Below are 247,774 nucleotides of genomic sequence, written 5' to 3' on the forward strand. Positions count from 1 at the left end.
GATGTCCCCTTAAGAAACTGCTCAGATTCAGACATCCCTGTGGAAAGACAAGAACAATCATTCACATGTTGACAAAGCCCGACAAATTGACTAAAAGAATTGTAATGGAGCGGTGGCTCGCCTATTGGGAGTCGTACATTGATAGTACATTAAATTAAGATTGGATATAAATCAACCAAATAATTAGTTTCATCCGATAAAAAGAGGGGAGGAGGGAACAAAGAAATCCATATTTTTTAAGTAAAATGTGTGTATTATAATTATATATACACATACATGAACGTTCATTACACACACAATTGCAGAGGTGTGCTAACTTTTTTTCAACATTTACCACCAAAGTCATCAGTACCAGTTTTATGACGATGAATTGTTTTGACATGCAGCTTGTCCCATCAGCATAATTGCCTTGAAGGGTTAAATTTGTTCAACACTAATGATTTATTTAGGCCATTGTTTTAAGATTCCTCTCCTTTTTTATTATTAGCCCGTCTGGCATACATAATAAAAATGTAAAGCAATGCATCCTAAAAGCCGCAGATACGGGAAAGGATAGCACTAATTCTGGTGACACAGGATGAACAAAGCAAGACAATGAAACAGAGGTACGGTGTAGGGAGTCAACCTTGTGTTGCAAAAATTTTAGAGATTACAAAGTTTCATGTTTCAACAAGGCTTCATGACAGAAAATGATACACTAACGCCTTCCTTGTTTGGTCAACGCACTGGAGTTGTGGGGTATTTACTGATCAATAATTTATGAAGTCAACAAGATGATTGCTGTATGAACGAAAACAGTTGCTTGGCAACAGTGATTTTCAACTTCTGCCCATTCCTCCTTTTAACCCTATTGTAAGAAGCATTGCTGTGCGTTGTACCCTGAAAAAGCTTCTCGGGAAAATGAAAAGACATTGTAACCATGGCTACCTGAGTAAGGATCTATGCAGGCGGATGACAGGGATGTCGAGTTGCCATGGTAACATTGAATGAATCGCCAGGAGAATTTTAAGACAGGTTACAACTATTGGACAGATATTATTACAGAAGAATCAAAATGACAGCAGACGTGAAATTTGTTGAGAATTGTTTCCACTGTACGTTTACTGAAACTAAATTATTGATTTATATCAAATCACAAGCTAACAAAAATGCAAGTGACCACACAGGAAAATGATGGGGGTTTCATTAACAATGGCAGTAAACGCCGCTGTGGTCATGTGTTTCCGGCTTGCTCTCTTGTCATAGATAAGCAGACTTTACAGTAGACTAGATCACGCTACCAAGTGCGTAAATGTGGCAGCCATGTTAACAGTGAAGAGAGTATCTTCAAATGTTGGCACACAGTTTAAAAGAAGCATGTCGTATTTACCTGTTTCTATCTATGGCTCTTGGATGCAATGGAGGAAATAGTTTACACGCGTCTCAACCATGCAATTTTTGGAAGAGTAAGCAGTTTTTTTTTTGTGTGGTTGTACGGCCACTTTTTATGGCATATAATCATAACAAAAATGTAACAGGACGCCCCAACATTGTGGCTCATGAACGCAACCAGATGCACGCCATTATCCCACCCCGAAACACCAACAAGATGAATTGGGATGAACTTCAAATATTTTCTAGCAGCTTCAAGGTTTTTAATTTTATATTTATTTACAAAATATAAATTATGTACTGTATTGGGTGTTTTTAGACCATGAAGAAATACGTTTTGTGTAATGGACGAGCCCTTCACCCAATTAGTTTGTTCAATCTAGTTTTCAATGCATTTTAAATCAAATGCCGCCACCACTACATTTTACATGTCACTTTAGTTAAACTTGACAGAATTCAGAATAAACAATTTCCTTTCTTGAAACTGATGATTGTGTATATTGTATTCACAAGGTGTACAAGGTGATATACAATATTACTTTTTTAAACTTTCAAATTATTTTTCAAACCATTAAATTCTTATTATAGTTACCTCTTGGATGGTCAGCATAGTCAGGTCTTTGGATTTCACTGGGTACAGGCCGCAAAGGTGTCTAATGGGTAAAGAAGGTTAAGCAGAACACATGTTTTTGGATTAAAATATTCTCTATTCTCACATTTTATTCATGCACATGCAAAACAGACTGCATTTTCCCACCTTTGTTTTGATTCTGAGAAACAATCAAATCTTATACTTTTATGTTGAAAACCTGAAATGTGGCAAAAGGCCCAAAAGTTCAAGGGGCGCCAAAATACTTTGGCAAATCACAGTACACGTTTATTTTTTTCCGGTCACGGTACATCATCTGGCTCGTGTCTCAAAGCTTGGGACACCGGGACACCACATTGATTACTGAATCCTCAATTTTCTGCCAACATGTCTTGTTGTTTTCACACACATCACTCATACATGTAGCAGCACATAATAATACAATAAATGGCGTGGTCAACGGCCCGCTGTACTTTGTTTAGTGCATTGTGAAAGAGCTTTTAATTTTGTCAACAAAACTAAAGCCCTTTACAAGTTTGTTCTATCCTACGTTGCCTTGCTTCCTCAAACAGACCAAGCAATTAACATTGCTTTATTTATAATCAACAACATTTAATGAAAACTAATAATGATAATCAGACATTGCTTTTTGAATTGTTGCTCAACAGAATAATTTAATAAAAAAACATTTGTGAAACAACCCAGGACAATTATTATGGAACTCCAGATTGTAAATAATTAAACCACAGGGACAGGTTCAACAACGACGTATACTCTAATTAGCATCTCAGGTGACCAAATGAAGCCACGGAGAGAGTTGTCCTTGGATATTAGACATCCGTCGCTCCAAACAGCCTAATGTTCCTGTTCCATTTCTTTTCATTCTTGCTGTTATTTTCTTACTTATTATTTTAATTCATAATGGAGGGGTACTAACAATTCTGTACATGTACGTCGTAGAAAAATAATGGAAACCAAATTTTTAACTGGAAAATGGAAAACTTGGAAATGTAGAGACATTGAGCTTGCACAGCTGTTACTCCAAGGGTCATACATTTCCCATAGACCGATAGAAATTAGGTCTCAATATGAGACAACTCACCAGTGGGTAGTAGGGACGAAGTTTCCCCGTGTAGCGGTAGCCAGGCCATGGGTCTGTGATGTCTTTCTCCACACAGTTCTTACATTCATTCTGATTCTTGTCCTCCTCTGACGAAATAAATTAAACACACTATTTACAACGCAATATTAAATATTTGCCACAGAGGTATAGTCACAAATACCTTCACAGGCATTTCAATGCCAATCAAGTGGTAACAGTAGCAACAAATAACAAGCAGCTCAAACCACCTCGTTTGGCATTAAGATTCAAAAGGTTTTCTCAATACGATGAAGGGATCCCTCTCGTTTGCTAAAAAGCACTGCTGGTGCAGGTACTACGTCTAAGCAAACAACTGTTTCTAATATTTGGGCTGTCATTTTGTCAAATGCATGTGGCCTCATTCATAAAAATAGCGCCATTCTAATGGTTCTACCGTGTTTTGCAAAGCACGCGCTGCGTTATTCTGGATGGCCCAATCACAATAATCTGTGCATCTACAAAGCTGGGAAGACTGTGTTGAGATTTTTTTGTTTAATTTGATTGCACTTGAAGCATAAAGTGGACATTAGTGGTGATAGTAATAATTGAGCCACGCAGAGGCGTCAATGGCGCAACGGGAAGCTTGAGAAGCCGTGTGAAAGGGCAATCACCTCATTCCCACCAAACATTTGGAGCTTCTCCCTCCTCGGTCCAGTCCTTTTTTTTTTTGCTTCTCAATGGAAGATTTGGTCTTTTAACCCTCTCTGGCTAAGGCAAACGAATCTTCAAACGCATGCATGCACACAAATATGCTGACCACTGCTAATCAGAGGGTGACACTGCCCTTCACGTCAGTTCATCTGATTAGTTCACACCATGGATGTGGGGAATGAGTGTTGGACAGTCTCGGACAGGGATGGGTATTTTAACGATACGGCACTTAATTGTTTAGAAAAACACCAAAACATGTATGAGAAAATAACACAGTTTTTTTTGTTTTTGTTTAATTCTTAAATTATCTTGCCTTTCAATTTCAGCATGAATGTAACATGAATAAAATCTTTTAGAGAAAAGGCAATTTTTTTAAACAAATCACAATTAGACAGTAAAAATATTATATAAGACCTAAGTGTGCTAATTGAGGAAAAAAAAAGCTAAATATGCCTGAAAAATCATGAAACTTTGCAAACAACTAAGACCTGGCGAAGCGACAATATTAAAAAAAAAAAATCAAATTCGAACGTGCCTGTAACCCAACATACCTGCTGGGGCCCTTTTAACTGCACACAGGTCTAGTTTTGCTGTTTTTTTACCGCTGAAAATTTAGGGCGCCTGGGGGCGCACGTCGGTTGCTGACCCCTGGATACTTACTTGCTTTTTTGTGCAGCAACTTGTGAGATGCCCAGCTCCCTTTGAAACATTCCTGGAATTAAAAGAGAAAACAAAAACTCACAGAAGGGTTCAATCGCATTCAAATAATATTCTGGGGACTGCTTTGGCACATTAGCTTAAAAAAAGAAAACAAAAGACTAGTTTGCTCCTGTGCAGAGAATTCAAAGATTCCATTTTAAATCTTGGATCGCTAAAGTTTCATGAGAACCAGCCAAACTCTCCAGCTTGTCAAGCCATTTCCTTCAGGACAACCAGTCATCTAAATGACTTGCTTCACAGAAGGCGCACACTTTGCAAAGATTATTACACTCTTGGGCCTAGTTTCTGTAACAGATCTCAAACACGTTTTATTCAAACAAGCCACAACCTGTGCCGTTTTCTGTATCCCATAAAAATCCATTCAGACGAATAATCAAAGAGGGACAATAACCAGGGAAGTGCTTTAGGTTGCACATCCAAAAACACAATCGCAGCATGTGCATCTTTGGTCTAATATCATTTAAGGACAGTCATGCCCAAAACAGTGGCACCCCTGTGCTTCTGTGAGATAATGCACCACACTTCTCCCTGAAAATTTTAGCAATTATAAATATTTCCGGGATTCACTTGTGTACATTTTTTTTTGCAGTGGTAAAAAAGCTAAGGAAAAGCTAAATCTGATCATTCCCCACAGAACTCAAAATTTGGCCTGGACAAAGTTACTGGCACAGGTTCTGGCAAATTAGAACACACACTTGCAGACAGTTAAAATGGGAAAACAGTGACTGAAACTGTGTTGTGTGCATCACAAAGAGCATGGAGAAAAGCAAAGAATTGTCGAAGATTTAAAACCAAAAACCGTGGAAGAGCATGGACAATATCAAGGATCCAAGTCCATCTCCAGAGAGAGTGCTGAATGTTTTTTTTTGTCTACTTAGCGCAACATCAAGAAGTTCACAGTCCATGGCACTCTAGCCAACCTCCCTCAACGTGAATGAAAGAGAAACATTGATGAAATATTGCGACAAATGATTGGTCGAATAGCGGCAAAAGAATCTCGAATTGCTTCCAAACAAACCAAGCTCACCGACAGTTAGAGCAAAGTCAACCATGAAGCCTCTTTGAGCTAAGTTGTGTAGTTAAACTTTAAGTATATTTTTTTCCGGCAGTATGAACTATATTACATATAAAATATACTTTAATAAACTAACGTATTAAGAAAAATGCTGTAAAAAACTAGGAATGTGTTTTTTTCAGCGTAATCATTTCTTAAATATGTAACGGGCCTGTCAGGCCAGTATCTGCAAAGCGCATACCTCACTGAGCGGCAAAGGTTGGTGAGTGTTTGGGAAAAACTTGCACCTGTGCAGGGACCGATTAATGGTGGCCTGATGGACTTGGAGCAGCATGTCATTGTGTCGGGTAAGCTCGTGTGTACCCAAAGTTCATATCTCACTGAGCTGCGAAGGCTTAGCCAATGTTTTTTCGTTAGTGTTCATTCAAGGCTGCAAACGATTCCAAAAATGTTCGCCAGACATTCGTAAACAGTTGCAGCAGTCACCAATTGAATGAAATGGGACACGATGGTCGTAGACCCAGGAGAGCCCCACTGCTCACACAAAAACAAAAAAGACCAGGCTGGACTGGTAAAATGTTCATTTTTACATGCATACATATTACATTAGTGCCCATGTTAATGTCAATGAGTAGTCCCTTTAAAACATTTTAACAACTTGAAAAAGGACTGCCTCCCTCAACAAACGTCTTTCCTGTCCCTCCATTTTTATAATGACAGTTTTTTAATATTTTTAATGCCGCAAGGGTAGGAATGACTAAACGTATCTAAAAGTAATACGCATTTTCGTGCAAAAGACTGACTAAATTGAAAATGCCGGCCAAAAACAACCAGTAATTTAAAATTTCAATATATACTGTAAGCATATAATCAGGGTAATTAAAATCAGATGTGTCATGCTCACACAAATAATGATACATTACCTGCGTTGGACCTGCAAGTTTTTGGTAACAGTTTTGCCCTCAATGGTACAAAGTGCCAGGATGAGGCGTAACATCGTGGCACCGAGTAAACAGTAGCGCTTCGTAAACCTCTATGTTATTCATTTAAAATAAATAACGTCATACAAACCGAAAGAGTTTTGGTATGGAACATTTTAATAGACATAATTCTACATTGGCTTAAACAATCATAATTAAATGACCCGTTTCAGCCAACCGGTCAAGAGTTAGCTCGGTAGTTGGGCAGTTGTCCAGCAAATGATTAAAAATTAGTCGCGCTCATAACGGACAGTAATATTATTCATCGCACATTATCTTTATATCAAGAAGCCATTCACAAACGTCTGACAAAGATGTTGCGTGATTTTACAGCAAGCACGTACACTGCATCGCGGTCTATGTAGCATGGCAGCTACGTAGCAGCCTCGTGATAAGAGAGGGCCCGTTGGTGAGCGATAACAGCGTTTTTTGGGGACTTGGCGAGAGCACGGCGAAGCCTTACCTGGGAACAGAAATACGAGCCTTGAATGCCGAGCTTGATGCATGTGGGACACTGAAGTTTGGCGTCTTTACTGCAGAATTCCGTCTCGCACTCCCGTCTCTCCTCGGTACTCGCCATGCCTTCGCCTGCTTGAGGGGTGGAGTCCCGGCGCGGCGCCGGGCGAGCGAGGAAGCAGCCCGAAGCTGGCAGCCAGATGCCGCACACCGCGCATGTCCGCAGCGACGGTCACGCTGCTCGGTGTGCTCCAATCAACGCGACGTTGCCTAACAGATTTGTTAAGATGGCGACTGCCGAACCGGTGAGCACTTTCTCGAAATACTTCATCTCACTTTTAGTGGCACCGTTTTATCGTTAACCCTGCCAGTTCTACGTCAAAGCAGTTGTCATGAAATATATCCGCACTCTCCATGTTGATTTGACTTCAACTTTTTGGTGAGCTTTACTACGATCTGTGTTAACGTCAAAGCAGTATGGAGACCTCGCAACTTTTAAGCTGACGTCGAGGACTCGGTGTCCACTTTGCCGAAAACCAGTCAGTCGGTGTGCCCTAACTTTGCTGTTTATGTCAAAAAAAGACACAAATGTCAAACGTCAATTGTACAATGAGCACAAACTTTTTAATTCGGCGTGTCGAATACTTTGCAGTGGACCCAATTGTTGCTCCGTGGTAGAATTAGTTACCGCTTCACTTTGACGACCTCTCCGACGAGTTCTGCTGCAGTGACTCGCGTTGTCTTAACGTATTTCAAGAGCCGAATTAAATTCGGATGGACTTGAATTATTTTAGTTAGTTAGTTTAGTTAGTGATTCAGTTAATACACCAGTGCTTGGTATGAACGCCATATTTAGTACCAACCTCATTTAATAGTTGTAAGCACTAAATTGATTCATATGGAACTATCTCAGATCTAATTTGTCTCTTTCAGATGCTTACAGAGTATCGTCGGCCACGTAGCATAATTGCCACGTAATTTTTCAATAAAAAAAACAAGAAAAAAATCCTCAATTGTTTCATTGGGTCGTTTTCATTTCGCTTTCTTCTTCACCCATCTGGGTGAAAATTTTGTTACAATATCCCCCTCCAAAAAAATGGTTCATTAATTGTATGTCTTGTCTTCCAAAAATATTGAAAAATGACTTATGTGATGAGAATATGATAGTGTATGCTCTGGTGACTTTTAAATTTATTTTATTACAGTAATTTAAATAGAAAATATTCAACTTGTAGTTTTCAGTCTGCCTTGCCACGAACATGAATTATTCGTAACAAAAGTCACATGCATGTGTTGTAAAATATAGTGCATTTTCTTTTTTAAGGAAACCAACCCAAGTCCATCCCTGCCGGATGAGGATGGAGCTGAAGAGACAAGAGAGACTGGTCAGGAAATTGTGAGCCCAGAAGCCTACATCAAACATCCACTACAAAACAGGCAAGGCTAAATGGCACAGTTGTAAATGTATCCGTGACAATTAAAATGTTAAAAACAGAGAAACATTACTGAACAGGTAACACATGAAAACAGTTAGTAAAACACACGCATTAAAAAAATGATTTATAGACAGAAATAAGTACATAGACAATGACTGAATGCTAATTTAAATATGGACAAAACAAGTGATTAATTAAACAGGCCAATCAGATTGTGGGCACTAGCTGGGGAGCAATTTACCCATCCATGTTCTAGAAGTATTTGTGACTTCTTTTACTTGCCTTAGGCTGTGCCTCAGCATTAACAATGTTACAATGTTATACGAAGACCCAGAAAATTAGGCACTCTGAACACACACCGTATCCCCAGTTGGAGCGCTTGGTGTGCACGCCATTTTCGTTGCTGACTAACCCAACAACAAGTATGAGCAACGCTTTATATTTCTGAATGGTCTGAGTGATGCAGTGCGTGTTTAGAGCCTATTTCTGAACGCCTCCTTGTCGCCCCCAAAATCCCTCTTCCCTCATCATGGGTCCATACGGAAATGCGGTCCGATAGTGGTGCCTCACTCAGACCTTTCGGAAACTCTGAATGTTGTTCAATTGAGTCGTTTGGTTTGTCAGAGTGTCCCAAAAACACGAAAAATAAGGGAAACCGCATTTTACAGTTCTACTCACACAACATGCCCACCAACAGCGTGCTCGATCTATTTGTGACCACGCAATTAAATGCCAAATATTTGGGATATAAGTAAATGAAGCTTTTCTGATAATCTATTAAATTATATTTGAAATAACAAAATGGCAATCCCTAATTTTGATCGAATGTGAATGCACACACAATGTCAATATAAATTGGACAACAAACCGTACTGGCAGCATCCTGGTGCATCCTGACTTCTCTCATTCGCTGTGACGCTCAGTGCCTTTCTTTGACTTTTATGCACCTCCTTTGTTAATTAGCATTTTCTCACATTTGTGCAAATTAATTTTTCTATTATTATCCCAACAGATGGTCTCTATGGTTCTTCAAGATTGACAAGAACAAAACGTGGCAGGCCAACCTACGACTGATCTCTAAATTTGATACAGTTGAAGATTTTTGGGCGTAAGTTTCAATAAATCTCTTCAGTATAAAGGAGGTAGATGCAGAGCTGCCAACTGTTACGGATTGTCTGTATTTTCATATGGAAATCACTGAACGCTCTTTCGTTACGTCTCTAACATTGAATATTATCGATATTAAAAAAGAAAAAAAAGGCATCACGGGTCAAATTGCTCCAACAGGTTGAAAATGGGCAAAAATACTTGGTAGATATTTGCAATGCATGTTTAACAACACACGGCGCTATTCAGCCTGCGGCTCCGGTGACATAATGCACTGTCGGATTGGTAAATGAAAGAAAATTGTGTGCGTTCACGTGAAGGTGGTATGCCAATCCGCATTGCACATTCGCGATTGTAAAGCGTAGCAGTGGTAATACCTCGTTGTGGAGAAGAGAAACCCTCCTGGATTATGTAATTCACATGTATGAGAGCATTTTGTCAACTAGGAGTCATTCGAATTCTTGAGTAATGTGGGAATGTCAAATGAAAAAAGATGTGAGGATTTTCTTTCCGCATCGGTTGATTGTTTATTTTGTCCGCACCGTTTAGGCATGCCAATGTAGCCGCAACAACACGAACATGCTGCCTACGCGGTTTTGGAGACAATTTAAAATAAATGCCGACAAAATAGTAAATGGACGTTAAATAAAAAAATAAATAAACAATAAACCTCCCTAAATAGTATGGAATTATTATAACATTTACCACCCCCCAAAAAAAAACATGAAGCTTTAAATTAATCCCTTTTAACCAGGCATTCATCTTGAAATATCAGGAACAAAACACTGAACTACAGTAATATTCAGAGCCATGGTATAGCAGTATTACTTTTAGTTTCATCAGTCATATGAGCTTGAGAATGTGTTTCACATCCCGCCTGCAATGTGCTCACGTACCCTGTATGGGAAACACTGTTTTGGAGGACCTAATTCGAAGCAGTGTTGAGGGGCCAGACTTCATTGATTATTATGCTTGCCAGCCTGTTGAAATAATTGACCGTGTTAGAGTAAAATATGTAGGAAATATCATAGCTTTACGTCATATGAAACTATGGTATGCCAATTGAGATGACTATATATACATCAGCAAAAAAAAAAAATGGCTGCAACCAAGTCCCGTGCGGTGCGGACAACTGCAAAAGTTGGTTGCACCAGTGCTACTAGTGCAAAAGTTCGTGTGGGGCCCTGCATATCAGTGGTGAGGAGCAAGGGCAGCAGTACAAAGTGAAGCTTGAGCGGCAAATTATTATATATATATAACAATAAGGCGCAGACAACTGTGTGCTGACGCCAGCTTAATTTATCATCGAATAACAAATGTCACACTGACTGGCTTTCTACATACTTGTGATTGTATTATTCTATGAAGCATTACTTTTAATTTGTGCAATTACAAGGCCTTGATTTTAGTGATATTAGTACACAGTCATTGCCATTGATGCAGCTGTCCTAATAATTTTGTGCGATAGTGATATAAACAAATAATGACCTATCTCCCATTGTAATGTTCTTGACAGGATTTTAAAAAGAAAAATCTAAAAATTGAGGTAATTGTTCTGGAAGTGAATTTCTATAGTTTGGTGGCTCTGTAGACCCCCCCCCCCACTCTCTTATTTATTTATCTGATTTATATATTTGTCTGTATTATTGTTGTATTGCACTGGAGAGGGGAGCCCTCTAATCTCGTTGCACACTTGAGTACAATGACAATAAAGGGATTCCTAATTCTAATTCTAATTCAATCAGCTTGTTTTACTACTGTGCTATGTCTTCCCAGTCTGTACAACCATATCCAGTTGTCAAGCAATCTCATGTCAGGCTGTGATTACTCCCTTTTTAAGGTTTGTTTGATCCACTCACGTGTATGTAGTATGTGTCTGCCTTGAATGACTTAATGCAATGTATGTTTATGTTTTTAAGTTCACAATTATTTAGTTACTTAAAAAAAATGAATGACCATATCTGAAATTAATTTTCTGATCTCTCCAGCCAAGTGTGTTGAGCCGCTTAGATTGTTTTAAACATTTTCAAGGTTTCTGCAAACTTGAAATTAATAACTTAATGTTGAGAGTAAAGACATTGCAACTTTAAAATTGGCCTTTAAGTCTCAGAATCTTTGTACTCAACTTAACTTTATTTATAGATCACAGTAAAAAAAAAAAATCTTTCCTGCATACAAAGTGCTGTACTTGGAGTAAAGGCGTATTACTATTCAAACCTCCGCAAATCAGATGTATAAGTGACTTGTTGCATGCCATGCTACCAGTGAATGTTTTTTGATAGAGTGTGCCGTTGATATTAGCGTAATGCACATTGTTGTACTTTTGAGTCTAAACCATGTGAAAACTGTTGCTACAGGATGGTATTGAACCCATGTGGGAGGATGAGAAGAACAAGCGTGGAGGACGCTGGCTGATCACACTCAACAAACAGCAGAGAAGATTAGACCTAGACCGCTTGTGGTTAGAAACTGTAAGTTTTCATTATTGACTGGTTTGTTGTATTATAATCACATAGAGAGCACTGTGCAAAATTTGTCAACACTAATAGTTTTGATGTTTAACGACCTTTCATTGCAGTCATTTTGAGATCAAACAGAAATCAGTGGTGGTGGGCAGCTGTGTGTGTGCACGCGCGGGGTTGCCCGGCCAGCCAATTGTAGGCTGTTACTAGTGATAGACCAATTATCGGCCGGGGCAATTATCGGGACCGATATTTGGCATTTTGCCGATAATCTGCTTCGGCATTTTTTAATAATTCTCAAGTGCCGTTAAACTAAAAGATGGTTTATTTTGGCTCCCTGCAGCACACTTCTCTCACTCTCTGCTGAGATTGTTGTCCTGCCTGAGGAACAGCAGATTGGCCAGCCCACATCACCATCTGATTGTTTCCTTGTGCAGTGGATAGCAGACAATCAGCAGTAAACTGCCTGTTTGCTTTTTCACCTCGAGTCACACGCACTACAACAGATTTTGACGGAATTTTAATAAGTGTCAGTCTACTACAACTGACAACTATTAGAAAACTATTTGCAGTAGTAAACTTTGTTTGTTTTCATTGAAATATAAGACGTGCAGCTGAGCCTGGGAGCTTTTAAAACTAAGTTGTCTATCTTCTAAGATCGAAAAAAAGGAATGGGTTTAGCTTGCTGTAAATCACAAATTTAAACTAAGTCAAGTTTCGGAGTTTTTCTTATTATTTGGGAGCCAATTATTTTTTTTTATGTATTTTCATGCGTTTCGGTAATATGTATTTTGTGTATTATTTGGAGATGTTTTGTCTGTTGGTTATTTCATTAACACGCTGCAGCATTGTATGGTGATGGAGTATGTATTATTTACTTTCTATCCTGTTTGAATATTTGTTCCTTTTTTAATTGATTTGTTTCGGTGCATTTGACATGCATATGTGGAAACCACAGACAGATGTGAATTAGAGCAAGGCCATTCATAACGGACAAAGTTGAATGAAGAAGCAGCTGAACTCTGTTTTGGTTAATTTTTAACACAAAAGACAGCAGAAAAATACAACACCACTAAACATCATTGTGACCCGCCATGCACGAGCCTCCAAAGACGAGCGACAACGACTTTTAAGGATGACCTTGCTCTAATCGCAGCATGTTTCCATCATTCATCTGCGAAACGGCAGGCCGTCAGTGACCGACTGAGAAGGTCCGTCGGTACTGACCCGGGTAGTGACGAATCCAAGGATAGACGAAAAGCCACTTTCGTCAGCGCTTAGTCCATCAGTTTTTCGAAGTTTCCCCCTTGGCCAGCAAAATAGGCATCCGTCAATGATGGATTGACAGACCTTATGAAAACACTGACTGAATGCCCACATCTTGTATTTCCATATTATGAGCAAAGCACTGCTGGCTGGCTGAAGTTGTATCAAAAAGCAGTTTGAAATTCATCCAATTATTCATCCAATTATAAAGGTAGACGGTCCATTAAAAAATAGTAACTTTATATACATATATATATATATATATATATATATATTAGGGCTGGGCGATATGACCTAAAATCCATATTGCGAGAAATTGAGCAATTTTACCTCGATAACGATAAATGCACGATAAATTCCCCCCGTGGACTAAAATCAAAATAAATGCAGGAAATGCATATTGACCGTTTTTTTTTTATTGACCAACTGGTTCACATTACTTTGAATGAAAAATAAAAGTACAAAAATCATTTGCATAAACATTCCAAATAGCTTGCTTTGCATGACTTGAACAATGTCACAAAGAAAAAGGGTACCTCTTGCAAAATCTTTTTCTGCAAATAGATTGCGCCAAGATGCTGTCATGATGTAAATAATGCCAAACAAAAAAATGCTAAATAAAATGAAAGAAAATGTCAATGCATCATCGGGGAAAATGTGCCGTCTCGAGTACTCTGGTGCGCGGTCGCCACTTGTCATCTATGTAATGCCCAGTCAGGCTCAATCAGGGATCCATGTTGCGACCCGACCACAAGTCGGATGTAGATGCAAAATGCTTGACATGTCTAAGCTCCCGGCCCGATGTAGTCCATATCGGGAAATACGGCTTTCATGAAGTGTTTAAATCCTGTGCGCGCCACTGTAACTAGAGGAGCTTTATCTTTAGCTATGTGCTAGGCTATCGCGTCCACCTCTGAGACGTTCTCTTGTATGGTGTCGCCTCTGTTAATGGGCTGTTGTCACTTGTCGAACCTTGCTTCTCACTTTGAACTTTCAGCACAGCATGGTTGTGTTGTGGGTGGTGAGAAAGCTTCTGGATTTGAATCGCCAGCTACTACAGCGACGTCTGTTTTCTTCCTCGATCGGGCGGGTGGAGTCACGTGACTAGAGGCGCTGTAACGGTCTTAAAGGGGCATGAACATTGCCGCAGACAGAAAAGGCTTTTCTTTTTTTTTTTAAACACCGAATTTACCGACATGGGCAAAATGATTTCGGTCATAGTAATAAATTTCGGTAACGGTCAATGTTCGGTTTATCGCCCAGCCCTTATATATATATATATATATATATATATATATATATATAGGAACAGTGAGGAGGACAGTTGCTTTATTTTGGATGCAGAATGAAAACATTGGGTGTGACATTCACATATGAACAGAAGATAATATAGATCAACAGTTCCATCCTATTAATTAATTATTCCTCTGCCACACTTTTCCAGCTCTTGTGCCTAGTTGGAGAGGCCTTTGATGATTACAGCGATGAAGTTTGTGGCGCTGTGGTCAACATCCGCACAAAAGGTGATAAAATCGCTGTTTGGACATCAGACTCTGACAACCGTGATGCTGTAACACACATAGGGTGAGCGATGTCCTTTGAGTCTGCTTAATTGTTTGTATATTTTTTGTAAAAATGCTAGCTCTTAATCCATTTTTCCCCCCTGCCAACAGGAGAGTTTACAAGGAGCGCTTGGGACTCCCCTTGAAGATGACTATTGGATATCAATGTCACTTTGACACAGCAACCAAAAGTGGCTCCACTACCAAGAACAAATTTGTTGTTTGAGAAGCACCTATTGTGCCCCTTTTTCAACTTCTTGTCATATTTGTTATTGGTGCATATGTTTACTTTGCTGCAAAGACTGCAGAGTGCAATCCAAGACTACATGCCAAATGTTTTGATAGCCTGCCTGACTTAGACCACATAAATATTTGAAGATGTGTCCAAAACACTATGCTAACACTTTGTTCTCATGGACAGAAATATTATAAAACTAACCTCATTATCACACTTTTGCTCGCTATATAATCTGTAAAACGTTAACATGGAGTTTTCAAGTTACCGGTAATGATGACATTGGGTTGTAATGTGGAAGTAACTCCATATTTGGACCTAAATAAACAGGATTTTAATTGGAATAGGTTATCAAAATAGCAACTATTATAACCATGAAGTAAGAAATAAGTTCCTCTCCATGTTAGGTTATTGCTGGCCTTGTAAACGTATCCAATGAGTGATATTACTAGAGGTTGCTATTTAGATTGCATCATCGATTCTCAAAGTAAAAATATATTTTTAATTTTTTTTTAATTGCAGTCAATCCTGAAAAGCAACAATGTATATTTTTCTGCCGTTTCCTACAGCATGAGTGTGTTGCTGTAATTGTTTAAGAAATTAAACCCTTTAATTTATTCTAGCCTGCATATTGTTCAATTGGTAGGACAGTTTTCTGCTTCTTTTTCGCCTTGACTGTTGCATGTAATCAATCTTCTTAGTCTATATATATTTCATGACTGATATTCTTTTGAGTGTTAATATAATTAAAACGGGAATTTTGCAGTTGTTTGCAATAAAATTTTATTTCTCTTTGCAAATTCACACATTTTCTGAACTCCAAATTGTTATTTGCTATAATATTACAAATTAAGAGGTACTGATTCTTTGATTGTCTTGCAGGCAATTAAATATGCTATAAAAGCTTCCAACCAGATTAGCATTAACCATTAGTTTGAGTTCCACCCGCCCTCCTGACAATCAATCCGCAATCCTTTAAAATGTCAGTGTAAATGCAGCTTGGAAAGAAAAGGTTACTTTTGAGAACGTAGCTTCACATCTTGGTTCATTTCTACGTCAGCTGCTTTTAAAATGTCATTTGAATAAGACAAATGTCATCACAAGATGCAGTACTATTCAAGCCAGTAGGCATACCAAATACTGCCGGATGTTCCTTGATGTGTTGAAGCGCTGAATGGCTGTCGGACGTCTGATGAGGTCCTTGTTTAAGTGGTGACTGTCGTAGCAACCTTTAAAGGTCAGTTGATCTCAACATAGCATTCCTTTAAAGCAAATCCTCGCAGCATGATAAGAAACATGAAACAACACAGTACATATCACCAAATGTTTCACGTCGCCTATTTACAAGGTTCTGCAGTTGTTAAATTTTATATTTACTTTTAAAATCGATTATTTTCACTGACAGCTCTCTTGACGCTCACATCAAAAAAATTCAGTCGATAAGGATGTGACTTTGTCGACATTTTTTGGTACCCTGCTGCTCAATGAAAGAAACACCCACAGTGGTCACAAAACTAACTTGAACCTGACAAATGTAATACAGTAAATTAAAATGGCTTTTGGATTGTATTCCAAAAGAATTATTTTTAAAACAAGAGTCCCATCGACAAAATGCTTGACATTCATGTGACTGCATATCTGTCATGGCTGTGGAGTCTGTTATTGCAGTCGTTTTGTCTTGAAATCCAATTATGTCTTCATCGTAATACCTCAAGTATCAACACAGGTCTAACTATTAAATTAAACGAATGGCCTTAATTATATGCACTATTTGAACAAGTCAGTTCCCATTCAAATTAATCTGGACAGCATCATCGCATGAGGTTATCTGGGGAATTTCTGTTAATCAATAAAAAGATACGAGGAATTCTAGCGCAGTTATGAGTATCAAGGATGTTATATTACATCCGTACGAGTACATGAACTGAGCCACAGCCACTGAGGAGCTTATTGCTTTATGAGTTAACTGTTTTCCAGTCAGCTGATGAATTTCCCCCGGGTCTACTCAGTGCTTATTCTGCTTGCAGCAGTGGAAAGATCAATGGCAGGATTTGTTCACCAAGATTACAGCAAAGGGGGCGACAATCACACAGACGGTTATCCTACCCTGTGGCATTAATCAAGAGTCTTGATGTGGCATTAAAGCCTAGACACTTAGGTTTGCATGTACAGTGCTGGGAAGAAATATTCCCCCTCCCATTTTTTTCCCATTTTTTGCATATTTATCACTCACAAAGGTTTCATTTCATCAAGCACATTTTAATATCACACTGAAACAACACAAGGATATATAAAATGCAGTTTCTCAATGATGATTTCATTTACCAACAATACAAACCTATCTGGCCAGACGTGGGAAAGTAATTGCCCCCCTTTGTTAAATCACCAAGCAACTGTGCCTCACCAGTTTTGGGAAAGCTCAGTTCAATTTCACAGGCAACACCTTAGCACCACCTTTGTTGAATCAATAAATCACTTAAATAAAACCCGTTAGACAAAGTGAAGCAGGCTAAAATATCTCAACAAATGCATCATGCCACAATCCCAAGAAATTCCAGGGGGGAAAAAAAACGCGATTGAAGTCAATCTCTCTGGAAAAGGTGACAAAGCCATTTCCGAGGCGTTATTATTCAACAACGGAGAAAACTGGGGAAAAAAACCGCGATTGAAGTCAATCCCTCTGGAAAAGGTGACAAAGTCATTTCCTAGGCGTTATTATTCAACAACGGAGAAAACTGGGAAGAGTGGCAAACCTTCCCAAGAGTGGTCAACCAACAGATATTACTTCAAGACTGGAATGATTACTCATCCAGGAAGTCACAAAAAAACCTAGAAAACCATCCAAAGAACTGCAGGCCTCGCTGGCCTCAGTTAAAGACCTATAGTGTGAGGTTGAGTTCTGAAAATGGCAAATTACATCTTTTTGTGTCACAAGTAAAATAATTACACATGATACAAATAAAAAAAAAACATCTTTTTTAAAAATTATTATTTTTTTGTATATTTGACAAAATAAAAGTCTTCCTGAAGTTAGATTCTGCTGAGCGACAAACCCGGAAGTGTGACGTCTTACCAAGGGAATTATGGCAGAGCTCAACATACAAAGTGTATTAAGCCAGTCAGAAATTGACTCAGAAATCAAATAATTGCAAATATCTGTGGGCATCCAGTTATTTGAAGAGTTTGAGGAAGAGGAGCTTGTTGGATTTATGTTAGTTGGACCATACATTTCCTAGCAAGATGCTCAGGAGGGTGAACATATTATGCTTCTGTCAAATCAGCCTCTGGTAGTACAATACGCAAGACATTTTGTCAGAACACCGGAGAAGGAGTAGAGAATTGACTCATTGACACAGGACGAATGGTATATATATATATATATATATATATTATAGCTGGATGTTTTCTTTTGTTATACTCATACTATCTATTTCTCATCACAGGACTGAAAGAGATTTTTGGGTCTGTGAGGAACAAAAGATCACTGACCAGATGACTCATCCCCTTCCATGATGCTCTGCTGCATCAACCTCCATTGCCGCCGTCATTCATTCATTCAATTTTCCATACAATAGTACAATAGCTTTCCATCGTGAGTGGGATGAGCTCACGTCACCATTTTATTCTGCTAACCTGTACCACGGATACAGAACCAAATCCATGTTTATGATACTATAATGACTGCATGAGGTGATGAGATGATAGAGCAATACGAGTTTCTTGTTTCCTGTATGAGTGTTTTTGTTCATAACCTTTATTGACAGATTTTATTGGTGAAGTTTTTGTTTTGGGAGTGGGTGGGAGGGGCATTTGGCGCTTGTTTGGTGGTCTCAGTATCGCATATATGCTTTTTGCGGATGATGTGACATGGTCGGCTCCATCGAGCCGTGAACACAAAGTTCGCACCCTTCGCATTTGATCTTGATCTGTGCGGGGTGCTTCGGTACTGGACACCTAAAAAAAAAAAAACGAATTGAGAGTTGTTCGGTCCCTGTACAACTGATTCCGTTCATAACCTTTATTGGCAAATGTTAATGTGAAACAGTTGGGAAGAAAATCATCACCTCAGTGGAGGGGTTTAAGTATCTTGCAGTCTTGCAGATTGAGGGTAGGGTGGGGTGTGAGGTCTACAGGTGGATCGGTAATTAACTAATTAACTAAGGTAACTAATAGGGTAAAGTTCCCATTTATGGTAGTTTAAGATGGCCGAGTGGTCTAAGGCGCCGCGTTCAGGACCCAGTCTCCCCAGGAGACCTGGGTTCAAATCTCGAATTTCCCCATTGTGGGACTAATAAAGGGAATATTATTATTATTATTATAAAGCAAAACAAAATTGCTCATCTCACTCCAACATAGACCTCTAAATAGTAAAATCAGCGAAACTGAAACTTGAACGTGGTCTCTTGGTTTTTTCCAGAGCGACCCTGCAAGCTTGATCATCCACGAAAATGTAACATGTGTTCTATTCCTAATTCATGTCAGTGCAGGTCTCAAATGTGACGCTGATGATCATGTTTTCTGGTTCAGAGACATCCTCGATTAATATATTTTCCACCCTTCTCTGAAAGCTATCAAAGCTATTGGCTCGGCTTGACTTCTGTTTCGCACCATTCCGTCATTCTCTTATTTGGATGGGGTTTTACTTGAAGACAATTGCTTGCATGCCAAAAAGAAACCAATAAAAAAAGCGAAATACTTTTTTTCCACCAGAAAGTAAAATACATTGATTGCAAAACGACAGGAGATGCAAATGTGCAGTGAGTCGGCTGGAAAGGAAAATAGTGAAGCAAACTAACTCATGGGTTGAGCGTAAATTATTCCAATGAAGTGACTTTTATTCACGTAACATGATTACTGTCTCCCAGACTAAGCTGGCTCGGCCACTAGAGACAGAACTGTCACTCTCAAATTAAGTTTAGTCCCTTCACCTGACATTTTCAGTTAGAAAATGTCATCTTCCTTCGTTTAATGACTTGAGGCTAACTATAGAGGGATAATGTTACCTGTTTATCAATCCAAAATGTCAAGATGGAAGTCACTTATGCTTATGGCTCTGCCTTCATAGTTATTTGCAATTCAACAAGACAACATTCAACATATTGGCAAAGGTCTAAAATCTTACCGGCATGAGGAGAAAATGTCATTACATCCTGCTCATCATCATGAGGAGCAAAGTGAATTGCGTGGAATAAATATATATTATGTTATGCAAATTTTCAGAAGACAGATTGAAAGGAAAGGCACACCCTGTAAGCTGTATCCACAAAAAAGGACTGAACAATCACAGAACATGCTTCAACAGAGGTCCAAAACGTCATCAGTGCCGTTGAATTTAATCATATATTTGATGTATTTTTAATGATTCAACAGACTGTATTTTCGCACTACATTACATTGTGATTGGTGGGCAAGCGTTCCACAATGGATCCCGCCATTCACTTCAAGTCGGCTGAGGCAGGCTCCAGGACACCTGCGACCTTAATGAGGATAAGCAGAAAAGAGTTCAATCAAGTCCATATTTTGTTTCCAGGTTCTGAAGGATTTGGGAATTCCAAACTACTTGTTTCATTGTGTTTTTGGAATTCTGCACTTTATGTTCCTTAGTCTACGTTGTGCTATTTCTGGCTACCTACCTGGATAATGTTCATCTTTGAAGAAAATTTTATTTTTGTGCTTCCTGTAGTACTCACAAGTATGAAATGAGAGTAACATTCAATTTTTTATATGGGGTAATTTGAGACACCGTGTCAATGTTTGGTTTTGTGTTTTTTCCAAATATTTTCTCATTTTCAATTTTTTTACAAACAGGGTATACTATAGTTACAGTGGTATTGTTTCTAGTCGTGTAGTAAATCATTGTGCTGCCTTTTGGTATTAAATTATTGCATGTTTTGGTGATACTCTTAATAATAATGGTTGCATAGTCAGTGCTATATATATAAGAGAGCAAAGTCAGAAAGTTTTCACAGCACTTCACTTGTTGCACTACTGTTGAATTACAACCTCATTCCAAAATGAAATAAATCATTTATTTTCTTCCGGAACAACCCATAATGTAACGTAAAAAAGGTGTATTTATTATATACTATATTTTGTAAATGTTTGCAACTGTATTTAAAAATAAAAGAAAATAAAAAATCGCATACTCTAAGTATTGACAGCCTTTGCCACAAAGCTAAAAAATGGGCTTGTGTGCATCACGTTTCCCTTGAACATCCTTGAGAGATTCCTACATCTTAATTTGAGTCCACCTGTATTAAATTCAGTTGATTGGACCTAATTTGGAGGTGCTCACACCTCTCTATATAAGGTCCCACTTGAGGATGAAGGAATTGTCTGTAGATCTTCAGCACAGGATTGTCTCCAGGCACAAATTTAGGGAAGGGTACAGAAAACAAATTGCTACTTTGAAGGTCCCAATGAGCACAAGTCAAATTTATTTACATCATCCTTAATCACAAGACAGTCTCAATGGGCTTCACATGCCCACAAATATTAACAACATCCCCTGATCTTCCCCAGGAGGGCAAGGAAAAACTTAAAAAAAAAACATCTGGGGGATAAATGAGAAACCTTGAGAAGGGACCACAGATGGGGGAATTATAATAAATATTATAATAAATAATACGACTAAAAGGAGAGGTATGTTATAAGTCAATTAAATGAAGCACTGCAGGACGACAACTTCGGCCCAGTTGCTCAATACCGCCGGTCACCATCTCCTAATTCCCAAGCTGTGGAAGAGGGGGCAACAAATAGTTGGGGTGTTGTAGGTTTCATTTTGAGGGGAGAAAATAATTGATGCAATTTTGGCATGTGGCTGCAACTAAAAATGCGGAAAAAGCGAAACACTCTGCGTACTTGTCTGGATGCACTGTAGCTTCTATACACAACGTGGAATTGGGGTTGCGATGATATTACAGCTAGGACTACTGAAGACACTTTCTTTTCTCATGCTTGGAGTAGCGGCTCCTAACCAGGCCGGTCTAGAAAGGCCACTATGGGCCTCATGTAAGCTATTCTGCATTTATCAGTAGAGTTTCATTTGAATTCAAGCTTTTACTCTGAAGGTATAAACACATCAGTCTTCTTGCTGCTGGCTTGATTAGACCTCTCTCTCTCTCTCTCTCTCTCTCTTTCTCTCTCTGACTCTCGCTTTCTCCCCACTGTCATCCAGCACTGCGCGGATGCCTTGCAAAATGTGGAGCAGCTTCCATGAGGGATGAGAAGGCCACATAAGGGAAAATAAATCAAAGAGAAAATAATTTGGTTAACATAGTTTTTCCACGGGACTGCAAGGAGACCAACTCAGACGGAGGATTGCATTCGCAGACTGTGCAAGTGTTTGGGGGTGTGCGTGCATGTGTGTGTGCGTGTGTTTGCCTCGGACTTCCAATCTGCGATGTAAAGGTGGATTTTTGCCATGCGGAGGAGCAGGTAATAAGGTAAGACTCGTGACTCTCTTTGGACTGTTTTTAATTGTTTTATGCCTTTGGGGGATTTGTTTCAATATTCCAATCATTATCTCTGGCAGTCCTGTGCAGCATGACTCACAATCAACTGTTAACTCACAGGAAAAAGGTATTGACATTTGGTGTCTAATAGATGTGGTCTTTCTGTGGCCAAATGGTGTTGGTAGTAATTTACTATAGAAGAAATGGATTCATATTTTTTTTAAAATAACCCTTACGAGGTTCTTGTAGATTTTGTGCTGATGAAAGAAGATAATATGCTTGATCTCAGTTTGGAAGGTGTTGTGGGAGGGGAATGCGGTACGTTCAACTGTGGGATTTCAGTGCGTGATGATACTTCTTTTCCAGGCATTGGTGGGGTGAAAAATCAATCAATCAAGAGGTGTGAAATGGGAAGAAGAAGGTGTAAATGTGGGTGAATGGATGAAGTGAGACGTCTGTCAGGGGAGTCTCCAATGTTTGTTGCAGCTAATAACGTGACGACAGCGAGAATACTCCAAAAGGTGGTCCCTAAGGTGCATGGCCAGGATGACATGTATGAAGTTGCTCCGGTGGTGTGAGTCAAAGTGGCCTTGCAGCAGGGATGCACTGTGCTTTTATTGTCGCCCCCCTGAGTGCACCGGGATCTAAAAGCCTTGTTTTTTTTGTTTTTTTTAAATATACCTCAATGCTGATTTTAAGTAGGAGAAATAGGAATGAATTATAAATGAGTTATATCCCAGCTCAGGGACTCGGCTACTGTCTCCTGTCTCACATTCAGAGCTTCAATTGGAAGCGGTGCGGTGAGGTAATTGAGCGCAAATTAAGTCTGTTTGTTCTCCTCTTTTGAAGGTGGAGTGAAGCTTATGGGAGAAATAAAATGACCAGTATTTGATGAATTACATGTCAAATGTGGAAAAACATTTTTCTTCCGGGGATTTAAATGCAGCTTTTATCTACTTTTTGGGGGGCATGGGGGGGGGGTGCAAATGTATTCAGGAGCAGAGACTTTGTGGTACATCAAGGCTTTGACAACCCTGCTGTCTCTAAACGAGAAGGATGCTAATGGAGGAGAGTGAGGATGCAGGCATTACCGCTGCAAGATAGAGCGAGGGAGTGCATCCGTGAGAGCTTGTGTGAGGCGTTTCCATGGCAACCTGACAGGGGTGTGTTTGGTCCCCGGAGATGGTGCGAAACCAGAGGGGAGAGAGGGAGAGATGGAAGGAAAAGAGAAAACTCTGCCTTGTTAAGGGGGATGGGAAGGAGATGATGGAGGGAAGAAGGGGCAGGTAGGAGCGTTTCCCCTCATCCTATTGTTTGTTTTCTCCTCTCCCCGCTGATCTTGCCTCGCTGGTTTCCTCAACCTTCTCACGCAGCCTTTTTTTTTTTTTCATTCCCAGCAACTTGTAGGGCTTGCCATGGTTATATTTCTGTAGGAGGCTGTTCTCGCTATAATCAGATGTGCGTTCGAACTCATTGCATGACATTAAGCCCCTATTATCCTTTGGTTGTTCTTAAATAGATTCTTTGCGTCATTTGCATATATTCGATGCAACCTCGATAAAAAAAAATAAAATAAAAAAAAAATAACAGTGATAACGAGCTAACATCAATGCCAAAAAAAGAATCACTCAAAGCTGCTGATGTTGTCTTGGTACTTTTTCTGTTCTCAGATGATGCCAATGTCAGAATAAAAAGAAAGAAAATTAAATGAATTTCTCCCATTTTTCATTATTTATTGATTTTTCAAGAATTTTCCCAGAAATCCTATGTCTTACCGTAATTCAGCAATTTCTTGGAAATGCTCACTAACAATAAAAAAAAAATAAACATTTACTTTTGTCAAATTGTGAGAAACCGTCAGGCAGCAACACGCGTTACAAGTAATCACACTTGATTACATATTTGGCGTGATCACATTTCTACGTCTTATTTTTTCCAAAAGTATTTTTTGACGGGAGGAGAAGAAATTCTACTTTTGCCTTCTCATCTGGTGTGAATGAAAATGACACAAACGGAGGTTTGAAAATGCAACTTAGGGTTGGCAAACTAATAGATTTTGTTGGCTGTTGTCTGTTTTCTCTTCTTCTGTACATTGTCGATTGAGGAAAACAGTAATGAGTCGATATTTATTAAAATACTTGATTCTTTATTTTGATTAAGTCTATCGGTAACCACACCCATGCTGTCAAATCAATGGTTGTACTTCTAAAGTATCTGTTGAATGCACGTCAAAAACATCCATATTTATCTGGACATCTTATCCTGTTCACGGTCAACGGGAAGGTAGATCCAGCTCAATGCACCCTGCAACGATCAACAGTCAATCACAGCGTTTCTGTCGGAATTGATCCAGTGTCTGTACGAGCATCAGTCAGCTATTTGACCCACGACACTATAAATGGCCCACAACTGAATATTGGGGGGAAAAAAATGTATTTCAAGTGCAATGACATCCTGTCATGTAAGTGGCAGAGTTTCCACTATTGGACGTTGGGCAGTTCTGCAAATAGTGTGCTATGTGAACAGCAGTATGCTGTGCAACTCACCAAAGACTTGAACAAAGAATAATTCAACACTATGAACGAAACACAATACACTTCAATACCATACCCGTGTGTTTTGGATGGACGGGGCAAGTCAACAATAACAATAGATAGACAACATCCACGTGGGCTGCCAGTAATTGTCTCGACACGTTAGGGCTTGACTGATGAGATTTGCTGAAATCAATACACACCAGACAACATGGAGCACAATGCAAAGACAGGAAAAACACAATTGATTGAACCCCCCCCAAAAAATATATATCAGCTAAACAAAACATAAACAGACAATCAAAAGTCCAGACAGGTGTGCTTCAGTAGCATTTCTTTTGTTTGTATCTGGAGTTTGAGAAACTCGTTGCAGGTCTGTGAGCAACAATAATGCAAACTCTCTTTTTAATCCATCATACTGCTCTGTCTTAAAAAAAAAAAACGGGCTTCCATTCTTAGAGCCATATTGACAATTCTGTCGAGAATGAAAAAAAAAAATCTGTTAGAATACTGACATATCCACAGAAATGATGAAATCCTTTCAAAATATACCTCGAGTACATGACATGGGCAGCTTCCGTGGAGCCAAGAGAGCTGGCTGTGTTTGAAAGATGGAATAAAGTGGAGGGAAAAGGGCTGTCTGAATTGGGATGGCTTATTGGGAGATTTTAAAAGCTTTCTGCAAATGTTCTCAAAATAGACCCTAAAATAGGGTTGGCCCGAATGGTTGTGATATTTAGCCCAGAAAAATTGTGGCCATATGACGCCTTTGGGTCAAATACAGTCGAATCTCTTCTCTCAAAAATCTCTGGTTTCACATATGAGTACAATGGGACGTCACAATTTGAAAAGGATAGGAGCAAACGACCACAAATAAATCATATTTCTAAAAGTGTTTTTACTTACCGATATTAAGGAGTGAGACTCCTCGCCGCATATCTTATAGACTACGCTTTGTACATGGTCTGTTTCTTACTCATTTTGCTAGCTTGCGGGTTTAATATTAGCATAAAGCTACCGAGACAATTCTCATCACGATGTGATGGATGTAACTAAGAGAATCCGGTGACTAAAATATTTTTCAGTCTCGAATAAGAAATAAACCGTAAGTACTTTTTCTTTTCTGTGGTTGTTGGTGATGATGGAGGATTACTTTGGCATATTATAAAACAATGATCACTTGACTGCACCGCAAGCACAGGAGCGACATGGATGATGCCGACGCTCCCGGGGCAGCCTGCGCTAATACGAAAGTTCGCTACTTTTTAGTCAGCTGGGATAACCTCATCTTCAGTGTTCACTTCTCTAAAGGCGCTGGAGCCATGAAGCAAAACGACAACCTGGCGGTTGATTATAGATTTCACAAGGTTCCACTGAGCTATTCTTATGGAGACCATGAGTTTTGGAACATCAACTCTGTTCCATATATATATTTTTTTTAATAAGCTGTTACCTGTAGATATGGTATGTCTTGTTAGAACCAGAAATACACATTTTAAATTAGAAGTACCGTATTTTCCGGACTATGAACTGCTACTTTTTTCTAGATTTTGAACCATGCGGCTAATACAACGATGGAGTTTCTCTGTGGATTTTTCTTTCACCAGTAGAAACGAACGCGCTATAATTCCGAAAATACGCGAAATAAATCTTGATTTTTTTTTCTCTCTTGGGTTTGTTCTCTTTTAATTAGCAAAGCTGTTGCTGTGTTAAAAGTCACTGTTTTAGCAATCAGTTTAAGTACCTTTATACAAAATCGTTCTATACATGCACTAAATAATCCCCTTTTTTTCAACATAGAAAACAGCGCCTTATAGTCTGGTGAAGCTTGTATACATATTTCTTTGTTTCTTTTTCCCCCCAAAACGAGTTGCGGCGGCTTATATGCAGGTACACCTTATAGTCCAGAAAATATAGTGGCCGTTAAAATGCCACACGGTCACATGTCACTACTTAATCAAAATTCACAAAAATCATGCACACAATGCACACACATTTTTTTCTACATTTGAAAGGCTGCTGCTATTTTGTGCCTCAACCACTAACTCATGTTGTACTGAACTCCCAAAAAGATTGCTAGATAAGATGTTAGTACTGTGTATGAATGTGCAAGTCTGCTGTATACAGCAATTGGTCAAATTCTGACCAATGTTTTGATAAATGGAACTAAACAATAGAATGCTGTTATTATGCTTCAGCCCTTTAGCCATGTTATACAAATCTAACACATCCCCTGAGGGATTTGGGATTGAATGAGCAAGCGTGTGGGCGAATCGTCGGCCTACACATACAGGCTTCTGCCTTCCACTACGGTAGTTTGGTTGAGCGAACAACTAGTTGTTTTTTTTTTTGTTTTTTTTAGGGGGGCGGGAAGGCTGTTTATGACCAACAGCAGCCGTTCATTGTCTCCACTGAATTGAATCACTGTACTAATAAAAGTAGCAATAATTCACCCAAATGATGCAAAACCAACCTCTGTAGAAAACTGGACTGTTTTATCACTTGTATGTGCTGTTAAAATGTTGCATGATAAACTATTACTTTAAGGAAAAAGGGAGAAAAAAAATCAGTTCCTCTGTTAAAACCTTCAAGTGTACAGATATATTTTTAGGCTTGTTGCCCCTACTAAAGGGGATGTATTTGGGAGAATGGACTTTTAATTGCTTGTACACAAATAATTTCTGAAAATGTGTCTGGAAGTGAGCCATTCAAAATTGTGATCTATAATGATTTTCTCCACCTGTGACTTGGCAGCCAGACTGTGGAAGATCCGGGGTCAGGCTGTTTTACTACCAACTTGAATTGAGGTTACTGGACTCATCTTGTTTCTTTAGAATCCAAAAGGTTTCCTTAGCTCTAAATTTAAGTACTACTTTACTGAATTGAATTTTGAGAAAAGAAACATTTTTTGGATCCTTAAAAACTCAACTTTAAAGGACAATGAGAATATGAATCGGTAAGAAGGTAAATAAGAACGTACTCTATGAGATCTAAACGGAGTCATCTTTACAGGCATTTTTCTTAGAAACCATTCAGAAAACGTATACTGTACATTGAGTTCTGCCACACTCCAGCAGTGTTGGTTTGCATGGCCCAGTGGAAATTTGAGAAGGGTGCTTTTATCTGAGATTATGTGCTCAAGATTTTCAGATAATATGGTACAGGTTTTGCCAAGCATGCAAGTTCTTTTTGATGTAAATAAAACTCCATATGTCGCATGTCTGTAATGTACTTGCCCTTTAATGCTATCTGAGCTAGCGCCGCCAGATTTATCGATTACCTTTAAATTTTCTCTGAGTTGCTAATGTTGGTCTTAATACAGGTTTTGTGTGTGCGAATAGTTTTTGTTTGTTTATCTGTTGCCCCACTGAGCACATTATGGATGGAGCTGTTTAGTCGTTATTGCGCATGAATTTTTAGTTTGACAGAGAAGACATGGCTCATCTGTGGGGCCCTTTTGCTGGAGCATGATTAGCATTGCAGATGTAGCTTTCTGTAGGCGTCAGTTACAACAAACAAACTCAAGGTTCCCTCATCTCCAGTGCTTGATTAAAATTCATCAGTGATGCGTGGGAATTTCACAGCTCAATAATACTCCTGTTTTTCAAAATCGCAATTCGATTATCTTCCATGATCGTTCAGATCATGAAGATAATCGAATTGCGATTTTTTTTTGTTTCCCCATTAAATTGTGATTGCAATTCAATTTGTGATCAAATATTTTCAAGATCATTTCGAATGTATTTTTCAACAAGTAGTCTTTATTACAACAAATAAACTATGATGCATTGTATTACAGGATACAAAGGCAATGTCAAATGAAGCATTTATATTAAAGGCAGTTTATCTCCTACAATTACAGGTATAAACTTATTAATTATTACGCGTGCAGTTTGGTAAGCATTCAGCATGAAAAAATAATTATGCCACAAAGGCGTCAGCATAATTCGGTCGGGCCCTTCATTTTTGGGGAAGAGTGACAAATTTTAAAAAAGTGTTAGATTAACAAAGGCCGGAGGTGGATTTTGGTCCAGCCAACGAATCAGCCCTCGTGTGCGTGATGAACCAACTCGTGAAATGGGCAAACAACAAAAATTGCCTCAGAACGCGTCAAAAGCGCCACTACCAACTGTGTATGAAGAGACACAAGACAGCAGTGTGTGTTCAATCGTGCCTGTATTTCCTTATTGTTGTGCTTCTCAATTATTTTCTGTCTTTCACAGTGGCCACCTTGCTTGCCACAACTCGGTTGACTAAGCGCAGTGTGAAAAGGTCACCAATAGTCACACCTGTACACTGGCCACCTATTCAAGTTCAGTTTTGGGGTATTTTAAATTTTAATATTCTTAACTTTCCCCAAGTGACATTTGTGGGGACTGATTATAATTCCATTCACTTCACTCCTGCTGTACTTACCTATTTTGTTGCAGGGTGAGGAGGAGTTAGGAGGGCCCACGTGCGGGGAAGCAGGGTGACAAAGCAGGAGTTCTCACAAAAAAACTATTTTATTAAAAAAAATAGAATAATAAAGCAAAACAAAGTACTTTAGAATGATCAAAAACCTAAATGAACAAAATTCCAACTAACAAGATTCAAATTACCAAACAAATACAAATATTAAACTAACCATGAAATGACAACTGACACGAATACAAACAACAAACATTGAACCAACAAGGACTGAAACAAACCAAGGAACTAAATACAAGAAAATGGACAAGACAACAGGGCATACCTGGACCACACATACATTGTTAATATTATTGCCAAAACGGGGGTATTTTGATGTTTGGATCTTCTCCCCGTGCCTGCGTGGGTTTTCTCTGGGTACTCAGGATTCCTCCCACATTCCAAAAACATGCATGGCAGGTCTATTGGAACACTCTAAATTGCCCCTCGGTATGAATGTGAGCACGAATGGTTGTTCGTCTCTGCGTGCCCTGCGATTGGCTGGCAACCAGTTCAGGGTGTCCCCCGCCTACAGCCTGATGATAGCTGGGATAGGCTCCAGCACCCCGCGACCCTCGTGAGGAGAAACGGTTCAGATAATGGATGGATCGATGTCTTAAAATGTAGCATAATATATTCATTTAGAATTTTTTGTTTTATTCAAGGTGACTCAGCCGAGCAGTTGGGCAGCGCCCTTGTGCCCTCTGTTGGCCGGGTGCCGAGACAATTTATTCTTAAAAAGGTATCTTACCTATTGCTTTATTGGTTTATGACTTCATTCATCCTAATCGGTTCGCAATTTCCTCATCATTTCTGGTGCAGCTACTTATTTTACACTTGCTGATACTCCAGCAAAATTACGAGGTGGCACATTACTTCAACGTTATCGCAGAGAATGCTGACTCAGCAGGGGATCATTGAGACCGGTGCAATTAAAGGATTAGTCAGGTCACACCAATTTCCTTTCTTCTCAGCCTAATTAAACAAGCCTTGGTGCAGTGCACTAGAGAATAATGTGCAAATCTGCAACAGGCCAGCAAGTGTTTTGTTTCACTCTGAGAGGTGCAAAAATAAAAGACTAGGTTTTGCCAGAGTGAAAAATTCAAAGATTAGAAATTAACTCTGTTTGCAAAAGACACAGAAAACATTCTAATATTGTCAGCGTTGGGCAATTGCTGTTAGCAAAAAAAAAAAAGGGGGGGACTAGCCAAATGTGGAGATGACTTGAGAGTGACTTGATTGAACAATTGTAACATATTTCCAAACAAATACCGTGCCACTAATTGGTCACAAAGAGAAAACTGCAGATCCTTGAGTTGGAAAATGCAACTTTTGCCTCCAAATTGCGTATCTTGCACTAAAGAGGTCCCTTCTGGCACTGCCACCTGGAAATCCCCGAAATAGGCAAAAATGGATTCCTTTGATGAAGTTCACTAACCTAAAATGATACGTAAATGTATTGGAACACTGCCAGAGGGGTTGAATGCTCTTGTGCATAAAACCTTCAAATGTAATTACAACCATATTCTTTACTGGCTACACAGTGGGAGGGAGGTTGAAATGTTTTGCTCAAATTCACAGGCCCATGCTTTGAATCTCGTTATTTTCTTCCCTTGTTGCCACTCATCATCTGTTGCGCCTCATCAAGAACACCAAAATGATCAAGAAAATGCAATGATTTCCTTTTGCTACAGTGAAGAAAATAAGTATTTGTAAATCCTGCTTTGTATATTGCAAGTTCTCCCAGTGACAAAACATGGAAGGGGGTCTGTAATAGAAAAATTCAAAGTAAAAACAAAGCAGCGCTGGATTCAGAAGACATGTTGAAGTTTGACGTACTGATAATGTGTCACTAAGTCACTTGACTTAATCTTAAATCCTAAAAGACATCAGGTCTATATGACACAATAAAGGGACAAAGCATAAAAAGAACATAGCAACTGATACATCGAGATACGTCAAGGAACAAGTCACAACAATATGTGAATAAATGAGATTCAAAAAGCCCGGACTATCTTTTACAAAATGTATTGCAGTATAATAAACTCGGCCTGCATGTGCAACATGCTTATTTATCGTGCTGGTATTTACCATCACAAAGTCATTGCCTAAATTTCAGATGTATACTGGCATGCTTTGTATCAATCACCTTTGCAGACAAGTTAGACGTCACATGCAATATGCGTGAATACTCGAATGGCCTTTGATCACCACTCTTTTCAATCATGCTTCATAAATGTGTTATTACCAGAAAAACACAGACCAGCATCTGCAAGAATACATGTTATACATACCCGACTTCCTGAGCCATCTCCAGATTAAAAAAATTGCAGGAACAGATTGAGTATCGCAAATCATTGTGATTTGTTGCATGGTCATAAAACCAGCTCCTGATTGCTTGTTACGTTTGTGTTTGGAGGAAAGGGAGTGTTGACTGTCGCACATTTGAACATTCAGAAGGGCAGGAGTGTTGAGCACCAACGAGGCCATACAGTAAATTCACATATAAACAATTCATTTGATCTGGTATGGAGAGAATGGAGCGGTCTTCCAGAAACACCTGCTGCACCAAAGTCACCACTGTGTTCATTCCATCGGCCTCGGAGCTGCATTGCTAATGCGTTTGCCCTGTCTATATTCAAACCCACTTGAAAGAACATGAAGCCCATGAAAAGCAGCGGTCTGGCCTTTTGTGTTTCCTGTTGTGGAGCCACTGGCCTCTCGGCTGTCCTATTGTGTGGACACGCACTCTCCGTGTGAGAGCGCACTTCTTGCCGAGGGGCAACACATCTGCTTGATGGCCACAGCCTTGCTGCTTGTTAAGGATGAACGGGTTAGATTGTTGTTGGATAGGGTGGGGGCATTGGCAGGTGGTGGCCACTGATTCCTCAATATTAATGCATTCCTTCATTGAGGCATTTGGAGCCTCCTAACTCATGTTGGACACACATTCACACCTAAAGCGGAGTAATTTACAAACATTTTTTTTTCCATTTTTACACGTTTGGCATAAAAAAAAAAAAAGACAGTAATTCCCAAATATGAATAAAAGCCACGGTTCAATTTCAAATGTGAAAAAAGGCTGAGGATCAGAGCTGGACTGAGTCGTCCGGTAACTGACTGATTCACTGTTCGATTCCTCGAGTCATGTGTCGCAGTGTCCTTGTGCAAGACACTTTACTCACTTTGGTCCCAGTGCCACTCACACTGGCGCACGGTTGGGTGACAATGTTTGGTGGGGGTCGGAGCGGCCATGGGTGCCCACTGGCAGCCACGCTTCCGTCGGCCTGCCGCAAGGGCAGCGATGGCTTGAATGTGTGAGTGCACGAATAATGGATCCACCGTGGAACGTCTTCGAGTGGCCGGAAAAGTGCTGGATAAATCTGATGCATTATCATTATTGTTAGGGCCAACAAAACTTTAGTTCTGATCAAAACATGTGATTGAGATTAATGAATAATTCATCCAAATATACTTTATATGTTCATGTTCCATAAATAAATCAAAGCAGCGAGCGCACATTGTGAACAGAAACTAAGGAGTGGCTTTGTCAATCTGATTCACTCAATTGTTTTTTCTTTCTCTCTTCTTTACTGGTCCGTTTTTTGTCATTCGTCGTCGTCATCATCAATCCGTCAATATTTCACGCTGAACCAAAACTCGAATTGTCAGTTTGTCCCCCAATCATCGTTATGTTAACTGCGCTTCCATCATTGATAAAAATGACAGTTCATCGCCGCAATTTTAGGACGGTCATTAAATTAAACGGTCCGCCATCGTCATCGTTATTTTAACCACGCTCCATTCGCTCCTCCTGCTGTCTGCAAAAACCTATCCATGAGCTATAATGGTGCGGTCAGACCAGACGCAAGCTTTCTATTCAGTGGTAGACAGTTGGTGTGCAAAATAGCTCCAGATTTCTGTCATCACGAGCTACATCGAAATTGTTCAAATGCGTAACTGTTCAATTCTTCAATAAACACGTGAAACAAAAACATCAATTTTTTGCAGCCAGTCGGGAGTTGTGAACAAGCTGTTTTGTTTCACATGTTTATTGAATAGTTTAACAGCTGAATAAATTCTATGTAGCTTGTGATGAATCTGCGAAACCGAAAGACAAAATTACTGGACTGACATTGCCCTCATGGCCACGGTTGGAATCGGGAGCCAATTACTCTGGAAAACAGTTGAACTGTAATCAGTGACAGTGATTAAAAAACTTTGTATTTTCTATTCCTTCATTGGAAAACACGACATTATACTTCAAATTCACAGTGCCGAGAATCCTCAAACTTAAATCATCGCTCTGTGAGTCCGAGAAGCCCCGTGAACTACCTTGTCTCAAAGATGAAGCCATGCAAGTCAAAGTACACATGCCCTGTAACCGAAAATTGAAACCTTCCAGGACTTTGTATGATCGATTGACTGAAATGAATATCTTGATGTCTCCAAATTTGTTGATACAAAACACTTTGCCACCTGTTTAGAATTTCTTTCTAAAAACGTGTGCCCGCGGCTTGTCGAAACGATCGGGTCCCATTCGATCGGGCTTTCTGAGGAACGTATTACAATCGTAACTTGCTTTTTCTATGTCCAGATGATGTAGTTTTTACTAAATGTGATTATGTGTACCTTTTCTGCCACATATTTTGACAATTGCAGTTTCCTTTTAAATGTCCCATCAGAACTTACAGACAATGAATCAGAATGCTGCCGTAGGCTTTCCTATAACAGGTCACTTACGAGCTCCCCCATACTTGGCGGATTTGGTGTCATTTTGGTCCCGTTAGGTCACTGTGGTGCGTTGACTGACAAACTTAATGTCCTTCGCCTGAGATTAAAAACTAAATGTGATGAGGCCCTTTTGTTTCATCCCTAGCCCAGTCTGAATGGAAGTCTGGTGAGTGAACCAACACACTGTCAGTGACTCCAAAAATTTATAAATATTAATAGTGAAATTGAATCACTACTCTGTAAGCCAAAGTAAATTTTATTTTTTTTTGATACCCTAGAGCCATCGACTAGAGCAATGCTGACCCACGCTAAATCGTCGCTGCTTTCTGTTCCTATTGGTGTTGCACGATCAGTTGCTTTGGGACGGCACATGACAGCCTTCAATGGCAACATGGACAGTTTTTTTTTTTTTTTTAAATGCCACTGTTGTGAACAAAGTGATTTTATAACCTTGAATGGTGATACAAAAGATTTTTTTTTGGAAATACTATTGTTTGTGTGTGTGTGTGTGTATGCGCAAAGTCTAAATGTCCCATTGTGTCTAACTGACTGATGGAATGCTCACTGCTGCATATATCAGGACAGCACAGCACTCCAGGCAAGAATCAACAACAAACTGTCCAAGACATCTGGCCTTCAGTTGAGTTACCAAAGGTTGAAAAAGCAGAGCTATTATAAGATGACATAAAAATTGACCCAGTCCATTGAAACCCAGTCATCTGAAAGTGCCGCCTTTTGTTGTTTCCTAACTTGCCTCCCCATGAAAACTGTGACTTGTAAAGTTTTCTAATCTGAAACCTTTCATGCAGAAACATCCCAACAGAAAACTCAGCCAAAATGGCTTTTCAGTAAAAATTTTCCGTCTGGAGAACGAACTCACTTTGTAAGACAGTGACGAGAATAGGACAACAAAGGAGGCTGCGCTACTCATGCTTTCACTCAGCTTGCATTCTACTGCAGTATTGTGACACATTTTTCACGTCAGACATTTTCCGAACTTTCTACATTGAGATGAATGATGATGAGTGACATGGTTTCTGGCATATGGATATCGTTTTGTTGTAGTTCTCCATAAAGGACAACAATGACCCTGTAAGAAGTGTTCACTCCATCAACCGGAGACTATTTCTGTTTCGGATGGTGTGCGCTGTGGCTTTGGTTACTATGGAAACTGCTCCAAAGTCTTCTTTTCCTCAAGCAACAACAAAACAAAGAGACATTGTAAATTATTGTCATTGTAGAAGCAATAATACGAGGACTTTGAGCTTGATGGCTTGCAACCACTTTAGCCATCTATATCAAGTTGCTAAGTTAAGCATAAGAAGAAAATATGTTTGCTGAAAAAAGCCCATTTGAGAGGACAAGTCCTGTCTCACGCAAGTAAGCCACCGCTCATCCCACCCTACATACTGCCGGGCCAATGGCAAGTATGGATTTCGTTACCATGACTACAAGGAGTAGGGCGAGGGGTGGCTGCACTTATAGCCCCGAATTGAAAAAAAGTAACAGCAAAATGCAAAGCACACACGAGCCCCCACAAGACAGCTTTTTTTCCCCCACTTTTAAAAGCCGTTTGAAGACACATTTTTATTCTTTAGCTTTCGACTCAACATGAGACTGTCGCTGTTCTGCTGTTCTTCTGGTATCTATTGTTTGTGTAACTAACCATATTCATATTTTGTGAACAGCAGCGGTGATTTTGTTTATTGTATTTTATTTTCATCTGAAATTTGCATTGAAATGGTCTACTTCCGGTTGAAGCTATGTGCTTTTATTTTGAATGCGAACTTCCTGTTTAATACTGTTCACACTTAATTAACGAAGAGTATGGCAAAAAGTTTCATATTGAGCCTCAGAAACCGGACGTTTATTTTTCTAGCACCCCCTCCGAAGAGGCAAAAGGTCTGTAAACAATGGATATAAGTATCTTGTGGCGACAAATCGGGAAGAAAGACATGATGGCAAAGTACAAGTAGACCTCTACGGACAAATGATGCAAAAGTTGGTTGCTGTTAAATGGACTTGGAGACCAGCTTCCACCATAAGGGCACTATTTTCATAGACAGGCACCAGTGTGCTTTCATTTTCGTGCCGGGGCTAGTCTAGTTGATGCGCGTTTGTGAATTTGGTTGATCACTCTTTGCGTAGCTAGGTATTCCGGCAGTCCGAGGGCATTTTCTATTACACTCCCCCGGCGCACCGGCCAATTTGATAAGAAAAAAAATACACTAAATTTTATAGTACTTAAAAGCAGGTCTAAATGGTGGTGAAATGCGGTTTTGGTATATCTGATCGAGGCATAGGTAAACATGTTCGGCACTCCGCGGATGTGTGTCGCGGTTGTCATCGTATTTCATTCGGAAATATGACAACAGTTTGGGGCAATCCCTCTGAATCAATTTCAAACTCAATTAATTGGCCGAATTAAAATTATTATCTGTCAAATATTTTAATCACCCCACTGACCGTATGGCACGATTAATGTCACACACAAACGCACGTCCCCACGTCTGCGTGCATTTTGACCACCCTCATTTTAATGGATAAGAGAGGAGCCACTATGATTGGCCGGGAGCTACATTCCATCCCACAACGGCGCACAACACCGCATGTGCGCCGTTACGCTCAATTCTAGTAAAGTCAAAGAAAATACCAAAAGAAATCATGACTCCATCCATGCACAGTTTTGCACCGGACTTGCATTGGGCACAAAAAATAGGATCCTATGTGTCTGTGTGTGACCCCCTGAACACCCTCCACCCAACACACCCTACAAATGTACTTTTTAATGGTAGATGATTGGTCCTAAAACTAAACATGAAAGTTATGAGTGCTTAGAATCAACTTTACAGCTCTAACTGAAGGATTAAAAAAAAAAAACATCGTCATGTCATTTTGTGAAAGGAATTTCGAATTAGATGTGGTTTTCTAACTTACTGGTGTTCTTGTTGATCACTCAGTGAAAAGTAAGACTAAGACTAGCACAAGTAACTACAAGTGCTTGGAATGTTTCCTGCCATTTATCGGTTTTAGTGGATCCTTATAGGAGTGGAAACAAGCATGATGCTCTCGAGTGGCCAAGATGTGCTAAAGTGCACTCACATAGTTAGGAAAGCGCTTTGTCATATTTTGAGTAGAATTTGCAGAGCCACTTATTACTCATAAATCACCAACACGTCACGTTAACACCTATTACATTTTCAACATGGTGCTTAGATTGATGGGCTCCCTAAGTAGTTCGCATGCACACAAATCAGGGGGTGGCTAAAAAAAAAGTTGGCTCACATCAGTTCGAAAATATGTCCCCCTAAAAGTCTCTGCAGTGATTTTAAGGCTTTTTTTGTGATGAAATTGAAGACAAAGTGGCACGCCCCTTTGAAACTTGGCTTGTTATATTTTCCGTAAAACTTTCCGAATATTGCTTGCTTTGTCAGCTCTGTTGTCGAAAACGCCACCAAAATGCAAATGCAAACTTCTACTCTTGTCCACTTCGGCCTGTTAAAATGGAAAAGCGTTCTGCACAATCGTTTGGATTTATTGACATCAAACGTGAGCTCATGCGATCACCTCCTCAACATCCAGAATACTGCGCCGATCGCTTCGCCACCTACACAAGCTGAAGCGGACAAAAGCACGAATGTGCGCACAAACCCCGACTAATTATGTTTTGGACATTTAGCTACGCTAAAGTTTTGTTAAGTCCCAGGAGGCAGACAAGTTTCGCAGAACAGCGACTTAAAAAAAAGGACCATCCTGGCTGGATGATGCCTTTAAATCTTTCAAGTTAACAAAATATTTAGATGATTATCAATTCATGACCAAATGTATAATCATTTCTAAGTCCTTGTCGAGAGAACTGTGAAGTGGCACTCTAGAATTATCATGGTCTTTGTTTGTTGTTCTTGATTTCGTGTTTAGTTTCCTATTTTTCCTTGTTGGGTTGTGCGTCTTGTGCTATCTGATTGTGTTCACCTGTGCTTGTCGTCTCACTCCCGAGAGTGAACCAATCAGCTCCCTCAAACCCTTTGTGTCTTGTCCAGGTGTTCCTCGTTGTCTCGTTACTTTCTTTGTATTTAGTTCCTTGTTTGCTTTCAGTTCACGTTGGTCCATTGTCGTTGTCAGTTCTCCACGCCATGTCTCGTTTTCCCAAGTCAAGTCCTTGTTTTGTTGAGCCCTGTTATTTTGTACTTGTGTATTTTTTGACTTTTCCCGTGCCTTTGCCTTTTTATTCTCAATTGAATTCCATATAAGTTATCCCCGCCTCGCTTCTCTACGTTTGGGTCCTCCTCCACCTCCACCACAACCTGACAAGCATGAAACTTGCACGCAACTTTAGTCAAAGTTGAACTAAAAACTGCGGGGAAATATCCTATTACATCCATCCATGATCTCAGCCGCTTCTCCTCACAATTGTCGCGGGGGGTGCTGGCGCCGATCCAAGCTATCTTCGGCCAGTAGGCGGGGGACACTCTGAACTGGAATATCATATTCATCTAAATCCTAATCAAAATGCAATTTGTTTAACCCTTTAATGGAAATCTGTTTTTTAATGAATGTGAAGTGCTACTAACATTCTGTCCTTTTATATACTTTTTTTATAGTTACAAAGGGATGCTGAAAAAGGCCCTTAAAACGATTTGATCCAACTAATTATAGTGTACGTTATTTAAAAAAAAGAAATACAAATAAATAAATAAATGATACTCAAGTAAAAACTGTCCCTGATCTGCCCCTACAAAAGTTTTGTCATGACGACACAAAGTACACTTGAGCTTGGATTTTTGACAGCGGAGTTCAAGGAAAATAGCTTTCTCTCTTTCTCACCAATGTCACCTTGACTCCCACACTGACGTGAATTTGAAAATTCTCCAGAGTGACAGTGGAGATTGCTAATCCATCAAAATGATTTGGTGACGGGTGAAAAGTGTTAATCCTTCCTGTGTAATTCAGCGCCAGGGACGACTGCCATTTAATCCCTTGCTGAGGGTCTGCGGTTAAAGAGAACTCAAACTAAAAGTCTGTCTTAAAAAATTCTGAGGCTTATGAGCATACCTGATATTGCATATATTTTTGTAGTTTTTTTTTTTTTTGGTCATTTAGATTGACTCTTTCTTTACAATGTGTATTTCTTTTTTAACCTGGATTTAAAAGCATTTCTATTTGGGGCTGACTTGACTTCTTTTGGGAGTTTATTTCATTTGCATGCAGCATTTGCGTCACCTGCTTTGAACTCCGCAAACGAACCTGAGTCTGCAGACCTCACAGTCCTACTCGCAACGTTCCCTCTAATTTTGCATGCGTCTAAGCATTTGCACAAAGACCCTGAGGATTCCTTAGACCACAGTGAGAAACTTGCACACGGCGGCCATTCCGCTACCACACCTGTCCAAAACCTGAGATTCTAATAAATTACACGATGTAGTTATGGTAAAGAAAATTAAAATACAAAAATACAAATTATACCACCTTTATATAAAAATTCAGGATATCATTCCTACTGGCATCATGCTTCGTGTGCTACAATTGTGCAGAGATATTCTCACTGACGCATCGGGGCACTTTTCTCCAGTTTGTCATGAGAGGATTGGCGAGGTGACGAGCGAACAGCTCGAACGTCGGACGACGCCAAGTCTCCAATTGATGTCCTGGCAAATTATTTTGGTTTGTTTTTGTGTTTGCTTGCTGTTTTTTGTTTGTTTTTTTGAATATCTGGAACAAAATGGATGTTCGGCGTAAAGCTGTACAAGCCGGAAGCAGGGCTAATGTCAAATGAAAGTTATTGGGGTGGTCTGTACGGGAAAGTGATGACATGGTGAGTACATCAGTAACTCAGGTTTGAAATTTTTTAACGGCATTTTTTAAAATTTGCTCTGCGCTGGGAGGGTGAGAGCAATGCAGGAGGAAGAGGAACATTGTCTTTGAGGGAAAATTGTCTACTGCGTTTATATTCCATTAGCATGTCTTTAATGTCTTTGGGACTTTAATCATTTATAGACCAGTAACAGATGTAATGTGGGTGATTTTTTTTTTTTACTCTAAAGTCTATTCTACAGCTGATTGCGAGCCCATGTTAAGATTTTCTGTCTGGGGTAATATGTTCTGATCAGAATTTTGCTGTTTGATGCTTTTTTTTTTTTTTTTTTTTTAGTCCAGTAAGAAGATTGTTACCGTAATTAAGCCTAACGCATATTAAAATCATAGATAAGCTTCTCCTGGTCTGCGTGGAGAATACAAACTCTTCAATCCGGATATGTTTTTTAGATGATAAAAGACTGGGTTTTGTGACTGATTAGCAATAACTGCTAAAAGTCAGATCGGAATCTATCAGAAAATCAACATTTGTTTTTTAGAGAAAGTAATTCCAAGGGTCATGTTTTCGTGCACCGGGCAATTCAAGGTCAAAGCACAGTCTAACTGTAGGGCGTGGATGGAGTTTTTTTTTTTCTTTTTGTCTGGCGTTGTTCACATATACTCTAATTGCTTTCCACAATGATTCCGAGGGAATGTCCCATGCTCTTGTTATATTTCGGAATGAATAAAATACACCAAAATCATACGCCACCTGTGCCACCATTTGAAACTGTTTTGAGGTCAACTTTTGACTAATTTTGGCAGCACATTGTGAGATGTTGCGTTATTTTGCTCGAGACAGTGAACCAATATGTTGATTGCGCTGATGTCATCTAGGGGACACTGATAAATATTTATATGCAGGTGGAGCAAAAGGGGTCCAAGGACTGACCCTTGAGTGACCTCACATGTTATGGCTATTTGAGTAGATTCACACTTCCCAAAGGTCACAAATAACTAATTCGCTCCAAGCGGGACCTGAACCATTTTAGGACTGTTCAATTTCGTCGTACCTAAGTTTCCAACCTGTTCAACACTATAATTTGATCTACTCATGTATCAAACGCTGCGCTGAGATCCAATAAGACTCGAATTGACGCTTAATTCCTACATCATCTAATATTCAATAAGTGTTGAATGTGCCCAGTAAATCCAAAGACTTGTGAGAATAAAACTGAAACAATAAGATAAGATAAAAGAAGAGATGCTGATTCGCAGCTTTAATGTGTCCAAAGTAAAATTCATCCGAATGAAAATGCAAGAGGCTTGACTTTCTCATGATATTTACAAGGTTATTTTATACTCGTGTTTAAGAATAAAGTGCTCAATGGGCAAGGATGAATGGACTTGAGGGTGTCTTGGTAGTTTTGAGTAGTTGCGTTTGGGTTATTGAACAATTTGGAAGTTTTGAAACGAACGAATAGTTGTTATATTAATTAATGATGATTTCAATATCAATCAAAATAATTGTGTTCTTATTTCTGTACATGATCGTCAGCTAGCCTTGAGCTAATTAGCGTCAGATCATTCTTATCAAATCAAGCGTAACCACTAAAAATGAGTGCAGTCAAACCATTACAATTTTCAACTCATTAATTGCAAAATAATTCCATAATTAATCACATTTTTCAATGACTATTGTTTGGGAAGTTTGTAACAGATATTTAGTTGAATAATATCTTGGATTCACGTAAACTCACCAAATGTGAAGTATATTTGAATTCAAAGACTGTTCTAATAGCTCTTTTTTTTTATCTTTGAAGATGATCTAAACTGAGTTATCTTTATGTGCATTTTTCTTCAAAACTTAAACAATATATTTAGTTTTGACAACAAGCACCCCACTGCGGCATTTTGGGTTTGCAAGGCCCAGTGGTAACTTGAGCAGGATGTTTTGTTGTGAGATGATGTGATGATCTACAGCTAGTAGCCTACACGATTATTTTTGAATAAAACCGAGTTAAGATAAAGATAAAGAGATAAAGATAAAGATGTCCTTTATTAGTCCCACAATGGGGAAATTTGAAGTGTTACAGCAGCAAAGATATAGAACTGCGTTAAAATAGTTAAATGCATTCAAACATTTTAGAATTATTCTGCAGGAGTAATGCTTTAATTTTGACCGCCCTACTAAAACTCAATTTTTTGATCAAGCATGCACATAATTAACTTTTAACAACGAGGCTTTGTTGTGAGAACAGTATTATTTCGAATGTTCCCTAATTTCCGCTCAAGAAGTGTCTGTTGAATGTTAAAGTGGAGGACAGACTTGAGTCAATATTCTTGATCAATATGGGCCCCACATAATTACAACATGGACCCGACTTGGTCAGTACAAATGATTCCCTTGAGTTTTTGTGCCAAACATAAAAACATTGACTTGGCTCCTCTTCTCTTTTGACTTTCATAGTAAATTGGCAGATGTGCGTTCCCATTTGGAACTGCTGCTGTTAAGCGGTTGAATGGAGTCTAATCTCATAAGTTATATGAAGACTAAAAAGTGACGTAAAATGGAGTGTGTTGACTCTTTTGGAGTTTTAATATGCTTGTTAGAATTTCGCACCAGCTTAGATGCTAATCCCCTCGCTCAGCTAAGAGTGCAATAAACCATGAAGGCTTGGAACTAAAACATGCACGTCTGAAACCCACTTTAAGTGCATGAAAAACAAATGGAATCAAATTTTGTTTCTGTGACTGGGTGCTTGCGGGGGAACATGTGCCATGAAAAATGGATGAGATGGAGCTTCTGAGAGTAAAACTAGATAGGAACCTGATATGGTGAGTGTCCTTCAAATAACACCCTGCTTTAGAAGTATCACCGAGAAAAACACTTGAAAAGATTTGGCCTCTGCAACCCAGAGAAAGATAACGCCATCCAACACATGGTGCAAAATCAGTTTTTTTGATCTTTTTCGGGGAAACGCCATTGAAGTGAACGTTTGACATCTTTCCAAGCAATCGTTTGACACAATCGGCAGGCCATGTCAATGCCCCTGGACCAATCTGCTACTGAGATGAGAGATGAAGTGACACAAAGGATCATGCACACCAATATTGGAGTGTCCAGATTGCCATTTTGGCAATATTTCTTGATGAAATGAAGAAAAATAAATGAGTGCATGGACTCATTTGGCAAGACGAGATGATTATTTTTAATTCACTTTACATAACTTACAAATGAAGTTTGAGGAATCGCCAAGTCGTTCAGTTTGAGCAAGAAGGCCGCTTTTACACAGCAAATGTATTCAGAGTGTTGCATAAGACTTCGGTGACACAGATGAGCAGCCCTTTTTTTTTCTGGAAAAGTCATGTCCAACTTCATTTTTATTATTTCTCAGATGCGGAATGTGTCTTGATTGAACATGACATGGCCATTAAGGAGTGAGTGCAGGATGGCTAGAAGTGAATGGCTTTTGATAAGCTGTTTTTTTTTTTACTCCCCTGTAATATTTTTTATTTTTTTTCAAATACTGTAAAACTATAATCCAAGAGCGGGTTAAAATTTTGCCTTTAACTGGGATTTGCTCACAATTATTTTGAATTACTCGGCTGTGTATTTGTAATTCCATTTGTTGTATAAATGTAACTTCCCTTATTCCAAATTTTCAGGTCAAAATGGATTTGATGTGAATTATGTCATGTGTTGCATGGCAGGCCGATTACAGGGACAACGGATGCAAATTAGCCATTGGCTATAATCTGGCATATTTACAGGAAATTGTTTGATTAATATGCACTGTCCCTGTATACTTTCAAAAATAAAAACAAATACAAATACAAATACATTATCCGAAACCTAATGCTCATGTATTCCGTGCTCCCAGCATGGATTTTGTAATATGAAATGCAACACTGTTGGTGGACCATTTTTCTGTGCAGGCAAATGATTAAGTATTTCTGTCTAAATTTAGAGACTGCGGGATAATGCCCCATTCTGTGCGAGCCTGCGGCACATTAGCCATACAACAAGCCACATGGCGGAAGGATGCGCTGTTGATGGCTCAGCAAGGCACCCTTCCGAGGAGGCAAGGCCAGTGGTGCGGAAAGGAGATGTTTAATTGGTACACTTTGAATGCACATCCCCTAATTAATCTCAATAGTATCCTGAAAACTCCACTGACATTTTGCACTCGGCACGGTGGTCATTTGGAGCGTCACAAAGCCCACAATTTAAGTTTTGATTGGTGGTACTCGTGGTTCATCCCCAGTCAATTAAACATAAAACTGAGACTGGTGTTGACGATGTGTGCAAAGCATTCATCATTTTAAATGGATGGACCAAAAAAAAAAAAAATGGAATTAAATATAAAATCATCATGTTTTGTTCATTCTGCAGATCAGAGCACATTATTAAAATGTAATCACCGTCCAGTTGCAACTTCAACTTCAAACGTAAACATGCATAACATGTGAATCAATAATCAGGTAATTGGATAACAATAAATGACAACATGTCATCTCAGGCCAATTATCATACACACTTTTCTTTGCATCGCTCACACTGCAGTTATAATCGCCTGCATGTGAACTCGCTCATGTGCAATAATTATATTATTCATGCTGCTATTATACTGTATATGGAAATGAGAAAAGCACCAAAGTCAGACATAAGTTCAACATTTGAAAGGGAAGCAATAGGAATGTGTCATGTTTATGGTTCCTGTGATGCTGTATGTGACGAAATGGAAAGAAAAACAAGTTCTTGTCTTCCTTTTTGTGGAACAAGCAATTTAGATAGCTTTGAGACGATGGTCAGAGTCAGTCGACTTTGATCTATGCTACAGTAAGCCAAATAATAATGGCATCTTTCCAAGGAGCTTAGGTGAAAAAAATAATTGCAAGCATGCAAATGAATTCAAAGCCTCGTGTTAGCAGGGCTGCGGGTAGACGAGAGAGGATTATTATGCGCAGTTACCACTATAATGGACCACGCTTGTAAAGCTGTGTGCACTATCATGGCTGAGTCTCAGCAATCACAATTAACCGTACAGCTACTGAGCAATTAGAATATTTTTAAAAGAAGAATGTAGAATAAAATACTTGACTATTAGAAAAAATCATTTGAAACCACAAACTGTTGCTTATGTACCGGATATTCCTCGTGTAATCTGCTGCTTAACGAAGGCTCATGACATGAGTTTGCCAATTTGGCTGACTGGTCTCCACCAAGACAAGCCCCTTGCCGTCTTGGAGATGTGCCTGGCGGATCTCAATTTGGTGGCAGAAAGTCGATCTAAACCTTACACCTGTGCAGGGTAAAAAGCTGGTCTTAACTGACATATTTTATTCATTAATATGTGGACAGTAGACATCAAAGTAAAAAGATTATATTTCATTCCACTGCAGTAGAGACCTGGGGTGGCACAGTTTATTGAGGGGGTTAAACAAATGCTCAGGAGTGGGGGCGTTCACCAAGTGCCCAGCACAGATTTGCTTGTGATTGTCGAGTGTGCAACAAGCGCACCACATTTAAAGGGAATGAAAGATTTGATTAGCCTGATTTTAGGCGGCTGTGACCACTCCCATGGCTGTGCAGTCCACCGACTTGCAGATCTGGTCGGCTGAAACTACCAACATCAGGTGTAACCTCTCCTCCGTGCAGAGACACACCACACACCTGTGTAAAGAAACACTCTGGATTCGCACCGTTCAAGAAAATAGAGCCCAGAGTGTTAAACACCTGGGCTTGTGTACTTTTCTCTCATCTACGTATATTCCCTTGTCCTGACCTCTGACACACCCACGGCATGTAAACTGGGAATGAGTGTGCAAATGCCAAAGAGACATGATTTATTGAATTCTGAGGTCTGTATAAATAATAGCATGTGGAAATTTCCTGAGACTTGCACAGGTCATTGGAATTCATGAGAAAAAAATAGAGCAATATAAATGTGAAAATACCTTAACTCACATGTAAATAAATAAATAAATATATAAATAAATAAATATATATATATATGCGTGTGTGTGTGTATATATATATATATATGTATCTATAATTCTTTATTTATTTTATTTAATTTTTTATTTATTAATTTTTTTTTGCATTAAACCCTCCATTCCAGAGAAACCTGTTTAAAAAAAATCTGGGCAGCAGAGTAGAAAAGTGGTTGACATGCCATCTTGATATTGTTCAGGATTTGAATCTTGGCTCAGGACCTCCCATGTGGCTAATACCACTTGCAGATCACACGCTCAAAGTCAGTAAAATCATCATTATTAATTCATAAACACGTTTGTGTCTTGTGAGATCAATACTGTATCTCAGTCGTAATTAAAAATTAATTGGCTTAGTCCAGTAAAGTTCTCCTTAGTCAAGACAAATTCATGCTGCTAATGTCAAAAGCCCTACAGTAGATTTAAAGTGTTGAGAATGAACAATGATTTTACGGTGCTCATCTGACACATCGACCCAAAAATCGGAATCCACACACTCTCTGAGCTTTTTGTCCAGTTTCTCCTTCATCAGTTGTTTTACTTTTCCTTGGTGGAAGAAATAGAAATCACATTGAGGGAAGCAAAAGTATAATGAGATCGTAAGCCGATATAAATACATTTAAACTTCTTCTTGCTCCTTTTCACACATTCAACTGTTTAAGTTCTACTTTGGGCGAGAGGCGGGCTACACCCTGAATTTGTCGGCAGCCAATCGCAGGGCACACAAGTCACCATCAGCAACCTTGTGTTTGGAATGAAATATTCAAATAAAAATAATCTTGTAAGCTTGACTCTCTCCATGGCTTGCGGTATTTCTGCTATATTCTGCGCGCTGCTTTCAACTTGCTTTTCCGCTCACAGTGACTCATGCATCACCCTACAGCACCTTTTCGACCGTCGCATTCTAAGCAGTTTCACTGTGACTCTAATCCAATTCAGAACCCTCTCCCCCCAAATCCTAAACCCTTAGGCTTCCCTTCTCAATGACCCCCTACCACCATTGGCATTTACCCAGAAATCTCTGAAATCATCTTTGCTTTCCATTTCACCAATGCCACGCTTGGCTCTGAGTGTTTCTAAAACTCTTCTGAACCTAGGTGGAACTAAGAAATGGTCCGGTTCTCTACATATGTCATTTGGAACAACCTGGGCACCGAAAAATGAAAGCTTCTCAGTAGATAAATGAACAGACCTCAATTCGATACAAATAGTAGTTAAATCAAAATTAAAAAATATGATGAAAATATTGATAAAATTACACGGTATGGTTTTTTTTTGCATTAAACCCTATTATGTCCTTGGCTTTTGGGTTCCGTGATACTCCTTTCATTAACAGTGAAAACAGAGCGGCCAACATACAACTTGTCATCGCCATCTTCAAAGTTTGAAGATGACCCCGTTGGGCCAGTGACGTAAACAAATGCACGATTCACACCGATATCAAGCTTTCTACATCTTTTTCGAGGCCTTTTCATTGCGGTTTTAACCTAAATAATGATTGGATTGTAATTTGTTTTTGGACTCGCTCTTAAGCTCTACGCTTGTGACTGTTTTTCATGTCCACGTTTAACTTCAAGACTCATTTGTTTGCTCTTGTCATGTTGACTGCCACTTCCTATCTTTCTCCTGTCCCCTCCTCCTCTCCGGAGAGGCGGCTAAGTGATTCTGCAGTGACTGATCGAAACAAGTTTGGTGGTGGACACCTTCTTGGAGGCTCTGCTATTGAGATTTCCTCATTGATCCACTGGGCTTGGTTTTGACGAGGATCCGTTGCTTAGAAGGCATCTTCGTGCAGCTCTTCATTTTAGGAAAATGGATGAGATCAAATAAGAATAAAAAACGATTTTAATGTTATATTGCCGCAATTCAGGATTACCAAATTCTCAATCTTTGCCCGTGTTTTCGTCAATTGTTTTCAAACGCGACCAACATGGGAGCGGTAGTGTGCTGGTTTTTGACGTATGACCAAATGGGTAGGATTTGTTTTCACCCTTGATAAGTAAAATCATTTTAAAATTTTATTTTATTGTCAGGTTCCGGAACAGGATCAGATTCTCAAAACGGATGAAAAAAAATGGATTGTTAACAAAAAAAAAATGTGCGAGACCAACAAAGTACAACAAAAGATGATCGTACAAAAAAGAAAACAGGAAAATGAGACAAACCAAAAATGCAAGGCTAACAATAACGTAAATTGCTTGTCGGGAAAAAATAAGTAGGCCAATACAGCGTAGAAATGATAATATCCCAGACTATGCTTCATAAAAAAATACTGACTCCGAAAATCCAAAAAAAAAGGCAAGACCAAAACATAGAGAACATTTACAAGATTCAATAATTGTGACAAAAGTCATGAGCAAGCAGAGTAATAATCCGACCCTGGTTGTCGACTTGGCCGTCGTTTTATATTAAGCTAATTGAGAGTCATGACAGGTGTGCCGCCGGAGCGAGGACCTTCCACTCCAGCTGGAACTGAAAACAAAAACAAGACAGAGACATGACATTTTCACGATAATAAATTGTTTTCATGATATAAAACATTTATTTGTGAGAAATAAATAAGTAAATAAAAAATAAGGAAACAGGCAAATTTCTAACTTTCTCGCTATCTTCTTGGGGAAATCATCATTCAGATTGAATACTTTTTTGATATTTATTGGAATATGATTTGTCTGCTGGAGAAAATGAGAGGAAAAATAATTGGGCTTTTTATCACCGTTTAAACTGGAGTTTTTTTCATCGTCTCACACACATGTTGCATTTGTTGTTTTGTTTGCCTTTTTTTTTTTTTTTTGGTCTCACACCATTTCACCAAGCAGAGCCGCTGCTGGGGCCCAGCTCTCAGACAAATCACCTGACCAGTTGCTCACTGCAGCGGCGGACAACTGGCCTGTAATTATTAAACAGAAAGCCTGGGAGGAACACTCGCTGACGGCGAAAGGCAGACTGATAAATAAACAGAGACAGGAGCCGGCTTGTGGATGGATAATAAGGTAGACTGGCAGAGATAGTTACTGAAGCACAAAATGGATGGGCAAAGAGACAGGTGGACAAATAGCAAGGCAGTCAGAATGGCAGCTTGGAAACATCTTCAACTGGGCTCGGCTAAAACCAGGGAACATGAATAAATGCGATTTTGTTCAATTGGTATGTTCTGTCAATTCCAAGACTAAAGAAATATGAATAAAACAACACCCCTCTGACTCCATTTGTCCTGGGTTTCATGAATTTGATTGGCAGACGACATCGGGCAGATGAGAGTAATGGCTTGTGGTTGCTGTGGCAACAGCCCGCTCTTTGTTACATGCTGCATTCCTGCCATATGATGTGTCTTGTGCTGCGATCGATAAATACCCCACCCTGCTGAGACTGTTGAGTGAACTGATGTTTTTGCCTTGCCAGGGATGTGAAAAGGAAGGGACTTTGGGGGTGGGGGGTAAATGGGCACACAAAAGGATTGGAGAAGGCGTTACACAAAGCTGCAAGCAGCATAGCTGCTGAGCTGGTGAATAGGTGAGGTATTGATGGCTTCGGTCTCATCAAAGCTTTATTCTCAATGTCACATCTCTATCAGAGTATGGTTTGTGTCTGTCTGGTTGAGCTTCATCCGCTTACCTCGCAAGGATTGCATGTTGCAGTGATTGACACGGCTCTTTCACATCTCTGCGAATCAAGCGCGTTAACATTTCCAGCACTCATGGACGAAGCTTGCATTTTGCACACCTAATTGGCAAATATAGCCATGAGCAGAATTTAGATACATCTGGTAATGAGGCAATTATTGTCAGGTTCTCCGTCTGTCAATTCAACAACCTGTGGCTGCTGGGAGGTATTTTCCTGTCAAGGTCGATGTCCTCCCAAGTTGTAAAGACGAATGACTGTATCCGTGCACTCATTATCCTGTCATGATGTCATAGCGCTGTACTGTATTTGGATAGTGAATTCCCAGACATTTCAAAACTTCTGATTACAAAAATTACATGCAAAACTACAAACAAAAATGAGCATGTATTGGTGTCAACATTTTAGCGTTACAATTATTTAAGTGCACTTTATTGGGGGAAAAAAAATTATTTCAACAAGAAAAAATGTGTATTTCACACATATTGTGGTCCCTTAAAAGGTGCTACAAAAATAAAATAATAAATGATTACGTCTCTTTTTTCAATCAAGTTGCCATAAAATTTAAAACCTCTATTTTTCAAGGAACATGTTAACACTTAACATTAACCTTTTTAAAAATGTAACTGTTTCAGGAATAAAACTCAAGCAAAGACAGAAATATATATATATATTTATTTATTATTTATTCACCAATTTGGACTGTTGAAAATGGCGTGCTTTGTTTTGCGATGCAATGAAAATGATCGAACGTTTATGGGTCTCTTAAAAAGTGATGTTGGAGGTCCCTGCATTATGCCCGACGATAAATTTCAAAGGTTATTTCACATTTAGTGTTTTATACTTTATTATTTCTGTCTTATAGTGACTTTTTTTACATGGTTAATATTTGACATCCCAAAACTGGAAATTAAATAGTAAATTATAAAAGCGTCAACTTGCCGTTGTGTAGCCCTGGTATAATTATGGTATGTTGTTGAAATTAGGAAATAAAAACAGAAAACTATTTATACTCACAGATGTGCAGTAAGTCTTGAAGTTCAACCATGAGGTCATCGGTTCAATAAAAAAAAAAAAAAAAACGAGCACCAAACAACCTCCAGTGCTCATTTGTGAACCATGCCAAAATTATTATGGGCACCTCCGTGTAAAATCTCTGCTCGGACATAATTAAACAGTAAACGTAAAAAAAAAAAGATTGACATTTTTGAAAAAGATGGGTCAATGTCGGAATTAGTAGAGCACAATAAGCTTCAGAAACTAAAACAAGGAAACACAAATTGTAAAATAGTGGATTAGAATAAATACATTTATGTGAGTAAATATGCAAATATTTGCTTCTACGGTGGCCTAAAATGAGATATTTTCACTTTTGTGTGAAGCAAGTATCATTTGGATTTTCAACAGGGCATGGGAGAACACTTTGATACACAAATACAGAAATATGTGTCATGTCGTGTCCCTTGCAATGAGGTCACGTGCGCTTGAAGATTAACGTTATACGGCAAAGTGTTATGGGAGCAAACATTTGCTGCCACTTCATTGTTGATTGTCTGAGCCCTGACCAAATAGTCCATTTGAACGACCATAAACCTGCAAAAGCAAGATGGACGTGCGCATGCTGGCACCAAATATTACCACCCGGGCTTTTAGCCTCATCTCACTGTAATGAGGGTCATTTCTTGCCACTGGGCTGAAATATCCTCCCTCCTCGGAAGACATCTCCATTTAGCCTGCAACCTTTCGTGCTACCTTGTGATGAACGTTCACGTTTTTTTGCAGATGATATTTCAATTGTTGTGCCTTGCCCTGCTTGAACTTCAATTCCATTCTTTCCAGCGAGCCAAGCAAAGTGAGGGTTCATTAAAGAGACGTGGTAAGGTGTAAAAAGGCAAGAGGGCAAACAAATGAAGAGTCTGAGTAGAGAAATGGAGTATTCTGACCTTTTTCTTTTTCATACGCTGTGTCTTACAGGGCCCGATCGTGATGGTGTTCTGGACGTCTAACGAGCTGTGCGATGACAGTGGTCAACGTGGTTAAACGAGTCATGCAACGCCCAGCGCCGCGCTACCACATCCTCCTGGGTGGGGCCGTGCTGCTTCTCTTGGCCAGATTGGCCCTGAGTTGCCCTGCCCGATGCGAGTGCTCTGCCCAGAGCAAGTCAGTGAGCTGCCACCGTAAGCGTCTGAGCACCATCCCCGAAGGCATCCCCATTGAAACTCGCGTCCTGGATCTCAGCAAAAACAAGCTGCGCATAATCACACCGGACAACTTCTCTTCGTTCCATCTTCTGGAAGACTTGGATCTCAGCGACAACCTCATCAGCGTGGTGGAAAGCGGATCATTTCGTTCTCAGCTGGCTCTGCGCTCTCTGAATTTCCGCAGTAACGTGATTCAGCTGGTTCCTGCAGGCGTGCTGTCTGGCCTTACCAACCTCACTCAGCTGGACCTCAACCACAACAGACTTGTGGTTCTACTGGACCATGCCTTCCAAGATCTGCGCAAGTTGGCATCCCTCAAGGTCGGTGACAACGAACTTGTTTTCATCTCCCAGAGGGCCTTCATGGGATTAACTGGCCTCCGAAGTCTGACCCTGGAACGTTCCAATCTCACTGCCATCCCCACTGATGCTTTGGCACACCTACACAACCTTATCGAACTACGTATGCGCTATTTGAGCATTACTTTTCTGAAGCCTTTCTCTTTTAAGAGGCTATTCCTCCTGCGCCAACTCGAGATCGATTATTGGCCCTGGTTGGACACACTGCCCCCTCTGTCACTGCATGGCCTCAACCTCACGACGTTGTTCATAACCAACACAAACCTATCTGCCTTCCCCGGTGCAGCATTGCGCCACCTGCACTACCTCACTCACCTCAACTTGTCCTTCTCTCGCATTCAGCATATTCATCAAGGAGAGCTTGGGCACTTGCCGCATCTGATGGAGTTCCGTCTCCAAGGGTCTCAGCTTGTTTCTATTGAACCCTTTGCATTTATTGGCCTCATATCGTTGCAACTACTGGACGTGTCCCAAAATCGCCTAGACTCTCTGGAGAGGGGAGTTTTTGCATCACCAGACAGCCTGCAGAGGCTTTGTCTGGGTGGAAACCCATTGGTATGTGACTGCAGATTGCTTTGGTTGCTGAATAGCTACAAGCCGCCCTCTCTTCACATTCTCGATATCCAGCCGGAGTGCAGTGCCCCTGAGTATCTACTAGGAAAAACTCTGCGTGAGCTCAAGGAACCACTGGTTTCTCGCTACATGACCTGCACCAAGCCTCGAATTGGGCCCAACGTAACACAGCTGCTGATGGCGGACGAAGGTCAGCCTGCCCGTTTGAGCTGCATGGCAGAGGGAGCACCAAGGCCTTCGGTGGTCTGGATTACACCTCACAGACGCTACATCACAGCCAAGAGCAGTGGCAGGGTGGAAGTCCAACCGGATGGCACCCTGGAGATCAAGGCCGCGGAGCTGCATGACAGCGGGGTGTACTTGTGTATAGCGAGTAACCCCGCTGGCAATGCCAGCTTGTCGGCCTCTTTAGCTGTGAAGAGCCTGGGCATTAGGGAGAGCTTTCACAATAGCAACAGGAGCTCAAATTATTTGACACACTCCAACAGCACTTGGGGGAATGGCACCGTGTTGTACAACATGACAGTCCCCATAGACATAAAGACCATCATTATATCCACAGCCATGGGCTGCCTGTCCTTTCTAGGTGTGGTCGTCTTCTGCTTCCTGCTTCTGTTTGCCTGGAGCCGAGGGAAAGGACGCCATAAGAGCAATTTTGATATCGAATATGTCCCACGCAAAACCAACGGGGCCTCATCTGACGTGACAGAAACAAGTGGCCCTCGACGAGTCAATATGAAAATGATTTGAACACCGAGCGGACGGACGCGCCCCCGATATCAATGACGACACACACATCGGCTTAAAAAGTTGTTTTCAACGACACAGTGGAATTGTGACAAATGATGTACTAATATAGTGGCTGTCGATGAAGGTGATCTTGTGATCATGTGAGTATCAAAGTGAAACCGTGAACGTGTTTATATGAAATAATGTCCTTACGTTGAATATAATTCTATAACCAACATATCAATATGGGAGTGATCTCGTGTTGCACTTGGCATGTGTATCAGTGGTGACGTGACGAGTAATGATGTTGTCGACTATCCGTGACATCAAAGCGAAGGACGGAGCCACTGGGGGTTATGGCGGATACTCAAAGCGCAGTGATGGCAGCGATCGAAATTGTCTAATTCCCATCTTTGCTGCAGTGTGAAAGGTGTGTGTTGTAATCATGTGTGCTGTGCGTGCATCGGTGGACGCATGTTGCATTTGTGTCTTTCTTTGTGCATGTGCACGCATTGCCTTTCTTATCTAAGGGAAATATTGAAAAGATGGGGCCGAGGCCGCTGTTCTTGTTGGCTCGTTGTCACCGCCGGGTAAAACAGAATCACACCGTACATGTTTTGTATGGAGAAATCCCACTTCTTCTTAAAAAGAAATGCTGCATCCATTTAGGAATAATGAGTCGAACATACGGGGAATGAAATGATCTCAGGGGAACATTGCGTTGTAATTTAATGTGAGGAGTGAGCTTTGTCTTGCCCATGGAATTCACTTTGCAGCACGACAAGACACTTTTCCTTTGAAAAAACACTGGTCAAAGGCGTTAGCGCAAGAGAAAAGCTCCCAGCAATAGAAACGGCACGTTAAAGCTGTTTCATAACAGAATAAATCACAGGCAGTTTTTGCTGCCAGAAGAAAACAAAAAAAATCCCTTGATATGATATAAAAGACTCCGTGTCCAGACACAACGGCAAAGATTTACTGGCTTGTGCCCTCTTTTGGACAAGACAAAGTTAAGCCTCACAGAGTTATGGCTTAAATTTCCCCTCATATTTCTTTGATCGCACCTCTTCACTTCCTTACTGGGGCTCTGGTTATTTCACAAGTGTCAATTTCAAAGTTGTAGTGGAAACTTGTAATGTTATGTTTCTTTGTTAGGAAATCTTTTCAATGTTTGGTGTGGACAATATTGGCAAAACAATTAAGGGCAAGTCTTTGTATTCCAGGGATGTGGGTGTTTACTTGTGTAATTCTGTTGTGATAACACATTCAAAAGTTGTATAATTGTTTTCATATGATACATTCATGGGTATATTTTCCAAGAGAAAAATAAATATCAAACATACCCCCAATTGGAATTGCATTTTAAATTCAGCTGAAGATGATCGAATACAGACCAAGTGTCCAAGTTCCCCTCTCCGCCCTGTTTTTGTTTCCATCCTCCAGCACACCGGATTCAAACGGTCAAGATCATTATCAGGCTTCGGCGAAGCTTGCTGATGAGCTGAACGTCTGCTATTAAATATTTACGATGAGCTTGAACTGGCTTTCTACGCGCACCTCCCACAGATCCCCTTTGTGGTGTTTGTGACCGTTGCTTCAAGTCCGTGACATCCTTCTCGGAAAGCATATTTTTCATTCACCACTTGATGTTAAAGGCAATGGGAAAGCGTTTGTTTTTGTTTGAGTTTGAAAGCCTGCAGAGAAAACAATAGCTGCTGCTGTGACACGAGGGCATTCAATGTCCCTCAAATCGCCTTATATTCATATTTTCATCACCGGTTTCCTTTTATTCACTCCAATTTCCAAGGTGCAATTTTCCTCTTTTCACGAGAATAGCACGTCTTATATATATTTTGCTGTTTGACGGACGCTTCTTGTAAGCAGCATGGAGGATATCCATTAAAGAGGATTGCAAAATTGCAATTTAAACAACAAAAGAATAAAGATGCCTTTTTTAAGGATGACAGTGCAGTCCTCCAAAGTCAGACAATCTTTTCCAGGATGCTGAGATGTGTCTTTGTACTGTATTTTCTGAATTAGGCTGTGAAACTCGAACACGCGCGATGGATTCATTATTCGGCGGGCGCGTCGTCCACACGATGTGGAGATGGCTTCTTTGGAGTGATTAGCATTCGCCTCTGTGCCTGCTCTGCAGTGTCGTGCGCTTCCATTTTTATGCGACGCACCTTCAGAGCCGATCCACCCTACCTCTATCCGCTTTGCCTTGCTTTCATTTTTTTTCTTTTCATTTCTCCGCATGAACCCGTTTTTACTTAACTTCTCTTGACATACAATATTCCATATTGTAAAACATACTGGTTTAAGTATACTTGTAGTGAAATTCATATATGCCCCTGCGATTGGCTGGCTACCATCCAAGTCAGGTGGGATAAGCTCCAGCTCGCCAGCAATCCTAAACAAGGATGTGGAATAAAAGCAAACATAGATGATTGGATAAAATTAATATACAGAGGAAAACCCCCAATCCGAACGCACAGGACACACACACACACACACACACACACACAAATCTTTACGGGGGTCAGAGATCAGGCCAATCCACGAATAGCATGTATAACTGATGCCCATTGAAAAAAAAACTTATACAATGCAGTCTATTTATTGGCCTAATATAAAATATTGGAAACAATAGGATAGGATAAACCAAAGAGTGTTTTCTAACCCCCCCAAAAAACGCCGCATCCGGAAGCAACAGTCTTTCACAATTAAAGAAATAGTATGAACGATGAGATTATTGTCGACATTAATAAAACGGTGAATTAATGCGAAATTAACGCGTTAAATTGCCCAGCTCTAATATAAACAAACGATACAGTCTAAGACTTTGATCAAGATCAACATGCCTGCATCATCTTTCATTTCTGGACCAACTGCTCGAGTTGGGGGAAAAAAAGGGTTCAACAGCTGCATCCTTCATCACCTGACAAGTCAGATGAAAGGAAATGCAGATTTGGCATCCTGCTCTAACAGATTGTTTCATTTTTAGACAGCGCTTGATGTTATCATCCTGATGGCAAAGGGAATGCAGGTCTGCGGTGTCCCAAAGCACGCAGGGAATATTAAGGCCGTTGCCGTGGCATGATGAAGACAAGATCAAAGTGCCTCAAATGCTCTTTTAGTATTTTTATTGTACTTGTAGGATGCATTTTACTGAGGCGGTGCTGTAAACAGGCAATGAGATGCAATGAATACATTAAGTTGTTTGTACAGTTTCTGGTCCAACTCTTAATGATCCAAGCTCTTGCAAGAATAATACATATATACTGTGCAATTATTATTACACTATAGAACGGGTACTCTGCTGTTATCCGTAGTCATAAAACCACAATCATGATTTTTTTTGTGTTGGGTTATTCCTGTATGCAACTTAATGAGCTTTATCACATTGATCATTTATGTTGGGTTGGGTTTAGTTTTTTTTGGAGCCATCACAATTCTTTAGAGTCCATGTTGGATTCAAATGATGATGAATTGCAAAAAACATATTTATTACTAGTCAATTTTATTTCAAGTCAAGTCAATTTTATTTGTATAGCCCTTAATCACAGACAGTCTCAAAGGGCTTTACATAGCCACAATCGACATCCCCGATCTTAACCCCCAGGAGGGCAAGGAAAAACTCACAAAACCTCATTAGGGGAAAAGTGAGAAACCTTGAGAAGGGACCACAGATGGGGGAATCCCCCTTCCAGGATGACCAGGCTGCAATGGATGCCAACTGGGCAACATTTGACACATACAATGATGCTATGCAATAATAGATGAGATAATATAAGAGTCAATTGAATGAAGTGCTGCAGGAAGATGACTTCAGTGGAGTGGGTCCTCATCCAGGGCCGTAATATCCATGGCAGCATATCCGAAGATGAGCCTTCGATCTTGTACCGGTCAGTTGGTGTAAATTCAGTACAGCCACTTCCAAGTGAATCGCCATCACCTAATTCGGGGAATTGGGAACAGAAAAGAAAGAACAGAAATAGCAAACAGGCCAACAAGTAGTTCAATGAAGTGCTGAAATATAAGGAAATCAGAAAAGGCGCTGCATGAAGACGACTTCGGCAGAGCAGGTCCCTTCCCGGTTCGTCAGTGCCGTAATCTTCAAAGCATGTCCCCATCACCTAATTCCCAAGCAGGGGAAGGAGGGGGCAGAAAAGAGAAGAAGTGGCAGTAAACAGGCCAACAAATAATTAAATTAGATGCTAAAGTATATAAATAAATTGATCAAATGTCGCGCTGCAGGAAGACGACATCACTGGAACAGGTGCATGCCCAGTTGGTCAATGCCTTAAACTTCCTAGTGGGTCACCGTCACCTAATCCCCCAGCCGGGGGAAAAGGGGGCAGAAAAGAAAACATAGTTATTACCATTTTGTCTTTTACAGTGGAAGGTTACGATGATCATCATATATATATATATATATATATATATATATATATATATATATATATATATATATATATATATACAGTGGTGTTTGCCCCCTTCCTGATGTCTTTGCATGTTTGTCACACTTAAATGTCACAGATCATCAAACAAATTGAAATCAGGAAGGGGGACAACAATTTCTCACACCACTGTGTTTGGGCGGCGGGGGGCGAGAGAGAGAAAAGGAAGGGTACCTTTATTGATCAAAATAGTGGAGCGTTAACAAGTTGAATCATATACGGGACAGCATAATTTCCCATGAGTAATACACCCAATTATATAATACCCCTCCTCCAAAATCACCCTTAATTGTTTCCCCCAATGAACTTGTGATAATATAATTCTCTGATTTCTTGGTATCCTTTATGATCTGAGTAAATAATACGAATGAATAAAGCTTCAAATCTTACCAAGAAAGTGAAAATGCTTTCAAATACACGTTTAAAACTATACTCTTTTCTGAGCTGAATCATTTTTAAAATCATATATTCCAAAATGTTGTGCTTTCAGTAATTTTAGCAAACGACTCTATTGCTTTACTTTGCTCTTGAGTGTCTTTAACTCTTTTGCTTGCAACTGCTTTTAAATGTACTTTTAATCATGTGATGCACAAAGAGTTAACTTGTGTATAAAATGTGCTGCTTAATAAAGCTGCCCAGGGATCCAGACAGTCCCTCAAATGTGAGACTCCACCTGCAATTTTCATTTTAAATTTTCTGCTCCACACTTTAGCTCATTCAGCAATAATATCGTGAAAATGAGTGGAGACTTTGCAAGTCAATTTACAATGTGTGTACCGATGATCTACCTCCTCGTTAAAAAAAAAAAAAGAAAAAAGAAAAAAGTTAGTCCTGAGGCTTGCACTGCCTTGCCAAATCACTGTTATGAACCAGGTCAAAATCCCTTCATCCCAAAAAGTAATTTTTTCTACTCAACCGCAGGGTTACGATAGGTTTTATTCATTATGTGTCATTTATATCACATGATTTGTGCGTGTCGTATGTCATGATCTTCACATCTTCATTCGTTAGGCTACCATCAATCGACCTGAGATTTCACACTAGAGCTGCGCGTATGGCGGATACCAAAGTAAGTACTTTTAGCTTCTGAACATATCATGCTAAATTAGTTACACATGGAAGTTGTAATCTTCATATTCATAGTTCCAGAAATGTCGGCCACAGAATTTCCTGTTGTCTCGACACCTCGGCCTAGCTGATTCCATTTGTTAGAGTCGCATTGAATAGCTAATTTGCCATCCTTATGGTTTCCTTTCCACTGGAAACACGCAACAGAAAATATTGCACACTCTACTGGCTGATATTGTACTTGCATCCTCATATGTAAATAAATGTGATATACTTAAATGTTACACCATACGAGTAGTTGGGAAATGCAACAGGTATTATTCTCTGTAAAAAAAAAAAATCCTTTTCTTAAATGTAATCATTTAAGCAATTATTTTGATTAGAATATCATCTCATTTCATAAAACAATTTTGTTTGTTCAAGAAAAGTGCATTGACCAGCAACTGTGCAACTTCTTATTCTCAATACCACACGTTTAAAAGTAGTAACCTGTAATAAAATGGAACACACATTCAACTGAAGTACAAAATTACTTCCACTTTCTTTTTGACAAGCAATAAAGAGCCCCAGCAGCCTTGGAAACGATGGCGTACTGGCACATTAGTATTGGATTTTTTTTTTTTAATTAACTAAAAAATTCTAGGGGGCATAATTGAGCCTTTTGTTTTCTTAAGTCGCACAATTACCTAATACGATATTGACACTGCTGCCAGGCCGGATGTTGAGGCAACGCTTAATGAATTTGGGGGCAAATTTAGACTATGAAAAGTGGTGTTTTCTTTGCGAGAGGAGCCGTTGCCCTGGCAACAGATTTGTGAAAATTCACCAACTTCATGTTGCAGCATCGTAAAGGCCAAAACACTCTTCCAATCAAATATGAGGTAAACCTGGCTAACCGATGGCAGGGGGAAAAAAAAACTAAAAAACATTTTGTTAAGCCAGAAAGTGACGCCACCAATACCTGTAAAAATAAGTCCCAGACTTCTCAAAGTACAAAGGTCTCAAAACAAGGGGGGCGGAAGGAGGCCAGGAGGCGGGGTCATGGCCTGCCAATCAGGGCAAGTCCGGTGATCATCCCAGAGGCCAGATCATCATGATGGAGGCAGACAGGTGGGCGTCCCGGAGGCCAGACGGGAGTCTATGGCGGCTGCAGGTTGTGGGGCGCTGAATCGGAGTCAGGTGGCGGCCGCAGCTGCCAAGGAGCCGGCCGCAGGACGTGCGCCGCCGGTTCAGGGGCTTTAGACTGAGGCTGCAGCAGGCGAGGAGCCGACACTGGGGCCTGATCCCCATCAGCCTGCCACCATCGGGGTTTGGGAAAACGAGATTCATTGTTGCCTTTCCTATATTTGGGAGGAAGCTTATTTTCATACCTCCCTCCCTGACTGATGACATTTACCACAAAGTTCAAACAAAATTGTAAAAACTTGCAATAAAGGTTAAGTGCTGCTTAGGAAATAAAATTTTTCCCTGTCATGTGTTCAAAAATGAAGGTGGTGGATGAACAAGGAGGAGATCTGTTTTCTTCAAATGATTTTGTTTGAAACTGAATTTGTTTGAGATGATTTGTTTGTAAAACTCAATGTGAAAATATACAACTGAACACAGACCCGTTCAAAATTAATTTCAGAGAACATTTTCTAAGTTTAAAATTTAAATGCATTGTGCTTCGGTTCCAAATTAACAAATTCTAATTACTCAATTCAGATTGTGTTCTTCAATGTAATCATTCAAATGAATCACTATTAAGTCAATTTTTGTAATTAAAAATACATTTTTCTATTTAATTATTCAAGTTCAGCCATTTGAATACATTTTCAGACTTAGTTTCTGGCGGCAAATATTTCAGTGCATTCAGTTTGTTTTCCAAGTGGATTTTTGTAGTAGTCTTCTAAATCTACATCGCACATTTAGTTCACATATCAGACCACCATCATCCAAATAGGAGGGACAGATAAGTGGATCGCAAGTCTTTTGATTTGTGCCCATTTCGTCCTTACTCACTTGTTCTCCTGCATTCTTTCTTTTTCTTTTTCAAGCCGGGGGAAAACAAGATGGAGAATCTTCATGAGGCCAACACATCGAGACAACTCTCCATAGCAGTGCCATCGCACGTGGGAACTAATACAAACATAAATTGTCTAGAAAATGACAAGAGTGTGCCAAGTCTGACTTCATTTTCAGCCATTGCGCAAATAATGACGGTACGAGTGATATCTAATTTGAGTGAACACTAAACAAGTCCGAAATGAACAGTCCAGTATACATCATGAGTGATGTCACTGAGATTACCTGAACCCGTCCAAAATGTCCAATAAGGCTGCATACGAGGTGACATTAGTTTGATTTAAAACATTTTTAAACCTTTTTCAGGAACTCAGATGCCATTGCACTTTTATTTCTTACACACACACACACGAACACTAATCGAATTTTGGAAAAGGAGCTTTAAAGCATCGTTTTTTTTTTTTTTTTTTTAAGTAATCGAATGGATTATATTCTGTTATTAAATGCAACATAGGCAGTGGATAAACATTGTGGAAGTTTCCAATCCACTTTGTGTGGACAATTAAAGAGCTGGTCGGTGACATTAGACCGGCTCCCTCCTTTCAAATGGAAATGTAATGATGCCACACACATTTTATTATGACTTCCATGAGGGTGAAACTCCTCATGCATTATCTCAGCACTTAGCTGTGCCCTGGTCAAAGCCAAGCAGCACTCAGCTCGTCCCAGGGTAGCTGCCCCATTAAAACACGGCTTGTGGCAAGTGTCAGCGTACACTGCTGTGTGAAAGATGAGAGCAATAACAGAAAAAGGAGCGTATCACACGGCAGCACAAGTGGGCCTCCCGGGTGAGAAGTGACTTGATACTGTACGTCACGCGAGGCCTGAGGGGGAAAAGGTTCAGTGTGACGTCATTTTAAACACTTCACCCCTAAGTTATATCAGTCTCAAGTTGGAGTTAATAAACTTGCGCCCTTGACACTTGGATGTGACGTACTGTGTGAAAAAATAATGAGTGAGTTCTCCAAGGCATGGAGTGTGAAGTTTGCTGAGGCTCGGTGGACAACAAATTAAATTCATTCAATGTAAAATACTGTAACTAAGACGGATTCATATCAAGTCATATTAATTGATCATTCTACTGTAGCACGGAGGCAATTAAGATGAATGATCATTAATTATTCATTTGAGAGTTATGGCTTTTGTCTCCCGCAGACATTAAATCACATGGGCAGAAAAGTAAAGCAAGGCGCACATTAATTCATACATTAATTCTCCTTACAACAAGCCTCCTAGCTAGATTTAAATGAGCTCATTGTTCATCTGAAAGCTGTCTTTTCACTTTCTTTGTGTAATAGAAGGCGTGGGGGCAGGGTAAATTTTTTTGGGGTGTTCAGAAGGGTTAGCCTCGAGTTATGTTTAAAACTTTATTAAAAGTCCGTTTAAACACACAAATGTGACCGGCATAATTGAACATTATGGAGAGATGCGATCCTAGTTTTTTTTTTACACAAATTACAATTCCGCTGGACCAATAAGAAATCATCTTTTATTTGATGGTTGCTTCCAGTCTTCCGACACTAAGTGAGAAGCAAAAGTCACAGGTTTTGCCACACGAAACAGTCACAAGCTGGCTTAGAGGTTCAAATGGGCTAATACATGTGACAGAAAGAATCAGAAAACAATTACCCACGGAATAAAAAAGATATAAGCAAAGGAGCGAGTAAGGGACGTTAAAGGAGAGAAGAGACGCAAAAGGTACCGGTTAGGGTCTCCAAGTTTAATCAACAACGCTCGTTTTTGTCGCCCACACTTCATATCAGGCAAGATTTAACTGCAAGTGTACTATCATGACAAATAATCAAATTCTAGACCAGTGCTTCTCAAATAGTTGGGCGGGCCGCCCTGGGGGGGCGCAGTGCGATTCTGAGGGGGGGGCGCATGTGACCTGAGGTAACATGCTTTTTTTTTCGCCGTGCTATAATAAAGTGTAATTGCACATCCACTCCAGTAGTTGGCAGTGACGCTCTCATTGCCCATTGTGCGCAGCGAGTATTAACTCTACGTAAAAGGTTTGTTTTGCAACGATAATGCTATTATTTATAGTTGCGGCGGAGAGTGGGAGGTGAGATGGGGGTGCAAATTGTTTTCTTCTTGCAAGGGGGCACGTAACAGAAAATAATTGAGAAGCACTGGGCTATTTTAAGTTAGTCATATTTTGTTTTATTTTTTTATATTCTACATTTGATAATGCTAACCGCTTTCTAACCCAACGATAATTTATGTTTCAGTTGTGTACAGGCAATAGCGTATAACATCAGTAATAGGCCTCTAATGATTTATAAGTCTTCAATCTATATAGGTGTAAACCAGGTGTGGGAAAACTACGGCCCGGGGGCCACATTTGGCCCGTCAAACGTTTTGATCCGGCTCGCTGAACTTGAAAATAATTAAATGAATAAAACTTGTTAATGTTTTATTTTCTAAATACGGTGTTTTTTCAAAGACATATCTATATTTGTAATGTTCTCTTTCATTTAAAATTAAATGTATTATTTTTCTCCGATGAGGTGAGGTTACCAAAACACTCCATGCATCTGCTCCTCGTCCGGCCAATGAAAAGGTTTGCCCACCCCTGGTGTAAACACTTGGTTGTTCTATTATGTAAAAAAAAACAAAAATACTCCCAATAAAACTTTTTCTTGATCCGGCATTGGCCCTGCAAGAGGAATTAATATCATGCATTTTCCACTGCACTCAACTCCATATTGAACTGATTTGATGAGGTGACGTTTGCTACTCGAAACCCTAACCCTGTCAGAGTAAATAAATAGTCGTCTTGACATGCTAGTGCATATTTTATTAGGGTGTTGAGAAATTCCGATATAAACACAAGAGAAAATGATGATGGCAAAACGGCAACGCAAAGGCAAATGTTTTAAGGAGTCATTATGTGACAAATAAAGACTTGAGACCCCCACCCACCTGAAGTGATAAATAAGTCCGAGCCAGATACTGTTTGCCCATTCATTTCATCGTCATGCTTTTAAGTTGAAGAATATATCATTAGAAGACACGAGCAGTATTTTTTTGTCTGCATGTTTATGTCGAGACAAGTAAAAAAAAAAAAAAAATAATAATAATCATGCAAGCTTACAATTTTTTTTCCTGTCTGTGCGCCAATAGCTCCACCCTGCTCTCTCTGAACCTGAAAAACATACCCAATAAAAAGGGGCATGACTCCCACATCTGAGGCAAGATGAGACAAATACAAGCAATTTGAGCTGTACAGTGATTTACACTCCCGTGCAAAAGTGAAAATGACAACCAAGGTTTTCGGGGTAGGGGGGCTAGAACAGCTAAGGCTATGTTTATAAATCTGTTATAATAATGCAAGCGGATAAAATAAAAACATTGATTTGGGGTTATGTTTTATATTTTCCCCAAAATTAGCCAATAGGTCCGAAGTGCCAGCGTTGTATCGTTTCTATAATCCAGCAATTCAGTGAACAGATTTTCGACACCGTGTTTGGCGTGTTGCTGAGCCTTCAGTGCCAGGACAGACGGCAAGGGTGAGTGCAGAGATCGAGGTCCTGGTCTTTCTCTTCTGGCTGGCAAATCGGGCAACATACCGGGTGTTATCACAAGTCTTTGGGATGCCAACGGTTCACTACATCGTCCGCCAGGGCACAGGGGAAGTGGTGGCTCTTGGCCACCAGTACACCCACTAAACTTCAGGCAGGTAACTGGGATATTGCAATTCTACTTCATCTCCACTTGTTCTTGCGCTCCCTTCCTTACATCCTCCTCGCTCCAAAAATGTTGTCGTACTGACCCAGGAATCCATCCATCCATTATCTGTGGTTTGTATCCGCCACTTTTGTTGACCGCTGTTGTGGTAAGCCCCCAGTCCTGTCGGTGTTTTGTTGTGCCAGGTGTCATACCACTCCTTCTTAATTAGTTTAAATAAAGAGATTATTTTGTAATCACTTTTTGTCCTGTGAGTATTTGAACCATGTGCTCTTAATTTTATTGTGGTTCCATACTCCTGGGGTGCAAGTCCCCAGGTGGCTTTGTCCGCTCGTTTTTTTAAAACATCACATTGCCACATAAAGATACTGTACATACGTGGTAGATGCATGAAGAAGTAGATATTGTAACACATCACCATAAAGCAATGACATGGCTGGCATTACCCTTGGAATGTTTTAGAGACAACAGCTCTAGGGGGGCCTGAGGATTATATTTGAGAAAAAACTTCCTCACAGTGGATGCTCTTGTGAATGTGAAGCGCTGCTCTGTGACGTTTACCGACAAAGTGTTCTTGTCTTCGCCTCGCTCTTCATAATGACTCCTTAAGGTCAAAGGAGCTGAAATTACCTGATTCTCCAGGGAAGAGAGCCACATTTGAGTCGTCTGCTATATACAGATTTTGACTTCAGAACTCTCAAGACATTTGGAATAATCCTTTTAAAAAGGTCAAACTTTCATACATCCATCCATCCATCATCTATACCACTTCTCCTCAATAGGGTCGCGGGGGGTGCTGGAGCCTATCCCAGCTATCTTCAGGGAGTAGGCGGGGGACACCCTGAACTGGTTGCCAGCCAATTGCCGGGCACACAAAGACGAACAACCATCTGCGCTCACACTCATACCTAGGGGCAATCGGCCTACAATGCATGTTTTTGGAATGTGGGAGGAAACCGGAGTATCCAGAGGTACGGGGAGAACATGCAAACTCCACACAGGATGGCCGGAGCCGGGATCTAACCCACGCCCGATGCTGTCTTTCACTGTGAGGCCATCGTGCTAACCAGTCGGCCACCGTGCATACATGATACAAGAAAATGCAAAAGATTATAACTTACAAGTATGTGCCCGACATTCAAAACAAAGTCCTACATTCCGGTGACGGTATTCCAAACTAACTGGCTAATGCGTTAGCTTTGGAAATTCTACACGTTTTGAAGTTCTGATAAACTAAAATATACCATTACATTGTCTTTACCTAGATGCGGCTACCCTTTTGCACAGATATGTCGGTCTCCCGTAGAGACACGTTTTTCAATCCGCTTTCTGAAGAGGCTACAATGACCCATGTCCATCTTTTGTATCACGACCGCTAACGTTGAACTACTATTTTTGATTTCTGCCCAACCTGGGACCTATTTATTTATTGCAGTCTGTCCTTCTCTACTGTATTTTTCTGAGGCAGGCCAGCTTAGGCACCAGGCCGTACCCCATATATACGCACACACACACACACACACCCACGCGCACACCCACGCACACACACGATATGGTTAGTAAAGACTAATAACACTGGAGGAAAGTGCGAAGGCCCCTGGAGGCTGCAGAAAGCATCTTGCCCCAATTGTCATGGACTTTTCGGCGAGTGGGGAATGAAGCGTTGTTAAAACAATCGTAATGGATGATGGCTGTGGGCTTCAAGCTGCTGAGCAGAAACAGATGCCTGTCTCATGTCGGGCAAAAAGAAATGCTGTGCTGTTGCTTGACTCAATCACGTTGCCCCTGAGCAAAAACACTAATAATAAAGTGAATCCGAGACCGTAACCTCAGTCTTGAAAACAGCACTGCTCCCTCATCCACTTCAGAATTTTGTATTTATCTATCTATCTATGAAGCTTGAAGTATAATATTATACCCATTAGAGTGGTTGTTGATTTTAAAGTAAGTTGAAAGGCAACAAAAGGGGAAAAATACTTTTAGATTCAGCCTAAAGCAATATAAGGTTTAACAATACTGTTAATTTTGTATAGGGACAGATTAGGTTCATACATATCCAAGCCAATACAGGAATATTTTTTTCTAGCATTCAATAATCACACAGACACAATCTTTTGTTCTACACCGATTGAACATAAACATACAATGTCATTTGATCATTTCATACCGTAGCATTAACCTAGCAATAATAATAAACAGGTGACATAAATGAATCTCAGAAGACCTAATTCGATTAGTTTGATTCCAAGTTAAATTTTTTTCATGCGGAACCTTTTGTAAGAGAAATAAAAGCAATCAAGTAGTTCCAATGCCAATCAAGGCTTTGGCCACCAAGGGGGTTTGAGTGCAGATGAAGAATCGCGAGCTGAAGCTTTTCGCGAGAACCTTGCAGTTCGATGGAGAACTTCAAAAGACTTCTCTCAATATACATTTAACGTCCACCAGAGGGCGCGCCTGCTGATACTTTTTTAAATGCAGTTGGAAAAAAAAAAGTGAATTTGCAATTGTAGAAATCAGTACTAATACAACCCCCCCCCTAAAAAAATAGAACAATCAATCAAGATAACAGTAAAAAATACAAAATAAAATAAGAAAAAAAATACTGATAGAAAATGGTTACAACATGTTGGTGGCAAAAAAATGTTTCGATAAACACCTTTAAATTACTGCAAATCTCCATTGTTTTCAGAGCCTTTTGTTTGTTAGAATACTTAATAGAACGGATGTCCTGTTTAAATTTGTTTTTCGCCCCGCCCCTAGTATACTAGCTACTAGCTTTAGGATTCTAGGTAGCAAGTGTACTATTGCCTACTAGTACGCTCGGAGCTGGGTGAAGAATCTAGGTAGCAAGTATGCTAGTGACTAGCGTGCTTAGGGGCGGGGCTTAAAAAAGAATGGCTTTCTTCCACTGAATTTACTACAATGAATGTGATATTTTAGGTCCAAAATGTATATGATGATATGCATTTCTTTTTTCCACGCTATAATAAAAGAATATATATTTATATAAGCAATTTATGTTTCCAAGCGATGCTGACATCTGGGTCTGCAGATGCATTAGCCTGACACTCCTCTCAAATGACATAATACGTACGTAGCAGGAAGTATCTTCACAACAAACTGCTGCTTTAGTAAGCGTTTCAGCAGTGGCTACAGCCTTCAATTCGACTGAAACAGCAAAACGCAACGAATGTCTTGAAACATTAAGCATACACTACTACATTAGAACTGCGGGGTCGTGATCGCAAGGGGTAAGCAGCGAGTGACTGGCGTTCTGTTTTGGACTCAAGTTATGCTGTTACGTCTTTTGAATTACTGCTTGATTACAGTATTTGCAGGCTGATTTGATATGGAAGGCTGTTCTGTTTTCATATACCTTAATTGCTGGTCTGCAAGTGTAGTTAAAAATGAACGTTTCGCCAAACCTGCACCTTTCTAATCAAGATGGTAAATTATCTAGAAATATTGTTCTCATTCCATCAGTGAGTGTTAAGAGGAACCGAATCATTGGAACAGTTTAAGAGAACATCTCGAGCAAATTCAAGTGATCACTAAAACGCGCGCACACACAATCACTAACAACTGGTCGTATGTTATTTGCGGCATTGAACTATTTTAGCATTTGCGTAAGCGCAAAAAGCATACATCATCAATTGAAGTGAACCTTATTTATAGAGCACTTTAAAAACAGGCAAAGTGCTTTACATGGAGTAAAAAATCTAGTTTGACATTTACAGCGAATTATATGTTTTATTTTGTCATTTTCTATATTTTAGACTTATCCGTCCTTTTGGAAGACTGCAACATTTATACTTCGATACTTCGATGTCTTCCGGGTGTCCACCCCAGTCACCTGCTGTGGCGAAGTCTGAAGTTGCGATAGAGGGAGAATGTCCACTGCTGGCTGCCACCTTTGCTTACTGGGATAATATCCTAGGTCCTCGGGTCCATCATATCTGGGCACCAAAGGGTGATTATGTTATGTTCCTCAGCGATGGTGATGTGACCTTCCTGGCCAATCACACATTAAATGGAGAGATTCTGCGCAGTGCCGAGTGTGGCGCGGTGGACGTAAAGTTTTTTGTCCTAGCGGAGAAGGGCGTCATCATCGTGTCACTTATCTTCGATGGTGAGCTCAAGGGGGACAAGAACACCTGCGCCTTGTCCATTATTCTGCCGCAGACGGAGCTGGCCTTCTACCTGCCTTTGCACACCATCTGCGTAGAGAGGCTCAAGCATGCTATCCGCAAGGGACGTATTTGGATGCAGAAGGTACCTTCAAGTCATCACTTGGTTGTTCACCATTCTAGACAGATAACATTATTTAACATTGCTCTGTTTGATAATGTGTCTTCAATGTCGTTAAAGTAATCTGCAGAAATGCTAATGAGCAGATTATTCTAGGCATGGGCCAGTTACCGGTTTGAGGGTGTACCTGCAATGATCATTTGCTGCTATGAGTTTGAGCATGTTTAGAATTGGTGAAATAAATGATGCAGACCTTCTTCCAAGGCAGATAAAATAGCAAACTACCAAGGCTTGCATCAGATACATCGAGCTTCATCGCTTCTTGCAAAATTCTTTCAATTAAAATTATTATACTGTTATTATACTGAATGATAATTTGGTTGTTCCAGTCAAGGACGAGTGTGGTTGAGGAGGACACGTGCAGGGAAGCAGTGGGGCAAGGCAAGTGTACGCTACAAAAAGTATGGCACTTTGGAATTCTCTAAAAACTAAATTAATGCAAGTCAAAAAAAAATCTGAGCTGAAGAAGCAAACAGTCACGATAATGAAACTTATTCGGACATAAACGTGACAATTGACAGGGACTCTAACCCAAAATAAATGTTCCAACAAAGGCTGACAAGAGGCAGGGAACTAAATCTGAACTGATAAGACAAAGAGGCACACCTGGACAAGACGAGTGGCCAAAGAATTTGATTGGAGGACAACGGACCGGGTTGAGAAGCACAGGTGGAAAGAAAAAGACGGAGCAGGACAAGACATGAACCAAAAGAAAACAAAACACAACATGAAACAAAACCAAACATAAATCGAAACCAAAACACAAATCATGACAAGTCAATTCAGCCGCCCCACTCCTCAAAAATAACAGTTTGTCCGTTTGTTTACCCAGCAGAAATAGAAATGTTGTCGTCCATATATTTTCGAAACTGACTTAAAATCTGAGTTAAAAAATTTTACATGATGTTTTTCTCATCTGTTTATTATTTTTTTTTTATAGTATAATACTCATCCATCAAGCTTATAAATGGAACTAGAATATCCAATATATTGTGAAAAAGTGACAGTTTGCTTTTGATTCATGTATTTATTTTTATTTTTGGTTTCTGTGCTTTATTTTAGGGCTACAACATCGTCGCAGTGCTAAGTTTGGAGATCGTTCCTATTATGGAGCTACTTGCTTCCATGAAAACACACAGTGTGCCTGAAGACATTGATGTGAGTAATAAAGCAAAAAAAAAAAAAGTCAACAGCAGTAAAATTACCTTTGGATGATTTATCTTTTCTTTTCTCCTGAACCTGTACATTTGTTTTACCGCTTTAACCCGTATTCGAAAACATTTTCACTTGTTTTCCTACATCTAACTAGATTAAAGACACCATGCTAAATGATGATGACATTGGAGACAGCTGCCACGAGGATTTCCTTCACAAGTAAGCGAAACGGTGACAGATGATGGCTGCTCATCAGTCCTCCAGTCGAACGTGCCTGAAGTTCCCCCCAGTCAAAGACCAAGGCAAAATTGCTGTTGCTCAGACTTTTCCATGTTTATTGCAGCGTCTTGCTGAAATGCAAAAAGGTCGAGAATTGAAAACTAATTAATTTCCTGGTGAAAGGACATTTATAGCTGAAGAGAATTTAGGAATTCAAACAGTCGAGATGATTAAATGTTTAGCCAGAATCCATGGATCATTTTGACCCAGTCAGACCATCATGTTAAAAGCCATAAACTACAAAGAGGGGGATGTATTGCATTTTTTTTTTGGATGGTATCAGGTGGCATGAACTCTTTGGGCCTGATTTACTAAAATCCCAGATTGCAAAAGATAAATTGTATGTTCCCACTCTGCTGCTGATGAATGTGTTCTATGTGATTTACTAAGATTGCCTTTTTTTCATTTATTTAAAAAAAATTCACATAGTGGGTGCTGTTAAAGTTTTGGAGAACGCAGAGGGTTTTGCACTTTAGGTCGAGCTGATGTTTTCTTACCATGAAACATTAGTAATGGAATGAAAAGTCTTAGTGGAGGATAACCAATTATATTACTGAGAAAAAATGTATCCCTTTCATAATTTTGGCCATGCCAGCAACTGCATAAAAGCCTCTTACCAGCCTTCTTTTTTTAAAGGTTTTGAGGATACAGCTCGTTGTTGTCAATTACAAATTGCAGAAGATAATTTGAAGTCAATTGAATTTGGCTGATTGTTTGCAATTTCCACATCTTGTTGCTGTGCTTCAGGGCCATCAGCTCTCATCTCCAGACTTGTGGTTGTTCAATAGTGGTCGGAAGCAACCCAGAGAAAGTAAACAAGGTAAATTTATTTGAAAATTCTACATACCGCTGTTTTAATGCCAGCTTTTTGTGATGTAAAAAAAAGTAAGACCATGATTACTAGTTTCAAATACTATTTCCCCCTTTGTAGTGAGAAATAACCTGTATGTCTCATCTAAAACAACAAACTAAAATGTTTTAAGGAGGATAAAAAAACAATACAATGACCTGGTTGCGTAAATACGCACACCCTCAAACAAATACTTTGTCCATCACCTTTGCCTTCATTGCAACAGCACTCGAATCTTTTACGGAACGGGTCTATCAGTGGGACACAACTTAATCTTGAAATGTTCCAAAGCTGTCAGATTGCGAAGGGATCTCCTATGCACAGACTTCTTCTGAGTACCCAATGATGTTTGATTGGATTTCGGTCTGGACTCTGGCTGGGCCATTCCGAGCCCTTAATCTTATCCTGCTGGAACTATTCTTTGTTGATTTGGAAAGTGTACTTCTAGTTCGCCGTGTAACACCACATTAGAAACATAACGTCAACTTCTAATGTGAATGCAACATGCCCATGATGTCACTCTGTGCACAAAGCACGATGTTGAAGTACAGTATGTGCACAAAAAAAGTTACCTGGCGTAGTAGGGCTGGGCGATAAACCGAAAATTTACCGTTACCGAAATTTAATACAATGACCGACATCATTTTGCCCATGTCGGTAAATTCGGTGTTTAAAAAAAAAAAGTCTTTTCTGTCTGCGGCTATGTTCATGCCCCTTTAAGACGGCTACGTCGGCTGTAGTCACGTGACTCCACCCAGCTGAACAAAAAAAGAAAACAGACGACGCGGTAGTAGCTGGCGATTCAAGACGACGCGGTAGTAGCTGGCGATTCAAGACGACGCGGTAGTAGCTGGCGATTCAAATCAAGAAGCGGCTGACACGGCTGAAGACCAAGTCACGTTAGTTGAAGTTGTTCCTGTTGCCTCACATAATGCATGTCTACTAAAGATGGCAGCGCGGGCTTCGTACCTAGTCTCTTTTTTACAAATTCTGCTATCTTGTGGGTTTAATATTAGCGTAACATGATATATTTCAAAATCAAATAAATTTCAGCCTCACATTATGAATAAACCGGAAGTACTACCATTTTTTTTTCTTTCATCTGTGCGGCCGGGTTCAATGATTGGGGAGCATTTTAGGCCATATCGCTCAGTCTCCATTTGAAGCAAGCTAGTCTATGAAAAGCGATTCACATTTATGTGCTCTGAACATGTAAATTACTGTAAAAGTTGACAAATTTTGGGTTAAAATAATTCTGAGCATTTTTACATACAGTATTACACATATTTACAGTATGTATGACAGCAAGCAGTAGTTTTTTTCTTTAATAAAAAACTGCCTACCTTTAGTGTCCTGACATTATTAGCGCAATCACTTTTAATGTTTTAATGCTATGATGTGGGCTTCTGTCATATTTGTAGATGTTAGTGTACAAATTGAATTTTGCCCTGATGCTTGATTTGAAATCCGAATTTGAATCAAATCCAAATGACAATTCCATCTTTCCCTGAAATCGTTCAGCCCTCATTAGCTAAATACTCCAATAAATTTTTATCCATTACATGATCTATTAATTAGTCAGAAATTGTCTGTGTTACATGTTATGAACATGTTACAGTTTTACTCAACATTCATTGCTTGTTTGCATGCTCAGACGTACGTCAGCAATGTGTGCGTCATTAATCTTCTTTCAGCTGACTCTTACATGTTATAAAGGAAGTTGGAGCTAGCGGTACAGGTTATAGGTCATATTAAAGGTCTTGGTCTTTTTTATTTTGGGGAAATATCCCAAAAATGTGTCATTTGTTGACATTTTTCAAAGCGTTTTGTGCCCTGCATGCCCTTCCATGTATTTTAATTACTTACTGATTACAACTAAGAAAACATCTACCTACTGTATTTGAATTAGATTTTTTTTTCAGGGCTGACTTGAACCCTGTCGTGTTGTATTTCCTGTATGTGTTTCCAGCGCACAAGAATTGACAACATTTATTGAGCTCAATTCTGATGTCTGACTTTTTTTCTACTCGTGGTGGAAATAAGCAATACTTAGTCTGTAATGGTTTCAAGGCTTGGCTTTTTGATGTTTTATTTGTGGAACTTTTTATTTTGACAGATTGTGCGAACACTTTGCCTCTTTCTCACTGCTGCTGAGAAGAAATGTTCTCGCCTTTGCAAGGCGGACTCGTCCTTCAAATATGATACGGGCCTCTTTGTTCAGGGTCTGCTGAAGGTAAGCAACTTCGAAAATGTCTACCTGGTTAGACGCAACCCATTCAAGGTCTGTTTGCCAACTCCGTTTTGGCTGGGCTGTTGTTGGCTTGATCCTTAATTTCTTGTTATTTTTGAAGGTCACGTCGCACAAATCTGTCCGTGTATTAGGTAGCATACTCAAAACCCAAACTTTTGGAACATAAGAAAATTGTTAACAACAGACAAACTTAGCAGGGATTTTGCTTTGGCGACAGCGTTTAGGTAAGGTAACGTTTGGCAAATCAGTGTGTGTATTGCCACTTTTTCTGTTTTTCAGGACTCCACTGGTAGCTTTGTCCTGCCCTTCCGCCAGGTTCTCTACTCACCTTACCCGACCACACACATCGACGTGGACATCAACACAGTCAAGCAGATGCCACCGTGTCATGAGCATACTTACAACCAACGTGGCTATATGCGGTTTGAGCTGAATACACTTTGGAAGACTGACAGCGAAGAGGACATACCTCCCGATACTGTCATACCCACCGATGACACTTTTACACCTGATTTGTAAGCCGGCCATTTATCTGCATTTTGCATATGATTTATATGTAATTCCAAAACAATACAGAATACCTCTTTGTTCATAGGAATATATTTCAAGATGTAATGCATAAGGATACTTTGGTGAAGTCATTTATAGATGAGGTAAGTTTATTTATTTATTTATTTATTTTTAAAACCTTTAGATATTAATATTAGGTTCATGCGTCCATTACAGCATAAACCTCTTAAATTCATGTGGGTGTACAGTGAGGGTGCATGAATGCATTTGACTCGCTCAACTTTATTTATCGAGCACTTTGAAAGCAACAACCACAATTGTAACAGTACTGTGCATGCGATGGAACAGAAAACACAGTGAATGAAATAAAAAATATGTTAATAAATAAATAGATCAATGAATTAATATTCTTTTGTAATAAACTTATAAGAACAGCTCGCTTAAAGTTGGCTTTTGGCAAACATTGTAAATAGTTCAAAATGGGTTAGTATGGCGTAAAACGAGCAACAAATGATTAAAAAAAAAGGGGAAAATTACAAATATAAGGAGAAAGTTGACCAAACTTATGCACGGGCAGCTCTCCCTCCAACACTGCAGTATGCTGTCATGTTCAATATCAACTCAGTTCGAAAGTTTAAACACATTTCCTACGCTGAGCAGAAAGTAGTATATAAGATTCGACAGGATGAGAAAGTGCACAAGTGTGGCTTGAAACTGTAAATTCCATTTAGTTTTTTTAACAGGCCGCTAGATGCTTTCACTGTTTATAGTGTGATATCATACCGGTGTCGCAGTGTAAACTTTATCTCTTTCTTCTTCTCAGCAATTATGCTTTTCATTTTCATATGAAAACAGGTAAGTTTCATAACCATTAAATGAGAGGGCCCACATGTCAAAGTCATCCAACACATACAAACAAATATTTTGGGAATCTCAGGATCATATTTTACAAAAACTGCAGTAATGTAGATCTGAATAAATCTGCAGGGATATTTGAGAGGGAATCATGTGCGCTTTGCCGTTATTTGCTCCCGTATTACTGGACAACCATACAAAACAGGAGGATCCTTTCCTAAATCTGACAACACATCTTTTGCACCATGATGAAGGAATTTTGTATTATTTTTTTTTTTATGACAATAGAAATACTTTGTTCTTTTTAAATTATGATTGCCACTGTTGTTATTTCTATTTTTTAATTCTAATTTCACACTAATTTACATGACACCATATGGAAAGCGCTTTGTGACAGCTCCAGCTGCTGTGAAATGCGCTATATAAATAAAGTTGTATTGTGTTATATTGTTGGCGTCGGGTGGAATGCATACCTCTAAAATCGTCACTGTTAAAAAAAAAAAAAAAAAAAAAAAAAAGAAAAAGGATCTTTGACGTCTTTAGCCGTCAATGGCAGTAAATGAGTTAACATTGTGTTGTCCAAAAGAGCATTTTAAATGCTTTAGATTACTCAATAATTTGTAATCACAGCCACGTAAGGACTTACCAAAAGCGTAAAGTTGTGAATATCAAATATGACAAATTGTGACATGGAGAGTTTCGGCTCGACGCCAGCAATGTGTAAGACACTCTTCGGTTTTCCCCACTAAAGCTTGATTTGATATTCTATTTCCCAACTAGGTGTTCATGCTGAAGCCGGGCCTTTCACTGCGCAGTACTTACTTGGCTCAGTTCCTGTTGCTGCTCCACAGGAAAGCTCTGACGCTGCTCAAGTACATTGAGGATGAAACGTAAGAGTTGTTCACCAATTTCCATAGGACAGAGTCTGACTCATACTCCCTCAGGAGCATTTGAATTCGAGAGCACAAGCACAAAACGCAACAGTAATCCAGTTCACCACAATTCACAACATAGCTTCTCTTTATTCTCGTACCGTTTTTTTCAGATAGATTTTTCTCCGCTGAGCTTTTGTGACAGAACTAACCACCAAAACTTTCACCGTTCAAAGAATGGGCTGTCACTTGTATCACGCTTTTCTACCGTCGGTACTCAAAGCGAAAACTATTGACAGCGAATTGTTGAGATTAGCCTGCGAGTTTGGGATGTGCCCAAAGTTAGGGGGTTGGCTTCAGCTTCACCTGCAACCAAAAGGATAAATGGTACAGAAAATGAATAGATGGATTATAAGACAACAGTCCAAACTTTTTCATCCGAAGGCCCCATACAGAAAAACAAAAGGAACTATTTAATTTTTTGTTTATTAAATATGCTAAAACAAATCAGTCAAGCAATTACATATCATTTGTATAATGTTATTTTGAAAACCGGCTCTGTCAAAGCTTTCTGTCAAAGGTTTAAAGTAAAATAGTTTAGGATTTGTGTTTATTCATATATTTATTTTAACTTTGGAGTGGCCTACGGCCTTGCATCCCGCTAGAATGGATCCGCAAACCTTGTCCACATTCAGGACCAAACCAACAACAATCTGTAGTAAACTGACCACACTTGAAAATTATTAATGCGATTTGTTCACAAATTGGTAAAATACTCGAATTAATCTATTAATCCATTAACCTGCAAAAAAAAAAATGCTCCTCGGAATTACTGAATTGAAATGGCTGATAAAGCAGATTTCTCCTCAAAGAAAACATTATTTCAAGCCTTGTAGTATTGTTTTAATTGTACTGACTTTAAATTCAAATGTAATTATTTTGTCATAATATTGTCATAATGCTATAAGAACATGTCATTGTACAGGTCAAGTTGCTAACTTTTGTCTCTCCTCTCTTAACAGTCAAAAGGGGAAAAAGCCTTTCCGGTCCTTGCGCAATTTAAAGACTGACTTAGATTTGACCGTTGAAGGAGACCTGAACATTGTCATGGCCTTTGCTGAGAAGTTGCGAGCAGGACTACATTCATTTGTGTTTGGAAAGCCACTCTACACCAGCATGCAGGAAAGAGATGTTCTTATGAACTTTTGATTGCGTTCTTTGCCTGCACTTCATGTCTTGGAAATTGTTTTTGTTTTTTTTTTTGTTACAGAAATACATGCATGTTTTATTTCCATACCTACAATTTCATTTATGCTTTGTCGCCTTTTTTGTTCGAGGCATCATTTCAAATAAGTGCTGTTTTTATGAGATTTGAATCTATTTCACTAATCTGCTTTTTATAATATGTTTTGAGAAGATAAAAATGGTTCGATAAACTATGAATAATATGCATGCATGCGTTAGATTATTGTGTTGAAGTAGTCTGCTGCCTACCAGGATTTTTTTATGTGGCTTCCAAATGTTATTTATGAAAAGTGTATGCTATTTTACATGGCTGTGTGAAGGAAGTGCCTTAGTTGGCCTTTCGAAACTTTTTTTTTTTTTTTTGTCGTTGAAACTGATCATTGAATGTGAAACATTACAATCCATTTACATAATTAAAGTATTTAATGTAATCCAAAAGCCTGGAGATTTAATGAAAGCGTAAAACAAAAGCACTATAAATGGAACCGGTCACAATGCCGCTTAAAAAAGCAGAACAATGTGCTCACATTTGGTCAACTGTGCATGACATGGATTTGCTTTGATTATTTTTCTCAGCTCAGTCAATCGGCCATTTTAGAAGATTTACCGCAATGTCCAGAGTGTAAGTAAAACAGAACATCGAGGTCATGTTCCATCAGACGCACTCAGTAGCCTGTGTGATAACTACAGCTAGCTTCCAAGCACGACTGTTTCTGTCAGAATTTAAATCAGACATCAGCCGCAAAGTGCTTCCTTTTTAAGGTGCTCGTTTGTCACCGCCTGCTGTTATGAAAGGGAGGTTTCATCATATTAAGTAATTGTGCACATGCAATTTGTTTACAGCAGAGACACGAGAGAGCGGCTCTTGTTATCATGGGATCGCGATTCGATTCTTTCAATTTTTGTTGTCGATGCATACTTTAAGCCATTCATATCAAATTTATTTTTGATTGATTTTTAAATGCCTTATTATTACAAATATGATCTTTCAGGTAATGCTTTAATCAAGAGAAATCCCTTTTTCTTTTGAGGGTGTTCCACCTCGTGTCAATAAGAACGCCTGAACAGGGACTTGAACCCTGGACCCTCAGATTAAAAGTCTGATGCTCTACCGACTGAGCTATCCAGGCCCTTTTTGGGACGGCAATTGAGTACCACTTCAAACTTTAAGCCCAAATTCAAGCAGGTGTGATTTGAGTCAAAGAATTTCATTATTTTTTGATTGTGTCTGGCTTTATTTGATGACTTTTGTGACTACTAATCAAGAAGGGACGTTATTCGTGTACATAAATGGCTTTATTTAATAACTTTATTGCAGAAAATTTGTAATTACATATTTATAGTGGGTGGCACGGTGGATGACTGGTTCGCACAATGGCCTCACGGTGCAGATGTCGTGGGTTTGATTCTAGCTCCGGCATTTCTGTGTGGAGTTTGCAAGTTAGATACTCCGGTTTCCTCCCCCCTTTCAAAAACTTGCATGGGCGCTCTAAATTGGCCCTAGGTGTGATTGTGAGGGTGGATGGTTGTTCTTTTCTTTGAGTGCCCTGTGATTGGTTGGCAACCAATTGGGGGTGTACCCTGCCTACTGCTCCAGCGACCCTTGTGAGGAGAAGCGGTTGAGATAATGGATGCATATATATTTATAGTATATACTATGTTGATGCACTTTGGAGACATTATTCATTGACTTTATTGATAAATTTATGATTTCATTCATTTTCTCATATTCATTCTAAACCAATTAAAAAATTTACAGCGGTAGGATTATTGATTATTCTTATTTTTATCATGGCATTCAAATGTCTTTTTTTCAGTGATATTCATTCATAATATTTAGCTACTTTTATTAGTATGTTTTCGCTGGAAGAGGCGCCTTTCTTTTAAATAAGGTCGTATTTTTTCAGAGGTTTCTTTCCTAGTCTCGCCCCGTTGTCGACGATTTTGTTTTTGATTGGTACTATAAGCTGTGCTTCAACAATTTCGAGAGCATTGCTCTTTCATTGGTCAAACTGAGACTTGTTGTTTTTTTCTATTGGTCCTTTTCGTGGCTGTTGTCGTCAGAACCGGAAAAGATGTTGACTGGCCGTAAACCAGGTAAATATTCAACAGAGGATGGACTCTCTCCATGCCTGACACAAGAAAATGATAATAACCGTCGGACAACCGGAGCGAAAATGAAACGACAGCCTTTACTGGGGGCATCAAGGTACTGTAATATCGTTACGTTCCTCCATTTCATTTATTGGTAAAGGTGAAGTTGCAGGGTGCGGCCCGCTGTCATTAGCTTGCTAGCAACCCACAGCGCTAACTTTATGGGATACAACATTTTTAAAATTATTTTTATTCATTATTGGCAAAAATCCTTAAATTGCAATGTGAAGTGACCGGAAACGCTCTGAACAGCATCCTCGGAGAACGTTCAATTTCCAATGGGTCATCATTACATGCTAGCACTGAACTGTGGAAATGATTTAAGATTGAGGATTAGCTACTCTGGTTCCAGGCATGCCCCCGATTTCAAGTCTCAATCATGCCTTTGTAAAGTACACCAGATGTTAACGCGTAATAACATTTCAGGTCCTGCCTGAATAAAATAGCGCTTGATTTGGCTCGCTTTAAGTTCGCGATGTAAACAAAGCAAGTGGAAGTTTCTGTTCATCACCTTACTAGGACGAATGCCAATGATTTGACCATGATTTTGTTTGGCATAAAATTACGTCTTTTTGTGATCACAATTTTAATTTTACTCCGAAGTAAGGCGAGAGTTTTAACTCAAGTGACTGACATTGCACTTGTGATGACACTTACATGCATGCTAATGATATTTAAACGCTTTTGTCCACTCAACGTGTTGGGAACTTTTTCTAACGTGAAAGTGGCATATCTACCAGATGTTTTGTTTTCAAGTGCTCTTGTAGGACAGAGTAATCGAGTGAATGTCGAACTATCACTGACAACACACAACATTTTACTCCAGAATAATTATTTTTGCATGCATATCAGGGCACGTGTCACACAAATCTGGATTTACTGTAACGGTTGCACAGTCCACAATGTGCATAATATGGATACCAACAAGCGGTGGGCGGTCAAGGCCTTTAAGGCCTTCTCTTCTGGCCAGACATAATCAAGAAATCATGATCATATTATTCACATTGATGTCCTATTATATCCTAGTGTATAATTTTTACGCGAGAGTTTTTATCCAATCCGAATTCAGCTAGCTCGTGTTGCAGTACTTACTTATTTGAATGGTGCCCTTTGTGACAACCGCTGGCAGGTATTATTATAGACAACATTTACAGCACATATACAGTGCATAGACACCTTATTGAGTATGTCAATGCCACAGCTGTATTGGATGTGGCAAAGTGAAGCTATTTGTGAAGATGCCTCATTTACTTGTTCCTTTGTGATGTAACGTTAAGCAAGAACTCACTGGATTAATACCGAGCCATTGCTTTTGATTGCATGATCTTATTCCAACAAAACTTTACAAATATTATTTGCAGAATTTATGGCGAATACAATGGACACATCCAATATGGAGGCTGCGCTGACAAATTGCTTAGAATGGGCCACTTGGTTCAACAGATGTCTGCATGCAGAAATAGAAGAGAAAATAAAAAAGAAACTTAATTTAGTTGTACAAAGGGTTTGTGGCTCTCTCTCTACTTGTTGACACGAATTTAATATGGCCCTCCTCAATTGCCGTTGTGTGATGCGCCGCAACAATCTATATGCTGTAATTTAGGGAACTGAATGCAATATTGTCCAAAAACGGTGATCAATAGTCAACAAAATTGATGGTGACATCTCTACTTATGCTCACGTCTACCTCTGCAAACATATCAGGATGATTACCCAAGTTTTACGGATTTTGTAGTGATGGCATTTTCTTCACCATAGAGGCTTATGAAAACCCTTTGTCCATAAAATACTATATTGTAGTTATAATTGCGATGTTTTTACAGGTTGATGTGGTAATAAGAAGAGTTTCTTAATTGTAATCGGTGCCGCAAATGAGGGGTGGTCACGACCCCATATGTCTCACCCATGGTGGCGGCTCTGCCAACACATATTTGAGTTTGCTTGCCTCCTCAGAAAATAACCAGTGGTGATGGTAGTTTTTTTTTTCAAACAATTTTTGCTGGATTAGTAGGGATTTGTGTTGGTGTGCAGCAGTTCTCAAGCTTTTGAGGGCTAAGCATAGCTGAATGAACTCGTTGCAAAGACCCTTTGCTGCACGCACAAATGTAAACTCCCTCCAGCAATACCTTGTCACAAACAAATGTATTCCTCTTGTAAGAACAAAAATAACCATTAACGTAAGCCATAAAACAACTTGTGTTGTCACATTACGGGCGATCCACAGTCCACATTGACGTTTCGTTGCTACGACAGCAATATGCTTCGAATTCTATCACTATTCTATCACTATGAAAAAATGTCCCGGCAGATACATAACAATCAAAGGAACAACAATCGTTACAGCAGTAACTGAGGAAGTTTTCTCTCACTCTGTCTTGCTCATCATTTATAATTTATGACTGATGTAAACAAGCGAACCACTGTATTATGAAATATATTGAACTATTTTTGTTGGCTTAAACTTTTTATTAATATGCATTAAAATTATGAGTGCTTGGGGTACTTCAATTAGGGTTTTATACTGCCAATTCAGATTCAGTTGATCCTTGAGTGAAATCTGACAATTACTGCTGATACCCATCACACGAATTAGGTGTGATTTTATTACATGTATTTTAGAGCGCAACTAACAATTATTTTAATTTTTGAATCATCAGGTAAATATTTTTCAATTAATCGAGCAATTGGATTAAAAAACATTGTTTGATATCCATCCTTTTATTTAAATATATACTCTATTTCCTGTTGACAGTGCAAAAACATAAATTAAGATTCAGTTACTAGTTTGGTCTATAACATGTCACAAAATAGGTAAACATGTTGATAATTGTTTTCCTAAAGCCTGGTTCACACCGCAAGCTTTTAAAATTGTCAGCACACTTCCAAAACCGAAGAGACTCCACAGATTTTTGAATTAGGCTGTCCCAATCCTATATTAATATTGAATATTGGCCCGACATCAGCCAAAAGAAACAGTGTTGTATATCGCACTACGTCCAAAATCTCTTGCTCTTACTGTTTATCCCTCAACCCTTTATCTTGTGTGTTTTTAGTGAGGTTCAGCAGTGTATAGTATTGCTGATAATAGCCAAGTAGCGCTAACGCTAACCTTTCTTTTGCCAACACCTATCATCAACAGAGCACTTTTTGCATGTTTATGCACTATGAGTTCTGTAAACATTCACTGCCAGGAATTTAAAACGACTGCCGACTGGCACCAGATAGCGAGTGGCAGAACTGACAGCAAGACCACTCAGCATCCAGTTTTTCTAGCTCCAATGCAAGATGTCTGGTGCATCAATCGTTTACAGCTCATTTTACATGACTGTACTGTATCTCTATACAAACACATCAAAGTGCATCATATTAAACTTATTTAATAACTTGAGCATTAAATTAGGAGAGTATTGGTTAGATCACTTTGTGATTCCCGAACAGTGTGTCGGGAGATATCATCTGGCATGCTTGCTAGAAATGTAAAGAAAGTGTATGTATTTTCCATGGAAATCTTTGAATCCCAATTTTGAATATCAGTTTTCTCTTCTCTTTCAGTTGTCGACATCGGAAAGAGAGCCAGTAGCCATGGATGTGCTCGGTTCCAAAAACAACGAAAGTACCTTCCCGAGCTTAGGGGATTTGGATGACTTTCTGACCAAGCACAACTCTAACTTCATATGGCTCCTCGTGGGTAAGTGCTTTGCATCTGAACTATGAACATCAGGTGATTCAAAAAAGTACTCATTTCACGCGTAGGGAGTCTTTAAACATTAAGCGCAAGGCTAATAAATTGTCCATCCATCCATTATCTGTACCGCTTCTCCTCACTCGGGTCGCGGGGGTGATGGAGCCTATCCCAGCTGTCTTCGGGCAGTAGGCGGGGGACACCCTAAACTGGTTGCCAGCCAATCGCAGGGCACACATAGACCAACAACCATGCCAGCTTACACTCATACCGAGGGGCAATTTGGAGTGTCCAATTAACCTGCCATGCATGTTTTTTGGAATGTGGGAGGAAACCGGAGTACCCGGAGGAAACCCACGCACATACGGGGAGAACATGCAAACTCCGCACAGGAAGGCCGGAGCCGGCTAATATATTCAAACAAACCCTATATAACAACATTAAAACAATCATCTCGTTACATGTGCCTGTTTCTTAGTAAGGTACAAAAAAAATCTTTAAACGTTTGATAATATTTTCTCCTGTGTGGTCCTGCGGACCTTGTGAATTTTTGGTAGTGTTTAAAGCCCGCCTTTTCTGCCATGTGAATTGTAATCTTGTCTTTGGCCAAACAATACTCGACCACTTCAGTTATATCGGACCGCTTTTTTTCCATAAGGACTCGATACAGCTAGTGATTGCTCCAGCAATGCTTGGTCGAAACATTTGTTGACGTCTACTCTGAACAACACAAGCTATTTACATGTCCTCCTCACGTTACTTCAGAGCCTGCTCATATTTGGCCGTCAGTTTAAGCTTTAGATGGTGAAACATTTGTTGTGTTTCTACTTGTAGCGGTCACTCTTTTCTTGCGTAATTTGCTAATGATTTTAGTTTGCTGCATCCTGCATCCTCATTTGTGGACGATGTCAAAGTTTCAGTGCTGCTCTTGTTGTTATGCACTCAAGAACTATGAGCGCATGTTCGAAGGGACTCGATGACTTGATGTTACAGAATAATATATCATCATGCCAGTACAGTGTCAATTTTAAATGTAGATATTGTTGTTGTTTTCTTAATTAATGATATTTTTTTAAGCTAACCAGTTGCCTTTGTTTTGCCATTAAGCCACCATTCTGTCCTGTGGATGGATCATCTATTTAACTTATTACAACTCCCGAAACATTGGCCTCATCCTCACCTACATCATCAACAGACTCTACAAGGATGGCTACATTCATATTGGTGAGTTCATCAGCAACTATGTCACTGTACATGGCGATAATTAAATTGGCGGATTGCTGCCAAACATTCTATTAAGGGTATTTGCTTGGTGTGCTGAATAATTATGGACTTGCTAGGTCATAGGTCTTAGATTTGAAATCTATATTCATTTGCCATTGCTTCTTCTAAAGATTTGCCTGAAGTCATGTTTGTATTTTTGCATGATTAGTCTGTAAATTCCAAAGGGGTTTTGCTCCAAAACGTAAACCTCCTTTATACCCTTATAACTACAGTTTCCTTTGTTAAGCCTACAAAAATATTTGCACTATTTTAAATCCAAAAAGAATTTCTAATATAATGAGATAATCACACAAGAGTTGAGCATATTTTAGTCACTCCGTCAGTTTGACTGTTTGAAGCGACTTCTGGTATCACTCTCGCGCAGACCTGTTTTTTCTGATAAAGGTTTTCAAAATAAAGACATGTTATATATACTAGAGCCCTGCTATTTGTGGGGGTTACGGTCCACTCCATCTCTTGAAAAGAGAAAATCCTCATATAGTTGACGCCCATTGAAATGGCAGCCACATATCAGAATTCGACACACAACACCCCATAATGACAATGTGGAAATAGTGTCTTTGAATTTTTTGCTAATTTATCAGAAGTGTCATGATAAGGATGCGGCAACGATTATACTATGGGTTCGGTGAAAACAAAGCATTTTGTAAGAATAAACAAAATATCAATTCAAAAGATGTGGGAAGTCTAGTTTTTTATTTTTTTTAAGAACTTACGGACAGCCATCAACGTTAACAGCAGCAAAAGTCAGCAATAAATTAAATAATTAAATTAACGTAGTATTCCAAGTGTGCTTTAATGATAACTAATTGTATACAACAGAAGTTTATGTGTTAATTGCATCATGTGTGTAATGTTCTGCACCAAATTGTCCATACATGACCCTCGTAAAAATGAACAATTCAGAATATGGATGGATGTTGTGTGGCTTGGGGAAAAAAAAAAAGGTTAACCACTCACCCCTGCAAATGATGGTGGTTGTGTATGCATTGATGCATTGTTTGGCGATGTCATATGAACTATGACTGATTGGATCACGTTTTGAGGCTCCCCATGCGAGATAGGAATAATCTTTATTGGCCAAGTATGTAAAACTCACAAAGGAATTTGACTCCGGCAATGTGAACTACGCTAGTATAACGGTGACAGGCTATGATGATAAACAAATACATGACGTATATGTATAGAAAATCTTTCTGTAATATAGAGGTTCCATCGTGCAGTCATATCACCCCAATGACTGCTGTGTAACAATTTGGACAGTCATAAGAGCAGAGATAAAGTGATCAGTGATGCAGAATTTAGAAAATGACAACGGTTGTGCAGATGATGCAGCCAATCGTTGCAGAATTTAAGTGTTCACTAGAAGTGCATGTATTGCAACGTTGGGTGTGCAATTATACAGAAGGTCCTTGAGTGGGTCAGTGCTGGGGAATATTGATCAACAACAGCTGTTCAAGTATATACAAGGCTGAGGCTACCATGTAGTATTATTAATGATAATTAATGCCCCACATGGGTGTGCAAAGTTGGTAAACATTAGCGTAGTGCCACGATTGAGTTTGAATCAACTGTTTAGGGAGATAATGGCCAGAGGGAATAAGCTGTTTGAATGTGTGTTGGTTTTGGTGCACATGGTTCGATAGTGCCTACCTGAGGGGTGGAGCTGGAAGAGGTGGTGGCAATTCCAGAACAGGGGTGTCAAACTCATTTTAGGTCAGGGCCACATGGAGGAAAATTGAATCAAGATCTATAACTAAACGCAATCAGCGTCAATATTATGCAGATTAGCGCTATTTACATTATGTCCTGCCAATATATATGAAAAATCTTTCAAATATATACCGTATTTTCACAACCATAAGGCGCACCTAAAAGTACCAAATTGTCTCGAAAATTGATGGGGCGCCCTATAATGCGGAGCGCCTTGTGTACAGATCGCGTTCCATAGATCTGGGCACGAATGGTTTCCTCCAATCATGACACCTGGCATTCATGCCAAAAAGTTCAATCTTTGTCTCATCAGACCAAAGAATTTTCTTTCTCAGGCAGGCTGCCAAGCGACTTTTGTGAAGGAGTGGCCTTATACTATCCAATACAGTCCTCATTGGTTGAGTTCTGCAGAGATGGTTGTCCTTCTGGAAGGTTTACCTCTCTCCGCTGAAGCTCCGACAGAGTGACCATCGGCTTCTTCTCGGTCACTTCCCTGATTAAGGCCACTTTAGGTTCTTCTGTTCATCTCGCGATTGCTCACTTTTGACCGGTTGCCAGCTCTAGGGAGAGTCCTGCTGGTTTGGAACGTCTCGCGTCTACGGTGATGGAGGCCACTGTGCTCATTTGAACATTTATAGCAGCTGATTTTATTGATTTTTTTTTTAACCCATCCCGAGAGTTGTACCATGGGACAAAGCAGAATTTTCGGGTGGAAACATTTTGCAATTTAATGTTTGTTATGAAAATGTAGTACTTTTAAATAAAGTAGAAAGAAATAGATAAAAATGTACTATTACGCACACTTTGTCTAACATAAAACTGGTCGTCTTCCCTCGTAGGCTCCTTCTCTTTCTCTGTGCTGTCAGGAAAAGTCATGTTCAGAGATGTTTACTACATCAACCAAGATATGTCAATCAGGTAATCTGGCCTCTTGCTGCCATGCTCTCTTCTCTGTAATCTGTTCAAGAAATCTCCTATAAAACATTTTCTGTCTTTTTTTTTTTCTTCGATAGGATACAGGATGGCTTTCTTATCTTCCGCTGGTGGAAAATGTATAACCCCAAGCAAAAACAGCATGGTGAGCAAAGTGTAGGATCCTTCCACGATTCACACATATTTGGTTGTGATTTTGCCTTTGAAATAAGTTGACACATTGATCATCGCTTTGTCTGTCTTTCCTTATTTATTCTCTTCACTTTTAAGTAAATAAAAGGCTTCCTCAGTTGATTCCATCAATGTCATCAAAAATGTTTTTACTTCACTTGCCATCAAGCGTCTTAAGCGGAAGCAATCCACCTTTTGTTAGGGCGCTTATTCTGTTTAGGGTCACTGGGAAGACAGGTGGAGTCCACCATGAGCAGATCAACAGTCAATCAAAGGGCTTACACATTGAGACTGAAAACCATCTCCATTACAACATTGCCATTTAGTTGAACATCTTTTTGGACTGTGGAAGGAAGCGGTAGTACCTAGAAAAAAACATGCGCACGCAACCACAAGTCAAACATGGAAACTCCACTAGGAATGGTTAAGGCCCAAACTAAGATTGCAACCCAATTGTGACTCCATTTATTGACGTACAGCTCTGTTGTGTCATCAGACCCCAAGGCGGAGACCAGGCTTTATGTGACAGTTAACGGTTTCGAGTTTCATGTCTACAATCGGACCGACCTCTATGCCCACCTGCAAGAGACTTTCGGCCTGGAGCCGACACTTAGCAGACACAAAAAAGATGACGACCATGATGGGGATGGGAAGAACAAGACCCTGGAACGGTAAGACCAGCTTTTTATTGCATTAGATGGATTTGGTCCATTTTTATGCTCTGCGCTATGTGCTGGCTTCGATTTTGTGCCTTGATATCGTTTCCACCCTTCTCTGTTTTCATCAAAAGTTATAATCTGTCATGCGCTGTGCTTGCTAGCTGACACGGCTAAACATTAACCACCCGCGGTACAAAGCCTCTCCTCTAAAGCCTGTTTTCTACGACAAGTTCCAGAATGACCCGGCACCACACTGCATGCTTGGCATGGCCAGGCATCAGTTGCTTTTCCATTACAAAAGGTGCGGGACGAGATCAACTGAAATATGCAAACCTCCACTGCACAGTGCATGCTCGCAGTTTGCGGGGTTCAACCATGACATTTCATGAGTGGCGAGTGTCGCCCACAAATTTTTCGGTGATTCAAAACATGAATTGTGGTTGCATGTTAAAGCAGTGCTGCCTGCAAATTACAGCCCATCAAATGCACAGAGAACAGCACCTATAGATACATAACACTTGATCTGCACAGCCCGGCACGCATTTGTGCCTGAATGTGTTAACTGTATTGACTACATGTGGAAATGCACCGCTAGAAATGCTCAACTCGCATTCGGTCTGTCATCAGCATAATGGTTATCATTAAAAGCAGCGCGGATATAGGCACTGGGACGACTGGCAGGACGAAATGTCATTTTTTCTTTTTTTTTTTTTTTGGGCAGTGTGAACATTCAGAGTGAGAATCCAGACCCCACGTCGTCTTGGCGCTCCCTCATTCCTGTTATTAAAGTTAACATCAGTACGGTGAGTTCTTTACAAATTCGCACCCCTTGAAAGCAGATTTTATTCCTTAATGGACAAATGTTAGAAAGTCATTTTTTGTGTTGAATATGTGTGGTTTGCTAGCCCCATGATGTGTATTCTATGTTTGCTTCCTCCTTTTGAAGGGTCGGCTGGCATTTGGGAATCACCACCTCCCACAGACTCTGTGCTTGAACTTTGAGGATGCCTTCCTGACCTACGCCACCAAGCCGCCATCCAGCCACCTGGACCAGTACATGCATATTGTAAAGGGCTCGCTGGAGAACGTGCGAGTCATGCTGGTTCCGAGCCCGCGCTATGTTGGCATGCAGACTGATGAGTAAGTTAGTTATTATGAAACATTGTAGTTGCTGATATATTTTTTAACTCAATGCATCCAATAAGTTGAACTCAAGATATTGCCCTTAAATACTCTGTGTCTTCATGCCAATTTTGGGCTACTCTTGAACTGTTTTTGATTAACCTCCTCAAACCTCTTTGGAAATTGAAAGTTTGTCAGAAAAGACCATTCAGTGTGTGAACTCATCACAAAAATTTAGAAATGTGTTGGCTATCATTGTAGACCTCCCAGGCTGATGGGCGAAGGCTTTGTGGTCATGCAGTCCAATGATGTAGACATCTACTACTATCAAGATGAGCCTGGTATGAAATGAACATACACGCACACAACTAGATATTGACAGCATCGAGCCAAGCAGGAAGGAAATGCGCAGAGTATAAGCAAACAACAGGAAAGCTTTTTATCAGTTTTTACGTTGTTTGCAAGGTTTTCTTGAATGCAAATTGAATAATGTAGCCTAGTTGATAAAATGCATTCTTTCAGAGTGCTCATGAAGCTCTTTTTGTGTGAGTATATGCAGGTGTAGTACCAGTGGAGCAAGAAATGGGGGAGGAAGCTGAGACGCCAAGTGAGGATGATAAGCTTCAGGACCTTCCTCCATGCTGGGGTCTTGACATCGTCTGTGGAAAAGGAACTGACTTCAACTACGGGCCGTGGGCGGATCGCCAGAGGTGCACGAACAAGAGCATACATGGAAGCATTGACGCAGAGTTTAGAAAACTCTAAAAAAAAAAAGCACTTTCATACTTTTCATGGAAGCTTGACATCTGCAACTTTGTATTAAAACTAGGGCTGTCAAAATTAAAGCGTTAAGTCAGGCTTGATTTTTTTTTTAAATAATTCACGCGATTAACTCAGTTAACTCTGTTTTATTTACTTAAAAATTAATTGCAAAGCCATATTAGTTGAACATAAATGTGTTTGTGTTTTCATTTGTGTTCTAATTACGTACCTGCTAATTTATATGACGGCATATATTAAGCGCTTTGTTACAGCTCCAGCTGTTGTGAAATGCGCTATATAAATACAATTGTATTGAATTGTATTGCATTAAAAGCTTCACAAAAATAGTTGTAGGAAAAATGTGATTAATCACAATTAATTACTGAATTTTTTGCAAATAATTAATAAAAAAAAAAATCGCTTTTCAGCACTAATTAAAACACATTCCAACTTATTTTATAGGGATTGTCTATGGAAGTTCTTTTTGCCGGCGGATTATCAGGACATGAAGGTGACTGAAATGGCCCAGCCAGGACAACCCAGGCAGATCCAGGCCTTCGAACTCCGTATGAACATCATTGCCGATGCCACCATCGACCTGCTTTTTACCAAAAACAGGGTAGATGTTACACTCTTGAGTTCTTACTTTGTGCTTGTTGTTTTTTGCTGATCTTCCTCAATTATTCCAATTTTGAAAAATATTAGCATGGCATAGCAGCGTGTTATTCTTCTTGCGCTGCTTATGAATTGTAATTATTTTGTGCAATTTACATAACGGTGACATAGTATTTCTGACAGCTTTCTTAATTGATCAAACATGGGGAAAAAGTGGCAATACTCAGAGTAGTGTACTGTTTTGAGCATACCTGGCAACCGCAAGTGAAAAGCTTGGTGGAAACTTTCTTTCTCTTTCTTCATTCTTGTTCCTAGGAAACCAATGCCATCCATGTGAATGTAGGTGCAGGTTCTTACCTGGAAGTGAACATCCCCATGACCGTTGGAGACACTGGTATGACTTTTCTGCTCTGAAGCCTGAACCATGACTGAGCTCATCTATATAACATATAAAACCCATGTCAAGTCTTCACTTCACTAGGCAGGTCATATTTGATCCTATTATCTGATCTCATCAGACATAAAGTCTAATTTTGACTTTCTTAACTCTTGGTGGTATATAATAAAAGATGATTTTTGTTGTTTAACAAGACTACGAACTAAAATAAAACTATTATCACAATATGTTGAGGGATTTGTATAGTGGAACTGTAAAGAGACTGAGTGGAAAGCGAGTCAATTTAATGGCAAGGCAGATATATTTGCGTGTCATAGACAGGGCAATTCACAGTACTTAATAAAGAATGGGGGGGAAAAAAGACAATTTAAAAACATACATTAAAGCACAAGACAATTAATGAAATACAGTGAACCCTCGGTTATCGCGGTTAATGGGGACCGAGACCATCCGCGAAAACTGAAAATCCGCGAAGTAGCGGCGCACCTTCAAAAATGGTTAAAAAAATATATATAAATATATACATATATATATATATATATATATATATATATATATATATATATATATATATATATACGGGTAGAGAGAGAGAGAGAGTGAAATTCATGTTATAACAAAAAAACAAAACAAATTATTATTAAAACTTATTCCCCAGCCATTATTTTTGTATTTATTCAATTACTTCTTTTTGTATTTATTTAATTACTTCGACTTTTACCTGCTGGTACGCCGTCCGGTGTGCCCTGTGAAATGAAAGGTGGCATTCTTCATTTATTTATTCATGCCCGGGCGGAAGTTGTTCCTCTTCGGCTTAACTACCACGCACGCCGGCCGGTCTCCTCCGGAGCTCTCGCACGGTCCCGAACGAAGCGAAATGTTGCCGCGCTCGTGCCCGGGCGGAAGTTGTTCCTCTTCGGCTTAACTGCCACGCATGCCGGCCGGAGCTCTGGTACGGTCCGAACCGCGCGAAACGTCGCCCCAAATCGTGCCCGGGGGAACGTGCTCTTCTTCGTCCACTCTCCTCTTCGCCCACGCTCTTCTTCGGCGCACGCCGGCCGTCTAACCGCTCCAGCGCCCCGTCGTGCCGCTCGGCGAAACTACAATGCACCCGAATATTTTTTAGACCCGCGAAGCACTGAACCCGCGAAAGGTGAACCGCGAAGTAGCGAGGGTTCACTGTATAGTAATTAATTGTAAGAGTAGAGGCCTGTTTGATTTCAACAGCTCAACTCAACCATATATTGAGCACTTTAGGGTTGCCCAAAAGTGCATTTCCCTTTTGGGACCAAAATACTTGTATCTGTCCGAAACAGGGTATTACTGATGACGCAAGGAAAAAAAAAATATTTATAACACACGCTTGACTGGATAAATGGGCAAGAATTGGAGTTGGCCTCATGTCACAAACTTTGCTTAGTCCGATTGCCGCTAGCCTGAAGAGATTCCTAGCGAGGAATAGAACAAACAAGAGAAGTGATGCAAAATGTCACTTTGCCGCCAGGTTGTTATATCCAATAATGCACAAACAACAACATCATCAAATGGTCATTGAAGTTGCAGGACAACAGACCAACACAATGACTCTTTGTTGTGACTGTCCTTCACTTGTTGGTGTCATTTAAGCATAGCCAATGGTGAGCAATATTTTTAAGAATTTTCTATGCTGGTCCTCTAAAACATGTTTTAACATGAAATCATTTTGGAGACTGCCGTCATTATTAAAAACGTGTTATAAGTGATAAGTAAATATTGTAGTTACTTATTCCATGAAGCATATTAATATTCATCCATCCATCAATTATCTGTTTACCCTCACAAGGTTTGCAAACGTACTGTAGCCGATCCCAGCTGTCTTCGAGCAGTAGGCAGTGTACACATTTAACTGGTCGCCAGCCAATCGCAGGGTACACATAAAGAAAATACCATTCATAGTCAAGGGACAATTTATAGTGTTCAGTTACCCTACAATGCATCTTTTCAGGAACGTAGAGTATCCAGAGAAAACCCACGCAGGCACGTGAAGAACATCCAAACTCCACACAGGAAGGCTGTATTCGATCCTACAACCTCTATTTTGTGAGGCAGATGTGCTCATCAGTCGTCCACCGTGCCGCTATAAAGCCTCGATTTTAGTTAAAGACTCAAAATATGAACTCGTATTATCCATCAATCCGTTATCTGCCGCTTCTCCGAGGTCGGGTCGCATAGGCAGCAGCTTCAGCAGGGAAACCCCGACTTCCCTCTACCCGGCCACATCTTTTTGCTCTTCCGGAGGGATTCGTAGGTGTTGCCAGCCCAGCCGGGAGTCATAGTCTCCCCAGCGTGTCCTGGGTCGTCCTCGTAGCCTCCTGCCAGTGGGACATGGCCAGGGAGGCGTCCAGGAGGCAATCTAATCAGATGCCGAGAGGAGGAGCAGCGGCACAACTCAGAGTCCCTCCCTGATGACTTCTCACCCTATCTCTCAGGGAGAGCCCTGACACCCTGTGGACGAAACTCGTTTGGGCCGCTTGTATCCGTATTATGTTGAATTTACGGTGTCAGTACCGATTCTGGCTGGGACACCACAACTTGTTGGTTGGCCACTACTCAAAGGCTTCATGTCGGACCTTGCACTTAAATAAATAAGTACATACAGATACAATACAGGCTGTTATCCTACGATAGACACTACGACAGATACTCCGATTTTTATTGTGCGATTTCACAGCTCTACTTGAGGGGCATTCAGCTTTAGAGGTTCACAAGGCTCACTAGACCATGTAAAAATGTTATCTCTTGTATAATTTTATAGAACTGATGGCGCTGCTTTGTGTTTCTTCCCTTAGGCTATTTGCCCACCATCAAAGGGCAGCTGCTTCATGTTGACACCACCAGCAGCATGCAGTACAGGACTCTCCTTGAGGCAGAGATGTTAGCTGTAAGTAGCAGCAAATCCACTCGTTGCTTCCGAGATGTTCATTTGCAGTTTGCAGTTAAGCACATCATAGCTGAACTTCCAGTAAAAACCCAAATGTGTTTTGCGGCCAAAATTTCCAGTTCCATGTGATTGCCAGCTACCCTCGTGTATGGAACATGCCGCAGTCTTGGCAGTGTGAGATTGAAGTCTACAAGGCCACCTACCACTTCATCTATGCCCAGAAAAACTTTTTCACTGGTGAGTTCAAAGAAATAGTTTGAAACCTCTGAGGAGGATACTTCAAATTGGGAAAAAATGGTGAAAGGATTAATGTAACATTTTTTTGTTGTCTTAACAGATTTGATTCAGGACTGGGCGAGTGACAACGCTCCAGACATTTACTCCTTTGTTCCCTATTCCTGGACATTCAAAATGCTTTTTCACCAGTTTGAGATGATCTGGGCGGCGAACCAGCACAATTGGATCGACTGTTCCACCAAGCAACAGGAGAATGGTGAGGAAGCTGTTTCTCATGCATGAGCCCTGAATGTTGTCACCACCTGGATCCCGATTCATGACAAAAAAAAAAAAACATAGAGGGAGATTGGTTTACAAAATCAGATCCTTGTTGACAAAAATAAGTACATGACAAACACACCGCTTGATGTGTGTTGATCTGAGCAATCAATTGTTTTCTTGTTGGATGCAAAAAAAATTTGAATGCAGTGTATGTAGAAAACCAAAAATGGTCAAAGCCAAACAAAACGGAAAATGTGACATTGACCTAATGGGAACAAAAAAGATGATTTGGAGTGCGGCTTCCTTAAATGCACCCATGAATGCACTATTGATATCCAGATGGCAAAGAAGGTTGGAAGGAAAAGCAACATGTGGGGAATCACATCTATCTATCGATCATCTCTCTATCAGTCTCTCTCTGTACCTCTCTCTCTTTCTCTCAATTGATGTATTCTTTTATCAGGAAAATTATATTAGCTTGCATTTTCAGTATTATCAATTTGTTTTGGAGAAATCAATCCAAAGCGAAGGAGTTCAAAAAAGCCTCCTGGTGATGAGCATTATGGCCACGCCCCCCTCCCCTCCCTCCTCCACGTCTTGGTGGGAATCACGTCAGGGTCCGATCACGCTTGGTCCTTTCAAAGTCATTGTAAATATGTGGCTAGTAATGTAAAAAATAACGGGACTAACCAGCCCCAAAATGGATGTGTGCACTTGTGTACTTGGGCCCACTTCAACCTGAAACTGAAAAGGTCTCAAAATGATTAGCCTTTAAAGAGAATGTGGAAATGAGTAGTTGTGCAGTTTCTGACATATTTTCTTTAATAGTTACCAAGATATGCAAACACTATACGTTCTGAGAGACTTTTCGGAAGTTTAATCGGTCATAAGTTGTGATATATTACATTTTCATTCATAAGCGTTAGCGTGACGTCCTTTTTTTCACCTAGGCATCTGCCACCTTGCTGGAACTTAGGTGCTCTGAATATTTCCAAGTCTGTCCATCGAGCCATCCATTCTCTGCAATGCCCTCACTAGCGTCATGCGTGGCTGTGCTGGGTGTTTTCAAAGTCCAACTTTTCAACAAAGCACGACGCCCGGTGTAGTCGTGAAGCTCAATATCACACATTGATGCTCCCAAAGCGGCCCCTGCTAAAAAGCACATGCCGCTCGGCTACGTTGAACTTTCAAAAAGGCCACCTCCGGGGTTCATTGATTCATTATCTGAAATCGATGCCCACTCTCACTCCAGCATTGATGGCTGCAAGTATGTCTGGACGGTAAGAAGCTGTTCGTCTGACTTCTGCTGGTAAGCGGCTGGTAGCGAATTGCCGCATTGGGCAGTGCTCTTACTTCTAACACCACTGCAGCTGGCTCCTGAGAATTAACAATACTTTAGTGTTGCTAAAAGTCTGAAATATAACCAGTCGGGGTTCGTGTGCTCATTCAGGCTCTTGTCCGCTTTAGCCTGTGTAAGTGGATAATCGATCGGCACGGTATTTTTGAGTTTGTGGAGGTGATCTTATGCGCTTGAGTTTGATATCAATAAATCCAAGATATTGTGCAGAACACTTTTATACTTTCACAGGTTGAAGTGGAGAAGAGGAGTAATGTGCATTTGCATTTTGGTGGCGATTGGTCGCCGTTTTAGATCATAGAACTGACAATTGGAGCAATATTACCTCGCTTAATGTGACGTAGAAACAGCTGAGATGAAAAAATAAGCAGGGCCAAGCTCCAAAAGGGGATGTGGCAATTTGTCGTGAAACTCATCACAAAAAAGGCCTCTTAAGTCTTTTATGGGGGTGAATTTTAGTACTGATGTCATTTTTACATGCATCCCTATTATTTATATAAGTGGGAATGCTCAGCTTGATCAAGTGTCCCTTTAATATATGCCAGGAGCCCATGACAAGTGATTTTTTTACCACGTACTAAATAAGGAACGGTTCCACAAAAGCAAAATATGGGTAGATGAATTTGTGATAACCAAACGGTGAATAGCCCGTGATCACGCCATTGAACTTTACTGTCTCATAATGAAGTTACTAGATTTTTCGTTGTAAAATTTTGTGTGGTGTTTTGCATTGTAGTTTCTTGCTGCCTTTTTTACATTTTATTTTTGCACAACTACCATCTTGCATGACTCCTCTTCTGTACTGGAACCAAGTACCGTGGCAGTGCTTTGGACTCTTGTCGGTATTACTGCTGTAATCCCGACAATATTATTTTTTTCTGCAGTGTACCTGGCAGCATGTGGTGAGACGCTCAATATAGATTTCATTTTGCCTTTCAATGAGTTTGTTCCAACGACCTGCCATACCCGCTTCAGCTTGAAGGTTAGTCCTTTTTTTTTTTTTTTTTAGGTATGATTTTCTTTGAATCCACGTCTCCTAAACTATGATCTGTACTGTATGTGAGCAAGTGCAATGATATTTCCTCTTTGCTGGCGGTAAAATATATCCTGTAGGTTGCTCATACTTTATTTTGACATTCAGATGTATTTCATCTTCTAGAAATAGGTTTTAACTAAGTATATGTACATCTTGATGTTTTTAGGCAGAAGATACAGACATGCGACTGTCACTGCCTGAGTGCCACCCCAGCCGCTACCCCCTCCTCACACTTGCCAAAGATTACCAGAATGTCAAGTTGCCCCCAGACATGTTCATGCCAGGGGAAACTCAAAGTGCACCGCTGCCTAAACCCAACAAGTCCCGGTGGAGGAATATCACCCATGCAGAGTGAGTTGTTGGGGATTTTTTTTCTATTTGCGAAGAAAAGTGTTTCTTCACCAATGTTCCTACTAAGCTGCGTGCGTCAGCAATTGCTCTCAGCGCACAGCGATTATTTACAGCGCATAAATAAAAATAATAATAATCAAACCTGAGCTTTATTTGCATGTTTTTAATTTCATATTATTCTCATATAAAGACATTCAAAAGTTTATTTGGCACATGTGGGAAAGAAAAATGTGACAAAAAAAGACTGGAATACAAAGCACAAACATTACTCTCCGCCGAAACCACCCTTGAGCTGACGCGGCAATGGCCAACGTGTGCGCTGTCTACTCATCACCTCACTAATCCGCTCATAATCGATAGAGGGAAGGAGCCTCAATGCTGAGTAAGACCGTCTCGGCACAATTGAAGCATATTACTGCTACGCACGTATGAACTGTCGATGGTCATTTATCGTACAATTCACATGAGTTCTGGCAGCCCGAGAAGTGCCTTTGTTACTAATACACGTGATGGGAATGAGCACGCTTTGGCTAGCTCGGTCAAACAAAGTCACATTTTTGCAAAACTTCAAATTGATGCTCAGTCTTTTCATGAAGTCATAATCTCAGAAACCGTCTTTCCGCCTATTATTGTGTTATAAATGTTCTAAGATGGTCTGGTTTCGTCAATTATGTTTTATTATCTGATAGACTGACTGTGGAATCTATTTTGAATTTATATCTAAATATTTCCTCAAATTCAGAGCTGGCTGGGTTGACTGTTGGAGTGTACCAAACTTCTTGCTCATCATTGACTACACATGGCATCCCATTTATCCCCAAAAAGCTGACGAGCAACTCAAACAGTCATGTAAGTTTTCTGCCATGTTCCCACACATTTCTTATTCTTTTCAAAACGTATGAGCATTACTTATGTATCTTTCCCAACTGCAGTTTCTGAAATGGAGGAATCAATGCTGTCAGCTTTACGGCCCCCGGAACACACTTCAAGACACCACACCCACTCATACTACACCTCTGCTTCAGCCGGCCACAGCCGGATACCAACCGACCCCTCTGACCTTCCTCCCGACAGACTTCATGTGGAGATGGAAATGTCCCCAGATTCTCAAATTATCCTTTATGGCCCTTTACTTAGGGCTTTAATTTCTATTAAGGTATGAATATAAACACCTTTATATTGTCTCCGATTTTGTCTTTGTTAAAAAAAAAAATTTCATTGGGTTTTAGAGGGAGTCTGTCTGAAAAACACTGCTATAGCATTACACAGCACAACCCATTCCATTGTTTTCTCAGGAGAATTATTTTGGTGAAGATGACATGTACACTGACTTTGAAGAGACGGTGTCCAGTCCGGTTTTGTCCACTTCCTCATCTGGCCTCGGTTGGTCCCCTCTTGGAATGGAAGACAGTGTACATAAGGCAACTTCAGACATACATCCCTTGGACCTGCGACCTTGGGACATAACTGTGCTCATTAATCTCTACAAAGTCCATGGTCGACTACCTATGGTAAGGCTGATTGGCTGTGTACATTTTATGGCTTAGGAAAGTAACATTTTGTAAAATTATGCACTGGAAGAGCAATAATGTGACAATGGAACGAATTTAACAGAATATAACGCCAGCTGCCAATGTTAACGGATTTTCCGTATTTTGTTATGGAAATCACTGTATTCCGACTTGTTGGAGGCGTATCACTGATTATTCTGGATTGTTAAAAAAAATTAAATAAAATCCCGCGCCCAACATGAGCACCAGTTTTGGGCCACCAAGATACTGGCCAGTACATCTTTCATAAATTAATGCAATACATTGCACTTATTCGAAACCAAACTCTAACTAGCTTATCCGATCTTTTAATAATGTTATTTGTTTGTTTGCAAAATAGAGTATATTTGATGGCACGCTGAAATCTCATGTACTTTGAGTCTGGCTGCGACTATGTGCACCATTACAAAGTTGTTGCAATAAATACATTTCAATGGCTAATATTGAAGCCACAATTTATTTACAGTTATCGTTACAGGCCCATGATTGTTTTGTGCAATTGAAGAGTGCTCATCATTCCTTTTTTTTTTTTTTTATATATATTATAGTTTAATTATTCTATATTCTATACACTGCTATATCTATCGTGCGGTAATGACAAAATGTAAAAAATATGGAAATACGTACAAATCGTTATGGAAGTGAAGTTCTATAGGTCGGCAGCTCTGCATAACATTTCTGTCCAAACGTGTTTTTTTTCAGTTTTTTTTAATTAGACTGCTCTTCAGCAGGGGTGACTAAATCTGGTCCTTGAGGGCCCCTAATTCTCCATGTTTTATGTGTTGCCCTCCTCCATCACACCTGATTCAAATGATCAGCTTATGAGCAAGCTCTGTAGAAGTCTGAGAATGGTCCTAATTATTTGAATCGGGTGTGCAGGATCAGGGCAAGATTTGAGAACTGGAGTCGGTGACCCAGTATTGTAGAAATCTAAGGATCTCTGTGTTGTTTGTCTTCCTCGGTTTTGTCAGCACTGTAGCAGCGAGGGGCCAGAAGGTCCATCTGGCTTCTTGGAGCGGTTATGTTTCGAAATGAAAAAAGGTTACAAGGAGACGATGCTTCAGTTACTGCTGTCACCGATTCACATCTTTATCAGTGACAACTACCAGGTAAGAAATCATCCATCCATTATCTGAACGGCTTCACCTCACTTTTTGTCTTTTTATTTATTTATTTATTTTTCTTTTTTTATTTAAGTCCCATGCCACACCACTTCAATCTTGCATCAGTCTTGGACCAATTGTTTACAAGTAAACCTGTAACCAAACTATTTGTTTCCTTGTTGAGGATTATTTTCATGGTCTTTGGACCTCAGTGCTTTTGATGTTCCTTAATAGATGGCTTCCACTCCTTTCATCAAGGCAGTGTTGTTTTTGTCAGGCATTTTAGATTTAGTCTTAGTCTTTTGGATGAAAATGCTGAATCGTCATTCCTATTCGTGATAGTTTTAGTCGCCGAAACCTCAAAAATACTTTAGTCTAGTTTTTGTTGATTTAGTCGACAAAGACTCTAAAAGGTTTTAGTCTGTTTTAGTTAAGAATAGGCATACAAGGTTCAGTGGTGGGCGTGCCCGAACGAGGATTGGTTGCACCAGCATTGCAATTTTTTGAATGACAGATTACATGTACATTTGGAAGGGATGTCATAAAGTTTGAACATCTGATGGACCACACACGAACAATTTCCACCTGCCTCGTCTCGTCCCTGAAAATTCATGCACTTCACGTCATGTTTTCGTCATCAAAGAGCCACGTTTAGCTTGTAGTCGTCTCGTTATTGTCATGAAAAAAAAGGGCGTTAACAAAATATTTTTGTCATCGTCATCGCTGCCGTATCAGTTGCATCTCGCCATTCCGATGAAAAAACGTAATTAGCCATTATACTTGTCAATGGTCAGTGAATGAGTTAACCCTCCAATGATGAAAACAACTATGTCGTCTTTTTGCATCACAGCGGCCTTCGGTGGACGGGGTGTTGAGGGATGGCCACTTAAGCTTGTCGGGCCTGCAGATGAGAGCACATGCCATGTTCTCTGCACAGGGGCTGCCACTAGGAAGTGACACCCTTGAATACGCCTGGCTCATCGATATGCAGGCAGGGTCTCTCACTGGGAGGGTGACTCTTCCACAGGTGTGTATGTGGTCTTTGCTGATGTTCTATATAGCAAATGAGAATGTTGTCAATGCAGTGGTACCTTGATGTTGGACCACAATCCGTTCTGTGATGGCGGTGCTTCCAGATTCTTAACTGTCGCCACTGTAAAGCCTACATTTTGTCCATGCTTTGTGTGTATGACGACAATTCCAACTGTTAAAAAAATCCAAACAAAAAACAACAATTTTTTGCAGTCATTTCTTTTCTCTAATTTAACTTTTTTTTCAGGTGGCCAGTATGATAGAGTGGGGGGAGTATTTTGTCTTCCATGTGATGTCCCGCGAGTTCCAGCTCGAACAACCAAAGCCCTCTGTTATCTGCCAGCATGGCGTTGACCGTCGCATCTGTGATGCTAAGGTACTTTGCTTGTCATAACATTTGCTGACTGTTCATATTCATGTTTTTCCCAACCCTTCTCCTCCAGCTGTCCATCTTTACTGCAAATGGTAGCTAGTTGTTACATATGAATGATTGTTTTTATCCATGTGTGAATATATTGTTTGAAAATGAGAATGCACATTTTCATGTGATTAATTTCATCTGCTCAATCTATTGTACGAAATGTCTTCTCAGGGCATATTCTCCCTAGGAAATTTCTACATTTCTGTAATTCTCCCTCTTGCCCCCCGTGTCTTATGCTCACTCTGCTAGAGGCCTGCTGTACTTGATTATACAACCACATTGTGCAACATTTGGTGCTTTGTTGAGTGCTTGTAATTGTTGAGTTTATTTTTATTGTGCAAGGTGGCATTATTGTGAACTAATCTGAGGAACGATCACTTTAATCATACAACACGTACATTGTGCATGCATGTGACTGAGGCTGTGGACTTTTTCAATGATGATTATTTGCAGTCATAAGAATGGCAGTGACCAATAACGAGTGAGAAGAGTAATTACTTAATTTTGTGTCAAATGTGCTCATGCGTGAGCAGTGTCACAATTTGTGCAGTGAAAATTCTCTTCTGAGATAATTTATTTATTTATTTATTTTTTTTCATCCATCAATTATCCAAACCACCATAGCTGGGCAGTCCGTCCCGGCGGCGGAATGGTCCGGCTCTCCGGCCCGGCCTTGACGCCCATTTTTTTCGGCGGGGGATGACAAATTTTAAAAAAGGGTGCGATTAACAAAGGGTGAAGTTTGATTTTAGTCTGCAAATCGGTCCTCGAGCGTGTAATGAACCTACTCGTAAAACGGGCAAACGACAAGATTGCCTCAGAACGCGTAAAAAATGCCACTACCAACTGTTATGTTGTATGAAAAGACGTGAGACAGCATTGTGCTTTCAAGCGTGCCTGTATTTCCTTATTTGGACATCACGTAAGCGGGGGGGGCAATACCACAATCCCTTTAACACCGACAGTGCGTACTTACTTGCATTGGGCACGTTCATGGAGAAGAAGAAAGAAGAAGGAAACAAATACAGCCATAATAAAATCATTTGATTAGTAAGTTAGCCAGCTAATGATATTTAAATAAACCTCTGCTGTTATCATCTCTCCCGCGGCGGCGTCATTCACGGACGCTTTTATTGGGGGGGGGGGGGGGGGACGTGTTCGCGGCCGACAATTTTTATGAATAAGACTGGAGGGTCGAGGCCGAAACCGTACCGAGATAGCGGCCAGAGGGCACAACTCAACAATGCACGCACATGTTGCCAACCATGCTTGGATCTCGCCCGCCTTTTCCAAGCTGAGGAGCAGACGTAAGTGTACTAAAGTTGAGCGCATCAGTGACCTTTTGCTAACCAAATACTGGACACTTAAATGTCAGATGGGCTGAAGCACGGCTTGAATTACCTAGTGTGCGTGTTCACCCTCCAAATCACTATGCCTTTGCCACTACCACTATAAACCATCGAATATGTTGCTGTGTTTTAGTTAACCTGTTTGCCGGGTCACTGTCGAACTTCAGAGGAGCTCAAGTACACTATGATGCGACTGGCCATGGATGGAGTGGACCTTTTCATTGTTGAACATGGCTGTGCTGCTAATATCAAAGTACATAACCCCTCACTTATTATTCTATTACATTTAATCCACACACACAAAGTGCTCCCCAATGTTCAGCATGTTTTTTTTTAAATGAAATTATTGTTACCAATGTTTTTTTTTTACTTACAAAGCAACTTCTGGTGTCGTTATTTTTTTCTTTTTTATTCATAAGGCCACCCACAGCAAGCATTTGTCAGTGTAACAAATCCTACTTCTTCTCAGACGGGTATTTTACGTGTGGCCAACTGCAACCTACATAACCAGGCAGTGGGAGAGGGCATCAGTGCTGTGGTGCAGGACCTAAACATCCAACAGTACATCGAGCAACAGCAGCACAGTGACGCAAGCAGGCTCCTGCCGGGTGCGCAGGGGCAAGCTCCGGGTCAGCCACTAAGTCTCTGCCAGCCAGCAGTGATGCGACGCTCTGTCTGGCTGGAGGCGGGTTCAGTCAACCTGAACCTCATTACGGCAGACATTGCCCTCGCCGCTGACCACTCAGCCAAATGTGAAGTGCAGAGGCAATTTCTAGAACTACATGACACACAGACAAAAAGGTGCATAAATACAATCTGTCATTTTCTGTTTCCCTGCCAAGTGCAGCCTTTCACCTTTGCAGTATTGCTTTTGTTACTTTATTGTAAATTATCAGTTAACCTGTTGACCTCATCCTTATTCCAAGACTCTGGTTCCTGTGGCCTGAAGAGGCTGGCATTCGAAACAAGCGCAGCAGGAATCGCTGTGGCTGCCTTGGAGGCTGCAGGTTCTTTGGAGGAACTAACATGGGCTTGGACTTCTTCAAACTGGAAGAGATGACGCCTTCCTCCTCATCTGCATTCTCCTCCTCTAGCACTGAATCAGATATGTGCTATGGTCAGTCTTTGCTTCAGCCTGGAGTGTGGATCATGACCAAGGAAACGCCCAAAGTGGATGGTAAGAATTGATTCAATTAAATGTCATTTTTTTAATGCTCATGTCAGCCCCCATGTATACAAAAATACTGTAGATGGTTTGTTCATTAGTTGTGATTAGCAATTAATCCACCAGAGGGCCCTGCTCCGAATCAAAATGTTCCCCAAAGTACAGAGGAACATTTTAGACGAAGGACATTTTAGACAACGTTTATAGGTAAGAACGAGAAGACTAAAAAACTACAAATCAGAGGCAATATAGCAACTGCTGGTGGTATGTCAGGCTTTTTTACACAAAACAAATCATTTCTTCAAATGGTTTGCTTTGAGTGTCACTGACAGTTCCATCTGGGCAGTGTGGGTTCACTTCCCACAAAGTGACAACTTGTATTTGAGTGTGAATTGTTGTCTCTTTATTTCTATTTTTCACTAAAACGGCACACAGAAAATGGATGGATGAATAATTCACTTTGAATTTCAACACGCCTCCTTGGAGTATGCGCTGTATGCGAGATACATAATGATACCTGTGTTTTCTGGAACATAAATTATAATTGAATGGCTTTTGGTGGATTGGTTTGTAACACACAAACTTTGAACCAATCTGTTTGAGAAAATTCAGTCACTCCCCCATGGAACGATGGAATGTATCTGGACTCTTAAATGCGTATGCAAATGATATTTTGCCACATTTTCCTGTATAGTCAATGTAAATGACTGCATATTTTTCAAGTCATCAAAGTTTAGAAAAATTATTAGAATTTTTATTAATCAAACGTCCCCCCCCCCCAATTTTTTTTCTTCAGAAATGGATCACGATAACTCAATATACATTGTCATTAGTTGACTTTGTGGCATTCGGAGGTCTTCACTCAGTCCAAAAAAATGTAACAGGTCAAGTTACATTTTAACATTGCACCCCTTATTTGATAGCAGCTTCACAATTCTCTAATCCTTCGAGCATGCTTTTTTGGAACACCCTCAAGCAAAGATCTACCACCCATCCAAACGGCAGCTCTGGGGTACTCTTCTGCTGTCCAGTAAATAATAATAAGGGGTCCGACATCAATATGTAACTTAACCTGTAAAGAGGCTTTTGATTGAAATTGTTTTTATTACAAAGAATGACTTCCTAATGCAGCCAAATGTTTTTTTTTTTTTTTTCCCAGTTCTTTACAACCTGTAAAATGTCTTGAAACTGCATAGTGCATAATGATTTGGAGCAATGCATTTCAAGTTTTTTTATTTTTAGAAAGAAAATACTTGTATCATTGGGAGGTTAGTTCAAAAACCTTTGGGGAATTTTACCCTAGTGATAGATGACTTGAAAATTGTACTGAGCATCGGCTACAATGAAAAAAATATAACAAAAAATATCAGTTGCACAATAAATTAATTGTTTTACAGTTAGTTTCTGCTTTGTGCTGTTTTTTTTTCAGGAAGGGTTGTTGGTCTGAAAACAGATACACACTCCCCCTGCCTGCCTCCTGAGGTGCCTGAGAGGCGAGCTCAGCAGCACCTTAGTCTTCAGGTACCTCAACGCTCTCACAGTTCTGTCTCCTCCTCTGAGGAGAATAGTTCCTCCAGTGCAGCGTTGCCTCTGCTGGCTGGAGAAAGAGACACTCCCTCGCCAAGCGTCGAACAACGGACATTTCCTGTGAATGGCAAAAGTCCCGTTGAGTGAGTAGCATTACGAATGCTTTTGATTTTATTTGATCAATGTTAACTCCGCAGTGGGATTTCTTCCAACTTTGTGTACTTATTTATTCATTTATTTATTTTTATTTTTCTTAAATGTGTCACTTGTGCCTGTGACTCTTCCAGCACTTTCCGGGATATTCCGGAGGGCTCGCCCATTTCACCCAACAACTCCCAGGATCGCACCTCCGTGCGCTCACCTCTTTGCTCTCCTCTCAAGCGCCAGTCCTCAGTGCACTCTAGTCGATTAGGCAGCACCAAGAGCTTGTCTGCTGCTGTTTTCAATGACAGGCCTCCCCCCGTGCTGTCTGGCGGTGTCCAGTTCAGCGGTGATGTTTCCCGCAGTGATGAGAACGTCTTGGATTCACCACGTCAACGTCGAAGCTATGGTTCTTTCCCCTTCACTCCCTCAGCAGATTCCAACACCTTCCATCAGTACCGATCCGCCGACTCCAGCATGTCAATGGCGGACAGCGAAGCTTACTTCTCAGCCGCTGAAGACTTTGAGCCAATTAGCAGTGCCGATGAAGGTCCAGGGACATACCCGGGACGCAAAAAGAGGAGACGGCAGCAAATGCAGCAACCGCCGCAACCGCCTTACTACATGGAGAACTACAGGTCAGTTCGAGCCTGTCATCAAAAGTAATGTATTCTAGTCATGTGCATTTGTTTCAGTGTTGCTTTTCTTGGAGTTTCGACAAATGCAGCATTAGAACAGAAGGAAAGAGTCAGTTTGTTGATCAGCATATTGTAACATTTAAAGAGATCCGTCGGAGCGGTTGACCTCAATGATCTCAAATGGACTTTGGTGTTTAAGGAAAGCATTCCCAAATTTTACAGTTTATAAACACACAGTTCGAGTGCCTACAATACAATTAAAAAACATTTCAGCAGATTCCAGTAGAACATTAGTTTTAATTCTGGAACAATTAATTGTTTTAATGAATAACAAAAAACATGAACATGAACTTTCCCTCCCAATCAAAATATCCCCCCAAAAAAGTACATTACATTTTTTTCCCCCATTAATTCCCATGAAAAGTTCACAACTTGGAAAATTCCCTGAATTTTGCAACCCTACTTGCGTAACAAGAATAACACTGGAATTGTTAAATATGTTGATTGCACAATACATCAGCATACATTCCTTTTGGCTGCTCTATTGTGCATTCATAATAATGACACTTTTATGTTTTAATATTTGAACCCACTCATTGCGTAATAGCTGTTATTCATTACTTTGAGTTGATCAAACTGGATAAAAGGAATGTCGAAGCACTGTAATGAATACGCTGAATGATCCATTAGCTGCCACAACGTTAATTGCAGGTAGGCCGTGGAAATTGGATATCATTTTTTATTTCCAAGCAGCTGTCGTTTTCTATTACCTCATGGCTAAATGTCACATTTTGTTTTAATTGATGTCATTGATCACAAGTATAGCCAATTCAACACAGTACAGTTTCTGCTGTTGCACAACTCTGCCTTAGCATATAATATTACAAACAAGGGTTCAAATTGGTTGTTTGATCATTGCTGCTGTAATGCTAATGAACAGACAACAATGAAATTCATGTGATCATAATGAGGACAAAGTCTTTAACATTGTCCACACACTTCTACTTGGTCACTTGCATTGCACTTTTAAATAGATCAAATCAGAAAGTTATTTGCTGCCTATGCGATGAGACCATTGGAACAACCTACATTAATGATTAAGAATTAAGTAGGTAGTAGTTCATTTAAATCTTGATTACAACTATGCAGTAATACATTTTCATTAATTAAAGATTGTGGCTTTATAAATTAATAATAAATATGCTTAAATATTTTTCATCTCACTTAGCCGGAGCTCTATCTACCACAGCGTTGAAGGTCCCCTCACTTATGTCCTCAATGGGGAGCTGATCACTGAGCCTCGCCCTCTGCCTCTGCCCCCAACGCTGCCCCCGTTGCCTTCCCAGCCTCTGCCTAGCCACATATCCCAGGCCTCCTTTGTATCTGCTCTCGCCATGGAGGAAGAGAGCTCAGTGGAGGCCGAAAAGATGTCAGAGCCTGGCCTAGTAACCAGACAGCCCCACGTGATGGCGTGTTACCAGAACTACCTGGCCCACTATCAGGTGATATGTCATGTCTGCCTCAAAATGCTGAATATACTCCTCATTCAGATTCCAATTTTGACAACTTTATTCAACCCAGTGCATTTGCTTCATGCAATTATAACCTGTCTGGTTTATTTGTCCTGTTTTGTTTTGTTTTATTTTCGATCAGGTGTCCAATTGGTCTGTCAAGCAGCCCACCAATAAGAGGACGTCCAAGTCTTCTCTACACCGTCCATTAGATCTTGACACACCGACAAGTGAAGAAAGCTCAGCCTCCTTTGACCAGCTTTCTGTTCCAAGCTTTAAGGTTTTTGGATTTTATCTTATCAGGATGGTCAATACTGCATTCAGTTATATCTCATTAAAATGCACCAGTATATATTAATACTGACACAACTATTTCAGGTGATAAAACATGGCCTCTCAGCCAGTTCTCTGTTAGATAGAGGACTTCATCTGATGGGAGATAACAGCAGGTATTTAAGGCACTAACCATTTTTGTATGTCTGTGTGATAATACTCTGCAAAGAGCTACCAAACGTTATGTATCGTCCATAATTTTGTTACGGAAATCACTGAACACTAAATCGGAACGTCTGTCGCGTTGATTGTTCTGAATATTTTGAAAAGTCCAGCGTCCAAAATTAACGGTGGCCAGTCCTATTACTTGGATTTGGAATCATATGCAGAACTAGCATTGTACCTCAGTGATATACAAATTTTGAGTGAGTTTATTTTTGTGAAAAAATGTACAAATGCACTTGCACTTAATGTTGGTTTCTTGTTCAGCACTTTTGTGGCATCCTTGAACGGTATTTTTTGCACTTGAAACAAAATACAATACGTTTATTTCGTTGATGCCTTCAAATCCTTTGTTGTTAAGTTTTATAGGCTGGAACTTTGTTTGCCATTACAATGTTGATACAAAAATTTCGTTAAAATGACAAACATTGCAATTTTAGAGTGAGGATTATGTTGTGCAACTGAACAGCATGCAGAATTCTTTATATGTTATTTCCTGATATACTGCAACAGTTGCGCGGTCATGTACTTGTTTGAAAATACAGAAATTCAATGTATTCCTTGATTTTCTCCAGCACGCCGTATACTCCCCTGGATAAGAGAGCAATGGAGAATACTGATGAGGATACCACGACTGACGACTGGTCTCTGGAGCAGCCTTTAGCTCAGACCCGGACCACGGCCATAGTAGAGGTCAAGGGGGCCATCAATGTGGTGCTCACGCCTCTCGTGGCTGAATCCCTGGACAGGTAGAAACAGTCATTTGTCGTGTTGTTAGTAAACATATAATTACAAAGGCAACTGATGGTGAAAATATTTTATTGCTCATTAGTTCTAAAAGCCACTTAAGCCGTCTTGACTTGGACTTGAAATATAGAGACTTGAACGACTTGGCAAAGGCTGCTTTACCAGTATTATTTACCAGTATTGCTATTGCTTCTATTATTATCTGCTTTTGTAAAAGGAAATGCTTTAATAAAATATATGCCCATGTTACAGCCCATGTTTCTATTTTATTGCTTTCAGGTACATTGAGTCGATGGTCCACTTTGCCAGTATTCGTCATCCTGCAGCCATTCTAGATGACCTGCATGGGAAAGTTCTCAATGAGGCTTATCAGATCAGCAAATCCACAGTTACGGAATCTGTAAGTAAAAGCGAGTACAAAAGGAAATTATGATGTTTCTAATTCCTGTACTTTAAATATCCACCATGAAGTTAGTTTTCTGTCAATTGACTACAGTCTCATTGTTGTGTTCTACACAGAGCCAAGCATTCAAACAGGAGCACAAGCTTTCCAAGAATGAGGGCTTGACCCACGGCTCCCTCAATATCTCCCAGGGCCAGACAGACCTGTCTGTCAAACCTGATAATGTGAAAATCAAGGGCCTCCAAGCCAATGTGTCAATCCCTAAGGTAAACTTCATGACCCCAAATTAGGAGAGGTTCATCCACCCATCCATTATCCCAGCTGCTTATCCTAGCCATCTTCGGGCAGTAGGCGGGGTACACCCTGAAATGGTTGCCAGCCAATCGCAAGGCACACATAGACAAACTACCATTCACTGTTGAATAAAATATCATCTGGTCATCAGCACAGTAAATAGCATTTGCATTGTCGCTTTCAAGTGTTTGGCAAAGTTGTGACTTATTGTTCATTTCGATAAGAGAGAACGTGTGGTTGTGGTCGCTTACAGAGAGAGAGTTTGTATTGGGTTGTATATTATCAGAATAAAATGCTGTAAGCTCTTTTCTTGATTGTCAAGCACGAACATACACATTATCACCTTTGTTGTTATATCTTAACATCTGTTGTGTTGTTGTTCTTAATTTTTCCCTTTAGGTGAACCTCTGTCTCCTACAGGCTTCTGTAGAGGAGGGTTTGCCATCCTGCTCCAGTAAGTGCGTCACACATGTGTCTCTTGTGGCATTGTGCTTTGACCGGATTGCCACCCAGTTCAGGATGAATAGGTGAGGCCCTAACTATTCTGTGTGTGTGCGTGTGCGTTGGGTCAAGAACAGTTTTTGATCGCACAAATGATTTTAGACTATATTTTCAGGTAAAGTTAAATATCAGTTATTATTTAATATTTGATGGCTATGAGATTTTGTAATCGCAACCTAATATCAGAATGAGAATCAGAATCAGAAATCCCTTTATTGTCATTGTACAGCGTGCAACGAGATTAGAGAGCTCCCCTCTCCAGTGCAATACAACAATAATTTAATTAAATATATAAATTAGATGAATAAAAGAATAAATAATGAGATGGAAAATAATACAAAATTGGATAGTTAATAAAAAATAGTAATTGTGAATACATGACACACATATCTTAATTTTCTCAATTCCATGTGAGAGTAAGCATCTCTCAACATGATGTAATATAGTTCTTCACAATACCACTGCCACATTAATGAAAAACGTGAATTACTGTTCACTGAATACCCCTCTAACAGTGTCATCAGAACAATATTGACTTTGTAATGGCATAAAGACATTTTTTTCCCTACCCTCCCAGGGGAATTGTCGAAGAAACCCCCAATACTACAGAACCCGGGAGACCCTCAGTTATGTTAGAGAAGTACGCTTCTGCCACGAAGATGCAGCCTCAGTCATCAGGCTCATTACGTTCTAACGCTGGCATTGAGAAGGGCAAAGAAATAGCCGCAAGGCTCAACATCCACCGTATCCACAGCCAGCTCCGCGGCCTTGACACCACAGGTCGGTTATTTTATTTTAAACCTATTGAGTGGTTTCTTGATCGTCTATGTATTGTTATTTTCTTTTCACTTTTCTACAACTATAGATATTGGCACTTGTGCCATCACAGCCATCCCTATTGAGAAGTCTAAAGTGCTGTTTGGCCTGGAGGAAACTGAGGAATTTTCTCTAGTAGATGAGACAGACATTCATGGCAGCTCAGGTGACCTGAGCCGTTCTGCCACTTCTCTTGAGAAATGGGGCTGGATCATGTTTGAATGTGGCATTGAGAATCTCACAGTCAAAGGTCAACCAAATCTTGCAACAGAAATCTCCAAATATATATATGTATATTATCTTGCCTGTGTAACTTAATGTGTACAACGCTGTAGGTGGTCGTCAATCAGGAGCCATTCTTTACAACACGTTTGGCGTGATGGGCCGCTCAGATACTGGTGGACAAGCAGGAATGCCCAAGTCTAATGGCTCAACAGGTTCTCAGACTGGGAGTGGTTACAGCACTGATGCATCGGATGACAACTTACCACGTGATACTGTTAGCCCGCCCTCTGATGTCAATGGACACTCTGACTCAGATGATCAGGTAAGACATTAGGATATGATGGTTATTTATTTATTTATTTTTTTGGTGATGTACTGTGAGGTGTCACAACATAATTGCCTAAGGAGATGAGAGGACCATGTGACACGTATGTACTTCAACCGCAACTGCCTCTTCTGTGCATAAATATGTTGAGCAATTCCTTAACTTCCAACCATAACTTCTTGGCTATGTAACCAACTTCGTATTCCACCACCTGGCCACCAAAGGTTATGATAGACCTTTTATTTTAAAGGCTAACTTGACCAGTTAGGGTTTTATTTTCTTTTTTAGGCCTCCAGGACTACTTTGAAATTTAGCTCGGAATTTACTTCCCGGAATCCATTTCACTTTTCATAGCCTAATTAAAAAATCAATTTCTGTGTTGGTCAGTTTTCTGCACATTTCTTGGAATCACTTTTCTCATTTTTTCTGATTGCCTCTGACACATTAACAGCAACAAGTGCTTTCTCATTTTTTATCAGTCTAATAAAGAGTAAAACTATGGGGCCATTTATTGTAGCTTAACCATTTACAAATGTGTATTTGACCACAATCACGTATGTGTAACATGAATCTGCAAATGTGTGACTGAAGTCACAAATGTATACCGAGAATCTACAAATGCGTGATTGCAGTCACAAATTATTTTATTTTTATTTACTAAACACTGCATGCTAACTACACTCCATCGGGTCATCTGTCTGCTGCAGCTGTACAATACAAGCACCCCCTTGTGGTCTGAATGCGTAGCTCCGGAGCCACAAACAAGTCTCCAGATACACACTTACAAATTGCCACACGCATTTGTGAGTCGTGTGGAGTTTGCATGTTCTCCCCGTGCCTGTGTGGGTTTTCTCCGGGTACTTTAGTTTCCTCTCACATTCCAAAAACATGCTCGGATGGTTGAATGCACACTCCCTAGGTATGCTTGTGAGCGCAGATGGTTGTTCATCTCTCTGTGCCCTGCGATTGGTTGGCAACCAGTTCAGGGTGTACCCTGTCGAAATGCCTTTCTTTGGACCCTGAAATGCATACTAACCCCACAGAAATGAGTCATATGAGATTTACTTGATGATGTTCCATAACTGTGCAGGATGAAGGGGTTGAGTCAGACGACCTAAAGAAAGATCTTCCACTAATGCCTCCACCACCAGACTCCAGCAGCATGAAATTGACCATCCGTGAGATTTGGTTCAGTTTTGCTGCTCCCACCAATGTACGATCACCTGCACAGGCCATCTCGAGGTAATGATGTCACATATAGACGTAGTCAATGTTTTACACAGTTTGGAAACTTCACAACCATGTTGAAACACAGGTGCGTTTAATTTGGAGTCCACCGTTTGAGTCCAGCTTGCGATCTGTATCCTCGTTTTAATCATGATCGCATTGCTTTCTTGACACATCCCACACTTCACGCCAATGTTGAACTGTAATCTTGTTGAGCATTATATCTGTGCGATATTTCAAGAATACTGATGACCAAGAAACAGACTTTTTGTTTTGGTTTAATGCAAATTTCTAATTTACTTGATCAAAGGTCAAATATCTTCTTGTCATCAATCACATGAATTTAAAACACGCCAAATGAATCCCTCAAATTCTGCTCATGTTTAATTTTTCTAGGCAGTTGAATCTGCTTAGCACTGCCACTCCAGCCATCGGAGCCTGGCTGGTGCCCATCGACCAGCTCAAATCTTCTTTTCGCAAACTGGACATGGAAGGCACGCTCCGTGTTTGTGCAGTCATGGGCTGCATTATGACAGAGGCTCTTGAGGTCAGTAGTTCAATCATTGACACATAGCCAATAAGTCCACAGCCATTTCGTTGCCCCGCTAAGTTTTGCCATCTTGCAGAAAAAGAGCATCCACATCCCAATCCGAAGCAAGTACAATCGCGTGACCAAGCGAGCGCACTACTTGCACGAGAATCCCTCATGTATGCTTTGCAACATCCTTCACCGCTATTTGCAACAGGCAGACTATTCTGTCATAGAGGAGGCTACCATGGTGAGTACATATCCTACGCGGAATGTAACGGCAATGACTTTTTAATTCTCTTCCCTCCTCTAAGAAACTTATGATGCATTTCTGGCGTCCATGTTTTGCATCTTCCTTTTTAATTGCAGAATGATGGAGTCCCAGCGTTAGTGACTCTTAAAAAGGGTCTTGTGGCTTTGGCTCGACAGTGGATGAAATTCATCGTGGTTACTCAGGGCTTCAAAGCTATTGGTCTGATGAGGCCCAATCATCTTACTAAACCAAAGGAACCTCAACAAAACCTGGTTGAGACAATCCTAGGCTTGGACAACGGTGCAGCACTGCAAAGTGACACAAGCGGAGATGGAGCTGAATTTGAATATGATGCAGGTAGGAGGGGAAGATTTCTAATTCAATTGCAATAAACATTTCATTACACTACATTCTATTCCCAAAGGCCAATTATATTTAGTTCCACCAGACCATTAATCATCAAAAATCAGCTGAAACTAAACACTCAGTTATTGCTAGAAAATGGATTGCCTCGAATAACGTCTGATCTCAGCTTTTACTACTATCAGTTTGTTTTGATATTTTTCCTACAAAGCCACAGTGAGCGAACACACCATGCTATTGGAGGGAGCGTGCAGTCGTCCACCACCAAAAGAGGGAAACTCTGGTCCTGTCAGCGGAGTGGAGCTCATGCGGAAACTCTCCAAGTCTCATACGCATAGCGAGTCAGCACTGCGAATAAAGGTAACAATGAACCATGTGACATTCAGCTATTGTTTGTTTATACACCTTTTCTGCATGTCTGGCATGCAGTTGATGAATTACCAATCATTGTATTATGTTCAAACATTATATTTGCTTACATTCTCAGACTGTGACAGTGTATTTTTTTTAAAAGGATAAAATGAATGTTTCTGATCTGGTTGGATGTCATTTTACCCAGATCATCACAATAGATTTTTAGGGTTTTGGGAACAAGCTCTTTGTTGTGACGCATCATAACGCATTTTAAATCCCTTCAGAAATGAACGTATTTGGTCTGTATTGTTTATACGTGGGGCGGCACGGTGGACGACTGGTTAGCACGATGGCCTCACAGTGCAGAGGTCGTGGTCCCGTGTGGAGTTTGCATGTTCTCCCCGTGCCTGCGTGAGTCTCCTCCGGGTACTCCCGTTTCCTCCCTCATTCCAAAGACATGCATGGTAGGTTAATTGGCCCCAAGTGTGGGCATGAACGCGAGTGGTTGTTCATCTTTGTGTGCCCTGCGATTGGCTGGCAACCAGTTCAGGGTGTCCCCCCCCTCCTGCCCAAAGATAGCTGGGATAGGCTCCAGCTCCCCCGCGACCCTCACGAGGAGAAGCGGTTCTGATAATGGTTGGATGTTTATCATTGGTTAGTTAATTAATGTGTCTGGGTGTGGGATTGAATCCTCTGTCCCCCTAAATCAAAATCTAAATCTTCCTTTCACTACGACATTTTGGAACATTCTATCTCAACTTGGGAACAGTGAGAGGGACCTAACCCTCTTGATCCATCTGGCCCCTGATGGAAATCAAGATATGGGCTGACTGAGTTTTTAACCTGACATGTACTGATACATTTGTCATGCCCAGGGCTCCCATCCGTATCAGTCTCTGAGTTACACCAGCGGCGACACAGCCGCTGACTCACCAGCCCATGTGAGTCGTGGAGGCCTGCCAGTCAAGGACAGCCCCAGGAAAGAGAGTCTCCTGAGCAATTTAACAGGAAGCTTTCGCAGCCTGCACAACCTGCTGGAGGGGACGCCCCAGAGGAATGAGCCAACGTTTGCTGCAGCGGCCAAAAGTGGTTCCCTTACCCGCACAGGTGCCTGATTGCAAGTTCTAAGGGTCATCCTTTAGCATTATGTTAACTGTTGCTTGAAGTCTGCAATAATTGGCGTATTTAGGTTGACAACATACACTTTGTACTTTATAAATAAAAGAAATGATGCACAATTTTTATATAGGCCAAATTGTTCTTGATTATATTGCACCACAGAGCCCCTTTTGTTCCTCACATCAAAATGAGAAACTTTCATCTTTGGTGTGGGCCAAATTCATTGTAAATTGTTGAATATAGTTTCACTCACTATCCTTTCTGTGGGCTTCAGGGACAGATGTGCTGACAGAGCACCCACTGCTCTCTGAGCCATCTCCTGTTAGCTTTTACAACTGGATGTCCAATGCTGTGGGTAACAGGAGTGGAGCTGTAGTCCAGGACTCCCCAGTCAACCGCTCGCAGCACAATAGCCTCCAGACGGGTAAGAGACTATGCACACAGCACAAATATGGCCCCATTTCCAATCTGAAATAGATACTTTTGTCTCTGAATTGGAAAGAGAATGGAATGCAAACTAATTATAGCTGAACATTTCAAACAATAATTGAGTGAAAACCATGTGTAAATGTTTCAGTTTTTCTAGACCCATTGGATTCTCCAGACATTCACTACCAATACCAGCCACTACAAAGAGATAACACTCCTGAAGGAGGTTAGGGGTTGTCCTTCAGTGTTGTGCTGACATTGGTGAACTTGTTGTGTTTTGAGACCTGGGTACAATAGGTAGATCCCTGTACAAGTCATCTCGAAGTTGATATTAGGATCCCCTGTGTGGCAACCTTTAAACCAGAGTCATTGTTGACTTTATTTATTATGGAGAAGACTTGATTTTCTCATAGTACACTACCAACAATGAAAACAGGCTTAACAAATAAAGTTTGTATGGTTCACATGCAGCTCAGATCACCTTTTCAAAATCGGGTGGGATCACACAAAAGTCCATCAATATTAAAATTCTCATGAGATGTATGTAAAGCAGGCTGTTGCTGTTGTTAATTTTGCACTAGTAGTACTGGTTTATCTTTTAATGAAGAACTAGTTTTCAATTTTCATTTGAATTGCATGGAAGATATGTCTGCTAAGATCTGCCATAACGTTACCTTGCCCGTGACCACCAGTCAATCACAAGTTTACACACTACAATGGTAGACGAGCAATAATTGAAAATTTGAGCATTAAATAAAATATGGAAGCGGCTGCTACGAATGAGACAGTAAGTGATGAGACTTTGGACAGAAAGTTGTTGAGTTGTTGACCTATTCATTAAGTTTAAGGAGTGTTGATCGTTGTTTCAATGATTTTGAGTAATATAACAGTTTGGGCTTTTTATCCCCATGCTTCTGCATTACCATGTAAATCACTTATCGATGATCTTCAGTGGCGAGACAAAATCGTTCCCTAGTCTATTTCTATTCCACAAATGTCTTAACACTTTTAGGTGGGACATGTAACCTACCAACTATTCCCTCTGCATCGGACTTCAACACAGTGCTGTCCAGTGACCAGAACACCTTGGACGGGACCCACTCACAGCATTCCCAGCATAGCACTAGCCAGGATGACATTGCTGATATTGAAGAGGGAAACCTATGTCCTGCTGCTGTTCAACTGGCGGATGCTCAGGTAATGTATTATGTCTGTTTCATTCCTTTGTTCAGTCAGAAAATGTTCAAAAGAAAAGTCAAAATTAACCCATGAACCCATTGTGTTTCGTATCATTTCATATAATAAATGTGTTGCCGTATTTGCAGTGCTAATAGCTTATTTTATTCTCTGGCCTCAATTTTGTGTCTTAGGTTGTTTTCAAGTCTTTACTGAACTATACTGGCATCCAAGCCCAAGACACCGCTCCTCTGAGCTACAAAATGTATTTTGGAGAACATTTGTCTTTTTCTGGCAACCTGGAGTGTCTGAGAGCAGACATTGTTGACTCTGATTCTTCCAAAGAGCGCAAAAACAAAAGATCGAGGAGGTAAAGGACATGCTATTTACTATTGCTTATGAAACGATCAATCATCAAGTAGGACTGTGGAATCTCTGTTCACTCGTTTCCCTGTTCATGAATCAATCGCTTTATGAACAAAGGCTTCGAATAATATTGTTTTAATTCAGTAATGTGCTTCAGTTGGTACGCAGTCACAGCATACACACACACACACACACAAACACAAAACACTCAGTTGTGTTGAACGTTGATCCCTCCGGGCATACATATTTCACATTGTTTTCTCCCAAGAGAGCTTTGAACTTTCACATAAAAGGACATGTGATTGTGCTATTAGTCATTTTCTCCTTGCTTGGCATCTGTGCCGGCAACCCACAAAGACATTCAATTTCTTTTAAAAAAACACTTTGGTTCATGAACAAACACTCAGAATAAATTCAGTATGAATATCTGTCTTTGTAACCACAGCAATATCCAGGCATAAGTGTGCAACAGATCTGACACAAATACATTTTTTTTGTCAATTCTTCCTACCTCTAGACAAGGGATGGTGAACCTGCCACCACTTGATTTCAAACCAGCTCTTCTTATTGAGACTTTCAGCTTGAATGCAGTCGTGATGGAGAAGTCAACGTGTGCGCCACAAGGCTCCACTGCAGTCCCACTGTCCTTCCATGACCTCAACCGCCGCCACTACAACACATTCCACTGTGACTTCACAACAGCCTGCCAGGCCATTAGCCAACGTGTCGACATGGCTCTAGTGCGCCTTATTCACCAGTTCAGCACCATGATCGATGACATTAAAGCCACTCAAACAGACATCAAGTTAAACCGTTACACTGCAGGCTCTTCTTCACCAACACCAACCTTCAAGGCCCGACCATATCGCCACTTCAGGTCATCGGATTTTAGCCGGAGCTCACGAGGCAGCATCAATGGGACAGCACGCAGTGCCACACAAACCCTGAAGAGCAAGAGAGGTTTGGGTGGAGGGTTAGGTGGCGGCGGAGTGGGAGTTTCTGGCGCTTTGCCACTCAATGGACCACCCTCAGCCATGGACACGCTCGGAAGAAGAGAGCACAGAGGACGTGGTTCGCTGGGACGTTCGGAGCGTCGTACCTCAAAGGTAAACATTTGAATAAGCTTTTGAATAGACGGAATAATCAACAGTAATCGATATCAAGCAGCTCATCTTCATTTCCAATCGAGATGTGAAGTGTTTGAAATTTTTTTCTCTTTTGGGCAGTTTCAATATGTTTGGCGATTACTAGGAAGTCGACAACAACGTCCCGTAGAGGAATGAGTGAACGGTGGCTTGTGATTGGTTGACAATAATTGGACTCTATTGACCAATTTAGTTTTCTACTGGTGTGATTAATGAGTATATGATTTTAGAAATATAAAAAAATGGTGTAAATTATTGTCTTTGTCATTTGTTCCCACCATAAATGTCTGAAATTGTGCTAAACTAGTTAATTATTTGTTCCATTTCCTTGAGAGCGTACGAGTTTGTGAACTTGAATTTACCTTCACAAACACAATGGGAAGCTATTTTATCAGAAAAGTATGTCCTAACTTATCCAACGTCATCAGAGTACCTTATACGTTTTGAAGGTTTAGGGAAAAATATATATTTCACGAGCCTTGTTTAAAAATGCATTCTGTGACTGTTTTCAGGCTTTAAAACTAATAATTTAAATAATAACAAGATCGTCCAGAGTTTTTGTTTGCAGCTGCCAATTGTGAAATTGCTTTACCTTTAGACTTGTTGTGAATCTTTCCGTAACAATTTAGGTGTCAAGAAAAGGCTCCCGTGATGTGGCGGACCACACGGCAATTCAGATGGACGACTCTGACTCCATCACAGTGTCTGAGCAGAGCGAGCCGTCCGCAGAATGTTGGCAGAACATGTACAAGTTGCTCAACTTCTACTCGCTCATCTCAGATCCCACAGGCATCTTGGAGAAAAGTTCTGCTGAGAACTGCTTGCCAGGTGGGAATTGGCCGTCATCGTGTATTCTCTTTTGCTTGACCAATGTATTGACCTTGCCAGATTCTGTTTTCAGTCTATCATCAGTATCTTGCAAGATAAATCACTTTTTATTTGTTAATACCTTCTATACCTTTTGAGTATTATCTTGTGTCATTTTCGTCCTGCAATTTTTCTACCAAGTATCCATGACATTGCAACCAAATTAGCGCACATGTCGGTGTGTGTTAGTCAGTGCTTCACTCTCTTGAACAAGTCTCAAATGATATCAGTTTTGTCGTCCTTCGTGGTGTCACAGGTGTCAAACTCAATAAGCTGGGCCAGATTCGTCCTGTTATTGTGTGGCTCATGAAAGCAAATTATGGGTATCGACTTCAAATTTCTTGCTATAATAACAAAATTGCAAATTGTCGTCACTTTGAGATACTGCAACCATTTTTCTTACCAATCCCCCGGTTAAAATAAATCTAAAAATATTTGAACAACCAAGTTTTTACTGGACTGAGATCCCAAAAGTATTCATTCATCACCTTGCTATGCATTTCAAGGCTTTTTACAAATCTATTCTATTGCTTCATATGAACGTACATATGTTATTTTTACAAGTTCTTGATCAACCTTAAGTGTTGAAAATGGTTTTCTTTTTAATGATGCAATCTTACTCATTGAACAAACAGTTTCCTGGGTTCCCCGTCATAATGTCCATCTGAAGGAGACTGTAACCACGATGTGGCGTGCAACAAAAAAAAAAAGAGTTTGACACCCCTGTTCTTGGTTAAGACATGATAATGCCATTTTAGTTCACTCTCCTTGCTTACAGTTGCATTTAGCAGTTGTTGCTTATTGTACTTATTTTTTTTTTTGTATTTTCTTGATTAATGAATCTTTAAACCAGTGTCGCTTGACTAAGACACATTTTTAGTCTTTAGTTTTCGACTTAACATGAGGCTGTTCTGCTGTTCTTCTGGTATTTATTGTGTTTTAATTTGTGTTCTAATTACTTGCTAATTTATATGACGGGATATGGAAAGCGCTTTGTAACAGCTTAGCTGTCGTGAAATGCGCTTATATAAATACTATTTTATTGTATTGTTAACAATTATTACCCATGGGAGGAAGTTTCCGGGGTCCGATGGATTCATATTATATGTCCCGGAAAAATGACAAAAAAAACTGTTCATTGCTCAATAAGTCCGAAGACCAAATATAAGCCAGAACAAATCATAGATATCGGTCGGGCTGACCTTATGACCGGAACCTCGCCGTTTTGTCAAGCAACTTGTATGATACAATACCAAACACCTGATTGTGGATAGATGACTATTTTTCTACCTCTCATCTCTTCCTCAGAGGGTGGGCGTCGGCCATCAGAGCCGCTCTGTGACGTGATCTTTGAGAACGAACAGCAGGAACCCACGCCCACCAGGCCTCCTCCTGCAGGCTGCAGACGGCGTAGCCTGGTCAGCTCCGAACCCCAGCACGTCACCCTCATCGTGTTTGGAATCGGCATGGTGAACCGCACCCATCTGGAGGCTGACATTGGTGGACTCACCATGGAGGCAGAACTGAAAAAGATACATGGAAGTTTTACCCTCAAGGAGAAGATGAAAGGTGATTTTGTAGATGAAAAACACACATTTTTGTTGTTTTGTGTGTTTTTTTATTTTTGTGTCATTTTCTTATTACATTATATTGTTGTGAGATAAACTCACTTACATGAATTGCACGACATAAACAATAGTGAATCACACAATGAAGGCTTAAAATTGAGCCAGGAGCCAGTAGGAAAAACAACATTCCGAAGGAATGCATGCACATCAGCAAAATAAAAAAATTTGATTTATTCCAAATATCAGTGTTGATTTGACCACTCTTAAGTTTGGTCCATACACATTCAGTACAAAACAATCTATTGTACGTACTGTAAATATATTAATGCAAAAATCTAAATGCTGGAATGCATTTTTTTTTTATTTCTTCACCTGTTTGATTACTTCGAAACTTTTTTTTTGTCTTTCAGATATCCTACATCAGAAAATGACTGAGACCTGTGCATCAGCTCATATAGGAGGAGTCAACATTGTACTGCTGGAGGGCATAACACCTGACATTCAGTACGTGCTAAATTTTCTGCCGCACCTTTTTTTTTTTGATTATTCATTTTTTCTTAATTTCATTTAGTACTCTCTAACAAACAAAAGGTTCGAATGTTATCTCTTTTAAATGAATTTATTAGTGGCTTGAGTGCGCTTTTATAGGAATAACTTTCAGTCAAAAGAAAATGAAAAAAGATGCCGTGTTTTCCCACGATCTTTTGTTCTCATCTGGGTTTATTGTTATGCCTTTTATTTAAAATATACCATTAATGTATGAACTCTAGTCTTTAATTAGTAGAGTCTTATCGATTTTGGTGAGTTCTTATCACAACTTCATAACACGGTATGTGATGATGCGGTTGTTTTTTTTGTGCTACTGTCCCATTGTATAGGACAGACGTGCTTGCGTGTAAAAGAACAAAACTATAAAAAAAAAAAAAAGAAAATTTGACGCATTATATGCTAATGCTGTGGAATTATTTTACATTTTCCTCTGCTCTTCCTTTTCTTGTTTTTGTTCTGTTGCTTTCTCCTACAACCACATGCATAGACTGGAGGATTTCCCAACATCTCCCACCAGCACAGCAAAACAAGAGTTTCTGTATGTTGTTGCTGCTTTTTAGGGCTCACCTGCATTCATGTTTTATTCAAAATCGAAACGCATCTCCATTATTTGTTTGCCGTGTCTAGTCCACATGTATGTATGCATGAAGCCATTTCAGTGGTTTTAGACAATCAACGGCTGTTGGCCTGTTGCCATCATGTTCCTTTCTTATCTGACCATGTGCTGATCGACATTTTATTTGAAGACATTGAAGAAGAATATACTGCTGCAAAACGGTATTGAGTCAGAGGCAGACTGTGATTATCTCTTCACCTATAACCAAATATTTTTTGAACGGGGAGGGTGGGCCATTACCCTTTACATTAGTTTATCATGGCGCTCAATCAGGGTGCATTCACACTAGCCTTGTATAGGTTGGCCATTTCTTGGCGTAGAATGTTTATCCCAATTGTGTTTTTACATTGTGGTTGAGGTAAACGCAGTCATTCACTCTTAATCTTGGCCTTGAGTGCGCATTTCTGTTTTGACCAAAAGTGAACAGGACTCTTATATGGACGTCAATGCCGAGGTGTGCTGTTATTTTGAAGTTGTTCCTGGAAGCTTGTCGCGGCGTAACGTCTGACTTGACTCATTTTACAGACTGTATTTTGGGGTTGTTTATTGCCGTCATAAACCTGGCTGAAAAAAAAAAAATTTTTTATCCGAATACCCAATTATTGTCTCAGTAGGATATCCAAATACCAAAATATTTGTTCTAGTATCCAAGGCTCTGAATGTCCTAAATCTGCATGATCCTTGTAGTTGCTCATACACTCATATCTTCATGTCACCTGCAGCAAGTCACTTTTCCACCTTGTTAATCATAACACTTCTCTCTCTGCTTTACAGAACTGTGGTGAAATGCAACATCGCCAAGTCTCAGGCCTTGTACAGCGCCCAGCGTGGCCTGAAAACTAATAATGCTGCGGTCTTCAAAGTGGGAGCCATCATGATCAACATCCCCCAGCACCCAGCCACTTTGCACAGCATGATGGTCCGCAGCTCCCATCAGCTGTCCAAACAGATCTCTGACCTCATCCGACAACCATCTAATGTGTATGTCTGCTGTCGGGTTTTGCACCACTAAGAAACATGTTCACTGGGATCCATATAGAGCATCCTCCATTACTCTTAAAGGCAACACATAATGCATGTTCATGTTAATTTCTCTGAAGTGCTCGTTATTATGCACTCTGTTTCTCCCACTGCCGGTGTATGGTCTGTTTTCATCGTACAAATTTCCTTGGGTTACGTCGTACTCAACTTGTTTCAACTTCATGTCGCCTGTGTCTCGTCCGCCCATTTAGCTTCACACTGTGGGCAAATGCGACCCACATCATATTTTTCTGCCCGTATGTGACGTGCATGTAATATTTTTATGATGGTCTGACAGTGGTGGGCCATCAAGACCTTCTCTGCTGGCCTAACATAATCAGGAAATCATGGTCGTATTCTTCACATTGATGTCATATTATATCCTAGTGTTGTAGTTTTAGTCAGAGTTTTTATCCAATCAGAATTCAGCTAGCTCATGTTGGCAGGCAGCTTTCACAATACCAGTAGCACGCACTATTCGTCCGAGCCCTTCAGATAAAAACGTGCGGGCTTCTGTTCCGTGTCTCAAGGGGGCTTTTACAGTTGATAGACACTTGCGATAGCCAATCAGATTACCAATTGATGACAGTAAGGCCTTCTCGCTGGTCTTACGTTGAAGGTGATGAACGCGCCACGTGATTGGATATTCGTCAGGGGGCAGCATTATGCGGAATCAACACACCCGGAAGTCGTAACTGCCGACCGTTCGAAAATGTAAATTATATCCTGGCTTTTTTAAACCACAATGGCCGAAGGAGGGAAAAGTGTGGATTTAATTGCAGATACACTTGCAAGGCCATTTTCAAGATGGACCTTTCAAGAGAAGCTAGGTCGTCCAACACTCAGCAGTGTTTGTGTCTTTTTGTGTATTATGTCTCCACGTGTAGTGTCATCAATTATGGCAATATGAGGGGGATTTCTTCAAGTCGGACACTGAAGGCCTACCTGTGAAATGCACGGCCCGCCACTGCAGTTTGAAGGGTTCAATTTCGATATATGTGGTTCCTAGATCAGACGTTTTTTTTTTTTTTTTTTTTTATTCTGCAATGTGACTGCGGTCTGAACGGCTAGGTCGCACATATCTGACTGAGAGGTCATATTGTGCTCGTCGCAGTCTGCTTGGTAGGGATATTGACTTTTCCATTGTCCGTGAATCTGCAAAATTGTTTGGATGACGTTATTGGCATTTCCATGAGATCAAAAAGCCTCGCCTCGTTTCCCCAAAACGGAAGGATAAAGCGTTAATTCAGATCTATGCGAAAATTCGGGATACATGTCCTGCAGGGACAGAAGTCGTTTGTAACCCGACCAACGCCTGTATTAGTTTATCAGTTAATTTAACATAATCCAGAAATGCTATCACACTCACACAATTACATGGTTCTGTTCCCATGTAGAGATTATGGGGTTGTTTTGGTTTTGTTTTTTTTCCTTTTTTTTTTATTATAAATTCTGATAATTGGGAGTTGGATGCTTTGAATTGGAATAACAGCAATGAACTGTCACATAGCATTTACCTACACGAAATAATGATACATAAGCAATCTTTTATTTCATACATTCAACAAACGTTAATTATATGAACTACTTCATTCAGTCATTCAACTTGAGTGAAATTTGCTTCTCTCTTTCTGCAGTCAACCTCCCAATAGGGAGGATACGCCCACCCCACAACCCTCTGACAAAGGGTCCAGCATCAATCAGACTCCCGTTGAGGCCAACGAGTTCCCCCAGCTTCCAGAAGGCCTCGAAAAGAAGCCCATCGTCCTCAAGTTCAGCGCCATGATGGATGGCATCACCATCGGTGCTGCCCTGCTGCCCTCACTGAAAGCTGAGTACAAAATGGGCCGCATGAAAAGCCATGGCATGACAGGTGTGTAGAAAAACATGACACACTGCCATTTGGTCCAAGTATATAAAAGATATTTGGCACATATTTACGCCATTTGCTGCAGTAAAAAGTTTTTTTGGGGGCTCTAAATAATAATTATATTTTGGGGCATTCAATAACTTTAAAAATAACTTTGCTGGTTGGCATGTTCATTGAATCACTCGAAAAACATCAGGTGTGTCAATTTTGGATTACACTGCACAATCATTTACACATAGAGTCACACTGCATCTATAGCGATGATCCCGAAAGAATGAAGTCATATAGTTTCTAGCCAATACTATGAAATAAATCCACTGAGTGCGATTCTACTTTGGATATGAAAGATGCAGCGCCGGATGGTCTTTTGATGGTGTAGACCAGGAAATGCTGCAAATGGCACAATGTCTGCCATGTCGCTCGCTACACACGCGCCAACAATGCTGTCATTTTTTATGTCCTCCTACCTTGTGCACGGAAGATCAGAGCGCAGTTTGATCCTTTGTCTCAGTGGCTTTATTTAGGAGTTCTTTCTACACTTGCATTATGCATTTAACACCCACAATGCCGCCACCGGTGCCAGGGATGGTAAACGGCGTAAGAGCAAAACTAATTACTAACAATCAAGCCGCACATGAATGAATGAAACATTCTTTTAAATAAGATCATTTTGCAAAGAAGACTTAGAACTGAAAGTAATATATACTTTCCTTCTGCATATTCTAGGAGCTCAAACCAGCTTCACCTTTGAATTGCCAAACCACAAGCTCTGCTTTCAATCAAAAGTGTCTCCTGTGGACATGTCCACAATGCCGCCATCAGCAAGCCTCACCCTGCCACCCGTTACTATGTCTGGAGAATACATCATGGAGGACCATGAGAGTCATTCCGACCAGGGATGCGGTGCTGATGACTTCCCTGCAAAGCAAGGGAACTATCTCCAAGGCAACTACCTACGCTGTGTTGCTGAGGTGAGAAATGAGTTTTCATGGATTTGTCAATTTCATGTGCCGGATCGGGGATGAAAGATTAAGGAATAATAAGTGACCTTGCCAGGTGCCGCAGCAGAAACTAACTTTTCTCCTCTTGTGTGTAGGTTGGCTCTTTTGAACATAACCTGACCACTGATCTGTTAAACCACCTGGTTTTCCTGCAGAAGGTTTTTATGAAGGAAGTTAATGAGGTCATCCAGAAGGTATCAGGTGAGGACATTTCTTTTTTTTTTCTCTTTTATTTTTACATGGAAGCATATTTTGAGCAGTTTATATCCATATTAAATGTTTATTCGATGAATCTTTACATCCCTAATATATATTTCTTCTAAATATCTACCAGTAGTGGCCTTCTGCAGCTGCAATTTTAATTTTCACAAGAGCAAGGCTTTTCCCTTAGATTTTTTTGTTGCAACACTTAAGAAACAGGATTTATTGTGATCTTAAATTTTTGAAATATGTCTCATAGCTAACCCAGCATTTTAAAGCGGTCTTTCAAGACTTGTAATATTGACTTATTATGCATGTGATGATTGCGGCAGGAGTGGAACAACCCATCCCACTGTGGAATGAGCATGACAACTCTACAGATGCAGACAAGCCCAAAATCCTGCTGTATTCGCTCAGCCTCATGTTCAAGGTTCATTGCACTTCAGTGTCTTTCGATATGATGATGGACACACAGTACCATACAAAACACTTCAAATCATCCAAACAATTTAAACCAGCGCATTTCTTCTCACAGGGAATCCAGATGACCGCCACCACCCCTTCAATGAGAGCTGTCCGCTTTGAAACCGGCTTGATTGAGCTCGAGCTATCCAACAGGATCCAGTGTAAGGCTCAGCCTGGTGGCAGCAGCAGTTACCTGAAACTTTTTGGCAAATGTCAAGTTGACCTCCACCTGGCCCTTGGACAAATAGTCAAGCACCAGGTAAATATGCGCCTAATTCGCTCGATATTTTATTTTTAACCCACTTTTCCGGTAACAGGTGTACGAAGAGGCTGGCTCGGACTTCCACCAGGTAGCATACTTTCGGACCCGCATTGGTCTGCGAAATGCTCTCCAAGAAGAGATCAGTGGCTCGTCTGACAAGGAGGCTGTTCTCATCACACTCAACAGGCCGATTGTTTTCGCCCAGCCAGTGGCATTTGACAGAGGTCAGCTTGCTTGCTTTTTCTATTCGTCACGTCAAATACCAAAGTCCGCTAGATGCTTATGTGTCTCATTAGATTGGGGAAGATGTTTTGCATGCTTGCTCTTCTGAACATCTAGTTATTGTGTGCATTCTATGGCACTCTCTAATAACGTCTGCCGTTTGAACTCTTTGCTTTTGTTTTTACCCATCAATGGAGATTGCTAAAAAGTTCTATGTATCAATTTGGGTGACCTCCGGCAGCTGTGCTCTTCTGGCTGAATTACAAGGCAGCATATGACAATTGGAATGAGCAGCGTTTGGCGCTCAACAAGGACATTCATGTGGCCACTAAAGAAGTGGTGGACAAGCTGCCAGGTATCCAACAGACATCAGCCCAGGCCTTTAGCACCCTCTTCCTTCAACTGACCGTCAATGACCTGGGCATCTGCCTCCCCATCACCAGTGCATCCCAGGTAATCAGATGTACAGTATTTTTTTTTTATGTTGTGGTAATTGTAATTTACGCTACAGACCCCAATTCCAATGAAGTTGGGATCTTGTGTAAATCGATAACACAAAACAGAATACAATGATTTGCAAATCCCTTTCAACCTATGTATAATTGAATATGCTACAAAGACAAGATTTTTCATATCAAAATTGATTAACTTTATTGGGTTTTTTTTTATATATACCTTCACGTTCCAAAAAATCCGGGACAAGACAGGGACATTTACTCCTCGGGCCCAAAGTATTTGGTGGTGTTTCTGGGCATTGTTTTTAGGGCTGTCAAGCTTAGTGGACTAATCACTAGGACGTCGACCAACAAAATCATCGACAAGTAATTTCACGGTCAACGTGTGGTTTAATTACATATTTATTTACTTATTTATTTATTTGCCGCCCTTTTTTTTTTCCCGAAACTGCATCGGCTTGCACTTCTCCCACTGACTCTATGACTCTAACCTGTTCACCTGTGAAGTATTCCAAACAGTTTTGCGCATTTGTCAACTTTTCCTGTCTCTTGTTTCCCCTGTTCCAACTGTTTTGGAACATGTTGCAGGCTACAAATTGAAAATGAGAAAATATTTGCAAAAAAAAGAAATCGGAAATGACGTCCATCAATTGAAGATTAAATATCTAGTCCTTTGTAGCGTATTCAATATAATAGGATTTGCAAATCAAATTTATTCTGTTTTATTTAAGTTTTACAAAGCATCCCAATTTCATTAGAATTGGGGTTTGAGTGCGTGCGTGTTCATAAATGTGTGTACATACATCTGTATATGTCATTAATTATTTCCATAGAAAGGACAAGCAACCACTGCGGAAGGCAACAACTCTAAATCTGGGCCCTGCACATCAAAAAGCCAGCATAAAAATGCACGAAAAGTAACCTGCTTTATGTACAGTATATTGCTTCTCATGGGTTGCCGAGGGACAGCATCTACAAACCTTGTTGAAATTTCTTTCAGTTGCAGTTCTTTGCAGTGCTATTCTCTGGTTAAAATTAACCAAATAAAAATGCTGGCAACTTCAAATGAGTAAAATACAGATAGTTGTCGTCACTAGGCTATCTTCACACTGCAGTGCATGATGCCCAATTCGGATTGTTCACTAAATCTTTTTATATTGGTGTTCACAATACCAAAACAAACGCAACACGTCCACGATGTGACAGGCATGTGTGTGCAAATCTCGGCATTGCACAAAAAAAAAAAAGACATATGGAAGAGGCCCGGGTCAGATTTGGAAAAAAAAAAAAAAAAAGAAGAATTGTGCTCTTCACATTGCATGAAAAAAAATCAGAAGATTGTCACATATGGGCAAAAACATGGCAATTGAGCTGCAGTTTGATTGTAGCATAATTGCGGTGGTGGTGTCGGAATGGTTCTTATGGTGGGTGCTATTTTGCTACTTTAGTAAAAAGATGGTGTTCGAATCAAGAATGCAATTTCATGATGAGATTATTTTCCAGTCCAATCATTTGTTAATTGAAAATTGTATCTGAATTCCTTTTTTAATTCATTACATTTGTCTCATGATGTCCATTTACTTATTTTCTATAATGAACAAAAGGTGAAAGAAACAGACATTAACTCATTCACTTCCAGCCAATTGAAAAAAAATATATTTTTGACGTCTTTAGCCGTCAATGGCAGTCAATGAGTTAACATCACAATTTATGATTTATATTATTATGTATTCAGTTAATGTGGATTGAGGAATTTCCATCTTAAAAGAATTTAACTCCCCCCCACAAAAACAAACTCTTGGTTATATTTTACACTTCAGCTTTTGGAGGTAATTAAGTCAAATAAACTGATACAAAGCTGAATGAAGTGTTACCTGACGGTCCTCAAGCAGTTATACTATTCTTCTCTTTCACCTAATAAATGGATGTCTGTGGCGTGTATATTATTTTTGCTTGCAATTCCAAGGCCCAAGTAAGACATTTCTCTCTCTTTGAAACATTGCCAGGCAAACCACAGTATAGATTTTGACACCAGCTCTGCCCTGGTCTTGACTATTGAGAGTACCCTGATCACCGCCTGCTCCTCTGAGTCCTTGGTCAGCAAAGGCCACTTCAAGAATTTCTGCATCCGCTTTGCAGAGGGCTTTGAGACCTCTTGGGATGACTGGAAGCCTGAGATCCGAGGCGATTTGGTCATGAATGCTTGTAAGTGATAACATTAATTTTCTATGGCTGAGAATCGAGACTGTCTAGAAATGCACCCTATTATTCATCCGATCCTATGAAATATTCACAAGGATATACGTTTGTTTGTGATGAAAACTCAGGTATTGTCCCAGATGGCACATACGAAGTGTGTTCTCGGACCACGGGGCAACCATCTGCTGGCAAGTTGTACTCAATAAAAGATGGATCACGCGCCAGAATTCTTCAATCCTAATTAAGACTGAACAGAACTTTCTGAGTTTCTGATTAATTCCATCCTTGCTCTTGGCTTTTCTTTCCTTTTCAACAAATCAGAGAGTACTAGTGCTGGTACCTGGACCCTGAATGTGCTTTGGAAAATGTGTGGCATTGACGTTCACATGGATCCTAACATTGGCAAGCGCCTCAACGCCCTGGGGAATACGCTGACATCAATGACGGGAGAGGAAGATGTGGAAGACATCACCGACCTCAACTCTATCAACATGGTGGACCTGTCAGATGAAGATGAAGGTGACACCATGTCACCCACCATCCACATGGTTAGTAAATATCTGCTTTCTCTGAGTCCCCGCAAAGGTTGCTCTATCAGTCCCACCGTTGAGTCTAGACACTCTTTTATCTCAGTGTACGATGATATATCAGTATTTTGACAAGCACAATATCTCAATATGGCGATCGTAGGGGTGCACGATATAGGTAAAAAAGAGGAACTTCAAATTGTGTCTAGGCTATGTATGCTGTTTACATTGCTTAATGCAAACGGTAAGAGAGATACAGCATCTCGAGCTGTAATTGCATATACGTTTGTATCCACAGCTAATGTAGTCGCAATCTTTTTTCCAAAATTGTCCCAAACAAACGACTTGTGATATAGTCGCAAATGCAATTATGATGCGTGTAACCTGAATGTTAAGTGAATAACGAACATCATGTTAAGATTTACTTGCTGGCATAAAGTAATGTTACGGTGATGGCGGCGTTAGTGTCGTCTTGCTGTTTATTTCTTGGTCAATGGGACAGTGTGTGTGTGCATGTGTGTGTGTCTGCTCAAGTCAGCGAGTATTTTCTGAGAGTGTTGCGTGGCTTTACTTAGCTTTTCTTTAGCGTGCTTGTGGAGTATTTAAGTTTTCCTTGTAATCGATGAGATTTGTGTTGGAGCGTTGTCTGTGAATTGTTCTTCATGGCGACCATTTTGGAAAATCTTACACATTCCGACAAACGTCAGTCTTGTCAATCCCGAATCATTTGCAGGCTTGTGACATGGTAATGCGTCTGGTTATTAAATACTCATTGAGACACGTCAATTCTCAGTTTCCTAAATTTGAAACAATGCCATCTTCTGTTAGCTGGTCCGACAGAGTCATGTGACCGAATCCTCACTGTTGGTTCGTAAAAGGAAGGTTTATCACGTCCTCCTCGTTTAGCCAGCTATCCACACTGATTCGCCAAATGAAATTTCTAGATTTCCTCCCATGACGAACGGACTCGGTCATCTTTACTTTTCCAGACAGTAATAATCGGGTATATAATAATGTCGATGATAAATATTAACGGTTCATTTATTGCGAGTGGCAATGATGTGATGTCATCTTTAGTAGATGTCTCCATGAAATCAGGAGATTGAAAAGCCTCGCCTCATCTCCCCCAAATATTTGTACCTTCTCCCATGTGTTATACTTGACTACATAGTAAGTGACGTCGCCTCTTCTTCTGCGCCTGCGCATCAATTTAGGGTCGGTTTGGTTCACACACCAGTCTATGTAAATATGTAATAGTGTATGTAAAACTACAGTATTGTAGTTTTTATAGAAAGTTCACAATGGTAATGCTTTGTAATAGTTTTTTGACCTTGGTGCATCAGTCACACTTGGTTAAGCAAAGATTTGTATTTGGCAGTCCATCATAAGCGCAAAGCTTATTTTCGATCTTACGGTTCCAACATCAAAAAAATGTTGACACTTGTGCTTTCCCATGCCAAGACACGGAATTGTGATGACCTTATTGGCCACGCTCACCTGCTAGAAATAACTAGATGTGTGAAGCTGCCATACTGGACATGTGAAAAAATATTTCAATATTGTTAAACAGTTCCCAAATGCAATTCTTTCAATGCAGCAGCAATACATTTGTAGAAAACTAACCACACTTTACTTAAACAGAGCTTCTTTGGCAAATCTTTTTTTCTGTCCATCCATTTGTCCCTGCCATGTCCCTGCAGAGTCCAGAGAGCCAGTTCAGCCCACGGCTGACTTTAAAGAAACGTCTGGTAAACCACATCCTGGGCCTCAGTCCCAGACCCCAGAGTGTATCTGTCCCAGCGGACTACTTAAACTGGCCCTCTCCCCGCCTTCGAGCGGACAGTGCCCGTGCCCAAAGACCTCTCTCCTGGGCCTGTGTATGTAGTTAGCCGTAGTTTTAAATTCTTCTTTGGGCTGACTAAAGCGCTTCCAAGATGACCAACCTTTCTGCCACCGACTGCTGACCAATGAGGGTTACGGATTGAAAAAAATGCTGAGCAATGTCGTATATTCTGTTACGTGCTTCAAAGTAGCATTGCTTAGCATTTGTCCTTTCTGATCCCCCCTATTAAGACTTCATTCTGGGTGAAATTAAGTACATTTCTGTGCCAATCATGAGAAGGATTCTTCACTTTTTCTCTCTTTCACTGAGTGGAGTGGTGATGGTGGCAGTACCTTTATTGTATATAAAAATCAAATAAAATACTCAAGCCTGATTGAATTGTAACAAGACTAATAACACGCCTCAAATCACCTTCTGGGCACATACTGGACTTGTATTCCAAAGGGCTTTGCGGTGTGAATTGCTCCCATTATCAATGTGAACATTCCGTTCTCCCACCAGGAGTCAGTTGATCCCAGAAGGCAGATGGTCATGGGAAACCAGGTGATTGACGCGCGAGGCCGAAAGTTTACCAAGAGGGTGGTGGACATCAGAGAGCTGAACGAACAAGCCAAAGTCATTGATGACCTCAAGTAGGCATCGTACTTCAACACTTTATCAAGATTAGACCCGAGATACGTCATAGCCATTAGTAGAATGCTCATGAGCGTCTGTGACATAAACTTAATGTTTGCATTCCAACTAGAACAAACTATAGACGTATAACATGCCCTTCTTAAAGCGCTCACTCGGTGAAATTTCTGCATCCTTAGGAAATTGGGCGCAAGTGAGGGCACTATCAACCAGGAGATTCAGCGTTATCAACAGCTCGAGTCTGTGGCGGTCAATGACATCAGAAGAGATGTCAGAAAGAAGCTGCGGCGCTCCAGTATGAGGGTGAGACATCATCTGGCCTACTCTTTCGATTTGCTGCAGGTCTCACTTCACTGAGCCCCCCCAGAAAAACAAAAAACAAAAAAACACTTTCTTAAGAATGAGCATTGTGCGCGTCTCAGTTATACATTGACTTTATTTTTGTCTCTTTCCAGGCGGCCTCTCTAAAGGATAAGTGGGGTCTTGGCTACAAACCCAGCTACAACCGCTCCAAAAGCATCTCGGCAGCAGCAGGTCGACCACCTCTCAAAAGGATGGACAGACAGAGGTAATGAAAAGCAAGAGATGTCTTCAATCTGATGATGGAAATGACAAGGGGTTGCCCATGAGTAACTGTTGTATACTTTTTTCACATTTTTAAAAAAATAACGTTTTACATCTTGTAACCAATGCCTTCACCCACTTCGCAAGCTCAACTCCTTCAGAGGGAGCAAGCACGTTATCGGAACAAGTTTATAAGAGCCTTATCTTTACCTTTAATACAATCTTAACATTAAAGGATGAGATACGCTGCAGAAAATTGTGAACCTTGCCTCAAAAATAATTAGGAAGACACAAAAACAATTAAGCTTCATCTGTAAAGACGTACAGAAGAAAAAAAGCTATTAAGATAGCAAATGATTCCTCTCACCCGTGTTGAGTGGATTTGAAACGTGACTCTTCCCTTCCAGTTTCACTAACCAGCAGTTTGTTTAATTAGTAATTAAATGTGACCATTTAAATTGCACACAAGATACTTTGTCAGTATCTGTGATAATGGGCTTTTAGAAATGCACGGCCTGTATTAAAACCGTTTATATGTATAACTAGGGAAAGTCTCACTGGTCCACTTCCAAATATAAATGTTGCTATTGTTAACTTTAGAAGCACATTTGGCATTTTCGCTGGTCTCGAGAGAGGTTGCAAATGTCACTCGTGACAATGTCGCTAAGTTGGCATAACCGCAGACGCTTGTACTGTCGACAAGCGTGGACGTCGATAATAAAAACACTGCATGTTTTATTTTATTAATTCATGTGTTATTTTGACTTAATGAACAAACCAAGGGCTGGTCTCAGGCTGTGGTTGGGCTGGATGTGGCTGGTGGGTCTTGGCTGCGGTCTGCTTTCCATCACTCTGAAGCGTCACGTTTACATTGTTCTATACATGGTATGTCATTTCAAAAATGTTTACAAAAGCGGAAAATTAGCACCCCCCTCATCGCCTCGCCACGGTTTGCGTATCATGTGTGCCTCGGTTTTAGTCCTATTTAAAGAGGCAAGGCATGTCAAATCACATTGTGCGTGCTAAATTAATCTATTTACATATCGTGTACTTCTCCCACAACACACAAAACAGACTGCAAGGCAATATTGCCTGTTTATCTCAATCTTTTGTGTGCCCAATTAGTCGATCAGCTTTTTTGTATGAGCAGTCCAGGTTGTGCCTGTTCTTATCCGTACACACCTTTCATAAAAACGTTTATTTGGAATTTGCATATATGCATGATACTTTATAATTGTCTTTTATGCTGCTTTGCTGTGTTCAGTTCTAGAATTGGAGATTTGGATGACTTCCCTGATGTGCGTGTAGATGCGTCCTCTCCTGGACCGCGGGTCACTTTCAACATCCAGGATACGGTAACGTCATGTTATGTTCATAGTACACACCCCTAATATTCTGTGAAGTTAAGTTTGTCAGATATCTTTTGATTTTATAGCTATAGAGGATTTTGGAATGTGAATGCAAAGTGTTGCTGTTTCTAAGGAACTCTTGGACCGGGCATGAAGGTTTTCAGATATTCATTTGAATTACTTTATATATAATGTCCAAACAGAAAAGCTTAACATTGGACACAATTCGTTCACTGCAGAATTATTTTATATAAAAGTAGACTGGCATCTTTCAGCTGTCTTTAGGAGGTATTAAGAGCATAGCGTTAACGTAAAAGATTTAATTACAATGGGGCATGCACATGACCCTTGTCATCCTTCATTTCCATGTTTATGCGAGTACTACGTAAAATTTACATAATGGAATTACTAATGGTCATATATGATCGCACGATATACGTTTACTTTTAAATCTTTGAGCCCACACAACAGAACATTTTTTTCTCAATTTTGGATGAGCTGTTTGTTTATTTATTTATTTATTTTGACTTTTTTTGTTTAATTCAATATAAATAATCAGGCTTTGGAGTCTGCAATTGCACCTGGCAGTCCAGGAGGTGTATTCAAGGTATACTTTAAAAATTTACATTTTTACAAATAATAATACCAAAGCCTCACTGATTAATAAAGTACTTTGGTTTCCTCTTTTGCTCTGTGATTACTTTGATGCTGCTAGGATTTTTAAAATCCAAACAGGATGATGAAATAGTGGCTTCAGCAATCAGGATGGACTTAAGAAACATTTTTATGTTTGAACAATAGTATCAGTGGTTATGCATAACTTGCTATCATGCTAGTTTTGATTTATTCATGCAGCGCCCAAAGATCGGATTATTTATTTTCATTTATTCATGAATCAAATTATACTCCCAGTTCTGCAGTCAGTGTGTGGGATAGCAATTTTTCCATGGTGTTATGTGGATGAACTCTTAAAAAGGCAGAAATTATTATGCTTGTACAAAGTATCTTGTATGAAGTCATCATATTTTCATCCTGTCTTGGACGTCTTTAAAGATCCTAATTGGCGTTGCTACAAACTAATAATTGGCTGATTTCTGACAATAATTCTGCATGGTCAACATATCTACTACTACTACTCTGTCACACCCCAAAATACTCACGTACAGACGGCATACCAAAAAGTATAGCTGCCAGCATTGCAGTAAAAGAGAAAAATGTGATCACCTGGGGCCAAAGCTGCATTATCTCGCTGACATTCTTCCTTAAAGGTATCGAGGTATTAACTGTGACCTTCTGTGTTGTGCCGTGGAGCTGTATATTTTCTTGATAGTCAAAACTATTACATTTAAAAGTTGCCGCAGTTTTAGCATCTGCATCTAGCATGTTCAGACACTGACAGATGTCTCATCCGAAGTTTGCCCAAAATATTGCTAGAGCTGTTCCTTGTGACATTTTCGCACCTCATAATGCATTCATTGAAATCACATTTGCCATTCTTACTGTACTTTGCATTTTTTCGCCTCTTTCCCAGTTGGGGTGTCATGCCATCTTCATCTTCTTTCTCATACTGTCTCTGCAATTGCATTCTACAGAAAGTACATGAGCTCTGAGAACTGTTGCAGGATGGTCGTGTTCTGTCATTGGATGTCATTTGTGGCTCACTCTGGCTAAAAGTCCGCATGTCGCAAGGGTTAGTTTGCGCTCCTTATGATCTCCGTTTTCATATCCGAGCAGCCCAAAAATTGAAATTGTTTTTGAGTCACTTATATTCATACAAAGACTACAAAGTGCATCATTAGTTAATGTGTTTTTAGCCGGCTCACATAGTGAGCGCGTCTTGGGGAACAAGTCAAGTAGATGTCGCATATTTTGAGATTGTGCACATAATGCATTGACAGCATAAAATAATAACAATAATAATAATTATTATTAGTAGTAGTAGTTTTATTATTAGTATAATAATAATAATCATCATTGTTCAGATTCAATTCAATATTCAGATAACCAGAGAAATAAGTAAAGATGTGACTACAGGGCTGCCAAACGGTTGCTTAACCCACCGTACCTAATAATAGAAATTCAAATGTTAAAATGGGGTCAGGACAGCGTCGTCTAATTGTAACAGAAATATAGATTTAATCATCAGTTCCAGAATGTTTTTTTTCTTAACAAGTTTATTTTTAATTTAATGTAAATCACTTCTTGTTATTTCATGAAGCGTTGCTACAGATGGTACGCCACGCCATTGACGTGTGTCACAAATCACAAAAAATCACGCTACGCTGTTAAACGTGCAGTTGAAAAGACGATTGTGATTGGTCCTTCCACAGCCTGTCCCTGTCTGTACCAAAACCTGAAACATTTTTTTTCTCAATTAGAGATTTCACCCTTGCAATGTAACTTCAATAATTGTTGAGGTGTTTCCATGAAAATATATGCAATTTTAAAGGGAAGTACGTGTAGAATTTGAAAACATGAATAACTTATTTGCACTTTTTAACCCCTAAGGATCATTTAGCCAGAGCTGATCACATTTGTTAAGTCCGTAATTTTGTGTATGTTGTGTAAAATAATTAACAATTCCGCCTCTTGTGGGTGGAGGGGTTGTTCGTCTAATTAACAGAACTCTACCTCCTTCGTTGTGTGGCTTTCTTGTAAGGTTAGGTATCAATTATCAATTTCAACTCTGATTTTTGTTTGATCTCATTGTTTCCCCAAGTTTCAGCTATGAGTCCATTTTTGAAGGGAGAGTGACCAAAAAATGAGATGATTAGAGAAGTCCGTGTCATACTGTTCTTGATATTCCTTACTGATAATTATGTATTGCACGAAGTCCTCATATTTGGTGCTCCCCATGGCAAAATATTTTAGCAGTTTTCAAGATTTGTATAGGAGCAAACAGCAGTTCTGTTGTCACTTGTTTCTGTGCTGCTCACAACTAAACACAACTAAATAAATAAAGTATAACAACCCCATTTTATCCTAGCAGCAACTCCAAGTATAATAACATTCCTTCGAAAGAAGCCAAACATGCTGCTGTTTGTTAATTTCTCAATTAAAATTCTGAATAAATGGGCCCTATATTAATGAGCAAATCTCAGTTTGAGTCTTCTCGTATCACTTCTTAGCTGTGGCATCAACTTCATCGTCGCATCATCTTATCTGCTGCGTCCTACTCGGGGCGCTTTGTAGCAACAGAAACTGTGTCCAACTGAGTCTTTGACTTTCTGATCTTGTGTGAAGTTTCCTGAGGAGTCAGAGATGGACCTGTTGTCAGTCACCATTGACGAGCCATCCCATCCTCATGATCAGCACCATCTTCATTCTTCATCCACAATTGGAGACCAGAGCTCTGTTTTCAGTGCTCCTTGCACCCCTGCTGTTCTCTCACCCACAATTCCCTTACAGCATGATGACATGCAGCGAGATGACCTGTCCTCATCTTCCTCCGAAGATTCCGAAAAGGAGGATGAGTTTGAACGCGAGAGACCCCTGAGCTATCGGAGGCCTTTGTACGTGTTTTCTTTTTTTATCCCCCTCTTTTAGTCTTCATTATTTGGCTTAGTGTTACCCAACTTGCATTCCAATTATGTGAATTGCATAGCGTCTGAAAATACTGATAAAAAAAATGATTTATAATTTCTCATTTTGTGTCAAGACTTGGCTATTCTTGACCCATTTGGCGCTTTCCGTTTTAGCCAAGCTTCTAACAGGAAGTCATCAGGCTTTTCGGCTGTGAGTCAGTTGTTCAGCGAACGTTGGCCGAGCACACCTGCCAATCGGAGCTTCGGCGGCACAACAACAGAAAGAAACATCGACTTTGAACTGGATGTTCGTGTGGAAATAGACAGCGGGAAGTGTGTTCTTCACCAGAGTACTCAGCAACCTGAGCATGAAGACATTTCATTCAGGAGGTACAGTGAAAGTCACTTTGCATTATTTTGTTTTTGTTGCTCTTCTTGAATACAAAAACATTTTCCTATATGATTCAAATTTGAAAAAAATAAATAAAAATGACGATAGTAGTGAAAGTTTCATATGACCGCCGTCTTCCCTCTGGGTTTTATAGGAGCTGTGATCGCAGCCTCAGGAGTCTAGACCAGGAATCGCCTCCAAAGAAGAAAAAATTGCAGCCCACATACACATCCACGACCCATCTTCTCGCTGGAAAGAAATGTCCCTCTTCATTGCAGACCAAATCAAATGACCTTGAGACCACAGTTTTCTACATTCCGGGAGTGGACGTAAAGGTCGGCTTCTCCCTCAGTGATTCCAAATGTATTCTGTTTGTCTTAGTTTTGACATTGTGAATTATTAATCCTCCTTTTCCCTCATTCCAGTTGCACTATAACTCCAAGACCCTGAAGACTGAATCCCCTAACGCCTCGCGTGGATCCTCGCTTCCGCGCACACTCTCCAAAGAGTCAAAGCTGTATGGTATGAAAGATAATGGTCCTCCCAATGCTGTCCAAAGCCAGACTAACTCGCTCCTACCTCCCCCGCTCCCACCTATCCCATCAGGTATACTAAGAGTTCCCTCATTCTTAGTTGCATGCCCTACTGTCATCCCGCACCTCTGACACTCAAGTGCCACGCATTTCTGTGCTACATCCATCTGGATGAAATTATTGATTCCAGGCTTTAATCCATCACTCGCCTTTGATGAAATGGGCACATGCAAATAAGATAGACGCAACTTCTGTTGGAGTTGACCTCTCTTTTTTTAAATACATATACAGTAACTGATGTCCATATGTGACTTTTCAGTTAATTAACAACCGTGTGTGTCTGTAGCCAAAGGTAAAAGCAGCGGAGGGGTGAAAACGGCCAAGCTGTATGCCTGGGTAGCCCTCCAGACTCTGCCGGAGGAAATGGTCATCAGCCCTTGTCTTCTTGATTTCTTGGAGAAAGCACTGGAAACCATTCCGATCACTCCAGTGGAACGAAGCTATGCAGGTTGCTTTCCCCGAGTGTGATACCATACGCATTCGGTTGCCGCCTCATTCTCATTACCGCTCATATCGGACGGATTAGGTTCTTTATCTTTGCGCTTGTCTTTGTGTTGGCGCTACAGCTGTTGTTGCCCCGGAAGAGGATATGGGCCAGTTTGACACGGTGGAGCCACTCGAGGAATCGGCCACTTCCCTGGTTTCTTCTTCGACGTCGTCTTATTCTTCTTTTCCTGTGGATGTGGTTGTCTATGTCAGAGTTCAGGTACGAGCCAACACACTGAATTCCATTTATTCCACCATTATTTAGTATAAAAATCCAGATATGAAGGAGATTCTCTGTCACATTCACTGTGAGTGTCTTTAGCCTTCTCAGATCCGCTTCAGCTGCCTGCCCATGTCCAGAGTTGAATGTATGCTCAAACTGCCGTCTTTGGACCTGGTCTTCTCATCTAATCGTGGTGAATTAGAGATCCCAACTGGGGCTCATCCTAATGATGGGTCACACCCACCCTCCTCCACTCCACCTGGGCAGCACATCCCCAAACTACCTCCTTGCAAAGGTCTGAGAAGGGCTACTTATATTTTAAAAAAAATATGCAACAAATGTGGTGGTGTTAGGAGCACCAGAACAGATTTAATGGCAGTTCTGAGTGGGAAAAATATATAATTATGAGCAAATGAAATTTTGAAGTCAAAGCACCACTGTGTCTGTTCATTTTTCCCATTAGTGATAGTGACCGTATAAAATGTCTTGATTATTTCTGCTCTCTTCCTATCTCTAGCCTCTCCATTACTGGGCAGCCCTCTGGGCAGAAGCCGCCACAGCAGTAGCCAGTCAGACCTCACTGGAGGCCCAAGTAACTCCTCGGGCCTCAGCTTCACTGCCTGCATGTCTGACTTCTCCCTCTATGTCTTCCACCCCTATGGCGCCGGAAAACAGAAGTCTGCTGTCACAGGCCTGCCCCCGGGCCCAAGTCCATTAGGTAATGTTTATAATAACAATGGTAATAGTGATGATAATAAAAAGAAATATTATGTTGTTGTGGAGATGCTCGTCTGCTTCCTGGCTACTGTCAAGGTGCCCTTGACCAAGACACTGCCTCTACCCGTCCACCTCAAAACGGTATAGCAAGCAGTGTTGCACCTTTCAATCTAAGGTCGCCCCTTGTATGCCAGCATATGTGTATTCCTTTCTGTTTGTGAGTATGTATAGCAAAGTGTACATTTAATTTCTCTTTGAGGGTTTATAATCATTCTGTTTGAAAAAAAAGGGGGGGGGCGCGTTTTGTACATTGCTTTAATTATGGTGAGGGAATCCAAATTTTTGATATGATGAAGGAGAGTGTTCCCAAGCCCAAAGGAATGAGCGTCAGAAGGCTCTCTACCTCATGATGATCAGACATTCGCGGGGTTGGATCAATTAGATTGCTGAGAAAGGCCTTAGAGAGCGAGTCGATGCGATAATACCCAGGAGGTTTGTGAAATACTGAGAGGCAAGGTTATAGATGGTGTTGAATGTGGAGCAGAATCTTTTCATGTTATGATGTGTAATTTTGCAGCCATTGAAGTAGCCAGTAGCTGTCGGGCAGGAGTGAGGTGACTGGTGAGGGGATCTTGAGATTACGTGAGCAGCGCAGTGTTGGACTAATTGCTATTTTCTGATGGATTTTCTTTTTTTCTTTTCAGTAAGCGAGTGAGTCACTTTGATCAAGTTGGGATGCAATTATGAATAATGTTAGCAGCATTGCTGAGTGAGAGAAATGGACTAGCGTGAACAATCGAATTAAAAAAATGTTGTTTTAAAAAATACATGGCCTTTAGATTATGAACAGAACAGGACCAAGAACCGAGCCTTGTGAAATACCAGAGAATGAGATATGAGGTGAACCAGTTAAATGTGTCAATGTCAGGTAAATCCTTTCCTTTTAGTTTTCTCATGCAGCCTGTGTAGGAAATTGCCTTGTGTCCGGATTATGTTTGTAATAACTGCACTCATTTGTCCTGAAGGTACAGTAGATGAGGAGCCAGCGTCTGTGACAGGAAGAAAGGACTCGCTAAGCATAAACTTGGAGTTTGTTAAAGTCAGCTTATCAAGGATGAGGCGTACGGGAGGCCCGACATTTATTGAAAGCTTCATTCCCGGTAAAGGTGGTAAAATGGACACCACTCTCATCAATATCTCAGGTAGGTTGTGGGCTCTCTTAGAATAGAGCGTAACAGAATATTTTAAATGTGATTGTCACAGTTATCATACTAGTCAGTTGTTTGGGATCTTGTGCTTTCGGTATGCAGTGTTCAAAAGTACCGACTAGAAGTATCCATCCATCCATCTGTAATTAGGTTTTTTATAAATTTTTTTTAGCAATTCATTTTTAATAGTTATATTTTCTCTGCTAGCTGTTTGTGATATTGGCTCAGCTTCCTTCAAGTATGACATGAGACGATTGAGTGAGATTCTGGCCTTCCCAAGAGCCTGGTACCGCCGAAGTATTGCCAGACGCCTCTTCCTTGGAGACCAGACCATCAACTTGCCAGGTATCTTGTCTGGGTTTTTTTAATGGCTATGTGTTGGGGGAGGTTAATTTCACATCACACTGGAGTCAACTTTGCTTCTGGTGGTTTGAGGCTATTTTAACCGCTTTGAATTTGTTCAGCAAAGACATACTAGAAGTTGAGTAATATAAAAGAATACAACCATTTGTTGCAGGTTTTTTTAAAGGCCTGAGCAGCTATTTCTGGGAGGTCCCTGTATCTGGAGATGTTATCTATTCATTATTCGAAATGTAGGGGTGCTGGAGCCTATCCCATCCAGATCTGTAGAAGTTATGATAGTTATTCACAATAAAATGCATTTTTGAGGGCTTAAATGTGCCTGAAAACCCAGAATAATTTGAATGCACATCTAGCCTTGCGAAAAAATTAGCTATTTTAAAATTGTCATCCACGATTGCAAGAAAAGGTTCTGTAGCACCTCCTAGACGCGTTTCACACAGCCCTATCCTGGTCGCACCCCAAGATGTACAATAAAATCAGCAGAAGCTACATCCTTAAATGAACAGATACTGTGCAATGATTTTTTTTTTTAACGTGCAATTTTGGCCCAATTTTTTTACAGTCATACTTTAGTGACCTTTCCCTATAGATGTAATTTAATGGACTTCACACTTGATTTGTATCATCTCATGACCAGGGACATAAAAAGCCAGCGAACGAGCTCAAGTCATACGATACGACAGGTGTGGGACATCAAATGCTTAATAACTAGGGGTGTGACCATACATCTATTTATTAATTATTAATGTTTGAACTTTGAGTGTTTAAACAGAGAGAAATGTAAGAAATTGTTCATGCCTATCCATGACCGATTCTCACCAACATTATTTTCCACATTGCTATCGTCCACATTTCCGAGGCTGTTCTTTACTTAACACATCTTGACCTTTACCTTGCTTCATTCAGCCTCTGGCCCTGCCACCCCTGACTCGTCTGAAAACATGACTCAGCATCTGTCTCCTGAATCCAGCCGCAAAGCCTACTGGAGGACCTGGGATGGCAGCACAGGGACTCACATGCCTCAGTCCCCCAACGTTTTCTCTGAGCACACCACAGGAAGTAACATGTCCCCAGGTGGCCTTGGCCACCTTAAGTCCCCTGCACCTGGACGCACCAGAAGTGTGTCAGATTCGTCTGCACCGAGAAGAGGTGCTCTTACACTCTGAACCTCAAAAGCAATTTAAGCACATAAAATGAGCTGGGCAATTTGGAAAAAAAATCTGGAAAGATGATCACGATGTAGGCCATTTTATATCACGATAACCAAATACCATAATATAGTTTCAGATATTCTATCAAAAAAAAAAAAACATACAACACACTGCTACTTTACATTTTCTCAATTGATTTTAAAGTGACATTATCAAATGAGCAATGCATCCAGTGGTGCTGCTATATAAAAACAACACATGTTAACAGAAGCCCAAGAAGCCTGCACATTTTTGCAGAAATGTAGATATGAATCAAAATAGGAGGAATTAAAAACATATTTGACAGAAATTGATTAAAAAAAAACATCTGTACTGCACAAATCTCAAAAGTCAAAATTAAAAACAAAACAAAACAAAAAGCACATTTGTAATAATAGATACATTCAATATACTATATTCATAATTTTTCTGTATTCGCTCATCCTCAATATCTAAGCCACTCCTCGTATGGGACGCTGTAACATTTTTTGTTCAGCCTTGTGTGTAGCATTATTTTGTCTTAATTTTCTCTCCAGATACTTGTTAAATTGCCTGCCGTTTTGCAGTTGAAAGTTTGATATGCTCCATTTTAACGCGGTTCCAGTGAGACCTCTGTGAAGTATATTCCGTCACCCAACTCTTTATTTTGGTCTCTCATGATAAAATTAGCTGGTTATCTTAGCAATTCGCATAGCTTCTCCGGCTTTCCCTCTCTCAATTACATACTTTTTGCTCTGAGCTCAAAACTGTGACTTTTTCAACCAAAAATGGCGCATAGGTTCGGAAATCTGCGATTAACTCATTCATTGCCATTGACGAGTATAGTCGTCAAATAGTACATTTCCTTTATCTGGGCTGGTCGTGAATGAGTTAAGTGAATGTGCAGGTAATAAACCCTGACTATAGATTGAAACACTGTTTCAGCAAAGACAATATTTGATCAAGTGACAACTGCAATTTGAATATAATTCGATCCTCCACTTACCTCACTTGTCTTTTGACATTTTCTCCCAGATTCAGTGACAAAAACATCCACTCCTTCATTTAGTAAAAATGGGAAAGCAGCAGGGCAACAGGGGGCGCCATGGGAGACACTGGTGGTGTTTGCCATCAACTTGAAACAGCTCACGGTTCAAATGAACATGAGCAACGTCATGGGAAATAACACGTAAGCTGTTAATCTTTCCTTTCCCTTCTTAAGGAAGAGATGATGAAGTGCTCTGTCTGTCTACATGAAATGATGTCTGTCTTTTCCACTGCCTTCTACTTTCAATTCTTTATTCAGTGTAGCTTTGTGAGATGTTATGTCAGAGTAGATTGTCAGTCAGACAGGTTTTGGCTATCCACCAGGGTTGGGAGTGTTACTTAAAAATGTAGTCCGATACGGTTAGTAGTTACTCGGTCATTAATGCGATCCTTGTTCCATAACAAAAGTATTTTAACTTGATTACTTTCACTTCCATTCCGATTACGCAATACCAAATATGCTGATAAAGGCAAAAGAAACAGAGTATAAATAGATAGTTATCTAATTGCCTGTTTTTTTTTCTTGTTTTATAAATTTATAATAAAAGCGTTTAGACAGAAAGATGCATTCAAATAATTTGCCTTTAGTCATGTGATGGATGTCTATCCCAGCGGTACAGTAATTATTATTACTGCAGTAATATTGACAACGGCAATAGGCCTCAACTTGAATCTGACATGCCTGAGCTATTGATTAATCCTCCCAAACCTACGCATTAGCATCATCTCACGGTTGCAAAATACAGTTTTTTTTCTGAGGCGGAGAAATTGACTGGGCCCAAAGTTTAAAGTTATGTTGGAATTCCTGGAAAGGCTCCCCGCCTGTCTGAGCTGAAGCAACACTGGTGAGCTCAGCAGTCATCACAAAGTTAAGAAACACACAGGTCTGCACGTTCCTCAGCTTGGAGGTCAGCAAAGTCAACTCTCCTGTTTCTGTGAATTATTTACGTCCTCAGAATATTAACAGGAATAATACACTGGCTCAGCACTTTTGTTGTGTTTTTATTTATTTTTTTGACAGGAACCTGTAACTGCTGTACTCAGGCTATGACGCTTAAATTACTTTTAAATGCTGGGCCACAAAACAGAGCAACCGCTATGCTATTCTGTGACAACCAATGAGACATGTTGAAGTGTCGGTTACCGTTACCGCTGGCCTTTTTCTTTGCACTAACTTGTGCATTTCTCACGCTGAAAGTCATTTATGTTTCATAGAGAGCGCTTGTGCATTATTCATCAGCTTTATTTCCCCTGCAGCTGGACAACCAGTGGTCTGAAGAGCCAAGGCCGACTGTCTGTGGGTAGCAACCGTGACCGCGAGATCAGCATGTCTGTCGGCCTGGGGCGCTCCAAGCTCGACTCCAAGGGTGGCGTAGTGGGTGGCAATATAGATGTGAACACCCTAGAGATGGTCTGTAAGTATACAAAAAACACAGATTTTTTTTTTTTTTCCCCACAGCTTGTTTGGAAGCTCTTGTTCAATCATAGCATAAATGTAGCGGCGAAGTCAGAACAACTGACTTTGTATTTGTACAGTTGAAGGTTGAAGTTGACTGCATTCTCTCTTTCTCTCTCTCTCTCTCTCTCTCTCTCTCTCTATATATATATATATATATATATATATATATATATATATATATAAAATCATTATTATTTTTATTTATTTATTTTTATTTTTTAAATGTAAAAATCCAAGAATATGCCAATCCAAACTGCAACTATGCCGACGTCCAATATATTAAACAAAGCATTGGTACAAATACATCTTTTTGAATAAATGTCCGGCCATGAGATGTATAAAGCCCATAAACGCAATCGACACGAATTGGTTAAATGGTGCTTACACTTCTGCACCTCCCTGCATATTCTTAACTAAATATACCCTTTCTTTTTTCAGTTTGACTGGAAAATGACAATGATATCCTGTTGTGTGATTGTTTCCCAGCACACATCTCTGAGCACCCAAACCAGCAACCGAGTCATAAGATTCAGATCACCATGGGCTCCACCGAGGCGCGGGTTGATTATATGGGCTCCAGCATCCTGATGGGAGTTTTTAGTAATGCTGACCTGCAGCTCCAAGATGAGTGGAAAGTCAACCTGTGCACGGTTGATTCCAGCATATCTGAGAAAAGGTACAGCATTTCATTGGAAAAATGCAAATAATCACCAAGTGTGCCATGCACATGATTCGAATCAGCACGGCACGCTTGTGACAAAACCCACCGTCCCGTCCCATCCAGTGAGATCTTTGTCCATGGAGACCTGCAGTGGGACATTTTCCAGGTGATAATTTCTCGCTCCACCACACCGGACCTAATCAAGATCGGCATGAAGCTACAGGAGTTTTTCACCCAGCAATTTGACACCAGCAAGCGAGCGCTCTCCACGTGGGGCCCTGGGCCCTATCTGCCCCCGAAAACCCCAGTCATCAGCGCCGAGAAAGCAGCAGCGGAGCTGTGTAAGTTTTCCATTTTGCCTGTATTGCTGAAGCAAGTTCATAAAGAACATTGTGACAAAAGGCTATCCTCTATACTCTGAAAATATCGAGTCCTGTTAGGCATCAGAAGGGTTTTGTAATACATTTCAACTGTACACTATGACCCAATTTAGATATGCCCCATTTTCACTGCACACTTTGTACCTGTAATCAATTATGTTCCCTTCAAGATGATCTCACTTTGTGCCCCATGACTATTTGTCATTCAGACATGGACGCAGCTCATCACCGTCACTGGCCCGGAGTGCTGAAGGTCATCGCAGGTTGCCACATATCCCTCTTCCAGATGCCTCTGCCCGAAGACGCTGTGCAGTTGGGTGGCTCCATGAGCCTCCACGGCAATCACATGACCCTGGCCTGCTTCCACGGGCCCAACTTCCGCTCCAAGTCGTGGGCTCTCTTTCACCTGGAAGAGCCCAATATCGCCTTTTGGACAGAGGCACAGAAAATACTGGAAGATGGTGAGAGAAAGCGTTCATTGCTGCAACCTTTTATTATCGCCAAGGTTGCTGCCTGCCACTACAATCAGTTTTCTCGCACAGGTTCCAAGGATGACTCCACATACATTGTGCAGACGCTGGACTTCCATCTGGGTCATAACACAATGGTGACCAAACCCTGTGGTGCCCTGGAAAGCCCGATGGCCACCATTACCAAGATAACACGCCGGCGGCACGAAAACCCTCCGCATGGAGTCGCCACGGTTAAAGAATGGTTTAACTATGTCACTGCCATGAGGAATGAAGGTGATTCTGGTTGTTCTTTTTCCAATGATCTATGACCTGATTACAATTTTAAAAAAACGATCTAATATGGTCAAATTCATCTTGAAAAAAATCATGAAAAACAATTTTTATTGACGGATTATCTAATGAAATAGCAATTAAGCTTTTTTTTTAGAAACCTAGTCCCGTGCCGATGGTAATGACGTCCGCCTGAAAGAGCGACTTTCAGTCTTTCTTGAAGCTGACTATCTTCAATGCAAAATAGCTGAGAAACTTTTGACCTTCATCTTAAAGGACTTCTGACTCTTTCTTTTTATCGCTCACTTCAGAGTTGAACTTACTAAGGAACGTGGAAGCCAATAATCCAGAGAGTGGAGCCGCTGCCAAGAGCTCCAGTCTGCTTAGCAGCTTCCGCAGCAACTCCAGCTACAACCACGAGACTGAGACCATCTTTGCCCTTCCCCGAATGCAACTGGACTTCAAGTCCATCCATGTGCAAGATCCCGATGAACCTTCTCTGTCAGGTGGCGTGCATTTTGCAAAAATACACCAAACACAAGTAGCCCGATGTCACATACAAGTATATGTGCCACTTCTAAAAAGCGAAACTAACCACCCCCATCCCTTATCTGATCTGCTTCTCCTCACGAGGGTCGCAGGCATGCTGGAGCCTAACCCAGCCGTCTTCGGTTAGTCGGCTTGGTACACCCCGAACTGATTGCCAGCCAATCGCAGGGGCAGCAACTAACACTGATCTGTAAATCCAACAAAACTCATTGCAGCTCTGCTTATCTTTTGTTTTTGACATACTCGCAGAAGCATTACACCCATATGAGGGGTGCCCAATTACTGCGCACTATTTTTTTTGGTATACAAGCAATTAGAAAAGGCCCCTTTAACATTATTAATGGTCATCTTATTACGCAAACTTGACAGTTAATATTAAAGTGTTGCAGGATTGTGGCAGATTTGTTCTTAATTCCTATGAGGGGAAAATATTTTCCAAAATGTGAGCAATCAAAATCATTTCTTGACGATGAGGAAACAAAGACCATTAATGTAGATATTGTATGTTTTTGTGTTTTCAGATTCCAACTGCAAACCAAAGGTAGAGTGCAGCGTGGTGACAGAGTTCACAGACCACATCTGCGTGACCATGGATGCCGAGCTCATCATGTTTCTTCACGACATGGTGTCTGCCTACCTGAAAGAGAAAGAGAAAGGTTCGGGCTCTTGTTGTTTTGTCAGTCAAATCCTCAGTCTCTTTGAGCCAACAACTAAATTAAAGTTATCAAGAGTGCTAATTTTCGAATGAAGGTTTTGCAGAAATGTGTTGTCTTCTCCCCAGTCAAATGTGTCATTCGGAAACAATGTCAGACCGTGCACACATCTGCCTGCATGGCAAGCGAGTAAAGGGGGCATCTACTAACTGTTATTTTGTCACGCAGCAGTGCGGTTAAAAAGAAGAACTAAGTTATTACCAGTTAGTTACGTGTCACAAAGGACCATTTATTATTATTATTAATTAATTAATTAATTTTTTTTTTTTTTTTTATTATTATCAGTTTTAATTAGGGACAGACAAATGCAGATTTTTTTTCTTTTTTTGTTCCTTTTTTGGGGGGGTGATGCTGGCAGACTACAAATTACCAATGAATCCGTTCATTGATTTCAAAAAAAGTTACAATCCATAACACCTCCATTGCATTTCAGATTTTTTTTTTATTCCAGGACCATAAAATGACCCCATCCACAAATTTTTACAATAAATTATTAATAAATTATTTACACAATATTATTAATAATAATAATAATAATAAATTAGCGGGAAATTAGCACACACATTTAAATTCTGTTATTATGTATTCAAGGATAGCAGATTACTGTTTAGATTTATGTTTAATAATTAATGAGTCCAGTTTTACTTGTGAACAACTGCTGTAAAAGGTTAGAGTACAAACGATTGGCAACCATCAGCCATTTGGCCGATTAATTTTAGCTGATGTTTAAAGGGTCATAATCAGCTGATTAATTGGTCAGGCCATACTTAATTTCGATGTGGAAATTATTGTTACCATTGAAGTCGTACACCTGCATTGTTCTAAAAAGCAAAAGGTGAAAGGTCAAGCTGTTGTTTCACCCAAACCAGGCAAAGGATAGATGGAGCTTTAGTGCACCCAAAACATTTTCTATTCACATGCAGAGAAGTACTTTCGGTCAATAGAGTGTGCAATACAAGAGTTGTACATGTCTTGGCCTTCAATGTGTCCTCAGCCCTTTTCGCCCCGCGGATGTTTGCGGCTCGGCCAGGCCAGAAGAGCCCCACGGCCGTGCACGATGACGGCTCCACAGACAAGGACAAAGATGACAGCATCAACTACACCACAGTGGACTGGAGAGAGTTCATGTGCAACACCTGGCACTTGGAGCCCACTCTCAGGTCAGTTGGGATTTATCTCCTTGATCCACCTCTTAATAACGCCATCAAGTCATGAAATAACATCACCTGGTCAGGGTGTGGTGCGCCTTTTACCCGTAGTCAGCTGGGATAGGCTGCAGCACCCTCCCGCGAGCCTGTACATGATAAGCAAATAAGTACATTATGAAATATGTACCGGCGGTTCGCTGATGCGCATGAACACTGCAAGTTGAATGACCGTTATTGTGGCGGCTGGCTTGACTAAACTAGCTCTTGTGCTAACGAACGGCTACATTCGCTGTTAGACGATGGCCAAATGGGTCATGGAAGAGGTGCCAGTGAAATGGTTATCTTTGTGCCGTTGTGATATGTCCTTGCGGTCCGAACTCGAACCCTAGATATGAATTTAATATATTTTTGTAAAACAGTGAGTTGTATTTTTGACTTTCCGCGGATATAATCTCGGGGATCGAAAAGGGTTGATATTTAGTATTTTATTACAAATCGGTGATCGACCTTAAAAACTCCAAGAGCTGGCTTTGGGTTATGGTGTTTCACTCTCCAAGCTTCTGCTGAATCGAACGTTTGTTGATGCGTTCCTGCGAAGTATCTTTCTTTGGTTTTGCGTGAGTGCCTGTTCAAGGAGTTTGTTTGGTTTTTTTTTTTAATCAGTGGTCGTAGTAGCAGGCCTTTCACTGCGTGGGTTGTAAACAACAGATCCCGTTTTTAGAAAAGCGATAGTACCTGGTGCAGCATTGCGATAAAGCTTCTCAAACAAAGCAAGAGTGACGGGCAGCGATTTTGCAAAACTGCTCCATTGTTATTCGGTGAGCCCGGCAAGCTGTCAATATTTCAAGCCTTTATTTCTTAAAAATTGATCATTTTGACTTACAGATAATAAAGACCCCAAATTCCGCAAGTCCAAAAATTCGACCCTAATCATCTAATTAACTGCAACAGTGATCCATTTAGTTGCGTGACGTCCACAGTCAACACAGTCTTGGAGCAAAAACATTTGCCTCGACAATTTGTTGGTCGCCTTTTTTCCTCTGCCCTACTTGAATTCAGTGGTTCAGCAGACACAGAATCAAGGTCCTCCCATATGACCATGTCAGTCCCCAGACCTCAACCCATTGAAATATTTCCCAGTGTGTAATGGGTTCACTTTATGAAATGAGGGCCAACGGCTTTCATGATATTCCAATTTTTGTGGCACGTACCTGTATGATTATTAAAAATACAAATGATCTACTGTTGTAAACAGAGGACTCGCTTCATGTTGTCCAGAGACAATCACTAATCAAAACACGGGCGCTGCCTTCAGGCTCATCTCCTGGACAGGTCGCAAGATCGACCCAGTGGGAGTGGACTACATCTTACAAAAACTGGGCTTCCACCACGCCAGGACTACCATTCCTAAGTGGCTGCAGAGGGGCGTGATGGACCCGCTGGACAAAGTGCTGTCGGTGCTCATCAAGAAGCTGGGCACCGCCCTGCAAGACGAGAAGGACAAGAAAGGCCGAGAGAAGGAGGAGCACTAGCGCCGCACTGGACGCCAACACTGGATGGCCGTTTTCCCGCTCTTTTTCCCCACCGGTCACCCCAAACGTGTGAAGTTCATTCAGCATGGCTGTCGACTGCGTTGTGCGTCACCACCAGCAGGTCTGACTGAGGCTTTTTCCATCGATGTATTTTGGAAAAGAGCCGCAATTAGTATAGTATATATTTTGATTTCTTTAACGGTTACACCTCTGCCTCTGACATGTTGTAAATGAGCTCACTTGAACCTTTTTGGAAGACTTTCCAGTATTTAATGAGAAATGATTTCTTAAAACATTGCCTTTTCTTTGTTTCCCATGGAACACATGGTAAATGATGCTTTACTCAATGTATTATATGTTGTATTTAATCATTTGGATCTTTGTTTTCCCCTGATGTGAACAAATGAGCACTGGGACATATGGGCACGATCTGTCATAAGGACATCAGGAATTTGTAATTACTATGATAACAAGATTATTATTCTTATTTATGGGTATGTGAAATGGAAATCTTGTAATATGAATGAGCTTCATGGGTCAAGCTTTTTTTTGTTTTTAGTCGGTGTACATAATTAAATTTCGTAAATGTGTTGATTTCCTAACTTAATAAAATAATGCCACTGGATTTTATATCAATGTTGTCATGTTTGAAAGGCTCCGAATTCTCGGCTTCCCAGTCCTCTGAATTTTTGCAACCGTTTCTGCTTCTTTTTTTTTTTCCCCGGAGGAGCACTGCCGCTGCCGGTCATATTGCTGCGCAAACGTGGGTTTCTACTTTAGCAAGCAGCGGTACCTCGACCAATAAGGTGAGTGGATTCTGGAACGTCATACTCGTGTGTGTGTGTGTGTGTGTGTGTGTGTGTGTGTGTGAATGTGCTGTCAGCTGATTGGTCACAGAGCCGAAGAGGTCCTAGGGACATTATCTTAAGTTGTCATTTAAAGAGAAATGCCCTTCATTCATTTTAGCGATATTTTACGATTTTTGACAAAGTGCCTTCAGTGTGCAAATGAGTCAGTTTCAGGTTTGCAGCAGTGAACTGAAGATGTGACGCAGATGAGCTTTGCTAAACTTGTTCATAGTGTTGTGACATACTTAATTGCTAATAACATAGTTTTCTTGAAAATCTTTATTTGTTCATAAGGTGAGTGTGTGTGTTCCAACTGGCGTCTCATGTGTGACAGCACAGGGAGAGAGCACAGCCCGCCCCCTGCTACAAACTGACCACAAATTATCTGTCCATGCAGAGCCCACAACAATTTTTTTCCACTCCTGCAAACTTGCCCCAACCTCGTGTATCTCTTTCTCCTCAGGGACTCATAAACAAATGACATCCAACGGAACACTCAAGTAGAGAGTGCTTGCTTACAATGCATCACAATGCCCCCTCATACATGCCTGTCTAGGCCCAGCCATGACGGAGATACAAACATTGCATGAGATTTTTTTTTTTTCTTCTCATTTTTGGTCACAAATACTTAGACGAGGTTACAGCCTCCAAATTGTCTCGGTCCATAGCACAGGAAATACCCTTGGTATGCCAGAATGACCAGCATGGCATCGAGCAGTCTGTCAAATTCCCAAAAAGTCAAAAAATGAAGCTTGCACTGACGCAATGATCAAGATGTGCCAGGGTTTACGCTCCAGTGCAGCTGCTCCGTCTGCAAATATCGAGCCCGAAGTTTTAAAACGTCACAGTCACGACTGCTTATTTGTTTGATAAATTCACCCAGACTTGGGCTTGATCTAAATATATCCTCAGGCAAAATATGAACTTTAGTACGTCTGCCATCTTTCCCCCTGTTCAGTGACCCACAATTATTCAGATTTATGTAGATGTAGTAGATGAGAGCTTTTTCTTTGACTATTTGCATGAGATCCCTTTTGGCTTGACAGTCTTCTATTGGATTCTGGCAACATACAAAGGAAAATGTAGGGGTTTTTTTTGACATTTGGTATACTTCCCCTTTTACTGCTATTGTATATTTTCCAGCAGGTGCGTAGCCATATATATCAGTCGGGTGTCACCTCGTTGAGGAGTTTCAAGGGGTGGCTGCGAGTGTCAATCATTTTTTTTTTAACTATCCACAGTCAGAGTTTCCCGAAATCAAATTTTGCACCTATCCTAAATAATGACCAACACATTCATAATCAAGCAGGAACAAATCAAACAGTAATTTCCTGGATTACGACATTTTTTCGCAGTGACTTTGCTTTTGTGCGTAATCGACTTCAATCTCATCACCGATTTGCTCGCCATCAGCCGTCAGAGTGAGCAAATGTCACAGACGACTGAGCCCATTTTGCAGACTACGATCAATGGCTCATTCATTCAAATCCTATAAAAAGGTACAATGACACAAAATTCTTAATTGTGCACATTTCTAAATGCTACTTTTGATGTTGGTTTGATTCTGCTTGTATTGGGATTGTGTGATCAATACTGGTTTACTGAACGTGTGCAGTTAATTTTATGAAACCATGACTGTGGTTGGTATTGATAAAAATGATCAAATTACTTTTTGGCCCTGTTGTTTGTTTGCTATGGTGTGTAATTCATGATTTTGATTGCTGTTGACCATAAGAATTGAATGTTCTTTCCTTCACAGATTCTTTTGAAGTATGTATTCAGATCAATTGTACATTTGTTATTTTAATATGCCATTAATATATATTAAAAAAAAAAAAATCGTGAGGCAGAAAATCAAATATCCCAATTTTTTTTTTTTTTGGTGGCCGGAGAGTGACATAGAGTGGCGTTGGTCACCCTGTAACTCTGCCTCTGCCTCTATTCTCCAGGAAAGATTGAGAGAAGACAATATCCAATGGCTGGGAACGATTATTCGTATTTGGCTTGAAAATGAAATATAGTAGAGGTAGTCTCGCATTTATATACATTACCGGAAAAAAAAAAAACGTCAAATATATAAATACTAAATAAAGTATGGAGAAGCATTTCAATATAAAAAAACAGACCATCACAATATTGCAAGATTTCAGTCTACTCCGAATGCAACTATTTCAATTCTATACAAGCAGTACGGGACAAACAAAACCCCACTTTGTCCTTGCTTAGTCCGTCCCGTTTAAGAAAGTTCTCATCCTCTGTCCTCCATCCCTAAAATGTGCAATGCCCATCTTTGCATATTATGTACAGAAGTACAAAGACTTTGCCATCACTTAATTTTACAAGAGCCCACTCATCAAAGACCAGGGAAAATATACAATTTTGGAACTCACTACCTGTTGCATCTTTTGTCAAGAGTTCACTTGGAAGTGAAACAGTTTCAAAGTGTAAAGTTTCGATCAAATTTTACTCTGAGAAGCGGGGGAGGGAAGGGAGAGTGAGTAATAAGTGATGAGCTTGTTTTTAGAACAGAAAGCTCTGGAGGTCCTAAATGATAAAAAACAAGATGAAGGTTTTGTCTCCCGCCACGCTCTTATCATGAGGGAAACTTACCCATCTGTTCTGTTGAACAACAAAATGACAGATGATTTGTTCTGTTTAATGATGGCTGACTGACTGGAAGCTTCACACATATTCTATTTTGTGATACAGTTTGAAGATGATCAAAATTCCTGCAAGTCTGACGCCAAACAATACTGGCTTAGAAAAGTGCACACTTTTGATGTTTCTCCAGTTCTCTTTTCGACGTAACTTTTGCCATGCTTGGCATCGTGGGTTAATTATTTAGAATTAGAGTACTTTGCGGTTGTGCTGGTTTATAATTACTTGGCTCAGGGTATTAATGGGAAAATTGATTAGCTCTATCACTAAGATTATTTGTTAGTAACATAATTTGAGTTTGAAAAGTTGAAATGTGATATTAAGAAAGTTTATCTCATGATGCAAGTCCAGAAGAAATTTATTTTTCTCTAAACAACAACCTTCGGTGGTTCCTCTTGTTCAATTTTGGAGCCAATATGAAGTGTCTGCCAGGATAATTATTTACTTGAAAAATCTCTGCAAAGCCACAAATCAAATTAGGTAGCCTACCCGCATGAATAAACCTCCCAGGCCTCTCGTGCAGCTCTTATCCAAATGGACTTTTTGAAATCTCCAAATCATCTGTGACACCTTTTCAAAGTGCAATCAAATTGTGATCACTGTTGCAAAAAAGATGGCATCGACCAGCATGGATTTCTTTGCTGGTATAAACTTTGCTAGTTGTGCTGGTCTGATGTTGGTGTTACTGGTGCACCAACATGGCAGTGCAAAATATGCTTCTTACTGTCCGAGTGCTATAAAAATGACAGGACTGTAACGGTAACGGAATCTGGTATCTGTCGAGACCAGCATGCTATTCCCCAGCAACCAGCATGTTATCATTGTCCTATGCAAAACCCTTATTTCCATTTTTTTCTCATTTTTTTGTGTTTTTTTTTCTCATTCTTACGGGTTTTAATCGAAATAATTGTGTCCATGTAAACATAGCTAGTGTGAAAAGGCAAGCTATTATAATGTGTGTGGTTGTGAGAGAGAGAGAGAGAGAGAGAGAGAGAGAGAGAGAGAGACAGAGAGGGCGAGAGATACAGAGAGGGAGAGAGACAGAGAGAGAGTGAGAGAGAGAGTGAGAGAGAGAGACAGAGAGAGAGTGAGAGAGAGAGACAGAGAGAGAGAGAGAATAAAAAAAGAAATGCTCTGGACATCCAAAATGCAAGAAAGTTAAAGACTGATTGAAGACTGAGGAATCTCGCTGGGTTAATGTCTGCAGGGGATTTTTGGTCTGATGAGTTTCCAAAGTGTTGCAAGCACACAAGTTACACAAAATTGGATCGCTAGAAGCTGAACCACTTTTCAGCAACATTCTCAATGCCGAAGCAATTTTTGCAGTTCAACAAAGGTTCCCAAGGGGGTGTGGAATTTTCCAAATAAGATCCCTTCTTGTCCAGCCTATTTCTCCAATAACCAAACTCACTTGAACAACAATATAAGTTTGGAAGCATTTTGTCAACCCTCATAAGCTCCTGAGAAATCATCTTTTCTTGTCTCCTCCACATTTTAATTGAAGTGCTTGGAATGTTCTCTTTCCTGCTGACTGTTTACTTGTTTGAAGAAAATCATGAGGGGTAAGAGCTCCATCTTAATTGTTTGAAGTTAATACATTTTCACAAAAGGATTTGCTTGTTGTTTTTAAATTCTCATTTGCTCAATGTAGTCATCTCAAACTGAAAAGATTCAAGATTCCGGTGAGAAATAAATAACAAAAACGCAACTGTTTACCTCTGGCAGGGCGCCATCAACAAGAAATAGCACACTGGGTTGAAGCGCTGATTAGAATCGTAATTATGATGATATGTTATAAAATCGCCACTTTCACCCCGCCAAAAAAATGTTTGGGAAAATAGACTTATAAACTATTAATTTAATATGATTTCTTTTCTCCTAGATGAAAAAGTGGACACACTGTGGGAGTCAGAGGCATAACATCATGATGAGAGGGCGGTGGTGCAAAATTAATTTGTGCTCAACCCATGCGAAAAACACACTCACTTGGACTCAGAGACACACAGCCACTCGAAAGAACTGCTATTGTCGAAATAGAGTTTTGCAGTGCGTCCAATTTTAATATTGTAAGTTTTTATTTTATACAGTAATCCCTCGCCACTTTGCGCATCACTAATTCCGGCCGGCTTCAGTGTTTCATGGATTTTACCAACATATTCATAAAGAAAAAAAAAATGTGGGGCGTCGCAACGGCGTAATATTAATGTAATGTTTTGATCACTCCTCAAAATCATTTCATGTAACAGCCATAAATGCATGCAGCGTGTGTTTTCTTTGGACTCCTCTGGATAACACTAGTTTGAATAAAGCGGTTTAAAAAATGGCAAGTCAGTTTACTTTCAGTATAAATGTTGAACAGAGGAGTGAAAAAATACAACAAACGAATGATGTAAGCATTATTTTCCTATAACGTGTATAATGTTAAATTATTTTTTCTTTTTTATGTGACCAAATGCATTTGCGATATAATATACATGATAAAATATCAGCAAACTCTCTTCTTACAGGCCACACGCAAAATTTTTCAACCTAATTTCCCATTGCGGTAATTTGACCTACCTATTTAAAAAAACGTAGCACAAGTCGCAACAATGTACTGATATGTTGCATTCCGTTTACCGTTTTAATCCAATTGAATCTGTTTATCGACAGAAGCAAAGACGGAAGTGCGGTTAAAATAACATGACAGACTTACAGTTACAGTTTTGTTCAGGCTGAAATCTTGATGGACTGACAATGACGGGCGGGTACCCACGCCACTTAGAAATAACGGACCGGCAAATTTATTGCTCAATTCCGTCATTTCTTGGAGGCTTACATGGCCAAATGAGATTTATTTTTTATTTTTTTTTGCTACACAGAATTGCAGTGTAGTACAGATTTGTGAGCAAAAACAAGTCATTACCTTCATTTAAAAGACACGCAGAAACTGTAAAAAGGAATCTATTAAATAATTAAAAATAAGAATAACGACAACGTTACCAACTGTCAACGCCGAATGTTGCATTGTTGCACTTGACTGAGTGTTTTTGCATTTAGTGAGACATTTATGCTTCACTGAGGATCATTTAGCTGCATGGTGCGAGGGAGGCAGAAAATGTTATCAAGTGCTCATGTGCCTGCACGTAACCCCAGGGATAGACGTAGCCCCATTTGAGGACCACTGCCCTCGACCTATGATTGGGAAACACTTGTTTAGAGGACTAAAAAAAAACACTGACGCCATCAAGGGCCAGCTCACTGGTCCTGTTGAGCGGTCAAGCTGGCCCTGAAAGCATGAATTTGAAAAGTAGGTTTGTTGAAGAAGATTCCCTTTATTATTAGTCCCACAATGGGGAAATTCGAGGTTCGAACCCAGGCCTCCTGGGGAGACTGGGACCGGAACGCGGCGCCTTAGACCACTCGGCCATCCTGGCAGCCAAGAAGCAGTCCTGTTGCTCATTATAAGCACGGTACAGGCTAGCTGCAGGACATTTCTGCCTGCAGCAACTCCGAACCGAGCTTGTAGCGTAGCTGAAAGTTTGTCAGCCGGGAGCCATTCCGAGCATTGAGCTACAAGCCTGCAAGTTGGAGATGGACCATTGAAGTGATGAAGTCTGGGTGCAGTGATGTGGTTGGCAGAATAAAAGATGGCTGATGGTAGTGTTGTGTTTTGAAAGTTGGACAAAAAAAAAAGGGAAGAATGCTGAGGCATAATGAGACTTTTTTTTTTTTTTGGACAAAGCTACCTCAAGGATATTGTATCAGAAAGGAATTTAAAAGTCACGAGTACTCTTGCTCTGACAAATAAGCACTGAAAGATTGAAAAATTCCATCTGAAGTTTAAGCTTGGAAAAGAAGTGAAGGAAGTGGGGATCCACTTTCTATGATACTGAATAATAATTGTATTATAAGTCCTTGGGATCTACACATTACTACCCCGTGCTCTAAAACAACAAATCTAAATCTTAACTGTGGCCCAGTCAAAACGTTGTCACATTGTTAGGATGAACAGAGAGTGGATGATTGCCGAATCTGGCTTTGACCTGGACCAGCTCGTGGTGATTTGAAGGCTTGAATCCTTCCGAAGAGAAATTGTCAGATTACCTCCTTGTCAGGAGTAATCGTTAGAATTAGACTCTCCAAGTCTCGGAGAGATGGCACTTGAAATAATTACAAGCTTTTTTTTTTTTTTTTTCAAACATTCTGACTGAGAGCTTTGTATTCATCTGGAATGGTCACAATAATGAAAAGCGACAGTGAGCAGCGTGACACAAAGGGGGGAAAGCTTTTCAATTAAAATATTCTGACAGGAAATTATTCTGCTGAATATCTGATCGTATTCACTCCGGAGAATCTGAACTTCACTTTCGCATACAGTACAAGAGTGTCACGATGCACAGCAGATATCTGCCAACTGGAAGCACCCTCCCAAAAATACCAATTCCCCACCCAAAACACACCTGAAGTGGTTTCTGTAATTCACCCACCTGTGAGCATCCAGCGGTCTTCGGGCAGTCGGCGGGGGATACCCTGAGCTAGTTGCCAGTCCCTCCCAATCCAAGAAAACGACAGGATCCTCTGTGTCTACATCACAAAGTGAGGAGCCACCGCCGTAATTTTTGCACCCCAGTTGAGGAGAAGTGGCTTCAGTCGCCTCCGAGTGAAGATGATGAGTCTTTGACTCGGACGGGCAGCCAAATGAATGACAGTGAGCTTGAAGTAATGTGTGGCTGTTTGGGACTAATGGAAAAGTGACACTTGTCTGCTTGTAACTTGTAATAACTGTTTATTACTATTTTGTGGGTGGTGCACACAGCAACCTGCTTTATGATGACGTCATGAAAGGAGAGTTGCTGGGGTTTTAGTAAAGCAGGTGTCTAACTTCCAGGTTAGAAAAATTACCACCCAATTAACTCAGATTTCATGAGAACTCCGATATCTATTGTGTAATATCAGAGATGGGCAATTGGTCCCTGGGCAAGAAGTGTGTTTTCTTCCATCCTTCCAATAGTCCCTAACCGGATCAAGCACGCATGTATAGAATTCAAATAATTGCACTCAGAGCAGAATAAAATCAAATCTTGTAATGCTGTCGCGTGTCCTTGCTCTTGGCAGGGAGGGGGGCTGGGCGACAGGGAGAGAAGCCATCCGCACGGTTGTGTGAAGAAACAACTGAGAGTCAAATTACGCATCTTAAGTTGTGTTTCATTTGAGCAAGGGGACAAAGTGCAATTAATACAGCTATCACTACAGTGCGACCCCGGTCCCACCTCATCTGTGAATTTGACATTTATGAATTGTGAAACCACTGCCTTGACGGAGGGCGATCATTTTTATTAAAAAGGACGGAAGTGTACGGAAGGAAGCTTGCCCAGGTCGCAGACAGACACTAGACGGAATGGCCAAATAGGATCAAATGCCCATATTATAAAATATAACCACCCATCTGTCTTTTATCCAAGCCGCTTCTCCTCACAAGGGTTGCGAGCGTGCTGGAGCATATCCCAGCTGTCTTCGGTAGTAGGCGAGGTGCACCCTGAACTGGTTGCCAGTCAATTGCAGGGCAAACAAAAACAAACAACCATCTGCGCACACAATCACACCTGGGGACAATTTAGAGCGCAGGTGTGAAACGCCGGTCCTGTGGGGCCGTTTTCCTCCCCCCGGCTGCAACACACCTGATTCAATTGAGCAGGATACTAATCAGACCTTGCTGATGTGCTGATCATTTGTATCAGGTGAGTTGCAGCCGGGAGGGATTGGACAGGAGTTTGACACCTATGACTTAGAGAGCTTCCATCAACCTACCATGCACGTCTTTGGAATTTGATAGGAAACCTGAGTGTTTATTTATATATATATATATATATATATATATATATATATATATATATATATATATATATATATATACGCCAATAGTCAATGGTTTCACAAGATCAGTTAATTCTGAGATAAACTTGCATTTTCAATTTGTTTTGGCAAAATCATTAAATAGCAAAGGCAGTTAGAAACGGCGACTGGAAATAAGCAACATGGCCAAAAATATTAATTAAAGTTTGCTGTCTTTTTATTATTGCTATTATTTACATTGTATCTATTGAAAAATATTTTGTCTGTATATTTGTAACTGCTGCTGCCAAAGTTTTAGAGGTCGATGTGTGTGTGTGTTTGTGTGTGCGCAAATTCTATTCAATCTAAAGATGGACGTTGATTACTTAAGTGTTTCCAAGTTTTTGTTTCGCGGCTCCCCTTTGAAAGCATTGGCCACCTATGGGCAGATATTTGTGCCACTCGAAACTGAATATTTGAATTGAAAACTGAATATTTGAATAAAAAAAATGAATTATTGAATTACAAACTGAATTATTGAATAACAACAATTGTATATTTATTGTTTAATTTTAATCTGAATTTTCCATTTACAATTCATGTAATTCCATAATTTTCAATAATTCAGTTTTCAATTCAATAATTCAGTTTTTAATTCAAATATTCAGTTTTCAATTCAAATATTCAGTTTCTTAGTGGGAGAAATATCAGGCCACAGGGGTGCCTCTAGGATGAGCAATGGATTCCAGATACATAGACCTCCTCGTCGGCCAATCTGGCACAAATATCAGCCCATAAAACAGCACCTTCGTTTTTAAGGCCGTTAAGTTTTACATTAGTATTGCCAGCCGCCATTGCATGGAATGTAAACTACGCCAGGTAAATTTGCGGCGAACTAATCAGCAACCAGCTTTGCTAGTGTCCGATGCTTGGCGCCCTCTAGAGGTCTCTTTCGGTCCTGCAAAAGCACTATCAAAGTAACACATGGTGGTGGATGGCGGCTGGCAATACCCATGATAGTTTACAACCTTTAAAACAAAGGTGCTGATTGGCCGACGAGGAGATCTATGTATCTGGAATCCACTGGAATCATCCTAGAGGCACCCCTGTGGCCTGATATTTGTGCCACTAGAAACTGAATATTTGAATTGAAAACTGAATATTTGAATTAAAAACTGAATATTTGAATTTTTAACTGAATTATTGAATTGAAAACTGAATTATTGAATGACATGAATTGTAAATGGAAAATTCTGATTAAAATTAAACAATAAATTGTTTAATTGTTGTTATTCAATAATTGAGTTTATAATTCAATAATTCAGTTTTCAATTCAAATATTCAGTTTCTAGTGGCACAAATATCTGCCCATAGCCAACCCACACCCCACGCAAGCCCGCAAGGACGACAGTCTAGCTCCGCTACTGTAATGCACATGAAAAAGAATGACTACATTTCAACGATATAACGTGACACCGTGTTTCAAGAGACGCGCATACAGTAAGTGTGTTGTCAATGAGCGGGTTAATGTGACGCAGCGTGCGGAGAAATAGAACTAGAAAGCGGACAGCAGGCACTCGTTGCTGATGTTTTGGGGAGTCGGCGAGCAGCTGGCGCGGACCAACATTGCCTCTACCAATTCAATTGTGGCGCACGGACGTCTTCGGAGCTGCACGGCGGAGCTTGGATGTGATTTGCATAGTTTGGGATTACATGATGTGGATGAAGAAGGCGCTCAGTGAAGCTGCCGGGTGGCCGCGGCAGACGTGATTTGATAAAGTCCGCTGAAGTGAGCGGGACGAGCGGCTCTGGGAGATGAACGCGCTGCCCCATCGTATCGAGCGACCCGCCAGCCTTTTGCTTCCCTGCACTTCGGTAAGTAAAGCCCCGTTTTATTGTGTCATGTGTCAATTCCATTTTACCTTCAAATGATTATAAATGCCTACTGCCAGCAGACGCAATGAGATTCTTTGAAATGATCAGACAAAACAGGATAAGTGGTTTCGGTGGTCTTTGTAGTTTTGATACACTGGAATAATCTGATTTACCTTAAAATTAAAAGGGATATATCCCATATGTATGTTATTTGCAGCCATAAGAACTTGTAGATCGAATGTGAAGTAAGTTAAAAAATGTCTAATCAAATCTATTTTTGTCAAAAGTAAAGTAAGTACACATAATACTCATAATAAAGCTCGAAAAGTTTTTGGGATATATTTGACAAAATAATCAATTTCTCAACGTTAGACTCTGCCATCCGACAAATTCGACAGTGTGACGTCATTCCAAGACAACTGTGGCAAAGCTCAACATAGAAACTGTATTAAGCAGTGGTGGGCGGTCAATACCTTCAAGGCTTTCTCTGGTGGCCTAACATAATCAAGAAACCATGATCATATTTTTCACATTGATGTTGCGTTATATCCTAGTCTTTAAATTTTAGGTTTTATTTTTTCATCCAATCAGAATCCAGCTAGCTTGTGTTGCCAGGCAGATTTCGTAACACCAGTAGTATTGGTACGAAGCCTTCAGATACAATCGGCGTCTGTTTTGTGTGAGCAAGGGAGCTTTCAGGGTTGATAGACAGTTGCAATAGCCACAAGTTGATGACAGTAAGGTCTTCTCGCTGGCCTTACGTTGAAGGTGATGAACGCGTTTATGAAACTTGCTTACACATTAGTTTTGCTGTTCTGTTCATGAACAAAGCCCATTTCTAGTTGCAGAATGTCACGGGACGCAAAAATGTGCGTGTTCTGGGGAGCATGGTTGTGACGTCTTTCACCAGAATTGAATGTTTCCTATTAGACGCACCAGTGTCACCTGTTTCTTGAGGCGTGTAAAAGTGTTTAGCTGGCGAGTGGCAATCATCGTTAACAGTGGTTTTGAAAAAAAGGAATTATGCACCAATACAACATCAACAACACAGCGTTTGAATTTGAAAAAAACCTGTACGAGTACAAGGTCCTTTTCTAATTATAAATATTTTTCAACAATTACTATTTATTATAACAGACAATGTCAGATCTGTTATGTATTGTAAAATACTCTTTTGTCAAGCGGAGCCGTGATTGGTTGTTACCTGAGCCCTGAGCAACTTGTGTTACTGCTCAACTAATTTTCACGATCTTAATCAAAATGCTGTGTTTTGACGAGTGTGGATGCTAAGAACATATTCTTGTTAAAAGATTTTTTTTTAGTTAAATAAATGCTGAGGAGTGAGCTGCATTTGTTCTATAGTGTACAAATAAAAATCTCCTCCATACTGCATAGGATCTCCAGCAAAATTTTATAGGAGTACACGCGATAATGTTATGTCGTTTGATTAAGGTCAAGGGCATCAATATTTATAATTGAATCTTATGGATTTTGTAAAAGTCCCGAATTTATCATTTATCTTGCATCTGTATCAACGATTTGTTCTGTTGATTCAAATCAAATTATTTTCGCAATCAAGATACTGACAGCAACGACCTCGCGCAAGAAATCCAAGTCCAACCCTTCTCTGTTTTCATTTCGGCATTTCAGCCTCATTAGGTGAACCTCTTGAAGCATTGCCACGTCACATGCTCGTGATTTCAGGTGTGTATTCCGAGATACTAACTTTATAGAACTAAGCCCCATATATATTGAAGACATCTGTATTTGCTGTAGGACCCTTGCCGAAGAAGAACAAAGTATTTGTTTTCTGCGCTAAGGGGTTGAAATAAAAAAACTAAACAAAACTAACAAACGAAATCCATCCATTATCTGTACCGCAATAGACGGGGGACACCCTGAACCGGTTGCCAGCCAATCGCAGGGCACACATAGACGAGCAACCATCTACCCTCACACTTCCACCTAAGGACAATTTAGAGCGTCCAATCGACCTGCCATGCATCTTTTTGGAATGTGGGAGGAAACCGGAGTACCCGGAGGAAACCCACGCAGGCACGGGGAGAACATGCAAACTCCACACAGAATAGCCGCAACCGGAATCAATCCCATGATCTCTGAACTGTGAAGCCATGGTGCTAACCAGTCGGCCATCTTGCCGCCCTAACAAACAATATATAAAATTAACTTTAATGTTAGGCAAGCCCCCTCTCTCCCCGCTTTTAAAACCTGTTTGGAGACACATTTTTATTCTTTAGCGTTCGACCCAACATGAGCCTGTTGCTTCTGGTATCGTTTATGTGTTCTAATTTCCCGCTAATTTATATGACACTATATGGAAAGCGCTTTGTGACATGTTGTGAAATGCAATATATAAAAAAGTTGTGTTGTTTAAAAACACAAGTGCCCCAGTCCGCCATAATTAGGCCCACGAAGGCCCACCAGCTGTTCTGACATTTTCATCTGGCGCACGTATATCATGTGGTCTTTGTTTTGTTTTCTCTGCCTTGTCCCCCGCCGAGTTATTTCACTGGCCATCCACACACCTTTGACCATGCTGATATATTTGGCAGCGGTTGGCACCATTATTAACATTTACTTGATAAATTCAGAGCAGATTTGAAATTGCTTTTGGGTTTTTTGCCGCAGTAGAAAGCTGATGGCTTCAGAGGTCTTTTCTGTGGTAGCTTCACGCTCCTCAGCTTCCGCGACCCTCTTTTCCACCTGTGTCAGTTGTCACGCTTTCTATTGAAGTTTCCAGTCTTGTAAATGATTCCTTTGTTTGGACTTTAAACTCCTTCACGTCCATCCTCATCTGTGAAATGTCCTCTCGATTGTCTCTGGTTGACATAGACGATGGTTTGTAAAACATCAACTCCATGTTTTGTGACGCAGCTACAGCGCCTTTGCTAGCGCTAGCCGCTAGCATTTTTTTATATCTAATCAATCCATTACTAGTGTCTGTCGTTGTGGTGTTGTTGGGCATATTTTTGTGGAGTAACAATCAAATAGCATTTAGTGAGTTGGAGCTTAACCGAAGTGCTGAATGCGAATTCTTTTTTTTTTTTTTTTAAATCTTATGTTACATTTTGTAAATTTGTACTCATCGCGTCATCTCTTCTGACCTAATAAATGAATTCTAAATATGGAGACACACTAAACTGCCATTGCTCGCTAACTTGCTCAAGCATTGTCTCCATTCCCTCGATAGTCTGCAAAGCTTGTCAAGACTGCTTTGTCATGTCCTGAAAGTGTCTGAGGTTATTTAAGATCATTCCTGAGAAAGATACGGCTCGGCTGAGTGAGACCCACTCTGAAAACACACAAGGCAATATTGTGCTGTTTGCTTGCCAGTCCTTTTTTTTGAAGCATCTGAACTTGTGCACTTCATCTTTGCTTATTCTTGCTTATCCTTTTTGGACTTCAGACACACCCCCTGCACAAAAAACTGCAAATGAATGCAGAAAAAGAGGCATGATCTACTGACAGAGTGGGCTGCCTACAATCCATGAAACATTTGTTCACTTTTCACAAGATTTGAAAACGTCAATGGGTGTGTGTCATGTGCTCAAGATAAAAGTGCACTTCACTTTTGAAAATGCCATATGTGGCGGCTGCTGTCGTTCAAAGTCAAAATGGAAGTGCCCGAAACTCCCGCGGCATGAGAAAAGAGGCTTTTGGCTTTTGTAAGAGCGCTGTCGTTCTGTTGTTGTGTCGCGGCTTTTGCAATTGTTGTGAGCTTTCTCCGTCACCTTACATTTGGATGTGAACACCTTCAATTAAAATTGAAAGTCTTCCGTTAAACCACATTTTGTTCCTTTCATTTCCAATCCATTGCGGTGGTTTTTGGAGTCAAAAATATGATAATTGTTTACGTTCATGTCCCATGAATAAAGAGATTTTATAAGTTACTTCACACATGAGCTGAGCTGGTTCAAACATTGCCACCATTCAATGCAATAAATAAATAAATAAATAAATAAATAAATACTTTGTCTACAGTAGCCAATTCTATTTTTGTTTTCAAAACAGTGTGGAATAAATTATAAGGTAAAAAATATTGTGATAGTTTGACAACCATGATAATTTTACTCCCAATTATCATTCTTCATTTTCTCCCAACCACCACCAATTTTTAACAGCAAGCTTTTCTTCCCGGAAGGAACGAGACACCAAGGACACCCCAAACTCACCTTATTACAATGGGATTAACTATGGACCAATGCCATACAATTATCAGGCAATCGCACCCAGGCGTTTCCCTTTTAAAAATAAATAAGAAGTGACAAGCATGTCATACTGAATTAGCAAACCCTGTGGTCACATGCCTCAGGTTGTCTTTTGGCAGAGACTGTAGAAGGATTATTATGTATCAGTGGAGTGTGAACAGAAATGCTTTTGTAATCCAAACAAAAATAATCCTGGATGTTTTCCTGGACCAATATCAATAATTGGAAAGGAGGCATATCACTTATTATTCCTAAATGTAATAGTCAGAGGAAAATGGAACGTTTTTTTTTTTCCTGACATATTATAAGTATCCGTATTCAGCACATTGAAAACTGTGTGATTTAATGAGCCCGGTAAAGGAATCCCACATATACATATTAAGATATCACGGGCAAGATATCTTTCTACAATATGTCGATTTTAATGCTGCTTTCGTTTATTCATATAAATAAGTATCAGCATATAAACTACAGACAGGAACCTTGAGAGATGAGAACTGGATCAAAATAAAGACTCCAGCTTTAAATGTATTTTATAATTAATCCCTTTAGGAAGATCAAAGATACATTCGTCATCAACTGACTGCAAAACCAGGGACTAATTAAAACCATATTTAGAAGCTGTTTTAATTATTTAAATGTCAAGAGATTGTGTCATAAATCCTATTTGAAGTTTCAATGTCACTGCGTTCAGATCTTGAAATGTTTGTTTAGCAAATAAAGAAAGTAGCTCCTCTACATTATTAAAACCGCTACTCTTTCATTAGCTTTTTTTTTTTTTTTTTTTAAAGATCGAAGGTAGGAAATGTATGCATTCTGATGTCCCGTTAATATGTCATTGAGAGAAAAAAAAATCTCACCATGTATTGATGTGGACTTTGCACAGCGAACATGACACTAAAAGCAATGGTTCTCATTCTGATCATTCACATTCAATTAAGTCACATAGAAAAGCGTGTCATTGGCTTATCTAGACTCAAATTGCTATGGGTGGTACTACTACCTTGACTTTTTGGGCTTTTTAGGCATTTTTGTATTGAGTTTGGATGTTCTCCCTTTGCGTGCGGTGAGGGCTGGTTGTTTTTTTTTTTGTCACTTCCTGTTTTATTTTGAAAGACTGACTCCTCTCGTTTCAGGTCACTTGCCTTTCCTCTTGTGCCTGTCTGCTTGTCAGTCCCACCCTGATTATTCCGATATGGTCACCTGTTGCCCCTTACCTCGTCTTTAAATGGCCCTTGTTCCCCTTTCTGTCCCTTGCCTGTGTGTTTCATCTCTTATGCGTACACTCCCGCCCTTTGCCATTGATCTGATCACACGGATGCCTATTTTGAGTTTCTGTCGCTGAGCGAGTTTTGTTGTCAGTATAATAGTTTAGTCTAGATTTTGATCGTTAAAGTTTTTTGTTTTCCTCCTGGTAGGATTGATTTTGTGTTCTGTTTGCCCAGTTGAAGTGTGCATCATAACTACTTTACATTTGCGACTATATCACGTGTTGTATGTGTAGGACAATTTTGGAAATCGTCTCGTCGAAAGATCGCGGCTGAATTTGTTGTCACTGCAAACATATATGTAATATCAGCGCATGATGCTGTATTTCTCCAACCATCTGTGTTAAGGACCAGCCACAAATTCCATACCCATATTCCAGGGTGACACGTGTGGCACAAATCACCTTATATCGAAATAAAAAATGTTTTCCACCTTTTCTCATTCTGATTGCTCAAATAGTTGGCAGTGGTAGACCAATACTTACTGAAGCTCAAAATGTGATGATATCTGCCATCATGGAATAATAGGAGACATTTAAGTGGCATAATTATTCCCAAAAACCAATGTAAGTCTAGACATAATTTGAAATTCTTCATTGCCGTTGAATATTGTTGTACATTTTGCAGAAGATGAATAAAGCTATTTAAAATATAAACAAGAGATACTGTTCTAAAATGCTGTCAATCCATAATTGTTCAGTGAAGCAAGTGCAGAGTTAGAATATTTTTGGTAGAATGTTGTCAAACTATCGTTATTGAGTTTTTGGAAAAAATACCAAGGCACTTTTTTTTCAGACCATATCACGGAAACCAGAGGCTTACATATTATTATTCAAAAATATCAGCTGGTCTACATGGTCTGGCAGAAGGACTGGGCGATATGACTGCTATAAGTATGATATAAGTATTTCATATTGGTGAATATTGATGCATTTTATTTTGGGATTTTATAAATGTATTTTTCCTTTTTCTTTCTTTTTTTTCTTCTCTTGAAAATAAGGACCTGAATTAAAACAAGGGTCATTTAATTTAATTTAACATATAATACTTTTGGTTTGTTGCAGTACATGATTCCATGGTGCTGGTTGATATTCGTAGACAAATTGTCATGTTGGGTTATATTTCATTGGGAATTTGTCAAGGTTATAAATGTCAACCGTATTGTCAAGACGATCTCCTTTCTTGCAATATCCAAAGTGTTTCGACACAAACGAAGACGTTGTTTTGTCTTAAAAATCTCCTCTTCCTTGTCGTCAAAGACATGAATGTTGAGCACCTACCAAATGATGTGCAGGAGTGAAAAACTAATAACATTCAATCTTGACTGAAAAGTAAGAAAAGCTATTGTGAATTTTAGTATAATATTATTTTGTTTATTAGATCAATTCAATTAGTAAGTAACACCAAAACAACATTTCGGGGCTCTTGTCGTAGGAATTGTGAGGGTTTCAATTCAGGTGCCGTTCAAAGGAAGGCTGAACAGACAATAAGTAAGTTTAATTTGGAGGTCAGAAATAAGGTCCACTCTTTTATATTAATTAACTGATATATTCAGCTGGCATTGTGATCTTATGGTCCAGAAGCCAATAACTGCTCTAATTTATGCCATCTATCGTGACTGTCTTCGTAACACGTTCATAATGTCAAGCAAAGCGACTGACCCAAAGCTAGACATGCTACCGCTGACTCATTGAGAATTGACGCCTACACATTCATTGTGTTCTTAATTGCTCTACAAAATGTCAATGCACTTCTCATTTCCAACAGTTGAAATCTGGAATTGCTTTGCTGTACAATGAGGAGACCAGCAATTTCTCTGAGGTCTGCCTGAAACTGACCTCCGAGGTATTAACCATACAGAAGCTGGATGTGGTTTGCACAAGAGGAAAGCAATCTCAAATAAATGTAAGTGCCCCTGCGGGGCTTCGGATGCTTTATGATTGATGCTACACCATTTGACACGTTCACAATATCGTTTTGCCAATAAGAAACTCACACTTTCTAAAGCACAGAACTGTCGTACTGCGAAGACAAGAAAGTGGCGGTTTGGGCTTGAGCATCAAAGTAAGCAGATCCATTTGGATTATAAAAACATTGAAGTAGAAATGAAAAGTGCTTTGTCTAGCAAAGGTTACTGTCCAAGGTCGACAATGTCATTTGTCTCTCTCCTGCTTTTCAGGGGGGTGCCGAGAATAACGTGCCCGTGGTTATTTCCAAGATTTTTCAAGATCAAGTAGGTAAGAATGTCGATTATCCCACTTGAAAGTGCACGGCTAAAAGTCTTTGATCACGGTGACAAGAAATATTTGGAACTTGAGAAAATATTCTTGCCTTTGGACGACCTTGCAAGCAAAGATAAGTCTTGGTAGTGTACAAGAAAATATATTTAAAAAAATCAAATATATACCTGGAAAAATATACTTACATGTTTAAGGTATTGTTTTCATGAGCCTCGAAATGCTTGTCCATTGATGTCTGCAGCCGATCAGACAGGGAAGCTCTTCGTTGGTGATGCTGTGTTAGAGGTGAGTTCATCAGCATGACTTGCTTAAGATGAAGGGGTCACGACCAAGGGTTTTGCATCCTATTTTGAACATTCTTCCATTTTGTGGTGTGGCATTTCATTTTGGAAATGGATAAGATCATATTTTGCTGGTTGATCTTAATTGCTTTTATCAAATGAACTTAAACATAGTCCAAAGGATCAAGTTGCAACAACGCAAAACGTAGGTGGAAGCATACAAAAGGTAGGTAAAAAAAACAACTAAATAACAGGCAAAATAAACATTAAAAATAATTCTAAGAAAAAAAGTCACAACCCGGAACGGGTCTGGCCAGCCTTGACTTTGCGAGGGGGCTTGTGTGTTCCAGTGACCCTGGAGGCGAGTTCTGCCTGGTAGGGGTAACCCCGTTGGCAGGCCGATCTCCAGGGTAGGTTTCAGACAAACAAAGACCCCAGCGTGTCAGTGTGCTGTGATTTGGCAGCGCCACCAACCGACTATCCTGCGCAAAGCTAAGAACCCTCCCAGCCGAATACAGAAAGAAATCGGACTGCCCAACATGGTCGCGAACCCCTGCCTGCCCCTGACCAACGAGTACGGATCAACCTTCGTCAAAGCTGGCAGGGCTCTGTGAAGTTTGTTGGCAAGGCAGTGCCGAAGTAACAACAGGTGACCATTATATCTAGAGTGGCCCCGTACGACGGACAAGCCTTTATGGTGTGGGACTCGCATGCAGAATGTCCTCAGGGAGTCCCTCATCAGTTGGACACCACTGAGCGACAGATTACTATCATGGAAAGAGAACAATTATTGTTGCCTATGCCACCACTCATGGAGCCGATGAGGATGTGAAGGACGCTTTCTTCTTCCCAAAAAGCCTTGGATGTCGGAGAGGACACTCACCACCATCCAGCGGCGACGTGAGGCTCGGCTCCGAAGCGAGCTGATGGGGGTATCGGTGACCGAACCATCTGCGTAAGGCTCTGGCTGAAGACAGTGACAAGTTCTGGCGGGCAAAAGCGCACGACCTTGAGTCTGCCGCCCAAAGAAACAACACGAGCCTTGTTTCCAGTCTTTTGCGCCAAGCCCGTAACAAGACATGTCTTGGTTAAGACCTTGATGCAACCCTAATAACTACAGAAACAAACTGCCTTCGTCCTTGGCGGCAACAAGTGTTTCGGGGCTCGTGAAGGGCTGGGTGACCAGTCGAGGAGCGCACGCACGAGGTGAGGATGGGAGGTCAGGTTTGGTGCTGGGGCGGCGTTCTCTGATGCTATTGTCACTAAAGCGAGAAATGAAATGTCAAACTATTGTATTGATTTACGTGCTAAGAAATAGGGAGCAAATGTTACTTGACTGAACCATCTTCTCTCTTGGTTTCTTTAGGTCAACGGCATCAACGTGGAGCATTGTACTCATGAGCAAGTTGTGAGTATTTATTTATTTATTCTTTAAGAAAATGACAAACAGGAGAGATAATAAAAACTGAGGTGCACATCAATAATCCGAGTTGTCATCCTTAATCTGATAAATTGAAAGACTACATTGATGTAATAGATGTGTTTGGGTTTCAGGCACATAAAAAGAGTACATTTCTTGTTCGAGCAACCAGCAGAACTTCGGTAGATAGATAGATGACGTGAAACGATTGCTTAGTTGCATGAAGTAAGCTGTTTTCTAACTGTCCCTGAAGGCAACACCTCCCATAGCTAGCTAGATAGATACTTTAATAGATTTGCTTACTTCATAAAGTTATACCTCACTCACATGACAAACATGCACACACGCGTAACGACAAATTGTGTGATACGCTGATGGCGATACGTACTATATCTCGTTTATTCCCTGTGCCAATAGGGTTTTTAATGGTAAATCTGTTGGTGATTTGTGACACAGGTGACATTTACGTTAGGCGCTAGCAGCTAGCTCCGTCCTAGCTGGACACCGCAGGGCTCTTAAAGCTTGGACTTTTCTTTGTAAATGTTGCATGAGATAAATCAGTCCTTCACTGTCTTTGTCCCAGTGAATGGCGGTCACCACTTCCTCCTTTCCCTCCATGTTGCTTTCAAACAAGCCTCGTTAATGTGGCGGACACGACATAGCCAGTTCTCCGTCCCCCACCGCCTATAACAGTCTCAACAATGAATGAGTCGGGGCGACCCTTTGAGCTCAATTTATTAAAACAATTTATTCACTTATTGTCCATCCCCACATTCCCAATTCATACCAGAGTGTCAATAAATACTTATCAGTGGTGGGCCGTCAAGGCTTTCTCTGGTGGCCTCACGTAATCAAGAAATCATGAACATATTCTTTATATTGTTGTCATATTATATCCTAGTGTTTAATTTTTAGGTTAGAGTTTTTATCCAATCAGAATTCATCTAGCTCATGTTGCCAGGCACATTTCATAATACCAGTGGCACGCACTATTCGTCCGAGCCCTTCAGATAAAAACGTGCCGGCTTCTGTTCCGTGTCTCAAGGGGGCTTTTACAGTTGATAGACAGTTGCAATAGCCAATCAGATCAAGAGTTGATGACAGTAAGGCCTTCTCGGTGATCTTACATTGAAGGTGAAGATGATTGGATACTTGTGATTGGATACTGACTCATGAGGAGGCCGTGCTATGCAGAATCAACAGACTGGCGACCGTTCGTAAAATGTCAAATATATTCTTGCTTTTTTAAACCACAATGGTCGAAGGAGGGAAAAGTGTGGATTTAATTGCAGATACACTTGCGAGGCCTTTTTCAAGAGAAGCTAGAACTCAGTAGTTTGTAAGTCTTTCCGTATATTATTTCTCCAGCTGTAATGTCATAAATGATGGCAATACGAGGGGGATTTCCTCAAGTCGGACTAAGTAGGACTTCACTGAAGGCCAACGTGTGAAATGCACGGCCTGACACTGATATTTATGAATGACCTACTTAACATGATTACCTGAATTATAATTTCTCGGGATCAAGGCGGTATTGAACTTTTTCCTACTCCCCTTGAACACATAAACTGCACTGTGCTTTTTTGCTTTGATTTTGTTTTCATGGCTTCATGTTATGTTGTGTTTAGATAATCAATCAATCAGTCAATCTTTCGACATCTTTCAGGTTCACCTTTTGCGCACCGCCGGAGATGAAGTCATCATCACTGTGCGGTATTTGCGAGAAGTCCCATCCGTTCTCAAACTGCCTCTCGGTAAGAATCCTACATTTGATATGTTTTGAAACGTTGGAATAACATTTTAAGTTTAGTCCAACTCACTGTCGGAATAGTTTTATCGAATAGTTTTAATTCTTCTCAGGAAGTTCACTTGTGACGGTGGATGGATTAAATGATTGCGATAAGAGGATATTTTGCGTGCTGTTTATCATTTATGTCAATCTGAAACAATTAGCCATGCATTGAATTAACTTTGCATATCCTAAACCTTGCACTGTCATATCTTGAAGATCCTAGCCGCATTAACAAGCTCCTTGGACGGCATCATTCGACACAATTGTACACAGATCGCCATAAAAATAAATGACAATGAAACATTCGGTATCGGGCATTTAGCAACTGAGCTTTAACAACAGAGATGATGTTGTCAAGCTGTCCATCAGTCATCGTGCTGTATTGTCCTTTTGTCAAGCGGCCACATCCTTGCACACTCATGTGAATTGTTCTTATGGCGACGCCAAGACATATTGCAATGCAGGCAACGGGAAGATGTTTGTCGGACAAAAGCTTGAGGTTTTTCTCTCTCAATCCATTTCTGGAATGTCAAGGCCCAAGTTCAACTTGAGACTCTCGTTCCATTATATGGATCGAGGGAGCTCTGATTTCCTATCCGGACAACTCTCAATGCTTCTGTAATCTCCGATGAATGGCTTATCTTTCCAGAGAATGACTCGAACAAAAGAAGTTCATGACAAGTCAAGAAGCGATCCAAATCCAAATTCAATGGCTGCTGACTTGGGGATGACTGCGGTGTGTAATGAAGTCTCTCCATCAAGTGCATTCCCAGCTGCTCCTGTAAAATGTCAAAACTTTAGTGAGCTAGTTGGGAAGTTGCAGAGTAATATGACGAATGATGAGTTATGTCATTTCAAAGGTGGCAAGGCTTTATTCCGCAATAAAGTCCGAATTGAAGACCGTTACAATGCCATTTTTTTCTATAGCATAAGTAAAATTGTTTTTTCTTCTTTAGAAATTTTTCAACAAAATAATTTTACAGTGTTTGAACATAACACTTTAGTATTTGAACACCCTGCTATATTGCATGTTTTCTCACTCTTCATAGGCAGGCGGGTAGCGTGGCCATACCAGCGTCCTCGCCGCATTGCTGCGAATCGGAAGGCTGGCGGTTGTTGAGTTTTCTCACCAATTTGTGATGTGCGTGCTCCAAGTGATGCCTTCCATCCTCCTAACGGCCCTGGTGTCTACTCCAAGTTCGAATGAATATCATGTCAGCATGCTGTTAGGTGGCAGCCCCCCATCAGCTGACGAGCCATCGCGGGGGCTAACTACCCAGCATGGTGAACGACTCGGTTACGAAACCGAGCAAAGCAAACGAAGGTCACCAACAATGGAAACTTCAAAACGGTCATCCACCGAAGTGGTGCCCCCGCAGCCTCGGTCATGCAGATCCTCTGGAGGCCACTGCGTCAACATCGACACATCTCCTAGGAGACGGAGCTCAGGGTCTTATAATGCCTCAGTCAATTGTTGTTTCAGTTTTGGACCCATCTCTCATTAGCGAGGGTGAGGGGGAAACAGACTTGACAGTGAGGATGTGGGCTGGGAATTTAGGTTGGCGTGGCTGCTTTACAACACCTCATTGTCATTTTGAGAATGTGCGGATGTCACAAAGAAAATGTCCAAGAGCCAGTGTGTGGAACAGAGGCTTCCCACTGGCGTCACATATGAAACAATAGGAAATAATGAAATGCTAATGCTGTCTGTTTCTTTCTATTCCCTGCTACGTGCTTTGGTTTAAACTTCGGTTCTGACCGGAACAAAGCGATCAGAACATTTTACTACTAGGGTTGTTTTTTTAATCAATTAAATTGATAAACTGCACAATTTAATCTATTGGTCTATCATAAGCAACTCAAATATACTACATAAGTTACAGAGACCTCAAAATAGATTTTTTTTTTTACACTAAATGAGTCTGGTCAATGCATTTTTACTGAATGAGAAGAATCAGAGATGCAAATTACTATTATTATTATTGTAACAATAAAATAATATATAATATGGTGATATATTCGATAATATTTATGAGTGAAGTGTTCTGTTCAGCAGCAGGTGCATTTTGTTTCTGAAACTTCATAGCTCTAAATGGTAAGACCTGTATTGCACAAGCTTTTATAGGTCAAACATAAAAACAAAAAGTGAAATAAAACTCCCCCATGTGCTAGAAAAAAGAAAAGATGCTTTTGAAATCAGTGTCAAAGATTAGTTGAGGGATATGTGACGCTATCTCTGATTAAAATTTGCTGTTGGCCAAGGTGTGAGTGGAAAAAGTGCACTTTTGCTCCCATTTTTCAATGTGTGCTGTTAAAAAGTGCATCCGGTCTAACAGCATTATTAACACTGTTTGTACGACTACTGTTAAAACCCAGAATGTAGATGAGCTGTTGGGTTTCAAACAATTAACTTGGATAAAGCAATCGCTAGCTTCAAACGTAGAGACAGTATTGAGTATCATATTGTATCTACAAATCTCTAAATTATGTGGGCTTTCGATCAGTCTCGAAAAGCTGACAGATATGAAAAGAAGGAAAATGCGGGTGAAATCGCTTTGCTATTTGAATTAATTACAGTGGATAATAAAATGATATTGGACTGAACATTTGACTTCAGGAACATTGTGAGAACTGTGTCTCCTCTCGACAGGTTCTCCTGGGCCATCCGGAGATCGCAACGATGAATCCACCTCCCTCTTCGACTGCAGCTCACATTTAAATGGCGACGCAGTAAGACAGATGTCTGACATGTGCTATGTACAGAATATCTCATGAGTTCTAATATCCAAATGTTTCCATACTTTTCAAGTTATTATGTTATTATATTACGTTTTCACATTTATGTTCCCAAAACTTTCTCTGTTTGCTCCTGTTTTCCTTTTACACTACCAAAGCTAGTTTGCATCGCAATGGCTTAAAACAATGATACTCACAACGACAATTGATATTGTAACTTTTGTTTGGCAAAGCAAAAATAAATCACACGAGTATATTTCTGAATGCTGATAAATGTTGTCTCGGGTCCACGAGTGATTTTATTTTGATTGAGGCAGCCAACAACCATCACAAAAAAAAAAACTAAACGAGGAAATTAGTACGTGTTCTCTAACAGGAGATCATCATAATAATAATAATAATAATAATGCCTTTATTAGTCCCACAATGGGGAAATTCGAGATTCGAACCCAGGCCTCCTGGGGAGACTGGGTCCTGAACGCGGCGCCTTAGACCACTCGGCCATCCTGGCAGCCACAAGATTCGAACCCAGGCCTCCTGGGGAGACTGGGTCCGGAACGCGGCGCCTTAGACCACTCGGCCTCATGTGTACCTTGTCACTTAAATTTGATCCCCGCTGGAAACAACCCACCTCCTAGATCCTCTTTCTTTCATATCGTGTTCCATTACTTGAAATTCACTATGGTCACGTCATTGAAAACGATTTAATTGTAAAACTTTGTTGATGTAACAAATAATTTTTGAATTACAGATTTTTTTTTTTTCCCAGGGAGCGCCACAGCCAGAAGCAACAGACAATAGAAGAAATGATACGAACGGCATTAATGCACAATAAAATGATAAATAAATTACTGAGTTAATGTGATAATTAACGCATTAAATTGCCCAGCTCTAATTTTAATTGCTTTACATTCGTTCGTTCGCTTCTGCTTATTTTAAGCAGAGCAGCCCAGACTTCCCTCTCCCTAGCCACTTCATCCAGCTCTTCCTGGGGGGATCTCGAGGCGTTCCCAAACCAGCCGGGAGACATAGTCTCTCCGGCGTGTCCTGGCTCGTCCTCTGGGTCAACTCCCAGTAGCCTTTATCCCTTTCTGGACGAGTGATTCGAATTCAATATTTTGCATTTCATGCATAATCATTGATCGACTGTAATGTCATAATTTGCATGAGCTATCAATGACAAGATCAAATCAGCAAAAAAGCTAACCTATTTTTAGCCCTGTTGTGTGTCTTGTGAACAGAAATCTTTTGTGTTTGGTGGTGTGATGTGCCTTTTTCCCCCCTCCCACTTCTTTTGTTGCAGCCTGACACTGTGCAGTAATTCACCATCTTTTGATGCCTATCAAATTAATCGATTCGAACACGAAACAAAATAACGCGGCGACCTCCAACTTGGCGGGTGCGGGTGTGTCCATAGGTCACCTGAAAGTTGTTTCCTTTGTAAAAAAAAAAAAAAAAAAAAAAGCAGCCAATGTTTGTCTAGAGTAGCAGAACAAAAGTTTTGATGGTGTTGTTTATAAATGACTGATATAGCTTTCACAAAAATGAAAATTTCGACTTTTTCGAACCTTTTGCATTGTTTAAAAAGCACGAGTTTTATGAAGTAGTTGCCATCCCATAAAGTTTTTGATGATTGGGAGCTTAAAGATAGCTTAAAGAAACTCATTGTTTATATATTTTTTTTTCTCCCAGGCTTTTTCACCACCTTCACCCTCAGCTAATGAACCAAAGTATGAGAAGCGCTGGCTGGATGCCATTTGCCTGCCCCTGTTGATGGCCAGAGTCTCGAGATACAAAGCTGGCACGGATAAATTAAGGTAAGGGTAATCCAGCGTGATGTAATTCACCTTTGTCGGGCTCATTTCAGCGAGTGCTGCTGTTGGCTTAGCAAGCACTTTTGTTAATGCCAATATCTATGCACGGACATAAACGGCTTAAAAGGTTACAACAGTCACAGCTCTGATTTCGAAGGTGTGACTGAGAACATGCATTTGATTTGAATGCTCTTCCCTTTATGTTGATTGTTTTAACTTTATTTTAACTGTTTTAAGCATCTCAATGTCCGGTAATACAAATGTCAACACCAAAATAAACGCAGGAATGGTATGCGATTTTTAAAAAAAATGGATTTTCAGCCTACATTGAGGAAAAGTATTTTAAAAATTTTTTTTATTATTATTATTTTCCGCTTACCTGATCAACACGGACTATGTGTATCATTTTAGATGTTAGTGTTTTCTTTTTTTGTTTTCTCTAAAATTAGTATGTCTCTCTATAAAAAAAGCCACTAAATGGATTTTGCTAAAATTATAACTTTAAAAAGCAATAAACACAATCCCCAGAGGCATTAAAAGAATCCATTGGAACCGCAAATAACAATGCGATTCAATTGGAATTATTCATATTTCAAAATTCCAGTTTTGGTGCCTCGACCCGAACAGGAACTTCCTGAGACCAACATCGGAGGTTTTGCCAATTATTGAAATAAGACGTGGGCACATGTCGCCGATTAAAAGTGCATTTAACTTGGTTCTATTAAATCAACTGTTGCCTCAGTGCAACGCTTGCAATATTTTCATACAGTACAGTGCAAAGTTTGCACGACATGGACTGTCTCAGCCGACGGCGTGCGTTACATCTGTCAAGTCATAGTAATTTGGTGAGTTGAGCAATAAAATATGTGTATCGCCACAATTGACACATCTTATAGCTAAATGGTGGGTCAACTTAAATGTAAAAAATATATAAATGCAAATCACCAGCTAACATTGGCGTCCAATATGTTTTTTGTTGTTGTTGTTTTTTATGCTAAGTGAGTGTGTGTTTTCATCTACACAAGACACATAAATTTTTTTCACAATGCTGCGGCCATATTGCTCGAAGAGGCAGGTAAAATCTATTTCCTCACCAAAAATGATTTTTGAGTTACTATACCTGATATTAATCTGGACTGGGTAAACAAATTGTTCTGTTCTGTTTCTGTACAGGCTTTACCAGATTAGATTAGCCCACGGGTGGGCAAACGTTTTGATTGGCGGGCCACAATGGGTTCTAAATTTTGACAACTGAATTATGAGAAATTCATTCTTAAAAACTAATTCATCTTTATTTTTTTCCTTTGATTCCCCGAAAAAGTCATCACATAGGTCAGTCACGATATGCACAAAAAGCCACGATAGTTGTTTTGAACTCCATATCTGCTAACATGACAACAATGTGTTCAATCTTCTCCACCGCTCCTCCTCTGTTCTGACCTCTTTTTTTTCTTCAGGCCAAACTGTTTTGAAGTCTTTGCCTTGAATGGAGCCCGGCCCAACGTTCTTCAATTTTGCACTGCAGCAGAAACCACAGACTGGCTCCAAGCAATATCAACAAAGATCAGTGACTTGACCCAAGAGAATGTAAGCACTTCTCTGCATTAAAGGACTCATATCTCGTATGTTCGCTGAGAATGAAAATGAGCAGACAAACCAAGTTTTGAGAATTAGTACAATACAGTATTTAGTGGTATCTAGTTATCGTGGGCGGGTAGCTCTGCATGCTTTCGGCTTTTTCTAACCAATTGCATGTTTTTGCACACCTTGACACAAAGGTGAGTGTAACTCCTCGTATGATTGGCGGAGCCACGAAAGAGTCATGGCGTTTTTTTGTCATTTCATTTTAATCATTGTCATGCATTCAAAATGAAAGTAATGTCAATATTTTTAAAATATGTCAACTAAAAAGTACACATATTGGTGTTACAATGTAACGTTACAGGGAAATACGACCAAAATAATACCAAATTCCCATTTCCGGTAAAATGTGGACCCCGCAGCACAATCTTTTAATAATGTCTGACGTTCATCCCATACGTATAAAATCCAGTACCACATGTGAAAGTGGATTTGAAAAAATGGTAATTGAGCCGTTCAGACTGTTTATAAAAATAAAAAAATTAAAAAATCGTATTCAGGTTGCATACGAGCAAAAAAAATGCAATCTGCATTTGCCTGCAGTGTGAACCTAAAATGTCGGACGAGGCATGACCGTCATGAAATTGAAACATCGTAGCTGGAGCTCTCGCAACTCGAGGACTAAAAATCATAATCATAATAATAATCATTCCGAATTTGAATTTCCAATTGTCACAAACTGTTTCCACTCAAAAGCGTATGCCTGAATACATTCCTAACGTTGGCAAGCAATGCCATATTGCTGACGGTGGAAACCCAACTGGAACAATACTTATTGATGACACTGATTAGCACTCTGTGAGTTCCAGTGGCAGCTCAGCCCCTGTGCTGACATAATTGTACCTTATTAATGGCTGTTAAGTAGTCATTCAACGTGTGCACTCCGAGCTGATTTCCTCTTATTTGACTTTGTCACACTGACGTGACGCGGACTGCTGTGCTCGTTTGCTGATTGTGCAGCTGCCTTTTTGATAAAATGTGAAATTTATTCACGACTGCATCCTTGTGCCAGTCGAATGTGATTGCTAAATGGTCAATCAAGATATTATTGTGTGGAGACTTTGGAGGAGATGATCATTTGTTTTAATGACCTTGAAGCAGCCAGTAGTCTCCCCTCTGTTGATGACATCTGGCACGATGGAGGTGTCTGCTTTTGTTGTTCTTTAATATTCTATATAAAATGCTTAAGAGTTGGTTGTGTACGGTGCTTAAAAAATGCTGCACAACGGCATCTATTTGAAACGACATTAGCTGTGAGCAGCACGTCTATGCTATTTGTTTATCAGGGACATGCACCGGGGAGGACGGGCTCAAGTCAGGAAAACGGCACTTCTTGTAATTTACTCATGAATAAACGTATTCATTTGGCCACATAAAGAGAGTTTTTTCCCTCGTAGTATTTACTGGATTTATCAAAAGCGTAAACAAGAACAAAAGAGGCTGTGACAACATGGGAGTTTGTGCTGCTGCAGGTCTAGTTTACCGTGTCTGGGAATTTGGCACATTGTGCTACACCATAATGGGCATTTCGGCAGACCAAGGGTGTTGACTTTTACAGGCCCCTGGGGCACCTGACAATTTGGTGACAGAAAGTCAACTAGACTTTAGACCAACCAAAAGCAGGTCTAAGTTGTGGCGCCAGTGGTTTGACACGATTTTAGTCGATTTGATCGAATCGCAGGAAGGCAGATTCGACGCTGATTTTTACCTCATTGTATTTTATTCATAAATGTGACAGCAGTATATATTGAATTCCTTTGAAGCATTTCAGAAATCAATTCATTGAATGCACTTTTATTCCGTGATAGGTGGTCAAGGCCTCCTGTGCTGGCCCAACATAATCAAGAAATCATGATCGTATTCTTCACCTTGATGTTATATTATATCATAGTGTTGAATTTTTAGGTTAGAGTTTTTATCCAATCAGAATTCAGCTAGCTCGTGTTGCCAGGCAGATTTCATAGTGCCAGTAGCACGCACTATTTGTCCAGTCCACTCCGAGGCCTTCTGATACAATCGTGCGGGTCGCCCCTGAGCACTTTCTATTTTGCTTCTCCATCCTTACCGTCATCAGACGTTTGAATTGTAAACACTCGCCGCTCGCGTCCTCGAGGGCGCGCGCACTGGACTCTCTGTGTGCACTGAAGCAGGTGGGGCGCCGGTGACAGTCACGGAGCAGAGAGGCACCTATCAGTGACCTTGCCTCTATTAGTATGAGCGATTAGATCAAACCATCCTCGCGAACAAACAGCTGTTTAATACATAAAATGGCCACTCAAAAAGTATTTTCCTCCCATCGCTTTGGCGCCCCCTCAAGCGTGGCGCCCCCCTTTTTTCACCTGGAGTTAAGTGCGTGCACCTCATGATGGCCACTTTACCCTATTTCTCCGGCCAGTCTAACGTCTGCGATTCGGGCACCCTTCCATCGTGACCCCCTCCGTCCTTAATTATAAAAATAATTGTCCTCCGTCCACCGCCATCTTAATCCTTTTCCAAGCGCTTACGTCCATGCACTTCGTCTGTGCGGCCCAGCTCAAAAAACAAAACAAAACAAAAAAAGCATGTTGTCGCCATTGGTGAGAAGAAGTTACATACATAAACATTATTACAATCTTATTAGCTGGATAATTTCATATTCAGATCCTCTTACCGTAATTTCCGGACTTCAAACCTCACCTGATTAAAAGCCACGATAGCTAAATTTTGCCATAAATTTGTTTTATGCATGCTCATTCTCGTCATGGCTTTATATTCTATTGTATACACATTTCAGACATGTCGCTTTGCTACAAAAGATCATTCTATTTTTGTCACAGATTGAGATGGAAAACAAATGCAGCTCTTCAGATGATCAGGTATGTAATCGCAGCGCTACCACAAATGGACAGCGCAATTGTTTGACTCCCATTGGATGGTGAACAGGAACAAGCATGACCTCTGTTTTGTAACTGTGTACTACTATTGAACATAGCACTTATGCGTTCAAATTGTTTGACACATATTTTTTGTGTTATGTTGCGCTCTGGATGTATATTGACCAGAGCTGGGCACTTGACCCATTTTTGCCGGTCAGTCCGCCGCCCTCCGGTCGCTATCTCGGTACGGTTTCGGCTTCGACCCTCCGGGCTTATTCATAAAAATTTTCTGTCCCGAACCCTGTTTGTCAAGCAAAATGTTAATTGATGTGTACCAATAAAAAGTCTCTCTTTTTTTTTTTTTTCTGTGAGCGTGAGAAATTTACCATCCATTACAATACAACTTCTACCAGAACACTGGTCAACTATTTCTTTTTTTATTTATTATTTTTTTTTTTTTTACTATTTTTTAAAAATCAGAGAGCCAAGTAAACTTTTTTTTTGTTTGCTCTGATTCTGAATCCACCCTTAATGTTTTCACCAGCGTATGAGGTTTTCATCATGATATAACATCATGATATAAATTAAGTCATAACAATAATATAATATCTGAGATACATTTATATTTAGTCATACTGTATTTATGAATGAAGCGTTAGGTGCAGCAACAGGTGGAATATTTTTCATAGCTATAAATTACAAAGTCTGTTTTGTGCAAGTCACACTTAAAAATCAAAAATGAAAATATTTCTAAAACCTGATGAGCTAGAAAAAAATACATTACAGGACACATAAAACTGTTTCTGATTAAATTTTCTGTTGACCAGTGTTCTCTTTTGCTATTTACACTAAGTGGTAGAGTGGTATGTTTGGTTTGATTGATTTTATTTTTGTTTCAACAGCAGGTGTGTAGGTGGGTTGCTCAAAATGTCAAATTATATCAGCAAGATTGCATGCAACAACAACCACAAATATATTTGAATCCCTTCCGCCCATTCTTTAACGTCACCAAGAGGCACCCAAAGCCGGAGTTTTCCCACGCTTTATTCTTCAGGCAAACAAATTGAATAAGAAACAACTGTTCAGGTTTTGCAATTGTTTCGTGTAATTGACTTGGGATCTGTCCCACTAACAGTGCAGCACGATTGGCCGGAACCAAGACAAAGGCAAAATAAAGGCCTCGTCTCAGATAATTGTCTGATACTCTTGAGTAAGTGGATTGTTATCTTCTTCATTTCCAGATTGTTCACATGGGCTGGGCTTGCGAAAGAGAAGAGGGCAGGGCTGCTTCACGGAAAGCAACTTTCAAGTTTCTGGCACTGAGAGGACAATATTTTCATATCTTCAGAAGTCCACCGGTAGTCAAGAGTTAATATTATGATTTATTTTTCTTTTTTAATAAACCCTTAATTATCCGTGAGTGCAACCGAAGTATATGATTGTGTGTTCATGAGATCTGTCCTGTTCAGCACATTTGCAACTAGTAGTATGTATTTAGAATTATATGTTTGTTTTGCATTTACAAAACTGGTAAAGTGTCACAAAAAAAAAACAAAAAAAAAAAATCCAACCTGTACCATCACAATTTTCACCGCCCTCTTACTGGGGCAGTAGAGATGGAAAACTTGCAGGAAAAGAAAATATGAGATAATGTGCAAGATGGACAGGTTGGATGTCACAGATGAACCAGGAGTGTTTTTTTTGTTGTTTTTCTTCAACTATCACGACGGCAGATAGGGAGCACTACACGGGTGAGTCCTTGCGATGGTCACTTGATGAGCGGAGAACTCGAAAACCATCCGCACCCAGAGCCGATGGCACCTCGTGTGTGTGGGCTTAATTCTCTTTCAAACTTTATGTGCCGGGTTCTTTTTTTTTGTACGTTTACTTGTTTAGCCCTGCATAAAAGTACAATGCTTTTTATTATAAATAATTTCCTGTAATACAAATCAAAGCCCATTTGTTCATAAACGATTACGTTATCACGCTATTTACTTTTCTACCTAATTGACCATAATTGATATTCATTACTTTATTTTACAAATAGAAGCTTCTAAACTGAGCCAAGCGCTTCTTTTAACGTACTTCGATTCTGATGCAGTCATATTTTTTCGTTCTCAGCTCAGCGCTTCTGAATGGGGCCAAGCAGAAACAACATATAACCTCTATGAGGTGCTTTTCAAGGTTCACAAGGTATGCCCGGTTTCACAATTATAAGAAGTATATTCACAAGCATACACACAGTTATAAAAAGTATATTCTATCACATCAATGTACATTTAGAATTGAACATGGGTGGCGACATGTCTGACCGCATCGTTCCGGAGATCTAAAGGATCCATCACAAATGGATCAGTCACTGCAGTGTGTGCAAAAAATGCAATGTACTTACTTTCGTCACTAGAGGGAATTGTAGAAGTAGTTTGTGAGGACATTGTGCTTGCACCTCCGCTGAAGAAATTGGTGGTAGGCTTGCCAAGTGTGGTCCCTCTGATGCGCTGTTGTATGCACGCTTTCAATGACACTTTGAATTTGAGTCTTCGCATTCTATTAGTTCACCACTAGAGGGCAGTAGGTTTTAATACTGTCTTTTTAACTGTCACACAAGTGTATTATTTATTTATTTTTTAATATATAGTTATTCGACAACTTAATTTGCAACAACTCACAAAGTGCTAATAATAATAATTTAAATTTCTGTTTCTATAAGCATTATACGGGGATATCATGAAAAAGACCAAGAAATGGAAAACAAACTTGTGAAATTAATCTTTTCGATCATCACTGAACTCAATTTGGGCGGCACGATGGACAACTGGTCAGCACGATGGACTCACAGTGCAGAGGTTGTGGGATCCAACCTTCCGATGTGGACTTTGCATGTTCTCCCCGTGCCTGCGTGGGTTTTCTCCGGGTATTCCGGTTTCCTCCCACATTCCCAAAACATGCATGGTAGGTTAATTGGACACTCTAAATTGCCCCTGGGTAAGAGTGTGAGCGCGGATGGTTGTTCGTCTACATGTGCCCTGCGATTGGCTGGCAGCCAGTTCCGGGTGTCCCCCGCCTACTGCCCAAAGTCAACCGGGATAGGCTCCAGCAACCCATGACACTCGTGAGGAGAAGCTGCACAGATAAAGGATGGATGAACTAAATTCACACATGGGCTACTGGTGACCTGGATGTTTGTGTGACTGTAGACGACATAATTTTCTAAAAAAGAAGAATTATGGTAGCCCAACATACTGTTCGATTTAAGAATTTCCATTGCGGTCTTAGCAGCTGTTCAAATAATATATCTAGCTAAAAGTGTTTGTGTGTGTTTGTGTTCGCAGCTATGGATGACAGAAGACTGCTGGCTTCAAGCAAGACTCTACTTGGGTCTGGAGCATTCCCTTGAGCAGCAGGACAATGAGTCTCTGTGCTTCAGCATTCTCATCGGACATGGACAGAGCCACACCTTCCGAGCAGAGCTGGCCTCTGACCTGGCTGTCTGGGAGAAGTCCTTCCAAAGAGCCGTCTTCATGGAAGTGCAGCGAGTACGAGTAAGTATTTCAACTAATCCTGTCAACCTCGGAGGCCTTGAATGGGCATTCACAATGACAACTTTTTTTTAGGACGATATACATTCACGATAAAAGAAAGTATGGTTGATGTTATTTTAATGACACTAATATAACAATATTGCAGCATAATAATTTCAATACATCCTTTTTAAGCATGCACGGTGCTACACTGAGGCTCAGGGGTGCTATGTATGGTGTTAGAGTAAGAGTTTACAAAAATGTAACGTTGGCCCACATAAGCTTTCAGTGAGCTTTCCGTCTCACGAGACCTCGGGGCATTGACAATGAGACATTAGACGGACATTGAGGTATTGTTGGAATTTAATTAAATGTGAATTACTAGTATATAAACCCTTAATTAACGAAACGTACTCATGCGTGTTCTTTTTTATATTCAAGGACATTTCAAATAAAGTTTTGTTCCGATAATGACTTCAATTCTCTGGAGTTCCGGAAATAGTACAAGACCGATATCTGGGCTGTTTTTCTTATCCTGGCGAGGGCCCGCATCCGAGATGGATGCAGTCAAGAAAATCGTGCCCCTCCTCACATATATATGATTGTCACTTAGACAGGTTTCTCTCTCAGAGGTCACATCGATTGAAATCGGTCCTCCTCTCTCCCTCCTATCTCACGGGTCCAAGTCCAAGGGCTGGTCTCGAGGTTGATCCTCGTCTGGTTCCACGGTTTATCCCAAGGCTTGGCATCCTGCACTCTTGTCTGCGGGTAATTGCGCACGTTCAGATCTCAAATTGTCGTGTCTTTAAATGTGTTTTTCGCAATGGATTCCTCGTGACCCGATCACTGTCAAATTCGGTGTGTCTTTGGCTCTGCTGTCTACGTGGCAGATGTGCTTTAGCGATTTTGTTGTGTCTTTGGCAGAATATGAAGTGTTGTTTGTATATGCAGACCGAGTATGTGTGCGTGCGTTGCAAATGAGAAGTGCAGATAATGAACATTCTACAGAAATCCAAATATTTAAATTACTATATAAATCGCAATCATCCGGTATCCGCAGCACCAGACATGCCTCCAAATAACAATAAGCAGGTGCATGCACCAGTCAAACGATTTGAAAATGGCAGCGCTCGCTGCAAAGTTGTCAAGCGGTCACATAAATTCAGTTTATGTTTCATTAATGTAACCAAAGACAGACTAAAAGAAAATACTCAATGTTATTCTTTACTCCGCCGAGTTGTATTGCCTGCGGGTGCTTATCCATTATTGAAATAGAAAGCTGTTACATCATAAACAGGTAGAATCTTACTGGGGGGGTGGCATGACTCAGTGGTTGTCTCCCAAACCAGAGGTTGTGGATTCAATCCGGATATAGGGACCAATATACTGTATATAATATTAATCATGTTTTATGATGATGCCAATTTTTTAATCATTGAGAGTAATTATTCTAATTGCAATTATTTGCACAGCCCTACTTTGCATGTTCTCCTTGTGTTCGTGGAGGTTTGTTCTGGTTTCCCAGCGTCCAGAAATATGTTACTGAGGTCAGTTGAAGACTAAAATGTTGATCGGTTTTATTTTGACGACAATGATGTGCATACAATTGAACCTCTCAAATCTATCACGACAATGTCTGTGAGGCTCAAAGTTTGACAAAAAAAGTTTGAATTCAAAGGATCAATGCATGTTTCCGCACGTGCGCACAAATCACTTTGCAGTGGGCATTTGTTTCTTTTTTTGTTATTGTTGACTGACATGTTCTACTCAACATACAAACCGTGCATGTCACAATGACATAATAGATTTGATGCTTAACTGCGGGGATAGACCGAGACTGGGCAGATTTTTATTGTTGTTTTTGTTATCCATGGAACATATGGATTATGAACTAAAATTGGTTGTTGACCTGTCCAGCCTCTTGCCCACAGTTTGCTGGTGGTATAGAAAAAAAATGAATGCATGGATTATGGAATGACTTCTCATTGAGATTCATTTTGCCAATGTTTGAGACCACTATCCAACTATTATTTTGTCTTGCAAAAAAATATATTCCCACCCCTCATTCTCACCGCAGGATTTGATAAACGCCACACGGTCGATGAGTACCAACTCAACCCGTTTTGCTGTGACGCTGATTTCAAGCCGCTTAAATTGCTGTTGAGGGCCTAACAATTCCATCTGACAATCTGTCACGGTCTTGGAATGGGAGTTCACAGCCAGTCGTGGTCAGTGAAATGGTTCATTCCCGCCTAATAAGCGACTCAAAAAAGCCGAGAGCAGGATGTATTCAGCAGCTTATAAACTATCCTAAATTACTTGCAACAGACACACGCACAAATGTTTTATAGCATGTCCCTCTCATGCCTATACTTACGTCAGACTTTGCTAAAGAGATTTTCAGTGAGAAATATTTCATGTTGTTAATTCCCACTGAAGAATCCTTTCCAATTAGTGAAGTGTTCATGCTCACCATGAGTCTAACTTGGGGTGACAGCATGAACCTAAAGGCTGCCATGCCTTTCTTATCCCTTCTGCAGCCCAAAGCTCTTTTATAGATGGGACCTGTGACATGTCCCATGTCATACCAGTATTCAGTCTATATATATATTAGGGGGGGGAATTGATATTGTAATAAATTGTTGCTAACTCTGTCGCAATAAATAATCGATAGCCTGGCGGCAATATCGATATTTCAAAACAACACACATAATGGATTTACCTCGTCATCACTGTCCGTATTTAATCTCTCCTGTCCTGTCTGTGGGGGCGCTAATGCCGCAAACGGTTCTAAAATTGCCGGGATCGGCGTCCGGTGAAGAGTGTGAAGAATTTACAATAGAAAAAGAACTAATGTAATAATGGTGGAAAACCCAGAAAAAACAAATCAAGTTTCAAGGGTTTCCACTCGAAAGTGTGGAGACACTTCGCTTTTTACGAGACCGGTGACGGGAGAACACTGGATAAAGATTATGCACTTTAATGACAGTTTATACTGACGTTTCAGGTTCAGAAAGCAGTGCAGTGTCTTGGTTTACATAAAACATGTGATTAATGTTTGTGCACTTTAATTCGTCCAGCTGTAGGTACAGTGTTAAGACTCAGCGGCAGTGAAGTACTTTTCAAATGCACCTTTCTTTGTACTTTGTACACGTATTGGCATTGAAAAAAAAATTGTGATGTTTTCATTTTTATGGCCATTTCTTTTCTTTTTTAGTTTGTGTATTGTGATATTATCGTTATCGTGGCCCACATATCGTCACAGTATCGAATCGTGAGTTACCCGTCCCACGCCTTATATATATATATATATATATATATATGTATATATTATTTATTTATTTTATTTTTTTTCATTTCTGTGAATCGATACTCACTTGTGACAGAGTGGCGGTATGCGGAAATCAACATCAGACAGTCTTTCCCGGCAACAGTTTGAACATTCAAAATATATTCTTGCTTTTTTACCTCACGATGGCCAAAGGAGGGAAAAATGTGGATTGGATTATAGATATATTTGAATGGCCATTTTGAAGACGGACGTGTCAAAAGAAACGCTCTCGTGAGCCAAGGTCTGTCTGTATTTTATTTGTCCAGCGGTGGCGTCACAAATGAAGGTGTTATAAGGAGTATTCATTCAAGATGGGCTAAGTAGAACTTCACTGAATGCCTACGTGTGAAATGCACGGCCCGCCACTGATGGAATGAAACACAAAGAGGCTGATGAGACAACGAGGCACGCCAGGACAAGACACAAACAGATGGAGAGATCTGATTGCCTGATACAAAAGAGTGGCCACCATCAAATTTACATCAAAATGTAGGAAACTGGAATTCCCATACTCCAAAAGAAAAGACGCAAAATATAAAGGACTTCCAAAAATGACTTCGTATAATTAAGCACCGGATTATTTTTTTTTGTACAGTGTATAGATACTGATACAGAATCTTAAATGTTCCATCATTTGATTTATTTTCAAGGTCCTATTTTATTAAGCTTTGATATTCTTTGTACTGACTCATCCAAATGCAAGAAATGAAGTCATTGTACTCCTGGTCAGGTCAGATCGTTGATGGGTCAAAATACGTGACTGATAAGAGTTTGTTGATCAAGGCATCCTGTCAGATCCCTCTCGCCACCACTTTCCACCTCCACCAGAAACATCAATATTGGACACTCCTTTACAAAGAAAAAGCCTCATTCTTGCTCCAAATGTTACCCTCATTTTGCTGATCACAGTGTAAGATGTTTCTTTGTCAATTTGGCTCATACATTCCAAATATTTCAAATTGGTTTGATGGAGCCTCTTTTTATTGATTTTTTTCCCATTAATTCATCATGAAAAGCTAGACAAACAAAACAGTGACTTATGATCGTAATTCGCCTAAGCGTAGGATAGACTTTATAAAAAACATACAGTAATGAAGTCATTAAATATGATGTATACAATTAAAAGATAGCGCATACAATTAAAAAATTGTGCATCATGCGATAGTTCAAGTGTGTGCATGCCTTGGCCACCAGGGGTCAGTATTATACGTTAAATATATATATATATATATACACAATTAAAAAATACACATTCTTAGCTGACTATAACTTCATTTAAAAAAAACTGTTAATTTGCTCTAAAATTTTTCTCCGAATATCAGTACAACTATGGATATTTATAATTTTTATTCATCAAAACCGGTATCAAAGGAGATTTTCCATAAAACGGGGTACATACCGAACAGTGCATTCTCACAACTACAAAATTATTCGGCACCAACATTCACTTCGGTAAACAATATCTAAGAATAAAAGTTTTGTTCACTACCCGTTTCCTATTTTTTTTTCACTGTCCCATATTTTATGCATCTGTGCTCTAATTGGAGTGGCTCATTATCCTTCTCAGGTAGCCAGTTCCGAAATGGCTTCCAAAACGCTTTGTTGTATTTACAGTCAAAAAATATGTCTGAGTTACTAATAAAATCTAATGATAATGAAAATTGGTACACAAACATCTGATTAAGAATAGATATCTTTTATCATACTTCTCTCTTTCTTTTGTTTTCCTTTGTTTTGTTTTAGGTTTTCTTTAGAAATTGCACTGCTGATAGCACAGGCATTATAGTTATTTAGCCGTTTACGTGACAGTGCCCGCTAAATTGCTAATGTAGCCCTGATCTTAATTTATGTCGATATACGTAGTGATTGTAATAAGTAGAGGTTAAATTGGTTCAGCCCGACCCAACCCAGGCCTGCAATGAACTTGATTTATGTAGGAAGACAGAGAGGGGAAGCGAATGTCAGACCCGGACCGAGCACCGCTCTGTGAAAAGGGACTGGTTGCCTTTTTGTGTGATCACATTTGTGACAATGCCTGAGCATAATGATAACTTTTCAAACAAATTCTCCCAGTTGAACAAGACTGTAAGGAGCATATTCAATAAACATTTTTATTGTTTATGTTCACGTGTCAGTTCTATCAGGTGTGATAAGCGATTGTTGTCTATTCGTCAGAATTCGTGCAAGATTCCAAAGATGGTCAACTAATTCGCAAACAGTTTGAAAGGTTGCAAACTGTTTTTCTTCTGAACGTGGCCTGCATTGAAAACATGAGCAACCTTGGTGGTGCCATGCAAAAAAAAAAATTGTATGATTTGTAAATATTAACATGTTAATAAATGTCTTCTTTCCCATCAGGCAAAAAGCTACATGTGCGGCATCCGCGGAAATACACTGTGCTTCACCATAGATTTTGATTCAGGCTTTTCGTGTTTGGACGGATCGTCAAATGTAAGTCATGACATTAGTTTTCCATTTGGCAGTTTGCCTGTATTGACTTGTTTTGATTTGCTCCATCAAATTCCAATTGCACAGACAATTGATTGTTCTCGCCATACAAACGATTTCAAAGTGGTGCTCCTTATTGCAATGGGTTTTATGAATCCTCTTGTTCTCTTGTAGACGCTATTATGGCGATATAAATTCTCTCAACTTAAAGGCTCCTCTGATGATGGAAAAAACAGGGTCAAACTTCTTTTCAAGAATGCCGACAGCAAGCAAATAGACATGAAGGTATGAACGTGGCTTCCATGCATGCAATGATGACATGTGAGCAGTAATCTTTTATTTACTTTTTCCAGGAGCTAGAGTTTGCTAATCTAACTGCAGTCCTCCACTGTATTCACTCTTTTATTGCTGCCAAAGTGGCCTCCATGGACCCTCTCTTTACATGCAATCAAAGCTCGGGTGGGGATCACATGAACATGGACACGGCTCAATCATAGTCGTTTGTGCGCAATGTCAGTCCATATAGTGTAAGTTCATCACTCTTGTAATTCTTCATCTATACACCAGGAAAATAAATTGCAGTGTTCAAAATGTTTTGTTATGTTAACAAGTGTGTGATTTGGTCTCTTTGTTTCATATACATAATATACACAAATCTCACTGGAGCCACCCCATTGAGGCTGTTCAGTATAATGTGTAATTTAAATCTGCACAAAAAAAAAAGGGATGCAAATTGGCAACCTGAATGGAGGGGGGGGGGGGAATTTACCAGCAAGAAACTGTTCTTTGTTGGCATTGTCTGAATAAGATTTGTACGATTGTTTCTTTTTGTTTCAAATAAAGTCATTGCAATTATATTGACCATGTTCACACTTGGGGTGAAATGGGAAATTTCACAAACATGATCGAATGACTCACTTGTGTTTATCGTGCAACGCAATGTAAACAAATCTTAGTTGTGTTATAATTTGAAGCTTGAAAATGTTTCTTTTGTTGCATTTTCAATAACATATTTATTTTTAAAAAAAGCAATGGAATCCAGATGCGTTATTTCTTTTGTGACTCTCAGTTTGAGATTGCAGTTGCGTTATGGGAAACGCACAAGAATTAATTACGTTAAAGTTAGCGGATTTCATTTGTCTGTCTAACTTAGGGTTGCGTGTGTCTCCATGTGGTATTTAATGTATGACATCTGAGCATTGCTAGGGTTGCTGTGGAACAGCATTCTCAATTTGTTTCTCTGATAGTTTAGTTTAGTTGATTGATTGATAATTAATCTCTTTGGAGAAAATCAGGCATCTCGGGACTGATGGACCTTAATAGAAACTCCAATTCCGATTAAGTTTGGACTTTCTTTAAAACATACAAAGTAAATTAAAAAAAGAATACATTGATTTGAAAATAATTTTCAATCTACTTTCAATTGAATATACTATAAAGACAAGATATTTAATGTTCTAACTTTTTCTGGCTTCAGAAGAGCCATATATTGTTTACCTTTCTCCATCGTTACAGAAATGCGTTATTTTGTAATGGTATATTTATTGTGAAAAGCAAACCGGATGTTGTTGCGTAATGCACTCTGTTCAGTGACGTACAGTGACGCTATAAGAGATTGACTCCGCACTGCGTCTTCTGAGCCAAACACACCCTATACGTGTATATGTTCTCAATTTTCTGCGATATATGTCAGTATTTACATTCCGAAATATGTAGAGATATTTGCTTATGATTAGCCTTTAAGCTAGCGATTGACGCATTAGCTCCCGAACGTTAGCATGTTAACTTAGCCAACTGTTCGGCATGTAGCAGCAAAGGTTGGTACGTTGTTTTGTTGTGTTTTATTATGGCACAACGCTTAAGTATTTTACGTGTTTATTGTTACAATTTTACACCTTCCCGACTCGCCTCTACGGTGAATAAATAGCAAGATTCATCAACAAGTGTGGTCATTGAAGGAGTTGTGTGTCTGCCTAACTGTAGCGGGGGACGTGGTAAGGGCAGAACAAAACTGATAAACCTTAGAGTTTTTAGAAAATAATCATTCACTTACAATTTTATGGCTGCAACATGTTCCCAAAAAGCTGGCACAGAGGCATAGTTACCTTTCTGTTACATCACCTTTTCTTTGAACAACATAAGTTTTCAGGAACTGAGGACACTAATTGAAGCTTTGCCAGTGGAATTCATTCCCATTTTTGCTTGATGTACAGCTTCAATTGTTCTCCAGTCCATGTCTCCGTTTCAAAATTTGCATCTCATAATATGCCACTGGAGACAGGTCTGGCCTGCTGCATTTTGTACGACCACTTTTCCAGATACATATTTTAGAAATTTTGCTCTCTTCGCCAGCAGTCGCAAATGTAAAATTAATTAAAACTAAATAAAAGAATAAGAGTAATGATAATAATAAATGAAGTAAATGCATCAAATTTGAGAAAATAACTGATGTTGGTCTCTCCCAGGGTGTCATCAAAGGAAAGGCAATTAATTAGACATAAAATGTGAACACTGAGAAAGAATTCAACAGAAATAAATCATCCAAAAATCCGTCATTTATCGTGGTAACTGGTGACCTGAACTCCCTACAAATGGTGAAAACCTGTGAAGTAGAGATTGACTTTAATAACAAGATTATTTAAAATCTTTATTTTGGGGGAATTTACGCCCCCATTATGTCGCCCCTGTCATGATCTGTTTTGGTTGCTTTTTGGTCTAGTATTTAGTTTCAGGTTTTCCTTGTGTTGCTTTGTCTGTCTCGTTTCGCTTATCGTGTTCACCTGTGTTTGTCGTACCATTCCCTAGTGTGAGCCAATCAGTTCCCTCCAACACTTTGTGTCTTGTCCAGGTGTTCCTCGTTGTCTGGTCAATTTGTTTGTTTTTAGGTTCCTTTCAGTCCCTGTCTGGTCATTGTCTGCTGTTTCAAGTCAAGTCCCTCTGACCTAGTGTTTGTTTTAGTTTTTCCGTGTGATTTATGAGTACTGCGGACCTTGTTTGCCTTTTTGTACTGTTCTTTTGTAAATTAAACGTTTTGTTTGTTTAAACAACTCCCTCCATTTGGCTCCTCAACCATGCCAATACCTGACGGCCCCTACATATTATGAGACATTGATGTAAAAAAAAAAATAAACTAATGCATTTTATTCAATTGCATCATACATTAAAGGCCTTGAACCTTTGGGGTCCTTTAAACAAACTGTCACAATGACGCAGATATTTGCTATGGAAAATGGAGTCGCTCATGTCTCTTGCCTCTGATCAGAAACAATCCTTTTGTAAACAGAATTTAACAGCTTTCCAATCCCTCTTGGCGAGGGCTTCTTGGGGAACTACGGCGCACCCTCTCGCAATGCCCTTTTCCAGGGGTCTTACCCGTGCAAATAAAGTCCATCAAACACTGCTTGACTGCCTTTACCTCCTCAGTTGACCACATTCATTTTGATTTTTTTTTTCACTGTAAAGTCCGAATTCTCTAGTTTCAGTGTCATTTATTCAGGGTTTGATGAGCTGCTGACACAAATGTAAGAGTCAAAGCCATGTGAACGCACCTAAAATCTGCTCTTTTTGTCGATGCACTGAAGCTCCCCCTGGAAAACATTCATAGAAAATGAAATCAGAGAAAGAATGAACCTCTGCGTCTTATTTAATGTGTGCATAAATATGTATCCTGCGTTACTGTACAGAGACACTCATGAAACAAACGAGAACAATATCCATAGGAAGCAAAATTATGTAGCTCCAAAGCTTACTGACACGTCATTGGCAGAGAAAACAAGGTAGTAAGTAATATCACTATTATATCAGTTGCGTTCATCAGCCTGTTGGGCCACACTCGTTTAGGAACATTCACCAGTTCTCTGTTGGCTGCTTTACAGCAACATTACTGTTAACAGCTGACCGACATATTTGACTGATAGATTAGTTTTCAATTATCAGGAAACAATGAACATGCAAAATGCTTTCCGACTGATCCTTGCCTCTTTGGGGCGCATTTCTTCTGAAGGCCCTGAACAATGTCAAAAGACAGCGAGATTCTTATCAAACAACTCTGCTGGCTATGATAAGCCACCTTTAGTTTGTAAATTAAAGGTTTACCTGCCAATGCAGCAGTGGGTACTTCGGGGCGAGGTGGTGGGATTGAAGTAGAATATAAGATAAAAGCTGTGGTGTCAAAAGACACAACTTTGCGATCAAAAGATAAAAGTGTCCAATGACAAACCTTTGGGTCTTCTAAACCCCGCACCCACGTCTGGATGCTGAGTTTTACCGATGTTAGCATATATTTACAAAAAAGGAAGTCTTGTGTCTGGCACACCAATCAAGCATACCTGATATACCTAATGGAGCAGTTAGATCGTCATCTTCTGACGATGAGCTTTCTTCCGTTATACCAGATTGGTATTCTTGGTGTCAAATTATGTAGAATACCAGTTAATTCAAGTTATAGAGATGGACAGTCATCTTTACCCTTAAAATAATTTTCCCACCATCGGGGCTAATTAATATTTGATCCAGGTCTTTCCCTTTGAACTCTCTTAGTTCGCCCTGTTCATAGGCCATCAGTTCCTTACTTATCTTTGTCAACTTCCGAGTCCCTTCGGGGAGGCGATAGAATTTCCTGTGTACCCTAATGTCATGTCCAAGAAAGTCTGTCCAAAAAATCTTGTTCAGTATCATTTAGATTGTGTACTTTTGACAGAGTGGCCACTTAGTTTCGTGGATGACAGATTTTCAGGTTTTACGGTCCCACAGTTTTTAGGCAACTCCCGGATGCTGTTAGAACCCCGAAGCCTCGTTTCAAAACCTGGTCTTGCAAACAAGTACCGTATTTTTACGGCCAAAAGACGCGCCGTATCAAAGGGCGCAGTACCAGTTGAGGGTGCTATTTCTGTATTTAATACATAGATAGAACGCACCGTATCTTTGGGCGCAAACAGAACCGAGCAGTCGCGCTAGCTGCTCAGTCGCGCTAGCGTGTTTTTAAAATGGCAGCGGGAGTTCAGTGGTACATTATTTGAGCTTTTAACAACGTGCTGAAGTTGTCCTCATCCAAAAATGCACCAAGTCCTTGTCTTCTGTATCCAAGATAAACAGCTGGACACGTTCTCCACCAAACACGAGAGTCATTATCAGTCTGTCTCGCCGTCTTGCTGCCGCGCAGCCCCTCAGATGGGATGCCGGTGTGAGCAAGTCACTAATCAACAAACGATGTGCGGTCACTGTGTTACATCAAAACTAAAACTATCACCCCAAATCAACTCAATAGCACAATAGTGTAGGCCCAGCAAAATTCCGCCTCCCAGCCTACCATACAATACCTTAGTTAACATGCATGCACACTAAAACATAAGATAGCATAGCTAGCGTGGCTAGCTGTTTTTAAAAAGGCAACAGGAGCAAAACTGAGTTTGGTTGTATTTTATTGAACTATTTAACAATGTACTCACATTATTATTGATCAGTCATCATCCACAAATCCATCAAAATTGTCTTCTGTATCAGAAATAAACAGCTGGGCAAGTTCTCCCACAAACACGCCAGGTTCCCTCTCGTCATTGTCAAGATTCTGTGACGCTGGTGCGCGGCACCTCGGATATGATGCCGGCTTTCTCCAAACAGAGCTATCAGACACGTTTGCTCATATAGGGGCACTGGGGCCTGCTTGCACCGGGGGCGTGCCTTTGTGATATCGTTCACGCCCATCGTTCCCCTCTCACGTCCGCCTGCTGTGTTAGCCACGCCCGCCTTCTCTCTATATAAGCAGTGTGCAGGGCGGTAATGTTCGCAGTCAGCCCAGCGGTGCACTCGGTCCCCAAAACGGGCACTCCTCATCAAAAGGCGACCCGGCTTTTTTGGATGAGTTTTGGGACTTTAAAGTGCGCCTTATGGCTGTGAAAATACGGGAGATGTTTTCACCTACTTAACATGAGCTTCTCTCCTCCACTAGTAGCTCCAGAGACTGGACCATTGCAGGAGTAACGATGATGGGCACCTTTCCATGCTTCCCACAAATGTCCACACGTTCAAAATGCTGGCAAAGCCTCTTCTCCAATCCTGTCAGTGCTTCACCAATATCTTCATTAAATGTTGAGATGTCCCAGATGATAAATGCTTCCGAGCGCATCTTTGAGAACTCAACATTGCGCCTTCTGTTAAAAAAGTGTATTTGTGCCCGCGGCAAGAATGCCCAAAATCCTTGATTTTTTTTTTTCTATAACTGCTGGTAATATTGCTTCTGCTTGTCGGCCATGTGTGTAAGAGCATTTTTTTCACGTCCTGTGCTATTGATATAAAAAGACTTTGGGTTTGTTCTATTTCTTCTTGTTAAGATCAGGTGCAGCGGTGGCTTAATTCCGTTGCGTTTGTCACTGCATGGTGGAGAATAAGTGGGACAAAGTTCTCTCATATGCAGCTTCCAAACCGGCGTGATTATTTTTGCATTTTGTTTCTTTTTTTAAGACTATCCTTAGCATCTCCGGTGAACTGTATATAGGGATATTCGATCTGTCTGTAAATTGAACCTCAGCTCCTGGCTGATCACTGTGGCGCTATATTTAAAGTTACCACGCGAATGGGTGGTCATTATTTTTTATAATTAATCTAGTCAAATTATTTGATGCATGCGTAGAATGACCCACCCATGCTTCCCCATAATCCCACTCACTCGTGCAGAGAGTACGAGAGCGGACCGTGTCCTAGTGATCTCAGACAATGCGATTTCAAGCTTGTTAAAGCTCCATGTTTTTTTTAAGGGTTCCCCTTGCAATGTTTGACAAGAACCGCTTTAGGGCGGAGAGCAAACAGTTATGCAATACAATTAATGTTGTATTCCAATCAATTTGTATATCAACATAAAATATGATGATGGCTACATTAGCAATCGAGCAGACGCTCTCAGACCGGAACCACGGCTGACATCAGCATGATGAAGAACTCGATGTCAAAAGTGTATTAAATATTTATAATCTGATCAATGTTATTTGCACCACAAAGTCCTGAGTTTTTAGATCTACACAATAATGGGTCTCAAAATTTTTATAGATTTTTAATGAATTTAGCTTTCCTTTTTTTGTGACATAAGTTTACATTTACGTACAAAGACAATGTGCATTACTACAAAATGCAAGACATTTTTGAGTTTGAAATAAAATATATATATTTTCATTTACAGAATTACACAAATCCGAAATTATACTTGACAGCAGGTAGTTCAGTAGGTCGTGCCTTACTTGAACCATTTTTAACAACTTGAAAAAAAGACTGCCTCCCTCATAAAACGTCTTTCCTGTCCTTGCATTTTTACAATAATAGCTTTTATTGTTTTTAATTAGATAAATGGCATGTTCTGTCGTTTGTAAATGTCACTGTACTTTGTGACGAAAAATGCAAATTGAAATCGCAACATCTGTCAGAAAAATCACTATACCATTTTCTAGGTGTCCGTGAAAAAACTATGTAAAAAATTACATCGTCAATATTGTGTATCTTTTGTCATCACTTGTCCCAGATTCATTTTTGGAAGTCAAACCTATCGGTTTTAGTTTGAAGCGGGAAAAAAGCAATCGGCCTCAAAATATTTAAATTCCTATGGAGGAAAAGTGTCAATTCTTTTAACTTTTTTGTTAGCCATGGTTGGAGTTCAGTGTGAAGTCATATAACCACCGCACTGAATAAACAGCTCGCTGCAGACACAAATGGCTTTGTGAAGTTGCATCAGCACAGAATTTCAAGTACAATGCTCAACTGTCAGCAGGCCATGACGCTCACGATTGACTCCACTGGAGCCTGAATGCTCGCTGCTCTATTTGTACGAAAAAGGATCCCAGGCCACTTCGAGGGCTCGCGTTACGCACATGGAAAGCAATGTACACGTTTCACTGAAAGTTTGAAACCACCACTACCACGTCACTTTGTACGCTGTGAATGTGCTCATGTCTGGGCATGGATGTCTGCAACTGGACTGTAGAAATCCCATTATATTGGGTTCTGTTCTTTTGGGCTAAAAATTGGAACGTTCCACTCTAACTCTGTAAGCAACGTAAGATGGGTACACGAATACTGACAATCGGGCCACGCATTTTCCCTCGCTTCTGATCAAAGTTCATTTTTTGATGCTTCTGAAAGATTTAGACCTGGTGCCCACAAATATTTATTTATTTATTTATTGCCAGTGACAGACCTCACACATAAATAAAAAAATGATAAGACAGCTTTGGTTGTATTGTTTGTGGTCCACGTCAAGTCTACTCATCTGTCCCATTTTGATGTATTTGCATCGTGTCAGTTTATAGAGTACAAAGTGACACAACTGGCTGAATCTGTTTGTTACCTAGTTATAAACATGTTTAGTTTTCATCTGTTCACAATGTACATATCAGTGTTCATCAATCAGTGGCAATATTGTGTTTTGGCTCTGTGGTTGTTGCTGACTTCCATCAGCTGACTAAGCTAGAATGTTAGGGGGAAAAACATGCCACCCCGCACTCCAACCAAAGACAAGACTGAATCTCAGAGTCACTCAAGTGTGGGATGGTTTATTTAAGCTTTGGCCACTGATTCAGCCACACGTACAGGCAGGTCATGAAGAACACACACGGAACATAGGCTAAAGCACCAAAGTAAAAGAGCAAAAGGTTTGATTGTTGACTTGAGCCTGCACAAAATGGCTTGTTATGCGATGTTATATTTTGGCATGGTGGTATTCTGCATTAGTTCCACAATTATGTCATCGGATGAAGTCACCTTCCTCAACGGTAAGTGTAGTGTGTGTGTGTGTGTGTGTGTGTATGTGTACACAAACCCATATATATATATATATTTATATATATATATATGGCTGTCAAAATTAAAGCGTTAACGCTAGAGATTAAACTAAGACAGAATTGGCATCATTCTGATCATTTGCACACATGTGTATGGTAATTACTAAACTACAAAATGAAATTACAGGAAACCTGTTTGAGAATAAATTAAATGAATAATAACAAATGTGCATTGCGTGCACACTTAAATGGACATTTCAGCCTCTCCTTGTTGTTCTCTACAGTTGCATGCAATTGGTAGGACCTGACTGAGACGATGTGCACTCTTTCAAATCTTTTTTCTCGTGTACCCTTCAGCGACATCCATTCAAAAATTGATCATGTCATCATATCAAGAAAGTCTTCAAATGCTTGATGAGAAATTCTTTCAAACCAGACAAAGGTAATAACAAATTGAATCCTTTCATCGGTCACCGTCTCTAAGGGAAAATACCTGCCCAAAAGGGCCCACATAGAACTAGACACTTCCAATTTATTTTCATTTGTGTGCATAGGCGAAGTTCACCCGAGTCCGCCAGTCGTGGCTTTACATTTCATCGACAAACTGAGACAGAGTCCCGAGAGATAGGACATGCTGGTGAGGTTTTCCAATCAACTCTGCAAGGCCTTCGAAAAAAGTTGCAGCAGCGGTTTAAAAGGGATATCACAGAAACAGGTCGGCTCACTTTTCAATGTTTTAGAAAAAAAAAAAAGGGAACTAATACATTTGAACGCTTCTTCTTATAACAACCTATAAGTCAGGCTGCTGTTCCTCTCTCTGATGCTCTGATAAATTGCTCAAATGTTTGTTTTTTTTACAAAGGTTTGCTTTCATGGGTGCATGTGGAGCTGATCGCAGAGCTGTCAGGATGTCCCGCTCCAGCGCATCCAGCTACCTGCCAGTATAGTTACCTCAGCAAGTATCGCTCCATTAATGGCATGTGCAACAACAGGTACTGTAGTTAGATCACATCATTGTATTGATCGACATATATGTAAAAATGTTATGTCTTAAAACAACTACATTGAGAGTTAATCCATTTGATTTCCTTCAACAATAATTTGCATACTTTTCATATATTGTATCATAATATCCGTTCATCTTTTGGACATGATCTCGGAACAAAACACCCTGCTTAAGTTACCACTGGGCCTTGCAAACCAACACTGCTGGAGTGTGATTCTTGTGGGCAGTTTTGAGAAATGCCTGTAAAGACGACTCAGTTTAGATCGTATTCTCTCTTCATGTTCGTTTACTTTTTGCCAGATACAATCATCTCTGGGGAGCAGCCAACATCCCTTTGATAAGGTGGCTTCCAGCTCAATATGAAGATGGAGTGCGACAACCCAAAGGTTGGAATGCAGGAAGGCTTTATCATGGCTTTGAACTTCCCAAGGTAATGTGCATTTTATGCAATGTACTGTATATCTCTAAGATTGAAAATGTTCCCTCCCCACCCACCAAAAAGAAAGTGATGTAATATGTATAACTTCCTTCTCGTTCTCGCCACGGCGCTTTACACATTCGGATGCTGAGCGTCTGCGCTATCTTGTAGTATCAGAATAATCTGTAACATTTTTCATTCCAGTTTTTCATTCTGTTGTTCTGAACTGATCCAGAGACTTAACCGATCCCCAGCGACTTTGTCTTTTTTAAAAATGACTAGCATCGTGTTAGAGGATTCTCTTCTGTCATTCTGCAGTTTCTTTCCCCAACGAGCGGCGGCACCTTCATCAGTGAAAGTACTCACTCCATTTCTTGTTAAATTTCACCAGCCAAAGGAAGTGAGCAAGAAGATCATGGGGAGTTCTATCAAATGTGAAGATGAAGCCTACTCTCATATGCTTGTGGAGTGGGGCCAATACATTGACCATGACATAACGCTAACCCCTCAAAGCCCCGGGAAGCCTGGTGACGACTGCCTGAGCTCTTGTAAAAATGTTCATTCCTGCTTTCCTATCCAGGTACTGAACCCACAACAAACATTTTCCTGCACCTTTTCCAAGCCGTGTGCCAAATGATTACTTCCTTTGGAATGGTTTTGATCATTAGTTCTGAAATTAAACAAATTGAAGTCCATGCAAGTCACATTTGTTATGTAATAAAGGATCATTTCGCTGATGTTAATAGTGAACAGGTCCAACACCTCGTGAAAGAAATAAAAACACAAAATAAGCGGAATTTAGAGTTGACCATTTGACTCCAGAAATTGTCATGCAAGTCAGACAGCAACTCTGGGAGGCAATCATTGCATTCTAAAATGAAATACAGGAAGAAATGATGTGAGGTTTACATGTTTCCAAAAATTAAATCAGAATTCACCCTGTTCAAATTGTTGCTCTAGTATTCATTGTTAATTTTCCCCAAATTAAGAAACAAGATGGATGGAGTAGCACTTTGCTGAAAATAAAATAAAATGTTGAAACTGTTTACTTCAAATATCATCAAATCTGTTTGTTTCATAAAAGCGCCCCCCTTATTGTACCCAATGTGAACCACATTGATCAAGGAAAGTGTGACGCATCCTTGGCGAGACAGGAAAACAATTCACAGCAATTCATTGAATTTTTGGAAGGGAAAACAAATTCTTTACAAAAATATGTTTTATGCATGCCCACTAGTCTAGACATGGCATTTGGATTAATATTGCGTTTGTGGAATATGAGTTCACCCATTTTTAGCCATCTCATGACTCAGCTTCAGAAAACAGGAGAATTTTTGATTGGTTGTTCGTTGAGCCCTGAGCAACTGTGATATCATTTTCAGTCAACAGAAGTGACAACAAAAAAAAACTCAGGATTTTTCTGCTAAACTCATATTCCGCAAACGCAATATTAATCAGAATGCAGTGTTCAGAGTAGTGAAGTCGCATAAAACATTTTATTGTAAATCATTTTTGGGGACTTGACTTCGAATTTAATTAGAAGCTTCCAAACCCACCGTGCATGTTTGGAACTGTGGGAGGAACCTGAACAATGTCACCCCAAAACATTCCTGTTGTAATCAACAATGCTAACCACTCCAACTGTACCGCCCACCTCCTAACATTTTTATATCTTCTCTGCAGGCACATGACAACCTTCCAAATACACAAAGCTGTCTGCCTTTCAATCGCTCTTTACCAGCATGCGTCAACGTCTTTGGGCCTGACATCTCTCAAGCCTTGCAGCAGCAACAGCTGAATGCCATCACGTCCTTCATTGATGCGTCAGTCGTGTACGGCTCTGGTGCAAAAGTCAACAACTTTCTGCGAGATCTCTGCGGGTTAAATGGAAAACTCACTGTGAATGAGCACTTTAAAGACCCCAAAGGAAGACCCTCCCTACCTTTTGAAGAATCTCTGCAGTCAGTCTGTCTCCATGGTGAGGAAAATGTAGCATGTTTCCGTGCTGGAGACAGTCGAGTCAACGAGGGTCTGCCTCTGACCAGTTTGCACATGCTGTGGCTGAGGGAACACAATCAAATAGCAGAGACACTCAAACGTGTCAATGCTCACTGGAATGCGGAGACCATATATGAAGAAACCCGCAAGATTATTGGGGCTCTGCACCAGGTACAGCATATGGTGAAATCTTGTTGTGGAGAAAGAAAGGTTCTGACCCTACATAATTTTGTCACTGATTTTCATTCCATCTGTCCTGGGATGGTTTTTAACGTGCAGTTTGTTTGGATTGAAAATGCTAATTTGGCCGTGTTTCATAACAAATGAAGATGCACAGACTGACCTCATGTTTCACATTTCTCACACTAGTGATTCTGCTATAACTTCTCACAATGATCCTTCGTTAAGGACGGACCTTCATGCCGATTACCAAAATGTACTCCGCTATACTCATTACACCAGCAAACATCCATCAACGGGCTACTGACAGATATTTTCGTCTTGGGTGATAATGTACATTTGGGCCGTGCATATTTCTGTGCAGCAAATGTACGATTAGGAGGGGACTCCTGGTCTAAAGTGCCTTTAAAAAAAGTATAAGTGAGATGTTGACATTTGCAGTCGTTTAAAAAAAAATAGAGTGCTTATTTAAATTTGATATTTGAAATTGCACTCACTCATCAAACCTAAAAACATAACTTGCTGTTTGTTATAACTCATTCAATCCATAAATCATACATATTCCTTTTCAAAAATGTAGTCCCCGCCTCCCAAAGACGTATTTATACGTCTTAGCCTTTTTCTTTTTTTTTTCGTCATAGCTCTGTTTTTATGACATTAAAACCGAATATTCTGTTGGCCTCGCAAAATCAGTCAAAATCCAGAAAAATGCTGGGATTGAGGGGTTTCCTCTAGTGAAAATGTTTATGTTAATGTTCATCTTGTGGAACCAAGCATCTGTTAGGATTTGGGCTTTTTGAGCTGAGGGTCAAGGTTAGAGTCCTGCTGTGGTCAAATGTAAAAATGGCAACAAGTTGGAGGAGAGGTGCTTGTCTTTTTCCTGGCTATTGTTGCCGTTTCCACCCTTACCCATATGCCTAAACCGACAGAGGAAATTATGTTCATAATATCATTTAAATGTAATTCTAACTTCCCATCACACAATATTTCTCATAATTTCAGCAGAATGCCAATGAAATGCTCTCATTGTGCTTTAGTTTGGCTTTCAAAACTAAATGTCATGGTTTTCTGCTTTTTCTCAGATTATAACCATGAGAGATTATGTTCCAAAGATAATTGGTCAAGACTTTTTTGACAATTACATTGGACCATATAGAGGATATGATCCAACTGTGGACCCATCTGCCTCTAATGTTTTTGCCACGGCGGCGTTCCGGTTTGGTCACGCAACTATCTCCCCGGTCGTCCGGAGACTCAATGAGAGCTACCAGGAACATGAATGTTTCCCCAGTTTAAAGCTCCATGATACCTTCTTCAGTCCATGGAGAATAATCAAAGAAGGTAAGTGTTATTTATTTATAAAAGTGGTCACAGTTGCTTGTCATTTCTGTACCCTGTTGAAATCTCAAGCATCACCTCGGTAAGATATGTTCCCAAATGGACCAATTAGGTATGGGAATTCGACGATTTGAATCAATGACGATGCAGAAAATATTTATTAAAGAGAGAGAGATGATTTCTGATCCTTGCAACCCAATTTAAGCACACGTTGCTGCTTTTTTAGGCGGAATTGACCCAATCCTGAGAGGTGCAATTGGAACGGAAGCAGCAGCCGCTCGTTCAAACAAATTGTTGGCTCACGACCTGACAGAGAGGCTGATTGTTTTAGCTATTCCACAAGACATGGACCTAGCTTCACTGAACCTGCAGCGAGGTCGAGATCATGGTCTCCCAGGTTTGTCTCAAAGTGGACTATCAATAACTTGTTACATACGTTATATTTTATGTTGCTTTAAATCAGTGCTTGTCAAATAGTGGTGCGGGCCCCCCTCGGGAGGCGCGGTGCGATGCTGAGGGCATGTGACCCTGGGTAACATGCTTTTTTTCTACCGTATTAAATAAAGTGTCCATTGGGAACGAGCGGGAAACCAGTCCACCAACGAGGAACAATCAGGAAATTAGTCCATTTACTTTAGTACAAAAGGTGCAAGAGTCAACACAGAAACAAGGGACGTGGCCTTGTAGGTGGGCCCTAGCCAAAGGCCGTAACAATGGTTAATCCGAGCGGCACGGTGGACGACTGGTTGGCACGATGGATGACTGGTTAGCACGATGGCCTCACAGCACAGTGGTGCAGGGTTCGATCCCGGCTCCGTCCTTCCTGTGTGGAGTTTGCATGTTCTCCCCGTGCCTGCGTGGGTTTCCTCCGGGTACTCCCGTTTCCTCGCACATTCCAAAAACATGCATGGCAGGTTGATTGGACACTCGAAATTGCCCCTAGGTATGAGTGTGAGCGCGGATGGTTGTTCGTCTCTGTGTGCCCTGCGATTGGCTGGCAACCAGTTCAGGGTGTTCCCCGCCTACTGCCCGAAGATAGCAGGGATAGGCTACAGCACCCCCCGCGACCCTTGTAAGGACAAGTGGTACAGATGATGGATGGATAATGGTTAATTCTTAAAAAAATTTTCTTACTTAACTTTCGAACGTATTGGTATTTTTTTGCGTTGGGCTCGTTTCCCAGAATGTCAGGGGCGTGCGTAGATGGAAGAGAATACCTGTGGCATTCGGGGAAATAATGCCCAATGGGAAAAAATGCTTTGCAGACGTAAAAATGAAAAAAAAATGTTTATATATATATATATATATATATATATATATATATGTCTTAGTTTAATGTAGGCCAAATGTTAACAGAGCTTTTTTTTTAATACTCTGTGGCATGATGGAAAACAATGCGTCTGAAAGCTGATTTACCATTTGCTTTTCAGGATACAATGATTGGAGAGATTTTTGTGGACTGAAGGGCATCAGGACACTTGAAGAGTTTAAACAGGTTGTAAGTGATGCCAGTGTTGCAGAAAGGATACTTCATCTGTACAAACACCCTGACAACATTGACATATGGCTCGGAGGACTTGTTGAGACGTTTCTGCCAGGCTCAAGAACCGGTCCTGTGTTTGCATGCCTGATTGCAAAGCAGATGAAAGCACTTCGTGATGGTGACAGGTGAGAGCTGTACTGCTGATTTCCAAGATTGGTCCCCTTAGATGAGCATGCCATTTGTAAAATATCTTCATGCTGAAAATCACCGCGGCATTATGTTACATTTAGCTTCAAACAGTGTTTAAAAAAAACAGGTGTGAATTTTGAGACTGACTTTTCTGCACATGCAGTCCACAATTTCAATCGTTCTAAGACTGCACTGGGCAAGATTTGCTTCAAGATGACTATTTCTTCTTTTTCAAGGTTTTGGTGGGAGGCAGACGGTATGTTCAGCCAAGTGCAGCGGGATGAACTTCGAAAAGCTTCACTGTCTAAGATCATTTGTGACAATACTGACATCACAGAGGTCCCGCCAGATGCCTTCATCTTTGGGACGTACCCCTCAGGTTACGTCTCATGTAACAGTTTACCTGCAATGAATTTGGAGGCATGGAGAGAGGAAAAAAGTGAAGGTTTGTGGAGAAATGCTCAACACCTAACTGTACGTAGGAAATGTTAGCATATTAGGATGAGAACTAGCATGCCTTCTTGCTTTTTATGCTTAGCTTGCTACACTTTCTGTATGTTAGCATTACAAAGTTAGCATTTTCTCATTCAAATACATACTCGCCACAAATTAGAATCCTTGCCTGAGCACTTTCAGTACTCATGTTGCTATCTTGCTATATCCAAACACATCAACAGTTTGCATGTTAGCATTTAGGAATTACTACTTGAAAAAAATACCTGACTGCAGGACGAGATGGAAAAGTGTGACTGAATTGCCTCAGCGCTTTTTTAATTTAGGTTGCTCTCTTGCTCGCACACCAACTGCTATCAAGTTATCAATTTGGGCCATTTTCCTTCAGAACGAGGCCTGGAAATGTCGAATGTCATCTTTTTAGCAACAAAGCGGCAGCCTAGCAGCTCAACAGTACAGTTTTAACAAATAGAGGCCTACCGATGATCAATATAGCAGGCCCATTTAAAATGTCTACAGAAATGGAGAATTCACTGAAATTCAATCAACCATACTGTTCAATTTCCACTGTATTGTGTATTAACTCGAGGACTTCTCATCCACTCCAGATTTAGAACGATGTGGCTCTCCAGGACAGATTGAGAATGGTGATTACGTGCTGTTCAAAATGGATGGCAAATTGGTGGCCCTTTACTCGTGTTACCATGGCTTTAAATTAACAGGTTTTGCCTTGATTGCTTGTGAAGGAAATCAGTGGAGCAACAAATTTCCACATTGCGAAGAAATGTGGAATATTTAGCGAAAAGTAAGTGCTGCTTTCTTGCTATTTATTCTGGAACTAGACATGACCAATTTAAGATTAAAGACAAGATTGGAAACTGTGTTTGTGCTCCACTCTGACTGCCACCCACTAGTACAAATAAAGAATTAAAAAGTGCTCAAATCTATCCCTGACAAAATAGCGACACAAACTAGCTTGGCGAGCAATAACCGTTTCTAATCTTTTCATTCCTTCAAGGAATCCTTTCAAAAGTGCGAGACAAAGGAACACCACAGGAAATGCTGCAATCCTCCAATCATGTACTAATATACATTTTAAAACCGGTGTCAAGTTTTTATGTTATGTTTTGTTTGACTTGTTTGCGGATTAAAAAATGGCAAAAAATTCCCCCATTATCCAAAGTGTGTCACATTTATTTGTGTGTGAATTGCCGTTGGATTCTGTACGGCTGTTCAATTTGGATGAAAGATAAGATCCAGGGATAATGCCAGATGGTACTTGTGAAATATGTTTAATGATAAAACCCTTTTATGACGAATCTATGTATAGTGTAAGGACACACAACTGATATATATATATATATATATATAATTATTGAATAAAAATAGTAATAAACAAACGTTTTCTTTTATTACAGATATAATGAAAACCAAAGAATAACTGGTGGTCAACCTGGCACCATCAAGAATGGAAAGCAAGCATAGCGATTGTTTTTATAGTCTTTTATGTGAAAATAATCACGAATAGCCCTGGTTTTCGACTCACTCCTCTTGTTCTTCAGGAACACATGGAAATTTGCATCCACTGAAAAATAGAAATCCATAATTCAATTGTGTTTAGACATCCCCGGATGGCACACGGTGTTTCATACCTCAGATTCAGGAAGTGTCAAAGTCATTCCATCAGAAAAACGTTTAAAGACTTCTAAGTAGGGAGAGAGAATCTTGGTTAAAGATCAGAATACATTATGTGAGATTCTGATACACACTGGGCCCTATTTTCATTCCAATGCAATTCTCGCACGAAATGCAGTCGAACTGTGCGCAGGGGTGGAGTTTTCTTTCTTTTGGAATTTTCCTAGACAAGCGCATCTAGAAGGGTGTTTGTGCCGTTGTGGCAGGGAACGCAACCAATTTATATTCCAGCTAATGGAAGCATCTCCAACCATTCTCTTTTAAATTCCACCCAGAGACAGGTGCACGGCCTAAATGGCCTGTTTATGAAAATTGCCGTTTTAACGATGCCTGCAATTAACAGTGGTATAGACTCATACTGAATGACACTGAAATTAAATACAAATAATATCATAAAATAATTTGGACCACTTGTGTCAGGCAAATGCTTCATAAACTGCACTCATGATGACTAAAAATGTGCTCACTGTAAATAGCATGGACTGTTTAGGAAAATGAACAAAAACAGTGTAGTGCAATCCTATGATGAGAGTAATATCAGAATCCACCCACTTTTCATACAGACAAGGCGAAGAGCTAGCGTGATGAAGTTCTCCATTGTTACGTGTCCCGATGAAGTCCCATAGCGCACACTCAAGATTTTCAACATGTTGTTACTGACCCTGATTCCTGATAACGCACAGAAGAAAGAAAAGTCATTGAATGTTAATACCTGGAACTGAAGACATAAATTGCATCAATCTGATAATGACAGCCAGGTTATCGATGAACATGGTTTTTAACAAAATATCCTATCCTCACCGCACCTAAAGTATCAACGGCATTCCCCAGCTCACTTAGTGAAAGCGTTCCGTTTGCTGACACATCAGTACGCAGGAAAACATCCTGGAGAAAGATATGTAGAGTTGAGCTAAATCAAAATTGATCAACAATTTCAGTATGTCAAATCAAAACAAATAGTTTATCCGTTTACGTTTTACTTAAAGTAAATATGGATGCATTTACCTTGGACGCAACAACCTTCTTCCATAAACTATAGAGTTCACCAGCATTCAGTTTGCTGTTGGTAGTTGTCTTTCCAAATGAATGTCAAGGTGTCAGGCTGGCACACGTTTCATTACTCCGTTTAATATTAAAAACATTTTTTAGCGTGGACTGTATTTTGTTATGTTGTTGCATTTGTTTCTGATGGCACCAGAGACTGGAACAAGAAGGGCAATCTTATCTGTCAAGACATACAATGCTCAACATGTCCATCTGGATCATTTTCATGAAAAAAAAAAAAAATCTCCCATGTCAACAATGCTATTGAAATGTGAAATGTGCTTGACGGGGCATTTTCAATGGAGGTTGTTTTTGCCTCCAGCTAAGCCCCGCCCCATAAATGACATCACATCGTTACAGGAGTCTATCCTGTTCCTTTCCACTCATTGTGTGTCGGAATGTTTTGTCAGAAAAAGTTTTTGTTTATCCATCACTGTTCCATTTGTTGTATCAGTTACTTACTTGCCATCATGTCTCCATTTATTTCCACCTACCGCTTGAATGAAGCCTATCCATGTTTATTTTAGGCAAGAGGCTGGGTACACCTTGGGTCAGTCTCCAGTCAATCACAGGGTACGAAAAGGCAAACCTTCACATTGTCAATCACATCTATGGGCAGTTGATTTTTGGATTGGTCTGAAATGCATGATTTTGGAATATGCGGTAAAGAACACGCACTCAATACAGAAAGGCTCAAGCCAATTAAATCACGATCCTTTTGACTGTAAAACGGTCAGCTAACCAAATATGGAAAGGCAAATTGTTTTGTGAGGTTTTCAAAGGTTGACGTGAGCCCAAGTAGAGATCTCGACATACATTTTGAGGCTGGTTGGTCCAGCTACTTTGACATCATTAGCGACGTATTTACAATGACTTTGAAAGGACAGACTATGATTGGTCTCTGCCGTGACTCGGAAAACAATGTGTTTATTAATATTTGTCGATTCTACTCGTTGACCTTTGACTGACTGGTGGCCAATCCTGGGTGTAGCCGGCTGGGTTTGGCATCACCCGTGACCCTGATCAGTTACATTATTACTGTGAATTGGAATGTGTTGAGTTCCTACTAAGGTGTGGAATCCTAAAGTAATAAATTGATGGACTTCAACACTGGTCAATGCCCTCATTTAACAATTTAGGCGGGCGGCATAAATACATACTTCTTTCCTCACCTCGAGTACATATATACGTTTTTGAACCAAAATGTAATCAACATTGGGCTGGGGTACTGCAGGATGTGTCGAGAAATTATGTGTTCATTATTATTTGTTTTGTTCTGCCTAAGAAAATAAACAAAAAAGGATACGCTCATCATAACAACCATGCTGCGGCATGCATCAATACTGAAGCCCCCGGATTTTAAGTCTCCTACAAAAACAAAACAGCATATTAGACCCATACAAGGTCATTTCTTGGCATTTGTGAAAATGCTCCCACATTTACCGTTCAAGACTTTATCGTTGAGGAGCTGCTGCAGCAATTCGGCATCCACTCCATCGGACTGAAATGAAATAAGATACTGTAATGTGAGATCACATGTCAGCTGCGCACTTTAAAAAATACGGCAATAATATAAATTAAGATCTTTTTATATTACAATAAAATATAGAAACACAATTTAATTGCGATCCGTGATCATTCCTTTTACCACACTCATGATGAGTGTGTGTGTTTGGCATGACTAAAGGAGGGAAAGCAAATGGATTCGGGATGACCTGCCTGCCACTGACGCTTGCAAAACAAAAACATGACAATGTTATGATCACTACTCCATCCAGAGTTGAAATAGATGACGACATGAAACGTAATGGTGTGCCAAATGTCAGTAACGGTTTAAATCCTCATGCCAACAATGAAGTAGCACATTGAAAAGAGCCACACACACTCTTTGACGGACATGTTAGCTTGTCGTTCCCGATGGCTGGTAAAAACCGGCACGCCTCAAAAGTGGGCCGATTTTTTTTTTTCTGCTGCAATATAATGCAATGACAATAATATGTGATCAACATTAACTTCACACTTTCCAGTTAAAGTCAAATGTTTGATGTGACGACAGAATGCAGGAATTACCTTGTCAAATAATTGGGGGAACAAGTTTCTCTTATCAGCTTCTGTGGTCTACAAAACAGTTTGTGTTAAATCCACTGGAAATAATCATAAAAATGTGGCGATTTCAAATTGAATCAAACGACAAGTTTGGTACACAACCTCTTCTACTTCTTTGTCTCCATGGGTATGTCCATCAGACGTCTCACTGTGGGGATAGGATTTTGTAAAGGTGAAGGCCAAGAAGGGAATGGAAGCGCATATTTTGGGTAAACTCCCAAGAGACTTACTGGATATGGGCCTCTGCCTTGGAGAGGATGGTCAGGATGAAGGAAGCGGTCTCGTTGGGCTTGAAAGTTGACGGTACAATCAGGTATTCCCCCGGCTCCAATATGACGAGCTCCATCACCTCACGAGCGTTTACGTAGTTTTCGGTCTGCACGACCGGTTTGCTTCTGCTGAAGAAAGATGCTGGGAACTTCCCTCTCTGCACCTTCAACTGTAATTCAGTTTAACGCACATGATAGTTAGTGTAAAGCACTGTCGCAAGATCAGATGCATGATACTGATTGACGTATACTCACTTCTTCGGGTACCTGGGAATTCATGAAATTTGGATCATGTTGGGGAGGAAAAAAATCGTTACGCATCTGTGAAATAAAATACTGTACAAATATAAGCAAATACAAATACAGTGGAACCTCCAAAATAAAACTAAATTTCAATGAATTCTCTTGACTTGCAATTTGTGCTCATAAATAATTTGTCAGAATCTTCATCTATTCACATAAGCGCAGCAAATTCTGCGCTGTACGTTTCTTGACGAGTCGGTCACTTGTGTTGAGAGGCCAGGTCAAAGATGCATGGACTGTATTAAATGACAGTGAGTACAGTGCAAGTATCATATATAGCTGAGGGTGGCATCTTAGTTTGGCCCCAGGCTAAATCTTTCCTAAAAATTCTGCTGATGCCGGTGGTGATGGCCAAGGACGCCTCGGAAATACAACGGCCAGTCGGCAAAATTTTTGCTTGAATTTACCACCAAACAATATTTAGATAAATTCGGCTCCACTTTGGAGGGCCCACTACAATTGCCGACAATTTATGAATAAGGCCTTAGAGTCAAGAACGGGACCATACCAAGATAGCGGCTGGAGGGTGGCGGGAAAAAAGGGTCAGGTGCCCAAGCTGTGATTTATTTGTTTAATTATATCTTCGGAACTATTTTGTGATTTTGATCTTTTGGCTCAGCAGCATTATTTCCGTATATTTCGCATATTTGAATAATGTCAGCATTAACATTCAACGTGCTACTTACTGACCGCAAAAACTGAGAATCCAATGTGGAGATTCTTGACCAGGGCTCTGTTTCTTTTGTCCGGCTTTTGCATGAGCGACACCAGCATGTTTTTCCCCACTTGTTCGGAAGCGCATTCACTGTGAACTTGGTCAATACTGACTCTATACTGTGGATTAGTCCAGAAGCTCTGCTCTGTAATGGAAACAAACCACTTGTCAATTTGTCCAATGCTTGGTGATTGTTTTGCTGACCAAAAACATCTGAGAATGTATAGGTAGGTAGGTGTAGGTGGGTTGGTAGCTATGCACTCCAAATATTCCAAAAGTACCCAGGTTATTCATGCATCCTCCAGCTGTTTTCCCAGCAAGCCATCTGCCCTCAAAAAAAGACGTCTTCCAATGGCAGGACGAGTTTTCATCAAGGAAGTCGGGACACAAACAACAGATGTCAAGATCACTGTAAAAGCTACAAAATTCATCCAGGCTCATCCTGTGGGAATAATTGTTTGTTTAGAATCACTGATGAATATTTTCACTTTGATTTGAAGCCACTTACCAAAACTCCCCATTGTCAACCACAGAAAGACACAGAGCTCGTTCTTGTGGGCTCACAGTTTTCCACAAAGGTGACCTGGCAATTTGGAGAAGAGGCATAATTTAGAACTGCTCACTCTTCAACAGAGAAGATGCAGCCACACATTTACTTATTATTGGATTAGTACAACCCATACCGATCTCTCTACGTTTCATAGAAGAAAGAATCCTTTGGTTGTTTATACTCTGAAATCTAAATAAATATCAGCCGCTAAATGACACGTTTACGGCAAAAAAAAAACAAGATAGTTTTACATCAATGGGCAAGCGATCCGGATGATCACTCAATAGCAACTGGTCGGTGCAAGGGACGGCCCAGTGTGTGTGCAGTGTCCGGACGAGACCTACCGATCACTCCAGTCTCCATTCCACTCTCCCCTGCCCCAGGGGTTTAACAAACGCACCAGATTTACTGCTTGACCGTGACTCATCATCTGTTCCATAAAGCCAACAAAGAACACCAAATGTTAGTTAGCATCCTGTTTGATGCACTCTCAGAAACTTCGAACCCTAAATGAAACACTTATGGACCACACTTAATACAATACAATACAACACAATTTTATTTATATCGCATTTATAACAGCTGGAGCTGTAACAAAGCCCTTTCCATATGGTGTATTATAAATTAGCAGGAAATAAGAGCACAAATTAAAACACATGTACAATAGATACCATAAGAACAGGAGAACAGCGACAGTTGAAAGTCGAAGTTGAATCGAAAGCTAAAGAATAAAAATATGTCTTCAAACAGATTTTAAAAGTGGACAGAGAGGCGCGCCTTGCCTATCATTTAATGGGAGGTCATTCCATTGGTAGGACTGGCAACAGAAAAGGCACGATCCCGCCTGAGGCTGCGCAGACCTGAGGCAACAGGGCAGTTGCATAGGTGTGGAGGAGTTCAAAGAGGTACGCTGCGGCGAGGCCATTTAATGATTTGAAGACAAACAGAAGTATCTTAAAGCGAACTTTAAAGTGCACTGGGAGCCAGTGAAGAGAGGCCACTGAAGTCAAAATACTATATGAGCTTTCTGTTTCAACGTACATGCTCATTAAAACACAAGTCCCAAGAGTTTACCTGTTTGACCCCTGTGACTGTGTAGGCGTGGCCTTGGACCAATCCGTTTGGCAAAACAGTGTTGGCTGGAGTTTCCTACAAGTCACAGCAAGCATGTTTTAGGTAATCACATAATACACCGTGACAGAACAGCAAAACAGCATTTTTTATGGCTCCTTACTTTCTTATTTTTGACAAGATGTGGAGTGACAGACTTTGCCCTGATAGCAATAAATTAATCTTATCTTAAGCTTTTCCTTTATGTGCAAGCTTGTTCTCACAGTGTGAATGAAGCTGACATGTATGATCTTGAAATGCCCTGGTCTAAAAAAATTCAGCCCTAAAGATTTTTATTTGTTCAACCTGTCTACATCTGATTTGAAGATTCAGAACCATTCATACCGTGCTCAACATACAGTAAATGAGTAAGCCACAACTGATTTTTAAAAAAAAGCAAAAAAAACTTCCCTCTCAGATGCAAAAAGTAAAGACGTTACACCGATGTCACCAAACTGGACATCCCCAAACCTCATCTGCACCTGACAGTGGAAATTCTGTCCATAAAGGTTATGAACAGAATCTGTGACAAACGGCACTGTTGGCAGAGTCCAACCCTCATTGGAAATGAAGCCAATTTACTGCAGACAATGTGGACTAAACTTTGATATTGATTGCCAGGGTTGTACTCCATACTCCCGAAGCACCGTCCATAGAACTCCCTGAGTGACACGATCTCACGCCTTCGCTAAATCCAGAAAACTCTGGTAAACTAGTTGGTTGAACACCCATGCACCCTCAAGGACCCTGACCAGGGTGTAGTGCTGGACCATTGTTCCACAGCCTGGACGAAAACCACTCTGCTCCTTTTGAATCTGAGATTTAAATTCCCAAAGAACCCCATCTTTGGCTTCCTTGAATTAGAACATACCAATGAGGCTGAGGAATGTGAGCCCCTGTAGGCAGGACATACCCACTGGTAAAAAGGCGGACGATCCTTTTCTGCCAATCCCGAGGCACTGTCCCATGCCTCGTAACATCCAGAGCCTTTGGGAACTCTGGACAGATCCCATCCATCCCAAAGGCCTTGTCACCAAGGGGAGTTTTAACCACTTCAAGCCACAGAAAGGACCCCACCTCACAGTCCTGAGACTCTGCTTCCTCATGGGAAGGCACATCATAATAGAATTATTCTCCACAACAACTTCGTCTTGAGTCGAGGTCAGCAGTGCCCCATCTCCACTAAATACAGTGTTAATGGTGTACTACTTCTCCCTTCTGAGACGCTGGATGCCATACCAGAATTTTCCTCGCTCCCCAACGAGTATTTGCCTCTGCGACCACCAAAGCTGTTTTGAGCTAGGCTAGCCGATGACCAACCGGTGGCTCTTCCCGAGCAGGAGCGCTCCTCAGGAACCTTTCCAAGGACTCCAAAAAGGTTGGGTACTCTGAATTGTTATTTGGTGCATAACCACCTCATTAAGGTGACAGATCAGGCAGGGGTCGAGGTTAACAAAATAATCATAATATGGAATTGTCTTGTGTGATAGATTTGTGCTTACCCCTTGAGGAGTGCCGCATCCCATCAGTGACTTAGATTGTCCGGCTCTGCACATAAGCTCCCAAAGGTCTTGGGGAGGATCTGACAGCTTGATACAAATGTGAACACCACCTGTGAAGTCCACCAACGCCTCATCCGGTGTTCCAGAACTCATGTCTGAATAGGAACCACACACTCTGACACAAGTACATTGGACTTACTTGCAGAGACCACAAAACTAAATCGATTTTATCGAAATTATTTACATAGATATATCTGTACTTTGCATAAGCTTTCTCCAACAAAGCAGGCCAGAATTCTGTTTGGTCTTTGGACCTCACAAAAAGCAGGTTTCCGTTGATTGTTGGGAGCTTGTCGTCGATGACAACATCCACCCATCTGCCAAATCTCCAGAACTGAAAGGTTGTGAGAGATGAAGTCATCAATGCAATACTTGTACTGTTTAGTTTGCAGCAAATGTATGTTTAAATCTCAGTTTGTTGTACTTTCCTCCAAAAGAGTCTTTGTAACAATGGACATAGGATATTTCAAGGTTGCAAAGGGCTCACAATGAATTACTTTGCACCACAGGATAAGGATACGCCGTCATGTGGTACAAGAAGACATGCTAAGTTACTGCTGCTATTTTTTTTCCTCAGATTTTTTTATGGCTAAGGCAATATAACTATGATTATGATTAATTATGACTTAATTTATATTGTATAAGGATAGGTTAGCGAGACTGGGTTTAAAAGAATTTGTGTTACATCGCTGCCTAGAACAGAACTACTTTGTAAACCTTCCGTATTCTGTTCATATTTTCATTCAAAACTAAATGGAGAATGAATAAAAACATGAATTGAAATATTTTTATGAGCCACTTTACTGAAACACATGCACACTATGACTGTATGTTACATAAATACAAAAGAGAAGTAAAAATATGTTACGTGTATTTATGTGTATTTACCCGAAAGTGAAACAGTCCACAGTAGTCCTTAACAAAGTTTTGCTCAAGAGGAACAACATGCTGAAAAATAACTTTCTGGAATGTCAGTGCACCCAGAGATGCAAGAAACCAGCAGTTTCCTGAGAGAAGACGTTTTTGTTGAGTGGTTAGGAAGGTGGAGCAAGTTCCTGGAAGCGATTTAGAAACTGCATTGAATGAAAAGTCATTTTCTTACCAACCATGCCTTGACCAAAGTCAAACCTTGAGATGCCATCAACAACGAAAGATGGATTGGGAACCAATTTCTGAAACAGACATGGTGGATAAATTGTGGTAATGACCAAATGTTGGACAATTAATAAATGTAATTAAAAGACCAGTGATGGGCATTTCGTCGCTGGTACGGAACGGACGGACGGACGCTGGTTTTTGGGGCGGAGGACGAGAAGTTTTTGATAAAGGCCTATGGCGTTAGATTTATGCCACAATTATGTAAGCGCAATATGTAATACCGCGTACAAAAGTGAGTTTCGCGTGTACGTAATGTACAAGCCCCAATGGCGTAAGATTGTCAAATACCGGAAGAAAATAAAAAAATAAATAAAGAACAATGTGAGGATGTCGCCCATTAAAGTTGAAGTATAGTTAAAGGAGAAGGATTTGGACTTTTTGGTCACAATTTGATTTCACTTGCAAAACATTTTATCCATAGACGTAAACACCTCAAGGCGAAGCCCCACATCAACAGTTGAATGAATGACCTCAAGTTATACAAAAAAATCTTTGCATGTCAAGACGAACAAAAATGCCCACAGACTATTTATAACGAAACGTTTTGCTCTTCTTGATTGAGATCCTCACACAGCCAAACAGCCAATCAGAATTAGCCCTAGTGTCCGACTCCTGATTGGTTAATAGTTGTGGCACAGTTATCACAGTTGCTTATCACACATTGTGCGTACGCGTGGTGGGTCTTGTACACGCAAAACACATTTTGATACGTACAAAACATGTTTTTGTACGCAGTATTTGACATTACGCTTACGCAATTGGGGCTTGTATGCGGTATTTCACGTTACGCTTACGTAATTGTGGCATATATGTAACGCCATACAGGACGGGCTAAGTGGGTTTTTGTCCGTCCCTTTAGGTACTGCATGCCTAGATTTCAAATATTTGCACTCAGAGCAGAACGAAATCTTGTAAGGTAGTACTCTCTCTCTCTCTCTTTCTCTCTCTCTCTCGAGCACTCCCAGCATGCTTTGCGGCACTAAGGATGTAAATAATAGCATTTAAATTGCATGTTCTGTGTCAATTATATTTCTTGAGTATTTATTTTATTGTTTAATTATTTGCAAGTATGCCTAGCTATGCTAAATTCAAGGATGAAAGCGCTTTAAAATGACGAAGACGGACGGCGGCGGAGGCCGATTATTTTTATGAGTAAGATGTCGGATGGAATAAGGGAAAGTGCCCATCTATGGTTTTGACTGCGCATTTCAACAAAGAAGGTCCAGTGCGTGTGCTTCAAGACAATTACAATGTACAGCCCATAGTTAAAGGACACATTCAAACCGTTAGAAACAAAAACTTTCTTCAGGTACACCCAAATGAATAAAAATGGAAAGTCTGAACTTCATTTTGGTGTAAAACAACTTGGACTTTGACCGAAATTGCCCAAAACTGGAACTCATAATTGCTGTGAATAGTTAAACTTTCTACATTTGCATGATCATTGAGCTAAAATGTTACTTTTTACCTCTACACCTGTAATAAATTATATTCAAGTTTTGAAGGTCCACCAGGAGTTTTTCATTAAAAAAAAAAAGCTTACCCCTGGTCTGAACCATTGCACGTTTTGCAGGTCCGCAGGTTTAAGTATGCCATTGCCAATGGATCTTCTATCTGGGGGGAACATGTCATCGATGTAGCGTACTTGGCGGTTGAGACAATACGCTTTCAAACCTTGATAGTCTTGTTTGAAGAACACCTCTGGGTTATTGACAGTCCCATAACCGTCTCCGTTATGACGTGCATTCAGGATGCTCATGCACACGCCTGGAGGAGGCATTTCTGTTTTGACTTAGCTCTGTTAAGAAAATGAGTTTTAAATGATTAGGGGAAACGTGATGACGGCAGTAGTTTAAAACCGTAGTTACACTTTGGTGCGGACGAGGAAATACTGTAGCTTGCAGGCAGTCAATCTGTCCCTCGTTTAATATGTTTCACTATCAAGGCTCAACTCTGAAAATATATAATCAGTATAAATGTGTATATTTTTCATTAAAGCTCATATCTCACTGAGTGGTGAGTGCTTGTAAGCATGGCAAATTTAGGATTATCCTCAGGGTTCGTAAGAGGTTGCAAAGATTTTAGCAGGCAGTTTTTACCTTTCCCAAACATTTTTTTTCTTGTCGCCGAGATATTCTGAACATGTTCAAAATGCATTATGGCAGTGCTTCTCAATTCTTTTTCTGTCACGCCCCCCCTACCAAGATGAAGCTGCTGTGCACGGACTTCGATATAGTACAAATAAAGCTCATACTGCTGCGGTACACGATAGCTTGGCGGCGAGTATTCAAGTCGCGGCAAAAGAAATTACTTCCGGGACAACGAGTGACAGGGCAGCACTTTTTTTTTGTTTGTTTAATCAGTACTGCATGACCTTCTGCGTGAACTAGGGGGCACAAAGCGCATCTTTGGCGATCTCAAATTTGCGTAATCTGAGATTGCAATTTCGGTCCCAAAACCATACATCGTTCAGCCGTACTAAAAAAAGCATGTTCGCCAGGTTATCACGCGCCCCACTCAGCATTGCACCCCCACTATTTGAGAAACACTGCATTATGGTCACAGTTGAGCTACAGCCTATCCCAGTTAACGCCAGAAAAAAATGGCTTGAACCCCAGACATTCAAAGAGCATATAGAGACAAACAACCATTCACACTCACATTGTTTTAAAAGCCAAAAAAGGTTGACCTACATGAGGAAGCGGCTTGCGCTCAAACTCTAAAGTTCCACCGTACTTGAAAACAGAAGAGGAAAAGTACATTATTCTGCTATAAGTATGTAAGCCAAAAATCTTTACAATGATGACCCTTCTTCAGAACTGTAATTAAAACTCAGGCATCTCTATCAAAGTGTGGGGACATTTTCGAAAAGTAATCTGTCTCTAACAGTGTAGAAGCATGTTGAAACACAAACATAATCCTTGAAGCAACTTTGAATTTTGAGTCCCTGTCAGCGCACCGAGCATTTCCGCCCGAGAGCACATTAACCTGTCACTAATATGACAAGATGATTGAACCGGTTTTATAGTTCCAAGATTATTGAGCAGATCGTAGGGTTATGTGAGGTTAATAAATAATTTCTGATCTCAAATTGGCCACTTGGATGCATATATGTCACTCATGACAACACACATTGCTGCGAACCATTTTGCAGTTAAGAAAACAACATCCAAGTTATATGGTGGTGTCATTTGCAAAGCAGCATGGGAGATGTTGACGATCAAGCTCAAAGTCACTCCTTTAATCAATTTGCTTGGGCAACGCATGCGTATATCTACTTCAGAGTGAAACTTTACACATACAGGTTTAATGACATCCAACATCAGCGATGACGACATGCTGCTAGTCAACGTCACAGCAACGAACCGAGACTGAAAGCTCACTTTAGAAATCATGTTGTTCAGTTGCTGAAAGAACTTTTTTTTTAAATTAAAGTTTAAATGTTACTAAAATATTATATTGTAAAATCCTAAAGTAACTCACCAGAGCAGACAAGTTGTGTGTGTGTGTTGTGTCTCAGTGAATCAGCATGTATTAGAAGGTCAGGTTTGTCGTGTTATATAATACCAGCACTTCCCTGAGGCTAGACAGCAGTGAATATGTTAATCTCTGAAGCACCACCTCTCGCCATTAAAAAAAAAAAATGCAATCCGCCTTTATTTTGCTGACATGTTGTTGCATGGTAAAAAATTCTCACTGCCCTTGCTTGTTCAAGTTTTCGCAATAGTTTTTTTTTTTAACACACAGAGCCACATAAACAAGCACAAAACAAATAATTACTAATAGACAACACTACAAATTTCAACCCACAATGTCATCATATATTTATTGAGTCAAAATGATTTAAATTAAATAGTTCACTTACATTCCCAAAAAACCTAAGGCTCATCTAACAACACCTCTTACAAATATACAGAATAAAATTTCAGTTATAAACAGGTTTTGATTACTGTAATATAAAAGAAATGGTAAAATACATTAATACAATAATCCTTGCTGCTGTTTCACGAGAAACCAATCACCCCGCCCCCCCCACCACACACACACCCTTCTTTTATTGTTACTTCTTGGTTGTCACGCAATGGTATCAAACCTCCACGTACAGCTTAAAAATGTCAAGAAAACAGACCACTATAAGCTGTTGTATGAACTTTTACCAGTAGAGGGTGCTAACAGACATAAAACTGCCAAAGAGGTCTACTTACCGACCCACTTTCTTTGCACCACTGCAGCGCTGTAATTTGAACAAAACCTATCAATTTTCCCCCATAAAAGAGCATCCGACTGTCAACATCTTATTATTCTGCCTATTCAAACAAGTTATTACTATGGAGGACTGAAAGTGCCAAAATTAAATAAATTAATACACCATGAAATGTTGAATTCAAATTGTCATTAAATGTTTCAATTATCAATTAAATATGGAATTAAATAAATATATGTGTAATTAATTAATTAAATTACCAATGATAATATGTAAAAATGATATATATAATTATTTCTGTATTTAATTGTATTTATTCATTTAATTTATTTTTCCCACCTGGCAGATGCTACAGCAGCATCAAAGTCAGAACAACAAGTCTAAATAATTGTTTCAACCCAAATTTCATCAGACTCCTTGAAACCACACTGCAGTATTTCTTTTTGTAATGATGCTTACGTGAACATTTACATTGTGTGATATCTATGCAACCTGCAATACTTTAATACTCAAATGCATGCATTGTTGCACTTTGTTTCTTTTTGCACAACCTAGACCTTGACTACAAGCGAAAAGATTCGAATACACGTCCCCATTTTTAAATGTCATTGTTTTTGACAAGGTCATGTTTACACGCCGAGCTCCCTTTTTTCCTTCAGTTTTTCTCTTTCATATTTCAACTTTCTCGTTTTTCTCATGTGTTGGACCACATTCATTTTCACAGAATAACACACCAAATCCGAGTGTTGCATGGGAATTTGTTAGGTTTGGCCAAACTACAGATTTGTTTTACATTTCAACGGCCATCGAGGTTTTTTTTTTCCTTTTACAAGAAAGATGTTTGCAGTGTGGGTGTGTCTAACGTAAAATATATGAAGAGCAATTAAAATGTAAATATCGAAGAATATATTAAACAATACCAATGACTTTCATTATCTATGAGAGTTTTCTACTCGGATATATTTATAAAGACGAATCGCAAAAGGACAAAAGAGACTGCCAATGTGAAGCAGTGGCACATTCCATTCCCATTGTTACGGTGAAGTCCAAAATATTTGTTGGACATCAGCAAATTTAGCTCCACCCCCGCAAAAAGTTGTGTTAAAATAAAGCTTTTGTAAATAGACACTTGAGACACCTCAACAATCTATTTAAAGTATTATTATTAGACACCTAACAGACCCATTTAAAATAAAAAAATGAAGCTTGAACATGATGTTGGATGTGCTATCAACAAAGGGTAAAAGCATGGTCAATGTTTCTTGCTTTTCACTGACCGGGCTTTGGTAGTCTCACTGGAATTCCTGCCATTGTCGTTGGCCATCCGCTGAGTTCAAACAAACACAGGAACTGTTTTGATTCAGTGTTCAGACCACTGGGAATATTTTCTAACTCCTGTCACCTGGAATGGAAGCTTTATTGTACATATGTAGACTAAGAGTGCCAATTATAAAGGCCCTTGACCTTGAAGTGGTGGGCCCAGAGTCATTTTCATTTATGCAAACCTACATCCTGAGCAGTTCCCCTTCTGCGATATTCAAAAGTGCCAAACATTAAAAAAAAACTTCTGGCTCATTATTTGGCAAGCAGTAAGACATTGTCACCGTTCTTTTCCATTTGCAATTTAGTACTAAAGCCTTTAGAAAGTGGGAGGAAGTTAATTATTGGTCCAAACGAGGGCTCCTGTTAATAAGTGGTACCTCGTCATTTTTGTCAATTGAATTTGTCACATTATTTGTAGAAATGAATTAAGGCAGATAGGAAGGGCAAATGAGGATAACGTGAGACAGAACCTGTTCTACTTGTGGAGTGGCAAAAGGATTTCAGTGGCCACAGATTTTTCATCTCCACTTTCCAGTCGTTGTGTCACAGAATCTCTGAGGTCATATGACCCCTGTGTGTTCATGCATTGTAACTCACTACAATTAAGGGAGTCAGCTTAAAAAGCCTCAAGACCGCCGGGGCCGGAGACATCTGGAGAACCAGTCAAAACACAACGGAGTACGCCATTGTTTTCCAGCTCAAAACGGAACTGCTCAGCACAGGAGAAAGAAAGAGCTGCTGCTAAACATGGTTTCCGCCTTTAGTGGTCCCAAACAGGATACAGCAGCATGAACGTTACTTTCAGAGCCACCCCACTTTGCTGCAAACAGCCAACCTCATGTTGTTCCCATTTCATGAGAAAACTCTCAAGGGGTACCTGTGAAATTATCGTGAAGCGCAACTATGCCACAGATCTTTCTGCTACTACTTCTCATCACCTGTTTTGGAGGATTTAATGGCGTTGAACATGAAACAATGTGCACTTCCAATGCCTGCTACACCGTCCATATGGAGAAGGTGAGCTTTGACAAGGCCAGTCAGAACTGTTTCCACAATGGAGGCTACCTAATGACAGTAAGAGACAAAGAAGAAGAGGAGACTCTGCACTCGCTCCTCTCGCTGGTCCAGAAGGATAAGAGCCAACAATTTTGGATCGGATTAAAGCTACACAGAGGGGACTGTGTGTTGGCTGATAAGCCCCTCAGAGGCTTCAAGTGGGTGTCTGGGGAGGAAGAGTCCCACTACTCCAATTGGAAAAAAGAGCCCGTGGACACTTGCACTGAGCGATGTGTATGCGTTAGTTATACTTCCCCTGATGAGAATCGGCTGAAATGGACTGCCGGAGCTTGCAAAGGCCCTTCGTTTTCTGTGTGTAAGTTTTACTTTAAAGGAATGTGCAATGCTCTGCATTTGTTGGGCTCTGGACACATATCATACACGCCCGCTTTCTCTGAGCGGCCATTCCAGAACGAGATGAAATCCTTGCCACTCGGAACATATGCAGAAGTCAAATGTAGTGGAAAGCAGTCGCACTTTTCTGTGTGCATCCAGAGTGATGACAAATATCACTGGACTGTACCAGGTCCGTTTTGCCAAGCAGAACATGGAAAATGTGCACACGACAATGGCGGATGCGAGCATATGTGCCAGGAGGACTCCGATCGGGTTCAATGCCTCTGTAACGAGGGCTACGCTCTCGAGGACAATGGGCTCTCGTGTCGGATACAAGACGTGTGCGGCGGGGACACCTGTCAGTACGAGTGCGTCGTGGGAGAGTGGGGACCAAGTTGCACATGTCCCGACGGGTTCAAATTGGAAGCAAACCAGCGCAACTGTTCTGACATCGATGAGTGCCAAGAGTCACAGTTATGTGGCGTACACGCGTGTATCAACACACCAGGCACTTTCACGTGCGCATGTCAGGACGGCTTCCGAATGATCAACGGCAACTGTCGTGATGTGGATGAATGCATGCATTCCGAATGCACACACGATTGTCTCAACACTGCTGGATCGTTCTCTTGCCACTGTAAAGAAGGCTATACTTTATCAGAAGACGGCTATTCATGTGTGGACATCAATGAATGCGTTACTGAGCGCTGTCGCTTTAAATGTGTCAATACGGAAGGAAGTTTCGTCTGTGTATGCCCAGGGGACTTTCAAGGGCAAACCGCTGGAACCAATTGCACTCCACATGAGACAAATCTTACATTAAATGAGTCAGTGGGCCAGGAAACACAAGTCCACATCCTTGACTTTGTATCCATGACGACAGTCGCTCCCCTGGGAACGCCCACTCCCACGGATATGCCGCACATGGTGACCACGCCCCCAAGCAATGCGTCCCTGTTTGCAAGTGCCATGCTGGGCAACTCCAGAGTGCTCATCTGTGTACTCGGCTCAGTGATTCCTTTGCTGCTTATAGTCACTGTGACGTTAACGATTGCCATTGTGCGATGTCGTCGATCGAGAAAACAAGCAAAGAAAAGTGCAACGGACAGTTATTGTTGGGTTTCCTCGGGTTTCGATCCGCGCTTAGAAAAACTCTATGAGTCCATCTTGACTGATGACCTATGACCCGATGGAGACCGAGTGTGAAGTAAGTTAAAAAAAGGGCAAATCAAATCTATTTGTGTCACAAGTAAAGTAATTCCACAAAATAGAAATAATTAAGCGTGAAAAAAATGATTTGGTATATTTGACAAAATTATAGTTTTTGCAAAGTTAGATTCTGCTGAGTGACAAACACGGAATTTTGACGTCATATCAAGGCATCTGTGGCAGAGCTCACCATTGAGAGTTTATCAAGCCAGTCAAAAGTTGACTCACTCGTTTTTTTTTCTGGTGGAGCGCAAAACACAGCAATGACAGTTTTGGCTGTCACTTCAGCCTTCGGCAAAGCTGTCACACTTCCATGTGGCGGGACGGAGCGCTGTTTTGATCGGGTCAGGGAGCCTTAATTGGAAGGCTACCTAACCCGATCAACTGTTTTAAGACACGTCACACTGAATTGTGAGAGCGCTGAAGAAGGCTAATCTGACAGCCGAAACTGTCAGCAAGGTAAGTTTTTGTGTCTTGGTCTTTAATTGTGTATACAGTGTAATTTATCGCAACGTTTATTTATATCAATTATCTTTATGTGATTCTTTTCATTCAATTCATCTACGCAGCTCTTGTCACTCTCGCGTTCTTTCTTGTTGCTTACATGCAAAGGTCTGTACATGCACGCGCGCACACACACACACACACACCCTGACTGACCAAAATTATGACAACATCCATGATTTAATAACCGGCACTATGAGAATCATAACAATAGTCATCCATTTATTTTTAATACTGCAGTAAGATGATGGGCGTGTTGGAGCCTATCCCAGTTGAATTCTTGGGCAAGAGGGAGGGGTACGTCCTGGACTGGTTGTCAGCCAACCATAGGATATATATATATATATAGAGAGAGAGAGAGAGAGAGAGAAATATATAATTATACATTATATATTAAGAGCCTCACGTTCACATGAACAGCAATAGTCACTTCAGTATGTTTAACCAAGCAAGCATGTTTTTGGAATTCGGGAGGAAGTAGGAGTAGGCTGCTCAAAGCAAACACCAAGCAAACAAGGGGAGAGCGGGCAAATGTCAGATTTATTATTACTTGGGTTTTTGTTCATATTACCATTGGCAGTCGTACAGCATGTCTGAACTTTGTGTGTAAAATAAATCCGAGACAAGAATACTTTATTTTGTTCTGAACATGTGTCCTGGCAACTGAAAAACACAGTCTTTATCTCATTTCCTTCCTGCCTCCGCTTTCCTTCCGCAGTAGTCTGCAGAGCTGTGAGTTTGCAGTGAGCCAGACAACATTTGAAGATGAACTACAGCGCAGCAACATGGCCTGCTTGACTCTCCAGGTGCTTGCCACATTGTCTCTTATTTCTATGTGCTCTGTCAACACGTGCTTTTGTATGCACCATGCGGGCACTTGTCGGCCTTTCTGTATTGGGAGCAACTGCTTGGTTGTCAACCAAGACAAAGTGGACTTTTCAAAAGCTGAAGAAAGATGCCGAGCCAGGAAAGGAGCACTAATGACACTTCAGTCAGCAGACGATAAGAGATTACTTGATATTGTGATGCAAGAACTAGGTGGAAACTTCTGGCTTGGATTTTATTTACCGACTGATGCTTGCACCAACCTTTCACTTCACATGAGAGGCTATGAGTGGACGTCTGGGAAACGGCACAGCAACTTTCTTCCCTCCTACATGGCCTGGAAAGATGGTGTTAGAGTCTGTTCTCCGAGCTGTGTTTCACTTTCAAAAGAGCAAAAGCTCAGAGAGTGGCCATGCTCCGATGAAATCGACGGATTCCTTTGCAGAACCTCCCACAAAGATGCATGCCAGGCACAGGAATTATCAGATGCAACATTTTTTCCGAGTTCAAAGGGCTGCTCAGATGGTCCGTGTGAGCAAGCGTGCACTCCTGTAAAAGACGGCTTCAAATGTTCCTGTTTCCGTGGATATGCACCGGACAGCGCGGATCCCAGGAGGTGTAAAATCCACTGTGCGCAGGACAGATGTCCTGCCATCTGTGAGAAAAACACTGACAGTGCCTGCTTCTGTCCTGATGGCTTCATCATAAATGACAAAGACTGCGAAGACATTAATGAGTGCTCGATGAACGAATGTGACCAAGAGTGTAAAAACACATTTGGCAGTTTTGTCTGTGCTTGTAAAAAAGGTTATGTGCTAAGACAACAGGTGAGATGTGTAAAAGCAGTCGATGAACATTTTGTCATCACCACTCCCTCTGTCAGAGGTTATGTTAAGCCTAACAATGACACTATAAAAGGGTCCTCTCTTTCCGCAGGCACGTTTATTTGGCTGTGGATTTTAGCAGCTTTGGCTGTGGTTGCATTTATTTGTGTTGCAAGATTTTTTGCGCTCAAGCGCCAGAAGCGCAGAGAGGCCAATCCCGACCAAAGGTCAGTTCCTCCAGTGGAAACTACTTAGTGTGTGTATATGTGTGTGTTTGTGCATATACATATACATATATACACATATATATATATATATATATATATACATATATACATATATATATATATATATATATATATATATATATATATATATAAAATAGCGCTGACATGCGATTAAACAAGACAAGTGTATTTATTCCATATGTATGAAAAATTAAAACAAATTTAACTACTGTGGGTTGCAAAAGTATTCATCCCCATGCACAAAGCTCAATTTCTCGGCACAGAACAAAGTAAATGTGGGTTTCACCTGTTTACATGAAGGTCAATAGCACAAACACAACAATTCCTCAGCGTTTGTTCATATGTGTTCTTGACTAAAGATGGATTGCATATGTCTGGATTTCATTGTTGCAAAAGTATTCACACCATTGCACTGACCTAAGTTGTTATTATGAGTCAAAAATGCTTGCACACCATCAAGTATTGCATCACAGTGTTACAGGCCTGTATTTAGTCATCCGTGACTCGTATAGGCTTGATTACTCCCTATAAATTGTGCCCAATAATCACCTGTCCACAGTCATCCCATGCTTGTCAGCAGAAAACAGTCCAAGAAGCTGTCAGAAGACCTCAGAAAGAAAAAGAAGCATAGAGATGGACAAAGCTATGCAGCTGATGCAGATTCATCAATATGCCAAAAAGCATAGTTGCATCACTGGTCCAGAAGTGGAAGCGCCACGGTACCACAGTGAACCTCCAAAGAACAGGGCATCTTCCAAGATCACGGCAAAACACAGGAGGAAACAGTTCAGGGAAGTGAGAGCAAAACAATCACGGAAAAGCTTGCATGATCAGGATTTCCCATGCATTGTAATAAATAGCTATGACGTTTCAGAAAATATTTTGACCTGTTGCTCAAACTAATCCTGAATTCATAAGTATTTTATGTGACAAACAGTATTATGATAATGGTTGGATAGGTGAATCTATTATGATGATTAGGATTACTATGATAAGAGTATGTTTCGTTCAAGCCCCACAGGCTGGTTAAACTGGGAACGAAAGCGATGTTCAGCCACAGAGTGACACAGTTCCATTTGAGTGCCACCTCTGGCGCGCCGGGCTCACGGACAATGGAAGCAACTCCCTGACATGGTTCGTGGAGGCAAGGGCGAGCAAGAACGCAGCCTTACGCGACGCTCACTGAACGGCTGCCTTTGCCATAGGTTCAAAGGAAGGCCAGCGCGGACGGGACAAAATGTACGCCAACTGAAATTGATCAAAATCTGTGGATTTTCCACAAACGCAATATTAATCTGAATACCGTGTTTTGGTTAACACATAGAAAATATTGTCAAGAAAATTTGACTTCCCCTTTAAACTCGTGTTTGCCCCACTGAAAATGTTCCTCGAAAACAAAATGGTGTTTGCTGTGATACATAACGTGAATTTAAGAAATAAAAACTTGATTATATAAAAGCAGAAAACAAATAGTTCATTTGTCATTTTTTTGTATTTTTCTCGTTTTTAAAAAATCCCTTTGCTTCAAGTCTGTGCAATTAACCTGAAAAAAAATAATTGTCATCATTAGAAAGTTGCTCCTCAAATAAATACCTTGAGCAAAACTGCCCAGCAAAGAGAAAATAAAATATTTAGAGTCTTGTGCTCGCAAATAGTAAACACCTCTCGATTAGTAAGTTGAACTTTGGTAATTGAGACAATTGTCCAAATGGAGAAGATAGGATGTAATTTAGTGAAGTCATTTAAGACACGCACTTGTGAGAGAACATACAAGCAAATTACCAGTACATCAATCAGAAATCAGAAATCCCTTTATTGTCATTGTACTCAAGTGTGCAACGAGATTAGAGAGCTCCCCTCTCCAGTGCAATACAACAATAATTCAGATAAATATATAAATAAGAGAATAGTTAGTGCAATGGAAAATAATACTGAATAGGGTATATAAAAACACATCACGTTGCTGTTCTGCAAGGTAAGGGTGGTCGTGTGTGTGTGTGAGAGTTTAGAATGGAGATGGCTCTTGGAAAGAAACTGTTTCTCAGTCTTTTGGTCCTTGATTTAATGCACCTGTAGCGCCTGCCAGAGGGCATCAGGTCGAACAGGTGTGAGTTTGGGTGGGTATTGTCTTTGACGATGTTGAGAGCCCTTCTGAGGCACCGGGCGGTGTAGATGTCCGACAGTGAGGGGAGAGGGCAGCCAATAATCCTTTGCGCTGTTTTGACCGTCCTCTGGAGCCTCACTCCGTCCGCCTCAGTGCAGCCGCTGTACCAGGTGGAGACACAGTACGTCAACAGGCTCTCGATGGACGAGTGGTAGAAGGCCGGCAGCAGCTTCCTGTCCAGGTTGAATTTCCTGAGGACTCTCAGGAAGTGCAGACGCTGGTGGACCTTCTTTACCACTGCTGTGGTGTTGTGTGTCCAAGAAAGGCCATCGGAGATCTGTACTCCCAGGAACTTGAACGTGTGGACCCTCTCCACGCACACGCCCTCGATGCAGAGGGGGGGCGGCACCGTCTTGTTCCTCCTGAAGTCGATGATGATCTCCTTTGTTTTTGCAATGTTGAGTTGCAGTCTGTTGTCCTCGCACCAAGCCGCCACTCAACGGAAAAGAGACAGAGGGAAAAGGGAGAAAGGCCATGTTATGTCAATTTCTAAAAAAAAAAAAAAAAAAAATACAAGATGGATGGATGGATGGATGGATATACAGCACATAAACCACAGTAGAAAACTCCAGCAGCCGCCACTAGATGTCACTGTCTGTCATAGAGCACCACCTACCGTTTTTTTTTGTTTTTTTTTTAAACAAATGTCCCAAATTACTAATATTAGTCACAATCTATCTGTGCATTTGTGTAAAGATCATAAATGTGAACACTGTGTGTTTAATAGTGCTGTCTATTATATATTTTTAACTAATTAATCACAAAAAATGTCCATCATTAATTGCGAATAATCACATTTTTCAACTACTATTTTTTTGTGAAGCTTGTAACAGATATTGACTTGAATAATATCTTGGAATGAACGCAAAATCACCAAATATTAAGTATATTTAATTCGAAGACTGTTCTAATAGCTTCATTTCATTCTTGAACAGCCATTTTTCTTAGAAACATTTCTCAAAAGTGGCCACAAGCACCACATTCCAACAGTGTTTGTTTGCGAGGCCCATGCAGGTGTAACTTGAGAACGGTGTTTTGTTCTGAGATGATGTGCTAAAGATGTACAGCTTATATGGTCCAATATTTGCAAAGTATGCAAAATATTTTTGAAGTAAATCCAACTGAGTTAACTCAGTTAAAATATTTAACTGAGTTTAAAAATTTTAGATTAATTGACATAGTTAAAAAGTTCAAGTATTTTAGCATATCTCACCAATCACCAGAACTACAAAGCATACAGTTTGCAATCCATAAACACAGAAAGTTGTTATATTGAAAGGCTTAGGTTAATATGTGTTAGTTTTACACGTATAGCCATTAAGAACTAAGAGCAAACGGGGTAACTATCTCAGATGACCCAGATGTGTTTTGCATAATAAAATGTAGAGGAAACTTTGAACACCACCCAGAACTGCCTTTTTCCAGTTACCTAAAGCAGATAAGACCATATTTAAACACTAACCCCAGCTTGTAATCAATGACCAACCTCACCAGCATACGTGAACTCAAGGCCATAGATCAGTGGTGACAAATAAAAAATTAAAAAATCACTTTGAGGAAAAAAAGGTCAAAGTAAATATTAGCGAATTTACTACTTTGGTGTTACAACTGCTGTGTCTTCATCGGTTCTGCACCACACCCGTTTTAATTTAAATAAATTAATGAATAAATAAATAGTAGCAGACGAATTTATCATGTATTGACCTTTTTATTTTGCTCTCAACTTTAACATTAGCAATGAATCAGCAGAGAGCAATCTACCATTTACATGAAAAATATGAATGACATATAAGACTGGGGGTAAAAAAAATAAAATTATATACATTCATTGTATATTTATGCAAATACAATGTACTAAACACAAGCAGTTACGTTTTCCCGACTGTTTTTTTTTTTTTTTTTACGTTTTCCCGACTGTTCTTCCATGCTTGACTAAGTGCATGACAAAATCCTAATTTATGAGGTGCCCTAACATTTGTTTTACAGGCAAAGATTTTCCTCCGGAAAGTTTCAATACTTGGAGTCAATAGGCACAATGGGGTGTGAGATGGCGCAAAACAAAAATATAAGATGACAAAAAGAATGACTCAGAAATAAATTTGATCATCCAACGTGTGTATGCCCAAAATCCACAACATGTTCCTGCACGATTTAATACCGGTTAAATAAAGACTTACTCCCGGAAGTAAATACGGACGTGACGCATATAGCTTTGGCCAATCACAAAGTAGGTGTCTACTCACAGCAGAGTGTCATTGGATTAAAGTTTGTTCGCCCCCATGTTGCTCATATAAAAAATAACAACCGCAAAATAGGTTAGCATGTGTCTGGAATCCACGTTACCAGCCCAGCCGCTCTGTGCTTAAACTGAGAAAACATTTAAAGACTGACTCAAAGCAACAAAGGCAAGCATGTCGGTCGACAGTGTGTTTCGGACCCGCTCGCTCGGCGTGGCCGCTGAAGGTCTTCCTGATCAGTACGCGGATGGCAAAGCAGCAAAAGTCTGGCAGCTCTACATTGGAAACACGCAGAGCAGGACGCAGGAGTACAAAAGCTGGGTGGTGTCATTGCTGAGAAAACACGGTGTCCGGAGAGTGCTGGATGTCGCCTGCGGAACCGGGTAAAGTCAGACCGATGAGGCACGAATGCCTGCTACCACTGGCACTCCAATCGGTTATATGACAATTCCTCATTTACCTTCGTTTATCAGCAAAGCAGACCTGCCTCTTCAATACATTTGAGGTTATTCTGTATGCCTGCATTTTATTTTATACATCGGCTTTATTGTATATAACGTTGACAGATTTTATTAAAAAAAAAGTGGAACCTGTTTTTCGGAGTAGCCACTGTGCTAATTTCTTTAAATATGTCCATATAACGTAACGTAATGTAATGTAATAGGCATGCATCCTCCCTGGGCAGTCAATCAAATGAGAACTAAAAAAAAAAATTTTCTATTGTGGGTGGGCGTTTCAACCCATTAAACCGGTCAACCGAGGACAACATCTGCACGAGGATGGAGAATAATGAAAGTGCAGACTTGCACCACCCGTTTGTTAACTTCCTGGCCCTTTGTAGTTTATGGCAGGATGAGGCTTAAGCAACGTGGCATATAATCACTTCTATGTGGCAAACACCTGTGTAGGAAAGCACTTTGGTGGGTGTTGAAGTTGCCCATGACAGCTGCCGTTTGCACCTAGTTTTCACTGTTTCACAGTTGTGTGTTTGCCTCTGATGATATTGTATCAGCAGTGAAACAAGGCCATAGTGTGGGCCAGTCGTTCAAACCAATTGCTCTACTTTCGGCTGTTCTTCCACTTTCTTCTGGTGACCATGGGGGTCCCATCTGCACAAAACCCAGTGTGTTGAGGGATCTTGGCCTGTTTTTCCCTCCACATTCAAATCTTGTCAAGTTTTCTCATGGGTTATCACATTACCCGTGACAGAAAGTGAAGCGGGATGCTGAGTCCCGGAAGCTTAAACGGTTCAGCTCGAGTCGAATGAAGCTACCTGTTGGACTCAAGTCCAGAGTTGCCGTCTGCGCTGGGGCCACTCAATAAATGATTGATAATAGTTTTCATAAAATAGTTTGACGTTAACAACTAAGTCACTAATCAATCTTTTGGAGCAAAATATGGAAATAGCCGTCATTCTCATACACACTGTGCTTGCCCGACATGTTCCCAATTCCAATATGGATCACCTTCAAGTTTAGATTCTCCCCTGTTATGCATTATTTGCATATCATGACTGCCGTTGCAAATGTTTTGGTTGGCATTCACAACCTGCAACATTTCACCAATCTGTGTCCCTGTTGTGTCACTCAAACAGGGTTGCCATGGCCAATGGGAACACTGTACAGTATAGTGTAATTGTACCCATATAAAGAACAAACTTTATTTTTTTTATTTTGCATGACACATTTTTTTAGGATATTTTATTTGCTGAACAACATCAACGTCATCACAGACACCACCACACAGTCATTATTACAAGTTTCTGTCCATTTGTTTCTACTTGACAGAAGGTCAACAATGCACATCTTTTGCATGAGCGAATTTAAACATTGTGAAATTTGCTACCTCACTGGACGGTAGTTTATCCTAGATTTGCGTTGAACTCAGTATGATCATTGCCATTCACCAGACACGGTATGTCGGTTGCATAGCCATGTGGGGCGATCCGATCAGAGTGGAATGACGCTACAACTGGCTTCGCTATTTTTAGACCCCCTAAAGGAGCCCAAAATGTTTCTGTCACATATAAATCAGTTACTCATCCAAGGAAAAAGGGGTGGGTAGATAGATACTCAGTTTTAGTCCAGGGTGTTCTCTGCTTCTCATCCAAAGTCAGCTGTTGTTGGCTCCAGCTCAGCCTAACGAGGACTCGCGCTATACAGTACAAAGTAGAGTAGGCTCTCCACCCCCAGATCAATATTGTCTACAGTGAACCAGTGTGAACATATATTGGATTATATAATTTGTTTGTCTGCCGGAATGATTTTCACCGTGCATTCCCTTTGTCATACTTAGTTGCTGTTAATCATTGCAGTGAACTACCTTTTCAGGTCGCTTTCCACGGGATATTACCCAATCTGTTGCTGGTTTTGTTCAACATTGACAGCAAAGGGAGCCTTTGAGGTCATGTGCATGTTGTCTCAAGATATTCCAGATTAAAATCAACAACCTTAATCATGAATCGAGACACCGTTTTAACTGCTAATACAAAATAGTGACAGGCCGATATGCTTTTCTTTCAGGGCCGATACCAATTATTAGTAGTCATGGAGGCCAATAACTGATTATTCAAGCCGACATTCATTTGGTTGAAAAAAAAAAAAGGGGTAAATGGTGTCAAAATGTTGAAAAATAAAAACGCCAAAACTTGATTTAGTTTAAATGCCTTTAAACCCATGTTTATGAAACAACTTTAGTGATTTACAACACATTCAAGCTTTTTTAGATTTTATAAAATATAATTTTAAAAGTCTTCTTTCTCCCACTGTTTTTTTTTTTATTTTTTATTTTTTAAATATTGACTTTAGCCCTGTAATTACTGTAATTCAGTAGTCAGGCAGGTATTAACCTGCCAAAGCAGTTATCGGCTATTCTTGTGACATTGCTGCCTTGCTGACTCACACAGAGCAGGATGAATTTCAGTTGACTAAACCACCTGGCATTATCTTTAAATGAACACATTAAGGAATGCATAAAACAGTGGATGACTGGATTCTTTTTGTGTAACCATTGTTGGTTGTTTACAAACCATCTGCTTTTTATTTTGCAGTGTGGACTCCATTATGTTGGTGGAGGAGGGCTTCAACGTGGTGAGCGTGGATGCCAGCGACAAAATGCTCAAGTATGCACTCAAGTCGAGATGGGAGAGAAGAAAAGAAGCAGCGTTCGACCAATGGGGTACGATATTTTCATTCTTATTTATTTCTTATACTACTCCCATGTTTGATATTTGTAAACTCTCCAGTTTAGTTGAATACCGTCTCTTTCGCACCATTTTACACGTCTACATATTTTGTCCTCCTACCTACTTTAACGTAGCGATAGACGGATATGTTTTTTTTCAGGGCCGATGCCGATTATTTCCTGCCATCGGTTTTCTATTGGGTAGAGATCTGTGCTTTGACTTGGGAGGTCTAGAACCTTAACTTTCTTCTTCCTGAGCCGTTCTTGTGTCATTCCAGCCGTATCTTTTAGATCATCATCCTGCTGAAAGTTAAATCTCCTTCCAAGATTCAGACTTTTTGCGGACTTGAAGAGGTTTTTCTCCAAGATGTCAATGTATTTCGCACTATCCATAGTCCCTTGTACAAGGACGAGCTCACCAGGACCGGAGGAAGCGAAACAGCTGTTCCCTCTTCTGTGTTTTAGGGAAGGCATGGTATGAGCAGGATCGTAATGCCCTCTTTTACGTTAACAAACAACACAGTTGCTGTCTTGGTGATGCTCTTCGAGTTGCTTTACACCCACAAGTGGTAACGTAATGCTCGTGATGGGCCAAGTGAAGCAAGGCTTCGGAGCGGGCCTTGAGCAAAAGTGGGTTTGCCAAAGTCCGATGGCAAACGAGGCCTCGGTTTGTGAGAAGGATTTCTTTGGTTCATTCAACGTTTTATTGCCCCACAACAGGGAGACCTTGCACTACTTTGCAGGTGTGGTTGACTTGTGTAGCAAACGTTAAGTTGGCCAATACTTTTTCACAGCACTGTATGTGTATTTAATGTATACATATTTTTGGTGTGTTGTATGTTTTTTTGCGGGATGGCAGTGATTGAAGAAGCCAACTGGCTGACGCTGCCAGAAGACATCCAGAAACCAGGAGGACAGGGCTTTGACGCGGTGATTTGCCTTGGCAACTCCTTCGCCCACTTACCAGATTTTAAAGGTACACTATGTGGTCCAGTTAGTGGTGGCTATTGTTTCACTTGCACATCTCATAGAAATCAAAACTCCTAATCTTCTTGATTTGTCCAGTTTTGTTGACTCGTAATGTTTAAGTCTTGTCACAATAAGTCACAGTAATCAATGGGCTTACATCATTTCAGTCATAACAAATGATTGCATTTTACAGGACCGGACGATATGTCCTATCAATATTATTGAATTTGAGGTCAACGCAATTGAAAAACTCCAATTAACTGGTCAATATAAAGACACAGTTCCTCAGTGGTGGCACAAAAACAGCCGCACTGAAAACGCGCTTGTGCTCCAAATTTCCTCTTACGTGCTTGTAATTGTGGCACAAATCCGTCGTCATACTAGCCTCTCCTTACAGCATGCAGAAAGCCGGCGTACCGGTTTGACTCCTGATTTTTGTCTACTGCGCATTTTGTAAATCGCAATACATATTGATTAATATGTATCGCCTAACCCTAGTATTTTACATGACGTCTACCTCGCCGAGCTCCTCCGCCCCGACGCACCTGCCCGCTGCCTCAGGTCTGTGGACCAGATGCTGCTGGAGGTGCCGAGGACAAAGTGCTGTCTCAGGGAGGATCGCGCCTTTTTGTTGCCGGTCCCTCCTATGGCATGACCTCCCATTAAATGTTAGGCAAGCCCCGCCCCCTCTCTGTCCACTTTCAAAACTCGCATTGTTATTCTTCGGCCTTTCACTCCACATGAGACTGTCTCTGTTTTGCTGTTCTTCTGGTATCTACTGTTTGTGTTTGTTAATTTCCCGCTAATTTATATTACAGCATATGGAAAGCGCTTTGCTCCAGCTCCAGCAGTCGTGAAATGCGCGATAAAAATAAGATTGTATTGTATTGCGTGTCACTTCTCAGTCATGATATTGTTACGTTCCTCTTAGGGGACCAGAGTGACCAAAAGTTGGCTCTCCAAAACATCGCAAGCATGGTCAAACCAGGTGGAGTCCTCATCATCGACCACCGCAACTACGACTACATCCTGGAGACTGGCCGGGCACCACAAGGAAAAAATGTTTACTACAAGGTATTCTGCCCTCAGGTTAAAAAATAACTTTGATTAAGGTCTTTCAATGCATTTCTCAAATTAATTTTTCCAAATTTATCTTCTTGCACTGTGCGTCTTTTTAGAAATTTTAGTAAGCTTCTTGAATTTCTTTCATTTGTACTCTATTTTTTTGTTTTGTGTTGCAGAGCGATCTAACTCAGGACATTTCCACTTCTGTACTGTGGGTGAACAATAAGCCTCACATGATCACACTGGACTACACCATCCAAGTTCCTCAGGCCAGCCCTCAGAGCCTGCCTGAGGTCAGGTAGGTTTTGTGAGTTTGAACACACACACAGACAGCAGAATGTGAACTCACTCGCTGGTCACCCTGTAAGGTTCGCAGAAAAATAGAAGGTTTTGTTTAGCCTTTTCTCAGTTCAGGTCTTCATTTTATGATGGTACCCACATGTGAAATTTGAAGGTCACAAAATAGTAGTGAACCCGTTTTTGCAGCGGCCTAAGAATTAATCATCATAGGAACACAAGAAAGAAATATCGTACCTGTTTTTTATATGATTGTTATATATTTCTGGCCTGGAATGTCCTTTTCATACGACTGTTTACTTTATGACACTAGCTTGTTTGCTTTGGTCAGTGATAGGTTAAAGTTTGTTCTGACTTACTTATTTACAACTCTTATGTCATAGAAAAGGAGCTTTGACATAAACGGAGGGCCTGGTGCACAAGGTTCTTCCTGGCCCAAATTGAGGCACACCCCCCTGCTGGCTCAATCAATTTGCTTTTTCTCTGATGTATTTGGATGCATTTTAGAAGATTTTAACTTGACTTAAATTCGATTTTACTCATGTGAAAATATTGGAACTCTGTTTATATTCAGTTAAATAATGACAAAAGTGCATTGCATGTACAGTTAAATCTCTGCCCGTGAAATAGCCATTGAATTCTTTTCAGTGAATCAATTCACAGACAGATACAGAACATCTCGGCCGACCAGTTGAAAAATAGTCTTGCACACCGCCTCCTTGTCTGAGCCATTGATGCTGTTACTATTCAGACCTGATAAATGGGCTTTTGTTGTGTATGTATGTCCTGTGTGGAGTTTGCATGTTCTCCCCGTGCCTGCGTGGGTTTCCTCCGGGGACTCCACTTTCCTCCCACATTCCAAAAAAACATGCATGGCGGGCCGATTGAACACTCTAAATTGCCCCTAGGTATGAGTGTGAGCGCGGAATGTTGTTCGTCTCCGTGTGCCCTGCGATTGGCTGGCAACCAGTTCAGGGTGTCCCCCGCCTACTGCCCAATGGCAGCTGGGACAGGCTCTAGCACCCCCGCGACCCTTGTGAGGAGAAGCGGTACGGATAATGGAATTCAAGCAAATATCTGTTACAAGCTTCTTCAGTGTACCTTTTGTACATTTGGTCCGAAGCGCAAAAGAAATTTGGAGTGCAAGAACTGGAAGTGTTAGTGGGAGAGTCCAAACAAACGCTTGACTGAGTTTTTGAAAATAAATTGAGTGCTTCCAGTAATCTTGGGGAAGCCAGAAACTGCGTAACGCAATGATTTGTTTGATTTAACTCACCGTGAAAGTGTATGTACAGTTCTGTGCATCCTGTGTAACATTCTTTGTCAAAGACGTTTTTAATCAAGCAGAGAGAACAATCTTCAAATGTGTTCTCAATGTGTGTTCGCAGTAAATTTCGTCTGTCCTACTACCCGCACCGCCTGGAGAACTTTAAAGCGCTGCTGCAAGAAGCCTTCAACGGCAAAGTGGAGCACAACGTCTACGGAGATTTCACGTCTTACATCCCTGGCCAAAGTCATGCGCCGTGCTACTTCATCCACGTTTGCAAGAAAACCGCATAGGCACGCGTGGTGTGTGCACAAATGGAATGGTTCAGCTGCATTGATTCTTCCAAATTTGTGTACATTTCATCTTAAATGTCCCAAATTTAATCTGGTGATTTCCGCTTTGTGCTTGCTAATTATCCATTCAATACAATAAGGTGATTGGTTTAAACTTGGTACATCATGTCAAATGTCTGCTAATGTTTTTTCAGGTACGGTTATAATTTTTTGTTTACCACGTAACACATACGTTCATATAATGGGCTTTTTTTGTCAGGGGAAAAAAAGCTAAAGAAAAAGATCTCCCTTATACTACTTCCAGTCTTAAAGTTAAGAAACTTACACAGTCTACTACCTTGGTGCAAAGCTAACTTGTGTGTTCTGCTCCTTTGATTTAATTTGCATTTTGAGCTGCAATCTGGCACAGTCGCTCACGTCAGACCAACAAGAAGCCACAAATGCTTTTGAGAACTGACCTGACGTCTTGTCAATGTAACGTACTTGCCATTTCATGTCGGGTGCAGCACAATTTCCATTTATAAAGGTAAAGTTGTTTCAAACTTAAAGCCACTTGAAGGCCAAACGATCAAACCTAGCTCCAGCTCCCTTTTGGCTTCCTACAATAGAAAGGTTGAGTTTAGCGTTGTTTAATATTCCTTTACTTTAAACCCTATTTGTGGCTAATTTATAATGAGCCACTAAATAGTGCCACTTGTGTGGGATTGACGTGAATAAAGAATGGTTCCATATTGCTTGCAGTCATGTGAGCAGTGCCATCAAAGGGAAGTTGGAACACACAATCGTTTTAAAACATGCTGTCAACCAAAGATTTTCCATGTCATTTATTTTACACCGTCTTTGATCGACACTTGGCACCGTAATTGAAATGTGTTGATGCTGACAGTAAATTGTTTTGCTTTTGTTGATCCTGACCATGCAAAATAAAACGCATGGAGAGAGTACGGCAGAGCATTTGAGAGTCGTCAAGACCACTGGTCTCCTGCCTTTCGTCTCCCAACGGCAGGGTAAATCAGTATCTGTATTGAAATGTATGATACTGTCCATGCGAGTCGTTTTGGAACAATCATCTGAAGTGCATTGGGTTAAGACATTTCGAGTAAACATTTCACAACAGTCTTAAGTTGCTAGTTGAAAGATTTTCACTTGTAAGATGTTGCTTGAAATTTTTTTTTAAACATTTCATTATGTGCCAGTGTTTTTAACTTTAAATTTCTGTGTGATGCTTTTCTTCAGATGGTTTTATCTTTTATGTGAGCTTTTTATATTGTAGTTATAAAATGGCATCATTATGGATGTATCAGAATATACAACAAAATGAGCGATTTTGTATTGGGGTGAACGGGCAATGATGAACGTGAGATCGAAGTAAAAACAAAATCTTCAAGTTAATGACAATTGTTTCTTTTTAATTTGTTATACTGCGTAAAGTATATCTTATAGCCTGCACACTTCATTTCCTTTGTACCACGCTAATAGCGAACCAGACCACATTTGACATTTGGCACATGTCAAGAATGAAGTGGCACCCAAAACAGTCCTGCTCAAGTCCTTACAAATGTTCACTGCATTTATTGCGTTATTTTTTAATGCAATAATATAAGTTATATAACTTCCTGTATACTTTCCACTGGAGTAGACCGGAATGCATGCACAATACAGATTAGACACTAGAGGGCAGTATAGCATTACATGTACGTTTCTTCAACCTAACCAATAAAAGGCAATCGCAACATGGTTTGAAATTTGTATTTAACTGCATTTTATTGTCTTTCTAAAAGCACAACCTTCTGATTTTTTTTTCTGATAGGTAAATGTTAGGAAAATGTATATACCTCTTATTTTGTGTGTATGTCCAATTCCCTAATGTACTGTATTTAAATCTATTGTAGTCTGTACTTCCTTCAACAATTATATTTAGTATACTGTTTCAGCAATTCCCAAATCATGTGCGGTTTTTCAACCCCAACAAATCAAACAGCTCCGATCACAGGTGGACATTCCCAGCTACGAACCCACTGCAACTGCAGCATTTCTTCCCAGGAGTGTCAGTGTGCTCATCTCCTGTCAGACCTCAGTACAAGATAGCCACGCAGTCAGCTAATACACAAAACAGATGTGAGCACATTTTTGCCAGATGTGGCTACTTGGCTGTGCTTGAGAGTCAAAGTGGTAAAGAGTGGTTTGAACGGCGAGGGTCGCTTCTACAGCACATCATTGGCCAAATCAAACAAAAAGAGTTCAAAGAGATTGGTTCATACAGTGACGGTTTATTCTGAAGTGCTTTTAAAAAACAGTCAGTATGGAAACTGTGCTGTGCATAAAATATTTCCTTGAAGTTGATGTTATGTCGCAACCTGAGGCAATAATTTTAAAAGTGCATATTGAAAACATTTTTTTTTTTGGAGGAATCATGCCACCAAAAACATGACTCACGTCAGTTGCAGAGGCAGGCCCAGTCAGTGGGAATATCCAACAATGGGGGCCACCACGTGTATGCTGGGTTGCTATTTGTGCCACTGAGAGGCAACATATTGTCCCACTGATCAGTCACATAAAGAAAAATAAATTTTAATCACGTTTTAAGTAGAATGAACACACTGGCATTGCATGTAGCAGATAGTTACAAGGTAAGATACAAAGTGCATGACCACAAGGCCAACGTTTACAAGGATGTTAAGGGTTTCATAAAATTAAATGTGCCCGTCAACCTTCCACACTGTCAGCTAAAGCACAAACACCACAAGCCTTTGAGTGCTTTTGCAGCTCGATGCTGCAGAAGAAAATATTATTTCAATGATTTAGAGGGATTGTCCCACACTGGTGTCATATTTACGAATGAAATACCTTGACCTCCACCACACGCCCTAATTTGTCTGCCTCCGCCTCCATCAAATACATCTAAATCGCGTTCAAAAACGTGCGACAAGTTAAACCTGCTTTTTGCGAGTCTTTAATGAAGTCTATTTTTTATAAGCAAAGTTGCAGATGTGCTGGGGGTAAGCAACGGTAAGCAAAGCAAAGACGATGAAAGAAGTGGCATAGTTTCTTTTGGAGGTTACCAAACGCTGTCGCGTACATATACTGTATACTTTCTTCATGTAGTTTGGAGACTTCTAGAAATCCCTCCCTAGGCCAAGTTCACGGTCTGTTTCCATTTACTGTCATTTCCATAAAATAGTTGGTCACACCAAACACTCAACAGCTGCTAAGGGATTTTCCATTCCGCAATGCAGCCTGTGCCAAGTCATTATTTGGACTGAGAGCTTGTCAGATTTTGAATGCAGTGGATGTCTCGTGTTACTTGCGGTCACGCAGTGTAATTCAGACTGGCCTCACTTCTTCCTACATGAGTAGAGTGAAAGCAAGGAGGCCCAGTAAGATGGTCAGAAGAAACGGACATCACTTGCTAAGGCGAGGGAAAGCGAACAAGACAAAAGGATGTAAAAGACAACATTTGGGGTGACAGCTCACGCAAGAAGACATAACGTCACATTGTGCCCGATTGTATCAAACAAATCCACCTTGCATAACCTCTTAGAAGAATATATTATCGAAGGCCGCAGTCCCAGAAGAAGAAAAGCAGCCTCAACGCACGATGCTGCCTGGAACAGGAAGGGTCCATCCCATAAAGTTGGGAGCACGAGAACCATATCTGCCCTTTAGGTTTTCTGAATGCTTTAGCACACCAAGAGATTTGACTAAAGTGTTCCGACATCAACCCGATAGAACACCTTTGGCATGAATTACAGTGGACACTGCGAGCCAGGACTTCTCGGCCAATATCGTCAGTGGGGAACTTTACAAATGGTCAAAAATTCTCATAAAAACCTTGGTAGAAAGATTTCTCAAAAGATTTAGGCCATAGCTGCGACGGGTGAACCAATTACTGGCTACCTTCCTACCTCCCGACCTCGGCGCTGTGTGACTTGCTTTGCTATCGTCACTCATTTTGCCAGCTTGTCTGTTTAATATGAGCAAAATATGACCCAGACAATTACCTTCTCGATATGCGTCAACTGCAACTTTGATTTTCTTTTTTTTTTATCTGTGTGGTCCAAAGTGGCCCGTGGACCGGTAACGGGCCACGACCCAGTGGTTGCTGACCACTGGATTAAGGGATTGTTCGCATTATGTTTATATGCCAACGTCTCCTCATATTTCATTTCCACTGGCTCAAGAAAATATCCATTGGAAAGTTAGTTCCCGTTTGCTTTGACTAATTCCAAGTCAACACTTTATTTTGGACAAGACGGCATGTACAAATAATCATGCAGCCCATCGTTGACAGTAAGTTTTAACAATACATGTGGGATAACAAAATAAATCTCAAGTTAAATCGTAAATATTGGGATGTTGAGGTGGAGGATTTCACTCGACAGCAACATTTCCGCATTGCGCAAACAACCAATCTAATGGCAGCTTAAGATTTTTATGCAGAACTGTAACTCAACCATTTTGCAGAAACCATCAAAACTATTTCTGCAGTGGTCACGCAGGAAACAATGTTGAAAGCTTTTGTCAGCTAGCATTAAAAGAATAAGCGTCCCGAATACATCGCATCAATTTTCTCTCTGGGATTCTCAAAAGCAGCTGAGCGTTATTGCAAATAAAAGTGTCGGCCCGAGCTTGTCTGGGTTGGGGCACGGATGCTTCACTGGATTTCACAGTCAAGGCTTCAACACAATCAGCGTGTTTTATCAAGGACATGCCGCCTCGGACTGTTTTGGTAATACAGGAGCAATATGTTGGAGGGAGAGAGAACGAGAAGCATCGGAAATAACCCCTGAGGTCGTCTTGTTCTACAAGTTCAGTCGTACTCATCCTGCTGGGATCGACCTGATCGGTCTTCACTTGCTGTAGCAAGAAGGAGGATACCGTTTATTTGTATTTGAATTCGGAAACATCATTACCGTGTGTCAACATTTCGTTTTTTTTTAATTTATGGATTAAAAATGACGTGTGAATTCTCTTTGGTGGGAACAAGCTGAAGAGAAATAAAGTCCTGGCAATATGTTTGAAATGTGCCGGAGACAGAGGTGAGACGGAGGAGGGGGACTTCTGAGCATTTCTAGCCCATTTGAGGACCTTGTGATGCAAAACCAGTCGTCGGCAACAGACAGTTCCCATGGCAACAGCGATCTGCCAAAGTTCTTTGTTGACAAATGACAGCTCTCCTTTTCCTCAGCACTTACTTGGCCATGTGTGTGTGTCTGTGTTCGGGGGTTTTATTTGGCAAGACCCCAAATGGTATTCACATGTGGTTTTGTCATGCTCACGCACATTCTGTAACACAGTGTCGTGGTTCGCCTTACCTTTCCCTACTGGCCTCAGTACAATTTGTCCATCTTTGTGATTTGAACATCATCTCATGGGAACTAATACTACATAATGACAGACTGTTGGAAAGAAAGGAAAAACATGGCGAGTTTATTTCCATAACGCATTTCACCGACAAGACAATTCAAAGCGTTGCAGAAAGAGAAGCAAAATGTGAAGTCATTGCAAAAACACAAATAAAGTCATCTAAAATAATGACAGTATATTAAAATGATTGATTCGGCAGATTTAGTAATAGCTTTTAAGTGGTTGTTAAAATTCAGGTCTGAGTCAATAATTACACCAAGATTTCTGGCTTGGTTTGTAGCATTCAATGACAGAATTTAGGTGAGCGCTGATCCTTGCGATTAAAAAAAATAAAAAAAATTAAATAAATATACATACATTTGGTGCTCTGAAATCAAAAACAGCTTTGAAAAATCTACAAGGCATTTTAAAGCAATTTCTGTCCAAACAAGTCACAATATGATTTTTCCTGCCTTATCTGTATTATTTTATATGAGAAAAATGCTGCAAAGTCATTGCACTAGTTGTTGAAAAACAAACGTTTCATCAGAATTCACTGATAAATTGCTATGAATGTCTACGTAGAATGTTGTCTCTTTTCTGTACGAAAGGTGGCTACCAAAATAATAGAAATGCTTCTCAGTCTAATGCGGCAATTTTTTAATCTACAAAATTCAAACTCGAATAGCGTCAACCCGATACTGGCCATTATTCTAATAATAGTTTCAAAGTGTGGTGACATGGGAGACAAAAGAAATGGGAATCGGAGGTCGGAGCAGAAAAAGATGGAGTCGGGCTGGGAGGCATGATACAAACACCCCTGCGGCAAAAGTGTCATGAATAGACGATCTAGCATCCTCGCCTTACATCACAGCTGTCAACATGTTCACACCAGAGCTGTGACTTTAGCGACACACATTCGCATACACGCATGCTCATAGACACACACACACATGGTGTAAAATATGTTTCACAATGGTTTAGCGGCTTTCAAGCAATCTGCATTAATGTCATCCAGGACCTGCACAGTTTCAGCAATAATCCAGTAATTAGGGCACACATGCCGAGCACTATTGCTGGATCAAAGGAACGTTTGACTGTCCAATGTCAGTGAGCCCCCATCGCGCCAATAGATAAGAGTATTTTGAACAGTCACAATAACAAGTGTGAGAAGCTTTCAGAATTGCACCCTTCTTGGACTCTAATTTGCATGAGACATAGGGATGCATGTCTCATGCTTCTCGGAATATTGCCGAGAAATGACACGACTGTGTTAGCGCTCATTGTGCTGTATCGGAAAGCTTCTCGAGGATTTACATGCTTTGAGAAAGAGAAAGAGACCATTTTGTTTTTTGCTCCTTAACTTTTTACTGACTTGCACACATCACAGAACATTACCTCAAGATAAGAGAGTACATGGACCCTTATCTTGTTTGTGTTACACTTCTTTTTTGCGTCAAAAACAGTGGTTTGTCAAATTATTTCCTTGAAAAAAACAGCACTCATAATCACAGGATTCCTATGCTGCAGAAAAGGATGCTGGGGGTGGCGATTGGCTGGCACTCCACTCGTCAATTTGTAAGAGGCACACATGCCAAAATAGTCATTAGTGTGCTGTTGTTTGAACAGTAGATGAGAGGCAGGTAACAAGCACGAAAAGCTCACTGGAACAATCACACCCCATACAGTACTCGTCAAAATAATTGGGAACTTGAAATGTTTTGGAAAGTAAGATCTGTTCCTGATATCCATTATTTATGTCGCTTAAAAAAATGGCATTTGTCTAACAGACAAACAAAAACAAAGCATAAGACCTCGCTAATCCTGAAAACACACCATGAATGCTAATGATTTGTGTATCGTTCCTATTAGAGGAAGCTTGCACTGTCAGTGTCAAAACAGAACAGGTTGAAAGTGAATCAAACGGAAAAAAGACACGAGCTGTACTTTAAATTGACGACTGAGCATATGTTTATGAGTGACGAATCCAAACATTCTCATTCAACAACAACCAAATGTTAAAGCTTCATCTCGAATCAGTTTGTTCAACTTGGCAGTGCAACTGATGTACGGTGGCTCAATATTGTGCGCCAATCAAATCCAAAACAGGGACACGCCCTGCCAGTGAAATTTCAGGCCGTGGCCACTCTGAACTGTGAATTTTTTGGGTCTTTTTCTTGTGAACAAATGTTCTGATGGAACTGCTAGTATGGCAGCATCCTTGCTACTCACGCCAATTTTTGTAATTCAGTGCAAGTGGTGGACTAAAAACGTACGGTGACACTTTCATCAGT

The 247,774-nt window shown here is 40.3% G+C and overlaps 11 protein-coding genes and 1 non-coding gene across 22 annotated transcripts in view; 9 read left to right on the forward strand and 3 right to left on the reverse strand.

Annotated features, from left to right (window-relative positions):
• metap1 (methionyl aminopeptidase 1) overlaps positions 1-7,227 on the reverse strand; it is a 14,498-nt gene extending 7,271 nt beyond the window's left edge. Inside the window, exons 1-5 of the mRNA XM_088300385.1 lie at positions 6,931-7,227; positions 4,413-4,464; positions 3,063-3,169; positions 1,964-2,024; positions 1-37 (exon numbers count right to left, since the gene is read on the reverse strand). The exon at positions 1-37 is cut by the window's left edge and continues 55 nt beyond it. Of these exons, the coding sequence (XP_088156511.1) occupies positions 1-37; positions 1,964-2,024; positions 3,063-3,169; positions 4,413-4,464; positions 6,931-7,047 (374 nt within the window). The 5' untranslated portion in view covers positions 7,048-7,227. The remainder of the gene's footprint in view (positions 38-1,963; positions 2,025-3,062; positions 3,170-4,412; positions 4,465-6,930) is intronic.
• On the forward strand, positions 7,179-15,795 carry eif4eb (eukaryotic translation initiation factor 4eb). 2 transcript variants are annotated; one of them, XM_088300509.1, is made up of 7 exons: positions 7,179-7,228; positions 8,248-8,360; positions 9,372-9,467; positions 11,243-11,306; positions 11,824-11,937; positions 14,639-14,778; positions 14,868-15,795. In XM_088300509.1, exons 1-7 carry the CDS (start codon positions 7,211-7,213, stop codon positions 14,980-14,982), a joined length of 660 nt encoding a protein of 219 aa, XP_088156635.1. In that variant the 5' UTR covers positions 7,179-7,210; the 3' UTR covers positions 14,983-15,795. The 2 variants fall into 2 exon arrangements, with proteins under 2 accessions (XP_088156635.1, XP_088156720.1); XM_088300594.1 differs by having other exon boundaries at positions 7,216-7,362.
• Positions 15,796-22,151: 6,356 nt separating this feature from the next.
• Positions 22,152-54,781, forward strand: lingo2b (leucine rich repeat and Ig domain containing 2b). 4 transcript variants are annotated; one of them, XM_088300806.1, is made up of 3 exons: positions 22,152-22,436; positions 51,410-51,446; positions 51,545-54,781. In XM_088300806.1, exon 3 carries the CDS (start codon positions 51,588-51,590, stop codon positions 53,451-53,453), a length of 1,866 nt encoding a protein of 621 aa, XP_088156932.1. In that variant the 5' UTR covers positions 22,152-22,436; positions 51,410-51,446; positions 51,545-51,587; the 3' UTR covers positions 53,454-54,781. The 4 variants fall into 4 exon arrangements, with proteins under 4 accessions (XP_088156932.1, XP_088156849.1, XP_088157015.1 ...); XM_088300723.1 differs by lacking the exon at positions 51,410-51,446; XM_088300889.1 differs by lacking the exons at positions 22,152-22,436; positions 51,410-51,446 and adding an exon at positions 23,618-23,731.
• Positions 54,782-67,814: 13,033 nt separating this feature from the next.
• Positions 67,815-77,483, forward strand: c9orf72 (C9orf72-SMCR8 complex subunit). The gene is made up of 10 exons (XM_088301206.1): positions 67,815-67,971; positions 68,497-68,992; positions 70,091-70,186; positions 70,338-70,402; positions 71,210-71,282; positions 73,429-73,545; positions 73,843-74,078; positions 74,159-74,216; positions 75,709-75,818; positions 76,823-77,483. The coding sequence occupies exons 2-10, from the start codon at positions 68,546-68,548 to the stop codon at positions 77,007-77,009; spliced, it is 1,389 nt and encodes a 462-aa protein (XP_088157332.1). The 5' UTR covers positions 67,815-67,971; positions 68,497-68,545; the 3' UTR covers positions 77,010-77,483.
• A 619-nt stretch (positions 77,484-78,102) lies between these two features.
• On the reverse strand, positions 78,103-78,175 carry trnak-uuu (transfer RNA lysine (anticodon UUU)). The gene has a single exon. It is a non-coding gene; the product is annotated as a tRNA-Lys (tRNA).
• Positions 78,176-79,113: 938 nt separating this feature from the next.
• On the forward strand, positions 79,114-151,650 carry bltp1 (bridge-like lipid transfer protein family member 1). The gene is made up of 91 exons (XM_088303714.1): positions 79,114-79,254; positions 82,752-82,887; positions 83,989-84,105; positions 86,718-86,796; positions 86,892-86,956; positions 87,479-87,653; positions 88,363-88,444; positions 88,588-88,781; positions 89,025-89,104; positions 89,323-89,473; positions 89,988-90,144; positions 90,456-90,534; positions 93,366-93,457; positions 93,577-93,694; positions 93,795-93,950; positions 96,197-96,294; positions 96,515-96,699; positions 97,442-97,548; positions 97,632-97,855; positions 97,995-98,210; positions 99,221-99,358; positions 100,203-100,379; positions 100,632-100,760; positions 102,288-102,407; positions 102,624-102,955; positions 103,081-103,331; positions 104,749-104,989; positions 105,134-105,625; positions 106,854-107,127; positions 107,279-107,416; positions 107,515-107,585; positions 108,207-108,380; positions 108,658-108,778; positions 108,898-109,047; positions 109,475-109,602; positions 110,154-110,356; positions 110,442-110,642; positions 110,728-110,939; positions 112,033-112,184; positions 112,566-112,716; positions 112,796-112,948; positions 113,068-113,308; positions 113,526-113,674; positions 114,544-114,775; positions 115,062-115,211; positions 116,229-116,413; positions 116,587-116,762; positions 117,276-117,864; positions 118,533-118,731; positions 120,079-120,339; positions 120,749-120,842; positions 121,375-121,425; positions 122,278-122,484; positions 124,161-124,396; positions 125,120-125,364; positions 125,490-125,595; positions 125,928-126,025; positions 126,131-126,319; positions 126,378-126,546; positions 126,786-126,997; positions 127,833-127,916; positions 129,006-129,204; positions 129,327-129,386; positions 129,520-129,746; positions 131,426-131,602; positions 132,070-132,200; positions 132,381-132,504; positions 132,657-132,769; positions 134,030-134,120; positions 134,674-134,721; positions 137,358-137,626; positions 137,813-138,028; positions 138,184-138,364; positions 138,455-138,635; positions 138,909-139,070; positions 139,189-139,328; positions 139,431-139,626; positions 139,849-140,049; positions 141,074-141,250; positions 141,464-141,601; positions 142,526-142,768; positions 143,824-143,977; positions 145,093-145,250; positions 145,781-145,970; positions 146,079-146,296; positions 146,545-146,796; positions 146,878-147,081; positions 147,390-147,584; positions 148,149-148,283; positions 149,335-149,500; positions 150,804-151,650. The coding sequence occupies exons 2-91, from the start codon at positions 82,782-82,784 to the stop codon at positions 151,018-151,020; spliced, it is 15,525 nt and encodes a 5,174-aa protein (XP_088159840.1). The 5' UTR covers positions 79,114-79,254; positions 82,752-82,781; the 3' UTR covers positions 151,021-151,650.
• Positions 151,651-161,743: 10,093 nt separating this feature from the next.
• Positions 161,744-192,523, forward strand: sntg2 (syntrophin, gamma 2). 3 transcript variants are annotated; one of them, XM_088304702.1, is made up of 17 exons: positions 161,744-162,215; positions 169,480-169,617; positions 169,720-169,776; positions 169,892-169,949; positions 170,194-170,237; positions 171,600-171,641; positions 173,320-173,407; positions 176,096-176,175; positions 177,874-177,998; positions 179,453-179,582; positions 182,453-182,491; positions 183,733-183,849; positions 184,613-184,684; positions 185,824-186,033; positions 191,702-191,794; positions 191,966-192,076; positions 192,145-192,523. In XM_088304702.1, exons 1-17 carry the CDS (start codon positions 162,156-162,158, stop codon positions 192,286-192,288), a joined length of 1,608 nt encoding a protein of 535 aa, XP_088160828.1. In that variant the 5' UTR covers positions 161,744-162,155; the 3' UTR covers positions 192,289-192,523. The 3 variants fall into 3 exon arrangements, with proteins under 3 accessions (XP_088160828.1, XP_088160837.1, XP_088160845.1); XM_088304711.1 differs by having other exon boundaries at positions 192,209-192,523; XM_088304719.1 differs by lacking the exons at positions 169,480-169,617; positions 169,720-169,776.
• Positions 192,524-195,358: 2,835 nt separating this feature from the next.
• tpo (thyroid peroxidase) lies at positions 195,359-208,786 on the forward strand. 2 transcript variants are annotated; one of them, XM_088305672.1, is made up of 13 exons: positions 195,359-200,544; positions 200,911-200,995; positions 201,108-201,268; positions 201,416-201,545; positions 201,860-201,989; positions 202,369-202,557; positions 203,661-204,146; positions 205,238-205,496; positions 205,720-205,890; positions 206,924-207,161; positions 207,402-207,610; positions 208,227-208,423; positions 208,637-208,786. In XM_088305672.1, the coding sequence occupies exons 1-12, from the start codon at positions 200,454-200,456 to the stop codon at positions 208,415-208,417; spliced, it is 2,340 nt and encodes a 779-aa protein (XP_088161798.1). In that variant the 5' UTR covers positions 195,359-200,453; the 3' UTR covers positions 208,418-208,423; positions 208,637-208,786. The 2 variants fall into 2 exon arrangements, with proteins under 2 accessions (XP_088161798.1, XP_088161746.1); XM_088305620.1 differs by lacking the exons at positions 195,359-200,544; positions 205,720-205,890 and having other exon boundaries at positions 200,661-200,995.
• Positions 208,787-209,004: 218 nt separating this feature from the next.
• LOC148343503 (calpain-1 catalytic subunit-like) lies at positions 209,005-221,714 on the reverse strand. Of its 4 annotated transcripts, XM_088305889.1 has the most exons (24): positions 221,614-221,713; positions 220,824-220,865; positions 219,805-219,928; positions 219,674-219,744; positions 218,075-218,144; positions 217,861-217,979; positions 217,173-217,306; positions 216,913-217,087; positions 215,375-215,449; positions 214,645-214,730; positions 214,259-214,333; positions 214,032-214,192; positions 213,726-213,895; positions 212,988-212,999; positions 212,694-212,902; positions 212,566-212,611; positions 212,428-212,475; positions 211,801-211,858; positions 211,664-211,725; positions 210,319-210,387; positions 210,120-210,198; positions 209,866-209,982; positions 209,271-209,323; positions 209,005-209,203 (listed from the first exon to the last, which is right to left on the reverse strand). In XM_088305889.1, the coding sequence occupies exons 3-24, from the start codon at positions 219,908-219,910 to the stop codon at positions 209,177-209,179; spliced, it is 2,022 nt and encodes a 673-aa protein (XP_088162015.1). In that variant the 5' UTR covers positions 219,911-219,928; positions 220,824-220,865; positions 221,614-221,713; the 3' UTR covers positions 209,005-209,176. The 4 variants fall into 4 exon arrangements, with proteins under 4 accessions (XP_088162015.1, XP_088161928.1, XP_088161869.1 ...); XM_088305802.1 differs by lacking the exon at positions 220,824-220,865 and having other exon boundaries at positions 221,614-221,714; XM_088305743.1 differs by having other exon boundaries at positions 219,674-219,928.
• Positions 221,715-224,401: 2,687 nt separating this feature from the next.
• On the forward strand, positions 224,402-226,234 carry cd93 (CD93 molecule). Its single transcript, XM_088306402.1, has one exon. It carries the CDS (start codon positions 224,561-224,563, stop codon positions 226,232-226,234), a length of 1,674 nt encoding a protein of 557 aa, XP_088162528.1. The 5' UTR covers positions 224,402-224,560.
• LOC148343505 (thrombomodulin) lies at positions 226,108-228,737 on the forward strand. The gene is made up of 2 exons (XM_088306537.1): positions 226,108-226,256; positions 227,481-228,737. Exons 1-2 carry the CDS (start codon positions 226,231-226,233, stop codon positions 228,664-228,666), a joined length of 1,212 nt encoding a protein of 403 aa, XP_088162663.1. The 5' UTR covers positions 226,108-226,230; the 3' UTR covers positions 228,667-228,737.
• A 4,327-nt stretch (positions 228,738-233,064) lies between these two features.
• gnmt (glycine N-methyltransferase) lies at positions 233,065-240,205 on the forward strand. Its single transcript, XM_088307126.1, has 6 exons — positions 233,065-233,443; positions 236,110-236,237; positions 237,103-237,219; positions 238,144-238,286; positions 238,454-238,575; positions 239,963-240,205. The coding sequence occupies exons 1-6, from the start codon at positions 233,235-233,237 to the stop codon at positions 240,132-240,134; spliced, it is 891 nt and encodes a 296-aa protein (XP_088163252.1). The 5' UTR covers positions 233,065-233,234; the 3' UTR covers positions 240,135-240,205.
• Positions 240,206-247,774: the final 7,569 nt, after the last annotated feature.

The sequence above is a fragment of the Idiotropiscis lumnitzeri genome, chromosome 1, assembly GCF_059441095.1.
Source record: "Idiotropiscis lumnitzeri isolate Australia: NSW breed Sydney's pygmy pipehorse chromosome 1, RoL_Ilum_1.0, whole genome shotgun sequence".
Lineage (NCBI taxonomy): Eukaryota > Metazoa > Chordata > Actinopteri > Syngnathiformes > Syngnathidae > Idiotropiscis > Idiotropiscis lumnitzeri.

Coding starts and splice junctions, on each gene's coding strand:
- eif4eb (XM_088300509.1), top strand. Junction 8,361..9,371: donor AAACATCCACTACAAAACAG/GCAAGGCTAAAT, acceptor TTATCCCAACAG/ATGGTCTCTATGGTTCTTCA. Junction 11,307..11,823: donor GTGATTACTCCCTTTTTAAG/GTTTGTTTGATC, acceptor CTGTTGCTACAG/GATGGTATTGAACCCATGTG.
- lingo2b (XM_088300806.1), top strand. CDS start 51,588: ATGACAGTGGTCAACGTGGTTAAACGAGTCATGCAACGCCCAGCGCCG.
- c9orf72 (XM_088301206.1), top strand. CDS start 68,546: ATGTCTTCCGGGTGTCCACCCCAGTCACCTGCTGTGGCGAAGTCTGAA. Junction 70,187..70,337: donor GTGTGCCTGAAGACATTGAT/GTGAGTAATAAA, acceptor ACATCTAACTAG/ATTAAAGACACCATGCTAAA. Junction 74,217..75,708: donor TGAAGTCATTTATAGATGAG/GTAAGTTTATTT, acceptor TTTCCCAACTAG/GTGTTCATGCTGAAGCCGGG.
- bltp1 (XM_088303714.1), top strand. CDS start 82,782: ATGGATGTGCTCGGTTCCAAAAACAACGAAAGTACCTTCCCGAGCTTA. Junction 89,105..89,322: donor CTACTATCAAGATGAGCCTG/GTATGAAATGAA, acceptor GAGTATATGCAG/GTGTAGTACCAGTGGAGCAA. Junction 140,050..141,073: donor CCCGGGCCCAAGTCCATTAG/GTAATGTTTATA, acceptor TTTGTCCTGAAG/GTACAGTAGATGAGGAGCCA.
- sntg2 (XM_088304702.1), top strand. CDS start 162,156: ATGAACGCGCTGCCCCATCGTATCGAGCGACCCGCCAGCCTTTTGCTT. Junction 162,216..169,479: donor TTTTGCTTCCCTGCACTTCG/GTAAGTAAAGCC, acceptor CATTTCCAACAG/TTGAAATCTGGAATTGCTTT. Junction 184,685..185,823: donor TGCTTTTCAAGGTTCACAAG/GTATGCCCGGTT, acceptor TTGTGTTCGCAG/CTATGGATGACAGAAGACTG.
- tpo (XM_088305672.1), top strand. CDS start 200,454: ATGGCTTGTTATGCGATGTTATATTTTGGCATGGTGGTATTCTGCATT. Junction 202,558..203,660: donor ATTCCTGCTTTCCTATCCAG/GTACTGAACCCA, acceptor TCTTCTCTGCAG/GCACATGACAACCTTCCAAA. Junction 204,147..205,237: donor TTATTGGGGCTCTGCACCAG/GTACAGCATATG, acceptor GCTTTTTCTCAG/ATTATAACCATGAGAGATTA.
- LOC148343503 (XM_088305734.1), bottom strand. CDS start 219,910: ATGCCTCCTCCAGGCGTGTGCATGAGCATCCTGAATGCACGTCATAAC. Junction 210,199..210,318: donor AGAAGGTTGTTGCGTCCAAG/GTAAATGCATCC, acceptor ATCTTTCTCCAG/GATGTTTTCCTGCGTACTGA. Junction 209,324..209,865: donor TCGCCTTGTCTGTATGAAAA/GTGGGTGGATTC, acceptor CTCCCTACTTAG/AAGTCTTTAAACGTTTTTCT.
- cd93 (XM_088306402.1), top strand. CDS start 224,561: ATGCCACAGATCTTTCTGCTACTACTTCTCATCACCTGTTTTGGAGGA.
- LOC148343505 (XM_088306537.1), top strand. CDS start 226,231: ATGACCCGATGGAGACCGAGTGTGAA. Junction 226,257..227,480: donor CGATGGAGACCGAGTGTGAA/GTAAGTTAAAAA, acceptor TTCCTTCCGCAG/TAGTCTGCAGAGCTGTGAGT.
- gnmt (XM_088307126.1), top strand. CDS start 233,235: ATGTCGGTCGACAGTGTGTTTCGGACCCGCTCGCTCGGCGTGGCCGCT. Junction 237,220..238,143: donor CCACTTACCAGATTTTAAAG/GTACACTATGTG, acceptor CGTTCCTCTTAG/GGGACCAGAGTGACCAAAAG. Junction 238,576..239,962: donor CAGAGCCTGCCTGAGGTCAG/GTAGGTTTTGTG, acceptor GTGTGTTCGCAG/TAAATTTCGTCTGTCCTACT.